The sequence below is a fragment of the Desmodus rotundus genome, chromosome 2, assembly GCF_022682495.2.
Source record: "Desmodus rotundus isolate HL8 chromosome 2, HLdesRot8A.1, whole genome shotgun sequence".
Lineage (NCBI taxonomy): Eukaryota > Metazoa > Chordata > Mammalia > Chiroptera > Phyllostomidae > Desmodus > Desmodus rotundus.
In genome coordinates, this window is record NC_071388.1 from 86575331 (window position 1) to 86850990 (window position 275660).

The 275660-nt window shown below is 39.8% G+C and overlaps 2 protein-coding genes, 1 long non-coding RNA gene and 1 other non-coding gene across 5 annotated transcripts; 3 read left to right on the forward strand and 1 right to left on the reverse strand.

The window, feature by feature from the left end:
• Positions 1–79079: 79079 nt before the first annotated feature.
• LOC139440692 (uncharacterized) lies at positions 79080–120470 on the forward strand. Of its 2 annotated transcripts, none has more exons than XR_011650871.1 (4): positions 79080–79400; positions 82968–83060; positions 93433–93489; positions 119989–120470. It is a non-coding gene; the product is annotated as an uncharacterized lncRNA (long non-coding RNA). The 2 variants fall into 2 exon arrangements; XR_011650870.1 differs by lacking the exon at positions 119989–120470 and adding an exon at positions 98546–99436 and having other exon boundaries at positions 79081–79400.
• On the forward strand, positions 84663–89143 carry HHLA2 (HHLA2 member of B7 family). Its single transcript, XM_024577901.2, is given in 6 exon segments — positions 84663–84750; positions 84753–84830; positions 84833–84933; positions 86154–86484; positions 88725–88986; positions 89080–89143. Coding segments are annotated over 6 exon segments (924 nt in total).
• On the reverse strand, positions 96705–235871 carry MYH15 (myosin heavy chain 15). The gene is given in 44 exon segments (XM_071220618.1): positions 96705–96974; positions 99326–99460; positions 100389–100484; positions 111434–111538; positions 114279–114449; positions 116513–116638; positions 120469–120672; positions 120906–121098; positions 125818–125933; positions 129546–129670; positions 132067–132416; positions 135512–135708; positions 140841–140959; positions 145870–145996; positions 153479–153868; positions 155899–155989; positions 158856–159001; positions 161006–161182; positions 162194–162436; positions 165474–165729; positions 177100–177236; positions 179560–179576; positions 179579–179682; positions 180580–180697; positions 183415–183502; positions 184270–184337; positions 186947–187079; positions 188134–188313; positions 196099–196269; positions 196871–197020; positions 202367–202487; positions 208423–208559; positions 209968–210071; positions 220906–221001; positions 221092–221155; positions 223326–223418; positions 223622–223651; positions 225463–225541; positions 226864–226891; positions 227536–227590; positions 227592–227693; positions 229076–229219; positions 231796–231902; positions 235784–235871. Coding segments are annotated over 44 exon segments (5796 nt in total). The 3' UTR covers positions 96705–96959.
• On the forward strand, positions 106449–106552 carry LOC112320717 (U6 spliceosomal RNA). Its single transcript, XR_002976434.2, has one exon. It is a non-coding gene; the product is annotated as a U6 spliceosomal RNA (small nuclear RNA).
• Positions 235872–275660: the final 39789 nt, after the last annotated feature.

Genomic DNA, 275660 nt, shown 5'->3' on the forward strand with positions numbered 1-275660 from the left:
TTTCATGTTCATAGTTTTAAATGTCTTTTTCTTAAATAAGTCCTTTTAATGTTTCATATAATAATGATTTGGTGATGATGAACTCCTTTCTTTCTTGTCTGAGAAGCTCTTTATCTGCCTTTCAATTCAAAATGATAGCTTTGCTGGGTAGAGCAATCTTGGCAGTAGGTCCCTGCTTCTCATGATTTTAAATATTCCTTGCCAAACCCTTCTAGCCTGCAAAATTTCTTTTGAGAAATCTGCTGACATTCTTATGGGAACTCCCCTGCATGTAACTAACAGTTTTTCTCTTGCTTCTTTTAAGGTTCCCTCTTTATCTTTAACCTTTGGCTTATAATTATGATATGTTTTGGAGTGGACCTCTGCATCCATCTTATTTGGGACTCTCTGTGCTTCTTGGACTTGCATGTCTATTCCTTCACCAAATTAGGGAAGTTTTCTTTCATTATTTTTTCAAACAGATTTCCAATTTCTTGCTCTTTCTCTTCTCCTTCTGGCACCCCTATGGTGCGAACTTTGGAATTCTTCAAGTGGTCCCAGGGGCTAATTACACTATCCTCATTTTTTTGGATTCTTTTTGCTTCTTGTGATTTTGATTAGTTTTTTTCTTCCTTATGTTCCAAATCATTCATTTGATTCTTAGCTTCATCCACTCTACTGTTGTTTACCTGTAAGTCATTCTTTATTTCAGTTAGTGTATCCTTCATTTCTGGCTGGATCTTTTTTATGCTGCTGAGGTCCTCACTAAGTTCCTTGAGCATCCTTATAACCAGTGTTTTGAACTCTGCTTCTGATAGATTGCTTTTCTCCATTTTGTCTTTTTCTAGAGTTTTGATTTGATCTTTTATTTGGCTAATGTTTCTTTGTCTCTTCATTTTGGCAGCCTCCCTGTGTTTGTTTCTATGTATTAGTTAGAGCTGCTATGACTCTCTATCTTGGTGTCATGACCTAATGTAGTAGGTGTCCTGTAGGGTCTAGTGGCACAGCCTCCCCTCTCACCCGAGCTGAATACTCAAGGTGTGCCCTTCATGTGGGCTGAGTACACCCTCCTCTTGTAGTTGAGCCTTGGTTGCTGTTGTCAGGTCAATGGGAGGGATCGGGCTTGTCAGCTGCAAGGACTGGCTGTGACCACTGACCACCAACCTCTGCCCTCCATGGGGGATAAGCTGTGAAAGGACAGGGTGGTGGTGCTCTGATGTGGCCTGTAGCTGTCCACTGGGTGTACAGGCCAAGGTCAGCCCTCACTTGTGTTCTACCTGGGGCCACCTTGCATGAGCTATAAAGCAATCTTAGATGGTTGCTACTTTTGCTGGGGTTGGAGGTTCCCAGAGAAAGCCAGGCTGTGAACCTAGGCTGGCTACTGCTAGTGCCTGGCCTGGAGCCACTTAGCAAGAGGTATGGGGCCTGGGGGCTCACTGAGGTTGGCTTTTGCTTGTTTGAGAGGATGTAGGAAGTTTTGAAGCATGAGCCAAGATCAACCGTTCATATGGAAGAGTCACTCTTAACAACTTGTGTGGGCCCATAAGTTGGGAGGGACAGAGTCTCAGGATCTCCAGGGCAGGGCAAACAGTGTTAGCGAGGTTGGTGAAGTCTCGGATATGTCACCCACCTGCTGGTTGTGTGGCTCTGTGTGGGAGAGTTCAGAAAAGGGACAGTGGCCTCTGCCTGCATTTCTGTCAGGGTGAAAGCTGTCCCCCAGTTCTTGCCTTGATTTCAGACACCTCAGTTCCTCCCTGTATGCCACTGGTGCCTGGAGCTTACAGGGAGTGAGTCTAAGTAAGTCCATGTATGGTTTCTTTAAGAGGAACTGCTTGGGACTTTAGAATTTTCTTCCACTGACTCGATCCTCGCTGGTTTTTGCAATCAGAAGTTATGGGGACTTATCTTCCTGGTACTTGAATTCTGGTATGGGGGTCCTGGTGTGGGGCTGAGACTCCTCGTTCCCAAGATACCCCTCCTGAATTTTGATCCACCACGTGTAGATGTGGGACCAGCCCATTTTGTGGGTGCGCCCCTCCTACCAGTCTGGATGGATGCAGTTCCTTTAATTCCGTAGTTCAGACTTCCAGTCAACTCAATTTCTGACAGTTATGAGTGATAGTTGTTCTATAATTTAGTTGTAATTTTGATTTGGTTGTGAGAGGATGCGAGCCATGTTTACCTATGTTACCATTTTGAGTGGAAGTCTCAGCCAGTCTCTCCCTCCCTCTCTTTCTGAAAGAGAGAAAGAGAGAGAGTGCACTTTCATATGTGATGAGAGGGAACAACCCCATTTGAAGAAAGGATAACATGCCAAAATAAATGACAGATTACTGAAGTGAAAACAATGGGGGATATGTGATTCTTGCACAGGAGCTCAACATTAAAAGTATGGTGTTAAATTTTCCTGTATTATGACATAGGATATGAGAACGACAAAATGTCAATCTCCTTTTATTTTGAAATTCCGTTACATGTCGGAGGGTATGTTCAGTCTCAGCTAAAAAGCCCTGGGAGGCTATGTTCTTCAACAAACAATAGGGACTATAGGAAGGATTGGAAAAGGAACTATAAAACAAGAGGCTGTAGAGAAACTGTGACGAACCATGAGGGACAATATTGTGGTAAGAGCTGAGCACAGGCAACCCCCAAATAATTACAATGCTATTTTCACAATGTAAGTTTTTAGGTTTCTATTCTACTATAAAAATAATGTAAGGGGGTAGGAATGTGAAATATAAAATACATTTTTTATAATGAAATGTAGTGAGGTCCCCATATGTTCTGCTAGTTTAGTAATATTTGACATCAAGTATCTCAAGGAGTCGCAAAGCTATTTCATAGCTGCAGCCTGCCTTGTCATTTTTGCAGCATGTAATTGCACCTCTGCGCTGACACCCTTTTGACTAATACGCACTTGAAAACGCTATACAGCACTGAGTGGATGGGAAGTCAAGAAAAGTCAATTATTCACTAGTTTTTAAATAGTCTCTATCCCATTAAAGCTTTTCCCTCTTAAATTATGTTGACTTTTTGTATAAACATATGTAAAATCTTTTCAGTATCTCATCGACTAAAGTATTATTAATTTATACTTGTAGTGAGTCTGGCACCCTACAAGTGGATGTTAAAAGGTTGTTCAGGAAGCTACTTCCCTTGTGAGATTGGCCTGTGTGTTTGAGAATATTTAACATCTCTTGGGCCCTAACCACCAGATGCCTGAGATTCCATGTCTCTGTCCCCAGTCATCAGACAAGCAAAAATGTTCCTATGTTTCCAAATGTACCCTGCCTGCCTTGCTGAGAACCTTAACAAAATATATGGTTTGGGCTCTTTTATGAACAGTATTGTACATTTCAGCTATTTGAATCTATAGAGTGAAGTCTGAACAAATAGTTTCTGTAACGATTTCCTGGTGACTGGAGAGGCCATCGTGTGTTTCATGAAATGGGAGTTTTCAAGATGAGTTGAAATGATAAATGTCAGATTTTGCAAAGGTGGGTGCAAAAATGCCCTTCAGGACTAGACTGACTGTAAGCAAAGAAGAAAGCTTGGTCAGAAACTAATTTTGCTCCTGGTTTGTTGTTGGTTATTAGTCCACAGAATGGGGTTAGGACACAGGAACCAAGAAGAAAAGGCAACTAATATGCAAGCACGTATCTTGTGCCAAGAGCACTATGGATACTTCCAAGTCTAATCTTTATAAAAAGTCAGAGGAGGTTGCATTCTTCTATTTAGTGCTCAGATAGTAGGGGAAACAGGGATCCTGAGAAATTATGTGATTTTTCCTACCTCTGTTGAAAAATAGTATCTGCTGAAAAGAGGAACAAGGAGAAAATTGGATGTTGGAAATAGAAAAGATTGGTTTTCTCGTGTTGTTGAATAGTTGAGCAGGTTCATTAGGTTTCAATGTTTGGGGAGAAATAGAAAGCCTTTGTGAAATGGTAGGTCCAGGAACTCTGTGTCTCCCAACCTGATCTAAGGTCTTTTGTCTGAATGGGAACAATAACCCCTAAGTAGGAACAGAATATACCACCAAAAGTTTAGCTTTTTGATTCAGGTCTAGCTGTAGCTAGAACCCCATTAATTAACTGAGTACTTTTTTGTGTAATAATTAAAGATTTCAAATTGAAAGATTGTACAAATTCCTCTTCGCTAGCTCAGACTAAAGATTCAGTAAAATGGGTTACTTTTTAAGAGACTGTGGACAGAAAACCTTCAGTGTTTATGCACCACGCCTGGCAAGATCTATGTTTAAATCAGTGGGTCTTGTGCTGTAATTCTGGAGTCTCAAAGGCAGTGTACCAGCTCATTAGGGCCAATTGTTAAATTTACAGGAGTTTTGCCATCTGTTTGTTAAATGGTTGATAGTTTGAAATCAGCTGTGATGGGAACATTTACATCACAGAACTCAGCAAACCCTGCAAGATGAGCCCCTACTCCCCCATCCTAGAACCAACTTGTAAACATTTATTAGCATACAGCTGTTTAAAGGTTATTAAATGGCTCCATTATGGTCATCGACAATTATTGGTGCTCAAAGGATCATGAATGTCTCAGGGAGTCTTCCTAAGGCTTAAAATCATTGGCCACTTGCCAATTACTGAAAAAATTATTTGATCCTTTGTCATAACCCGCTTTCAGTTGGGATGAGGAAAGTAACAAAGTTACTTATTTGGGGAAAGATTTCTAGTGCAGATGGTGATGTAAATCAGCTTGCGGATCATTACCATTAAGGCTTTTACTATTTCCATTTATTCTGATTCTTTACTCCCATTGCCCTCTGCTGACATTGACAAACATTCTAATTGAGAAAATGTTTATACTTATGTCTATCTTCTTCTAAAATGCGTACTGTTCTGCATACACATGTTAACTTACAGAGATGGTTTGTCTCACTCTGGGTATTTTATTCTACAGGGTCTGGCAGAAGTAAGTCCTGCTTGAGTGTGGTTGGTAAGTAATAATGTGGGTGTAATAATTTATAGTTTTAATTTGAACATTTCACCTAAAGTTTATATGGTGTGCTTGAGTGTGATATGGTTATGTTACAGAATTACATGCTTATGATTTTGTAATAAAAGACTTTATAATAAGATGGGGGTGCTATTTGTGCCGGATCCTGTGTTTTATATTTTTTACACTGAGAACTAGTTTTGTGGATTTTTAATTTGACTGTGTTATAACCAATTATCATTTAGAAAGACTTCACTAGTCACTTTCCCATTAACAATTCTTAAGGATTCCCATATTTACACATTCTTGCCAATACTTGAAAATTATCTAGCTTTCTCCTTCAGGCTAATAGGTATAAAGTCTTATCTTTTCTTAATTTACGTTTCTTTGATTACTAATGGGTTGGAGCATTTTGTTATATACTGGCTAGCCTGTGTTTTTCTTTTCCATAAATACTGTGTGTGTATGTTGGGAACTGCCCTGCCTGGTTTCAGAAGCTGTAACCCCCCATGGTTAAGGCTGAGTAAAGAGACCTTGGGACCATAAGCCACTAAGGAGACAAAGCTTATCTCCCTGGCAGAGGTGCCACGTCTGCCCCCTTTACTTCACCCTGCTTGGCCCCTGGCTGATGACTGGTTAGGCAATGACGGGTAAGATTCCTCAAGGGAGGGACGACCTAAGACAGGCATGGTTGTGACAGGGCCATAAGGGGAGGACTTGGGGGGGCTATAGAAAAAGGGGTTGGTGGACCCTCGCCCCTGAGCTTTGACAGAGCCTGAGTCCTCATTCTGTCTGCAAGAAGTCTCCTAATCTCTTGCCTGCCTTACTTCCCTTGCCTGATTTAAGCCTGAAACAATGCCAGAGGTGGGTGTAGCCCTGTGCTGGAAAGGACTGGTTCCCTGGGGCAATCAGGCCTGAGAAAGAATGCATAAAATCCTGTGAAACCTGCTTTGCTAATACCCTCAATTTAAATGATAAGAGTCTAAGCATGAAATGAGTTTGTTTCCCCGAAGTGTTATGGCCCTTTATTCTCTGACCCTGACTCAGAATAAGCCCTCAGAGTTCTTTGAATGTTATCTATTGTTTGATCATTTCTGCCTGACAATGATTGATGAGCTTTACCTGGATTCCTGTGCAAAATGAACCCAATAAAAGCCCATTGAGGAACAGGCTCCTGGCCCTTCTCCTTTAAGAGATTGGCTACCTTTCTTCCCCAAGTAGATCATTTCTTGGTAGACTTACTCTCATCAGTGGCAGATGGGGGGGCAGTATATATATATACTTTGCACAGATTTCCCCCCCATGTAGTTCCTATCTCCATATTGTACACTCTAGATATGTATTTTTACTCAATTTCATGTCCTGAAAACTTCTTTGGAGGAACATATTTAAGTACCTTTAATATCCAGGCCTTAAAATTAGAAGCGCATAATTTAATATCTTTTGGTGATATTGAATAGTATGCCAAGAAGAAAACTGTGACCATTACCTAGCCCTCCACCCACCCCTACTGGTTCTTTTATCAGTCAAGATAGATTAGATTATGTTGCAATGCTAAACATCCCCCATACCTTTGAAGCTTAAAAACAGGCAACATGCCTGAGTGAGAAATGAACATGTCAACTGTGGATCAGTGGAGCAGTTCTGCTTGTCACAGTCGCTCAGGGACCAATGGATCAGCCACATTGAGTGTTGCTGGTTGCTAAGACAAAAGGAAAGGGAGAATTCTGGAGGGTCTAGCATTATCAAATGCTTGGCTTGGGAGTGACCCCTGTTGTCCACAACTCATTGGTTAGGAGCAGTTGCCAGGTCTTACCCATTTCCAAGGAGGCCAGGAAGCACAAGCCTCATTGCACAAGAAAGAGAGATGCAAATAGTCAGAAAAAATCACTAATATCTGCCTTTCTGGCCACCAAATACGCAGGTTATTACTTTTTTCTTTTCCTATAGCTCAAACACTTTGACCTTCCTTTGTAGATACAACCCACAAGTCACTTCCAGGTGATAGGGGACTTAAGAGCTGGAAAATTTTAATTTAATTAATAGCTAATAAGTTTAGTAATCAATGCATGTAAACGCTTTTGTTCCAGGAACTGAAGGTATGACCCACCCTGACTCCAGGAGACGGTAAGCAGTTCCACCTTTGTGCCTCAGGAGTACTACAAGCAATTCAAGATGATATCTGAGCCATTGTGCTCCAGGGTGAGATGACCACTGCCCAGGACACAGCTAAAGACCACCACCTGGAGCACAGCTTAAGACCCCTGCCCAAGACAAGAATGCTGAAGTTGTTTTTTTAAATCCAATTAACTTTTCCCTGAATTTCAAAACCCCCTCACCACACCTTGTTTATTCCCTGCTATAAAAACCTTGGACTGGAAAGAAAAGACAAGATGGTCTGTTAGGGTGTGAACCCGCCCTGTTCTCAGATTGCCAGCCATCTGAATAAAGCGCCCATAAGGATTCAATCCCTGTTTCTGCTTATTGGGCTTGGTAGTGACAGGCAGCCCGAACACCGGTGTCTTTTCCAGTTTCACAAGGAGTGCAACAAACTCAAACTCCAGCATCCCTGAGTGGTTAATAGAATTCTTTTATATCAGGTCCAGGTGTGATTCTTCATTACCTGAAACCTATGAATTAAGATGACAAGTTGTTAGTTTCTCATGCACCCAGTATACTTTGGTGGAATAAGGAAAGGATAACTGAGATAAACAATGTTCTGATTGGGAAAGAGTGAGACACTTGGAGTCAACAGCAATTTTAAAAACACCCTGGGAATGTGTGGTGAGGGTCCTTTACTTTGTGGGTAGAGGATATTCCTAACTCAGTCTCAATTCTACTTCTTGGGAAGGACTTGGACTTCCAAGTCTATCACTTTCCAAGGTCCTTCACATCAGCCTTGGGGTGATTTTTCTTTCTCCCTTATCTTCCCAAATGGGGAGAGTTTTGGAGAATACATCCTCCTCAGGGCTGGAGAACATTTCTCAGCTTGTTCTTAAGGGCCCACAGATCATTTTCAGTTTCAAAAATGTTACCACATTTTAGCCTAGTCTTGTGGTTCTTTGGACTACACCTGCACATTGGGTTCTCATCTGTTTGGTAAAACTTAGCTGGGCGAAGGTTATTTAAGTGCCCAGCTTGAACCTACAAGGATTTGGTGGGAGAATCATAGCCTTTATCTCTTTTTACCGAGCCTTTCTTTTTCCTCTTAAAATGATGTAGTAGGGGTGTCCAACCTTTTGGAGTCTCTGAGTCACACTGGAAGAAGAGTTATCTTGGCCACACATTGAATACATTGCAAAATGTAATTAAAGAAAAATATCACGATTATTTAATATGATTTTGTGTTGGGCTGCATTCAGAGTCATCCTGGGCTGCATGTGGCCCACGGGCCACGGGTTGGACACCCCTGATTGGTGGGTACTGTAACCTTAACTACAATAGATCTGTGCTGTGAGATAAGTAAAACTATTCAGAATTTTTAAGTTACAGCCATGCCTTTGATTTGGTTCTTGCTGTAAGGCTGAATTCTAATATACCTTTTTTTTTTTTTTTTTTTTTGCTAAAAAGTCTATCCATTTTTATCTTTTACCAATTGGGGGTAGAAGCAGTGTCTCTCTCAACCTTGCAAGTCTTAGACTTTCTGAATTTTTTCTGTTCCCTTTTCATTCTAGCTTGCACACCATCTAGCTCTTTGTTGACTTGATCTATTTCTTTTTGTTGACAAATATAGCCAGTGGTAATTGAAATTCTCTTTTCAACCTCTTCCCTCAGAAATGCAAGTGTATAAGCATACACATTTTATACCTTCCAAAGTGTCACAGGTTACAATTTTACCAAATCTTTCACCACTGTTTAACATGCATTGTTATTCTTCCAGCCTGCAAAATTTATTTTCTTGCTACCTAACCCCTAAACCAAATAACCTGAGAATTTTGTTACGGTGACACCTCCTTTTCTAAGCACTTATATGTGTAATGATCCAGGTGTTCTTCTCTCTAAGATGAGTAATTAATGTAACAGGTAACTGAGCTCCTGCTGCTTACTGGACTATATTCCCCTGTGTTACTCAGAAGGAGAAGACAATTAATTGGTTCATTTTCTCTTGAGGTCTAGTATTTCTAAGTCAGTTACCAAATATAGCATGTTAAAGTACCATTAAATGAATACACAAAATTAAAACAGCATCTAAAACTAATATATTGAATATCTCTCTTCCCCTTTGCTATAACTGTAGCCATCCTGAGGACGTACTTCATATGGTTTGTCTTCTTTCCTGCCCCTTTCACATTGGTATAAAGAATAAGTTGGTAATACCCTGTCTTTGATCAACATATGCTTGCAAGATCAGAAATTTTGAAGGAATTGGGAAGGGCTTGGACTTCCAGTCAGCAGCTTTGGGGGTTTGTCCTTTCAAGTGATCCTTGAGTAATTCTAGACATTAATGTATTGGAGTACATATTTCCAGGAAATAGAGAAATGAACAATGCTCCTGTCCCCTGGGGGTTGGGATAGGCAGCAGACTCTTCATAAAGTTTGAGGGAGCTGATGTCAGTTTCATATTTAGAGTTTGTTAAACAATAGGATTCAGAACCACCCAGCATTGCCAGGCATAACAGGTGGATGAAGATAGTAAAGACATCTGGATAGGTTAGGGAGGGTGAAGATGACCCCAAATTAACTACACCACTGATTTGGCATCAAGAAGACTCAAGCTCCTCATAAACCCACTTGACCATTGGGTACCAGAGAACAAACTTTATAGGATTGGCAGATGGAGGGAGGTGACAGCATCAGAGAAATGTAGGCCAACATATGAGATCTGTATGTAGAGCAAGGTTGACAGGCTTTTCCTTTACAGGCCGAGATAGTAAATATTTCGGCTTTGCAGTCCATATGTGATTTCTATCATATGTTTTTTAAAATATCTTTTTCCTCCTACACATCCTTCTCTTCTTTCCCCATGTCCTCCTCCTCCTACTTTTTTTTCTACTTCTCCTCTCCCCCCACTTTCTTTTACAACCCTTTAAACATGTAAAAACCATTCTTAGTTCCTGGATCATATAAAACCAGGCTATAGACTACACAGGGTAAGGAAAAAGTAGGTTTACAGTTGTTTGTACATAAAACAATACAATAATAAATAATAAACTGTTTTGTGTACTCACAACTGTAAACCTACATTTGGCCCACCCCATATTCACCTATGAGGCAGCATTTGGAGATGCTTAACCAATTCTGTCATTCATGGGTTTGGTCTGTATCACCTTTACAGTATTTTCAGCAGTATGTTAATTATAAATGAGGCACGAACTGGGCATATCTTCTCTTATTCTAGAAAGTTTTCCCATTAATATTTAATATCGAGGCAATTTGTTCCAACTGTGATAAGTCATATCATGAAGTAGTTAGGTGAGGTCCATTTGAAGATGTCTGATGACACCAGGCATCCCTCCTGGGTTTGACAGATCTTCATGAATTTTAGAACTTGGTGATTTCCATTTTGCCTAGAATTTGGGGGCAAATTTTGTGCTTCTATTATGGACTCCTACAACTTCTCTATGGATTTTTCCTCTCTGTTACATAAGAAGGTATTTATATTTTAATTTCAGTCAAAGAATCCATTTAGTGTGGTAATCTACTATTGCTACCTCTTTTATTATATGTAGACCTCTATCTTGATGACAACAACTTTTTTGGTATAAAATCTTTGTGTTTCTATAACATTTTGAAGTCACAAACTACTGAGCTATTAATGAGCTCCAAAAACATCAGTGATCAGGGTGTGTGTGTGTGTGTGTGTGTGTGTGTGTGTGTGTGATTATGTTTATTGGCTAGTTAGCATGCTCTTTGTGGGACCAAAAGTTCAAACACTGAAGCTGGTTTGGCTTTTGGTAAGAGAATGGATTCTATTAGAGAATCTAGAGTAATTATTGCATGTCCATTTTGGTATTATTTTCACTTTTAAAATAAACCCCACTAATAACAAAAAAGTCAAGATATGGTATGGACATGTGTAAAATATCTGTTCTTGTATGGACACTTCTGAAAGTATAGAAATATAGAAAAAGACTGATGACATTTTCTTTCATTAGGTAAGGGCAATCATAAGTTGCTTGTGTAAGAATGTTAAATCAATAGGTATGGATATTAAGAGGAGAAAATGACAATATTTCATAATTAGTTCAGCTTCAACAGAAAATAGCTAAATATCTTTACTTAGCAATAGAAACTGTACTGCATGTGGTACCATCAGATATAATGATGACTGCATTGCACGATGGTAGCATAGGTAAATACAGCTTGCCTCCTCACACAATCATATCAAAATTGCAACTAAATTATAGAACAACCATCACTCAGAACCAGCAGAAATCGAGTTGAATGGAAATCTGACAACTATGAAATTAAAAAAAAACACATCTATCCACACTGGTAGGAGGGGCAGAGACACAGAACAGGCTGGTCCCACATCCATATATGGGGGATAAAAATTCAAGAAGGATATCTCAGGAATGAGGAGTCCTGCCCCATACCAGGCACCCTTGGCCCAGGGTTCCAGTGCCAAGAAGATAAGTCCCCACATCTTCTGGCTATAAAAACCAGCAAGGATTGAGTTGGAGGAAGAAAGTCCTGGAGTCCCACGCAGTTCCTCTTAAAGAACCCACACACGAACTTACTCAGACTCACTCCCTTTGAGCTCCAGCACTGGGCTAGCAGCTTGAAAGGCACCAGTGGCATACAGGGAGCAACTGAAGTGTCTGGCATCAATATGAGAGCTGGGGGACAGCTTTCTCCCAGACAGAAAGGTGGGCAGAACTACAGAGCTGGCAGGCTGGTGCCATATCTCATATTCCATCAACATGGCTAATACTTGCTGCCCTGCCCTGTAGATGCCCTGAGGCTCCATCCCACCCAACTTACAGTTGTTAACAGTAGCTTTTTGATATGAATGGCTGGTCTTGGCTCATGATTCACGACTTTCTAAATCCTTTCAAACAAGCAACAGTGGACCTCAGTGAGTCCCCAGCCATACCTCTTGCTAAGTGGCCCCAGGTGCAGCACTAGCAGCAGCCAGCCTAGATTCACAGATTGGCATGGCCTGGGAATCTCCAAGCGTAGCTCAAGTAGCAGCCATCTCAGATTGCTTTCTAGCTCAGTCAGGGTGGCCTCTGGCAAAACACAGATGGGCGTTGACCTTTACCTGTACCTGCCAGGAAACCCTAGGAACTGTGCACCCAGTGGACAGCTACAGACCCTGTCAGAGCACCACCACCCTGCCCTTCCACAGCTGATCCTCCATGGAGGGTAGAGGTTGGTGGTAAGTGGTCACAGCAAATCCTTGCAACTAACTGGCCTGGATAAATCCCTCCCTTTGACCTGACAGCAGCAACCAAGGCTCAACTACAAGAGGAGGGTGTACTCAGCCCACATGAAGGGCACACCTTGAGTATCCAGCTTGGGTGAGAGGGGAGGCTGTGCCACTGGACCCTACAGGACACCTACTATATTAGGCCATGACACCGAGATAGACAGTCATAGCAGCTCCACCTAATACATAGAAACAAACACAGGGAGGCTGCCAAAATGAGGAGACAAAGAAACATTGGCCAAAAAAAGAACAGATCAAAATGCCAGAAAAATAACTAAACAAAACGGAGATAAGCAATCCATCAGATGAAGAATTCAAAACACTGGTTATAAGGATGCTCAAAGAACTTAGTGAGGACCTCAACAGCATAAAGATCTAGTTAGAAATGAAGGATACACTAATGGAAATAGAGAACAATTTACAGGAAACAACAGTAAAGTGGATGAAGCCAAGAGTCAAGTCAATGATTTGGAACATAAAGAAACAAAAAACAACCAATCAGAACAACAAGACTCTGGCTAGTATGGTTCAGTGGATTGAGCACCAGATTGCAAATCAAAGGGGTGCCAGTTCAATTCCCAGTCAAGGCACATCCCTGGGTTGTGGGCCAGGTCGCCAGCAGGGGGTGTTTGAGAGGCAACCGCACATTGATGTTTCTCTGCCTCTCTTTCTCCCTCCCTTCCTCTCTCTAAATATAAATAAATAAAATCTTAAAAAAAAAAAAAAACAAGACGTAAAAAGAATACACCCCCCATAAAAAATGAGGATATTGTAAGCAGCCTCAGGGATAACTGCAAGCATTCCTTGCACCATAGGGGTGCCAGAAGGAAAAGAGAAAGAACAAGAAATTGGAAATTTATTTGAAAAAATAATGAAAGAAAACTTCCCTAATTTGGTGAAGGAAATAGACATGCAAGTCTAAGAAGCACAGAGAGTCCCAAATAAGATGGATGCAGAGGTCCACTCCAAAACACATCATAATTAAAATGACAAAAGTTAAAGATAAAGAGATCATCTTAAAAGCAGCCAGAGAAAAGCTGTTAGTTACATGCAGGGGAGTTCCCATAAGAATGTCAGCAGATTTCTCAAAAGAAATTGCAGGCTAGAAGGGATTGGCAAGAAATATTTAAAATCATGAGAAGCAGGGACCTACTGCCCAAGATTGCTCTACCCAGCAAAGCTATCATTTAGAATTGAAGGGCAGTTGAAGAGCTTCCCAGACAAGATAAAACTAAAGGAGTTCATCATCACCAAACCATTTTTGTATGAAATGTTAAAGGGACTTATTTAAGAAAAGGAAGCTTAAAACTATGAACAGTAAAATGGCAATAAATACATACCTATCGACACTTGAACCTAAAAAATAAATTCAACATACAAGAAGTACAGAGACAGAACCATGGATACATAGTGTTTTGATGGCTGCCATATTGGAGGAATGTGTAGGGGAATGGGTAATGAGGTGAGGGGATTAACAATATGAATAAAGTGTACAGAATGGGCATGGAGATGTAAATACAGTATAGGAAATGGAGTAGCCAAAGAACTTATACACATGACCCATGTTCATGAACAATGGTATGGGGATTGCCTGAGGGAATAGGGGATATTGAGTGGAGCGGGGCAAAGGGGGAAAAATTGGGACAACTATTAGCATAATCAATAACATACAATTAAAAAATAAAATAAAGATAATTGTATTACTTTGGGATATCTGGAAAAACAGATGTCAAGAAGTTAGATTGCAAGAGCTTTATTGTAAGCAATAAGCCTGTGAAATATAAAAGTAAGAGGGAGAGAGAGGAGTGGTCAGGTTGTTAGACCGCTATGCAGGTCTGCTACTGGCAAAAGAAGAGAAAGAAGGAGAATTGAGAAAGAAGCACCTCAAACTGAGGTAAATCTCAGAGAAAGTCGTTTGGTCAACCCATTAGGGAGCTCCACAGCAAAGATCATCTTTAAGGAAGTCCCATGTTGGGACAAATGGCCAAAACCTTATACCAGAGTGACTGGGCAGTCTGCCTGAGAGATTGTGTTCTTGCACACTTGCACAACTCAAAAGCACAAGTCTTTGGAAGTTGTCTGCTAACTACATTCCTTGTGGCAGGCTTTCTTCGTACAGGAGGTCTTAATGGAACATTTCATTGCTGTCCCAGCCACACTTGCACTGTTCATTCATTCTCACAAGTTCAGCAAGCCACTCCTTCAGGGTTCCCATGGACCTCTCTTTCTGAGTGGGGACTTAGAGGAGGATGTTGGTGGGAATAACCTTAGCTTTGTCACTGCAGTTGGTCCTAGGGTTGTAACTGATATGACTACTCTCTGACAGTCCATGTTTCTTTGGACTGTATTATGACAGAGGGCTAGAGAATTAATTGTCCTCAAGGCATGATTGTAAAGGATTTTTGTCTGTTCCATGTGCATGCAGGTTTCCTGATTCTCATTCCTGACTGGGACAGGAAACATTAGTTAAATCCATGGTTGCATACCATGTATTGAGGCCTTATTCATCTGCTCTAGCAATGCTGCCACATTCAGTACAATGGCTGTGACAGAGGCCACTATTTGGTTGAGCTTGCAGTGGTCTGCATTCATTCTCCAGGATCCAGTCAGATTCCCTAGGACCTGAGTGGCAAAGTAAATGGAGATGTGATAGGGACCACCATCCTTGTATCTTATTTGGAATGTGATATTGTTTTATATATACTATCATATCTGGAGTGAGGATATTTCAGAAACTCCCACTTGGTCTTCCCCACTGTGATAGCCCCTAGTAATAGGAGAAGGACCCAATGTGAGGGTTGTGCTAACTGGCAAGTATGTCAGTCCTAATTAAATATTTGAGGACTAGGAAAGTGTTGACTGTGTCATTCAGTAGACCAAATAGATGGGCTATAAACCGATGGAATCCATTCATTACCTGGTCTTTGCATGTTCAACTCTAACAGTGGAGCCTTGATTCTATTCTGTGGTGTCCATGTCAATAAAGAACCTATGTGCAGAAGTTCTAGTAAATGGGCATCAGTCTTGTCGGGAAAGGACTAGTGGAATCGTGACGGTAGATACCTGCCATGGCTTTGTAAAGTTCTTCCTCTGAGGGCCCAGCCTCTTTAGTCAATGAATTTCAGATCTTAAAACTGTTCAAGTGCAAGAACTAAGTAAAATATGTAAGTTTTAAATGCGATAACCACCTTCACCCTCCTGCTCTTCCATTCTTGCTTTCTGTTTGTATGTATGAAGCAGTGCTCTCACAAACTGATGGTCTATTTTGTTTCTCGATAGGCTGCAGCTCCCTGAAGGCTAAGCCTGGCTGCTCCTCCAAGCTTTCTGGTTGTTAAGGTTATTTTAACCCTCTGGTTTATGGCATTTAAACATGACAACCTGTCCTTTGTTGTCCCTCATTAATCCCACTGCTGTTAGGAGACCAAGAGTATATGGAGACACAGCCTTTTGCAGTCTTACTAGACCTGGCCTGATGAGGAGAGCAACCCTGAACTCCTGAGAGATTCTGGACCCCCTCTCTGCAGTGTGTTCCTAATGACTCTGGTGAATGCAGTATTTTCTGGGCCCTCCTGTGGAACATGATGCTGTGGCGGCTATTCTGGCCTCCTATAATATATCCATTCCAGCAAGCCCACATCTCTGTTCATCTCCTTTTCTCTTTTAATCCCTTTATCCAGTGTCTCTGCAGCTCAGGACTTTACTTTTATTTTGCTAAGTGTGGATCAGCACTCCCCTAGGTTTCTAAGAACCATCCTAGCACTGTGTTTACTCCAATCCTGGGGTCCTTGCCATAACCCATTAAGTGATCCAAGTCAATAAACCTTTATTTGTCCAGTCTGGCACTCTTGCTTAAACATCCTCACAATCCATTATGACGTATACTCCCCTTGTTCCTGCCAGTGTAAGGTAGCTAATTCTGTAGCTCCTTTGGGACCTAAACTCTATCCTCTCTTAACAAGCCTGGCATAACCCCAGCTGGCTTACACTGGGAATTAACTCTATTAATCAGTCTGAAAACCAGGAGACAAAAAGGGGGCATTTCTTGATGTGGTCACCTGATATCCTGTGAGGAAAAGCTCTTCAAAGTGTCTTCCTGTATAAGGTCACTGTTCCCCTTAATAAGGAGGCTGCCACCTTTCTGGGCTCTGGCTCAGGGTGTCCACAGAGCCACAGTCCTCAGGAACAAGCATCCAGACATACTTCTGCCATGTTTTCCCAAACACAGCCGTGTCCTCAGCATAGCAGACCCTGCCATCGATGAGCTTTCAATAGTCTTTGAAACTTTCAAATCATAGCTATCGGGTCTGCAGTTTTTCCTCATTTGTATTTGCTCTCCATCTGAAGAACATAAGGTACTCTTTGTAAGCTACTAGATGGGCCCTCCTGTTCTCACACTCGGTTTGGAACTTTCTAACTAACCTACAGTGCCTCATTTCCCCTATATAGTTCCTAATAAAACTTAGCAATACCCAGTCAAATCTGTTTTTCTTTTATATGTTCTTACCATTATCTTTTAAGTGCCTGAATTATTCCAGTGGTAAGAGTATCCCTCCACTGGAAAGTTTTTCTTGTCCTAACGAGTGAAAGTTTTAGCATTTGGGCCTCCACCTTGTGCCAGGGGGGAGCTTTGCCTGGTATACCAGTTATGCTGGAGTCCTCCTTCCCACCCATCTGGTGCCTGATCCAGTCTCCAAACCTCATTTCACAGCCTGCTTTCTTGGACCACTGAAACTATCAATTGTGCTAAGTGTGTCTTCCAGAAAGCAGTCGCCAAGATATGAGTTTTATTGCTGGTCATGCCTGTGAAACATAAAGTGGAAAGTAAGCAAAAATAATGAAAGCCTTTTGGAATATGATGCAGATCTGATATTTATGAAATAAGGCAGGTAAGGAAGGGGAATTGGATAGGAAGAGCATGAGACTGAGGCACAGCTTTGAGACACGAGGTGAGCCCGACAGAGCTCCAGAGCAAAGATTGCCTGTCACAGGAGGCTTACATTGGCCAGAAATAACCATACTCTGGGCTCCCTAGTTTTCTACTCATTGGCTGGGAGCTATGTGCAGAGGGTTGTCTTCGGCTCAAACACAGTGACATCCTGAAGATGCTACAGCTAGACCCTGTCAGTAGCCTACACTCTTCATCACAGGTTCTCCCTTGGAAGGAGATCTGAGCACTGTACTCTTGTGCTATTACGCTGCCAAGTTAGGTATGGGCTAGAGGTCAGGCATTACTTTTCACTTTTCAGACCCTTTATTTACCTGCAAGGGTCGGTTTGAATAACATTCATTAGAATTTGCCGAAAACGTAATGCCCCTTTTCTTGAGAATGCCTATAGGTATAGAATATCTATACTTTCTCTCGAACTTTAAATATATCATGTCACTGTCTTCTACCTTATGTAATACTTTTAAGAGTTCAACTTTCATTCTAATTGCCACTATTTGTAGATTGCTCTTCATTTCTCTCTGATTACTTTTACAATCTGTCTTCATCATTTATGATATGTCATGTGGTTTTATTTTTACTTTTATTGCTTTGGACTTCTTGAGACTCTTGGCATTTTAATAATTATAAAAAATTATCAGCCATTATCTATCTGTTCCTTAGGTTCTCAAATCTTTCTGGAACTCCAATTAAGCATATGTTAGATTTTTCATTCTACTCTTCTCATCTCTTGATTTATTTTTTTATATTTATATATCATTCTAGGATGCATTTTTGAACATTTTCTTCAAATTACACTTCCAGTGTAGATAAAACAAAATAAAATTAATCAGCTTTTAAATTCATACTATAAATTTTACATTTTATGTACTGTATTCTTCTTCCCACATATTCTATTTTTAAATCTGTTGGTTATGTTTTAAATCTGTTGATTCTTGTTGTAAAAATCTCTTGTTCCCAGGTCATTCTCAAGGATTTCATTCCTTTTACATATTTTTTTTATTCTGATTGGTAATTTGAGACTGGAAATGTTTGTAGGTCTTATTGTATCATGTTTTCATTATTAGTTTGTGACTTGTATTTTGTTATACATATGTATGGGGTTACTCAATTTCCTTGGAGTTTTATCTGTGGGAATTCTTAGAGTTCTGAGTTGTTAAGTTTCTTAGACAGGATTAGTATTTTCTTTCCTATGTATCTTGGAGGTATGTCTAATCCAGGACAACTGCAAATTAAATTTTGTGTTTGGGGTTTCTTTGGGCCACATAGGTAATTTGAGTGTAAACAGTAAAACTTGAAGACTAATTTATGTTAATGTTTTTAGGGAAGAATTTGTTTTCTTTTCCCTTCACTAAGAATCCTTGCTACCATCTTTTTTGGCAATGTTCTTTCCTTCCCTTTTTTTTTATATTTGTATTCTGAAGGAGTCAAAATATTATGTAGGGGTATCCTAATGGGCCATAAGATTTAGTTCTTTTTCTCACATTAGCTCACAAAGAAGAAGCTCAAGAGTCTCCACGGTTCAGTAGAATTTCCAGGGCAAGAGAATGATTTGGAACCTGCCTTACCCATTCCTGGCTTTAAATAATTTGGGGAATCTTTCATATTTCTTAATTTTGTACTAGCCTATTGACACTTTATAAAAGATGTTTTTATATTTCTATGTTCCCTAAGATTCAGTTGGGAGGCATTGTTTTGTATATTTAATCTACCATACTTCTAAACATATAAATACTCATAGCTCTTTATCTGTTATGTTTTTCATGGAATCTGCAATTTTTTTCCTGGAAAAATAAAATTGCATATTTTGGTAACTGGATACTTTAAATAAAACCAATTCTCAATAAAAAATCTAACCTACCCAAAAATACTCCTGTGAGAAAAGCTCCCTATGGAGGGAAGGAAAAGTTAACATAGTCCAAGAAGAAGAATCTGTTTGTCACTGAAGGATTTTTGTTTTTTGAAGTTTACTTGTTGCTTGCCTTTGTTTTCTAATACAATCTTGATGTTACCAAAATCTTTACCCCTTTCTGATTTACTCATACTTTGTTCTACTTTTAGAGTGTCCCATCCATCTTCTCCCATCTGCTGCTTTCTCTTCCCCCATAGTCAAAATTCCATGTCATTTTTAATGCTGTTGTGTCTGGGCAGCATTCAGTCTCTTGGGAAGTGAAAACATGCATTTCTAAGGATCTCATTTACATTATTCCTGTGAAAGCTGCTGAAGAACTAAAAATTTTCTACCAACCCCCTGCAAGACCTTAGCCCCAAATGTTCACCCCTCTCACTAAGCCCAATGATCCCATCAATGGCTGCTAAACTATGGCCCTAATCATGTCCCTGCATCTTGTCCTGTGCTTAACCTCATTTTCCCCATACCATTCAAGAATTTGGACAATGAAATTTGATCTTCCTTAATATAGCCTATAAATTCTTTGAGTGTCTTGTTCACCCTAGAACATTCAACTTGATCACTCATTATCACTCATTATTGCATCCTTTTCCATAAGTGCTTGAGCTACCTCCTTTAGTTTGTTTTTCAGTTTATCATACACTTTTCACTCAATAACTGCTTATTAGTTACCAGCCAATGAGTAGCCTGGGTGCCAGGGTGACAAAATTGAATAAATCTGACCCCTGTTTTCCAAGAGGCCTTTAGAGAAGTATATGGTTCTCCTGTCATTTGAGACATTCTTCACATCCCTTGGTAACTGAAGAAATATAATCTAAGTTTGGGTGAACTTGGCCTGTACAGATGAATAAGAGGGAAGAATACAAGGGTACATCTGACTCATGTAGAGATGTAAAGCATATGTTTCTGGGTATGGGAGTTCCTTCTACAATAAGCAGAGACAAAATACATTCCCACAGAGGAAGACATCTGTTCTTCACATAACATAGACTGTTCTTAAGGAATCTTATCCTTTGACTCCCTTCCAAAGTAAAGAAGGGGATTCTGACAAATTTACAGTTACAAAAAGTAAAGAAAAATGGGTATGTTAAAGTTAGGTGGAATTATTTACTGTGTTTAAGGAAATCTAAATATTTTAAACAGACCACTGGAATGGAAACCAAATCACCATATCAGAGGGTCCCCCAAATGCATAAAAGTATCTTTTTCTTCAGGTTTCTTTGACTTGTTAGTATATAGAAGCAGAACCAACTTCAGGGTTGTGATCGTAAACCTTACATTTGCCTCCAGCTCTAAAACTTTGACTACTTAATAATTCAAAGAATCTATCATTATGTACTCCATTGTTATAGAGGTCTAAAATTAATTAAAATTAGTGTTATTGACCCAATAGGTTACATGGCATTGGAATGTTATAACTTAGATTTGCTTATGCATGACGCTCATCTGAGAATTCAATGTAAGACTCTATATCTGTATATCTCACTAACTAGGTACCCATATTACTGTTTTACAGCAAAGGAAAGCCAGCTTTGTGACTTCTAGAATGGAGTCCCAAGTTCCCCCTTAAGGTGGCTGTAATTCCATTACACCAGTGATTAGAGATTTTCAAACATTTTCATCTCATGGCACACATAAACTAATTACTAAAATTCTGCAGCACACCAAAAATATGTATTTCTTGCCAATCTGACAAAAAATTAGTATCATTTTCATTCATTTATACTGATGGCTATCATGTTGTCTGTTTTCAATTTTAAAAATTTATTTAACAATCTAAGGAAAAAGAAGTCAGGGCCTCTGATTATTAATTAATTAATTACTATTGTCAGGTGTAGCATGTTTCGAAAATTCTTGCGGCACCAGTGTGCAATGGCGCAGTGGCTGATAATCTCTGCCTTACTCAATAGTCACTGATTCTGTCGGCAACTGTCTCAATGTTTATTCTGCTGCCTTCACTATAATTCTCCTTCACCCTGCTATAAAACGATGGGGACCTGGGAAAAAAGACAGAGCAAGACTGGTGATAGTGGGGGAATGTTATTGCATTATTGCAGTAGTATGCCCCCCCTTTTTTTGGTTAAAGGTGAGGGTATATTCAGAAGGAAGAATTTGCACATGTAAACCACTTTGTTCCTATGAAAACGATGTCAAGTGTCATCCCCATTCTGTTGCTGAGAAAATGGTCATGTTGCTGAGGATCGGCTCAAAGACACACTGTAAAATCACAGTAGCTTAGGAGGGACGTGCATTGGAGTAGCCATTTAAGTGTCTACTATGTACTAAGGGCCTTGCTAAGGAAATCACTGTACAGAGCAATATCGCCAGCCTCAAAGGGAAAGTCAGGAATAGCCCTAACAGTATTGAGAGGGTCTGAGAGTCTGGCAGATATCTAGTTGCATTAGGTGTGTTAGAGGAAGTCTTGAAATACACACATGAAAGATCAGGTGATTGACTGATTGTTTTATTGCAAACAGGGGCAATCCAATATTTCAGTATCTACAATGAGTCAAATACTTTACATATGTTCTTGTTAAATCTTCTGCACAACCCTCTGGGGTAAATGTTTTCCATACTTCACAGATGAGGAAACTGCAGTGTAAAGATCAAATAGCTGAAGCGTCCATTTCTTTCAGAAATATCACATCAGAATTCTTGTCTCTTTTTGTCCCAGTAAGTACTATGAAAAACCTGGACATCACATGTGAGAGAAAGATAAGGGTCTGAATGGTAGAGAGAAGAAAGCCAAACCCCAGGTCATGAGGAGAACACAGAAGCATTCCCTGGGCTTTCTTTTAGCCTCATACACCTGAAGGAGCTAAAGGGGCTGGTAACCCAGAAATTCCAGCAGGCATAGACCAAAAAAGCCCAAAGAAAAGTTTTTCTCTCTATTAGAAAGACCAGGAAAGGGAAAACTTAGCAAGACAGAAAATTTTTAGACAATAACCACTCTATTCATGACAAACACCTCAGAAAAGCTAACACGGTGAACTTAGACTTCAGTCTTCTGGAGACTGTAAGGAAGTGCCACACCCTCCCTCTGGGATGGCCTCAGAGAAGGCTATGTAGCAAACTGGGACTTCCATCTCTCCTAGGCAGTAAGAAGAAACTTGCTTCCCCAGGGTGTCAGCAGGGGCTATCTGGGGAGCCTGGCCTTCCACCCCCAGTGGAATGGCATTTCTGCCTCCTCTGCTGGAGCTCTGTCAGAAAAAGCCAACTAAAGTACAGTATAGAAATAAGATCCAGAGTCTCACAAATGAAAAACTTTTGCTCTGCAAAAGTCTCTGTTAAGAGGATAAAAAAACAAGCCACAGTCTGAGAGAAAAAACCTGCAAACCAGAGATCTGACAAAGGCCTAGTATCTAGACTATATAAAATACTCTCAAAACTCAACAGTAAAAAGGCAATCCAATTAGAAAATGAGCAAAAATGTGAACAGATATTTTCACCCAAGTATATACAGATGGTAAATAAGCACAAGAAAAGATGTTCAATATTGTTAGACATGAGGGAAACGCACAACTATACATGTATCAGAAAGGCTAAATAGTGACAGCAGCAAATGCTGGTGAGGATTTAGAAAAACTGGATCACCCATATTGCGAGTGAATCACTTGTGTTGCTGTAGGGAATATAAACGGTATAACCATTCTGGGAAACAGTAAGGTGGTATCTTTAAAAACTAAATATCCCAGCAATTATAATTCCTGGGTATGTATCCCAGAGAAGTGAACACCTATGCTCACTCAGAGACCTGTACGTGCATATTTATAGCAGCTCTATCCATAACAGCCAAAACTGAAGAGGGCCACGATATCCTTCAACTTCTAAATGTTAAACAAATTGTAGTACACCAATACCATGGAATACTACCCAGGGACAAAAAGAAAAGAACTATTGATTCATGCAACAACCTGAATGAACTCCAGAGAATTATGCTGAGTGAAAAAAACGTAAATACCAAAAGTTTACACACTGTCTGATACCATTTATAAGGCGTACTAGAAATGATGAAATTATAGAAATGGAAGAAAGACTAGTGAAAGCCAGGGGTCAAGAGGGGTGAGAAGAGGGCTATAAGAGGTCACTATGAGGGACCCTTGTGGATGGAAATTCCCTGTATTTTGACTGAATAAACACCAATATCTGCTTGTTATGGGCTGAATTATACCCACCCATGCCCATTCATATATTGAAGTCCTAACCTTCAAAGCCTCAGAATGTGACTCTATGTGGAGATAGGGCCTTTCTTTCTTTTCTTAAATTTTATGAGAGAGACAAAGAGAGATATCAATCTGTTGTTCCACTCATTCATGCATTCATTGGTTCATTCTTGTATGTGCCCTGATGGGGGATCAAACTTGTAACCCTGGTATATTAGTACAATTCTCTAATCAGCTGAGCTACCTGGCAAGGGCTTGAGATAGGGTCTTTAAAGAGGTAAGTTAAAATAAGGTCACTAGGGTGTCCCCTAACCCAATATGACTGGTTTCCCTATAAGAAGAGAAAATTTGGGCACAGACACCTGCAGAAGGAAGATGCTGCAAAGACACAGAGGTAAGACACCCATCTATACATTTCAAGAGAAACGAACTCTGCCAACACCTTGAGGTGTTCAGCTCCTCTGAACTTCAGCTTCTGAGGCCAAGAGGCCTCAGAGAAACTAACTCTGATGACTCTTTGATATCAGACTTTCAGCCTCCAGAATTATGAGGAAATAAATTTCCATTGTTCAAGCCACCCAGCCTATAGTGTGGTCTTGGCAGCCCTAGCAAATTAATACGCTAGTTATAGTATCGTACTGCAGTTTGGCAAGATGTTACCTTTCAGGGAAACTGGGTAAAGGGTACATGGATTTCCTTGTATTATTCCTTACAACTGCATGGGAATCTGTAATTACCTCAAAGTAAAAAGTTTTTTAAAAAAGTGATTCTGAGGTTCAAATGAAGGTCTCTCTGTTGCAAAAGCTTGTAATCAAAACTGACCTAAACTATTGGCCCAGCCCCCTGTCAGAGGACATTTCAGATCTGAGGTTGAGTTGAAAAAGTCCAAATTTTGAATTCAGACTTAGGTGATTGCTGTGAGTACTGACCTTGCGTCTTAATAGTGATAGGTCAAAATGTAGCATTTTGGCATAGGGTTTCTGATTTCCTTTATTGTGGATCAGTACTTCCTGACTGCTTTCTTCCACATAGAAGTGACCCTATCTCACAGACCCAGAACCTGGAGTAGGGAGTGACCTCAGGTGCTGTTGCAATCTTACAGGTAATTGAAAGCACACATTGTTCTGTGACTTTTCAAAAGTCATACTGCATAATTTTGAGTGCAACGATTTCATGGTGATTAGGAATGTATTGCTTTGAAATAGATTTTTTGGTGCCATACATCTCCTAATGCAAGCCAACTATGTTGAGCCCTCAATTGAAAAATAGTAATCTGAACTAAAGAAATAGAAATCTGTTTCCATGCTTAAAACAAAAATCCAAAAGACAAAAAACTCTGATGAACTGAGGCTGCTTTTGTCTATTTCTTCTGTAGTAAGAGATTTTCATGAGGGATTTTCAGAGGTAATTTTGACTTTGTGAGTATTTTGCTTTATATGCTGACTTTAGAAATTAACCTCCTCATAAAATCCTATCCCACTTTGCTATCTTGACATTTTTTTTTGTCGGAAAGTATTCATTAACATTTTGCATAATTGTCCCGTTTCCAGAGCAAGTATATAATTTCCTACAGAGTGAAGGCTTCGTAATGCATATCCAATAAAGTCCACCCTGTCTGCCAGCGGTTGGTGCCCAAGTCTTACCAAAGCCTTAAGAGGGATTTTTCTGCCGTTAGTCCTGTTCAATCTTATTGGCCGTCTGTGTCATTAAAATGTGACTGACCACCCATCCTGGCCATTTCTGATGTCGACTTCAGTCACTGTTGTTCTTTTAATGAATTCCTGCTCTTTTCTGAATATGTAGTGCCAGCATTTATAGCTATGTCAACATATAGGATTTTATTAATTAACTAGAATACTTTTATAACTTTTTTTTACCAAGATAGTCATGTAAAAATGAATCTAATTTTAATGATAACATTGAGGAATAAGGAAAGCCATAATAATATAGCCATGAGAACTTACATTCTAGTGAAATATGAAGTCAAAGAATAGGCTTATCGGGACAAAGGTGTTTTACTTTCTGACTAAAGAGTAAATTGCACAGAACTTCAAGAAGAATTTTTAAAAGTCAAGTATATGTATTTTTTTTTCCTGAGGAATTAAGAGCAATTATGGAAGTAGATTTTACTCTATTATTTTTTCAACTAAAATGACCTACTATTATTTTTTATACTCAAATAAACTACAATTTAAATGTTCTTTAATAATTTTATTAAGCTATTAATCATATGGATTCTGGTGTTCACCCCACAAAATAGTAACTGATAACTTTTGATAGGTATCTCTATTTTATGTTTTGAGAGAAATTGGTTCCTTGGCCACTCTATATAGGCTGTATAGATGTTCTTTAGAAAAGGCAAGGAAAAAATTCAATCAGTGGTGCCACAGTGATGGATGTTTCAAGCAATATACCTAAGATCCAGAAGCAGGGTCTAGTTTCTTTTCTTCATTTTTATAACAACACACTGCATCTCAGTCTTTAGCGACCAGAAATCACAGCAATGTTTATATTCAGACGGCTTGGTTTCTGGTATCTGTCAAATATTATAAAATGATCTTTGTTGGCCCTTAAATCAGAAGCGCTGTGGTCAAATGATCTGAAAATCTGCACAAGCTGAGTAAAATTTTTCCTTTTTCCTTTTATTTATACTTAGATTTGCCCTTTCCAGGTCAAGAAGAGTTAGCCATTCAGAAGTTGGTTTTCTTAATTCTGTGCTGGGATGCGATGATAATAGCAATATGGTACTTCATTCAAGAGATTTCATTTATTTTTTGTACCAGAAACAAAGAAATATGAAACCATGTTCCATCTTTATAAAATTTGTGAAAGGCAAACCCCCATTAATATATATATGTTTGTGTCATTATCACTGGTAAATATTGATATTATTGCTATTAAAAACCTCAAAGTTAACAGGCTCATAGACCAATGGAACAGAATAGAGAGCCCAGAAATAAACTCAAATCTATACAATCAATTAATATTTGACAAAGGAGGCAGGAGCATAAAATGGAGCAAAAACAGTCTCTTCAACAGATGGTGTTGGGAGATCTGGACAGCTACGTGCAAAAAAATGAAACTCGATCACCAACTTACGCCATACACGAAAATAAACTCAAGATGGATAAAAGACTTAAATATAAGCCGTAACACCATAAAAGTCCTTGAGGAAAACATTGGCAGGAAAATCTCAGACATTCCACGCAGCAACATCCTCACAGACACATCCCCTAAAGCAAGGGACATAAAGGAAAGAATAAACAAATGGGACCTCATCAAAATAAAAAGCTTCTGCATGGCTAAAGAAAATAGCACCAAATTACAAAGAGAACCAACAATATGGGAAAGCATATTTGCCAATGATACCTCAGACAAGGGCCTGATCTCCAAAATATATAAAGAACTCACACGACTCCACTCCAGGAAGACAAACAACCCAATTAAAAAATGGGCAAAGGACTTGAACAGACACTTCTCCAAGGAAGACATACAGAAGGCCCAGAGACATATGAAAAGATGCTCAGCATCACTAGCCATCAGAGAGATGCAAATTAAAACCACAATGAGGTATCATCTCACACCAGTCAGAATGGCCAACATAAACAAATCCACAAACAAATGTTGGAGAGGATGCGGAGAAAAGGGAACCCTAGTGCACTGTTGGTGGGAATGCAGACTGGTGAGGCCACTGTGGAAAACAATATGGAATTTCCTCAGAAAACTAAAAATGGAACTGCCCTTTGACCCAGTAATTCCGCTGCTGGGATTATACCCTAAGAACACTGAAACACCAATCCAAAAGAATCTGTGCACCCCAATGTTCATAGCAGCACAATTTACAATAGCCAAATACTGGAAGCAACCGAAGTGCCCATCAGCAAACGAGTGGATCCAAAAACTATGGTATATTTACACAATGGAATTCTACGCAGCAGAGAGAAAGAAGGAGCTTATACCCTTTGCAACAGCATGGATGAAACTGGAGAGCATTATGCTAAGTGAAATAAGCCAGGAAGTGAGGGACAAATACCATATGATCTCACCTTTAACTGGAACATAAGCAATAGAAGGAAAAAGCAAACAAAATATAACCAGAGACATTGAAGTTAAGAACAATGTAACAATAGCAAGGGCGGGGGTGGGGGGTGGGGGCGGGGACAGTGGGTAGAGGGGATTACAGGAACTACTATAAAGGACACATGAACAAATCCAAGGGGGAGGGTGGAGAGGGGGGAGGGAAGTGGGTTCACCTGGGGTGGGGTGAAGGGATGGGGGAAAAGGCATACAACTGTAATTAAATAACAATAAATAAATTTTAAAAAAAAAAAAAACCTCAAAGTTATAAAGATATTCTGTTTTCTTCATTCAGTGAGACTGTTTAAAGTAGCCATCAATATCTAAAATAAGAAGGCATAAAAATAGAAATTGTATTTTTATTGGAAAACATAGGATCACAAGAAGCCAACCAGAAAGTTTTATAGACATGGAGCTTTTATAGACGGACCCTAGAAATGCCATTGGGTAAAGACAGCTCTTCCAGCTCTCTAATGTCATCTATAGAAGGGCAACTCATGTGTTTGTCTTTGTATTTACATAGGCATCATTCTCCTTAAATAGTCTCAACCTTAAAGGTAACCAAAATTTGCCATATTAAGCACCTAATGTGCGCAAGCTCTACAGAGCTTAAAGAGGTTATATTTGGTGTCAAACAGTAATTCATATAGCTGTTGTTTGCCTGTGATTGTAAATGGGAAAAAAAGGTGAATATTGAATTTTAGGCCTAGTGATTAATAGGGTAATAAGAAGAATAAACCAGAAATTTGAAAGAATATATTGGTAGTCTGTTGTAATTTAATTTACTCCAAGAAGCAGAGCCTGAAATAAATCTTTCATGCTAGTGAGTGATTTGGGGACGTAAACCCAGGGAATAGGGGAGGGGCCCCTAAGAAGGGTAAAATGGGGAAGGAGGGAGAGCTAATGCAAAAGTGCGTTGTTGAGTCAGCTATCCCTGTGGGCAACTGGGGCTTAGCTTAGTCCTGGTGGGGATGCTTTAAGAAGGAACCATGTAAGAAGATCCCTCAGAACTGTTGACTGGAGACACAAAAGAGAGAAGCAACATGACCCCTACAGGCTAAAGTTATGCTGGAGGGTATTAGTTTTCTCTCCTTTAGGATTCTTCTAGAAAGCAGAGAATCCAAACAAAGCATACTCACAACAAAGCTGAGATGAGGTGCCCTCAAGAATACCTGTGCACAGCTTACAGTTGGCTCAGCAATGGCCAGAGCTGAAATGTGGGCTGAAGGGGTAGGAGAGGGGAATGGCAGATGTCTAATGTGATGCCTGTCTTTGTTACTTATTCCTTAAATATTCATTGTTCACTTTTGGCACCTGTTTCCTCATCTTAAAAGAGGCAGGGGTAACCTATCTTGCCTGTTTCCTAGAGTGATCATCAAGGATTTATAAAAGAACTTGGAAGTAATTTAAAGTATAGCTCACTACAAAACTGAAAATAGCTGAAAATGTTCTAGAGCTGAGACGTGTAGAAATAATAGGGAAAACAAAGAACCATGAGGTCACAGAAAAAATCTAGAATGCCGTGAAAAGTCCCTGCGTATTATGTAACAGGTTTGTAGCAACCAGAGAGGAAGACAAGCACAAATGAAGACAAATAACGTATTTAGCATCTTGGAAAATGAGTGAATTTAATAGACCAAATTACCTGTTAGCTCGGATATTAGGAGATTGTTTCCTGTTGGATATAAACATGGATTCAACTGATTTAGAAATGCCGATTATATGAAGACTATCTTGCCCTCTCTGCCTCAGACCAATTTAAGATCTACATTTTAGTCTTGTCTGTCTATGCTTCAGCTTTAGAGCTCAAATTCACTTTCTTCTTCAGTGTTTTGGCAATTGAAAGACTCCAGCTGGATTCTTAATTTCAGCCCTATTTGATCTCTGAGGATTCAGCCAGTAGCTACTCTCCCAACCTCAAGTTCTATGAGTGATACTTTTATTTCTTTAGAACTTTTGCAAATTTAGTAAGTGTTCAGTGCCCATGTTAAATGCATCTTCTTCTTTGAGGGTTTGAATGGATCTCTGTAACTGGCTCCCAACTCTAGACATGAAAACACTTCCCTTCTACCTGCTGGGAATAAGCACCTCTTCTCTGAGGGGCTCCTCAGTAGTTGCACAGGGGCTACCAAAGAGCCTTGATTTATTTTAATATAGCACAAATGAAGACAAAATTGGGAAGACTAAATTGCATAGTCAGGAAAAAATTCCAGACTTTTTCAACAGGTGACACTGGCCCTTGGGTACACTTTCTAGGTCTCTGACCTGGTTTCCAGAGAAAACTAAAGTCCAAGTTTATTCCACTTATTGGAGCTAAAAATATATGTCATTCTAAAAATCTTGCTATTCTTTTTTTTTTTTTAAACTTTGGGTTCTCCATTCCAACACAATACTATCTTTCTGATATAGGCACACCTTTCATTCATATTTCGTTGTGGTATTTATGCATTAAAAATCCCTCTAATGTAGTCCAAATTAAAGTCCCCAATACATATTTTAGGTCCTCATTGACTCCATGCTCTTTAAAAACATGGGTATTTCTTTCTTTTGAGATAGACCTTACCCTTGAAGGCTTTCTTCACTCTGGACGTTCACTTCCAGAAGGCCTCTGATAACTCACTTGACTGCACTCCTCTTTGTTGAAGAATGAAATGAGGCCAGCAGGTATAGCTTCTTATCATATCTTCAGTTTCAGGATTTTTCTCTGTTAAAACTGTTAAATGTCTCTTCAGAGGCTTACTCTTACATTCTGGGTAGTGAGGTTTGCTCTTCCTTTGCTCTTGACCTCAGAATCTTGTAGTTTTTAATTGTACATCACTCCTTATCAGCCATTTAAACTACTAATCCCCAACCAACATGATATGAAGATACAAACTGGAGACGTGCAAATGTATGCTTACAGCTTTAGTACTTTAATCCTCTCTGTGTCCTGCGGGATGTCTTCATGACCACACAGGTTCTGTCCTGTGTGCCATCTTTCACAAATGATGTTCTTTGTATCTAATTTAACCTAAATCGGAGGCGTTGCAGAGAACACCTTCTGAAGAGTAAAACCTTCTTGCTTTCTCTTTCTGTTCTGTCTTCCATCTCCCTTAGCTGTAATCACTAAAATGCCCTGTCAGTTATACAAAGTCAGTGTTACTAAAACTGACGCTGGTAATATTTCTATCTATAGGATGACAAGGTTTAACATCATTTCAGATTAGGAAAGTACTTCTTTACTTGGAAAATATCACAATCTTATACCAAACCCAGTGCTTTATTGAACATCCTGTGCCCGGTTATATATTTAAAATTTACTTATTGTTTTGGGACTAACTTAGCCATATTTTTTTGAAACTTATTACGGTTAAACTGGGCCTTTCCCTCCATGCTGCCCCCGACCACCCAATCCCTACCTCGGTCTGCATTTAAAGTATTAAAAAATATATGAAGTATTCCTATATTTTAATAGACTTTCTTAATTTATGTAATTTTTGAAACATTTTATTTAACCATCTGATCTCCAAAGAATTTTGTACCTTTTAATAGCTGTGCTATATTTTTAAAAAACCTAAAACACTTATTGATCATGTTACCTATAATTATGTAATCCATTTTTATCAAAACTTTCGATATAATTGCAAAAAATCCTCAAGCTATGTTTCTAAGTAACATAGGCAACAAGCTAAAGTGTTTAGTAAATGTCTCATTTGCTTAAAAAATTATAAATGCAAATTAATTCAAGACAAAGATGTCCCTTTTTATCTGCAAAATATTTGAAGTATCTAACGCTGGTGATCTTGAGGGATGACAAGCATTTCCAAACATGGCTAGCAGCAGCGTACATTACACAATTGTTTCTGAAAGCAATAGCTCAGTAAATGTAAAGCATGTAGAATTCTAGAGTCAGTTTCAAATTCAGATAGAGTATATGAAGTACCCTATTTTCAGACTTAGTAGATTACTAGAAAGACCATCTCCTCATGGGTACAATGGAACAAAGTTCTAAGAGGTCAGATGTTATTGGTTATTAACTTTTTTCTCCTGAGATGCATTATTTGCCTGTGAGACCTGTAGATAAAAATATGAATGTTTTTTATCCCGCAGACTTTTATCCCTTTTGATTATAAAGCAAAAAGCTTTTGGCAATTTATAAAACTCCATCAGGTAATTACTGGTAAGGGGGACTCATTCCCGAATCCCAAGGCTTTTATTATCATTAAAATTTATTGTATAGGTACTATATGTCAGATAATGTTCTAAGCACCTTTTTAAATCCTCATGAGAGGGTATGTTTTTACTGAGTTTTAGAGAAAGAGGAAGGGAGAGAGAAATATTGATCAGTGGCCTTGCTAATGCAACCCGACAGGGGATCAAACCAATAACCCAGGTATGTGCACTGACTGGGAATCAAACCCACAACCTTTTGGTATATGAGATGACGCTCCAGCTGAGCCACCCAGCCAGGGCTCTAAGCACTTTTATACAAATAATTTGTTTAATCCTCCAACCCCCACCAAGAGTTTTTATTCCCATTTCTGTCCAGTACCGTACACCTAACAACCAGGATCTGTATCCCAACAGTCTTATTCATTGTTGGTCTTTCTCAACAAGACCATTTATGGCATCTTTATATTCCTTCTGCCTGGACATTCTCAGATAACTGTGGACATTATCAGATAACTGTCCTCTCTTGGTCGCCATAATTACTTCTGGAAAGTTAAATGCTAGAATTAGCTTTTTGTCTACATAGTTATGGGCTTAGTATTTGTCCATGAGTGAAGGTATATTTAAAATATTTAAAAACCCTTAAGGCTGGGGCACTAGCCATGTTACACATGTGACAAAGAGCAGAGCCCGTCCTTCTTCCAGCACAAGCTCCAAATGTGGCTTTGCAAAGCCTCTCTCACGCTGAACTCCACTCCTAGCCTCACTTCAAACTGGAATTTGTCTTTGCCGATATTTTATTTAAAGCCTGTGATAGCCTTATTTGGAATTCATTCTTGATGATACCTTTCAACTTCGGTTATTCTCTTTTCAAAATCTTAGAGAAATTTTTGTCATGAAGGTTTTTTTTGGCTTTTTCTCTCCTTTGTGGGTTAGACAGAATTATTTGTGATATTATTATTTGTATTGAATTTGAGAGATTCAATTATTTATGTCATTTTTTATTTTAGGGAGTTTCATCATGAGATCATAGCTTAATCCTTGGGAGTGTTTAGAAGTTCATTTTTTCTAACGCCTATATTAATATCTTTGTGCTCAATGGGTTGTTTTGCAAATGATACATCTTTTCATAAGTCTCTCCAGAAAACTCCCCATTTTGCTCTTCCTCTCTTTAGCAGAGAGGCATTGTACTGTGCTTAAGTTAAAGACAGGTGGCATGCGTACTGTGTGAGGCAGTACTTTGAACATTAGTCTTTTACCTTATCAAGCAAGAATTCTAATATCTGAATTTATAGAGCTTTTGTAGAGTAAGGCTTTTACTGTTTGTATCCACATCCTCTACATCATTTGTCATGACTAGTGTTACGTTCCTAGAATGGATAGCACCCTTTTGATAGTGAACATTCAGAAATGAGTTTTTTCTAGAACTCCCTCTGGTTATAAATTCCTGGCACAATGACAGCTCAACTCTTTTGAATTATAAACCAAAGTGTTCATGGCTTTTTCTTTATAGCTTTGACACAGGTAAAGATATAGATATCCTTTTCATTGCAAATATATATCCTAAAATATAATTCACACATTGCCCCCTTACCGTATTGGTTATCTGTTGTGTACCAAATCAACCCACAATGCGGTGCCTTAAAACAACAAACCTTAGTTAGCGCCTGGTTTCTGTAGGTCAGGAATGTGTAGGTAACATGGCTGAGTGCACCTGGCTCAAGGCCTCTCAAGAGGTTGCAGTCAGTGTGTCAGGAAGGGCTGCAATCTCATCTGAACGCTTGATAGAACCAGAGTTTACTTCAAGTTCACACAATCGTTTTTTAAAAGGATTAAGTCCCTTGTGGGCTTTTGGTCTTGAGAGCTTAAGTTCATTGCTGGTTATGGGCAAGACGCCTCCCTGCGTTCTGTGCCATGTGGACGTCTGCACAGGGCAGCTCACAGTGGGCAGCTGGCTCCCTCAGAACAAGAGAGCAAGTGAGCCTCCATTCTAAATGAGAGCTTTGCTGGGTAGAGTCATCTTCGATGTAGGTGCTTGCCTTTCATGACTTTGAATACTTCTTTCCAGTCCCTTCCTGCCTATAAGGTTTCTTTTGAGAAATCAGGTAATAGTCTAATGGGAAGTCCTTGGTAGGTAACTGTCTCCTTTTCTCTTGCTGTTTTTAAGATTCTCTCCTTATCTTTAATCTTGGGTAATGTAATTATGATGTGCCTTGGTGGGTTTCTCCTTAGGTCCAACTTCTTTGGGACTCTGAGTTTCCTGGACTTCCTTGAAGTTTATTTCCTTAGCTAGTTCTCCTAGCTAAGGAAGTTCTCCTTCATTATTTTTTTCAAATAAGTTTTCAATTTCTTGCTCTTCCTCTTCTCCTTCTGGCACCCTTATGATTCTAATGTTGGAACATTTAAAGTTGTCCTGGAGGTTCCTAAGCCTTTCCTCACTTTTTGAATTCTTGTTTCCTCAATCTGTTCTGGTTGAATTTTTATTTCTTCCTTCTGCTCCAAATTGTTGATTTGAGTCCTGGTTTCCTTCCCCTCACTGTTGGTTCCCTGTATATTTTTCTTTATTTCACTTTGCATAGCCTTCACTTCTTCCTCTATTTTGCGACCATACTCAACCATTTCTGTGAGCATCCTGATTACCAGTGTTTTGAACTCTGCATCTGATAGGTTAGCTATCTCTTCATCACTCATTGTATTTTTTCTGGAGCTTTGATTTGTTCTTTCTTTGGGCCATATTTTTTTTTTGTCTCCATGTACCTGTTACATTGTAAGGGGTGGAGCCTTGGGTATTTGCCAGGGAGGTGCAACCCACATGGCTGTATGGTGGCACTCTATGTGGGAGAGGGGTCCAAGAGGGAACAATGTCACCCGCTTTGCTGTCAGCCGACTTTCAGTCACTTCCTCCACTATCCACAAACAAATTGGGCCCTTTTGGTGCTGATTCGTGGGTGGGTTGTTTTGTGTACCTTCTAGACCCCTGTGGGTCTCTCCAATGAACTCTCCTGTGAGGCTGGGAGTTTCTCCTGCCACCACAGTTCCTACAGATTTTTATAGCCAGAGGTTTTGAGGGTTTAATTCCCTGCACTGGAACCCTGGGTTGCATCATCTGTCTTGCTCCCCAGGTGTTCCTCCCAGTTTACCTGCATGCAAATGTGGGACCACCTGGTCCACCAACCACTGTCTCATGTTCCCGGTCCTCCAACTGCTGCCTTGCCATACATCCTCTCCACCCTGGCTTTCTATCTCTGCCCCTCCTACCAGTCTGAATGAATGTTTCTTCTTTAACTCTTGGTTGTCAGACTTACATATAGTTCGATTTTCTGGCAGTTTTGTTTGTTTGTTTGTTAGTTTTAATTTGTTGTTGTCTCTTTGGTTGTGCAAGGAGGCAAAATGTATCTACCTATGCCTTCATTTTGGTCAGAGTTGGCAATATTTTTTTAAATCCCAAACTGCATGTTCCTCTGTACTTGTTCTTATGTAACTTTTTATACCAAACCTGTTCTGGTAAGAAGGATCACTATTAGAAACATATGTTCACTCCCTCACCAATTTAAAATCAGTGTCTGTGGAGGACAGCTGTGACCTGGCATATGGTATAAGCAGAGCATGTAAAATATTACATATTTTACACTAGAATAGGAACCTGGTGGAAAAAATATGAAAGTTTGGCTGGAGTAATGGATAAAAATAAACCTCTGAAATCTGCGCCTCTGAAGATGCATGTGAACAGACTATACAGTGTGCCAGGGAATGATTTCTTCCCCTCGTATTTTGACTAGAGCTTGTGGTACAGTAGAAGGAAGGGCATAGATCGATGCCTTCTACAGAACCACTCCAAGGAGTTATTGAGCGCTTCTTGTTCTTCCCAGGTCGTTCTCAGAATTCTTGTTTCTTTCTTTTTAAACACAGGATGTTTTCCTGGGGATTGATCCAAGATTAACCTGAAGGAACCCCTGCTTCACTCAATACTTCCCTCTAGCCTTCCTTCATTTCTCTAGGAACAGTGGGTCCACCCTCGGTATGAAAATCTTTGGGGCCCTGGAAAGTCATTGTGAACTTTGACTAGTTTTCCAGGCTCAGAAAGGGTGCTCTCACCTTATAAATAACAAGATTGTTGCTTCTGGAATCAGTTTTAAGCCATGGGCACATTGTGTGGTTGAGAATGCTGATTATGGAAATGAGACAAGTGTCCTCTCTTTGACTTCAGCATTGTGTAGCCCATTAAAAGAATAATCCTAGCATCTCTGGAGAAGGAACTGTCGGATGATATCAACAGGAACCTACTTGCTTCAGTGGTTCAGTTTGTGTGAGTGCCAGTGACAACTGGGTTGATCTCCGATTGCACATGCCCATGGCGGAGAATCAGTGGGGTCAGGAGGGGTGTGGGAAGCTTTTCTTCTTCCAGTCTTTTTCAGAGGACATGCACTTAATGTTCTCAACTGAAAGGAATTCTTTTTCATTTCCTCATAGAATTTTAAATAATAAATACTAATGTTAATTTTAGGCTAAATTCTTTAGGGATGTTGGCTGACCATTCACTTTATATTTGGTTGTATTAAGTGCTAATTGGGAATAGTAAGCCTTTCTACCACAGTTTTATCTTTTTGGGAAAGAGAAAACCCAAAACCTTATTGAAATCTTAGAGTGCTGTACCTAGTGTTCTTTCCTGTCCTCATGACGAGCCTCACTGTGAAAATATTAACGTCTTCTAATGTAACCACATAGATTGCTAAACATTGTTATTAGACATTTACGAACTGACAGATTATATTACCAATTTAATTACATGTAAGCTAAGCTAGCCCATGTGTGGTTATCAGGATCAACTTGGCAACAAGGAAAAGAAACCTGTTGTTTTAGTCTTTTTTAAAAATAAGCTCAAAATGTTAAATAGTTTTTGTTAAAAGGCCCAGGAAGCATATAATAGCTTAAGTGAAAATGGGGGCAACTGATGGAGTCAGGGCTTAGAAATCGTAAGATTGTTAGTTTGGTGGGAGGGGAAATGGATGTGAGCATTAGAATGATACTTGTGTCAAGGTAGGATACTCTTGTTTTAATGATATGACCTTGTTTTTATAATTGAAAAAGGTTCATTGAAGTGTAAATTGACATACAACAACATGTTAGTTTCAGGTGTACAATATACTGACTTGAAATTTGCATATATTGCAAAATGATTGTCACAATAAGTCTAGTTAACATTTGTCACTATACATAGTTACAGCTTTCACTTTTTACAACCTTACAACTTTTAAGGGGTAAAATATTCTGAATTTGAGATTTCAGGGGTGGAAGAGTTCTGGGTGATAAGAGCCGGAATTCATTGATCAAAGTGATAGGCTGAGTGAAGAAGTGATTAGTTTTGTAGTTCTTGATTTTGTTTTCCTCAAGAGTTTGGGTTTGTCATCACATGGGAATCAGAATCACCCAGAATATCGTTCACATTGGGAATGGAGTGGTAGACTAAGTTTTTGGTGCTACTTTTCAACTATGGGATATGGTTAGGATTTGGTGGATAACAAATGAGTGAGGGACATAGGAAAACCAAGACAGATAATCCAAGCCACAAAGCACTCATTAATGATGAATAGATATAAGGGAGTCCTACATCCCAGCCATATATGCCCCATTCAGCTTAAATACTGTTGGCATTCCCATGGTTCCCTCCTGTGTAGAGATAAGATACTTCAGAAGAAATTCAGATTCTTACAGTGAGATCTAGAAGACACAGAAGTGATTAAAAGGAGATTGCCAGCTTTATTTCCAGATTCCAATGTGAGAGAAGACAGAAAAATGAGTTATCCTCTCCTAAGAAAAGGGGGAAGGGAAAATGGTGCTTGGGATATTACACTTCAAATGAGGCTGCCCCGTGGCAGGAATCTAAGCAGGTTATGGGTGAAGAGTAGTTTATCATTGAGTGATGTTTTCAGAGGGAACATGGAAGAGATTTGAGAGTTCCTGGAGAACTAGGAGGCTTGGAGGGAAAAGAAGCAGCACAGACCTGAGAAAGGGGGTAATGAAAGGAAGAGTGTTTTAGTTACCACACGAAATGCCAACCTTTGTAGAGATGTGAGAGTGGGAAGGAACAGCTCAGGGCTTTCAAGGATCAACTGCCACGAGGTTTGATTGCATTTGTGTCTTAGGGAAGAGTCTACTACAAGCAGCTGCTTAGTCAAAGGTTTAGGTGCAAATGATTTATTAAGATAGTGATCCTGGGAGAAACCAGTTAGGGAGTGGGGGAAGCCAGCATGATGAATGGGATGAGAACATAGCCCAGCAGAGCCAATAACCTGCAGAAAGTTGCTTGCTCGGGCTTCTGGGAAGAACAAGCTTCTCATCAAAATGTGCTGGCTAGAAGTTCTATTCTTTTTATCCAGAGTTTGGTGGTGTACCGATGTCAGGCCTGAAACTTCTGCAGCCACTTTTATTACCAACAGTGTGAAGCAAGATTGTATGTCCAGTAAACCCAGGGAGGCCAAGCTGAGACATGGGACTGGTGAGATGAGCCTTGAGTCATTAGAAAACTTCCTTTGCTGTCTAAGCCAGTTTGTTCCAAGATTTTGTTGTTGCTTGCAACAGAGTTATAAATTCTCAAATACTTTAAGAATCCTATTCTGTTTATCCAAGTGTGTTTTAATCTTGAGTTTGAGAGTAATCAAGAGTTGGAAAAGTGAGTAATGACATCAAATATTTAGGTTTAGCTTGTAACACATTTGAAATCTTTTAGTGTTACAGTTAAATAAAAGCAGATGTCCTTTCCCATTGGAAAGGAAAGGGAAGATTATGCATTTATAAATATCTTTTCTAATTTATGTCTTCTGGTCTTTAATATTTGAAAGTGAAGAGGCCAAACCTATTTTCTTTATTGAATTTAGCTTTTTATTTTATATGCGAAACAGGTTTATATCCTAAGTGTGCTTCATAGGTTACATTTCCAATTCTTGGACATTCCTGTGCTTTCAGTGTTGCATGCTCTGTATAGTTCTGCAAGTTGTCTGAAGGGCTGTTTCCCATCCTTTTGTCTTGCCTGTGAATTCCAGAGACAAGACAGCAGGAATAGAGTGAATTCCAAGTCTATTGTTGCTCTATTTTCTCACTTTTATTCATTTCTTTTTCTGAAGTTTCCAAACACATCTGTTGTTTTCTGAGGCATTTGCTTTCTTCTACAGTATTCTTCTTGCAGTCTTTTTTTTCTTAAGGTACTTCCTATTCAACTCAAATTCTTTCTTCATGGTTTTCTCCCATTACAACCTGAAGTCAGCTCTGTTTCCCAACCCTGCTCCCAATTATTTCAAGTGCACACACCCTTGGCAACTTGAGTGTCAGGAGTGAGGTATCCTGTGTTAGCAGTAAAGGAAACAAAGAGAAGAATGAGAAGCGTAGGTTTTTAAAAATATATATATGGTAATTGGCTTTCAGTAGTATCTCTTCCATACTTAGCTAGCTCTATATTGTTGCTAGTTCTCTTTAGAAATCTTAATGCCTGTTTTATTTCCTTAGATCTGCAAACCCATTTTCATCTCATTCTTTTATTTATTTTGTTTTTGTTTGCATATGTTGTGTTTTTCATTTGGTTGTAATTAAATTTTTTTTATCTTGGACTAATTTTTGTTAAGAAAAATTGCAAGAACATAATAGAATTGCTGTTTACTTTTACCCAGCTTACCTTATATTAACAATGTCTTACATAACTGTGGTTCATTTGTCAAAACTGAGAAGTCCGTCTTGGTAAATACTATTAACTAAACTACAGATTTTATTAGAATTTCACCAGTTTTTCAACTAATTTCTATTTTCTATTTCACCCAACCCAGAACACCACACATTGCAGTTAGTACTCCTCTCTCTAGTCTTCACTAATCTGCAACAATTTCTTGTCTTTCCTTAGTTTTGGTGATCTTGACAGTTGAGGTGTAACGGTCAGATGTTTTGTAGACCGTCTCTCAAGTTGGCTTAGTGTGGTGTTTGTCTCCTGATTAGACTGGGGTGCTGGGGTTTGTGGAAGAATACTACACAAGGAAGGTGACCGTCTCATCATACTGGGGTATGTGACAGCAACAGACTTATCACGAGTGTTGTTAAACCTTGATCACTTGGTTAAAGTGATATTGCCTGGCTTTTCCACTCTGAAGTTACCATTTCCTCCTTTTCATACTCTTTTTTAAATCTCATTTTTTTCCTTTTTACTGCATTTGTTGGGGTGATGATGGGGGAACTCAAGAGGTGGAAAATTTTAGCTTTAAGTAATAGTTAATAAGCTTAGACGTTAATGTATGTAAAAAGCTGTTGTTTTGGGAACTGAAGGTATGATCCACTCTGACTCCAGGAAGCATAAGCAGTTCCACTTTTGTGCCCCAGGAGGCCTGCAAGCAATGGAGATGGTACCTGAGCCACTGTGCTCCAGGGTGAGACTTGCTGTCATGCAGGACACAGGTAAAGAATCCCCTAGGACACAGGACACAAATAAAGAATATCACCCAGGACACAGATTTAAAAAAAAAAATGCTAGGAAAATTGCCTGACTGAACCCCTTATCTACACCTTGTTTTTCCCTCTGAATTCCAAACCCCTTACCTACACACATTTTCCCTCCTTATAAAAAAGAATGGCTTAAAAGGAAATATAAAACAGTCTTCTAGGGTACATAGTCTGCCGTCTTCTCAGATCACTGGCCATCTGAAAAACCACCCCTAAAGATTCAATCCCTGTCTCTGCTCACTGGTTCTGGGTGTGACAGGCAGCACAGACACTTACTTTTCCGATTTCAGTGATACTGGCTAACAAAATTATACAAGTTTCAGGTGTACAGTTCTACAACACATCATTTGTCCACTGTGTTGTGTGTTCACCACCCCAAGACAAGTCTCCTTCTACCACCATTTATTCCCCCCTTACCCTCCTCCACCTCCTCTCACCCCTGCTACCCGCTCCCTCAGCCATCACCACACTGTTGTCCATGTCCATGAGATTTTTTTCTCTTTTTTTCTTTTTTGCTCCATCCCTCCACTCCACCCACCCAGGCCCCCAACTCCCTCTCTTTTTCATGCTCTATCTGTTGCAAGTGAGTGACTAAGTCCGGCTTACACTCAGGGGAAGAGGAATTAAGCTCCATCTCCTAGAGTGCGGTGGTAGAGAAGATTATATGTACACATATTCTTTGGTAAGAAAAAATATGCAACCATTTATATTGCTATGGACTCATGGGGTTTTAAGAATCTTTTGGGTTATAAACTAATACTTTATTAATTTTGCTGCTTAAAGTTTTCAGTGTTGGCCATTAGAGGCCCTTTACATCGATGTCTGTGTCCTGTTGAAGTCCTCCCACCTTTTTCTTTTAATTATCACTTTCTTCCCCTTCCTGATCACCCCCCAAATTTGTACTCCTAGACTGCTCATATTTACCTAGACTAGCAAATATATTTTTCTAGAGAGAAATTCTAGGCTAAAATAATTTTTAAAATATTTATCTGCCATTTTTATATTTGTAAGAAACATAAGTCTTACAGAGATGTAGAGCAGTTACATATTTCATAAATTGCTTTCAGGAGAAAATATCTGAAAAATGCAAAATTTCTCAGAAGTCAGTTAGTACACTTGTATTATTTTCATCAACCCTATTCTGTTGGAATCAATGGCATATTGTTTTCTTCTTAATTGTTGGGAAAAATCAGCTGTCTTATTTTTTTTTTTTAATTTCCTGGCAAGTCAGAGCAATTCATTTGGATTATCAAGACAAATTTTGTAGTATAATGGTCTGAATCCTGATTCTCCAAAGTCACTAATCAGTGAAAATTAACTGCATCCACATCCATGTTGGCAGTGAGGATAATTTGCTATATGTTGTGATTATGAATTTGATTTCTCATCTCAGCAGACACAGGACTGGATGCCCTTCTGGTTTATCTCAAGACTGATTTGAAAGCTTGAGAGACCATTAAAAATGTGGATTTGGGGAAGATATGAATACTTAGTATATTATAGATATTTGAGTCTACATCATTTGCCCCAGTATATAATTCCTTGAAGACAGTGACTTCTTTAAATTTCAACATTTAACATGCATACTCAGTCATAATATTTTTAACAAATTAAGTTTCAGCAACTGTGTGCTAATATGCCTCCATATAAATAATATTTCTTGCATTACATTGTACCATTCACCAAAATCCACTATGGATTTGGTAGAAGGTTATAGCTTACAAAGATTCTAATTTATTTAAAGAAATATGGAGTTGAGAACACTTACAGGATTCTATTATTTATTTTTCTCTGTTTACTAAATGGGACCAGTATGAGTGTCTGCGTGTAGTATATACTCACATATACTTGAAAAATCTTTCCACTCATAGCAAACCGTATGGGGTTTTTTTTTTAGCTATTTGATTTGCAAGTGGTAGAGAACAACACAGGGAGGCTTCTCCCTCTGTTTTCTAATAAGCCTATAATCACTCGTTAAGTCCCTTGGGGCAGCTGTCTCTTGAGTAGCACCAAGTACTGACACAAATCAACAAATAATTAAAGACACATGTAAATGCAGCCACCAAATTTGGATGTGTGGTTAATATTTAATTGTTATTTAGTGAGTGGTAAAACATTTCAGGTAACGACTAGCATTCTGAAAATATAAAATAACATCAAATATTAAGTAGTATTTACCCAGACATCTGAAGGAGAAAATGGAAATTCAAGCCAAGGAGTGGTCCTGCCAAGCCAACCTGTACCAAAATTATTAATAGGATGAAACTCAGTTCTTAATGTTACCTGAAAGAGCCTTCACCTTTTCCTTGTCTCTTTGCCTGGATTTAACTTGGGCAAGGGAATGGGCACCAGTGGGCACCAGGGGGAGTTTAGCTTTTACCATTGGTCTCTTTCACAGTTTGAGAACTAAGGGCTGAGTAGAAAAACAACACATGGTATGCATTTGAAAGAGTTAACTAAGACCTGGCATCAATTTGATACCTTCTGTTTTAATCTGCCTATGTCCCCAAACAAGCTCATTCTATATAATGGAGAAAGTGATGACGCACCACTGTTCTGGTAAGTGTGTATCTCACTTGTTGTGGACAGAAGGGTACACATGTGCTATAGCACCTGCCAGTCACCTGCCTATTGACTTTTGTTCTCATTACACCTTTTCCCTACTCTGCTGCTGTGCTCACAGAAAGCTACATCTTCCTGGCCCCCATCTCTCTGCCTTCTATGTAGGTTTAGCCAGTAGGAGGCACAGGCAGAAAACTGGAAGGCGGGAGGAGAGAAACCAGGTTATTTTCCCCTCCTTACTTCCTGAGGTGTCCCATCCACATCCCCCCAGGGGTTATAGCTCCTCCCATACAGCCCAAACTGAGAACAGCACCTTCTTCCCTGCCTTTTAGCCCTAAGGGTTGTAGCAGCTTCTAGTTACTGCTAATCACTGGATTGCCTCATCTACCCCTGTTGCTTCCTATAACTCATGTGGCCAATTTCTTGTAATTAATTTCTTCTTTTATTGAAAACCTATGGTTGTTGCTGTTTTCTGGATGGATCATATAGACTACTATCTATGTCAACAGACAGATGCCAGGAAGAACAGTAGCCCCTAGTAATGTTTAGCCTGGATCCTGTTTGCTGCGCAGGTGCACCCAACTTCCAGCAGCTACGTCTGCTGGTTGACAATGGCTCACAGATTCACTCTTCCCAGAGAACTGCCCTTGCCTGGAGATGCCTGGGATGTTGTCTGTCCCATCTGGACCGGCTCATGCCTAAGGACTGACTGACTTGAGGATGGAAAACTTACCCCCTCCTCAAGGACAAATGAGTGTGTAGCTCCATTTGTGCTCCCATGCTCCCTGTGCCATTGATAAGACACCAGATTCCAATCATGCTCATCTTTGCTGGGCTCCTTTCCCTTCTCTGCCCTACTTCCCTCACTTCCTTATGGCTCTCTCTTGAGAGTATACCCTCAGAAAATCAGCTGCAGGAGCATCCCCATCCCTGGCTCTGCTTCTAGGGAACCTGACCCCCCTATCCTCCCTGACCCAATCCTGTTCTTTCCCCAGGCTAGACCAACAAGGTTTTCCTTGCACAGCACCTCCCCATTCTGCCACATACCAGAAGGGAGTGGGAGGGCTTATCACTAGCGTCATGCATGTTCCATGCAAGGCCTCCTTCTGCCCTCTCTGCCATCTCAGGGCGTCAGAGAATCTGTTGTCACGTGCTGTTCTAGCTTGTTTATCCTTGGACCGCAGCCCCTCTTGTGCTGCTTCAGGGCCCATCCCTCCACTCCCAGCACCATGTGGGTATCAGTAAAAATGAAAAAAAGAAGTAATAGTTGAACATCTTTGAAGAATCTACAGTTATTGAGGAACTCATCATTTCAATTCTAGAAGAATAGCATCTTATAATATTAAGAAGCTTCAGAAAAGCTAGATGTCATAAGCAAAAAGATGATATTATGCTTTTTACTAGTTGAGTGTGAAGCCCCAAAAGTTTTCAAGAGTAAAAATACCTGAGAGTGATTAGAAATGCAAGTGTGACCTAAGACTAGAATTATAAACTCTGTTAGATATTCTATGAAGGTGGTTTTTCTCAGACTTAAGTGATACACAATTATTTTTAGAAAAAACCCTTGTGTCCCCAGTAATGATGTAAATAATTTTTAGTACAATATTAAGTGGGGTTTTTTTAGCCACTGGTGTTACCTTCCATGTGCTATGTTATTTGGCCTTCATTTGATAAAAACATGTCGCTGACAAAAGTCTGCTCTGCCCCGCCCTTATGTTAATGTTAAGAACAAAATTGTGCGACTTGATGAAAACACAAGCAGCACTGACACTGAAATTGTGTAGCAGCTCTTTAAAGTGGCCAGCCAGGAGATCCAGAACATGGGTCATTTGTTACAGAAATGAAAAAAAAGTGCCTAATTGACTTTTAGATCATGAAGAATGCATCCTTGTACCAGGTGAGGATGGGGGCATGACACTGGCCAAAGAAGGTGCAGGGATGAAACTCTGAGTGCTATCTCAGGTTCTGCTTTCAGGGGAAAAATGGCTGGGGCAGGGAGCAGGACTGGGGTTCAGGAGGAATAAAATCAGGAACAAAAGTTTAACCCAGAGGTGCATTATTGATTAGGGGACCGCCTTCAATGACCATGTTCAATCTTTTGGGACCTTCTAAAGAACATTAGGAAACATTTTCAGAGGTGTTAGCATTTATTCATCCTCTCCAGACCTGCCATGGACATTACCTCCCTTATATTTCTGGATTGAGTGTGTGTGCAGATGTGCAGAAATACAGTGAGAGAAGTCCTGTGGCTCTTTCACTTCCACTTCAGAGCCTCTAGGCAATCACAGAGGCTCAAGGCAAGTTGCCCCAGGCTACACCTGCAGTTGGCTGGCTGAAGCCTATGCAGAGCTGGTTGCTGTATAGGTTGCTGTATCACAGCCAGAAAAAGAGGCACAGGAAGTAGATTCAACTCGTGCTCCATGGGCATCCATAGGCTACTACATGTAGGGTTAGGGATAGCCACAGTGTAGTGAAAAAACTTGATCTGTAGGAAGGTCTGGCTCTTTGCCATATTGAAACTAATCTCTGACCTTAGGATGGTTAGTTCTAATTTACTAGTGTGGAAATTGAAGCTGACGGTGTTTAGGAACTGAACTCCCAACACACCTCTTTACATGGTTAACTTCATGAGATTCCCTTTTCTTCCCAGCCCCCAACTAAACCCTCCTTAATTTGCAAGGTACAACTCAAATAGTATCTTTGAAGGACCGTGATGGCTTCACACAGGAGGTATCACTTTCTCTTCTGAGTGTCCACTCTTCCTAGCAGAAGTCGCATGTTCCATGTTTAGTGTAATGATGGTATATCCTTTTGTTTATGCTGGATAGGAATGTGTGGGACACATTGATTTTTTTGTCTTTGTGCCCCAAACACTATCGAGTTGACAATCCAATTATTGAACTAACAAGTACCAATGAAGATACATGCTACGGAAAAAGATTAAGGGAGGAGAAGGCGTTGGGATAGACAGCTGGAAAGGCACTTTCCATATTCTTGTGAGCACCTGCTCTTTGTTTCCATAAGCAAAGCCAATCCATGGGCCTATACTGCCTCTTTGGGGGAAAAAAGTTTTCTCTACTACCATATCCTTTGGCTTGCCTTTTGCCATTTTGTGGATTCTTTCCCCCTTTGAATCTGTTATTGAAATTCATTGCTTCTCAATTTTTAAATAGGAAAAGAATATTGTTAGGGGTGAGGGAGGTTGCCAGAAGAGGAGCTTGCCTCAGCCCCAGATGCCTTAGGGACGGGCACGGCTACTTGCACAGCTCCTTTCTCCATGCCTCCTGTCAGAAGAAAAGCTGGGAAGACAATAGAAAATGAGGAGGTTGACAGAATGTGAAAAAATATACAGGGTCTGGCACAATTAGTGTCCCTTTTTTCATTACAAAATCATAAGCGTGTAATTCTGTAATATCACACTCAAGCACACCATATGACATTTTTAGGTGAAATGTTCAAATTAAAACTATAAATTATTACATCCATATTATCACCCTACCAACCACACTCAAGCAAGTGTTACTTCTGCTGGATCCTGTGTATGTATGCACCTACTATAGAGTGGGGCATTTTACTCCATCAAGTTGTTAGGAGCATTAAAGAAACTATTTGTATCCACTGCCACTCCCAATCTCCATTTTACCAGCACAGACACGGCTTACAGATTACTATATTATCAAAGTCATATAACTAGTAAATTTTGGAGTTGGAAGTGAAAAGCCCACCTGACTCCAGAGCTTGGGCTCTCGCCGACCTGCTGCTGAATCACCTAACAACAGTACTGGTAACCAGACTCAGGTGTCCCCCCTGTGAAAGCAGCCTGCCACTCCAGGTGGGACTTTCCCCCGCCCCTACTCATCTGAATACAAAGGTTGCTATGCCTACCAAGAAGGATGCCAGGCTTGGCGCCAAAAACTTTTTTCCAGCTCTTCAGAAGAACAAATGCCCTTATTTTCCCAGATGGCTTGAAAATGGCGCTTTTGTACTTGCATTAAGTCTTTCATCAGAGGCTCTCGCCCTGTGAAATGAGATTAAGTTCAAGGTGGCTCATCAAGTGTGTGCCAGGAGTGCATTCTCTTGCCTCTCTGCCCTCGGAAGAGCTGTGAGTTCAGAACTGAGTGCTCCGTGTTCTATACAAGTTCTGTGCACACAGATTGAGTGTATTCTGTCACTCTGGAGTAAAGAATGTTAGCAACTGGAGAATCCTCAGATATGAGAGCAAGTACATGGCCTCCTATTATATTGAATGGAGGGTTATAGTCTCCTGGAGATTAAGCACGTGCCCAGGGTCCATGCCATTGTGCTTCCTTAGAGCTGTTAACCTCTCTTTTGCCACTTGACTCCAGTTGATCTTCCCAGCTAGACAGTATTCCCTGCAGAGGCTGCAGGTGCACTTAGTCCTAACTGCTGCTCACTGTGTGGTCTTAGGCAAGTCTTAACCTCTGCTTCACTCTGTTTATCTGTCACATGAGAAGATGAGGCTGGCTAGCATTCATTCCAACAAGCTTTCTACGTCCAGATTTCCAATCTGTTTGGATAGGTGAACTATGAGATAAACTAAGATGATTTGCTGATGACAGAAACTTTCCTGAAAATGCAGGGAGCTTTCCTCTGAGATAATAAAATTCTGCTAGGGAATATGGAAGATATATAACCTAGGGAAATAATTAAGCCAATTAGGGATTATTAGCCTATGTGTATTTTGTATTACATCCTTTTTATTAGAGAATAATACAGAATGAGAGGTTTAATTCCTATTTGACCTCATTTTAAGTACTATTTACCAAACAAGATAGCTAGTCTAATCATTTTGAATGTTAAAAGCAGACCTACAATAAGCTTGTTTTCATGGGAGGAAAAAAATTTGATGCTTTTACAAAATCTTTGGAAAACACATCACCTGGCTCCTGGCTTTTCTTGATATTTTAAGAGGGCATATAATAAGCTTAAGTGTGGAAGTTTTCCTGAAATTTGTTGTTTGTTTTTAAACTAGAATGCTATACCTTGCATTTTCTTTTCTCTTGATCTTTAAATACCTATCTGCCCCTTAAAACTATCTCCATTCAAAAACCTAATCTGCTTGTGTGGTTTGCATGTGGTTGATGTTTATTTGGATAAGCTGAGGTAGCAGAAGAGGAATATATTTATACATCTAACCTTTACAATAAGGAACATTTGAAATGTCAGCATTTTATTTCAGGAACAGGTGAGCAATTGCACTGTAAGGCTTTTATTTATTTATTTATACCCTGCATCTTTCTGAAGAGGAATTTGAAACAGCTTAGAACAGCTTATAATAGAGTAAAATAATAAGAAAGGGGAAACAGAGTCAGTATTCCAACCAGAAAAGTCAACATTATTGCTATGATAGAATATAAACCTGTGTCTAAGATTCTTGGAAATGTGGTAAGGCAAGAAACAAATGATATAAACTTTTTTAATACATAAATATTTATTTATTTTTAGAGGGAGAGGAAGGGAGGGAGAAATAGAGGGACAGAAACATTGATATGAGAGAAAAACATCCATCAGTTGCCTGACACATGTATCCCGACTGGGGACCAAACCCACAATCCAGGCATGTGCCCTGACCTGGAACTGAACTGATGATTTTTTCTTTGTGGGGTGATGTCCAACCAACTGAGCCACACCAGTAAGGGCCAAATGATATAGTCTTTCACATTCTAAGAAGGAATCAAGTTCTGGCTCAAAACCCAGATCTCTAATAAAGCACATCATCTAAGGATGTTGGTTTAACCCATTTAACAAAAATTCAAGCACCTATTATGTAGCCAGATCTGTGTCAGGTGCTAGAGACAAAACTGTAGGTATGAGTGTTCTTCTTATGAAGCTCACAGTCTATAGGAATGATAACTATTAAATCTATTGATATATAACCTAGTATACTTTTCTTTTGATCACTAATTGAAAGTTACAACTCCTAAATTCCCTCAAAGGTCTCTGCCTTAGAATCTGTCCCTGACTCCCTAGTCTGAGACCTGAAGGATGCGTAGGCATAAATCAGATTAAGACAGCAGAGGAGAATTGACGCATTGGGTTGGAGCACCTTAGGAGAACCAGTGTGCCTGGGGGAGAGCAGTGCAGAGAAGACAAGGAAGGCAGGTGATGACCACAGCTGCAGTTCCTCAGTGCACTGGTCAAGCTTCCTTTTATTAAAGTAAAATGTGGGTCTAAGTAGATAGCTTTTATTTCTTGAGAAATATTGGCCTTCGATTTTAAAATCATTGTGCTCAGTAAATTACATACTTTAAGTCATCTTATTTTTTAAAATAAAACTTGGCAACCCTATATCAGCTCCAAAAAAACACATTTGTGTGTTTTTGTTTGTTTTTGGAATTCAGTTGGCCCGTGTAATTGAAAAAGCTGGGAAACTTTGGTTTACATAGGACCCTCAACAAATGTGGCTGGAGACACATGGGAATAATAAAGGTCTAGATACGAAGCATGATCTGGTGACAGGATTTCCTCATGGGAGTGAGGTGATGTCCTCTAAGCACAGAAGCAGGCCTGTCCTGGACGATTACTCATACTGAACAGCGTTCTAGGGCACAGGGTTATGGGGTGAGTGGAACTTGGTATCCAGTCCTTGTTACTCTCATCAAATCATGTACCCCGGTATAGAGCCGGGTCTGCCTGGAGGGAAGGGAGCCTTTTTTTTTTTTTTTTTTTAACAGGAAGACACTGGTCAGTGGCCACACATGTCATCTTCCAGTGATATAGCTTGATCCATGGATAGAACTTAATAAGCCGTATATGGCATACAGTTAGAATCTCTGTGGCATTCCTTCAGGCAGGTATATTTTTTAATGGATACAAGTGTTCTTGTGTTCTTAATACCCTCTAGGAGAGGTCTAAAGTGCTGGCCACTGCCAGTTAATGATAGATCTATATGTTTTAGAAATTAAGCTGGAAAGTGGAAATGTGAGTAGTCGTAGCAAAGAAGGAAATAACTTCATGTTTTATTATTATTTTATGTAATAATTTATCAATGGAATCCTGATTAAGTCATGTTCTTGAGAGGGTAAGGTAGCCTGTAATCCAAAGAGATTGCTTCTTGAGAAAGTATAGCTATAACTTTTGAATTAGTCATTATTGGAGCAATATTTTTCTTAAGACCTTATTATGAAGCAAAGTAGACATGTGTCTGATCAAAGGATTTTCAAAGAGCTAGTTATCAACAGCCATGAGGAGGGGAAAAAAACTAAAAGGTCTACTTTGCCTAACATTGTCTACTGAATATGCCACCCAGGACGAATTAGCTGCAAAATGTGTGCATGTGTTATAGGGTAAATTGACCTGTTCTATGGAATTCTTTTATAATGACCAATTATGTTGGAGACTGTTCAGAAAACAATGACTTTACTTAGCTAATGTTTAGCCTAATTTCTGGAAATAAGCAATTACCCAAATTACTTCCTTTTTCTCAGCATCTTTTTCTTTATATTATACTAGTTTATGTTCATTGTTTAAAAATAAGACAATAGAGACAAGAAAAATCATTTGGGCCCAATTCTTTTTTTTTCTTGTTATTCAATTACAGTTGTCTGCATTTTCTTCCCATCCCTCCACACCCCAGCTGAACCCACTTCCCTCCCCCCCCAACCCCACCCCCAACCTTGATTTTGTCCATGTGTCCTTTATAGTAGTTCCTGTAAAGCCTTCTCCCCACTGTCCCCTCCCCACTCCCCACTGGCTATTGTTAGATTGTTCTTAACTTCAATGTCTCTAGTTATATTTTGTTTGCTTCTTTCTTTTGTTGATTAGGTTCCAGTTAAAGGTGAGATCATATGGTATTTGTCCCTCACTGTCTGGCTTATTTCACTTAGCATAATGCTCTCTAGTTCCATCCATGCTGTCGCAAAGGGTGTAAGCTCCTTCTTTCTCTCTGCTGTGTAGAATTCCATTGTGTAAATGTACCATAGTTTTTTGATTCACTCATTTGCTGATGGGCACTTAGGTTGCTTCCAGTACTTGGCTATTGTAAATTGTGCTGCTATGAACATTGGGATGCACAGGTTCTTAGGGCCCAATTCTTTAAAGACAATACTAACATTTTATTTGTGCTATCAAATAATTTCTACTCACATGTAGTTTGTGCCTGTGTACATTTCAAACTAAACTGTCAGTTGTGGTGACCCTGCCTGTTATTTACCACAGATCAACCTGTGCCTCCCAACCCCCACCTCCCACTGCTCCCAGGCCCAAGTCACTTGGAAAATTTAGTGTATGCCCTCAGATTTCCACAATTGATGCAGATTGTGGCCTGCAGTGTCCACGGCGTTGTGGATGAGATGAGACAAATTCACATGGACTACTGAGTCCTATGGAGACAAAGGGATGGCACAACCACTCTCTCAAGAGGAGAGTGCCTGACCCTTGCCTTAACAGACTTTTATTGGCTTTCTAATAGTGTATATCAAAGAAGGTTCTCATTCATTATGCTCAGGTTTGCTTTAGGTAATTACTTTTTACCTAAGATAGCAAAGGAAAGGATGTTACTGATTGTTTCTTACAGATTAACAAGGAAAAAATGTTGCAAATGCAAGGGAGAGATAAGAGTAATTGGTCTGATTACACTTCAGTCCTTGGGAGAAATAGCACAGACTTCAGGAAGTTACTTTAAAGATATGCAGTAAGCATTTGCTGCCTCAATTCAGGGTGAGGGAGTTTTAGCAAGAGCAAGTTACAAAGCAGCCTAGGTATAATTCAGGCCTGATTTCCCATTGGAGAACTGATCTGTGGGTTTGGCATCCTGCGTGCCACCACACACCTATGGGCTTTCCCATAGGACTGAGCTACATTTGCCATTCCACATGAATAGGTTCCCTATATACAATTGCTCAGGGACTGTGTCAACCTTGGTTATCATTTCTTAATTCATTGTGTGGAGGTTTCCTTATCACTTGGCATAAAGCTCTTTTTCCTTATCCTCCCCAAAACATATAATGTCACTTGTAAGGCAGCATGAAGTCCTTCGGCCTCTAAACACCTTTTGCTTTGCTCTTTCTCTTGTTCCTTTGCTCCTTTCTTCATGTCTTCCTGCATCCCAAACTTCAGGTTATTTCTTACTCACAGTGTTTTAGGAAAAGACCTTGATAAAATGGTTGCATGGGGGGATTCAGGACCCAAGGGCCTGGCTGAGAAGGAGGCAAAGTCCCTGAAGAAATTCTACTGGTAGCTAGCAAAATACTTAAAAAAAAAATTCCACGCACTTTATTTAATAAAAATAATTTACTTATTAAAAATTAAATATAATGTAATTGACTTTAAAACAAAAAAAAGTGGGACCATTCTTTATTCACATCGAAACCCACATACACACAACTATATTGGTGAGAATAGTTTACAACTAATTTGGCTTTTGGACAACCATCAGTTTCTTATTTCCCAAAGGTTACAGTATTGATGAGGGCACTCACAGTCCCTCTACTAGGTGATTTGTCTCAGTCTAAACTAAAATAGTCTTCTACCATGCATGCTATGGCAGCCATGAGAATACTCAGGTCTCCTGCTGTGGGGAGCATAATTGCCTGGCGGTGCCAGCTGTTGCTCATCCGGACTTGCCAACTCATTCCCATGGCTGGGCACAGTTGGGACCTATTCACACAGGACCTTTGCTGCAACCTGAGTGATGGGTGACTTTGGCATAAGGACTTGCCATCAGACTGGCTTCAATTTTCTTGGAACCTCACTGTAATCTGACATTCTTCCCACCCCATCTTCCTTCCTCCCCCGTCACTTTCACATATCAGACCTACATCAAAGGCGGAGGGTCCTCTTTGCCTTCTCCAGCTTTCTCCTCTTTCCCTTCATGGGTATGTTCCCCAATAATTCTGCAATAATCCTGTCTTGGCACGTGCTTCTCAGAAGTACCCACAACAATACTCACACACATTTAGCAAGTGACCATAAAGAGTCATAAAACCTGTTTGTGCAAGCTTGGTAAGCTCCTGACCCTTAAGTACTTAAAATTCCTTCCATGACAGATTTACTAGATAGAGGCAGACACTGAAATATTCTAGTGCTAACCACTCTTATGGGTATAGGCTTCTATTATACTCCTGTTCCTACAAGAGCAAATGTGCTTGTGTTTTTCACCAATGAGTAAATATTTTGAGCATCTCTTATGCTAGTAAGAGCATCCTCCAATGCTGACAGGGTCAGTTATTGTTGAAGCACTCACAGTAGCTGCTTCTATAGCACAGACACCTGGAGAGCATGCACTGAATAGGGTGCTTCAATTATTAACTAACCTCCCCAGGGGGATTAAATTAACACCAGTGCAAACACAGATCATATGGTCTATGCTGAAGTATTTTAAAGTAAATTGCAGTGTGATGTGAACTTCATCCATGTACATAAATGTATCATATTTAATGATTGCACAATGGTCAATTGCATGAATATCTCACTTATTTTAATCAATTCAGCAAGAGTAAGTGTTTTGGGTTCCTAATTTTTAACTGTTACTTTCAGATTTAGCGAAGTCTTTCTGTATACTTTGGGCATTGTCCAACTTTTCATAGAATATTTTTTAGAAGTAGAATTATTGGGTCAAAATACATGCCCAATTTTAAAGTTTATTATATTCATTGTCAAAAAGTCATTTAGGAAGTTTGTTCCAATTTATAGTCCAACGATTATTGTATGAGTAGGCTTATTTCTTTTTTTTCTGTATGTGAAATTATGTGTAAAATATAAATGTTTAATCCAAAAAACAATTTTAAAAAACCCTTTGGGTCCTTCACCTAGGTTATGAAATAGAACTTAAAATCTTTCTGTGTTGCTGCTTCTCAACATTCCTCTCCATGTCTCCCTCCCCTCCCACAAAGTGGCAAATACAAAGATAGCTGTGTGAAGGTTCCAGAAAAAAAATAAACTCAGTATTGTCTCTAGGTCATCTTAAGCTTCTGCTTCGTGGGAATTTTCAAGAGGACTTTCTGGGGTATTCAGTGGGAGAGGTCATGCCTGAGTTCTAGGAACCCTGGGGGTCACCACAGTATGTGAATTTGGAAGAGTTTTAATGTAAAAACAGGTACTAAACATGTGAACAGCGGGAACTGCCCTTTGTTTCTTGCTTCTAAGCTCACTATGGCTTTATTCCAGCTCGCAGAAATAAATCAAAAAACAAAAAACTTTGGTGGGATGAAATAATGTCCACAACCAATTTAGGCAGAAAGACCTGGAGGAAATTTATCAGCAAGTTGTCAAGATCACCACATTTCCATCTGGGAAGGGCTCCCCAGAACATTCATTCAGGAGTTAGGGGAAAAAAAACTACACCAGTCATATGTCCTGCAGCAAAACCATCCAGACGCACACTGCTCCAGTGCGGTCTGGTTTCTAACTGGCAGCGAACGTCTCGTGATGTCTGTGCACTGTCCTCCTAGGACTCCCTTCACCCCTCTCCCATCTGGAACTCATGTTCCTGTACCATGTCTTTTAAAAAATTAATTAATTTATTTTAATATTATAGTTGACATAAAGTATTATATTAGCTTCAGGCATATAAGAGTGATTTAACATTTATATACCTTAGGAAGTGATCACCATAATAAGTCTAGGAATCATCTGTCACCTTACAAACTAATTATGATATTATTGACTCTATTCTCTATGCTGTACATTATATACCTGTGATTTATTTTACAACTGGAAGTTTTTGCCTTTTAATTCTCTTCACCCTTTTGGCCCATCTTCCCATTCTCTGCCCTCTGGCAACCATCAGTTTGTTCTATGTATGTAAGTCTCTTTTTGATTTGTTTTTCTTGTTCATTTGTTTTGTTTTTTACATTCAACATAGAAGTGAAATCATGTGGTATTAGTCTTTCTCTGTCTAACTTATTTCGCTTAGCATAATACTCTCTAGGTCCATCCGCGCTGTCACAGATGGCAAAATTTCATTCTTTTTTATGGCTGAATAATATTTCATTGGCTACTTTATCCATTTATCTACCTATGGACACCTAACTTACTTCCATATTTTGGCAAATGTAAAAAATGCTGCAAGAAATATAGGTGTGCATATATCTTTTTCAAATTAGCGTTTTTGTTTTCTTTGAATAAATACTCAGGAGTGGAATTGCTGGGTTGTGTGGTAGTTCTATTTTTATTTTCTGAGGAATCTCCAAACTGTTTTCCATAATGGCTGCACCAATTCACAATTGCACCAAGAGTACACGAAGTTTCTCTTTTTTCCACATCTTCTCTAACACTTATTTGTTATCTTTTTGATAACCCATTTTGACAGGTATGAGGTGTTTCACTGTGGTTTTGATTTGCATGTCTTCGATGATTAGTGATGTTGAACATCTTTTCGTATGTCTTTTGGCCATCTGTATGTCTTCTTTAGAGAAATGTCTATTCAGGTCCTCTGCCCATTTTTTAATTGGATTGTTTGCTTTGATATTGAGTTGCATGAGTTCTTTATATATTTTGCATATTAACCTCTTACTGGATATATCATTTGCAAGTAAATTCTCCCACTCAGTAGGTTGCCATTCAGGGGTGTCCATCCTTTTGGCATCTCTATGCCACACTGCAAGAGGAGTTGTTTTGGGCCACATATTAAATACATTGCGACATGTAATCCCCAAAATCTCATAATGTTTTAAGTAAATTTACAATTTTGTGTTGGGCCGCATTCACAGCTATCCTGGGCTGCATGCAGCCCGCAGGCTGCAGGTTGGACATTGCTGCCTTTTGATGGTTTCCTATGCTGTGCAAAATCTTTTTAGTTTGATGTATTTCTCTTGGTTTATGCTTTTATTTTGGTGGAGCACATTTCAAGTAGCTCCTTGAGAAAGAGAAGATGAATAGTAAATTTATTTTTTGAAACGATGAATGTCTGAAAATGTCATTCTACCCTCACAAAGTTTGAGAAATTGACTATAATTTTAGGTTACAAGTCATTTTTCTTCAGAATTCTGGGCATTACTTCATTTTCTTCTTGCTTACAGTGATGCTCTTGCTTAGTCTAAAGCCATTATGATTCCTGATTCATTCTGATCTGCTTTTTCTTTTTGGAAGTTGGTACAACCTTTCTTACCCACGGTGTTCTCAAAGTGTAAATGTCTTTGTGTAGGTATTTTTATCTGCTTCCTTCTATTCAGTAAGCTTCCCCCCCGCCCCCACCATCCCCCAGTAATATAGCAGTTCATCTCCTATTGTTCTGGGAAATATTTTTGAATAATTTTGTTTTGTTTTCTGTTTCTTCTTCCCCCCCCGCCCCTGCCCCCGCCCCTGCTAGATTTTCTGGAGTTGTTATCCAGTTTTCTTATATCTTTTTCTGTTATTTTCTGCCTCTTTGTCTATATGCTCTACTTTCTAGAAGATGTCCTCTACTTCATTTTCTAACCCTCCAATGACTTCACTTCTATCATTATGTACTCAATTCTGATATCTCTTCTCTCTTTCAATTTTTTATAGCACCCTGTTCTTCTTTCATGGATGCAGAATTTTCTTATTTCCTTGAGTTTCATTAATTCTTGTCATCCCCCACCTCCCAGGAACCTGCATTATTTACTCCAAGATGCTTTTTGTGTGTGAGGGAGATCAGTTTTATTTTAATTTCTAATGTTCATGAGAATAGCTTTCCTCAGATAGTTGGTAATCCCTGAATATCTATTTAATATTAAGAATGAGGGTAGGAACCTTCAAAGCTCATCAGGGGCTCTTCTCAGAGCTTGAACTGCTAGTCATGTCTATCAACTGAGTTCACATCACAGTAGGGTGATGTAGAGTGGGGGTAGGGAAGGATACCTGTGTTCAGCATTAGATATGCATTTGATCACTTAATTCTAATATGTACTTCAGCTCTAATCTGTGTTAGGATCTTCAGTTCAAATACCCTGCTTTTAGTTTCTTCAAAGAACAAGCTTCCAGGTTTCTCTCAGAGTTGGAAGGGTGAATTGCTCCATAGAATATAGGAGGGAATCTGGAAGGTTTAACTTTTTAAATAGTAGAGTCCAGTCTGACTGTATTTGTTCAAGTCTTTGACTGTTTAGAGCTTCCAAAACCCAGTTTATACCTTCCCTTTCTGCCACTTATTTAGGCAAGTAGATAAGAAAGCCAGTGTGCTCCTTCCCATGGGGTCAGAGGGCAGTTCTAACTATTCCAGGAGTGAATTCTCCTGTAGTCCTGTCCCCCAATTATGATAAAACCCATAGCCACGTACTCACACTCTCTCCTAAGACACTCAAGCCAATTCCAAACCAGCAAGCTGTCCTGCTCTGCCCAGATAGTTTCATGATGTGACAGAATTTTTTTCTTACCTGTCAATGTGTGCCTGGTGTCATCAGTGTAGACATCCAACCTGTTCATTGAGTGGGAAGGAGGTCTTAAGTCTACTTGGACTGCTATAGAAAATTACCTTTGACTAGGTGGTTTAAATAGCAAATATTTATTTCTTGTAGTCCTGGAGTTTGGGGAGTCCAAGATGAAGGTGCTAGCAAATCCAGTGTTCACTGGTGAGGGCACTCTTGCTTCCTGGTTTGCAGATGGCCATTTTCTCACTGTATCCTCACATGACAGAGAAGCCTGCTCTCTTCTTATCTAATCTAAGGGCACTAATCTTTTTTTATCTAAGGGCGCTAATCTCATCATGAGGACACCATCTCCCAATACCATCACACTGGGTACTAGGGTTTCAGCATATGCATTGGGGGCGGGCACATTTAGTCTACAGCAGGGCGGGTCCTACCATCTGCACTGGATGACTGTAAGAAATAGTTTTCACAGAACATGTTTTTTTATCTTAGTCTTCCTTTCACCACCTGTTTCAAAGGCAGTTTCTTTGTCTTTTGAATACCGTGGCATAAATTGGTTGGGTCTCACATTTTCCCAGTACTAGATAGAGAGTAGTTTTATTGGGTGTACTAAGTCACTTCGTACTTACCTGTCTTTCTCTAGTTCCCATGATTTTGCTGATTTTTTCTTTTCATATTTTTCTGATTTGTAGTTTTCTCTTTTTAAAAAATCCCTTCCTTAAATTTTTATTGACTTGAGGTAAGACAAAATTAGAAGCATGCCTTCAAGCTGCTTTCTTAATCCAGAAGTCCCGGGTGGCTCATTTCTTCACACCTTGTCAATAGTGGGTGTTACTTTTTATTTATTTCTGAATTTCTGAAATACATACTGAATTTAGTTCTAATTGCTCTGACAACTCAGATTATCCATTTTATTAGGTTCTGAACTGGTCCACTATATGTACGACTAAAAAGCTAAAGTACAATTTCATGATTTATGGCAGATTCTTAAATTTAGCCATTCAGTTTATGCTAAAATTGCTTCCTATATTTGTAACATTCCATTGTAATGCAGATGGGAAGGCTTGTACCAATATTCCAGAAGCAAGTTGAAATGAAAATAAATTATCAATACCTATCTCTACTCCATTTTTAATGGAAAGACATTCGATTCATGAGTATCTATTAAAAATAAAAGTCACTTCTCTTTTTGGTTATGAAAACTTGGCCTATCTTTTGAACAAATTTAGCAATGAATTAAAATTATTGATTATTACTGCCAGATTTAAATTAAGATTTTAAAATGCAGTTGTTAATTTGAAAATAATGATTTCATCAAATGGTAACCCTATTTATTCCCCAAGTTGATCTATAGGTTAGTGAAGTTTCTTTTTTATTACTAAAAATATAATTCAAAGTTATTTTCATAGTGAAAGCATATAGGTGAAAATTAGCCCCTCCTTTCCATAAATACCAGAGTCCTCATCTCCCCTCTCAGAGGCATGGGACCAAATTATATTTTTGATGTATGTATTGAAAAATGACCTGTGTGAATACAAGCAGATATATACGTGTGAACTTTTAGTACTAACAAGAGCATACTATCTCTGCTGTACTGTACCTTGTTTTTTTAACTATATATTTCTGAAGATTTCTCACAGCAGCACAGTTAGATCTCCATCATATTTTTATTTTTTGTTAAAATGGAATAAATACAAGAAAGTGAACACACACCCAAGAAAACTATATTTAAGTGAACCAACACAAAAGCCCATCAGGTAACCTGGTTAGCCAAGCAGTAGAACATTCTTAACCCTTCACGTCCAAATTACTACTCCAAATTACTACTGTCTCTCTCCCTCCAAGGAAACCTTTTCTGAACTTTTTTTTTTATAATTATCATTTTACTGCTTTTCTTTAGTTTTACTACCAAAGTATGCATCCTTAAACCTTATAGTTTAGTTCTGCCTGTTTAGAATTTCTGGCAACTGGAATCATGTAGTATAAATTGTTTCACATCTGGCTTACTCAATATTTTCTATTTGTCCCACCTATTTTGTGTTTTTTTTTTTTCTTCTAAATTTTTTTTCTTTCTGGACTTTACTGAAAATCATTATTCTATTTTTTCTCCTACTAACTTGAAATTTTGCACTGTTTTGCAGTTCTTGTACAGATTAATCACAAGATTATAGTATACATTTTTGGTTCCTAAAATCCTTTATTAATTAATATTTTACTCTTTTCATAGGCAAGACATGGGCCCTAGACTCTTTTGCATAATGCATTTCTTTTTAGTCCCCTCTAAACTTTTAAGTCATTATTGTATGTCCTTTAATCCTGCTTGTACTTTAAACATTATCATCCTAATTATCATCATCATCATTAGTCTATCATTTAAATTTTCTCCATATTCGCATTTTTATTACTCTTTGTTTCTTCCTGAATCTGAGCTTCCACCTGGTATAATTTCCCTTCTGCCTGCAAAACATGCCTTTAATATTTCTTTAGTGCTTATCTACTGAATGCAAATTCTGATTTGAGTGACTTAAAATTGTTTATTTCACTTTATTCTTCAAATATCTTTTTGCTAGACTTATAATTTTAGGTTGAGTGCTATTTTCTTTTAGCACTTTGAAGATATTTTTTCTTGTCTTCTGGCTTCTGTTAACTGCTGAAAAAGTTAGCTATCGGCCTAACTGTTGCTTTTTTGAAGGCAATCTGCCTTTTATGTTACTTCCAACTCCTTTAAGATTCTTTCTCTCTCTTTTTCTTTTTATCATTTTAGCATAAGGTACTTGGCTGTTTTCTCTTTATTCTATTTAGAGTTTTTGGTTTCTTATATCTGTAAGCTTATGTTTTTCATTTTTGGAAAAGTCTCATTGATTATTTTTTCAAATAATCCTTCTTACCCATTCTCTATTTTCCACCCATTTTCTACTTACACTGTACCTTCTCAATGTATCTTCTGCTTCTCACCTTCCTTTCTAATGTTTCCTTTTGTTTGTTTGTTTGTTTGTTTCTCTTTGCTTCATTCTGGATAGTTCTTTCTGACCAATCAATATTCCAGGCTACTAATTGTTTAACTATCTACACAGCTGTTAAATCAATCTAATAAATTGTTGCTTATTTCAGTTACTTCCCAGTTCTCATAGTTTCTATTTGGTACTTTATTATGGCTTTTCAATTTTCCACCAGAATTCTCTATCTTATCTTGGCGCCTTGAACAAAAAAAGTATGGCTTTTAAAGTCTATGACTAAAACATCCAGCATCTGAATTGCTTGTGAATTTTACTTTCAGTTATTTCTGCTTGTTCATTTGTTACCTTTCTCTGAGTTCCTGGTTATTTTTTATTGTGTGCCAGACATTGTATTTGCAAAGATGTTGCAGAAATAATTTTTAGCTTGGGATGAAATTGTCTCACAAAGATTTGTGTCTCTTGGGGTGGGGTGGGAGTTGCATATGAGGTACTAATATTCTAGGATCACCTTAATCTAATTTCTTCCACAGCATGTAGGAGAGGGCTAACGCTACTCAAGATACAATGGCGATGCCTCTTTTGCGTGATGTTAAAGTACATCCTAGGGTACGTAGAGAGATCTACAATCCAATTTCAATATGATCTGTGCTTGATATTTAACACTTATTCTGTACCAGGTAGTATTTTAAGTGCTTTCCAAATATCATTGAGGTAATTTTTATTACAATGATTCTGAAATGGGTGTTACTATTGCCCCTGTGTTACAGATGTGAAATTGAGGCAGAGAAGAAGAGCCGGCTATGTGGCTTTAAGTGGAAAAGCTGTGCTTTGAATCCAAGTGATCTGGTTCCAGAGTCTCCGATCCTGATTTTTGTGGTAGAGTGGGAACGTTTTTTAGGGGGAAAAATGCTGGTTATTGTTTATGCCAATTCCTCTGAGCTCCCTTAGCTCAGTTTCTGGCTGCCGAATGAAATGAACCAAAGGGCAAACACCATTAATATGATTATTTAAATTAAGTTTTTTTCCAGAGGCAAGTTTTATGAGCGGTTACCAGGATGACTTAATAAAATTGATTTGGTAGGAGATAAGGCTGTTGAGGCAAATTTAGACTTTGAGGTACTATATTATTCTGAGAGATGTAAATTTTGGAATTATGTGGGGAAGGGCAGTTAGGAGTACCACATTCAATTTTATCTAATAACTGTAAATTTAAAAATGTATTATATATGTCATTTTGGCAGTGGTGCTGGGTGTTTACGGAAAATCACAATAGGAATATTATATGAAGGAAGAGACTGGCTGAGAGAGATCCCAATTTTGCAAATTTGCTGCTGCAGTTCAGAATTAGGAGGAAGCCAGATTGACAGGTGAGTGTATGGTGTCTGCCGACTACTCAGTCCTGAGAGCAAGTATGGAGAAACTGCATCTTAGAATCTTTGCTTGATTCATAGGTGAGATTTGTTTCTTGTGTTTCCATTCACAATGCCTGCTCAGGCTGCTTCAGCAGGAACAGTTGGCTCGGTACCTACAGAGTGTTTGATTAGCTAAGTTGGGAAGCAAAATACCATATACTACAGTGGAAATTTACCCTGGATAAATGTAGATCATTTAGCCAAATTGCTATATTTTCAGCATGTTAGGGCTTCACTGGGAGAAAATGCCTTAAGAACTTTCTTAGAAATATAAGTAAACAGAATTTATTTTCCAGGGAACCTGTAAAGCATGGCCTAACCTATGATTCAGGACCAGCCAACACGACCTTGGAGGGAAAAATATAATTTAAAAAATGACCAGAGTAAGGCATGAAACTGATGGTGTAGAGGGCTTTTATGAGTCAGAACTCCTGGTTGCAAGTGACAGAAACCAAATTCAAATCAGCCTCATCACAGCCAACAAGAGAGGGGAAGAGGAACCAATGACTGTCTTGGCTGACTACATTGTACATCAGTATCAATTTACGTTTCTTGGCTGGAGAGAATTCCAAAATATTTTCAGCAGGCCTAATGTACTTTGGAAGGCTTTGCATTTAAAGGGGGCGGTGGGAGGAATGTGTCGGCTCATGACAGTGGGGATAATAGGCATGGCACCAAGTCACACTTGACTGGATCCAAAGGCTAAAAAAATACCACTTCTGCCCTTGCACCGTCCAACCTGCCCTTGCTCTCCACCCTCTCTTTGTGGGCTTACTACCTCCGGCTGCATATGTCCGACTGTGTTATCAGGACACAGGCATCTTCCACTCTTGCTTGTTAGTCAGGTCTGGGATAGTTATTGTAATAGTCATCCACTGCTGCTTGGCGAATCCTTCCAAAACGCAGCAGATTCAAAAACAAGCATCATCCAGTCTCCGAGGGTTAGGAATATGGAAGCAGTTTAGCTGAATGGTTATGGCTCAGCATCTCTCGTGAGGCGGCAGCTAAGGTATTGGCCGGAGCTATAATCATCTAAAGGGGCCGAAGAAACTAATTCATGCGCGTGTTGGTTGGAAGGCTTCAGTTCCTGGCCATGTGGATCTCGCCACAATGCTGCTCTCACAGGGAAGCAGCTGGCTCCCTCCGAGAGTGAGTGATCAGAGAGCAAGAGAAACCGAAATAGAAGCATAGTACCTTGTATAACCTAACCTTGGAAGTATTGTTTCTTCTCGGCTTGGTGGGTTACAGACTGACCCTGCTCTAGTGTGGGGGAGGACTCTACAAGGGTCTGAATGCCAGGCAGTGGAGCGGTCACTGAGGGCGGTCTCAGAGTCTGGCTCCTGCAAAACCGTAAGATGCCCCAGACTCTTGCTTCCTGGGGCGCACACTTGGCAAAATTCCCACCCCTTGAGTGTGGACTGGGCCTGTGAATGTGATTGAGTAGTCACAGCCTTAATGAGATGACACAGTGTGACAAAGGTGAAGAAACTTTGCAGATGTCATTAAGGTCCTCTATCAATTGACTTTTAGGTCATCAAAAGGGAGATTCTTTTGGCTGGGCCCAACCTAAGCAGTGAGTGCTTTAACAGAGGTCCAGAGACTTGAAGTAGTGGTGACATGTCTTGTTAGCCTAAAGAAGCTAACTGCCACATTGTGGAGAGGGCCTTGAACCAGGGATGTGGATAACCTCTAGCTGCTGAGGGCCTTACCTGCAAGAAACCAGATTCTGCCACCAGTCAGTGAGCTCAGAAAGGGACTCCATCCAGGCCTCAGATGAGATGGCAGCCCTGGCTAACACTTCGATTGCAGCCTGAACACAAGATGCAATTAGGCCATGTCTGGACACCTGACTGACAGATTGTATAAAATAATAGTGTGTTACTTTCACCTATTAAATTGGTGATAATTTGCTGTGCAGCATAGCAAACTAATACAGGTGCCCACCTGTGAAAAGTAAAGGACAGGTGGCTGTCCTCTCTGTCAATATCTCCTCACACTGTGATTTGGGATGGAGATCCCCAAGGACAGGAAGACGCTGTTGGAGAACCAAGGGATGGCACGAGCTGCCGGGCACACCAAACTTAGCTCTCAGAGTTTATTATAAAATTTCAAACCTGGGCACCTTAGCCATTTCAAAGATTTGAATCATTAAGCAAACAATATTTAAAATGTTCTCAAAAAGTAGTCTGTGTGTGACCTATAGCAGAACTCTCTGGAGTGTTAGTTGAAATATAGGCTCCTAGGCTTTGTTCCTGACATATTGACTCATCTCTGGCATATTATTGAGTTATTTTTTTATTTATGATTTCATAGAGTTTCAAAATCAGAAAAAGCTGAATAGCTTTTGGGTTTGAATCCCTTTCAGAAAGAGGTGAAAGAGATTAAGAACAAAACTCATAGACACAAGCAATAGTATGGTGATTACCAGAAGCAAAGGAGGTTGGGGGCAGGTAGAAGAGGGGAAAGGGGAGATAAATGGTGATCGGAGGAGACTGGACTTGGGGTGGTGAACACACAGTACAATACACAGATGATGCATTATAGAATCGTACACCTGAAACCTATATAATCTTATTAACCAATGTAACCCCAATAAATACAATAAAAAATATTTTTTTTAAAGTAAAAAAGCTGAAGTGAACACAGGCCTTTCACCAAGATTCATCAATTGTTAATATTTTACTCAATATTTTTATTTCTCATATACATATTTATGTACATGATTTTATTCCCAAACATTTGAAAGTAAGTTACAGAGATCACGACACTTTCCCCTGAAAAACGTTCATACGTATCTCCTACAAGTGAAATTATCTGTTGTGATAACATACCCTATCACACTGAAGAAGCAAAACACTGATGTTATTATCTAATACACAGTCATTTTTTTCTAGTAGACCTGAAAATGCCCTGTGGATTATTGCTTCTTAAAGTTTGATCCATAAACCAGCAGCTTAGACATCACTGTATTTTGGCAAGAATCCAGTGATTCAGATATGCATGTGTTTGAGAAGCCTGTAGCAGTTTTTTGATTAAAGACATAATCAAGGATCACATTGCGTTTTGGTTATCAATGTGCTATTTACTCTCTAGCATCTTTAAACTAAAATAGTCTATTTTGCCATCCTGCTCTGCATCTACGAGCAGGATGACAGCCAAGAGTGGGGGGGGCAGCGTTTGGGGGGTGGAAGGATTGAGCAAAGCGGAGAAAGGACTCACAGACATGGACAGCAGTGTGGTGATTGCTGGGGAAGGAGGTATAAGGGGACTAGATGACAATGGAAAAAGTACAATAGTGGTCAAATTAAAAGAAGAAAAAATAAAAATTAAAACAAAAAAAGAAATAATAAATAGCTTCTGCTTCATTATATTATGATCGCTGGAGTATAAATAGTACCAATAACAAACAATCCCATGTAATATCAGTCAAATTATGTTGTAATAAATGTTATTTTATTGAATGTAAAATAAAATAAAATCATCTACTTTTTTTCTATTCTCTTCTTCTGTTCCCCTCCCTTTTGCCTCTCTTCCCTCCATCTACCCTTGCAAAAACAATGTTAAATTTTAAAACTCTTCTATGTTTTAAAAACTAACCACAAAAAAACTTGTAAGTTTTCTTGCATTAATGATACAAGCAAAATGTAGAGGAGGGTGGTGGCAAGTGGCATCGCTAGGAGTTGTCTGAGGTTTCATGGAACACATGGCCTTCTGTTGACCCTGAACTCACAGATGCTGACTAAAAGGAAACCAACTTGTGGGGATAAGGATGAGGCATTTGGGAAACCAAGTGAGTTGGTCTCTCTTGAATGGCTAGTTCAAGAAACAGAAAATACACTTTGAAAGGCACGTTGCAGCTGGATTCATAAGCAATCAGAGATCTTAATAAAAAAAATAGTAATTTCCAGACTCATTAGAAAAATGGAGGCAATCTGTGAACAGCAAAATTAAGTCTGGGTGGTGATACCAGTAAGTTTCAATTTTTCTTATATTTCCTGCCAGTCTTTCACAAAAAAGGAATCATTATAAAATCCTGACATGCATTATAAATTTCATATGAGAACTTCCCATTACATTGAATACCAATCCAGCACTCACTTCATAAATAATTACAATTATGTACCATATTTGATTTCTTTGTGTTGTTATTTTAACCTTCACCCTATTATTGGACATTTGAGATGCTTTCACTTCTTCACTGTAACAAAGTGCTTTGTTCACACATCCATTACGTCTCTGATTATTTTTTTAATAATAGGGTCCTGACAGGGTTGCTGAGGCAAAGTTTAAAATGGATGCCATCTGGGGAGGGTGTCCAGCTTGCGTCGTTTCCCTCAGAGGCTCTGGCTGTGCCACCAATTTCAGTCCTTGTCCCCAGCCATTCTGATCCAGGAAAAGAGTGCCTGGATTCAAGCTGAAAGTCCAAAAAAGATTTGGAAACCTGGCACACACAGGTGGAAAACATGGAGTCATCTCATGTGGGCACTGGTGCACTGACCTTGGGCTTCTGCAGCTGGGTTCTGACATCGCACAGCTTCCCGTCCTGTCCTTCCTGAAGCTGGTCGGTGCAGCCTTGCTTGAGTCATGTGAACAACCCTAGATGCCTTCCTTCAAATCCATGTTTTGCTTGTTGGTCTGGCTTCCTTTCTGTTGCTACCAAAAAAGAAACCCCTAACTGACACTGATGGTTGTTACATACAGTAGACACCTAGGGGAAGGTGGTATTAGGAATGAGCCATTGGACTGTACAGGGGTAAAAGGCAGTGAGGCTCCCCACTGTGTTCGGGACAGACATGTGAAAGCTCGTGGCAAGTGGCGGCCAGACACCTCATCCACTTCTCACTCTTCAGCAACGGGACATCTCCTCGGGGTGAAACTCTCGGTGTTCCAGTAGCCGTAGCCAAAGGAAGAGAATGGAGGCTGATGAGGCACCCTGGCTCCACAAATTATGGAGCTGGTCCTGTTCTGAGGTCACAGTCATTAAATGGAGGGGATATGATTCAAACCTAGGCAACCTCACTTCACAGCCTTAGTTCTTAATCACTCCTTTGTACTCCCTTACCAAATGTGGCTGGGTCTTTTTCATATGCAGAAGAGCTAATGCCAACTGCCCCCACCTATAGAGTTGCCAGAGATTGCAAATAAAAACACAAGACTCCCAGTTAAATTTAAATTCCAGATAACCAATGAAGGATTTGTTTTAGTATAAGTATGTCCTAAATATTGTCTAGGATATAATTATACTAAAACATTATCATCTGAATTCAAATTTAACTTGATGTCCTATTTTTTGTCTGGCAACCATACATGGCCTGATCTCACATCTCTCTTTTTCATTATTGCTCTCTCAGTGACAAAAATTAATTAAAACTTAGCACATACATGCCTTGGAGGGTACAGTGAAGAAAACATTTTCAAAGGAAATTTTAGAAATTCAAATCTGCTGAAATTGTTGCTATAGCACTCACCTATATTCAATGAGCGAGCCTAAGCAACCAGCTTTAATTAAATGTTTGATGGCCTGCTGAATGCAGACCTTTGCTGAATGCTGTTTTATGCTAGGTGACATTGAATTCCTTCCCTTCTAGCACTCTGGGGTTTTTCTTGCTCTCAAAGTCTACCACAACTAACCACATTAGTTTGGATATATGAGCATGCGTATGGCATACCTCCTCCTCATTCTGTTCCCCTGTGGCTCAGAAGACTCCTTTCCCACAAGAAACAGACTGCTGAGCCAGGCTGCAGAATCCTTTCAAAACATACATTGCTATAGGGTTTTGTGGGCCAGAGCTGCAGAGAGGAGAGAGGCAATGAAAACGGGATCCTTAAACTCAGCGGCGTTGGGAATCATGCTGAAGGCCAGTGAAGGCACAGTGAAAACTGTGAGGGGGTGTGGTCAGAGACCCAAAGGCAGTGCAGTAGTCAGGGCTCAGGAAATAGACAAGCAGAAATCTCTGGCTCAAATTAAGCAAGGAATCTTCAGAAATTATGTTGATGAACCAACCTTTCAAGTCTATTTTTTGTTCATTTGTTGTTGTTGTTGTTTTTACTTTTTTGATATAAAAAAACTGCTTTTCAATTGTCACCAATGTTTGAAATGGCTGAACCAAGTGGCTAGGAATCAGATACGCATAGGCACATGCACATATTTTAAGCCTTTGGATATATGCTAGGTTGTGGTATTGCTTTTGGTCAATTGCTGTGAAGGTATGGCATAGCAAAGAGCTGTCACTTGGCTCTCCTGCCCTAAAGAGCCTTTACAAAAGAGATGAAGGAGCTAGTGTGGGGATTCTGAAAGTTGCCAAGGATAAACATATCTATTATATGCTCAGGAAAAGTTATAATTATAGTCCCACAGGGACTAGTGTGAGTAAACTTACTATATTTTGCTGTGTATGATGCACACTTCTGTGCCCAAATTTCTGAGGGAAAAATAAGGTGCACGTTATACATGGGTAGTACTAATTGCATATCTATACACATGTTTTTAATTCTTTTACTTATGCATTAAAAGTGTAACTCTAGAAAGCAATTAACTTTGACAGTGATGAAGAATTCTTGGCCTTCTATGATGTGTAAATATCACAAATTTGTTACTGGTACATAAAATTTCTTGTGCCTTTTATCTGTTCTTGTGTTTTGTAATTATGTTACATAAAATTTCTTGTACCATATTATGTTCAAAAATAAATGCTAAAATACCTTTATAACCCAAAAGGTATCTAAATATGAGTAAATGAAAATTGAATTAGAAAATTAAAACAAAAGACTTTTTTTCCCTGAAAGTTGGGCCAAAAGCGTGGGTGCACATTATACATGGCAAAATACGGTAGTTGACACGCAGGTAGTCTTTCTGGGAAAATAGAACCCACTTGAAGTATTTCCAACATAGAGAAAGAATTTAATGCAGAAAAACAGGTGATCAAGAAGTTGGAAAATCAAATAGTGAGGAACTTGGGAAACAGTAGAAAGTCACTTCCACAGTGGAAGGAATTGGTGCTATGGGACCCCAGGGATGAGGTCACCTCCTGGAAGCTGGAACCCTGGCAGCTTGAGCCATGGAAAAAAGATGCAGCTGGTGCCAGAACAGCTGCCCAACATATTATTCTTTAATCAGGTGGTGATTCTCATCGCAACTGCTGTACATATGTTGTCTCCTCACTGGAGCAAATTAATGCAGTGTCCGAGGAGGAACTGGATACTGAATGATGCCTGTGTCTGTTCCTAACAGGAGAAATACACTGAAAGCTCCTAGATTTTAAAGAACGGCTTTTCAGACTTTGAGAGCAGAAAGGAAGAAAGCCTGTTTCCTTGCTTGCTGTGAGAGGACTTGGAACAAAATATCTTTTTTTCTACCCATATTGTATGTAGAACATGTTGTTGGTAGTAAAGTATTCCTCTTGGACCACAGATTGAAGTAGAATATGAGGGAAATAGACATCATCTAAAGCAGAGCTATGCAAAGTCAGGCATCTGTAGGCTGGTGCAGGTCTATATGGTGGATATTACCAGTTCATGACGCAAGAAGTACAGGAATAGAGAGTAAGTATTTAAAACTACTCTGTCAAATTGATATCAAAATCTCTCTGCCTACTGCATGTAATAATAAAAAGTCAAGGCTTGCAATTTTATGTTCTTTTTAATTTCATTTTTCTAGCAATTCATTTTTATTGCATTTTCCCAACGATTTTGTATCATGACAGATTAGAAACAAAAATTTACTGTTCATTTACTATGGATAGCTGAGAAGCACTGGTCTTGATGAGTTAAGGCTTTGTGAAATCTATTCTTGCTCTTGGATACAGCAGCTGTGTATAACTCCAGACCACTTCCCATTGTGAAGGAGGTCAGTAAGCTTGCCATTGTTCATAGAGTATTTGGGTGGTGGTAGCAGCTTTGGCTAAACAGGAACGTGTGTGTTGGGCAGCCAAAGGCGCATGTATAGAAACATACAAATGAGCTGGCCATGTAGCTTATATCCTTTGCCGTCTCTTCTTTCCCTGCCATAGCTGACTTAGCCAAGGATAGAAGTAGGTAATCAACGTTTGTTCTTTCCCATTTGGACAGCAGAGCAGTGACCTACTCAGGTGGCAGTTGAGTGGAACTGAGTCACTGTAAAGCAGAACCCAAGAAGCCTCCAGGGTTTCTGCCATTGACTTCCCTGGAATTGTGTGGGCCTCTGCTCTTTTTTCCAGCTTGGTTGTTCTTCCTTCAGTTCTGGGCCTCGCCAATGTCCTTTACATTTTTTTTCTTCTTGCTTAAGTTTTAAACCTGTTGCTTGTCGCTAAACTCACCTTAAATGGTACAAAAGATCTTGCAGTTTTAAATGCATTTTGGTAAATATTGCCAAATTGCTTTCCAGAAAGTTGTATGTCAGTGTATACCATCACCAATGACACAAGCAACTGTCTCTGAGTATCTTTCTCTTTGTCATTCTGCTAGTTTGGAAATGGGGCCTTATTTAGATTTTTTTTTCACATCTTTAATTGTTATTGAAGGTGAAGTTGGAGGGGGAGATTAGGTGTCAGGACACATTTATATGCAAATTATAGTGCCCAGATTCAAAGTACCTCTAGCAGAAAAAGAGATTTTGTTGGCACTCATAAAATAGAAAGACACGGGAGTGGTTTGTAGAATTAAGAAGTATGGGAACCAAAGATCTGAGGACATGCTTATTGGGGGGCACTTAGTCTGCTCTGGCGTGCTCACCTGCTTGCCATCACTCTCCACCCGCAGCCTCTCTGTGTATTCCTTACCATTAATTGGTTTCTGCCCAACAGTTCTCTCATGTGGTGGGAACTACTGCTGCCAGCAGTTCCATATGCATTCTCCTAGCCTACAAGTCTAGCGGAAAAAGATCTTCTCATTTCATGTCCAGCAATACTTTGGCATTTCTTGGATCACTTGCCCACTCTTGGAATGGGTTGCCAGGATTCACCATGCCTGGATCATTAGCCTATCCTTGTTTGGGGTGTTAGGGCAGGATGTTGAGACCAACAGTGATTAACAGTCCCCACAGAATGAAATGAAATGAGGAAGAAAGTTTCCCCTGGAGGCAAGGTTGCCAGGCAGGCAGAAATGTCCCCTTCACATCTAGCAAGACTCGATTGCTTAACAGACTGATTACATGTTGAAATTGATTTTTCAAGAAAACAAAGATGGCAATAATACATAGGTAGGGTGACCATATAATTTAACATCCAAACTGGGACACTCTGGAAAGTGAAAGAAGCTAGTGCTGAATGCATGCTTACCCTATTTGGTGAGCTAAGTGGAGGCAGAGATTACTTGGGAATTATCACACTAACCTCTTATCTGATATGATAAAGGTCCAACAGTGGTATAATGGTTTTAAAACCATCATCAGCCATTGCTGAGAGAAAATAGCTTCTTGGAATCAAGGTCAAAATTCAGGAAAAGGTCAAGATTCACAAAAAGTCTAAATCTACCCTGGAAGGAACCATTTACTTCTTGATAGTTGGTTCTCAGGAGAATAACCCCGGGGTGGTGAATCAGTAATATCACTTGTGAGGTTTCCTAGTGGAGTGGTTAAAAGAAGGCCTCAAAATCATGAGCCTGATGTAGTTTCAAGTCTTTGCTTTGTCATTTGCCAACTGTGACCCTGGGCATGTTACTTAACCTCTCTAAATCTCCATGTCTTAGTCTCTAAAATGGAAATTATAATATTTCACATAAAATATTTGCAGTGGCTGTAACACTATTATATGATTAGTAGCACCAAAATGTTATCTGTCAATACTGCCAAAAGGGATAATAAAATGCAGGAGAAAAAAACTATAGTGTTTTGTTTTGTTTTGTTTTTTTTAGCAGACGGGACCTCCTATAAGCATTGTCTGTAGCAGTACTTTCATCCATCTTTGTTTACTCACCTAATATGCTCTTCTGATCTGCCACTCCTCTCCCCCCACATTCCCCACAAATACAGAAAATGCCCTATGTTTGTGGCAAGGATGGAGTCACTGAGTGTCTTTCATGGTTTAAGAATATCTTTGGGACGTAACAGGTGCGCCAAGACAAAAAAAAATGGCCCAAATGAAAGAATAGATCAAAGCCCCAGAAATAATTCAACTAAGCAGCAAGCACATAGCCAACTATCAGATGCACAGTTCAAAACACTGGTAATCAGGAAGCTCACAGAATTGGTTGAATTTGGTCAAAAATTAGATGAAAAAATGAAGGCTATGCTAAGAGAAACAAAGGAAAATGTACAGGGAACCAATAGTGATGCGAAGGAAACTGGGACTCAAATCAACGGTGTGGACCAGAAGGAAGAAAGAAACAACCAACCAGAAAAGAATGAAGCAACAGGAATTAAGAAAAATGAGGAGAGGCTCAGGAACCTCCAGGACATCTTGAAACATTCCAACATCCAAATTATAGGGGTGCCAGAAGGAGAAGAGGAAGAACAAAAAATTGAAAACTTATTTAAACAAATAATGAAGGAGAAGTTCCCTAATCTGGAAAAGGAAATAGACTTCCAGGAAGTCCAGGAAGCTCAGAGAGTCCCAAAGAAGCTGGACCCAAGGAGGAACACACCAAGGCACATCATAATTATATTAGCCAAGATGAAACAGAAGGAGAGAATCTTAGAAGCAGCAAGAGAAAAGGACACAGTTACCTACAAAGGAGTTCCCATAAGACTGACAGCTGATTTCTCAAAAGAGACCTTACAGGCAAGAAGGGGCTGGAAAGAAGTATTCCAAGTCATGAAAGGCAAGGACGTACATTCAAGATTGCTCTATCCAGCAAAGGTATCATTTAGAATGGAAGGGCAGATAAAGTGCTTCCCAGATAAGGTCAAGTTCAAGGAGTTTATCATCACCAAGCCCTTATTATATGAAATGTTAAAGGGATTTATCTAAGAAAAAGAAGATAAAACATATGAACAGTAAAAATGACAGCAAACTCACAGTTATGAACAACCACACCCAAAACAAAAACAAAAGCAAACTAAGCAAACAACTAGAAGAGGAACAGAATCACAGAAATGGAGATCACATGGAGGGTTATCAATAGGGGAGTGGGAGGGGGAGAGAGTGGGGAAAGGTACAGAGAATAAGTAGCATAAATGATAGGTGGAAAATAGACAAGGGGAGGGAAAGAATAGTATAGGAAATGTAGAAGCCAAAGAACTTATAAGTATGACCCATGGACATGAACTATAGGGGGGGAATGTGGGAGGGAGGGGGTGGGCAGGATGGAGTGGAGTGAAGGGGGGGAAATGGGACAACTGTAATAGCATAATCAATAAATATATTTTTTTAAAAAAGAATATCTTTGGGTTTGTCACTTGTGTCTTAGAGCCTTCAAGAATGATTTCAGGATTGGTAGGGAAAAGAGCAGTGCACAGGACTTGAGCTGTTGTGTAACGAGAGGGAGTGGCAATAGTTACGGTCCCAGACACAATTCAGAAGGTAATGGTAGTTGGGAATTAGGGTCGTAACTAGAGGGAACAACGAGGTCAGGGAATGTTATTCAATGTGTTCAAGGCATGGGAAGAGGGAGATGGGGAGTCAGGGTGGGAGGGTCGGAGAAGGAGTAGGGTCTAGGGAAAAATTAGAGGGGAAGGAATTGAGGCAGAGAGAAATTGCCAGAAGATGGGTTTGGTAGAGTGGAGAGCATGTGAGATATTTCCTATTTCTCAAATAAGGTGGTAGCTAATCTTTGGAGAGTAAGAACTGGAAGCCAATGCAAGGAGAAGCAGAATCAGCATTTTATCGTGAATCATGCTGGGCCTGGATCTCACTGCCTAAATAGATAGGGACATTGGCAAAGATGCTGCACTTTAAAAAATCCTCCTATCAGCATTGGCTGGTGTCTCTCTCCGTCTGCCTGTTTGCCAGTGTCTTACTGAACCCAGAAACCCCGCTAGGAGAATTTCTAGCTATAGAAACAAATAGAGCTGAGCAGAGGCTGACCTACCAGGTGCTCCCGGGCAGCTTGTTCTATGATTGGATCTGTATACTCACGTGTCTGAATGAGACTCATGTACTCTGCATTTGAACAGTCTACAGACCAACTTCAGGCTTTTCTATTGTCCCGTCTTTAGTCTTGACTTTATAGATTCAACACTAAACTTACAAAATTGAAGACCACATAATTGTTTGTGACATATTAAATTTATTCTTTGTACAAATATTCAAGTCCTAGTTGTATACTATAAAGTTACTTCACTACTTTATAGACTTATTTTTAAAGGCTCCTTAAAAACAAGTATTTATTCTTTTTTCTTTGAAAGAAATAAGGAAGAACAAGAGCTCCAGAGAGTAAAACAGCTAGCCAAGCTCTTTTCTAGTTGTATAAGAAAATTTCCATATTTGCAAGATAATGTTTCAGCTGAGAATCAGTATTTTCCTTTTAACGTTGACATTAAAAAGAAGTAGAACATTTAAGGTTAATTTGGTTCTGCTGTTAGAAAGCTCTTTCTATAAAGAGCATAAGTCACATTAAACTTACTGCAAACTTCCAATGGCTCATAACTAATGTTTGTTTTAGCTTCCAGATTACAAGTGGTTTTGCTACCATTAGCAAGCAAATAAATGTCTCTAACTTTACTCTGTTAAGAGATGACATGATGTCTTTCAATATATTTTTATAGCAGGAGGAAAGATTGCATTTTTATCGATTTATTTATGTAGGCAAAAAGAGATCCTACTTCCTGTGTCAGTTTCTCTTCATCAGGTAAAAGTTATTTTTATTTTGTGTGACTTTGAAACATTTAGAGACACTTAAAGGCCCAGCTCACAGCAGTTTAATTTAATAGGAAGTCTAAAGGTAGAGGATCCAGAACACGCAGGTATAGGGACTCAAAAATCTCATTACAAACCCACTTTCTGCACTGTCATCCTTGGTGTGTGGACTTTTTAATCCTCATGCTTGTTTCCTTACAGGATGGCTGCTGCAGCTCCAGCCATCAAATCAATGCTTAAAAAGGAGAGGAAAGGAGTTTGCCCTCAAGTTCTGCTCTGGCATCTATCCCTGTACGACACACAAGTTTCCATAGAAATGCTCCCAACAGACCACTATTTATGACCCATTGTCCAAAAGTCTCAAAATGTTTTGGGGTTTTTTTTTAGTTTGATTTTAGTACAGGCATACCTCATAGGTATTGTGTATTCAGTTCCAAACCACTACAATACAGCGAGAATCACAGTAAAGTGAATCTTCATTTTTTTTGCTAGTGGAGGATTTTGCCTTCAATTTGTAAAAAGTGCAACATCTGTGAAGTGCAGTAAAGTGAAATGCAATAAAATGAGGTGTGTCTGTAATTTATTTTGGATACAAAACAATGCAAGACGTTGGCCACACTTTCCTACTTCCATTGGGTGCAGAGTTAGGAAGGAGGAAAAAGCAAGCATATAGACATTGTAATTAGAGCTCCATACACAAGTAAACATGGTTAGTACACATGGCATGTAAACATGGTTAGTTGCTGGACTCAGTTTCCAAGAAAGTTGGGAAGTTCTGAATGGCTTGCACCCCTCCCCAAGCCCAGCTCTTCCCAATGGTCACCACTCAGCCCTGTCTTTCCCAAACACAGTTGACTCCGACTCCCACTCTGAGAGCCACTGTGATCATCTCATTTTCCCTCTCCCGGAGCCTTTCTCAGTTCTCCTTGGGGCAAGAGGTGGCCATGTCCTGCACAGGACTGGGCAGAGGAGGAACTCTGTTAGTAAGGAAGGAGAAGAATGGAACCGGTGTCTGTCACAGTGTCCCTTCATGTTTTATCTATTTCACACTATAAAAAGTTTGCTTTTAAATGGCTTCCTGTCACATTCACTTAATCGATGCTTACAGTCTGGCTCCTCTTACTTGGCTCCTTTTACTCATCTGCTGTAATCCCGCTGGTGTGATCTTTCTAACATACAAATTTGACTTCATCTTTAGCTTTCTATTTTCTTAGCCTAACTTACAAGAAAGGTCATGACCCAGCCTTTACTCACCTTCCAGCATATTCTCTTTCACATGGCTTGCTTGGTATTTATTTTCTCTCTTGCAGCTGTGTAATTTTGTCCTATTGTCTGTGTAGAATATCTTCCCTCCCCCCACTTCCCTCTACTCTTCCTTACAGGCCAGTTTCTCTTGGTCTTTCAAAAGTGATGCTTCAGGAAGCTTCCCTTCCCCCTCTCCCCTCACTAAGCTCAAGTATTCTTCCTTTGGGAGCCCCTGGTGGGAGTCCTTATTGCTGCCTGTGTCTCTGTATTATAGCTTATTTGTTTAAACAACCCATCTGTCTTTTGGTACCAGACTGAGATTTTTGAGATTAGGGACTTTCTGACTCATCCCTGTATAGTTTGTGACCCACAGGAGATATGCAAATTATATATTTTTAATGGCAGAAAAGATGGCAAGCTTGCTGGATGAGAATGGATTCCATACAAAGAAAAGTCAGGTCCTGTTTCCAAGGAGGTCAGGATAAAGTTGAGGTATTTCATTTTCTCTTGTTTCTTAGAACTTGACCATTTTCTGACTCTAATTTAGGAATGGATTGAGAGTGGGAGACAGAGGTGAAGCAAACGGTGCCTCACAAACAAAAGTTATTTTCTGTGCAGTCGAGTTTGCACAGAAAACTCACTGGTACAAAGCCAACCTGATAACTACTCTACTTTGAAATGACCCACTGAGCTGTGTACATAGAACTAGGCCAGCAGTCTTTTTTCTTGTGCACCTGCTAGTTGGGTTAGCTACAGCTTTAAATTCTAAGGACTGAAAGCCATTAACTCAGGTGTACATAGGCACAGCACATGCCAGAAAGCAGTCCTTTAGAAAGCATCACTTAATAAAAGCTCTAAGCAGCGTGCTGCTTGTTGAAGTTGGGTTTTCTTCACACAAATCCTTGATTCTTATAATCCTTTACAGGTCACTCAACCCCAATCCCTTGCTATGTAGATACATGCAGTAGTTCTTTATTTCTGGATCAGAAAGGAAGATCTAGAGATTGAGTCAGGATGGTTAATCTCATAAGGGGGAGTGAGGAGTACTGGATGTATCACCTACCATGCGAGGGTCTTTAAGTGTAACAACTGCGACCATCATAGCCTGGGATTCTGGTATCAGAATTAAGTAAATCTGACCCGACACAAGGAAGCCTTCCACTCCTCATTGTAGCAGAGCCCAGATTCTTTGACCTCCATGTCCTGCTGCTCCTCGTCTGTGTTCAACTTTTCTCCCATTATCTGTGGTGAAAATTCATCATATTTCAGAGCTTTATTACTTTAGTCAAAATCCTTACATCCGACAAAATTAAGCCAGTAGTTGGTATGGTTTTTTTTAAAAACACGGTATCTAAATTATATATTTTGAATGTTTTTAAAATTGAAATATGCAAATGTCCCTCTATTTTCTAATTTTTTGAGTGGAGAGCATCAGGCCTTTGTCCTGAGTGTGAAGCCTGCTGTTTGACTTTCTGAGCTATCTTTCTTGTGCAGACTAAATCAATAATGCACCATCCAGTATTTCCAGCTTTTGTTTCGTGAAAGCACCCAGAGAACTTTGCATTCGAATTGTTACAAAAGAGCCCAACTCCTTCTAGACCTTTGCAATTTGCTTTCAGTCTTTTACTATTGTCTTGCCCATACCTAATCCAATACCAGAATTTTCTTCCCTCCTTCTTTGTGCCTTGCTTTTATTTCCAAAGCATTCATCTTATTCAACTTGATTGTTGGAGAAACACCAAGTTTGGTTCTCCAATTTAATCAATTACCATAACATTTAGTTAAAATTACTTCTTATGATCACACGCTGAATGGATGAAAGTAGAAGTATATGGCCACAGCCAACTAGCTTCCCAGAGGCATCTGTCCTGCCCTGGGCCCCTATCGCTGCCTTGTAGAGGGAGAGGCCACTGTTTCAGAAGGCCTTGGCCTTACATCTGCATGTGTGCAAAACTCACTTCACTTAATAGAATCTTGTTCAACTGCTCCCTGACTTTATGTGCTCGAATTGCCTGCCACCTGCCCTGTTAGCCCTGGCATTTTCCCTTGTCCGTTGTCTTGGCTTTGCCAGTTTGGCTTGCTAAAACAAGACAAACAAAAACTTCCTGTTCAGCTATATTCTCTCTTGTATAGAGCATTATTGAGGAGGATTACATAATCTGTCCTTTTGGCAAGAAGATACATTTCGTGATAGGAGCCTGAACTGGAAAATGGTCCATGAAGGCACAGTAGAGCCCTGGTCCCTGGTATATAATGCGGTTTCCTATATACACACTTTTTCTCAGGCTCTGCTTCTAAGGAAAGCCCACCAGAGATGGGGATTTGTGGACAAGTAACGAGAGGGATGTTTTTAGGAGAAACCTATAAGGAAGTGTGGGAAGCAGGTTGGGACAGAGGTCGGAGCTAAGTGAGGATGTGGCTCTGGGTGAAGTCTCAGCCTTATTCCCAGGGGGGTTCTGGACCACGGACTGTCTCTTGCCTTGAAGCCACCACTGGGGCAGGCAGTGGGGAAGGACTGGAACTTCCAGAACCACAGCTTCCATCACCTAAGGGCAATCTTCTGAAGAAGGCTGCAGTCATAGGAGCAGTTAGCGGTGGCTGAGCAATGCACACATGAAAACTAAACTGATAAAAGTGATCACAGGGGATCTGAAAAGGTGTTTAATTGTCACTAATATATAACATATCAGATATAAAATGTGTGGCATTTTTAAAATGGCTACTTTTATTGGACCCAACTTATGAGCCTCCCTAGATTTTTTGGGCCTCACCTGTTTCCTGGTCCCCCAACTGACTGGACAAAGAGAGCCCCTGCCTCATTTCCAGATCTGAGCGGCTGGCTCTGCCTTTCCTGGGGAGGCTGACTTCAGCATGTCTTCTGCTGCACCCACCACAGGGGAGGTGCAACAGCTGCAGAGTCCTGATGTGGCCCAAGGACACTCACAGAGGCTGTGGTTTCTCCTGCCCTGCATTTCCAGACCCTCGAGGCGTGACATATGGCTTTCTCAGTGGCTGTCCTGAGGGGCCAGGTGTACAACCAGGAAGGACATGGGAATTAAAGCCCCGTGGGGAAGACTTTGACCAATGGAGAAAACCTACGGGTAAATCTCTTTTGCTCTATTCCTCTGACAGTGGTTCTGTGGTGCTGTGGTTCTATAGGGGACGCCTGGAGATTGTCCCTTGTGACCAGGCAAGTGGCTCTGCTTCCTATTCTAAAATGTCAGCCAGCAAGGCGACAACCAGCTAACATCTGCTTCCTTTTCTTCCTTGTTTCACTTCTCCTTTTCCTTCACTCCTGCTGCCCCACTACTCTGCCTCTATATCCCCTCCAAAATGTAGTAGCACAGTCTTTTAACCTGGTTCCAAACAAAGAAAGAAAACTATCCTCCACCCCCCAAAGAATCCAGCCTGAAGCAACATAGTACCCCTAGAATTCAAAGTTTCAACCCCATATATAAATTCTTAAGTGGCAGATTTTCACTGTAAAACATCAGGGGAGATTTTTTTTGAGTAAAGCAAAAATGATCTTCAAATTGTTCTCTTGTTCTTTTTCTGTCTAAACAAAGTCAATTCTATTAAAACCTAAGTGGATGCCAAGGAGAAACCCCCAGGATGCTACACAGAGTTTTTCTTTTGTTATAATCAAAAATGGGCTCGGTGCCACGGACACTGAGGAGAGGCAGTGAATTTAAACATGATGCAGAGAACATAGTAGCCTGAAAGATGCTTTCCCTGAAGTAATTCATCACTGAACCGGCATGATGCAAGCAATGTGAAAGTTGTTTTGCAAAAATTGAATTGACTTGCAGTGTGGCACTCGTCACCTCTAGGCCAGCAGTGATAAGACCAGAACCAGTTCTGAGTGCTACTGATACGCAGGCTGGAGAGTCTGACCTGAACACGAGGGACGTTGTCCTCATTGCCACAACGGCACTCATGGCTGCAGTCAGCTTGCTCTGTGGCTATTAAGATGGGTGCAGGGTAGCCGTTCTGTCCTCTTTGTTATATGTAGAATGACCTCAGTTTTCTTTTCTGTCTGATTGGTCTTAGCCTCTGGATTTGCTTTTGCTGTGTTCTGTTACAAAGGCCGCCTCTCTTTGCCTCCCTCCTCCACAACTGGAATCCAGCCAAAATGTACCAGAACAAGATGCTCCTAATATTTGAACCTTTTGTAAGGGTGCTGATTGCAACTTGGGTAAGTTCAGTTTAATCCAAGGTAGAAGCTTTCTGCTGCTTTTGGGGAAGAAAATCAATGTCTAAAAATAAAACTTAGGCATAAAAATAGGGCCAAATACTCATTAACTGCCTCACTTAGCTGAATACTGAAATGATTTCAACAGTGCTAAATCAAGAATTTGTGTAGAAGAGGTTGAGTATGGGTTTTTTTTTATTCATAGTACTTTATCTTTGATAAATGGGTTACTGTAATTTGTCATTTTATTCAAAAGATGTGAATTATATAGTTCTCAAGGGCCTCATTTTTGGCTTATATTCATTCTGACCCTTGAATTGTGTTCACCAGGCTTTTAGAAGGTATGTGGTGGGCTGTTACAGGAGAAGCTGGAGAGGCAGGCAGGGCCAGGAACCAGAGCCCGCACGGTTTGGTAGGCTAGGGTTAAGAATGTGGATCTGAGTGTGGCGGAAAGCCACTGGAGGGATTTAATTACGAAGATGTCAGAGAATGATTTATAGTTTAAAAATATGACTCTTGGCTGCTGTGTTGACAGTGGATCATAAGGGGGCAAAAGTAGAAAAGGGTAACCAGCCAGATATCTATTTCAGATATTAAAGTAAGAGCTGATAGTGACTTTGGAGTATGATGGTAATGGTTGACTTGTAGTTTTATTTAATCCATTAGCAAAAAAGGACTGAGTAGTGAATTAGATATGGGACATGAGGGAAAGGATGAGTCAAGGTTGATTTCTAAGTTTCTGGCCTAAACAACTGGGACGGCTTGGTATCAATTGTTGAGATGAAGACGGAAGAAGGAGCAGGATAATTTTCATTGTCATGTTTGGGGTGGGGCAGGGAGCTGTAGGAAAGGGAATGAGGTGGAAACAAGGGCTCATGTAATTCTATGATGCCTATAAGGCATCTGAACAAACAGGCCAAATGGGTTGTTGAATATATGACTTGACTCAGTAGACAACTTGGAGAATCCTTGGCATACAGATGGCATTCTGAATCATGGAAGAAGGGACCTCACCTGGGGAGAGAGTACAGAGAAAATATGAAGCCTGAGAACATCCATATTTCCACATAAATAGGGCAAGCCTGGGAGGAGGCCCAGGGAAGGACTGAGGAGGAGCAGCAGCAAGGAAGGAAAAACTAGAAGAATGCAGTGGTCTAGTGATGAAGAGAAGGATCTTCCAGAGGAAGGGAACAGCTGGTTATGTTGAAGCTGCTGTAAGCCGGACAGGATAAGAACAAATTGTATCCACTGTTTTGAGCAATATGGAAGTTCTCAGTCACACTGACAAGGGAAGTTTATGACATGTCATGCAGACAGGGGCCTAGAGTGGGCTGAGGGGAGATGGTAAAGGGGAGCTGGGGATGGCTATTTAAGCAATTATTTTAAGAAGTTAATAGAGCTGAGAAATAGATGGGTAGCTAATCAAGAGCCAGAGGGAAATATTGTTTTTTTTTCTCACATTCTTAAGAGGGGGCGTGTTGGAGAGTTTATGCTCATGGGACAGATCTGGCAGAGAGAGGGAACCTATGCTACAGTAGAGAGGGGGTGTGACTGCAGCGGCAAATTGCAGGGTGCAAAAAACATGTGAGATGCAGAACACAAGTGAAGCATTTGGCTTGGAGAAGAGGAGGCAGAGAGATTTGACATAGCTATTAAAGAGGTGGTTGAATTGGCAGTAGGGGGATGAGGGAGTGTCCATTATTAATTGTAACTAATTAGTGAAGCAAGAGCGTCAGCTAAAAGGGAGATGGGAAAATGGGATGCTGTAAGTCTCAAGAAAAAGTAGCAAATATTGGAGTCACTGTGGAGAATGGGAAGGTGAACCTATAATAATGAACATGAAATCCCCTAAACTTATAGTAAACAAGGTGGATTTGAATGCTGTTTTGCTTGGAAAGAGAGAGATTAAAACTTGTTTTTTCTTAATAGCCTATAAAGGTAAAAAAATATTATATATTAACACATGTTCACAGTAGGAAATTAGTTTAATGATTACTTATAATCTTGCTATTCAGAGATAATCATTGTAATATATCTTTTCATTTGTTATGCATGCAAATACACCTATAGGAGGAAATATTAAAGTCTTATTTTTATAACTGATGCTATTTTACAAGATTTTACTTTGCCAAGCATTTTAGCTATTGCTCTGAGAAAGATGAAAGCTATTGGAGTGATAACTTTCTCATATTGCAAATGTTTTCTATAATCATATTTTAATGTTTGTGTTGCTTTTCCTATTTTCACATAGATATACCTATAACAGAAAATTTACAGCCATGTTAAAAAGGAGCTCTTCCAGGGATGTATACCAATTATTTTTTCTACTATTTAAAATGAAAGTATAAATTATTAACCTACCAGATTTTAATTTGATTAAATGTGATGAAAGGAATCTAATTTTATTTTTAGAATAGTTTTAATCATTCTTAAATTCCATATCCTATAATACAACCTTGTAATGGTAGCACTCCCAAATGATTTCCTTAAAATTTTCTTTCAGAAGTATTTAAAACTATGTTATCCTTTCAAGATGTTTTTTAAAGAGTAAAAATTATCATAACATCACTAGAGAAAATAAGTTGTACTTTACTTACTTGAAATTATATTGTATGTATAAATATTTTTCCATCCGTATCTTCTTACTTTAAAATTTTTTAAAAAATATTTACACTTTGGAATTTTTAAAAAATTCTCATCCAAGGATATTTTATTATTGATTTTCAAGAGAGAGAGAGAGAGACAGAAAGAGAGAGAGATACAAAGACATCAGTCAGTTGCCTCCTGTACACACCCCAACCAGAATGGAACCTGCCACTGGGTATGTGCCCTGACTGGGAATCGAACCCACAGCCTGTAGGTGTACAGGACAATGCTTTAACCAACTGAGCAACCTGGCCAGGGCCACTTTTTAAAGTTTTTGAAACAGTCTCTGTAAACATGACTTTAATGGCTGCCTTATGATTTGCACTATTATTGGACATTTCAGAATGTTTCTAGGTTTTGTTTTAATTGCCTTTTTATATGTGTGATTATAAATAGCACTATAGCTAACATTATTGGCACTTAATATTTAATTGAATTTCGTTTTAGTATATTTATTATAAAAGTACTACATATCTATTATAGGAAGTCTTAAAAATAACAGACAAAAAGTATTACCCAGAGAACCACTATTGGACGTATACTAAATCTCCATTCATTCAGCTGCTGTTTTTCAGTACCTGCCATATAGCAGGCACTGCTTCGGAGGCGGAACCTGCTCCTCAGAGCTAACATGCTAGTGTGCACTGGGTGATATGTCACTTCAGTCTCCTACGTGCAGAAATGTGTGTGTTTTAAAAGAGGACTGTGCTGCTTAAAAGTTGCATTGTAACCTAATTTTTTCCTATAACATTAAGAACTTACTTCCATGCTACTGAACTTCTACAATATCATCTTTAATGGCTGTAGGAGAATTACTTTTGTGGATATACCATATTTTATTCATCTACTATAGTCAGACATTTTCTTTTTCCATTCCTGTTTGCTCTTAACATCCATAAAATGCATTTTGCTTCTTTTTGATAGGATAACTGACATGACCTCCACAAGACATGAAGGCACAGGCAGAGTGTGCTGTCTGTCCTCCTCAGTCTTGTAACATCTCTGAGCGGATCGGGGGTAAGTGCCTTTATAACACACCCGAGCGTAGCTGTTTGTAACATTAGAATGGAGTGCAAGCACACAGTGCCAGGGGGCTGTTGCCTCTGAAGCCATAACACTGTGAACTTTTCTGAAAGATCAGTTAATGAGAAATAAGGAACAGACTGGAAGTTTGCATGAAGATTAAAAACCATATTTTCTCCTGTCTTTTCTGATTAAGACTCCTTCTGTTATCTGCTACCAGATAGAAAATCACTAGAAGGGCAAGTTTGATTGATTGGTTGATTGATTTTTTTTTTTTTTAAGTGTAAGCTTAGTACTTATTCAACACTTGACAGAAGGCATTATCAGGTTTGCTAGGTCCTGTGACAGGAATTTTTAATTAACTGATAAAATATTAGAGGTCTGTCATAGAACAGTTAGGAAAGTTAACAAAACCACTGCTTTTCTATCCCATCTTTCCATGTCTTTCTCTCCACACAAGACCACATCCCTCCAGCACTTTGTACAGAAATAAACGAAATCTCTCTGAGGAAGACAGGTAGGACATGGCCGAGTGGAAACGGCCCCAGGGGAGGAGGCAGAGGAAAAGACCTTGTGACAGGGCCACACAAGCACCCAACTTCCCCGCGTGGGTGGCCTTGGCTGGGGTGCAAAGGCACTTACTACACCGCCCATGAGAAAAGCTCCTTTTCAGTCTTCCTGCCACAGAATTCACACAGAGGGCACGCAGTCTACTTAAACTGTGTTGTGAAATGTTCAAAGAACCTGGATGCCGCCTTCAACAATTATGAAATGGCTAAGTATACTTTCTTTGCAAAACCCTTGCTTTTGATAAATCCATTTTGGTTTTTAAAATCAGCTTCTGGAGTGGAGGATTAAACTTCCACATTTATATTCAGAACAATATTTGTTAACTAGTTCTGGTTAACTCATGGGATACCCTGAGAGTGGTCCTAAAGCTGAAAGAAGTGAGTCACTTCATTCCTCCTGTTGGGCTCCTCCTGCCCACGTGTTCCCTCACTTGAAACTAATGTCTGCGTATTCCTAACCGATTTCTGCACAGACTGTCTTCTATAGGCTCAAATATTACCTAGCCCGACCAACGTAAGTGTGCTGTAATCTTTTAGGGCCTGCTGGCTCTAGCTAGCTGGATAAACTAATTTGTTATTTTATAGTAGGTGTTAAAAGTGAGTGTTCTCAGGGAATAAAAATCAACAGGAGTCTTTTATTACATAATATACATAATTTCCAATAACTATAGCCGGCCAGGATCAGAGGAGAAATGAGATTATTGATCCAACTAGTGTTTCTGTGCTTTAGGCTGTTGCCAATTCTCATAACTACAATGAATCAAACAGATATTCAATTAAAATAGCAGTAACTCAAACATGGGTTGAGTTACTTCATGGGTTGTTTTTAGTAATTAGACTAGCAAAGGTTCTTGATGATATGTATAGGCTGCTGACCTAAGATAGTACTTAGGCCTGAGACCTAAGTACTGACCTAAGATAGTACTTCTACATAGTCCCAATATAATCCTTGATAACCATCATCACTAGTTCTCTTTATAACTGCTCTTGATTTTATATACAGTCTTTCGAGCTTTCTTCAATCACAATGAGTGAGCAAACAGTCACTGGAAGACCTGATGAAGATATAATTCTCCCTTGCTCATTTGAGAGTGGGCCCAAAGTCATAATTCACTGGAGGAATCCATATATGTTTACACATACTACAAAGACAGTGACCATTTGTAAAAGCAAGATCCCAGATACACAAACAGTACACGCTCTTCGACAGTGGAATTCATGGTGGGCATGCCTCCCTATCGTTCAGAAGATTAAGCCTTCTGGATGAAGGAACTTACATGTGCTGTGTGGGAACAACAGCTAGAAACAGCCCAGAATGCTACTAAAGGTGGGAGGGACATGCATGTAAGGTTGATAAAACATAACAATGATATCATTCCATGTTTTTCTGAAGTGTCTTGTTCTTAATTTGACAGGCTCTGGGCTTTCTTCTATGTCCAAACATATAGATATACATCATTTTTAATGAATAGTATCTTATAGCACAGACATGCTATCATTGATACACCCATTCCCCCACTGGTAGGTATGCAAGCATTTCCAGTGTTTTACATTACAAAAAAAATGTTGTGATGAATATTCTTATGCTTAATACAGGAAAATGATTTGAAAAAGAGTATCAGACATAAGATTTTAACACGTTACTTCCACCAGCAGTATAAGAGCATCCATTTTTCCCTTACTCTTATCAGCACTTAGTATCATCAATTGAAAAAATTTATGCCAATATGATAGCTTAAAATTGTTGAATTATTGAGTTAAATTACATTTTTCTATTTTCTTAATGGAGCTAATTTTAACATTACATACAATTGACCCTTGGAGAACACAGGGATTAGAGTGCTGACCACTCACACAGTTGAAAATCTGCCTAAAACTTAAGTCAGCCCTTCCCACACGTGGATTCCCAATGGCCACGTGACCCTTGAATCATGTGGGTTTGGATCACGCAGGGCAATTGAAAAATACCCTCATGTAAGGGGACCAACGCAGTTTACAAGTACGTTGTTTAAGAGTCAACTGTGTCTCTTGTCCATATTGATTGTACTTATCTATTCATTTATTTATTGGGGGAAGGGGCATTTTCTAATGGCTGTTTTATCCCGCAATGTTCCTTCTCCCTCTGTCCTATATAGCTGCTTCAGACCTGGACTCAGAAATCTAAGAATTATATGTAAACAGCGTCAAAAAGGCTGAGTCAGCACCTGAAGAGCATGGAATGTTGTGTGAGCTCTAGTTTATAGACCCAACACCAACACTTTGGTTGCTCAGTGAGGCCATTTGACTTCTTTCTAATATTCTTCCTGGAGAATCAAGATGGCTAATTGCTCTGTATCCACAAATCCCCTTTTTTCACTTGTAGATAACCACACACTATCTTAAGGTTCTATAGTTTCTGTGTTGCTTTTGCTTTCAGTAACTGCCAAATTTTTCCCATAAAGCTTAGCTTTTCCTTTCATGGGTATTGAAATAACAAATGCTGTGCACAGATGACCTAAAAAGAAGCTGATGAGGACAGTTCCTTATGTGCCCTTCTTTCTCCCCCATCGCTTTCATCACACTTGTGGGGAAGTAGGAAGAGAGGAACACAAATAGCTCCTTCATATGTGGCACGTTAAGTGTTCATCCTCGTCCAGTTATCACACAGAATGTGGACAATACACCTATCTCTGCAGGCACTCTGGAAGAAATTGAATCTTTTGATCCTTTTTATAATGGTAGAGTAAATATCACAGGATCCAATTTATCTTATGAATGTGCCGTTGAAAACTCGGTGCTGAAGCAAACATGGACAGGGAGATGGACAATGAAAGATAGGTTTCCTGGGGCTGTCTGTGTGTATGTGCTGGGTCAGAGGCGGGGAGGGAACGGGCTGATTTACAGGGAAAGAAGGGGAGAGAAAAGACAGAAAATGCATCCATGGCTGTTAGAAAGCCGGGACTGGAGTCCCAGGCATAATATTTACTGGCTGTATTACCTTAAGCCATCATTTTTACTTCTGACCATTAGATCCTCCTTAATGAAACGGAAGTAATTCTTACCTTCCTATGTGTTTATGAGTTGAAGGAAAACATGTAAAGGGGACGGTAGCAAATCTATTCATAAGTACTCCTGTATTTCTCTAGAGTTCATCCTCTACAGAGGATTTCCCACTAGCATTGGACTTTAAAAGATCAGAGGAGAAGGAAAAAATGCTTATGTATTATCAGGTCACAACCTCTGATTCTTGCCAATCTTTCAACTAAACAAAAATTAACTGATTAGTATTATTGCTTCCCTTTAGTCTCTTCACATAGTCCCGGCCCAGCCATCTTTATCAACGCCGCTGTCATCGCCTGGGTGTTTTCACACACCCTCCTCTCGTTCCTTTGAACAAATCCCAACTCTGACCGATCTCTGTGTCTATAATAAAGTGTTTCAGAAAAATTAAGGAGAAGAAAAGTATACTTGACACTGTTTACCCAATTCCAAGGAAAAATGTTGTTTTCATTAGAAGCAAAGCAAGATTTTTCTGTAAATACCCATTGCATAAGGAAAGCAGAGATTAGCTTCCCATTTTGGCCTTCTCCTGAGTTTTGTATTCTCAAAATGCCCACCGAGGAGACTAAGGTTAGGAGTGGTTCACACTTGTACATGATTTGAGTGCTAAAGGTATGGTCACCCAATGTCCACTTTTCATCAGCCAGGCGGTGGTGGGAACATGGGAAACAATGACAATGTTAATATTAACATTGTAAATATTGTCTATGGTAAATTGTATCTCCTCATGTTTATTTAGAACTGAGTGTCCTGAGGCACCAACAGGTCCTTGGGCTCCATGCTACTTATCTTGCTGAGGATCTGTAATGTGCTAACTAAGGGTTGTTGCTCTCTGTGAGCTTAAGAACGTGGATTCTTATTTTCCGGATCTACAACATCCAGTATAAACATAGAAAACAAAAACTCAACCAGGAAGGGTATGTAAAAAGAGAGCAATTAATTCTGTTCACTGTGGCTGGGTATGAATGGAGTTAAGAATACATGCTTAAGAAAGTTGCCTGAGAGCAGAATTTTAAAAGAGTTGTAGGAAATTCCAGGAAACATAGGCATTCCAGGTTTAAAAAAATGCATTATGTGCAAAAGCACAGAGGAGTAAATATCGCTGGGTTTTTGAACGTTTAAGCTGTTGACTGTCAGGCTAAATCATCCAGAGAGAAGCCTGGAGAGGAGGCCAAAAACCAGATGAGAGGCCCACTGCACCTTGCAAAGGAGCTTAAATGGGGTCCTGGAAGTAGTGCGGAGCCAAAGAAGGATGAGAAGCATCAGAAACATCCCGGACTTGAAGTTTAGATGGTTTTCTTTGGCATATTCTCTTCCAGGTGGACTAAATAGTAGGTGAGTCTAAGACCAGAAAGAACAATCTAGGGCAGTCCCTAGAAGTCAGCCTGCAGAGCTATAGAACAGGAAGGACAAGATGGAGCTGATTGGGGACAAGCTGAGAATACCCAGCACTGTCCCTGATCCAAAAGAGCCCAGTCCACTGGCTTGTTTACAAACACTTGGAAATGTACTTCTTATTTGTAAGACATGACATTTTGTCTAGAAAGAGATTAAGAAACGATTGAGGCCAAAAGTAACAGACACCTAGGGAGTAGATAGAGGGACCAGAGGGGAGTCCTAGGGAAGACCAGCACTGCTAGGTCCACAGAAGCAGAACAATGAGTTGACAGGTTAGTAACTGGTAGCAATGTTAACACCCGGTGCCCATGCTTGGGTGCTCACTGTCAGACTGTAGGAGTTAAAACCCAAGGGGTGTCATCTCCCTTATCGGCCCAAGCTTAGGCTACCTTGAATGCCTAAACTTAACCTTTGTGGGGGCCTTGGAAATAGTGGTAGTAAACGTTTTCTTTAAAGAAACTCCACAAGAAGGTATTTTCAATGATATTTCTAAATACATTTCTGAGTGTGCCTTTAAAAATTCATTTGAAAATTTTATACTCATTGATGTTTCCTTTTCTGTCCTGTTGTTAGATGGCCTTTGTAAAAAGCAAAGAGAAAGCATTTTACTCTCATATGATGTTGCAAACTATATTTTCCTACTGAATGATAGGAAAATATCATTCCTACTATGAAGATATCATAGTCACTTGGTCCAGAGTGGAAAGTGGTATATCCACCATCCTGGCTTACTTTCTGAGCTCCCCACAAAATACAATTATCAATGAACCCTGACTTTCATGGGATGAAGAGCTAATAAATGAGAGTGACTTATTTTCTTTGAGGGATCTTAGTCTCTCAGACAATGAGGAATATTTATGCAATATTTCTTCAAGCAAATATGCTTGTGCTCATGCTCCAAACACGGCATGTAGGTAAGTTATCAATACAAGTAGGGCTGGGTAATGGGTTTAGGCTATAGCAGCAGAAATTGTGAGTTGCAGTATTTCTGAAAATGTTTTCTACAGGGATACTTCTGGTCAAGACGGCAAACAACATCCTTACTTCAGCCACACAAAAGTCCTGCACTGAAAATAAAATCTCTCATAAGATTTCCTTTTTAGGGTTTCAGGGCTTCAGAAATTAAGAGGGAACATACATATTTTGTGACTCTGTGAGCTGAGCATCTTGAATTCCTGTTTACCACTGTCTCTACTATGTGCCTCAGGGTCCAGGATTTGGGGAGCTGAGGCTGTAGGCACAGTGGGAAGTTGGAACTGGGGCCCTGCTGGATGCTGGCCAAGCAGAGTCCGTGAACCTGGTGCGAAGAGTCACCAAAGGACATTTGACATACTAAGTGTGACTCAGCTAATTTTTACCTCTATTGATAGCTAAATGCCAAAACTAATAATTTAAAATATTTCTAGTCCACTATTCATAGGGGAGTGTGTACCTATGAAATTGACTTTCTAGGTGGGTTGGCTAGGCCCTTACCCATGAACTATTAACTTGACATCATGGAAGATCATGTCATGTCTCTTTTTATTCTTTATTAAAGCTATTTGCATCAGTGAATATGGCTTAGAAATATTTCTATCATATCACCCTAGCTGTGAAAATTAGTAGGAACAACATATTTGGAGGTTTGGTGCTTCTATGTAGTGAGATTAAGGAGATAAGAAGAGAGCATTGTCCTTAGGTTACGTGGTCTTCAAACACAGAACCCTCTAGGCACTAAGTGATGACTCCTCCTTTGAGAGTACTGGAGACTGAAATGTATTTGAAGCTCCTACTTTTCTCCCAAATAGGAGTGTTTGTTTTATGTAAAACACAGTTAAGCTTGCATCCTTTTTTCTTTTTTTTTTTTTTTACTGTTGCTTCATGTTGGATTCATTTCAAAGTATATCAAAATAATCAGGAAGAAATGGTCTGCAGACCACATTTGGCCCATCTTTCTAACCAGAGATCTAACTTTCAGTTTACACAACGGGAAGTCTCAGGACCAATCCGTCTCTGATAATATAGAAAACAAGCTTTCTGGAACCTCTCATTCCCAAGCAAACCCTGGCCCATTGAGACTGGAGGAGGGTCAGCTTTTACCCCCCAGGAAGAAATCTGCAGCGCGAGCTACCCCAGGAGGGAAGAGAACAGGGCAAATAGTCCTGGCCCCTTACACAACACTCTTTCAAGGAAACTTGGTTTTCTATTCTGAATTGCAATTTTCCACTTGCTGCCTGGTTCAGAACATGTTGCAACGTTTGAAAAGGAGGCCTAGATACGGGTGCTTATTATTCCTAGAGTCTAGATCTACTGGATAATGGTTGCAGTGAATTGAAGAGAATTAAATAACTCTTACTAAATTCTGCTGCTGAATCAATATGTGACCTTGGGCAAATCTCTTTACAGATGGGGGAACTCAAGGTCACAGTTAAGTAAGAAGAAGCAATACCTGGCAGGATTTTTGCCAGGAGGCAAAATATGCATATGAAAACAATTTGGAAAGTCAACTTAACATTTCTACTTAATTGCTCCTTCTTTACATGGGTATAGAATTTCAGAATGACACAAATATGTAGAGAGATTAATGTTTTTTATTGTAAAACATTAAGAGTATGTTCATAAAATTGACATCTATTATATAGAGCTGTTCATTTTAAAAAATAGCCATAACCTTTTCCTCCCCCTGAATTGGGCTTTGTGCTCTAATGCTTGCTGAGCTCACAAGATTAGCAGGTTCTGACTTTGGTGACACTAGGTGTCTAAGTTTCTGCCTTCTGGGGTCCCCACTTCCTTTAATACCAATTACACTTCTAGCACCAACAAAGATGCTGGGAAAAGTTCAGGCTTCTCCAGTTGCTCCTGAGGAGCTTCAAGCATTGTCATCCCTGTGGTCACCTGTCACCTCTTACTCAAGACCATGGCTCCTTCTTAGGTCTTCTCATCACCTCTGCATTCCTTGTCACTGTTTCTCTAGGAAGCTGTCTTCTCCAAGTCAAGGGTGAATCGCACCCTCCCTTTATCCCCCAAGGAGAACCCTGGACTGAGGCTATTTGCAGTCATGATTATTCCTTTGTAAAAAGGGTGCTAATTCTCTTACCACAATATAAAACAATAGAAACTTAAATGCATAATAGACTCATGGCCTCTTAGGTTTTCTCTCCTGACTCTCACCCTCACTAAACCTCAAATTATTAAAGTTACAGCTTTTACAGGTTTCCCACAAAAGAGACAAGGAGACTGGGAGGTATTATTTATGCTCATAAAAACCCTCTGGTCCAGACAGGCTTGTCTTTTCCCTGTGAAAAGTGTTTTCACTAATATGAAATTTGTCTGCTACCCACAAGGCAGAAATAACTTGTTTTAAAAATAGTATGCATGTTCTACCCATCCACCCACATATTTTCTTTTAATTTTTGGTAATTTTTCTTCTGGTTTATAGACTTTGTTTGTTTTATTTAGAACGGAGTCAAAGAATGGTCCTCTGCATAATCATTCTGCCCTCAGTGATTTGGGTGCTTGCAGTGCTTCTGGCGGCACTTAGAGTCCTGAGGTCAAGAAGATACATCCATTTTGTCAAAGATAATATCCCATGGAGGGTTTGGTTCTGTCCCTGGGGGTTCAAGTTGAGGTGAGACATACAGCTGCATACCTACACTGCTTCTGGGCATGTAAACATCTGAATTTTCCAGAAAGTCACCTGTAAAATTTATCAGAAATCTTTTTAAATGCTTTATGCTTCCACCACCTAACTATTCTAATTCTAGGAATTTATTCTGAGTTTAATCATCTGAGACACACCAAACTATATATAATCACGTTCACTGCAGCACACTGCCACTAATTCCAGTGTTTCTACTATTTCAATATATAATGGAGGACTGAGTAAATTAACTTGGCATCACATGTTAGTTAAGTTTTTGCTTTTACTAAAAAAAGATTTAAAAATTAAATCTGGCAGTAAAATAATGTCCAGAATGATTCCAATGATCTGGCATTGAAAAATGGCTGCCAAGAAATAATCTAAAGCTTTACAAGTGGTTGCTTTTGGAGAGAGGTTGCTTCTCTCCCCTACTCACCTGCCCAGGTACTTTATGGACTTCCTTAAATCCCCGGCTCTGTTTTCTCTTTCTTTGAGCTTTATGTACAGTGGCCACTGCCCAAAATAGTATTTTCCTTTATGTGTCCTTTTATTTTAATCCTTTTAAAATGTTTAAAACCTTTTTCTAAATTTTCTGCAATAAACTAGTGTTATTCAGGGCAATTTAAATGATATATTAAGATGCCACGGTCATAGGACTTCTTAGGAGACTTCACTTTTATCATCAGAATTAGATCTAGAAAAACCTTATTTCTATATTTTGCAGATTAGGAAACTGGAATGCAAGATATTAGCATAAATGCTAACTATGTATGTGAAACAGACTTAAGCCCACCTAAGATGACTCAGCTAACTAGTGGCAAAGGTAGATCTAGGCCCCAAGAAGCTCCCCTTATGCCATAATTCCCTCGAGAAGGCTCTGAGTGTCATGGGAGGTTGAAAGCAATCCCACATCTCTTCGTCTGGTTGCTTTCTGCCTATCACTGCTGTGCAAGTTAGAGAATCTGATCATAGCAGAAGCCATTATTGAAGGTAAGATATTAAGAGTGACCATGAGCAAGAGTTTCAACAATTTTAGCCCTGCGATTGTACTAATAGGTAGACTAGTCCCCTCACTTGTTACTCCTATCTCTTAGGTGGCCAGAAGTAGAAAAGGTAGGTTACAGGCAAACAGTTCATCCCACAAATGTAACCCTTGACCTAATATAATGATACTTGTGATTGGATTAGGTTCAAATTCTAGGAGAGATTTTTTTTTTTTTTTTTTTTTTTGCAAATTCAGGGTTTGTGGCAACCCCGTGTCAAGCAAGTCTATTGGTACCATTTTTTTCCAACAGCATTTGCTCACTCATACCTGTGTTACATTTTGGTAATTCTTCCACTATTTCACAATTTTTCATTATTATCACATTTGTTATGGTGGTCTGTGATCTTTGATGTTACTAGGGCAAGACATAAAGATTTGTTACTATGGCATAAAGATTGTAACTTGCTAAAACACTTATGATGGTTACCATTTTTTAGCAATAAAGTGTTTTTAAATTAAGGCATGTACTTTATTTGTTAGACACACTGCCATTGCACACTAATCAACTATAGAATGGTGTAAGAATAACTTTTGTATGCCCAAGGAAACCCAGAAATTCATGTGACTCACTGTGTTGTGACCTTTGCTCTTCTTGGTGGTTGGGGACAGAGCCTGTGCTGTCTCTGAGGTGGGAATAAAGGGGAATGAGTGTTTGCAAAGGTATTTTGTTCAATTTTGTCCTCTTTTTTCCTACAGAACAAAGTTCTGTCTCCATCGATAAGAGAGCTAGCAATGACGATCATGAAGAAAATGGTAAGACATTTCCTTTATCAAAACATTTATAGTATAAAAATACTACTGTAAAAAGTAATTGAAATATTTTTAAATTGTTGTTCAATTACAGTTGTCTGCATTTTCTCCCCACCCCTCCACCCCACCCCAGCCAAACCCATCTCCCCCTCCCCCTTGGTTTTGTCCATATGTCCTTTATAGTAGTTCCTGAAAAGCCCTCTCCCCACTATGCCCTCCCCACTCCCCTCTGGCTATTGTTAGATTGCTCTTAACTTCAATGTCTCTGGTTATATTTTGTTTGCTTTTTTCTTTTGAAGTTTTAACTGATTCACATATTGTCATTCAAGACTTTTGTAGAGGAAAATAAGGTGGGAGGGACTGTAGGATAATATAACAGGAAAAATACAATCAGGCTTTTCCCAATGCCTGTGATTAAACAGGCTCTACCCGCTTAAATAAGTGGTTGCTCTTCTCATCTCCCATTGTTATTTGTGGAGAATGGTACTATGTAGATGAGGGCGCACCCAAGTATTTACCCTCCTGAAGGAAACATGGGACTGTATCTACTGTACAGAAAGTTAAAGTGAAGGAAAACATACCCAGTTCCTTCCCAGACTCAGATTGCTGACCTTTTATAGTTTTTCAGCCACTTGTAGGTTCATTGGGGACTGAGAATTCACTTACAAATTGCAGCTTGATTGTATATTTTCTTTTTGTTACATGCCTTTTATTGAGTTCTGTTAATCAGAATACAAATAAGGGCTAAGAGTGGCCTAAACTTGTTAAAAACTCAGGAACATCTTGCAGGGAAATTAAAGTTGACTGAGGAGACCCCGACTTCATGACTACTTAATTTAGAACTGTGTCATGGGTCTCTGACTAGAGATGCAAACAATAGCTTAAAGTCCCACCTCCCCTAAAACAACACAAAACTCCACCATCATTCAATACTTAAGATGAAAATGGTTATTCTGACATGAAAACACCCATTTAGAGTCCATTTATCTTGGCCGTCAGCTCTTTCAGAAGAGCAAGGCAGCCCAGGAAATGAAAACCTGACTGTGACAACACTTCACGGGGTCCTTAATACCCAGGGACTCCCTCTCCCCTTTCCTCACCGGGATTTGGCGATGGCTTGCCACGACCAGACAGTTCTACCATTGCAGAGACTTTCAAGCTTTCTCTTTTCCAGTATTACGTTCACTCTCCAAGACCTAAGTGTCATTCACTGACCACCTAATGGCATCAAGGTTATAAATGTCTGGGTGCCAATTCAACATGGAAAACAATTGTCTCATTCATTTACTTCCTTGCTGCAGTCAGCCCAGGAGGCTGTGATGAAGTTTCCACCAAGAATTTGGAAGAAATGTATCACTTAGAATTGATTCAAAAATGTGATGAACTAATGATGGGTGAGAGCTCGGGTAGGAGCAGAAATCACCTTAAGTGAAAAGGTGAAATACCAGAGCCTGCAAACCCAGGCAATTTGCTAAGGTTTTATACTCTAGTTTTATATGAATAACCATCTAGATTTAGTATGCTGAGTCTTAGCATCCCGAAGAGTAAGTATCTCAGTATCTCTAAGACTGCCTGCAGCAAAGGGCCCTGTCAACACAAGAACTGACATTTCTGGAGATGGGTTATAGCTCCCAACACCAGGTTTGCATAGCTGAGTGACCCCAGCTCTGAAGATAATTTGATTCACTCTTCTGGCTCAGTATCATATTATTCATCAGTTTTCTAATAAATTTTGATTTCCATATAAATTTTTATGCAAGGAGAAAATGGATAGCCCAGCTGACTTTATGATCTATTTCCCTTAATTTTAATCATCAATTTATAAGAAAGAAAAACATAACCAGGATTTTTGTGACTTAATCAAATTTTAATCCTATAATTTACAGAAGAAAATCAACTCTCAATTATGTGTGAATGCTACAGGGTCCAATTTTCTCTATCAGCTGGCGTTAACTTTACAATCTCATACCTTGGGCACAGTTTTGTTTAATCTTATTTGCTACAATGTTGTGACAGGTGTTTATAACTGTGAAGTAGAAAGGATGCCATTGTAAAGAAAACCTTTAAAAAGAAATAGGACACTCTGTGAGTAGGAAATCCTCAGAACTGCTGTGGTCCTCCGATAGTGATGATGAGGACAAATTTAAAGACCAAAGCCAACACATTGAGAATGGCAGACAAGAAAGAACTTGAGTCCTTCAACACTGTTGAGCCCCTGAATTAATCTTAGAGCCACCTGTAGAAGTAGGTGTTAGACCAGAGAGGCAAACCGATGAGAATGAGAGAAAATAAGGATTTATTATAGGGATTCAGCCTTACATAACCGGGACCCAGCTGAGGAAGTCTATGTCAGGCTGTCCCCTCTGCATCTGGTGCTGAGCCTGAGGTCATTCTAGGTCAGCTGTGCCAGTGGTCAGGAGGGAGCATTGGAGGTGGAGTGAGGAGAGTGATGATCAGCTGGAATCCATGTCTGTCTGAGGGCCTCCACAAGTCCCTGCTGTGGGTGACCTACAAGAGAAGCTGGTGCCCGTTGCCATGGAGTCCCACACACGCCTGGCCAAGACTGGGGCTGAAGAGGGAGGCTGACAGGCACTGGGAGAGCTGTGGGTCCCGGGAGCTGCTGCCGATCTCCAGCAGCTCACTGCTTCTGGCCTGGGCTAATTGCCAGCTCTCACAGTGCCTGGGGCCGTATACTGACCTTATGAGCATAAAATAAACAGCTGCTCCTTCACTTCTGCTTCTCAAATCTGGTAAAAGTTCTCCACACCCAACTCCAAACCAGAAGCACACAGAGAAAGGAATTCTGGAAATGCACCTCCAACTTAGTGAACCTGGCACCACACAAAGCCCCCGTGCCACCTATCACTGCCTGGACGTCTTGTGTAGGAGCTGTTCCAGTGAGTAAAGTCTGTCCCAGCATGTGGCCCACAGGCGTGTCAGTTAGGAAGGGTTCCCAAAGGAGCTCAAAGTGCCCACCTGTGACTACCTGTAAATCACAGTGCTAGTGAGAGGTTTATCAACTCCCACCGTTAATGGCTAAAATTGTCAACTGATGGATTAGGGATGAGTCAAGCAGAGTTCACTAACTTCAGTAATAACAGTTTACTAACATGCTCTAGTGATCATGGACTATAACTGTCTAAGGGTTTATCCAGTGAACATTACTATTTAAGAGGCAATATGAACAAAGAACAAGTATCAGTACATTTGTTAACTTCAGAATTGAAAAGAACATTACATCTATTCAACCTTTCATGTGAAATGTTTCCTTGTATTTGAGGATCAAAAGATCCCCATTAACCTTGGAAGCAAGGACACTCCCTTTAATTATTGCATTTTTCTAATCACTTCTTTTAAACTGCTTTTTTAAAACATGTTTTTTAAAATGTTTGTTTCAAATGCAACTTAACTTGTTGGCCATCAAATGGGAATGTGCACCTCTCCAGCCACTGTCTTTCATAAGCAAGGACCGCTTATTCTTCACGAACCTGAAAAACAGTATCAGTGTGTTCTATGAGATTCCTGTGATTTCCCTCAGTGGAACATAGGCCCAGAACCAAGCCCAGTCCTTTCCAGAGGTGAGCAGGCCTCAGCCAACTCTTCATTAGCCTCAAAGGGAGCCAGGGAACTGGGGCAATTATCTGCATTAGAGAAAGCAGACACCCACCAGTAACTCACCCAAAGGGCAGGCTCGGTCACTTGATTTTCCACCCGCCTTGCCTCGCCAGTGAAGGCAAAGCCCTCTACAGAAGACCCCACGAGGGAACGTCTCTACAGCCACATCACCAATTTGCCCCACAGCCCCGACACACAATTCTATCAGAAAACCTTTTCCCCTGCTTTATGATAGTTGGGAGATTTCCAGGCTTTCCTTCTGTGAATGGGAAACAATTAGTCATTGCACTGCCAAGAACACTTTTCCTATTCATCTTTGGCCTCTCAGAAGAAGCAATTTCTGCTTTGCTCATTTTATTCTTTGTTGAGAATAACTGTGACAAAGTCTAATACTTTACATCTGTTTTGGAGGCCCTTCAACCTCCTGCAGCTGAGTGCAATTGCAGCACATTGAGGCATTTCCCTAAACAATTCATGATATGGGGTTTCTGGGCAGGCTCTGCACAGAAGACTTCAAATCCAATGCCATAACCTTCTCGAATTGAGGCCAGAGTTCACATCACTTAACTGGACCACCTAGGACTTATCCCTGAGACATCTATGCAAGCACCAGTAAGAGATCGCTGGCCCTGGCCAGTGTGGCTGAGTTGACTGGAGTGTCCTCCCATATACCTAAAGGCCATGGATTTGATTTCCAGTCAGGACACCTATGAGAAGGCAGCCAATTGATGTTTCTCTCTCACATCAATGTTTCTCTCTTTCTCTCCCTCTCTAAAAACAATGAAAGAATGTCCTCAGGTGAGGACAAAAGAAAAAAAGAAATCTCTGTAGTTTGCCAATGACTCATACTTCTCAGATTTAGATCCAAATATAGTCACCATACCAACTTTTAGTCCCTCCTTCCAAAGAGGTTCTTTTGACCTCCCTTAAGGTTGTATTTACTACTGGCAACCATATATACTTATTTTTGTGGTGTTATGAGTAATTCATCTATAATAAATAAGAAAGACAACCAGGCATATGCCAAATTTTAAAAAAATGAAATGATGGTGCCTGTCTGTGCTAGGCGTTGTGCCAAGAGCTTTACAGGCATGCTATCAAGGATAGTCAGTATCTTTTAATCAGCTTCTCCTAGAGCCAGATCTCATTTTAAAAATTATTTGTTCTTGGGAAAGTTCATAAGGATGCTGAGACTACCCTGTCTGCTATAGTCTGAATGTTTGTGCCCCCCACAAATTCATCTGTGAAATCCTAACACCCACGGTGGTGGTATTAGCTGGGGCTTTGGGGAAGTGATTAGGTCATGAGGTTGGCATCCTTGTAAATGGTATTAGTAGATGGAGCTAGGATGGGTGGGATGGGGGAGAGCAATGGGAGAAAATTGGGACAACTGTAATTGAACAACAATAAAAATAAAAATAAAAATATTTTTTCTAAAAAAAAGGCCCCAGAGAGCTTCTTCCCCATTTTCTACCACATGAGGGTTCCAGTGAGAAGAGCACCACCTAAGAAGTGGCCCCACCAGATGCTGAACCTGCCAGTGCCTGGTCCTGGACTCTCTAGACTGCAGACTATGAGAACTATGAGAAGCCCAGTCTCTGGTGTTCTGCTAGAGCAACCCTAAAGGACCACAACGTTGACCCCACCAAGCCTACTGTTCGATGTTCTTTGTCATTCTACTACTTTGCCAGGAAAATTAGGGCAGTTTAATGGATCACAGAGATGTAGAAAGTTTCTTTCTCTGTGATTTAGAGCAGGAGGCTAGAAAGCAGAACTCTTGCATTTGTTCTCTACTGCCTCAGTTTTAAGCCTGAGCCTCCAGGTCTCCCAGGGCACAAAGTCATGCACTTATCTACCAAAGACACAGTCCACTTGGAACTTCAAGCAGACCCATCTGTGCTTTCTAAACCATCTTTGCTCCTTGGTCTCCTGACTATTCTATACAAATGAATTTGGGCTCTGGCTCTAGAGCCTGCAAGTTAACTTAGAATGAAGCATTTGAAAATATAAATACAGTGTGCATCCCACTCAAATGCTTACCATTTCCTACTACCTGGACAAGTAGAATTTAATAAATATGGAAGGTTTTATTAGATTTTGTTTTTGATGTTACTGTTTTTTAAAAGGATTTAAAGAGAAAATCAAGAAATGTCTTATAATACTAGTCCATGCAATGCTGTGAGCCCTAAATATGCATGCTTTAAGAGTTGAACATCTGACGTACCTTTTTTCCAAACTCTTTTGCTTTAATCTTGAGTTTATTGACTTGCGATTCTGCTATCTCTGCCCTTTCCTTAGCTTCGTTCAACTCACGTTGCTGCTTCTTGTACTTGGAAAGATATTGATTGGCTTGTGTTTCCTATAAAAATAAAAAATGAAAAAAAAAAAGAAATCCCTGTGCCTACATAGTCATATTTTTTCTGCTCTGACATAAGAAAGTTGAAAATATGTGAAAGGAATCTAAACTTCTGCATATTAAATGGAATAGCATATTTTGGTATGACATATAGGGATTCAGACTTTCCAGCAGGCACAAGATCTATTTTTATAACTGTTTTTCCCTGTAAGTGTAGAACACGGTCGGCACTTTCCACATACTGGGTGTAGAACAGCTCACTCAGATTTCGTATGTGCTAGAATAATCATGGTTGTTTGTTTTGTCATTAGTCCAACACTTTATTCTACACTGGGCAGAGGGGGCTGGCCTTACAGTTACACAGGTCAATGGGTAATAGATATAACAGTGTTTTAGCCCAAATCATTTAAATAACCAATTTGAAACCCCTAAAGAGATATTATTAGGTATAAGCCAATTTATACGGCACTTATCAATTACATTCCATGTAGCTATGGATAATAACCCAACATTGGCAGATACATATCAAGTATCTTTTTGTGCACAGTCACGTCCAGGTTCATCAGAAAAGGACTGTGAGATGCATTTGTGCTCACTCAAGGTTTTAGGGTGAGGAAGGCTCCAGGGTGATTACCTAACCAAAAAATGTGTCATCCCTGCTTGATGCCATGCTCTTACTTGGCTCATTTCTTGCAATGCACATGTTTAGGTATAATCACGATGTCGAGGGAGAGAGCTCTGGTTTCCCAGAGGGAAAAGTAGCACAAAACTTTACCATGGGTGATGACTCTAGCTTGCAAAAAAAGAACAGACTTTAAGCTGAGCTGCTTCTCTCTGACAAGCTGCATACCTAGCTCAGGGCCACACGTCTCCATTAATCAAAAGCAACGGCTGGGAAATCCATGAGGCTGCAACTGCCTCAGGCACTTACCGCTGCCTCAATTTGCTGCTTGTAACTTTGCACTTTTAGCTGAAGATCATCCATCAGAGACTGCATCCTGCTCAGATTTTTCTTGTCTTCCTCTGCCTGAAATGCATAGGTATGTATGTGAAGGTGATTTGAAGAATCTGAAGTCTGCCTTGGGAGTAGCCTCAAATGAGGAAATAAAGCGTAAGGAAACTTTGTTAAAATACAGTATTAGAATTATGACTTGAATATGAGTTTAACTCTACTTGTCCCAAGTTCTGAGAAATGAGTAAATACAGCTCTGAGGAATAACAGTCATTTCTCCTGATCCACAACAGAAGTTCCAGCCATTGCTAAAATGGAAGTTAAAGTCACCGGTTTCAATTTGATCACCAGTCCTCCTATCCCACTAAGCTACATCTGCCTGTGGTCTCTCAGCCACCTCTCACTCACCAATCAAACCAAATCTTCCTTTGAACTTTCTAATTGGCCCTTGACTTTTGCGAATGGAATAGGAAAGGTGGTTTTCTGGAGTTCTGGTGTGGACATCAGCAGACACAGTGAGGAAAATTCCATAAGCTACAGGGATGTCATTGTCCATTGTCATTGCTACCATGCAATTCAAACTTGAGCTGGAGAAAGGAAATCTAGTGAGACAGTGTTTCTGAGCTGTGTTCCATGGAGCCTTTGGGTATTTGGAGGAGAAAGGAGGGGACAGACAAGCAGGTAGATAAGGATCTACCTGCCCCCTCTTTCCCACAACCTTTAAACTAGAGTACCTCCACATTGGGGCTGTTGAACTTCCCAAAAGAAGAAAGTATCTCAACCTGCTAGTGATTCTGATGCTGACTTAATCAAGACCTACCCCTGTTATTCAATTTTCTTTTTCCTGGCTCTACCTTACCTATTTCATCAACATCAATTTCTTCAATGGCTTTCATTATCTCTGCATGTACCCTCCACTGCCCTCCAAAACTCCTACCACACCAACCAGATTCATCACCTATTTCCCCACACCTCCCTTCCTTATTTCCTCCTTGGTAAGTTTAGCCAATATCCCCCCACAACACAACACCAAGGCAGCAGACAGAAACACCCAGTCTTGCATTAAAAGAGGAATATTTGCAGAAGGAACAGAAAATTATAAGGCAGAGTATCAAGAGAAAATAGATTGCATTCTGTGACTTGTTAGAAACTCAGTATGTTAGAGCATAGGCTTAAACAGAAGGAAATATATGGAGACAAATATGTAGATTATTGGTTGCCTAGGAACAGGAGGAGGATGAGGATTTGGGGTGATGGCTAAAGAGTGTGTGGGGGGTTTCTTTTAGGGGTAAGGAAATGTTCTAAAATTGAATGTGGTAACCTATCCATACATCTGTGGATATAATAAAAGCCACTGAATTATATACTTTTTAAAAAAAGAGGGCTATTTGCTTATCTTAGTAGCTATAGCCTGAGGGGCAGTCTTCCAATTTAACAAACATCAAGGGGCCTGCTTCAGTCCTCTCCAAAGATGAGGAGGCTGCCTGCTGGGTGCTATCTTCAAGATCTCTAACTGCCTTGCCTCAGGCTGGTGGTATCTCTGAGAAAGAAGTATGTGTGCATGTCTGGTGCCCTGGCATCTATGGCTGCTATGCAGAGGACATATCCCTTGATAGCCTAGCTCTGGTGGCCACAAGGTTTGTGTTCATGGGTTCAATGGGATGGTATCAAACAAAAGAAACAGTATGCAACTGGCTACCACCCCAAGCCTCAATCAGAGGAAACAGACAGAAATGCCCATCTCCCATTTTTACTCTTAAAGAGGTATATTGGCATCTTTTAAAATCTCCTTCCTGAGGTTCTAGCTTCTAAACAGCCTGCATCTAGGCACTGACTGAGATCCTCCCCTTTGGGATACTGACAGGTTGTGGACACCCTCAACTATGGGGAATCATGAAGAACAATGACTACTGCTCAGACAATCACCAAGTGTGTGGAGACAATCAAGGACTAGGGCAAGGTTGAATGAGAAGAATCATCTCCTACATGATACTACTTATTCAAGACTACGAGAGGTAGCTGCTTTATTTAATGCATAGAAACCAACCCAAAGAGTCAAGGAAAATGAAATGACAAAGGAGCATGTTCCACATGAAGAACAAAATAAACTTTATTTAAAAAATGAACGTTAATCATTTATCTGATAAAGGATTTAAAATAACAATCATAAAGCTGCTCGTCAATTTCAGGAGAACATGCATGGAAAAAGTAAAAATTCCAACAAAGAGGAAATATAATAAAGTACTAAACAGAAAATACAGAGATGAATAATATAATAACTGACCTGAAAAATACAATAGAGGAACTGAAAAACAGACTAGGCAAAGCAGAAGAAAGGGTCCATTTACTCAAAGACAGGGCAATGGAATTCATCCCATCAGAGCAGCAAAAGGAATAAGAAAGAGCAAAGATAGCTTAAGGGACTTATAAGACAACATCAAGCAGACCAACATTTTCATTTACAGATGTCCTAGAAGGGGAAGAGAAAGAGAAAAGGGGCAGAAAACTTTCTGAAGAAATAACAGCTGAAAAGTTCCCTAACCTGGGGAAGGAAATAAACATCCAGATCCAAGAAGCCCAAAGAATTCAAAAGAAGATAAACCTAAGACACATTATAGTTAAATTGTAAAAAGTTAAAGACAAGAAGAGAATCTTAAAAGCAGCAAGAGAAAAACAACTCTTTGCACATAAGGAACACTCCCCCCCCCCCCCCCCCCCCCGCCCCGCCGCCTTAAGATTATCAACAGACTTTTCAGCAGCAACTTTCCAGGCCAGAAAGGAATGGCACAATATACTCAAAGTGCTAAAAGAAAAAAAAAAACCAAAAAATAAAAAAACCCTGCCAACAAAGAATACTCTGCCTGGAAAGTTATCCTTCAGAATTGAAGGAGAGAGAAACAGTTTTCCAGACAAGCAAAAGCTGATAAAATTCAACACCACTAGACCAGCCTTACAAGAAACATTAACAAGATTTCTTTAAGATGAAATGAAAGGGCACTAGTTACTAACAAGAAAACATGAAAATATAGCTTTGGTAAAGATAAATAGTTAAGTTCGGAATAACCTAATGTAATGGTGGTGAGTAAATCATTTATAAAAGCTAAAAAACAAAAATAGTAAAAATATGACTACAAAATTTGTTATTAAATGGACAAGATAATAAAAATGTAAATTGTGATATCAAAAACAAAATGCCAGTGAGAAGAGTAAAATTGTAGAGCTTAAGAATGAATTAAAACAAGTTTTTATCAACTTAAAATAGACTATTATAAATACAGGTTGTTTATGCAAGTCTTATGGTAACGAACAAAGCAAAAAACTACAGTAGATACACAAAAGACAAAAAGAATCTAAGTAAACCACCACAGAAAATAATCAAATTACAAACAGAGAAAGCAAGAGAAAAAAAAGAGGAACAAAGGAATTGCAAAACAGCCAGAAAACAATTAATAAAGTGACAATAAGTACATACCTATGAATAATTACTTTTAATGTAAATTGACTAAGTTATCAAATCAAAAGACATAGAGTGGCTGAATGGATAAGATACAAAACCCTTCTATCTGCTGTTTACAAGAGACTCACTTCAGATATAAAGACACAGAGAGACTAAAATTGAAGGGATAGAAAAATATATTCTATGCAAATGGAAACCAAAAATGGTGGGGTAGCTACACTTATATCAGACAAAATAGTCTTTAGGGTAGACTGTAATAAGTGACAAAAAAGGTCATCATATACTGATAAAGATGTCAATTCCAGAAGAGGAGATAACATTTGTAAATATTTATGCAAATGGGAGCATCTAAATATATAAAGCATATATTAACAGAAATAAAGGTAAAAATAAACAGCAATAAATAATAGCAGGGGACTTTTTAATAGAGTCTATTTATTTATTTTTTGAGAGGGGGGAAGGGAAAGAGAAAGAGAGGGAGAGAAGCACTGATTGGTTCCCTCTTGCATGCCTCTAACCAGGGACCTGGCACACAACCCAGGCATGTGCCCTGACCAGGAATCAAACTGGGGACCTTTCAATTTGTGGGATGATATCCAATCCAATGAGCCACACCAGTCAGGGCATAGTATAGGGGACTTTAAAACCCCCTTTCATCAATGGATAAATCATACAGTCAGAAAATCATTAAGGAAACAAAGTCCTTAAAGGATACATAAAACCATTAAACGAAATGGACTTAGTATACATATCCAGAACATTGCGTTAAAAGCAACAGAATACACATTCTTCTCTAGCACACATGAAATATTCTATAGGACAGGTCATATGTTGGGCTATAAAATGAGTCTTAATAAATTTGAGAGGATTAAAATCAAGTATCTTTTCCAACCACAGTGATACCAATTACAGAAAAACACAGGAAAATTCACAAATATATGATTAAACATCATGGTTCTGAATAACTAATGGGTCAAAGAAGAAATCAAAAGGGAAATTAAAAAATGCTTTGCAAAAAATGGAAATGGAAATACAACACACCAAAACTTAGAGGATACAGCATAAGCAGTTCTAAGAGGGAAGCGCATAGTTATAAATGCCCATATTAAGAAAAAAGAAATATCTCCAATAAATAACCTAATTTAAACCTCAAGAAACTATAAAAAGAACAAATGAAGCCCGAAGTTAGTAGAAGGAAGGAAATAAAGATCGGAGTGGAAACAAATGAAATAGAAACTAAGAGGATAACAGAAAAGCTCAATAATACTAAGCGCTTATTTTTAAAAGGATAAACAAAAATTGATAAACCTTTAGCTAGACTCACCAAGAAAAAAAGGAAAAAGGACTTAAATAAATGAAATCAAACATGAAAGAGGAGACATTACAACTAATACCACAAAAATACAAAAGGTCATAAGAAACTACTGTGAAAAATCAGAGCCAATAAACTGGAGAACCTAGAAGAAAATTATAAATTCCTAGAACATAAAGAACATACAACCTACCAAGACTAAATCATGAAGAAATAGAAAATCTGAACAGACCTATTACAAGTAAGGAGATTGAATCAGTAACCAAAAACCTCCCAACAAACAAAAGTCTGTACTAGATAGCTTTACTGGTGAATTCTACCAAACATTTAAAGAAGAATTAATACCAGTCCTTCCCAAACTCTTCCAAAAAAATAGAAGAAAAGGGAATACTTCCAAACTCTTTTGATGAGGTCAGCATTTACCCTGATACCAAAACCAGACAAGGACACCACACACACATACACACACACACAAAATTAAAAGTCAACATCCCTAATGAACAAGGATGCAAAAATCCTCAACAAAATACTAGCAAATCAAATTCAAAAGTACATTAAAAGGATTATATACTGTGGTCAAATAAGATTTATTCCAGGAATACAAGTATGGTTTATCAATCAATGTGATATGCCAACATTAACAAAATGAATGATAAAAATCATGATCATCTAAAAAGATGCACACACGCAAAAAAGGACCTGACAGAATTTAATATCCATCCATGACAAAAACCTCCCAGCAAAATAGCTGTAGAGGGAAAGTACCTCAATACAATAAAGTCCATATATGACAAGCCTAAAGTTAGCATCATACTCAATGGAAAAACACAGAAGGTTTTTCCTCTAAAATTGGGAACAAGACAAAGATGCCCACTCTCACCACTTTTATTCAGCACAGTACTGGAAGTCCCAGCCAGAGTAACAAGGCAAGAAAAAGTAAAGGCATCCAGAACAAAGTAAGAAGTAAAACTGTTTTTATTTTCAGATGACATGATATCACATAGAGGCAATCCTAAAGATTTCTCCGAAACCTGTTAGAACTAATAAACAGATTCAGTAAATTTACAGAATACAAAATAATAAACAAAGTAGTTGTTTCTGTACACTAATAACAAACTATAGGAAAGAGAAACTGAGAAAATAATTCTATTTACACTTGCATCAAAAAGAATAAAATACTAGGATTAAATTTAACCAAAAGGGTGAAAAATATATATGCTGCAAACTATAAGACATTGGTGAAGGGAATTGACACAAAACAGTGAAAAAAGTGCTCCCTCTGGCAGCACATATACTAAAATTGGAACAATACAGAGATTAGCATGGCCCCTGTGCAAGGATGACCCGCAAATTTGTGAAGCGTTCCATATAAAAATAAAATAAAATAAAATAACAATGAAAAAGTATTCTATTCTCATGGATTAAAAGAATTAATATTGTTAAAATGTCCATACTACCCAAACTAATCTTCAGACTCAATATAATTTCTAATATAATTCCAAAGGTGCAGAAATAGAACAAATAATTCTAAAACCTGTATGAAACCACAAAAGATCCTGAATAGCCAAAGCAATCTTGAAAAAGTTGAAGGTACTATGCTTCCTGGTTTCAAATGATATTACAAAGCTATAGTAATCAAAACAGTACGTACTGGCATAAAAACATACACATAGATCAATGAAAGAGAATAGAGAGTGCAGGAAAACCCCCCACACATGTGGGGTCAATTAATTTATGACAAAGGAGCCAAGAATATACAAAAGAAAACGGACAATCTCTGCAATAAATGGTGTTGGGAAAACTGGACAGGCATATGCAAAAGAAAACTAAACCACTATTTTACAACATACACAAAAATGAACTCAGAATGGATTAAAGACTTGAATGTAAGACCTGAAACCATAAAACTCCAGGAAGAAAACATAGGGAGTAAGCTCCTTGACATTGGTCTTGGCAATAATTTTTTTGGATTTGACACCAAAAACAAAAGCAGAAGCAAAAATAAATAACTAGGACTATATCAACCTAAAAAACTTTTGCACAGCAAAAGAAACCATCAACAAAATGAAAAAGCAACCTATAGAACAGGAAAAAATAATTGCAAATCATATCTGATAAAGGGTTAATATCTAAAATAGATAAAGAACCATACAACTAAAGCAAAAAAAAAATCTGATTAAAAATGGGCAGAAGATCTGAGGAGATATTTTTCCAAAGAACACAGACAAATGGCCAACAGGTACATGAATAGATGTTCAACATCACAAATCATTGGGGACATGCAAATCAAAACCACAATGAGAAATCACCTCCCACCTGTGAGAATGGCATTACTGGAAAGAAAAGAAGTGTTGGTGAAATAAGAATGTGGAGAAAAGAGAATCTCTGTGCACTCTTGGTGGGAATGCAAATTGGCATAACCACTGTGAAAAATAGTGTGGAGCTTCCTCAAAAAATTAAAAATAGAACTACTATATATACAGAAATTCACTTCTCAGTATTTATTTGAAGGAAACAGAATAACTAACTCTAAAAAGTATCCGCACCCTCATGTTCATGGCAGTGTTATTTACAATAGCCAAGACATGGGAACAACTAAGTGTCCACTGATGGGTGAATAGATAAAGAAAATGTGGTGCGTATTTACAATGGAATACTATTCAGCCATACAAAAGAAGAAAAGTCTGACATTTGCAACAACATGGATGGCCCTGGAAAGCATTATGTTAGGTGAAATAAGTCAGAGAAAGACAAATAATATGCGATCTCACCTATATGTAAAATCTAAAAAACTGAACTTAGGGTATGAGAACAGATTGGTGGTTGCCAGAGGCAATGGGGGTGGAGAAATGGCTTGAGGTTGGAAAAATAGGTGAAGGTGGTCAAAAGGTACTAACTTCTGGTTATAAAATGAGTAAGTCCTGGAAATGTAACATACAGCCTGGTGACTATAGTTGATAATACTTCATTGTACATTTGAAAGTTGCTAAGAGTATAAATCTTGAGTTTTCATCACAAGAAAAAAATTTGTAACTATGCATTGTGATGACTATTAACTAAACATGTTGTGATAATCATTTCATAATGTAAACGTCTATCAAATCATTATGTTGTACATTCAAAACTAATACCATAAGTCAGTTAATCTGTAAACAAATATTGATAAATAAATATATGTTCAATCAAGTTGTTTCTATTGTCTAGAATGCTCCCTCCTACCCCCACCTTAAAGTAAGTCTGACCACAGGTAATTAATAACTCATTTTGAGCCTAACTAAGGCAGGGACCAATATACAAGAAATAGTCTGGTTAGGAAAATGAGACAAGTCAATTTTTCAAATAAAATCTCTTTTCCGTTTACATCTGCCTATACCTCTATCTCTCAGGTTTAAGAAATTTGAAGATTCACAGAATTCTGTGTGTATCGAAAGTTCTAAAACCAATGGAAGTTGAATTGCTTAATACCAATTTACTGAAGCCAGTAAATGTACTGTGTGGTGAAGGAAGCCACACAGACGAAAATTGAAAATGGCTAGAAGTGGTTGACTATGTTAATGTTCCTCCCATTTCGGAAGGCAAGCCCTGGGTTCACATCTCAGCTCTGAGGCATAGAGTAAGTAACTGTGGTAACTATGGTTATGCACGGCTCAAATTTCCCTTCAAGACACTCTGCTGTGAGGAGTAGCGTCCTGAAAACCTCCAACTGCAATGCCTTTGGGACCTGCCATAGCCTTTACACTGAGGTCACAAACTCCCCAGCAGCCCCTACCAACAACTAGGCACAGTGGAGTTACCAGGGTATGGCCACTTCTGCGTGACATGAGACTCCTACATGCACAATTTTTGTGCTGGAGACTTGCTGGGAGCAGCATTGCACTGGGGGACTCCTTCTATGCAATCCTCCTTCCTTCATCCTTTCCTTCCAAGGTGTCAGATGCATACTGCAGTCTGAAGGCTGTCTCTGCCTGATCCTGCTTGCTCTTCTCTTCTCCTTCTTACCCAGATGTTACCTGCAAAAAATCGCTTGTGCTTCTAATTGCATTCTGGCATCGGGTTCCTGGAGGACCCACCCAAGACCAAACTTTGTTTCCTTATTCCTCCAAAAATTAAGATACCATCTCTGTATTTAGATCTGTAAGGATTAAATGATGTCTACACACAGATCTCTGAATGTAGGAAGCAGTCCGAGGTGAAATGGAGCAGGTAGATGAAGAGTAGGGGCAGGAAAACTGTCTTTACCTTTTTAACAATTGTAAGTTTCTAATCTTATGCCTTGCTTTTTAGCCCATTTTTCAAGGCAGTGGAGAGAGAAAGGACATGTGAGGGGAGATAAACACTCAGTGGGGACTGGCCACAGAACTATTGTGGACGGGGTCACCTTAGATTCCCTTTCCAATGTAGTAGGATCTTCCCAGAGGAATTTTTTCTAAGAAAGAAAAACCATATTTACGTCCCTTTCAAAATGACATTTTCAATTGGTACCTATGAAGTACTATTAGAAAACACCCTGCCTCCTAGTCCTGACAGTTATTTTGTTGCTAAAGGAGAGCAGACTCAATTGACTCAGCATCCACCTTGAATGTTTCAAAACCTGGTGTAGATATTAAGAAATGTAGAGGGCTCTCAAATGTCTCTTTAAGCTCACAGAATCTAGAGTAATATTTGCATAACATAGGTATTCAATAGGTGTTATCTGATTTGATGGCAGAAAATCATTGCATAATTGAATAGATACACTCTAAGCATTGTGCAGACAGTCGGGAGAAATTAAGAAATACACCTCCATACCAGCACCTGGGGAATACTAAGATCATTGCTATGAAGAAACAAAGATCTAACACAATCAAACACGAATGCAGTCCTTGGACAAAAAAAAATCCCCCCCCCAAATATAGCTTTTGTGTTTATTTCTATAATGAAGTTGTTTCCAGAAGGAAACAGTAAAAAATAATCCATTGGAAAACAAAGAGAAGAGAAATCCAGACATTATTAACAAAGAGCATTTCATTCCCTCAACATAGGTGGCTCCCCAGCCCCCCTTAAAAGGAGATTAGAGCAGCACATCCTTCATAGTCCCCAGGTGTGTACTTCCTGAGCCGCGCCCACCATGGGCTCACTCCTCAGTGGCTTTGATACACCTGCATGGTCTAAAGAAGTGTCAGACTAGCTCATCTTTGAAAAGAACCTCTTAGTCAGTAAAGAAGAGCTGTGCAAGTGGCTTATTTCATCTTAATTAGCCCAAGATGATGCTTCTGAAGTGCTCTGCTTTCTTATCAACATTATCCTTCCTGCTGCAAGGGAGGCAGACTTTGATGTCTCTCACATCAACGACTAGCCTCAGGAGCGGGAAGCGGGACAGGCTGACGTTGCCTTAGTACTGACGAAGTTGCTGTAAATGCAGGAGCCTAGAATGAGTTTGCCTTTTCACTGAAATAAGCTGCACTGTGCAGCAGAAAGGGCTAGAAAGAGACCTTTGGCACCTGTTGTTCAGCCATTGAAATATGCTCATGTGCTCTGAGCCAGGAAGGTGCTAGGCCCCACAGCGGCAAAAAAACTGCCTATGCTATCTGGTTTACTACATTTGAAGTAAAAGGAAAAAAGGTTAGAAAGTAAAAATAAGAAATAAAGATTACATTGTTACTTTAGAAATGTATTAACTACTGGTCGAAAGTCTGCCCACTTCTTTTCAATTAGTTGCTTGAGACCCATGTTAGTCAACAGGAAAATACTCAGAAAGCTTCGGAGGCCTCTTGCTAGCCATTTGCTTTTTTCACCTGGCACTGGCACCAAGTAGAGTCCTCAGTGGCCTGGAATGTTTGTGCAACCAGATAATTGGAGTGCACGTGTCCCCAGCTCCAGTTTAGTCAGCGTCCCATGTAACCTTCTGGCTGAGGAGCTGCCAGTGTCTGCCAGTCACTTCATTTACACATTGTTCTCACTCAGGCTCTCATAGGAAGGAGTGTTTCTGAAAGTGCTGCAGGCATTATGTGTGAAAAAATAGGACTAGTATAAATAGCTTTTTATTTCTAATTGCAAATTGCTGCTCAACATTTGGCTTCCTGAGAGCTCTGAAAAGGGACCGACCCAAACCACTAATAGCACAGGGGCCCTGGAAGGGTGAGTCAGTGTCTACCGCTGAGTGAGAGTAAAGATGCAGGAAGAAACGCAGGAGACCTAGATGGCCATTACTGGCTTGACGGAGCCCATTTTTCCAGGATGGAGCCCAGCCAGACAGGGGGTGCTTTCCTGGAGTACCTGGTAGGTCAACTCTCTGACGCGTCGCTCCAGCTGGCGGGCTCCCCTCTGTGCCTCTGCATTGCGCCGGATTTCACCCTCCAGTTCACCTTCCAGTTCAGAAACCTGCAAACAACCATGATCTCAGACCACAGGCTGGCAGGAAGCAAGCCGGGCTGGCCTTGTACTTGCCAACTGGCATGGTCACTTGAAAGAGAGCAAAATCATGAAGGGAAGAGACGTCCCTTGCCAACAGGGCAACCTCTCTGGGAAAACTTCTTGCCAAAAGTGAGTTGGGGGAACTATGTGGGTTCACATAAGGACTGTTTAGGCTCTGAAGGATGCAAAAGGCTAATCCACGCAGGTGACATGCTTCCCCTCTTAGATGACAAAATCACACACACCCACTCATGAATGTACACCAGCACATGGAGAGAATAAACTATACTTAGAGGATTCAGCCAATATACTACTTAAGTTTACACTGCTTTTTCCATATTCAGCTGATTCTCTAACAATCAAACGCTGCGGCTATGTCACACATACGTCACGTGGCCTCATGGCCCTGCTTTGTGGGAGAGCTGCAGTACAGACCACCTGTCTGCTCGGAGCCTTCCAGAGCCGTACGAACAAGGTTAACATAACATCCAGTCCACAGGACTCGACACCTGCTACACACCAGACCCAGGGCTAGGGATGCAGCAGTGAACAAAAGAAAAATCTCTTCCCCCTATAAGCCTGTATTCTAACAGGGAGAACACAAACAAAACAAAGTAAATGTAGACTATGTTTAGTGGTAATAAGTGATTTGGAGTAAAATAAACAAGGAAAGGGGTAGGGAACTGGTGGAGAAGGCTGTTGCTCGATCCTTCTCTTCTTCCAAGTGTCCAGGGCTCCCTCCCTGCCTTCTTTGTGAAGCAAATGCCACCTTCTCACAGAGCCTTCCTGACCTCCTTTCCCAGTGCAGAGCCTGATGCCCTGAATGTGCTGGCCTGCCTGACCTCATCTCTAGTCCTCTCCACTCCTCCCTCCCCTTTGGCCATACTGTCCTTGTTCTTCAGCAGAGAGGTATGACGGGGTGGGGGAGTTGGCAGGTGTGCATGTTCCTTGCGAATGAAGCCTATTTAAAAAAAACTTTCTGGACCCCTGTCATATAGGAATATAACACGTCGTTCTATCGGTGGGAACAGGAGACTAATACAGCCCACCCTTTACTTTGTTTTTGCTGTGTTTCTTACATAATTAAAACACCCAAAGGGAAAACCACTTTATTATAGCAAATCCTAGACATCATATATATATATAGTTTCACCTATAAATGCTTATGTAATTCTAATACATAATGGTATTGTGATTATATTTGTAAGAAAATTAACGTCATTCTTTAGTATCACCTGATATTTAGGAGCTCACTGCTACTGAGTTATATTGGTTCTAGGCCTTAAGAGTAAACAAACAGGAATTGGAAATAAAATAAAATCTTGTAATCTATCATTTATGTATTTTTAGGGGAAAAAAAGGCCTGTTATAAGTTCTTTGATTTTATGCCTATATGCTTTTTGTTTATCCTAAAAATCTTGGCTCTTATATATGCTGTTGGATAAATAATTATATTAGTGTTATTGCTAGTAGCAATAAGGTACTGTTATTTTGAAACTACAAAAGCTGTTTGCTTTATTTGCTATTTTGTTTTGTTTTGTCCTTAGGTATATTTCATGAGAGATGCACAAACAAAACACTATGTTTAAAAGTCAGTGGGAACAATTGTTCTCTGTGTGTTTATGCCCCCAACTTGATACAGCTGGCTTCGTTTGCCTCCATTTGTGTTAAATTTTTAGGGATCACTTTGTTTTCCTCTTTGATGTCAACTTTTTTAAATTATGAAGCATGGAATGTTTTATATGATTTTGCAATCAAAACAAGGTGCATTCAGAAGGTCTCGAACTCTCATCTCTGTATTCCCCTCCTATGAGTAGCTATTTTTATTACTCTTTGTTTCATCCTTTGTCACCACTTCTTTTTTAAAATATAAGCAAATGTGTACCTATCTTCATATTCCCTCCCTTTCTTGCACAAAAGAGCATATATGCTCCACGTTGTCTGTGCCTTTTATCATTATACAGGTAGCCAAGGTGTTATAGAACTTTTCCTCATTCCTTTTTAAACAGCATGACAACATGGATGTGGTACCGTAAATGCACAAAGGTATTCCACTGTATGCATATACCATAAATGAGCACAGGCAATATTTCACTTTTCAGAGGCCCTTCTGAGTCATCAAATCCCAGTTAAATATTCTTTCCATCTGTAGCATCTGTCATATGGCCTGTACATAGTCACTGAAATTGATTCAATAATTTTAAAAATCCTATTTTCAAGATAGGTCTTTCTATTTGTTTTTAAGCTCCCCGACGGCAGGCACTACATCATTTCTGTCAGCCCTTACTAAATCTTTACTAAGTCTTTGTTGATACTTGATTTAGTTGTTTCCATTCCCCTTTTTCTGGCTGTTGGGAAATGGGCAGAGGAAGTAACAGGAGCAAAGGCACAGAATCAAGACTGCGAGGGGGGATGTGGGCCAGGATGCCACCTGGCTGTGGAGAGCCCAGAGCTGGTGTGGGTGAGTGGGAGGAGACATGTTTCATGTAGCCAGAAGGGGGAAGGCAGATTTAATACAGTCCAAGAGAAGTGGCCGAAAGTCAAAACAAAAATGAATGAACACATTGAGATCTCACCCCATTAAAGATCTGAAAACACTACAAGCAAAAGTGGGGAAGGAGGCAGGGAATATATCTGCTGTGATTTCTAGAATAAGGCCTCTACTGGGAGTTGTCAAGACCCCATGATTACCCAAGCCGACTCCTACCCTGGATTCTAGTTTCCAGATTTGCTTTCTACTCCCCATCAGGGTCATCTGTTCAGCTTCACTGAGCTTTTTCTGTAAGTCTTTCATTGTCTGCTCCATATTCCTTCTCATCTTCTCCAAGCGGCCATTGGTGTCTTGTTCCTTCTTCAGTTCTTCTGACACATTTGCCACCTAGAAAAGGAGAGACTGAGATCATCCAGCAGCTGATTGTCCTTAATATTTCAACCCACAATCTTCAGTTCTTCGTCTAACTAGATGTCATTCCTTGCCTCTGTGTATGTCCTCTCTTCCCACCAGGCTCTCCCTGAGCTCTGTGGCCCTCAGGTGTGTGAAGAAATCAAGACAGCAGCTACTAAAGAGATTAGGGTGGGGGTAAGGGAAACAGACCAGAGATGAAGTACTAAACGAACATGATGGCACAACACCTGTACTGAAATAAGATGACCCACTGAGGCAATGACTGAGAACCGAACAAAGCCCCAGGACGTGTACTGAACATCGCGCACCAGGACAAGTGTGGAGGAGTGCCTATCAGAATCTTTTTCACATGTCACTTCTGTGACTCTGTGATTCACAACTGCAAACAAGTTTAGGCTCCAGAAGTTTGGCAGCAACAGATGTTCTGAGTGCCAATAGTCTGGCACATGGTAGGTTAATGCTTGCTTGTGAAGAACCATTCTTGGCTTTGGCCATGTATACAAGGGCTTAGTGTTTTGATGCAATTATTAAGAACTGTTTCCTGAATCTCTCAGTGCATTTAATGTAAGAACACTGCCCTCCCAATCAAAGCTTCTCTGTCTATCAGGTTACCAACCATCTGTATAATTTAAGTGTGAGACGTGTGTGCAGATGGTGAGGGTGAGGAATAAATTACGGAGGCAACTCTGGGCTCTGCTATGTGAGGTTGGGACTCAGAGCTGAACTACTGAAGAATTCAAAGGGGGAAGGAGAAGTAGTGAATTCATTTGTCAACTTAGTGAAGAAAATCTTTAAAAAGCAAGGTTAATCAGATAGAGTCTTCATAATGTATGACTACATAAATTTACCAAGCAGACTCAGAAGCTCTTTTTATTTCTTTCTATTTATGTGGATTTACATAAATGTTCAGCACATTATTCTTCCCTTGGCCAAACATTTTCAAGCATTTGTACACCTCTTTTCCATCAGAGAGCAGAAGTACCTGCCTCGATACAAAACGGCTGAGTGACAGGCATGCTGCTCGATTCTTCTGGATCCTACAGTGAGCTGGTAGCTTGGACTTGGTGCAAGGTTTTGTTTAGCTCCCCAAGTGCTACATAACTCAGGCAAATACAGACACAAGCTCTTCCCCTCATCTGAATTCCAAAATGACAAATGTAAAATCAAATCGGACATCTTGTCTCCCCAATTCCCATACCCCTTTCAGCAAGAGGATGAGCTTCCATTCACGTGGAAAGGCTAAGGCTGCTGCATATGGTCGTTTGTTTGGATTACATGAAATCACTTGATGGGGGTGGGTGAGTGGAGGCTAAAATCAAGCTGAAGCCCGCTCAGCAAGTGCTGAGACCTGCAAGGCTGGGTCCTCCAGAGTTACTTCTCCCTGCACCTCCATGAATTGTTTTGGTATTTTCTTCTGCTTGCCTTATCCTTTGAGAGAAGTGCTGCATCTGCCCACAGGGTCGCCATTCTCCACTTCCCACCAAGGCACAGTCACAGCTGGCAGCCAACCCTGAAGTTAGTGTCATTTGGGAAAAGCACTGCCCTCTACTTGAAAATAAAGAAGGTACACACCAACCCAGAAGCCCTTCTTTATCAACCTATTCTGCTACTCAAGCAGTAGTATGGCTTATAAAAAATAAATGAAATAAGCATTCTTCCTAGATCATTGTCATAAAACCATTACATACTCCAGGAACATAGCTGTTTGTAAGTAAGCACAGGAAGCATTGTTTCTAGACACTAGATATATTGATTCACAAGTAGAAAGTGGCTTAAGTTAAAAAAAATCTCTTGCTCTCACAAGGTATTGCTTATAGAAATTCAACTGCTCCTTTTCATTGCCTTGGGAGGTTGCAGGGGAGGAGTTAATTGGTGTAATTTTTCAAAATAGGAACAGAGAGCAGAGGGCTGAGCTAACCCCCTCCAGGCTGTGTGGGGAATCAATGGAATCCTTTTGGGCTGCAGAATGGCCTCCGCCCCTTGGCTACTGCTCCAACTTCGGAAGGCAGGAGTGAGGAGGCAGTCAATGTACCCACCTCAGTGGCTGCCTTCTTGGCCTTCTCTTCTGCATTTTGACACCCCTGCACTGCCTCTTCGACTTCCTTCTGCATCCTGGCAAGATCATCCTCCAGTTTCTTCTTCTGGCCAAGGAGACTTGCATTCTAAGGAAAAGCAGCTGTCTTGTTAGGCAAAGTTGAGACCAGCAGATGCAAACACAAGCTAGTCTGTTTGGGACAGGCAATGGGAGAAGGATTGGGCCTGGACTGTTTTATTCCAGCCAGCCACACTCACTTAAGCAATATTTCCAACCCCAGAAGGCCACCATAGAGAAGCCCCTTGCCATCAAAGGCATACTTCAATGGAAGAGACTTCAACCACTCAGTATCATACAGATGGCAGCCTGAATCAGAAAGGAGAAATGGATCCAGAGAACCTACAAGTCCCAAACGTGTACTTGGTTTTCAACTTGCTGAACAAGGTTTTTCTGCCTTTCGTTCTTTGATAGGATAGAACAAATGTCCCAGAGAGAAGTCAGGGTTAACAGCAGACCTTTGGGGAGCAGGGGGCTGGGGGAATCGAAATCAGTTTCCAGCATCATGCTCCAGAAGAAAACAACCTTCCTCTTTATCTACATCCCTTTCCTATCAGACTTAGGTAAGGAGGTGGGAAGAGTAGTTCAGATGTGCTACATCCCCCACTCCACCACGCTCCAGGGCTCTTTGTTCTGTGGCTGGTGCTGTCCTGATTTTTCCCTTCCTGGGGTGTGACAAGAGGCTGGAACTCCTTCTGCTGCTCTTTGGTCCACGTTTGAAGCACAGATTTTCTGAGGATGTGAACTCTTGGCAGACAGAGTGTGTATAAAGGCATGAGCTTTCTATTTTTTATTTCTCCTCATTGTCCTTTCAACTTCCTCTGACCCACATCTCTCAGTGGCAGGACCGAGCCTTAGAAACAGAAAGATGTTCCTGCCGCACAGGTTCTCCCCCGTTTCCTTGATGGCAGAAGTGTCTTCACCAAGGCTGCCATCCCCTGCCCTTAATAGACAGCCAGGCTTGGGCTCGGGTGCTGCCAGGCTTCTCTCTGCCAAGGGTGTGGCCTAGGGAGTTAAGTGTATTTTTCTGGAGTAGATTCTGGATGCTCAATGCACTTAACTCCATAGAAACTACTTCTTTGTAAAGGTAGATTCAGCCATAAATGATTTGTTTGTACACAGAATCAGTCAAATCTGCTAGGGAGATAATGGTTATACCCTTTTCAAGCTGAATGACTCTAATTGGTTCTTTTGGGGGGGAAAATGGGGTTGAGGGTATTTTTATGTAAAGGTAATCTAGAATGTCACAGCTCAGGTTTGAAAAAGGACACATGTAATTAGCCAAGGATAAGTTTGGCTTCACATGTTTGTTCTAGGCTAGAGGTCTGAGAATTCAGAAGGGCCAAAGAAGGTTCCACAAAGTTTCATTATTTACTAAAAGACTGATAGTGTTCTAGTAATTGCAAGGTGTCCCCACAGGGTTGAGGTAGGAGAGATGTCCTTATGAGTGACAGGGTACCACCTAGACACCCTGGGCGAAAGGTCATCCCTGGACCAGCAGCACCACCTGAGAAGTCACTTGAGTCCATGGCACCCCTGCAGGGATTCTGACTCAGTAGGGCAGGTGGGCACCTGGGAATTTGCATTTTTGTGTTAGTTTCTCTAACAGACCTATAGTTTCAGAAACTCTGCCATAGAGACCAGGTCTCTACACTGAATATTTCCCCCCAGTCCATCCCCTCCTCTCTATGTCTGGTTGATGGCCTCATGCCTCCCTAGGCTAGTGGTTTTTCATCCAGCGGAGACCCACTGCTGCATTACCAGTCATAACAGGCATGGCAAAGGATTGGTTCCCAACAGCTATTAAATACAGATAGCGAATGATTTGCTTTTAAAAAATTTGATATTCAACTATGTAAGAATCCTGCTCATTGTATTTAGATCAGCTTTTTTGAGAGAAAAAAGAACATGGTGTGAGTGAGCCTTCTGGGAATCGCACATAACCTCCAACCTATTTGTTCTACACCGCATGGTTTCCAAATAGGACTGCGTCCTGCATGTGACACGGAAGTCAGACTGCAGGCACAAACTCATTGTGATGCCTTCCAGCTGGCACGTCTCCGGTTTCTACTTCTTTTCTCAGTGGGAACACATTGGCATTCTGGGAAGGGCAATCCTTCGTGATACAGGATTATCCCTGCACCTCCCAGGAGTATTAGCATCTCTGGACCTTTCCCACTAAATGTCAGTGGCACGTCCCAGTCACTGTGGCAACCAAAATGACTCCACAGACATTTCTAAACGCCCCAGGGCATGGTGGTTCTGCCCCTAGTCGTTTTAATTCATCCCTCATAACAATCATGACAGTAAACTTCCTAAAATAAAGAGCTAATAACTTCATGTTCAGCTACTTAAAATTCTTCAGCAGACCCCCGCTAGCTACAAGACAATTCACAATCCATCAGTCTCACATTCAAGGTCCCTGGTGTCCTGGCTCTTGCTTAGCCTCGTTGCTGCTGATCTGTCCTGCCCTGACCCCATGCTCTAGTGAGGAGATAGATTTGAGAGAGAAAAAATTAGGCAGTAGAGACTTGGTCTCTATGGCAGTTTCTGAAACTTTAGGTATGTAAGAGAAACTAACAGCAAAGTGCAAATTCTCAGGTCTCACCCAGACCTACTGCACCAGGCCTCTCCCCAGACTCCTGCCCTTGACTCCTCTCTGCCTGGGCGACTACTTACATGTCCTTCACGACTCCGATTCAGTGTGTCCTTCATCTGTCTAAGTCTAGGATGGTCAGAGGAGGCTTTCTGCAGGGGTATGCTTGCTCTGTCATGAACCCGCAGCGGTGCCCTACAGTTTGTTTGCTTAGGGTCTTCACACTTTTAGGAAATAGAGACATTTTGTGTCTATACCATGCGTGCCTGTCCAAGTTGTGGTGGGTGCCATAAAAATGTGTGAATGACCCATTTACTATACACATTTGTCCTAGCCACTACGAATTTTCCTGATTCTATGAGAATGGCAAAGATTCTACAGATTCTTGCTTGGGATCACTTACGTAACCTTTCAGCAGCAGCCAGAGTCCCAACAGCACATCGGCAGCAGCTCAGAATTGTTCAATATCTTCTGGCTCTAAAGCAGGAGGATTTTTTTAAATCCTAAAATGCTGGGGGAACATGTGCCTTAGAGGGAACAGGAGAAGCCAGCAAGTGGTTCTGGAACATTAGGAAATGTTTCGGTCTCTCTCCTTAGCATCCTGGCTTAAGCACCCTGACAGTCCATTCTTCTGGAAGAAGACTCAGTGTTATGGGTCAAATTGTGAACCTAGTCAAACAAAATATGTTGAAGTCCTAGCCCCCAAAACTTCAGAATGTTTCCTTATTTAAAAATAGGACCTTTATGATGTAATCAAGTTGAAATAAAGTCGTTAGGGTGGGCACTAATCCAAAATGACTGATGTCCTTTTTTTTTTTTTTAAGGAGAAAATTTGGACAGAGACAGATGCTCACAGAGGAAAGATGGCATTAAGACATTCAGGGAGAATGTCACGTGAAGGCGGAGGGTTGGAGTGATGCATCTATAAGTTAAGGAACACCAAAGATTGCCGAAAAATGACCAGCATCTAGGAAAAGACAAGAAAGGAGGCACCTAGGAGATTCAGAGGGTGTGTGGCCCTGCCAACACCTTGATTTCAGTCTTCTAGCCCACAGAGAATAAAGTTCTGTTATTTTAAGCCACCCAGTTTGGGGTACTCTGTTACAGCAGCCCTGGGAAACCAATGCACTCGGGAACAAATGAGCGTGACCACCACTCTGAAGCCAAAGGCTCTCCCTGTGCCTCACATACATACACCCAAGGCCAAACATGGCAACTCTGTGCAGTTCCAGGCTGACCCATGCGGGGAAACCACTGCCTTCAACCAGCTGATGCAGGCAATGGGGAGAGTTTATGGGCCCCACCTGGGTATGGAAAAGATTGATTCTTTCTGTGACCTCCAGGAGCTCTTCCTCTGCCAGCCTGCGCCCACGTTCTGTCTGCTCTTGCAAGGACCTCAGTTCCTCCAGTTCAGACTGGAGAAGAACGTTGCGTCGCTCAGCCAAAGCCACCTGCTCCTTCAGCTCACTGTTCAGGTGTGTGCTGTCATCCAGCTGCACCCGAAGGTCCTGTGAGAGAAAACACGGGCTGGGGGGGCACAGATATCTCTGACATCAATGGGATAGGTGTCTGTGCACGCATGTTCTGAACAAAGCTCCACCAATTTCAATGTAAGCATGTTCCTGCTCTGTTGAAGGATTTGATTCATTGTCCCCTCTTTTATTGCTCAATATAATCTGTTGCTTGGTTTGCCTCCACAAGCAGAAGCATTCCTCACACCTATACTGCTGTTTGAAAATACCTTGATTTGAACCTGAAGCTGGCCCAGGGACTTGGTTGCCTCTGACACCCGCCGGTTGGCATGGCTAAGCTGGAGTTCCATCTCATTGAGGTCCCCTTCCATGTTCTTCCTCAGCTGGGTGGCCTCCACTCTGCTCCTGGTCTCCGAATCCAGGCTAGACTGCAGGGAGTCAATAGCACACTGCTGGCTCCTCCTAATTTTAGAATAACATTCGGGGGGGAAATCACGCACCCAAATTAAGAAGGTTACCTGCTGTGTACATAACAGTTTAGGAAACAGAAAAGCATTAAAATTCAATAAAAAGTCTGGGTAATTAACAAAATGAGTCTAAAGGGTTTTCATTTTTAAAACACAGAGGTTGAAGGATTAGGTTAGTGAGCATATTTCCATCATAACAAACTAAGATTCCCAGGTCAACCTCCAGGAAGAATCAAGGAAAGCACCAGAATCTTCCTGAGGCTCCTGTGGAGCCGACTTAACCTCATCTCGGACCCCCTAAAGGACAAGTGTAGGACAAATATCTGTATTTTCTAGAGTGGCTAAGGGTGAAGGAAAGGATGTTCTTTCAGAGAGCCATAATATTTATTTATTTTAATTAGATTTTATTGTTTATGCTATTACAGTCGCCCTAATTTCCTCCTTTTGCTCCCCTCTACCCAGCCCCACCCTCTGTCCCTCAGGCAATCCCCTCTCCATTGCCCATGTCCATGGGTCATGCATACATGTTTTTTGGCTGCTCTATTCTCTATGCTGTACTTTATATCCCCGTGACTGTTCTGTAATTATCAATTTGTACTTCTTTAATCCCTCCACCTTCTTCACTCACAGCTAGCACCTCTTCTCTGCCAAACCCATGTCCCTGGTTGCCACACGGTGAGGTCAGCCTTTCATGCCTATCTTGAGGTCCTGGTCCTTTGTTCAGTTCCAAGATCAGAATCCTATAGGTACGCCAGTATATAAAGTTAATAGAGACCGTTATGGGCCAAATGTGTCCACCCCGCTCTCTACACCCAAATTCTTATGTTGAAACCCTAACCTCCAATACCTCACAATGAGACTGTATTTGGAAATAGGACCTTTAGAAGAGGTGGTTATGGTAAAATGAGGCCATGAGGGTGGACCCTAACCCAATCTGACTGTGTCCTTATAAAAAGAGGACATTTGGACACACAGACACCAGGGATGCACACACACAGAAAGGACCCTTTGAGGACACAACAAGAGAGTGGCCTTCTGCAAGCCAAGGAAAGAGGCTTCAGGACAAACCAATTTTGCTTACACTTCGACCTTGGACTTCCAACTTTCAGGACTATGAGAAAACAAATTTCTGTTGTTTAAGCCACCCAGGCTACACATTTTGTTACAGCAGCTCTAGCCCAATGCTCCTACAAGGATGTGCACACTCAACATCACTGAAAGCGTCTCTCTGTCTCACGCTGAGGAAACTCGTCTTTGCCTCTGCTGACTCTCCTTACACTAAAGCATCCCTAGTCTGGTGTCAAAATCCTCTATCCGGAGATACATTCTACTTAAGCAGACAAACTGAATGTTTCAAACTGTCCTTTTCCCACAGTTGTTTATGAAACTTCATGAGTGCCTCTAGACACGTAAAAAGTGCTGTGTTTTAAAAGGCGTGGATGTGATACAGACCTAGAGAATGGTTGCTAGACAATCAACACAATTCATGCAGGAGTCAAGGTATCTTTAAAATGAAAACTCCCCCAAGCACATTTTTAAAGAAAAATGAAGCTCTCAGGGCCAGGGCAATATGGTAAGAAATTCCCTTTTTTCCTCTTAAAATATAAAATACAATTTGAGAAAAGAAGCCCAATGTGAAAAATAATAATGAAAACTTAAAACTTGAAAAAACTATAGAGAGTCAATTCAATAGGCCCTTTCCCCCCTCTTTCAATACTGCTCATCTATGTCAGAGAAATATTAAGATGATCCTTAATTCCAATACATGTGATTCAGTTCTAAAATGATTAAGAAGGTATTTTGCTAACTAAATGCCATGTCTGAGTTTTTGAAGACATGCTAAAATACTTTAGTTAGAAATGAGAAGAGATTTAAACATTCTTCCAGCAGACACTCGAACAAGAAAAGAAATTAAGTCAGGTGGTGCATCCAACTTAAGACCATGTGGCAGAATTTGATGTTTTTGAGTTCAGAGGAGTGGCCCATATGGAAGGAAAAGATGACGGAACATTAATTACTACATACCTGAGGCTCCAGGGCAGGGGCACACTATGGGTTCTGGGCCAGATCTGGCCATGCCTATTTGATTTCCAATGTCTATGGCTGCTTTCAAGCTACAGCTGCAGAGCTGAGCGGTTGTGACAGAGCCTCTACGGCCTGAACAACCAAAAATATTTAGTATCTGACCTTAGACAGAAAAAGTTGGCCCAACCCTTCTACAGGTGGTCAAACCAAAGCAAACGAATGCACTCTGATGGAATTTCAGTGCCTCATTCCCAAAAGCTCCTTCCACGGCACCTTTCTAGGTATGTCTAGGAGCACAGAATGTAGGCCAGTGGGAAGACCCTCCAGTGTTTCAGCATGTCTTTGAATATCCTGGGGTGGGGGGAATAGAGTTGATAATCCCTGAGGTTTCAGGAGGTACCTGACCAACTTGATTTAACCCAGTCTGGGCCCCTGTGGCAAGGCGGGACTGCCATGGCAGCGAGGGCCACCAGTTGGCCTTTAAGCTGGCCACTGACAGCAGTCCTCCTTTCCTGTGTCTGGGATGGGAAGGATCAAAGCCAGTCACCAAAGTTCCTCCCTTCTATCAATGACTACACTGTCATCTCCTTACCTGTAGCTATGCTAATTATAACATTTGTAGATATTTTTTTATAAAATGGCCCTACATGCATATCCAGCTGCTCACTCTTTTCACCACCAACAGGCCCCCAGGCCCAGCTCACTCAGGATCAGTCCTCATGGAATGAATGGACGAGCAAGCTCAGCAGCAGAGAATGCGCTGAATGAGTTACCAAGTTTGGAACACTGTCAAGGTTTTGTCTTTGCCTCTGAGTCTCTCTCCTGATTTTATGGTCCCTTCAGCTTCCTGGGTCCTGTCTCACAGGCCTCCTTCAGTTCCTGTGGAGTTGCCTAAGCTTCATGGGAACAAAGGACCTTGAACCTTATCTTGCCCTTAGGCAATATTTCCCTTGAGTTCTATAATTTACCTGGCTTATCCTTGATTGCTTGAGAAATCCTATGCTTTACTCAAATTTTCCCAACATTCTACTCAGTTTCCTTAATATCCCTTCCTCTCCTAGCCCTGAAGTCAGAATAAACCAAAGCACAGTGATACAACCTGTACTCACAAACAGCACTCCACACAAAAAGAGCCTGGGATGTTATTTGTGATATATTTGTAAGATATGCTCATCTTTTCTTTCTGGATGAACCTATTATGTGATTATGAACCAGTAGCTATTTAAAACTCATGAATAGCTCACCCCTCCCTCCAGCCCACCTATTCCTTTTTCAGCCCCTTCACAGCTCCTGCCTAGTCTTCTGTTCTTTCTTCTCCAGCCCTAGCTGTTTGGTTCTCCAGCTTCTTTTCCACTAAGATTATTATCATTGGTGAATGGCTCCACGACATTCAGATGTACCTGATGAGATGCAGACTCTCTGAGGATTCATTTTTCCTTTAGCTAGGTTTATTAATAGGCACAGGTTTGACATTACCTGAAATGAGTTTTTTTTTTTAAACTGCATGCACAAGAAGACATTCATTTTTGTTCCTCATGGAAGAAAGTAGGGCAAATATTAAGGCCCCACGTTTTTGCCCTTCATCAAAAAATTCTTTGAGACACTGACTCGGCGGAGCCTCTTTATTACACCAGAAGCCATCTCCACAGTCGGTCCTAGAGCAGGGAGTGCCGATGAGGGGGCACAAAGACAACTCAAAGTGCACAGAGGGCCAAATCTGGCTGGACATCCTCATTAAAAACATGGCCTCCCCTGGGAGTTTTGTCTGAAAGTGGGCTATGGGAAAGGGGTCAATTCAATTGCATGTTAGCAGATTAAAAAAAAAAGTGTTTAATAAATGCACTGGAGCAAGTTACCAGTTGAACCTTAGATTCAAAAGATTTTCCTTGCTGACAGAAGACATCGACTTAAGGGAGCAGATCAGATAGATAATATAATCATAGTTAATTCCATGTGTTTTTAATTGTGCCTGTGATCTATAGAGTGTGAAGTGCTTTGCCAACATCAGCTTCCTTACCACCTTCTGTGGCATGTCTGGGGCTGCTTTTATCCCCTCATTCCACTGAGAAGCTAAGAAGTGAAATGTCTAAAGTCATCAGCTTGGAATGATGAAGTGAAGAAAAGATCCCGCCACCCACGAATCCTGTCTATTCCGTTTCCTGACTGTGAGGTCTCAGCTGCTTCAATGGGGCCTCAATAAGCAGCTTAGCTCCTGGCTTGCTCCTCTCCACACAAACGGCTACAGGGACAGGCAGGGGGTATGTGAAAGTTTCGCTCTGATCTGACATTCATTTTAATGTACACCATCAAATTTTTAGTTCTTCTTCTCCACTGTTTAGCATTTTTAGTTTCTTCAATATGCAGGAAAGAGACCTTTTGTATGAAGACCTAGAGAGTATATGCAGTAATTGTATATAATTAAGCTTTTTTGTGTGTGTGAGGGTTTTTTTTTTTTTGAGTTTTGTATGGGAATAGAAGCTACTGAAATGTAAACAAAATTATAAAAACTGGCAATAATTGTGTAGAGATATTTCTTGATAGTAATAGTGGTAAGCCTTCTAGAAATATTCTAGCGTAGGGTTAGACTAGCTAAGTGTCTTTGAGAATGTTCCAACAAAGGTCTTAAAGTAGCCAAATGCAGCAAGTGCTGAAATATGCAACTGTTGCGTGTCAAAATAATCTTAAATACCTAAATTTTTCTATTTCTTCATCTTTCTCTGAAAGCTTTCTTTGAAGTTCCTCTTTGGTTTCCAAGAGTTCAAGCTGGAAATAAAGAACCTTGCTTTCATTATATTCCAGAGCTCCCTGAAATATACAAATAAAAAGCACTAAATTAAGTCTTTGAGACAATATTTTTTCCCTTCTCAAAACATATGTCATTAGTTCAAATCAGGTCCCTGAAGTTTGGAACAGGATGAAACAGGATGCTTTTGTTTGTTATGTTGTGGTAGATAGTAAGACAGACATGAGCAGAGGAAGGAGGACGGGCCAGGTACGGAAGGTCAGCAGGGCCAAAAGCCCCAGGTGCCTAGCGACAGGAAAACTGGGAAAACAAGGGCCTTGCCCCCAGGGTCACCTTTCCTCCTCTAGCGAATCGCTGGTTATGGAGTTTGAACCCCCTTGCTTTTCACATCACTGGTCATGCAGTTCAGACTCTCCCCTGTCACGTTGCTAGTCGTGTGGGCTGGACTCCCTGAGAGGGGAGGTGAACAAGGGGACCAGAGAACAGCCCTTCAACATTAAGCCTCCTCGATGATGAGGTTCTGACTCACATCAGTACATCCAGGCCTGAGCTCCAGGCTCAGAAAAGCAGCAAACCAGACAAGGTACTCGACACTGACATCAGGACCAGCAGCGCTGACTAATGACTCCCGCCCTGGCACCAACCAGTCAGTGATGACCACAACCCTGGACACAGCTGGAAAGCTGATGAATATTCTATTGGGATCCTTCCCTGAGATGTCTGGATAAATACCCTTGAGAGGAGGACCCAGTGGGGCTCTCTCCGTGGAGCACGCCTGTGCCTTTCCCCACTCCTTTCCCCAGGTGGGTTTTCCTTCCCTCTCTCTTTCTCCTAAGCTCCCAGGGCCCTTCTTTTTCTACTGTAACTCGTTTCCTGAAGCCCATTTCTTCTACGGCTCACTGCTTCTACCTCTGTGACTCCCTAAACTTTCTCTTATCGTTTGTCTTGACTCTGAATTCTTTCTTAGCCAGAATTCAAGTACCGAGGTTGTTGACCTGAGGTCTGGTATCACCCCACCGGTCTAAGAACTGGTGTCACTTCACCTCCAAATGTCACTTAATAGCTTTGATATTCTTAGGGTTTTTAGCTGTAGTTCAAGAACTAGAGTTCTAAAGCATTTTTAAATTAGAAAATTTCAATCTTGCCTGTGACTACTTAAACTTTTAAAATTATTATGCTTGACTTTTTGCGATGTATTCCTTCTTTGGGATAAATCAGTAAATGTATCAAAGCTAGAACGAAGATTCTACCTGGAATCTTCTTTAATCCTGGATATCACAGAGGGATATAGAAAAAGTTGAAAGCGTTCAGAGAGCAAGAAATAGAATAGTGCGAACAGAATAGTGCCCAAAAACTGTCATATGAAGCGCAGTGAAGGAATTTAGGGTGCATTTGACACATAACATTCCGTGTAGGCCATTATCACCGTAATTATTACTACAGCTTCAAATGGATTCCTTTGACAGGCAGGGAGATCTCCTGCCCCTTTGAATATTTAAAGATAAACAAGACAATTACCACCAGGGTTATTCTAGAGGTGACTCAAGTTTAAAAATGTAGGTTTAATTAAATTTTTAAAGCCTGTTCTAAAAATAAAATGTATCCAGAAGAAGAAACAAACACTTGGAGGATGCTGAGGAGGACGTTTATAGAGAGAATGGGGGCGACGACAGCCTCTCAGTCAGTTAACGGTTGGCAGACAGTCCTGAGGGCAGGGGTGATTTTTAGAGTGGCCTCTTCTGAGGAGTGGTTAGCACATACCACCAAAAGTAAAGCTGAGTAGCAATTTCAGAGCAAAAGTAAGAAAGGTGTTGGAGATTTTAATATAGCTGAAGGTCTCGATGCTGTTCCCTGAACACTACTTTCAATATAAAAGAAAATAAATCAAAAACAAATGCCTGGATAGCAATTTCCTCCTGGGGAATACTGCCCTTCTTTGGGGGAAACTGTCACCTCTCACCCCCCAGACCACACTGAGAGAGTGAATCTTTGGAGAAGGTGACCTGGGATAATTTGAGTTTTGTGACTTCAAAAATAATCTGATAAGGTTTCTCATAAAGGCTCACCCAGGAAAATAACCCAATTTTATAAATACATGTCCAAGTTGATGAAGTATTTATGGATGTGGCTGAAGACAAAGTTTGAGAAAATGCGAATAGAAGAGAATGCCATCTAGTGGTATAAGATGGTATGAGTGCTATGGCCTTACCAGCCTCACCTTTGATGTTAGTGCTGCTGGTCGATTTAATATATACAAAGATGTCTACATGTCATACAGGGCAAAAATTAACCCTGACTAATCCTACCTCTCATTGGATTGTCACCGTGCTTGAAATTTCTACCACAGAAGTTACTTCTTTGGCTTAAGGTAGTAGCTTTAGAAAGTCCCTAGCTTAGATGCCAGGAGAACCAACCAAAGGGAACGAGTAAATGCAGCAAGGTTTTCCAAGTTTACAAGGGCCAGCCTTTCTAGGGAACTCCACGCTGCGAATTGCTGGGATTCTGTACATAGCGTAGATGACTTTGGAAAACAATTATGCGTGAAAAGGCAAGAGAAGAGCTGGGTCAAGAGCTGTCCACTTGACCCCTCTATAAGCAGAGGCGACAGTAGCACGCTTCTGTCTGTCGGGCAGACCTCTCACAGAAACGTAGCCGTGAGGCAAATTTAACAGACACCGTCCGGCACAAAGCAATCCTCTGAGGTCTAATGTTTCGTTATCACACTTCCAAACGGCCTCTGCCTAAAACTGATTGCCTTGTCTTCTAAAACTCATTTTCTCTGTCGGAGGCTGAGTGGGTGGGTGAGGCTGCATGTTAACGTGACCGGGTGCCCATCCAAAGGGTGGGTGGAGAAAACGAAACTCAGCTGTGAGAAAAGAGGCTTTGAGGGGCTTATTAACTATTTAATGCCTGTGACGGGATGACTTCCTTTTTAGTTCACCCTCTTTGACAGAAGATCACCTCAGCCCTCAGCAGTCCTTTCCTATCACACCCAGGGGTAAAATCAGGGAGTTGTCCCGGACTTTTAATCCATACCTCTGAAAACATGCCTATCAAGCAACATGCATACAGTGAGCTTTCAGAAACAAATTATCTAATGTTTTTTTGGGGGGAAAAAGTGTTCTGACTGATTCTGTTTAGAGAAGAGGAAGTATGAGGACATTTTCAACATGCAACAAACGTTCATGGGACCTCCACTACACATGGGGCAGTGTTGTAGGCCAGTGCTTCTCAAACGTTCGTGTGAACATGCACCACCAAGGGACCTGGTTCAAATGCAGATTCTGATTCAACGGAGCCAGGGGAAGGCCTGGAGGTCTAGATTTCCAAAAAACTCCCTGGTGATGCCCATTTTGAGTAATGAGGGTTGAGGCTCTGAGAATAAATTGGTGAACAACATAGACACGGTTTCTCGGTTTCTGTTTTCATTACAACCAGGAGGTCTGAACCACTGTGGCTGAACGTGCTCTCTGAGTCTCAACTTCCTCATTTGAAAAATGAGACAATAGTTTGCTAGGGTAAAAACACGAAACAATGCCCATGGAGCCCTTGGTCCAGTGCCTAGCATGCAGTCAGCACATGAGTAAGTGACCTGTGTTACTGTCGTTGCTACCAGAATGCAGACCTGCTTCATCACAATGATAAAAACCTTCTTTGCCCCCTGAAGGTAATACCTCTGCTTCTTCCAGTGCCACCTGGACTTCAGCCTTCTCTTGTTCCACCTGTTTGTTGACCTTTTCCGTTTCACTTAACTTCTTATCTCCTTCTCTCAGCTGATTTATCAGATTAGAAATCTCTTCTGAAAGGGGGAGAAAAGCAAAGTTAGTGAGAGGACCCAGTCTCAGACCCATGACACCAGACAGCACAGACTGCTCCCAGAGGCCCCGTGGGACCATGGCAGGCCGTCCTTGGGAACTTGATGGCAAGGCCGCCCCTGGCACATAAGGGATGTTTGTTTGAATTAGAAAAAGGCATCCCTTCAATAAATTCTTTTGTCATCTGCCAGAAAGTTGCCTACGGCAACTGGTGAGCATAGTGCTTCTTGGAGTATTGTGTGTTGAACACCCATATAGCTTCACAGGGTACTCCTGCGTGCTGGAACCATGCCAGACTCCACCTGGCCAGGGTCTGAAATGCAGACCTGGAATCCTTATGTTTCCAAGGTAAGTGTTTTGCTATCAGCACCAGTGGCTGCTGTTTTGTAAGCTGCTGCTCAATACCAAGACTGGTTTCTAAAGCAAAAGCCGGCTCATCGTCTGTCTGAAGCCAATGCAATGAGCCCAGTTAGACCAAAGAATCTGAAGGAGCTCAAGCACTTGAGGGTCTGTGGCTAGCCTCTCATGAAGACAAGCCTTTGACAGAGTAAGGCGTCCAAACGCCCACCACCTGATGTTGTTATTGTCAGTTCTGCCTCTTTGTGAAGGATTTCTCCACTACCTAAGACACGGGTGTCACTCATTTTCACCAGGGGCCACATCAGCCTCATGCTTGCCTTCAAAGGGCCAAATGTAACTTTAGGACTGTTTTTATGCAACTACTCCTTCACAGTTAAGTGTAAGCTCGGTGCTGCCACCAGGTAGAATCAAGGTGCCTGCCGGATAAAACAAGGTGGAGGGCTGGATTCAGCACGCAGGCCTTGTGTTTGCCACCTGTGACCTAAGAGGTGTGAAGTAGGGCCAAATTGCTCTGGGCATCACCCACAGTCCAGCATCAGCAGGAGGAGACAGCTTGCTTCTCCCCTGGTTCTGAGATCCCAGGCTGCAGTGTGATGTGACAAGAATTTAGAAAGTTACAAACACAGACCCATTAGATAGCATTTCTCATGTGAATAATAAATCCTTCTCTAATAAGCTCTCTCCAGAAGAAATATTCCCAAGAGAAAGCCCAGGGTAATGGTTCTCTCCTGACCATACCTTAGAATCACTTGCAGATCTTTTGAAACAGGTTTCTGACCAAGCTTTTGCCTCAGCTGCACGCAGACCAAGTATGGTCCCCAGAGGAGCAGCACTGGCCTCACCCTGGAACTTGCTAGCAATGCAAATTCTCAGACCCCTCCTAGACCTAATGAATCAAAAACTCTCTGCATGGGGTCAACCAACTGTTTGAGCAAGTCCTCCAGGTGACTCAGATAAGCTAAAGTTTTCCCACCACTGTTCCTACACCTCTCATATGCCCAGTCAGTGGCTGGATCGTGGATATAGGTCAACGTAGAGAGCAAGTTTTATTTATGCCTCCACAGTAATGAACTTGCTCCCAGGGCACCTCAGGTTTTGATGCACGTCACTGCTGGTGCTGGTGTAAGCTGGCAGCCTCTTTCAAGGGCTGTTTGGCATATCTCAAAATTTAAAAATTCATTCCTTTAACCCAGCAATTTCATTTCCAGGACTCTATCCTACTGAAATATTTTTTACATGTCCACAAATATATGTACAGGGATGTATACTGTAGAATTATTTATAATTGTGAAAAATTACATCTAAAATGAATAAAACCTACTTAAATAAGTGTTAGCCATCCTTATAGAACACTGTGTATCTGCTGACAGTCACGTGGTAGGTCTCCATGCACATGGGAAGGTGATGTAGGCCAGGACTGGTGTGACATGCCAGAGTCAAGCGGCTGAGCTCGAGTCTCCGATCCGCTACGTATCGACTGCGAATCTGGACAAGTTCTTAGCCTTCTGTGACTCCATATAATCTGCATTTTACAGATAAAAAAAATGGACACATAAGACTGTGCAGAGCATTAAACAATAAATAATTGTATATGAAACAGTGTCTGGCATGTACTATGGGCTATAGAGTTATAGGTACTATGGGTTAATTGTGAAATTAGAAAGTATATGGATAAACAAAAAAAATAAAAGGTGTAGAATAATGTGTAATTTGAGTAAAAAACACATGCACGGATATACATACAGAAAATCTTGGTAAGGCTATGGATATAAAGAAATTCTTGTAGCCTCCTTTACAGATTAGAATTGGGATTAAAGATAGAAAAGTAGTCTAATTTTTAGAATAAGAATAATATCTGTAGTAAAAAAAATGTTAAGTATGAAAAAATGGAAGAGTTAAAACCTGAGTGAGACTGCACCAATGCTGAAGCGTGTGCCCTGGAGGACAGTCGTGCCCTCGAGGCCAGGGCTCTGCCAGAGCACCTTGCTCCCACTCTGGCTCCAAGCCCTGCTCAGAGTACCTTGGAGATTGCTGTTCTCTCTCTGGAGGCTCTCCTGGCTCATGGTGCTCTCCTCGTAGGCGTGCCTGAGCTTGAGGAGTTCAGCGCTGAGGGCCCGGGCCTCCTTCTGAGAGGCATCCAGCATCGCCTGAGACTCCATATGCCTCTGCCTCCAGTCTTCCAGGCACTTGTCAAAGTGTCGCTGCTTCTGGTCCAACGCAGCTGCCGCAGAACGGGCCTTGCCAAGGTCTGACAGGGCGTCCCCCAGCTCCAGCTGCAGTCGGTGCCTGGCCCTCTTCAGGGAGGCATTTCTGGTATTGGCCACACCCATGGCCTCAGCAGCTTCCTGCAACCTAATTGCCAGCTTCTTCCTGAGAAAGAGGGACCCAAAAGGCCAAGTGAAGACACAATTCTACAGAGCTCATCCAGTTTGTACTTGATTAAAGACAATGCTTGGGGACAGGATAGCATGGCCCCCGAGGTTGGCTTAATAGTGTGAAGCAAACGCAGCTTGTGTCTGAAAATGACCTCCTTGTACTCATAGAACCCAAATGTCTACTGACCACCATCCTGTGGCTCCTGTGACCTTATGCCCTTTATTTTCCTCTACCCCTTCCCAACCTGAACTTGGAAGTGAGGATCTCCGAATCCCTGTATTTGCTCACCTTAAACCTGAAGTAAGCAATGAAGCATACATACTTTATTGATGGAAGAAATGGGAGAAAGAGAAAGATTGTACTGAATACCCCACCAACAGCAAGCAGCTATTAAAAATCCTTTAGCAATCTTTAGTTGCTAAAGAGTTCCTTGGCTACGCTGCTTTCAAAGAACATTCATTGGCTCTTTCCTACCTAAATCATCTCTTTTCTCTGAATGTCTTTTCCATCTCAGCTCCTCTGCCCAAATTTGTTCACCCATATCCATCCCATCGCTAAGCTTGTTTAACAGGTGCCACTGCTCTCAGGAGGTACCTTAGCCCCTGTTTGCATCTCTTGGGGTAGAGTGGTTCATTAAGGTGCCTCTTCCACTCCCCCACAATACAGAGCTTTAGGGCTTCCTAATGGATGAAACATGTTCCCTTGCTCACACCTCCTGCCAGGACACTGGCAGTCCCATTCTTATACTTCTTAGGTGAAAGATACTGTAAGTGCCAAAGCTTTTTCTCATCTACTGTTATTAAACAGAAAAAGGTCCTCAGGATTTCACAGGGGCCACACAACTGGCCCAAGAGAGCAATGTGGTCACAAAGCCCCTTTCTGTGGGACTCCTGTAAAAACCAGTCTGTGCTCAACATCCAGGAAGGAGCTGGGCTCTACCAACTTTTCTTTGCTTACTGGCTTTCTAAACTTGGTCACTTCATGTCTTCGCTGCACTGTCCTTAACTGGTAAGAGGAGATTCTGATGTACTGCCTAGTGACCATAGTTAACAACACTGTGTTGTATGATGGAAAGTTGCTTTGAGAGTAGAACTTTAATGTTCTCACCATAACAGCAACAATAATAACAAGTGGTGATTAGTGGGGTAAAGGATGTGTTAACTAACATTACTGTGGCCAAGATTTTGCAATATGTACACGTAACTTTGTGTATCAAACTTACATGTGCTAGATGTCAACTGTATCTCAATAAAGCTGAAAAAAGAGTATGTTTTACCCCACTTAAGACAGAAATCAAATAAAATAATTACATGCATTTTACGTACTTTACCAATGCTCAACTGGTACTAGAAAATAGGAATTTTACTAGTTGGGCGACCAACTCTGCTAGTGTCCAGAACTGAGGGGTTTCAGCAGAACACAGCACAGTCAAAGCCAAAATCAGGCTTGTCCAGGACAAACTTGACAAGGTGGTCACCCTTGTTTCACTGAAAATGTTCTGCATTTAACACGGACTACCATTTTGCTCCTCAGCTTGCCAACCGTAAGTGCCTTCTTAGTTGTCTAGAATATGCACGGGGAGGTGGGAGATTAGGAGGCCTAATCCCTATTCTTGCGGGACTTAGAACTCAGAAGAAGTAAACGGGGTCTCAGGTGAGCTAGATTCTGCGAAACTAATTCATCATGTGAACCCAAGCCTGGAAATCAAGAGAGAAATCCTCAACTTTCCAATTAAAAAAACATGGAATCCTAGATTTGTGTATGTGTTTGACTCTACCTCCCTGAGGTGAAAGCACACTATAGACAATGCTATGTTGAATCAAAATTCAACTAAGTTTAAAGCAAAAATAGTTTTCAGGTATTACCATATTACAATATTTTTCTTCAGCTGTCATGTGCGACAGAACAACTTGTTAGTTCCAACAAATCCATGAGGTCATAAAGCAGTCTATATACTTGCCCTCTTTCCTACTCCCCCCCAAAGCCCCTACAAAACAGAATGATTGGTAGGCACTTTCACCCAAATTCTTTATATTAGAAGAAAAATCTTTCTTTAGAAGCAAATGCCGTATTTTGGACATGAAGAGCCATTTTAGTTGAAAGCCCCACTTTGCTGTGGTCCAGAGTTTGTAAAACACCTACAGCAGGTATTTTTAGTCTCTGCCATCCCAAAGTCCTGTTTCAGTTATTGTGGCTACAGAGGTGGGTCACTCGGTACTCGTTCTGGGACAGAACCCAGCAGCCGTTCAACACCTGCACAGTGATGGATCTCAAAGATTTAGCTGAAGAACTGAAAAATGATATTTTTGGCTGAAGCTAAAAAGAAATGTATCAATCTGCCCTGGATTTTTGCCAAGCTACCAAGCCAGAGACACATTGTTCTGAGTAAAACTTTAATGCTTATAAGCTGGGGTTGTTTGACATTTTCTCTAAAAGATACACAGTCTTTTGATCTTTGAGGAAAATGCTTCAGTACTGTACCCTGGTACCAAGTCTTGATTCATTTGGGCCCCAAACTTCTATAGTTCCTGAGAAGAACTTCTAAAGCCTTTATGTAGCGTTGGCTATAAAATTGATATTCTAACCCTAGAGGTAGCCTGAGGGTGACTTGTTTTCAAAGAAACCTTTATCCCATAGGCATGATGACAGATCCTAACTTGTTTCCAACTTATCCCTATCATCTCCACAGACCAGTTCATAGTCTACAGGTGGTAAACCAGAGACACAGTGGCTTTAATATATGGAGACCTGTACAGATATGAACTCAATTACCTTGGTAAATGAAATACAGAATTTTAAGTGCTAGCCTATTTTCAAACCATAATTCAAAGTCACATCTTCTATTAAGACTTCCCTTGTGGCCTAGGAAGAGCGTCCTTACTCCCTCCAGGACCTCTCTACAGTCTTTATTATTTGGTATTTATAGTTTTTACTTTTTGGCTCCTCTAAAGCATGTACTTCTTGCCAGTGGTGGCTTTTTCAGCTTTGGTCTTTGGCTTGTTCATGCACTTGGCCTTAAGGACAGAGATCCTATTCTCCTGCTCCTCTTTGTAACTAACTCCAAGTTAGGGTCACCTTGCTCTACTCACTTGGCATCCTCCAAGTCTTCAGTTCTCTGGATGGCATCATCTTCATACTTCATTCTCCACCGCACCACTTCAGTACTGCCTTTGGAAGCAGCCCGGAGCAGCTTAGCCTTGGCCTCCTGCTCTTCTTCATATTGCTCTCATAGAAGGTCACAGTCACGCTTGGCTGACTGCAAGGACTGGGCTAAGGCACTCTGTGACTATACAGGACACAATACATATTGGAAAAAGACACCACCATAATTAAAAACCAAAGGATTGGAGGTGACATTTTTTTTTTTAGATAAGGTTAATAACATCCTGCCACAGGTTGAAGCTAAACCTGAACCTAGTAAGATAATACCAGGAAGGGACTTTGGGACAATAAGAAAAAGACTAGAGTGTCTAATTGCTGCTGTTAAAACAGGAAAGAGAGTTCTATTTGGGGAAATGCCAGCCTGACTTCAACAACAGACAAGACCTGGAATTCTGGAAAAATTGTAGAAGGCAGAGGTAGCTAGGAGAACATTATCATCTAGGCAATAAGATTTATATTTAGTAACATATGAGATTCAGATCGTGTTTGGACAAGAAAGGATCACTGATATTTAGTCTAGCCTTTTCATTCCATTGATGAGGAAAACAAAATCTTTTATTTCACAACTGACAACATACCTCATCATGTTAAAACTGTACTATCCAATAGAACTTTCTATACTGAGGAAAATATTCTATATGTATGCTGTCCAATGTGGTAACCACTAGCCACATGTAGCTGTGGAACACTCAAAATGTCCCAAGTACAATGTATGGCCAAAACTGAATTTTATTAATATTCATTTTTAATATTAAATTTTAATCAATATCACTTTAAATTTAGAGAACAACTATCATTCAAACCACCTGAAATCTCCTGAATGGAAGCCCTACAACTAGGGATCTAGAGAAGAAGCCACATCAAGACTGGTCAGAGGGGCGGAGATGAGGAACAGGCTGGTCCCATACCCACACACTGCGAATAAAAATCGGAGCTAAAGAAGTCCCCCTGAGGGGCAAGGGGTCCCAGCCCCACACCAGGCCCTCCATCCCAGGGTTCCAGTGCCAGGAAGAGAAGTCCCCATAACTGCAGGCTTTGAAAACCAGCAGGGATTGTGGTTGAGTGAACCTGAGGGCTTCTGGAGTTCCAGGCAGTTCCTCTAAAAGAGCCCACACACAGGCTTACCCTGATTCAGTCACTCTGAGCTCCAGCACTGGGACAGCAGCTCAAAAGGCACCAGGGACATACAGAAAGGAACAGAATTGTCTGGCACCAGGACAAGAGCTGGAGGTGCAGATTTCTGCCAGACAAAAGTGTTGACAGAGGCCATTATTCTTTTTCTGAGCTCAACCCCAACAAAGTCAGCAGGTAGCCAATCTATCTGATTTTCCATCAACCTGGCTATCACTGTTCACCTCACCCTATTGATTCTCTGACACCCTGCATCACCCAACTTGTGGGACCTCCTAACTTGTGGGACCACCCAAACTATCTCCAGTGGCTTTACTATATGAATGGCCTGTCTTGACTCATACTTCAGACATTCCTAAAATCTCTCAAACAAGCAGAAACTGGCCTCAGCATGCCCTGAACCTCTCGCTAAGTGGACCCAGGCCCAACACTATCAGCAGCTAGTCTTGGGTCACACCTTGGCCTCCCCTGGGCACCTCCAAGCCCAGAACAAGGAGTAGCCACCCGAAGATTGATTTTTAGGTTATTCCAGGTGGCCCCAGGAAGAACATAGTACCATCCAACCACCTCCACAAGCAACACACTCAGGGGACAAACTCAGCAGTCATCAGAGCCCTCCTGAAGTAAGTCCTGCTCTGTGGGGTGGGCCCCTGCACAGCTGATCCTCCAAAATGGTTTGTGGTTGCAGTTAGTCTTTGCAGCTGATCAACCTGGGAGTAAATCCCTCCCATTGAGGTGCCAACAGCAATCAAGGCAAACTATGACAGGAGGGTGTACACAGCCCACATGGCAGGTAAGGTGGAGAGCGTACCTGGAATGCCCAGCTCAGGTGATCATGGAGGCTGTGCCACTTGACCCTTCAGAACACCTACTATATGAGGCCACTCTACCAAGCCTGGGAGACATAGCAGCTCTACTTAATACATAGAAACAAGCACAGACAGGCTGCTAAAATGAGGAAATAAGGAAACATGAGCCAAATGAAAGATCAGCACAAAACTGCAGAAAAAGAACAAAATGGATACAAGCAATCTATCAGCTACAGAATTCAAAACACTGCTTATAGGGATGCTCAATGAACTCAGTGAGAACCTCAACAGCATAAAAAAGATTCAGTCAGATTTGAAGGATTCACTAACTTAAATGAAGAATAATTTACAGGGAATCAATAGTAGAGTAGATGAAGCCAAGAATCAAATCAGCAATTTGGAATATAAGCAAGCAAAAAACACCCAATCAGAACAGCAAAAAGAAAAAAGAATCACAAAAAAAGAAGACAATCTAAGGAGCCTCTGGGACAACTTCGAGGATACCAACGTTCATATCATGGGGGTGCAGGGAGATGAGATAGAGCAAGAAATTGAAAACCTATTGGAAAAAATAATGACAGAAAATTTCCCTAACCTGGTGAAAGAAATGGATATACAAGTCCAGAAAGCACAGAGAGTCCCAAACAAGATGAATCCAAAGAGGACCACACCAAGATACATGATAATTAAAATGCCAAAGAATAAAGACAAAGAGAATTTTAAAAGCAGCAAGCAAAAATCAGTTAGTTACTTATGAGGGAGCTCCCGTAATACTGTCAGCTGATTTCTCAACAGAAACTTTGCAGACCAGAAGGGATTGGCAAGAAATATTCAAAGTGATAAAAAACCAAGAACTTACAACCAAGATTACCCAGAAAAGCTATCATTTTGAATCCAAAGACATATCCGAGCTTCCCAGGCAAGAAAAAGCTAAAGGAGTTCATCACCACCAAACTAGTATTACATGAAATATTAAGAGGTCTTCTTTAAGAAGAAGAAGAAAAGATAAAAAAGTATGAACAATAGCCCTAACCAGTGTGGTTCAGTTGCTTGGGCATTGACCTGCAAAATGAAAGGTTGCCAGTTTGATTCCCATTCAGGGCATGTGCCTGGTTGCAGATTTGACCCCATTTGAGGTTTGTGCAAGAGGTAACAGATCGATGTTTCTCTCCCTCTCTTTCTCCCTCCTTTCCCCTCTCTCTAAAAATAAATAAAATCTTTTAAAAATATGAACAGTAAAATGGCAATAGGTACACATCTATCAATAACTGAATCTAAAAAACAAAATAAATGAACAAGAACAGAAGCAGAGTCATAGATACAGAGAACATTTTGATGGTTGCCAGATGGGAGTGGATTGGGGGGTGAACAAGGTGAAGGGATTAAGAAGTACAAATTGGTTGTTTCATAATAGTCACGGGGATGTGAAGTGCAGCATAGGGAATATAGTTACTAATACTCCAATAACTATGTATGGTGTCAGGTGAGTACAAGATTCTTCAGAATGATCACTTAATAAGTTATATAATGTCTATTATTGAGGTATGCACCTGAAACTAATATATATTGTATGCCAACTGTAATTAAAAAATAAAAAATGATTAACAAAATTCAAATTTAGATAGCCACCTATAATGTGGTAGTAGCTACTGTATTTACTGGACAGCAGAGCTAAGTTTAATGAACATTTCACCCCTTATGTTGTGGTCTGGTGAACCTAGCAGCATAGTTCCTAGGTGATAACCTAGTCTAGTGAGAAGAACAAGGGATCTCTACCAGCCTTCATGTGTCCTTTATACAAATCAGGAAAATGCATTGTTAGGCAGATGCAGCTGAGAGCACAGGGCTTAGTTAATGGCAGCCTCCACCAGACAGCCATGGATGGTGAATGAGGAGCCATATATGCAATGACCCTGCGAAAGGTACATGCTTTGCAACCTGATAAACTTGGCTGCAAATTGGGACACTTCCTCTTATTTAATATATATTTATTGAGCACCTGTTCCAGACATTAGTGTTTCAGAAGTTTCACACAGGCAAAGTCTTTGCCCTAAGAAGCCAAAAAGGAGTGAGAGGATACACAAATCAAGCATGTAAACAAATCAATAATAATTTTGCTAACAGCAGTAAGACAATAAAACAGACTAATGTGATCTAGAAGAGTTAGCTCCTTCTCATCATTCCCAAAGACCTTGGAGAAGGGCCTCCAAGCAATGGAAATGGCAGCTACAAAAGGCCTAGGGCAGGAATGATGGCAGCTGTTTAAGAGGCAGAGAGGAGCCAGGGTGACCACAGGGGAGTAAATGAGGAAAGCAGATGTATGAGGTGAGATCACGGAAGGAGGCTGGAGCTGGAGCAAAGGGGCCTTGTAGGCCAATTGGAAGGTACCGGGAAGGCAGCCAGAATGATATTCTAATATATAAATCAAGTCATTTCACCACTTGAGTAAATTCCTCCACAGTCAACTACTAGCTGTATGACCTTAGACAAGTTATTTGTCACCTGAGTTTGATTTCTTCATGTATAAAGATATAATTCTACCTGCTTTATGTGACACATGAAGACTGAGGTAATATGAGAGAAGCATAATGTCTGATGTACAAACCATGGGAGTAATTTAACAACTTATATTAATATAGGAAATAAGGAGAGTGAAGGAAATAAAATATTTAAAGACAGAAGTCTCAAAATTCAATGACATTTACCCGAGAGTCAATGTCTTCACAGTGAGATTATGTACAAGTGAGGTAATTTGGGGTCTTAGTATCAAGATGACTTGACTATCACCTAAGAATTAGCTTGAAATGCCAGAACTCAAAGAACTCATCTCTCACATTAGTCACTATGCTTTCACCTTAGAGAATTGCTTTCACTGGGGTCACCTACTAGCAACATTATATATTCTCTTCGGAAGAAATTACTAATATCTATAATTTACTGACAACTTCAAAGTAATATTGAGCTAAGTTAGCTCCATTTATTTTATTCTGGTCTTTTATTAAATTCCATTTCTTAGTGCAATTCAAAATCAAAGATCCATAAAGAACCTTGCTGACTTTCTGTGCAAGAAATAATGCAAAATGGAAACACATACTTTGCTTGCTCTAAATCTGACAAATCAGAGATGCAGTTTGAATCCCTGAGGAAACTTCTTCAGTGATCAGGGTCCTTCCCAGCACATACAAGGTCCAACATGTTTTCTCCCCAAACCTCTAGGACACTTTCCCCTTTTCTTTAATATGAGAAGATATGCAGGCTGACACACCAAAGAAAAACGTATGGTCAAGCCACCGGTGAGAAATAATAGATGCATTACTTTGGTCTCCTCTTTCAGTTGCCCTTTCAGTCCTTCCATTTGCTGAATGAAGGTGCTCTTCTCCTTGGAAAGTTGGTTTATCAGGGCCTCCTTTTCTTCCAGCCTCCTCAGGAACTCATCTACACAAAGATTTCACAAGTAAGTTAACCATGGTCTTCCTCATATACTGCCTCCCCCACTTGTTGAATTTAAGTGCCACCAGAATGACTCCTATCACATATAACTCATATTTAGAAAGGGTTTGAGTCTAGTTATTAGCAAAACCATGGCAATAATTCTTTCCAGGACTCACAAGAGAACCCTAATTTTTTAATAACTATTTTTAGTAGTAAGTATGAGTCAATAACAGATACTAGCTACCACTTATTGAGAATTTTTTATTCTATAGGCACTTTCTGTATATTATCTAGTTTGACTCTTAAAACTCATGGATGACATAGATATTATTATGCATTTTTCAAGGGGAGAAAGAGGGCAGCTTACTTAAACGTGGTTGAGACACATGCATAGACAATAATTGGTGGAGGTACATTCAAATTGAGTTTTTAACCCTGCAGAACATTCTTTCTTCTATGCCATGCCCCTTGTTTATTATGTGTGGCTCTACCGATTTGTGGCTACATAATTTTTTAGATAATTACACTTGTTTGCATCATTTGTAAAATGAGGATAACAATAAAAGATTGCTAATGAAAATTAAATGAGTGTGAATGTATTTTACAGACTAACCACTAAATAAATATTAGAGGCAGTCATTAAACAGTAGAGAATGTGACCATAAGAGGGGAAATTCTATTACACTCTAGTCTACACCTCCTGGTTAGCTTATTTTATCAATAATAGGAATATTTATCAATATTAGAAGTGGTACTAGAAGCTGAGCCAATCCTGGGCAAAGGCAGTTGCTTCTATAGTGCAATCAGTGCAACAATAAAGTTCCAGATATCTACGGCCCTTCTTACTACAAATAAATTATAAAACTCTTAACATTGGAAGGAAGCACCTTTGTAAGTTAAAGTAGCAACTCTGAAACCTTTTGGTCTCAGGGACACTTTACATGGTTAAAAACTATTGAGGGCCCCAAAGAGATTTTATTTATGTGAGTTTTATATCAATAGATAGTGTATCAGAATTTAAAATAGTATTAGTTGATTTTGAAATAATAATAAATATCTTAATGCTGTGTTAACATGTTAACAGAACAACATTTTTAGAAGAAAATCTATTCTCCAAAACCAAAAAAAAGAAAGAAAAGAAAAAATGACATTATTTTACATTTTTTAAAAAATCTGACTTAATAAAAGACAGCTGCAATCTCATATCCACTTCTGAATTCAATCTATTGCAATATACTGTTTTTGTTGCAGTATATGAAAAAAATTCAGCCTGTCACAGATATGTAATTGGAAAAGAGGGATGTACATCCATAGTCCTTTCAGATAATTGTGACCATTATTTGTTATTATATCAAAACCCAACAAACAGAAATTTCTTAAGGGTTAGTTGCAGTATGAAATAAACCAAATCAATCTTTTTTTTACTGTTATACTAAATTCATTGGTCCATGTTAAATGTTCAGCTGATCTTTTGCCCACACATTATTCTGTAACATCATGCGGTGGTGATTTGAAAAAATCTGTGTTCACTGAATTATGCAGACATTCCAGTTTGGCCTATTTCATTACATAATATAAAAAAATCATTTTCCAGTGTCACCGCTGGTATCATCAGAAAAGTCTTTAAGACTTGAAAGCCATCAAGCCCATGATGACACATATGTTTCCCCAAACCTAATTTTTGCCTAAAAGCTCCAATTTTATTGCAAGAAATATTGTCAGTTATTTCCTTGACGTGACAGGCTCACTTTATTTTTGAGAAGTGTCTGCTAAATATCTAAGTCTGAATTAGCCCGGTATGTTTGTCAATCATTCTTTCAAGGAAATGTGATGCTCCCTGAGAAAACTGCTAGTTCAACTCAGAACTTAATCACATGCCGCCCTTCCATAGGAAACAGGAATGCTTTATGCATACTTCTGGTCGTAGCACAGAGAACACTATGGAGGTGTATACTTAGGGCCAAAATGTAAGAAAATCATCAACCTCAAAGCCCCCTGAGAGGGCTTTGACAATCACTGGGACTCTGTAAACCAAACTTGGGGAATCTCTGGGTGAAAACATTATACTTAAAAGGATTCTGAAGAAATGCCAGTCCATGAGGGGGTTGAGACTAATATATCACATATATTGCAGACCCAGAACTCATTAACATGACTTAATTGATCACATTTACTACTGGTCTCCTGCCGGCATGAGAAAAATACTCTGATGGTAGTAGCAAAGATGCACCCCAAAAAATCTGGAACAAAGACCCTGTGAGGAGAGAGGGGTTTGTATAGGCATATATAGTACTTCCAATTTAGTTCGCACAAAAGCCAAAGGTAAAGATAAGTATGAAAGGAAGAAAAAGGTTCTACATCCTAAGCAGAATGAGCATCTCAGACCCACATTCATTTCACTTACCTGTCAATTTTCTTGTCAAAAAAGTGAGTAGAAAATTAATGGCAATAATTAGGGGGAAGTAGGCAATACCTATCAAAACAAATTTTATACAACATTTCCTTTGGAGCCAGGTACACAGGGATTCTCCAGCCTTGTCTCTGGACTGTGGAGTCCACACCCAGACTACATTCTAAACGGCACAGAAGATCAAGTTCAGAGTTTTGTAGCAGGGCTGTGCGCCATACACTCTGTTGCCAGCATAGAAAGAATCCTATTCAGTGTCCCTGCTAGAACCAAAAACATTTTTTTCTTTTAGATTTCCAGGTGTGTAGTTTTGACTCTAGATTTAGCATCTAGAATCAGAGGTGTCTGCTGGCAAAGGATGTTACACAGTCTAAATGGTCTCCATTCTCTTTCTAAAGTGAGTGCCTCTGGGCATCAGGAACATATTGTTTATTTTCATTAACCTAGAAATTCTATCTCTGGAAATATATTACTGAAATAATTATAGTTACAGACAAACATCTAGTCACATGCTGTTCAGAGCAGAGAAACAAGTTATAGGGAAAGGTTAAGTAAACTACAGTCCCTCTAGTTGATGGATTAAAAGAAACCATAATAGTTCTGGCCGGGTAGCTGTGTTGCTTAGAATGTCATCCCAGTATGCCAAGGTTTCAAGTTCATAGGTCAGGGCACACACAAGAGTCGACAAATGACTGCATAAATAAGCAAAACAAAAAAATCAATATCTCTCACTCTCTTTCTCACAAATCAATAAATATTAATTTCTCCCTTTAAAAATATTTAAAAAATAAAAGCCATTATAAATAGCTAAGATGCAAAAAAAAAAAAAAGCTTATGACAAATTGAAAAAGAAAAATCCCTATTAGATCGAGTGACCAAAAAAGGGGCCACACACCAAACCAGACAAGCTCAGGGGAGGCTTGCATGGTGGGTCCTACAAATTCAGGGACTGAAAGTAACCACATAGCATGGTCTGAACATAAAAATTTCTAATTAAAAGTGAGTCTGGCTGGTAGCTGAGTCCTAGGTCTGTAACCTCCTTGACAAAGGGCACTATTTACCTTAAGTGAGCCTGCGCATTGCCTTTTCGCATCTAAGATAACATACCTTTGAAATGTCAGAGTAATCTCCTTTCCCTGACCCTTCAAGGCACAACCACTAAAGCACCAGAACACAGAACTCCTCATTGCTATTTGGTTGCCCGCATGCCATCTCTGCCTGCTGTAAATGTTAATTATCGTACCCATCAATGTAAAAGAAGTATGTGTCTATTATGCTTTTTATCCAACCCTCACCTTGCTTTCTCCTCCCCTCTTAATCTATCACCAATGGATCCCATATAACCTCCTCACTTCTCCTCCCTTTATTCTAATGTATAAAATGAGCTGTAAAACTGCCATTCTCTGGAGCATTTTCTCAATCTGTTGAGATGTTGCTTCCCAGGAGTTGTGGGCATTTTGGTCATATAAACTCATAAAATTCTCTATAGGTTTGGACATTTCTTACACCAACAATTGACACAATGTAAAAGACTGGAAAAAATACAAAAACATACACATACAACTCTCAATAGTGGTTGATAGTAAACCGTGGGACATTTTTCTATTTTTATTTTACCAAATGTTTGTGGAGCAGAAACAAGGAGCCGGCATTGCTCTAGATGATTGACACATATCAGTGAACAAAACGGACATCCCCCTTCCTTCACAAAGCTCACAGTGTGGCAGATGGAGGCAGACAAATAATCATATTTATCATGTCAAGTATGTAGTTTGTTTTAAGGTATGAAATACCATGAAAAAGAAGCATATGGAGAAAGCAGGTTGAGTGTGCTCAAATGTCACCTTCCCAATAAGGCATATTCTAACTTCCCCCAGGTACTGACTAACTCTCATCTTCAAGCCTCACAGAAGGAATAGGGGATTCCAGACAGAAGGAATAGCTAGGGAAAGCCTCTGGGTGGGAATGTGCTTGGTGTGTTCAAAGCAACAGCAAAGAGGTCAAGGTGGTCAAGGTCAAATGAGAGAAGGAAAAGTAGCAGCAGAGGTCAGAGAAATAATCAGGGGCCCAATTATGGCCCTCATAGCCCATTGTACAGACTATGGCTTTTACTGAGTTTAAAAAAAAAAAGGTGTGGGTTCATTATTGAAAATGAGAAAAAAAAGGACTATTTTAATGAGGTAGACCTTACAAAACATGTCTTGAAGGTGGACAGCCCCCACCATCTTTTGAACTTAAGTGCTTCAGCCAACTGCTTATTGCTTTTCCCTCCCATGGAAGACAGCTAGGCAGGGCCTCCCAAAGTGGCTCAGAGGTATCCCTTCCCAGACGAGACCATGTCTGTAGACAAGGCTGTATCCGAGGCCTCATTCTTCCCCTAGAATCTTCAAATGCCCACTCAGGCTCAGTAGTTGATTCATCATCTCAACTGTCTCCACCACCCCACCCCCCACCCCAGTCTGCTGTGATTGAGGTCCAGTCACAATGAAGCAGGATGTTTACTTACTGTTCTCACTTTGTAGCTTTGTCCTCTGTACTGTCAGGGCATTTGCCAATTGAGTCACTTCGTCTAGTTTTACATTTGCTTCATTCAAGCGCTCTTTATACAGACTACAGAGCTTCTCAGCATTAGCCTACAAGATGAGAAAGAAGGGTTGGACATGGCTCATGGAATCCCATACAGACCCTGGCCAAGTGGCTCAGTTGGAACATCATCCTATACACCAAAATGTTGAGAACTCAATCCCCTGTCAGGGCATATACCTAAGTTCTGTGTTTGATCCTCTATCAGGGTACATAAGGGAGGCAACAGATCAATGTTTCTCTCTCACATTGATGTTTCTCTTTTTCTCTCTCCCTTCTTCTCACTCTAAAATTAATAAACATACCCTTGGGTGAGGATTAAAAACAAAATGAATCCATGCTGAATTAGCTGCATTGGAAGTGGGGAGAGAGAAGGAGGGGAGAGAAGGAGGGAAGAGAAGGAGAGGGAAGAGGAGGAGAGGGAAGAGGAGGAGAGGAGAGGGGAGGGGAGGGGAGGGAAGGGGAGGGGAGGTTCCTGGGACCCTTGTGCTCTCTTCTGCCCTGAAGACCACAACCAGCATTGAGAAGTCATATCTTCTAATTTAAGCAAGCACAATAAACTCAGGGTCTGGGCTTCTAAGAGGCCCAAACTTCTCAGACTATAGGTCTCAATAGATAAACCCACCTCTCTGAGTATTGGACCCTCTCCAGAGTTCTTTGTTCTTCTGGAAGGGAATATATCAAATACTAATGAAGTACAGAATCATTTCTCAAAATTATATTATTGGGTTGGCCAAAAGTCTGTTACATTTTTTTCATAAAATAAGACATTTTTTTCATTTCCACCAATAACTCTATTGACTTGGATATTTTGAGTATGTTGGCTATCTTTTGCTATTGGTTCCTAGTGGGTAAAGGCCAGGGGTGCTGCTAAATATCTTCCAATGCATAAGACAGCCTACAGCAAAGAATTATGTGGTCAAAATGTCAATAGTACCAAGAAACTTTGCAAATCACTTCTGACATGTTCAATCAGTCAACACCTTCTCCATACACTGCACAAATCTTTTTTTGCATTTCAGTTGCATTTTCACCTTTCTTGAAATAATAAAGCATAAATATGCCAAAAAATAACATATTTTCTTCCATCTTCAATACTAAAATGGCCACACAAAAATTCACCAATTTTGATGTTTTTTAAATGCATGCTGATATGACAACTGTTACAATACAATCTAACCAAATTTTTTCAAATGAAGTTAAAGAAAACTACTGTATTTTGCCATGTGTAATGTGTACATTTTTGCCCAAATTTTTTGAGGGAAAAATACGGATGTGCATTGTACATGGTAGTACTAATTCCATATCTATATAAATGTTTTTTTAATTCTTTTATTTATGCTTATACATTAAAAGTGTAACTCTCGAAAGTAATAATGATATTTGTATGCAGAATACAATAATACAAAAAACAAGCATTGGAGTATAAATTAAAAATTGAATTAAAAAAATTTTTAAAAGATTCCTGAAGGTTTGGGCCAAAAACATGGGTGTGAATTATACATGGCAAAATATGATAAGTGCTACTAGTGCCATCATACAGAAAAAAAAATGGACTTTTTGGCCAACCCAAAATATATTTAACAATCTTTCTCTCCCACTAGAATTTAAGTGCCATCAAAAGGTTCTATTTGATCACAGATATACCTCCAGTACCTAGAATAGTTCCAAGCACATACTGGAAGCTCAAAAAACAAGGGGGTAGATGTAGAAGGAGGGGGGCAGAGGGGAGAGGGAATGGAGGAAAAAGGAAGGACAGCCAAAGGGCTGAGCAAGCAGGATGGGAGCAAACAGATAAATGGAAGCAGCAATTTCTTAATAACGGAAATTTGAGCAGTCAGAGCACCTGCACCCTCCTGATCACGAAGGCTGCAGGCACAGGATAATTCTATTGGGTTAATACTTCAACCCCAAACTGCAACTTCTCAGAGTTGGACTTTCATACTTGGAAAAAGGGATATGTCCTTCTGCCTTTGCACTTCTACCTGGTTTTGGTAACCAATCTAACACTGGATTCTTGCTATACTCTGGAAAGAAACACTAGTGACTTTGAAACCCAATATTCTTAGGACCAAGAGCTGCCAAATGTAAGATAGCGTTATGCTCTTTACCTAGCTTTAATTTGTATTCTTATCATTCTTATGGTCAAACGTGGTAAAATGATGTTGACGGTCCTACAGATCCATAGTTCGGTCAATTTTACGTAGCTGTTTCTGTGTTTTGCTCTTTATATGTATTAAATACCAATCCATACAACCACCCCATGGGACTTATGTCCCTACAAAGAAAGAGTGCTATGGACATGGCAGAATAAGAAGACAAAGAAGGCATCACACCAAAGGCATTTGAGAAAATGGTGAATCTGGCAGTAGATCTAATAGTCTCAATGTTAACCTAATTTTTATGACATAGCAATGGCCAAGGGCCAGGAACACTTAAAAGATGATACCAGGTTTGGTCCTCTGGGAAACTCTGAATTGGTAAATGTCCTGGAGCTCTCCAGCTGGAGTCTACACTGCGTTGAATGCTGTTCTGTTTGAGCTCATACTCCTGACTATTCTAAGCTTCCTCTGAAAGACTACTAGATTATACCTCCTCATATCCCCAAGGCCAGATGTACTGCTTGACACAAACTAGGCACTTCATAAATGTCTGAGACACTCAAATTATTGCAGACTTCAGCAAGAGTTTGGCCAGTACCCACTAGAGTTTACTTAGAGGTCGTAGTCAAGCTCTCCTTATAAACCCTAACCCCCAATTTATTTTTTAACTTGGTCAGGATATTATCCACAGATTAGCTAACAAGTGAAGAGCCAACTCAGGTGTACGCCTGTTTGGAAGCTAAGGAGGAAAGTCGTATAGTTCTAGTTCACAATGTCCCATAGCACACCCAGGCTTGGTGGTGGTTGTGAAACCACACCTGGCAGCTATTCCATGACATCAGCATCATATCATATGATGCATCAGCATCATATCAGTGACAGCACTGATGTTAAAGGCCGGCACTCCCAACTACCCAGACCCTCCAATGCTATTAGACGAAAACTATACTAGTGATAAATGTAACAGCATGTAGATGGTCTGAAATTTGTAACTATATTTGGCATGTCAAATATGTTTCTTCTCATTTATAAAAATTGGCACACTCATTGTTTTTTTCCTCACGATATCTCTCAAGAGTTCAGGTTGACTCAGTTTTATAAATGAGAAAAAGAGTTAGAGAGGCTAAACACCTTGCCCAAATTCACACAGCTAGCGAAAGTTAGAATTAGGGTTTGAACTGATAACTGCCTGTGCAGGTAACACTAGATTCCATTTGGCATATTAGTTAGTAAAAACAAAGGACCTCGATGTCCTATTTGGCTCAAATTGTCATGAATCCCAAGTCCCAGAGGAAACTAGATAAAAATATGATGACTGTTAATCATTTTTGGGTTTTGCTGTCTCCAGTAATAAATGATCCATTAACTGGGCCAGGAGGGACACATCCATGTGTGAGACATGGCACTTCTGTTTATGGCCCGAAATATGCTATGCCCGGCAGCTGTTTGCTGGGGGTGAAAGATCAGAGATCGGTATAAGATGACTTAGTCAATGAAGTGTGGAAATGGCAAGCAGAGGAGCCAGAGTATCCCCAGTTTTCAAGAGACCCCTGTATGGTAGAGCCCAGCTGGGCTGTGCATGTCTGCAGAAAAGGCAGCCGCCACCTGGGCAGACAGAAAAGGCACTGGCCTTAGGCATAGCTTCAATGGCAGGCATCCATGGACCCTGCTAACCATTATTACAGAATTTTTAATTTACAATCTTAATATACAGGATCTTCAAAGGTACTGAGACCGGTGGTGTACCTCAAAGTAACTTCACATTTAAGCAAAAGGACAGGCACTTGATTTTGACAAGGAGAGAAGAGGTTAATGGAAAAATGTGCATTCATCTTATATCTGGTTCTTAAAATGATGCATACAAATGCTGCCTCCCAGAAATGCAGGAACCAATAGGAATTCAAAATAATCAAAGTAATTGTGAGATTGCCTGTAACTTCTAAATTTCCCTGGGCCTCTCTGTGAGCATAATATGCTTTTGAAAATGCTTCCATTTCCAATGTACCATTGAGTATTGGCATTTCTGGCATTATAATTCAGGAAAGATGAAGTAAATAATTCAAGAAAAAGCTCAGCATAATGTATAGGCCTATGAAAGTGAGTAGAACGAATTTATCCAACCAACAAACATTTAAGGCAGTAGTAGCATGTAGTGACCCGCAGATACACACGGGGTTCAGAGTTGAGGCCCATGTACATCATGTAATTGTGTGACCTTGGAGAAATTACTGGCCCTATGAGTCAAAGAATTCCCAAAATTCTGTGCCATTTTCACATGTGTAAAAGTCAATGCTGGTAATTGAGTGCACAGATTATGCAAAGCATACAGTAAACACAAGTAAAACAAGACCTGCCTTCTATCCTAGATATGCTTTCTATTTAAGCAAAGTTAAAAGGCTATAAAGCAACAGTACAAGAGGGGCCCTAAAAGTGCTACGAGAATTCAGAAACAGTTAACTTTTAATGTGGGAAGTTGAAATTGATTGTTCCAGGGAGAAGGTTAATTTGGAAAAGGCAAAAGTTCTCAGAGTTCTCCACTTTTAAGTAGAGACATGATTCAGTAGAGCTAAATCTAGACATATTAATGTGCATACTTTAAGCAAAAAATACAATTTAGGAAACCACCGCAATAGTCCAGTTAAAAGGTAATGAAAGTGCTGCATGTTCGTGGGAGTGGGCTGGAAAGCTATAAACCTGTGCAGAATCGACCTGCTGCAAGAATTGACTGGAAAGCAAAGAAAAGGAGAGCAAACAAGTAATCAAGCACAGGCTTAGAGCCTGGGTGATGGGCAGAAATGTCCAGAGGAAACACCAGCTGCAGGAGAAGGTAAGTTTGGTTTTAGAAATGCTGGTATGAGAAAAAGAAATCACTACTCATCTTTGAAAGAACAATTTAAGAGAATGCTTTTAAGAAAAGTGGAGTCCTGGCTGGTGTAGCTCACTTGGTTGGAGTGTTGTCCTGTAAACCGAAAGTTTGTGGGTTTGATTTCCAGTCAGGATATATGCTTAGGTTGTGGGTTTGGTCCCAGGTTGGGGCACATACAAGAGGGAACAGATTAATGTTCCTGTCTCACACTGATGCTTCTCTCTCTTTCCTTCCCTTCCCCTATCTCAAAAAGGAAGACGAAGAAAAATTGAAGAAATAAAAGACATCACCGGTATTAAAGGAGTGAGGAGGTAGGGAGGTATATTCCTACCTGAGGAAGCTAGTCTCCAAAGTGGGCCCCCAATGAACCATCCCTCTGGTATTCATACCCTTGTGTAGACCCCTGGCCCTGTGATGTGTAACTAATGGGAGTCACAAAGAGTCACTGCACTGTAAATGTACCTTAGAAGAATCTTTGTAGCTTTTGCCCTGGTCTCTTGGAATCTTAGTGCCTTGAATTGCCATGTAAGAAGTCCATGTCCCCTGGTGGCTGCTACGCTGTGAGGAAGCCCAAGCTAGCCCCGTGGAGAGGGCACATGGAAAGAGAGATGTCCAACCCACCCCCAGCTGTTCTAACTATCCCAGCCCAGGAGCCATATGTCTGAGTGAACAAAAATTCAGATAACTCTAGTCTCAACCCCCATCTAAGCTAAGCCTATCAATCACCAGAACCAGGAAAGGTGATAATAAATTGTTGTTTTAAGCTACAAGGTTCAGGAGTGATTTGTTATACAGCAATAGGTAAACAGAATACTATTCTTCGGTCAAGGAGAGAGATTAAAGCAGATATAGACAGCCTTTGCTTTCTTCTCAAAATCTAATCATTAGTACCTAAAGAAAAGTCTTTTAGTTTTTAAAGAATGGGTGAATAATAATTATGTCAAAGAACATTTTATTCTTTGGGACAAGAAGGAAAGAAATGGATGAGTGAAAAGAAAAATATAACATAAGGGGAAGAGAGAAGTTTTACTAAATAGTCTTCATGTTAGCAGTTAGGGTCTTATTTATTGAAAAAAGATTAAAAAAGGCAGGATTAGAATCTGAAGAAGGATTTTGTTTGTTTTAAAAATAAAACAAAGTTTAAGAATAAAGAACTGAGAAGCAATAAGATTCTAGAGGAAGTTGGAAAGTATATAATTCATGCCTAATTCATATGGATTCGTGGTGAACCTGAGAACAGTTTCATGACTGCGTGACTTCCTACGGAACTGTGTAGAAGAAGAAGCGTTCCTGAGGACGAACAAGAGGCATAGGAGAGTACAGACAGAGTAAGGTCTTCTAGGACCTCCTTGATCTGGGGAAGGCAAATGAAGCCTACACAGCATGGACAGAGAATGTTTCCACTGCTGAGGGAAAGACAGCATAAAATACAGAACACACAAGAGAGAGGGAAAGAGAGGACCTGTCCCCACTAGATTTACATTGTAAGGTAATTGGGGGTGGGGTGGCAGGAGCAATAAAGAGCAAGAGCAAAGGTGGGCAGTGGGTATCAGGGTGACTGTGCTTCTTTTTACTCAATGTGGTCTTTAAAGGGACTTAATGCTAAACATTTGAGGAGCCACTCGATATCTCTAAAGAAATTCTATTGTACATTTTTCTGACTATGGTCCATGAAGATCAAGCTGTACTGTTGCCTTGTCTCTTTCCCAGTGGCTTTATAAATTTTTCTCACAAGGAAAATTTCCTCTGTTTGGCTTAAAACAAGCCTCCTCTCAACTGCCAGAAGGTAGGGTGGTTGTTACCTGTGATCTGATGCTAGTCATTTGAGGCATTTGAGGTGAGAGCTTTCAATATATACATTAGCAGGCTCATTGAAGAAAAAAGAAGTCATAAAACTTTCTTTTAGTGCTAACTGGTTAAAGAGATGCCAGAGGACATGAGAGAGAGAAAGTCCTCTTCTCTCAGGAAAGCTGTTTGTGTCCACATTCATTCAGACAGAATCAAGAAGTATCTGGGTCACCCTTAAAGGGTTCTCCAAACACAAAGCCATTCATCAAGAGGGTCACACTCCTGCCCTGGGCCAGTGGCTCAGTTGGTTGGAGCATCATCCTGTGCACCAAAGCATTGTGGGTTTGATTCCTTGTCAGGGCATATACTAGGGTGTGGGTTCAATATTCAGTCAGGGTACGTACAGGAGGCAAATGATTGTTTCTCTCTCACATCAGTGTCTGTCTCTCCCTCTCTCCAACCCCTCTAACACACTGTCCAAATAGTTAGTGGCTTCACTTTTCCAGCCTACTAATTTATGACATCATCACAAGAAAGAGCCACAAGGAACATGGATTGAATTCCAATAAAAGTAGAAGTCACTGTGAGGCTACATTCAGGTGATGGCCCTGTGAGCCTTAATTGAGAATGACTGCTGAGGTTAGATCTCATCTAGTCAATCTGAAGAACTATAGCTTCCATTAGCAAATACCTCAAGTCACCAAGCTGGTTAATTTTTATTTTTTAGCTAATTCTATGTTCTAATTCCCTAAGGAGGGCTTGGGAATATTTATTACCTTAGCTCGGGTCATCTGCTCAACATGAATCAGATGGTCATCCACTTGAAGCTGCAAGTCACTGTTGTCTTTTTCCAATTTCTGTTTGACCTGTTGTAGATTTTCTACCTGGCCCTCAAGTTCGGCCAGGCTGTATGCATGTCTCTTCTTCAAAGAGGCAGACGTTGCCTCAAAGTGCAGCGTGGCCTCTTCCAGGTCTCGGTGAAGCTTCTGTACTTTTGCTTCTTGTTTCTTAGTTTTCTCCATCTGAGCCAAACTGGCCCCTCCTGCCTCCCCCAGCCTCTCATTCAAGTCTTCCAGTTCTTGGGTGAGATCAGCTCTCTCCCTCTCCACCTTGGCTCCAGTGGTCCTTTCAGCTTCCAGTTCCTCTTTCAAATGCTGTATTTGAGGCTGTAGCAATAAATAATTTTGACTTTAACTAAGACCTTGTGGCATAGTTTATATTTAAGAGCTTTATTGGTGTGTGTGTGTATATACACACATTTTCTTGAATTTCTTTATATATATTTTAACTTCTCACAGCTAAGAAAAGTGACATAACACTTTTGGTCCCCATTTAATAGTTAGAGAAGATGGAATACCAAGAAACTAACTAACTTGCTCCAAATCAGTAGCAAGACCAGAATATAAGTTTGCTTTTCCTCCATATCTCCCAGCCCTTGGTGATGAGCAATTCTGTTAAGAGAGATACACAAAGAGGAAATCTTAGTAAAGAGCACTTTCCAAAGGAATAAAGAACACCTTCACATAATAATAAAAATAATTTTAAAGGTGGCTTACAAAAAATTAACATAAATTTTATATGTAATACCTCACTCATCTGGAATTCATTTACCTGACAATCTCAAACATTGGAAACTCAGGCAAAACTCTGATCAACATAATGAACATCTCTGAGTTTAAGCAACTTACTCATAAACAATAGCAATTTAATTTCATGCACAATTTTGGCAAACTTGGTTATTTGGTTTCTTAATCTGCAGGCAATTTCAAGTAGCAGGAGATTTGAAGTAACAAAGTGGAATTGATGGGGGAGGGGGAACTACTGAAGAGTAATAATTTAACACCATTAGAGGCAGAATTATTAGACAAAGCAAAGTGCAGTAAGAATGCTGAGAGTCCCGAATTCTTTCAGTGTAGGGGCAAATAGCTCTACATATCTTGAAGACATCATTGTATCACAGTACACTGAAGCCACTGAGGTTCATTAACATCACCTTAAATAATTAGGCATAGGTGAGGGTAGAGTGAAAAACAATCTATTTTAGAATGTTTTCCTTTCCATTAAATAAGAGTACCATAGCTTAAAGAAAGCCAATTTCTAGAAAACAAATACATGGGCTATCAGATCTGTGGGAAGTCATGACAGCGTAGATGTAAAAAAAATTATCATTTCACATCCAAATAAACATGATCTCCTTCCAACTAGTCATGTTGGGATCCAACACCTTTACCACAAACGATGCTGTCATTGCACCAAACATTTCCAAAATATTTCTTCAGAAATAATCTTTAGAGCATTTTTTAAAAATCATAAAGGTAAGAAAATTTGTCTTCTGGATAAATGTAAATTTGGGGGTTTTTTATTTTGGATAAAGTTAAGTATCGTTTGAAGACAAGCATGGTGAAAATGACAGATAATTACTTGGAGATTAATATTGTGTCTGAAAGCATGTCCATGTAGCAGTGAGACTTTTTTTAAAAATTGGCTCAAAATATCTCAGAAGAAATTATCAGAAAGGGGTTCTAAAATTATTTTGAGTAATGGTTAATTACTGACATAAATATTTAGTTCCAAAGGAAAAACATCCATCTGTATGCATAAGTGAGGATTTATAAGTGTAAATATAGAGTATTTATATTATTGTACAACATGGTATAAAACAATCACATGGTCTAAACCTTATAAATAGCTGCCCATCATCAAATGTTTTGAGGCTACATATAGCTACAAAACACATGTGCAGCATAATTGACTTCTAATCACAAGGACTAAGCATCATAAACATTAAATTGCTGACATTGAATGCGTACTGTGGGTCAGACACAGTGCTTACCACTTACTGGTATATGTACTTTTGCATTAATAATATTAGCTAAAAGGTTGTCAGGAGGGTTAACAAGTAAAAAAAAATACATCCAGAGTTTTAGCACAATGCCTGGTTCATGTCAAGCATTTAACAAATTAGCTATTTGTTTTTATTATCCTCATAAGAAAATTTAAGCTTAAAAAAGTAATTTTGCCTGGATTCACATATCTGTGGAATGCCATCATTTACTTTTTAACTACTGCTCTTTCCTGCCTCTGTCTGCAGCTGGCTACAGGTGTGGCCACCTTGGCAGAGCACTTGTGACTGAAGCAGCAGTCATCACCCATTCATCTAAATACAGGTCCTCACAGGTGTTCGGTAAGAGATTACCTGAAGCTCCATAACCGCCTTCTGCAGCTGAGCCACCAGGCCTTTCTCATTCTCCACTTTGCAACTCATCTGACTCATTTCTAATTCTTTCCTGCTTGGAAAAAGGTACCAAATGAAATTGTTCGGCATAATTACATTTTGTTTAAATATTTTTAGAATTATAACAACACATCAATTCATCCTCATTGTAAAAATTCAACTATTACATCTACATCTGAAGTGTTTTTGGCTATTACACATCCAATCTCTGTTCCCTCCCTAGAAGCAAACACCATTTTCAGTTTGGTGCGAATCCACCCAAACATTTTTTTAAGTATTAACATACGTTTGTGTTTCAGTAGAAATCGTTTTTCTTTTTCTTTTTTTCTGAGATAGGTTTAATATTGTATACATTTGATTTATAGTTCTATAACCTATTTTTAACCCAATAATCCTTTGGAGGTCTTTCCATGTTGGCTCACATATAGATAGCTTCATTTAAAAATTAACTGTGATATACTAGCATGATACTAAATCACGGACTACCATGATTTAGACATCCGGTGGTTTTACTCACCCATCTCCCTATTAATAAGCACTTAGGTTTTCCTAATACATATTTTGCTTTTACAAGTAACACTTCATGCCCATGCCTGTCGTGTATGACCGAGTGTTTCTATAGAGTGCACACTGAGCAGAGAAGTGCCAGGTCACACACAGCCCTGCCCTCGGACCTCCACCAGCAGTGTGAGATTATCATTTCTCTACATTCATGCTTCTAATCTGAGGGACTAGATTACCATGCCATTGTTTTATTTTAAATGTCCTTGTTCATTAGTGATCACAGCATTTGTCAACTACAAGGACTGAAAAATGGGCAATAAACCAAGTGAACTGCTTACTGTATCCTTTACCCATTTTTCTGTTAGGTTGTTCGTGTAATCATTAAATTATAGACTTCTTTTAATATTCTCAATGTTTATTTTTGATATCTGTTGCAAATAGTTCTCCCACTCATAATTTGTCACAACTTTATTTTTGTTGGCTTTTGCCACATAAGTGTTTAGAAATTTGATGTAGTGCAATATATCTAGATAATCCTCATTATGTCCTTCTGTGACTCAGTCAAGATTTGTGCTGCCAATTTCCTAAGGCTTATCACCTATATATTGCCTTTCAATGGTTTTTGTTGTCTTTATTTAACATGAGATTGACCCTCTTAACAAATACTCAAGTGCACAACATTGCTAACTGTAGGCACAATGCCAGATGGCAGACCTCCAGACCCGAGTCATCTTGCATAACCAAAACTTTACACCCACTGCTGAACAGTAGCTTCACTTTCCCCTCTCCTGCCCCTGGCAACCGCCATCCTACTCCCTGTGTCAATGAGTTTGACTGTTTTAGATGCCTCATGTAAGTGGAATCACGTGGCATTTGTCCTTCTGTGACTGGCTTGCTTCACTTAGCATAATATCCTTCAGGTTTGTCCATGTTGTAGGCTATGGGAAGATTTCCTTCTTTTTAAAGGCTGAGCAATATTTCATCATATGTATACACAACATTTTCTTCATGCATCCACCCGTCAATGGGCATTTAGGTTGTTTCCATATCTTGGCTCATGTGAATAATGCTACATTTTCTAATGGTTTTATAGCTTTATTTTTACATTTAATTCTTAAATGCAACTGGATTTTGTATGTGTGAATAATGTGAGGCAAGAAATTAACTTTTACCTCAGAAAATGAATGGCTAATAATCTCAGCACCATTTATTAAGTCACCATTTATTAAGTCATCATTAAGACATTTATTAATCTTGTCATCAATATTTTGAAATGCCATCTTTATCATGTACTAAACTTCCACATATAGTTTCTTTTATAGAAAAGGTTTTACCATGAAGTTATAACTTCCTACAAATGTGGGTTTCTAAAATGCCAGAGCTCTTTGACCTATAAGGACATGGAGTATCATTTTCACTCTGCTGAGCTTAAACACAATCTTCAAAATTAAAGGCTAAGAAAACTCCATCATCATTTTGCCTTTCACTGTCCCGTTACATTCATAAGGTTATTCATTTCATCTTTTCCAAACACTTATCAAGTTTAGTAACTTAGTAGAATATTAATCACACCTGAACACAAGCTTGTATAATGGAAACATGTCCACAAACAGGAAAACCAGAAGCTCACAGCTGCCCTGCCGACTCTCTTTAACTGGGACCAACATGCTCCCAGCTTTAACTCGGTCTTACCTTATGCTTGGACCTCACTGTTTCCCCTCTCATTTGACATGTTCCAAATTAACTTGAAGATCCCTAATGGTTAGTAGAAAGTCTTGCTAAACAGAGGAAGACGAAAGGGAAAATGTGAGAGAATCCATTTCACTGAGTTGGGAAACTAAACCAGGGCCTCTCTCTAGCCCTGAGTCGCCTGGGACGTCCACGTGAACTGAGGTTCCACTAGTTTGGACTGTGTTATGTTTCTGTTTTAGATTTTAAGATTTAATGTTAACATGGCAAAGAATAGCTATATGAATAATAGAGTATATCTTGCAAACAAGTAATTTTTTTAAGTAATCAGAGAATATATAGGACTTCACATTAGGGTCAATTGTTTATTTTGACTTATTTTTACTTTTGTGCCATTGGTCTCATCGTAAGTAAAAGAAGTGAGCCATTTTTATTTTTTAATTTGTAGCCTCAAATTCTAATAATTCATATCTCACATACTTCAGACCTTTCATTCACATCTGCTTGTCAGATGCTGTTTCAGTTATATTCTTCTAGCTTATACATGCACTCTTCTTTTATAATAAAGTATAGCAAAAAAAAAAATCCATTTCCTAGGCTTGTTATCATCCCCTTCAGGTTTTGAGAGATCCGGCTCAGGAGTCGTGAGGATAAATGATATGAGAAAGCTGTTCCTTCCACCCTAAGGTCTCCCAGAATCTTGTGTGGGCACAAAGGTGGCTTACTTCCTCAGCTTTTCGGCAAGCTGCAGCTGGCTGCTCTCCAGGTGTGCCGCTCTCTCCTGGTTCAGCTTTAAATCGCTCTCCAGTTTGCGCTTTTCCCTTTCACAGTTCATCCTTGCTTTTCTCTCCTGCTCAAAGGCACCCTCAAGCTGACAAAAGGAGATAATTATTTAGCTAAACAAATTGGTAAAATTTATACTTCACTAGATGTGTTCATTAATTACTTACCTTCTGGAAAAATAAAAAAAATAGAAGCACAGATTCTGTAAATGATGCCCAGCTATGTAGATATATTAGATAAGTATTGCATCCATGAATAGGGTAACTAAAAAATCTAGCAATCACAGTGATGGAAGAAAACTTTGGAGATTAAGGAATACACCTTCTATCCTAAGAAAGGAACCGATGATAAATGGCTAGTGAGGCCTTGTTTGGTCACTGTCCAGCGATGGGAAGCTCACTTCTTCATATGGCAGCTCATTTCATGGGTGGGTAAGTCCATTTATTCAGAGTGCTTCTTCATGAAAAGCAAAGACATTCTCTGTAAATTCTTCCCACAAGTCTAAGCTCTGATCCCTGGAGCAATACCAATCAAACCTGTCTCCACAGCTGTCCTAAGTCTCCCAACTTGGTACTGACCCTTTCCAACACGTCTCACACGGCACGATTTGCGTACCTCCTTCACCCCCTGGGTACCCTCTTCTCATCGGTAACATTATGCCATAGTCTGGGACCACACCAAAGTGCTCCGAACATTCTAGTTTTGTCTGAATTACAGTTGCCAACAATGATATTGAGGTTAGTTTAACAGGATAGATAACAGTTACAATATAACTATTTTTTCATTGGTATGTTTATTTATTAGTAGTTGAAGTTATTTCCTGTAAGGAGAACACATATAAAACTTAAATGGGTGGAGGAGAGAGAATTCCTAGAAGTTTTATGTACCAAACTGAAAGTAGATAAACTCCAGCAGAGAACAAGTACGTGACGCCAATCAATCCTCACATAGAGGCTTTGCGCGATGCACCATCAGTGGAAAAGGAAGAGAAGTGAGACAACTAGTAGGTAATAGAGGAAACTAATAGAGAGGCTGGAGGAAAAACCAGATAATAATAATAATAATAATAATAATAATAATAATAATAATAATAATAATAAACCCATCCACCCTTACCAGCAGTTTTATAAAGGCTAAGCTGTGGGGACTAGTAAGAGAATGAACGCATATATACTATGTCAGCTGTGGGGGGAAAGGAAGCTATCCATTGAGGCTGGCCTGAAATACAGTAACTTTAGATCCCAGGGTGTTTAGAGGCAGAACACAGTACCATCTTTAGAATATTACAAGTACTTTCCAGTATGTATGTAGAACACAGCTTGTGAGTTACATCTCTTTCAGCTAGAAATGAGCCTAAGGTCACACTGGAGACATAACAGGGCCTTCAAATCAATCCTTCAACACTAGTGTCAAATAGAGTACCCACATATCTGTGGGGCAAAATACCAGGTTCTGTGGGGGAAAGTCAGCCACCTGCAGTGATAACACCTTATGATTCATCCCAATGTCCTTCCCAGACTGCCCAGGGTGGTATGAAATGTGCACCCCAAACCTGACAGATTACAGGTCTTTTACCTCCTTGGTTAGATTTATTCCTAGGTACTTTATTTTTCTTGTTGCTGTACAAAAGAAAAAAGCAAACAAAATATAACCAGAGTTATTGAAGTTAAGAACAATCTAACAATAGCCAGAGGGGGTGGGGGAGGGGACATTGGGGAGAAGGGTTTTCAGGAACTACTATAAAGGACACATGGACAAAACTAATGGGGAGGGTGGGAGCAAGGGAGGGAGGCGGGTTTGGATGGGGTGGGGGACGGAGGTGGGGAGAAAATGCAGACAACTATAATTGAACAACAATAAAAAATTTTAAAAAAATTTTTTTAAAAACCTGACAGATTACATGCTGGGGCCTCTCTATACTTTAATGGTTCAATGTACAGTAAGAAAAATAAAACACTATTTCTAATAAGGAGGGAAACAAATCATGTTACTAAATTTTCCTGAAACTTTCAAGATAAATTAACTAAATAAAAATTGTAGATTTGTACATATGTAGACAGACTGCTAACCAGCTAGACATAGCACTTCTTACCTCATCTACTTGCTGTTCCAATTTCAGGTTGGCTTTGCTTAGGTTGCCCAGTTTCTCCTCCTCAGCATGCAGGTCATCCAGGGTCTGCTGATGGGCCTCCTGTACAACCTTCACTTCCCTGTTAAGTTTGCTGATATCTTCACTTAGAGACTCCACTTCCTCAGTCAAGTTCTTGACCTGTGGGAAGGAGAAAGAAACAGCTTCCTTAGAGCTACCACTGGAAGGCTGTGCATAACACACTAAGCCGTGGTCATAAAGAACCAAATCTAGCCCAATTCCTGATATACCTTTAAAAACTGTGAATTCACTTTTTCTTCCACACACACAAAATGATGTTACCTGTCATGGTCTGGGTATTCTGGTCAATCAAATATTATCAATATAGCTCACAGGATGGCCAGGTTTTAGTGTCACATTGTTGTATAATTAGAACACCAGTTGTGGCAGACCCTTCTTTTGACTATTCAGGGGGCACATGTTCATTTGTTGTGCCTCAATATCACCAAAAAAGTGGAAGTTAAAAAAGAGGTTGAGCTGATAAGAAATGAAAAAATGAAAGTCGGCAGCCTCAAGCCCATGTGCTTTTGTGAAAGTGAACCAATGGCACAGACTTGCTATTTAATCATCTGCCAAAATTACGGACTCATTCTGGAGATTGGTTATTTTTTAGAATCTGATACAGACTCTCCAGGTAACTTCAATCCATACACAGAGGTGCAAATTAAAACCTTCAACTGAAAGGGACAAAACAGCCAAGCCCATAACTGGAATTCAGGGCATTCCAAGGTCAAAGTACAACTCAATGACAGAGCTGGATGTCCAGACACATTCCAAATTACCTTCCAGGAAACCGCACCATGCTCACTCTCCTTCCAGAAAAAGGACACTTAGTGGCCCCATGAAACCATTCCACTCTTTCTATTAGACTTCAGATATAATAAAATTAGAACAGATGAAGACGTTTCATTCCAGAGATTTATTGGGATTGCATAAATCAAGTTGGAAATTTGAATTGGGACAGTACAGTTCACCATTATGCCTTCATTTTATGCCATTTCTGACTCCCAGTGCTTCTCAAGTCTGCAGACCTCTGTGTTAGTTAATTTAAACAGAGCCAGTCTGCTAGGAAAGCCTGGTTGGGAGCGGCATTCAGGCATCTAGGCCTTCCTAACATTGTAGAATAAGTACCTTGTGCTCTGTAGCACGCTTCTCCTTCTCTGACTTCGCCAACATTGTTTCCAGGTCATCGATTTCTTTCTTCAACTCAGAACATTCATCTTCAAGTTTCCGCCCCCTGGCAGTCAGCTCAGAATTTATCTCCTCTTCTTCCTCCACCCGTGCAGACAGCGCCTTGACTCTGGCCTCCAGCTGGATCTTGGATTTAATCAGCGACTCACACTGCTCTTCAGCATTTGCCAGGGTCTCTTGCTCCTGCCATGATGAGGAGAAAATTGTTGCCAACAGCTGGAAGTAATTTATCAGCTAGGCGAAAATGCTGCTTAACACTAGCAAAGAGATAATTGCCTGCCCTCTGTCCAGCACTTTCACCTACCTTCTTTCCTAAGCAGCTGAAATAATATCCCCAGTTTCCCTGATTCTATTGTTGAGAAGTGGAAGAGTTGCTTGTGTTTGGAGGTGCTTTCGATCTTTCAAGCCATTCAGTAGATTAGATTACCTCTTTCAAAGCACTTAATAGAATTCTGGTGGCCTGGAGGAGTGAACATGCCTCCAGAAACCAGCGGAGTGCTGCTTAAATCACAGCTTCTGGAAGCATCCACTGGGCACAGGCTTTGAGGTTGATACCTGCTCAGAATATGATCTTTTAAGAAGTGATCCTCAGAAACAGAATATTTATAATAGTTATAAGAGCGCTGATGTACTTGTTTAATATATAGGTATCTTCTGATAAAAAAAAGCTGAGCTATAGATTTATTCATGGGCTGAATTCAGAATTCATAAGATTACTTGCAAGTCACTGACTAAATTTCACTATTTTCATCTAAAATCTCTTCCGCAGTGATTTTGCCAGCAGTAAATTCTGAAAGCTATTCACATACAGCATAAAATACTCTTTCCTTTTATCCTTTCAAATGTACTCTCTGACTCTCACTATGGGTCAAGTAAAAATGAAGGAGCTGATTGGTTTTTGCTACAAAATCACCTTTTATAACTTTGAACCCCTCTAATTTATCTCTATTAGAGGCTAAGTAAAACCTCCCCTTTGTGAGCAAGTTCTTAATTACTATAGAGCTCGTGGCAAAATAACTTCACACACATTTCCATCTTCCATGTCTAGACCTTATTCATTCTCTGCAATATGCTAGTTAGGGGCAATTTATTAACCATGTTATCTGTTTGTCTGGCTTAGGTATATTTTCAGCCACTAAATCAAGAGCAGAAAAAGGCAAAAATCCAGGCTATTGGTTTCTGCCTAATTCCTGAAAAGAATGGCCCAAAAAATGGGGCTCAAAGAAACACAGCTGGGGGATGTCGAGTAGCAAATCCCCAACATCACTGGGGCCCAAAGAGAAGGGCTAAATTAAAAGCAAACAATAATGTCAAAGCAGGAAGGGTCCATGCATATCAGAGAATCTTCCGATGTTTGAGAAGGGGGACAAGGGATCTTCATCCACCCCAGGGTAACAAGCATTCACTCTGTCCCATTCAGCATGTGTAAAGGACCTGACTCCATCACTGAATGACGAGAAGAGTCCCATTTCCCATCATCAACCCCTGTATTAAACATGACGACAGGACCTGGGGCCCAGCTGAGCAATGGTGTAGCAATTGAGCAGTAGAAATGTCCTGTCCCCAGTGGCAATTCTTTTCTCACGTACTCACAGAGTTAATTGGAATGGGTTCTGAGTTCTGCTGGTATTCAGAGTAAGTGAGTGATGTTAAAAGATTCCTCATTTCCTTTATCCCTACTGTGTTGTATCCCTTGAAAATAAATGATGATAAAACATTTCATAGCTCTGTCAATGTTTTTAATCACAGTTCCAGTGTGAACTCATCTCACACTTTCTGGGTTTGCTCTGGAATTGGCTTCTGCGTGTTTCCCATGCTCACCCCGCTGATCTTTTATCATGTTTCCTAGGCTTTGAAACACCACCCCCTACACAAGTTGGGTCCATTTTTATTTCCCGTGTCAGCCTACGTAGCACTGGCCACCCTCTAGATCAGTAGGAAGAGTCATGAAAACTGCGAGGCTAGGTCTTGGCCAACGCTGCCTCTCCCTGAAGCCAGACAACATAAGACATTAACAATTGTGATTCTCACTGTATGGATCTTAAAGTAGGTTTCAAGGAGGGTGGGCAGGAATTTGTATTTCTGACAAGTCTCCTAGGCTGATATATTCTAAATATTCTACATATTCTAAATTCTAGAATCACTGTTATTTAAATATGTATGAGAAATGTAGTGAGTGTAAATTATTATGTAAAATGTGGCCTACTGAAACACTGATGGATAGCACAGCTCTAAAATAAAAGAATAACTTGGGTTAGTCTAAAATTACTAAATTTCCTGTTTTCAGTACATTCAGAAATCAGGAAAAACTTTTATTTATATAATTATATTTGAGCTCAGTATCTTTTAACCTAGCACTGTTCTAAGTGAGGTGAAGAATATAATGAAGGTGGGTGCAATCCTAGCACTCCTTGTGGGGTGTTTGGGGATAACAGTAGTCACAGTGGCTAGAGAGGAGGAATACGGAAGGAAGTGAGTGATGGCACATTGGCAGCTGATTGGACAGGGAGGCTCGAATGCCAGGGCAAGGATTTGGAGCCTACCATGCACATGTTGCAGAAATCAAAGCTTGTTCATCAGAGAAGCAACATCCTGTTTGTTTAAGACAATGGTTCTCAATTTTGACTGGATATCAGAATAACTAATACAGATTATTTAGACCCACACAGGGTCTGCTTAATCAAAATATCTGAGAGTGGGGTCTAGGCATCTTTCTTTTTTATTTTAATGCTTCACAAATGATTGTGATGCAAATCCAAAGTTGAAAACTGCTATATTTAAGAACAGAACTGATTAATAATGTTGATTTGGACTAGGGAAAGGAGAAGTGGGGACAAATATCAGGAAAACCAAGTAGGTGCATACTACAATAATTCTGAAGATCTACTAAAATCCTGTGTTTGATTTGTTAATTGGTCGTGAGCTATATACAGAATTTAAACTAAAACCCAGAGCTTCTGGGCTGGCTCCCATGATAGATGGTGCTTTTATGTAATTAAAACCCATCTAATAGTTTGTCTCTTTTTCAAAGACATCCTGCCAATAAAATCACTTCTCTATTGAAACAGGGTGTCTCTTTACATGTTTCCATTGTCTGTGTTTGATGAAATTCTATAATATTGGAAAAGCACATGCCTCCATTCTTTTCAAGTCAACACTATGTGCAAAACAGGGACTCTAATTAAAACTTGATTTGAAGAACGAATGGTGGGCCACTCACAGCCCGCAGCTGAAGAACCAGGTCATTCTTCTCCCGGATGAGGGAGACTTGCTTTGCTTTCAGTTCCTCCCTCTGAGATTCTGATTTCTCCAAGGCTCTTTGCAGTTGCATGCACTCTTCCTTTAGTCTAGCTACCTCCTTTCCCGTCCCAGCAGATTTAACAAGAGGCTTGATCTTGAAGAAGAGCCTCATCCAGGGCCAGTTCTTCACAGTCATAAAAACTCTTACGTTCCACTGGATCAAAAGAAGTGCATCCCTAAGTCAAGGAGAAAAAAAGAAAAACAAATTAACCCAGACTATGACAGAGTTATTTTCCAAATTAAAATTCTTAATAAGCACATCTTTTTTAGGAGTCATTATAAATTCTCATTCATCTTTGAAGCACTTCTACATCTGGGCTCTCATTTGATTCTGGCAAAGCCCTTTGTGGGACTTCTGGGGCCAGTGATATTGTGAGCTAGGTATCCTAAAAATGCTCCCATCACAAATAGCCTTTAAATGAGAGCAGAACCTGAAAAGTGTGAGAAATAAAGAAGGAGCTCAACACTTAAGCAATAAGTAAATGCATGTGTAGCTTGGCCATCTTTGTGGAAGAAGGGAGCCAGTCTTAGTATTTTAGGGGTTTGTAGTTTTATATCCACATGGATAAAAAGACAGGCTGAGACCTTCAAAGGATATCACCCTTAATGAAGAGAAAGGCTAAAAAATTCACTACCGGCACAGAGAAATGTCAAAGAGAAGTACATCTGATTTGGTCTGAGCTCAGAGTGAAGAAAAAAAATCCTACTCTAAGATTTTCTTTTTTTTAATCATAGGCCACCACTCTGAAATGTCTGAGGCTTAAATTACACTATCTGATTGGTGTAGAAATATGCAAGAAATTAGCATGATCATTTTTTACACTGGTAATAAATACCCTTTGGGCCCTTGGGGGAAGAAAACACAAAATTTTACTGAAGAAAACACCCTAATATCAAGCATCAGAGATTCTCTCAGCCCCAACCCCTGAAGATGAACTTACAATTCAAAGTTACAAAACACATATTTTTAAAACCTCAACCATCAGTGAGGGTGAGCACCAACATTAAAAAGTTTGATTAAACCCCCAAGAATTTATATAGTTGAACAACCTTTTGAATACCATAAAATAATTATAAAAATTATTAAAGGCATAAAGAAAAGGATTAAAAAAACAAGAAAGAAATGAGCCACTATAATAAAAGGGCAGACAGATTGGAAAGGGGAACAAATGAAATGTCTAAAACTGGAAAGTATAGTCATTGAAATCAAACACTCAATGGAACAATTAAGCAGCTGTATACACCACTGGAAAAAATGTGAATTAAGAAACGAATAAATGCAAAGAAAGTGGAAGGAAAGAATAAAGATGAGATCAGAAATTAATGAACTAAAAAAAATGAAGAAAAATTTAAAAGATGGTTTATTAAATAGGCTAAATAAACATCTGACATGAAAAATCAAGAAAAAGAAGACACAAATAAATAATACTAGGAATGGTGATATTCTAGAAATATAATAATCTAGGAATGTGCTCTAAAAATCATACATATAGTAGAGAATTAAAAATAAATCTAGCGAATTGTAAAATTTAAAAGAAACATGTAATTTAAAAAAACTGATTCATGAAGAAAGAAACCTCAATAGGCCTGTAACTATTAAATAAATTGAATCAAAATTATAAAATATATCACAAAAGAAATACCAGATCTCGATAGTTTTATAGATAAATGTCACCAAATGTTCAAGGAATAAATAAGCACAATAAATTGTTCAGGTTTTGAAAAGATGAAACATTCCTCAACTCTTTTATTAGGTCAAGGTGACCTTGATCTAAAGTCAGGTAACCCAGCAGGAGAAAAGATAATATTAGGAGAAACTTATTCATGAACATTGATGCAAAAATCCTCATGATAATACTATTAGTGTTATGAAAAAGAATTATTTCATAAACAAAATAGGTTTAGCATTTGAAAAATCTATTAATATAATTCAATACATTTATAGGTAAATGGGAAAAAAAACATGTGATTATTTCAATAGATGCAAAAAAAGGATTTAACTATTTTCCTAGTAAAAATGCTTCACAAAATAAGATGAAAGAAATGTCCTCTACAAAATGTTATATCTACAAAAAAAAAAAAAACACACCAAAAAAAAATTAAAAACCCTACAGAAAACATCATCTTAGGGAAATAATTGCTTCCCCCAAAGTCAGAAATATGATAGTTTGGCAAAAGCGTTTGAAGTCTGAAAGACCACAAATTGATGAATACATAGAGCAATAGGACTTCCATACATTTCTCTTTTAAAAAAGATTTTATTTACTAATTGAGAGAGGGAAAGGGAGGGAGAATTAAGAGAAACATGGATGTAAGAGAAACATGGATGTGAGAGAAAAACTGCCTCTTTTATGCCCCCCAACCGAAGACCGAGCACACACCCCAGGAATGTGTCCTGACTGGGAATTGAACTGGCGACCCTCTGCTTTGTGGGATGATACCCGACCAACCGATCCATACTGGTCAGGGCAACTTGCACACACTTCTGATGAACAGTAAGTTAGAAAGCATGTTGGCAATATCTTATGAAGTTGAATTGTATATAGCTTAAAACCTAATAATTCATGCCATGGAGAAATGCCACTCAAAGTGTGGGCCTCAGCCAGCTGCTGGCCACAGACTGTTAGCAAGGACCAGCATTTTGAATTACAACATCCTCAGAAAACTACTGCATATGTTTAAGGGGGGACATTTACAAAAATATCACTGCAGAACTGTTAGTAGCAGCAAAAAATCATAGATGACTTGAATTTACTTAAACTGGAAAATGGATAAATTGTGGTATATTTGGGTAATAAAATACAATATGGTAGTTAAAATCAATAATCTAGCACTACTTTTATCAATATTAATAAAATTCAAAACTAGTACTGAATATAAAGAACACATTTTAGGATAATCATACAGAATATTATTTATGTGAAAACTAAAAACATAAAAATCATGTCATCTTTTAAAGATATCTATATATCTCCATGTCTTCAAATCTTTGCAAAACTTGAATCAAGAGAGAAATATGAAAGGGGCTTTCCTTTGTTAATTATTTTTTAAAGTTGTGAGCAATTATAGGAAAAAATGTTAACAATTGATATACTTTGGTAATAGATCCATGAGTGCATATTCAATATTTTCAGTGTATTTGAAATATTTCACAATAGTTTTTAAAAAGTCATCCTATGATTTAGAAAGAATGGATAGTAAAGACTTTATTGTAGAGACAAAGAAAGTGACCTATGGAGAAATTAAGAGTCTTACTCAATCTCATGTAACTGATCCCAGAAGCCATGTCCCCTGATCCCACGTTCCCATAAACTTCATACCACACTGAGACTACACAAGGGTCAGAGAAGACTCTTAGGAGATGTAGCTCTAATACCTCTGACCTCACCATGTAATATTTGGGTTAACAGAAGGTATTAACAGGTTGTTAATTAAGTAAGTTATACCAAGACCATAGTTTACATGTCTCCAGAATGTATACTATGCTACAGAAAAAGCAAATACAACTGCAGAATCCCTTGCTCACAATTCTACTCTTTGGAGATTTTTCTAAATTGATTTCCATGAGTCCATTAAAGAATAGACAAAACCTACACCTAAGTGTCCAAATGTGGTGATAAATTGTCCCTAGTGAACCTGCCTGAAATGAATTAAGAGAGTTATGGTTACATGTCACCAAGAGGTGCACAGTTTCTGACCCAGGGGAGGTTGCAAAGTGGACAGAAAACTTCTCCACAGAGATGGCTGTGGGGTGCATATGAACCTTTCTAGGTCTGCTGCTGTTACAGATTGTGAATCACGCCATCCTCAGAGATCCAGGCTTCTCTGACTATAAGGAATCCCTCCAAAGGGAAGGCTACAAGCAATGCAAGAAATATCTGAATTATGTTTATACTTGATTGGATAAGGCAATACAAGCCCTCTGTGCTGTATTTGGTGTTCCATGATTGAAAAACTTTAAAGTTCACAGAGCTAAGATAGGTGGGAGTGGATTCCACTTCCCCCTGCACATGGGTGAAATACCTAGCCAATCTCCTGAGGAACAGAGGGAACAGTCAACAGTACCCCAGCATATAGGAAGATAGGAGACCAAAAATCACAGAGGACACTGAAAAATCAGATGGTAAGGAGAGTGCTTCAGGACAATAAGGTCCCTGGGACCAGCGCAGGGACCAGGGAGGCTGCAGCCCCAGGCCCTGCGCCCACTGGGTCTGCTGCAGGACTCTTGGAAGAGAGCCAGGTCAACAGCTCACTCCCCTGCCAAACAAGGTTTGAGCAGCTCTGAGAGAGACCTGGTTGCTTGAAGTCTCGGTGAGGGGAATAAGGATGAAGTAGCAAACACACAGGGGCGGTGAGCTCCCACGGAGACTGTGCACACCGGCTGTGATGGACCCTTACCCGGATAGTCCCCAGTCTAGCTGGAGAGGTAGGCAGTATGAAAGGACAGGCCCTTCCTTGTATGGAGTGGCAGACTTGAGCAGGAGGAATTTCCCAAAAAGAAAAAGTGAAAAAAGAGACACTCGGGGGCTGTTTGGGGAAGTCCCCTGCAGCAGCCACTCAGGCCTCTTCCCCAACCAGCCACTCAGCGCTCCCATGGTGACAGGGAAGTCCCCAAGCTTACAACCCAGGCCCAGGGGAGAGTGTGCACCATAGAGGGCCTGGAGTCCACACTGAAGCACCAGAGAGAGTGGGTGCCCTAACCTGTGGGACTGGAGGCTGCTGGGGAACTGGGCTGGAGGCTGGCCAAGTGCCAATCAGGAAGGGAGAAGAGTGAAGCCAATCCCCACTCAGTCTGCTGTAGTCAGGAAGACCAGAAAAACTGACTTGGCTAGTTTGAAGCCAGCAAGAGGCTTTTATTTTTTTTTAAGTAATAATACAATTAAAAAACAAAGTATTTTTTTCTTTTAACTCCTTCTTCCTCTCTTTCTTTCTTTCTTGTTTTATTCCTTCTTCCTTTCTTTCCATTTTTATCTCTTCTTCCTTCCTTCTTTTTTTTCTTCTTTTCTTTTAATTCCCACAAGTGAGACAAAATCTGGAACTGTGAAAAGACCAGAGTTGGACCCAAATAGGGAGCATCCCAACAGCTGAGAAAGTGAGACAAATTTTGCTTTGCTACTCCAGAGAACTTGCAAGTTATTGTATATTTGTATTATTATTATTTTTTCATTATTCTTACACTTTCCATTTTATTTGTATTTTTGTATTTCTCTTCTTTCTGTTTAGTCTTCTTCTCTTGGCTGTTTAAATTGCATTGTTTGACTAGTTTCCCTTATTCTCTCTTGCGTTGCATATTGTTAATTTACTGTCTTTCACTTCACTTGTGTTCCATTAGCACACTACTCTAGGTCCTATACTTCCTATTCTTGTTATACAGATCACATAGATTCTGTCATAGGAAGGTTGCTCCATTATTATTGTAAATAATAGCTGTTCTGTACATTTGGAAATACTACACAGCACCCCTCCCAGATCTTAGCCCACTTCACTGTTTCCTGAATTTTATTAGTGTTGTGGTTAATTCTATTCTCTCACACACTACACGTATTTTCTACCCTTTACTCTCACTTTACCTCATAATCTGACCTCCCATGAGCTCACTGCTTTCTAGATCCAACTCACAATCCTTCCCCTCCCAACAAGAGTCTTATCTTCTTTCCACCCCTTCTAAAAAGTGGGTAGTTGGGTGAAATATCATGGTTAACACTGTACATATCCAAAGGATCTCCTATCTCTTCTCTACAGTACTTTAAATATCATAGAATACACTCCTGCTGTCTTAAACCATTTTTCCTTCCCCCTCCAACTGATCACAAAAAAGAGTAGGTAGAAGCTGTGAACACCAGGATACCTGCTGGAAGAGGAAATCCACCAACAAAGGAACCACCAACAGATAACAACAGAAGAAGGTGAAGGAGGGAGTGGAAACCACACTAACTCAATACAGGACCTATCTGGAAATATAACTGAACAGTGGAGAAATAACTCAGAACAAACAACTGAGCAAGAGCAAATCCTCAAAACCTTGTACACATGGAAGACTCAGCTCCAACACAACCTGCCCATACCTGCACAACAGAACACAAGAGGTGGTGGACAGACTGTGACCCCCCAGTTAACCAGCTGGTGGGAAGGACCCACCAAAGAAAGCCCAGCAACAATCAAAACCCAAAGACATACACAGAGCCAACATAAGTGACAGCCCAAGATCGGTGAGCTTGGGAGACTGAGGAGACTACACCACTGAATCTCACAGGTATTCTACCACAGAATTTTATACCATAAACCCAGGGGGTCAGAACAGAGCAACTTAAGAAGCAGAGGCTAATAGGAAGAGTCTCACAAACAATGGGAAGACAAAGAAACAATCCCCAAATGAAAGGAAAGGAGGAAGCCTCAGAAAGAATGCTAAATGAAATTGAGGCAATTCAACTATCACATATTGAGTTCAAAGCAATGGTTATAAGGAAGCTCAATGAGCTCAAAGAGAACTACCAGAAACTACAGGGAAACTACAATGAACTCACTCCAAACTATATCAACGTGAAAAAGGAAATAGAAACTATCAACAAGGGGAAATGAAGAATACAATTGCTGAACCGAAGAACACAGCAGAAGGAATCAAAAGCAGGCTCGATGAAGCAGAGGATCAGATCAGTGAGCTGGAGGACAAGGTAGAAAACAACAACCAGAAAGAGCAAGAAAAGGAAAAGAGGCTCAAAAAGAATGAAGAGGGGTTAAGGGAAATGCAGGACAACATGAAACGTAATAATATCTGTATAATAGGGATACCAGAAGGAGGAGAAGAAGAGCAAGGGATAGAAAACCTGTTTGAAAAAGTAATGATGGAAAGCTTCCCTAATCTGATGAGAGAAAAAGTCATGCAAATCCAGGAAACACAGAGAGTCCCAATCAAGAGGAATCCAAAGAGGCCCTCTGAAAGACACATCATAATTAAAATGGCAAAATTCCAAGATAAAGAGAGGATCTTAAAGGCAGCAAGGGAAAAACAGGAAGTAACATATGAGGGAGCCCCGATAAGGTTAGCAGCTGACTTCTCAATAGAAATGCTCCAAGCCAGAAGGGAATGGCAAGAAATATTTCAACTAATGAAAACCAGAGGACTGCAACCAAGACTACTCTACCCATCAAGGCTCTCAATTAAAATGGAAAGCCAAATAAGGAGCTTCCAAGAAAAAAGAAGCCTCAAAGAATATACCTCCTCCAAACCAGCTCTGCAAGAGATGCTAAAGGGTTTGCTTTAAGAACAGGAAGAAAAACAATGAAAGAGAGAGGACCACAGGTACAAAAAAATGGCAATGAATAAGTATCTATCAATAATAACCTTAAACATAAATGAATTAAATGCCCCAATAGAAAGACACAGAATAGCGGAATGGATAAGAAAACATGACCCATACATATGCTGCCTACAAGAGACCCACCTCAGAACAAAAGACCTACACAGACTGAAAGTGAAGGACTGGAATCAAATATTCCAAGCAAATGGACAGGAAAAAAAAGCTGGGGTAGCAATACTTATATCAAACAAGATAGACTTCAAAAGAAGAGTCATAAAAAGAGACCCAGAAGGTCACTTCATAATACTCAAGGGAAGAATCCATCAAGAAGACATAAACATTGTAAATATAAATGCACCCAACATGGAAGCACCCAAATATATAAAGAAAATCTTGGAGGACTTCAAGAAAGATATTGACAGCAACACAATCATAGTAGGAGATTTTAACACCCCACTGTCAAAAATGGATAGATCTTCCAAACAAAATGTCAACAAACATATTGTGGCATTGAACAATGCTGTAGATGAAATGGGCTTAACTGATATATATAGAGAGAGCCCTTCATCCCAAAGACGCAAAATATACATTCTTTTCAAATGTACATAGAACATTTTCAAAGATAGACCACGTGATAGGACACAAAACAAGCCTCAACAAATTCAAGAAAATTGAAATCATATCAAACATTCTCTGACCACAGGGGACTGAAACTAAAAACCAATCTCAAGGAAAAAAACCCCAAACACTCAAAATCATGGAGATTGAATAGCATGCTATTAAACAATGAATGGGTGAAGAATGAGTTTAGGGAAGAAATCAAAAAGTTTCTGGAAACAAATGAAAATGAACTCACAACAATCCAAAACTTATGGGACACAGCAAAGGCAGTCCTGAGAGGGAAGTTCACAGCAATACAGGCCTACTTTAAAAAAAAAATAGAAATATTTCAAATAAACAACCTAACCCTATGCCTACAAGAACTCGAGGAACAACAACAAAGATGACCCAGATCAAGTAGAAAGAAGGAAATACCCAAGATCAGAGCAGAGTTAAATGAAATAGAGACTAAAAGCATAATTCTAAGGATCAATGAATCCAGGAGCTGGTTCTTTGAAAAGATAAACAAAATCAACAAGCCTTTAAGCAGGCTCATCAAGAAAAAAAAGAGAGAAGACCCAAATAAACACAACCAGAAATGAAAGGGGAGAGATTACAACTGATACCACAGAAATACAAAGGATTGTAAGAAACTACTATGAAGAACTGTATGCCAAGAAATTTGAAAACCTAGGTGAAATGGACAAATTTCTAGAAAAATATAACCTTCCAAAACTGAATGAAGAAGAAGCAGAAAACCTGAACAGACCAATAACACCTGATGACATTGAAATAGTAATCAAAATGCTTCAGACACACAAAAGCCCTGGACCAGATAGTTTCACAGGAGAATTCTATAAAGAGTTAAGGGAGAGCTAACCCCCATCCTCCACAGATTATTTCAAAAAATCCAAGAAGATGGAAGACTCCCAAACTCTTTTTATGAAGCCAGCATCATCCTAATCCCCAAACCAGATAAAGACACACACAAAAAAGAAGACTTCAGGCCAATATCACTGATGAACATAGATGCTAAAATCCCCAACAAAATATTGGCAAACAGCATCCAATAATATGTTAAAAAGATCATACACCATGATCAAGTGGGATTCATCCCAGGGATGCAAGGATGGTACAATATTCACAAATCAATAAACATAATACACCACATAAACAAAACAAAAGACAAAAATCACATGATCATATCAATAGATGCAGAAAAAGCATTTGATAAGGTACAGCACCCATTTATGATAAAAAATACCTAGCAAAGTGGGAATAGAGGGAGCATTCCTCAATATAATAAAGGCCATATACAAGAGACCTACAGCCAACATCATACTCAATGGACAAAAAATTAAGAGCTTTGCCACTAAGATCAGGAAGAAGACAAGGATGCCCGCACTCACCACTTCTCTTCAACATAGTATTGGAAGTCCTAGCCACAGCAATCAGACAAGAAAAAGCAATAAAAGGCATCCAAATTGGAAAGGAGGAAACAAAACTGTCATTGTTTGCAGATGACATGATAGTGTACATAGAAAATCCTATATACTTCACCAAAAACTACTCAACCTAATAAATGAATTTGGCAAAATAGCCAGATACAAAGTCAATACTCAGAAATCAAAGGCATTCTTGTACACCACCAACAAAACATCAGAAACAGAAATCAGGAAAAAGCCCCATTTGATATAGCAACAAGAAAAATAAAGTACCTAGGAATAAACCTAACCATGGAGGTAAAAGACCTGTACTCAGAAAACTACACAACACTAAAGAAAGAAGAAATTAAGGAAGACACTAACAAATGGAAGCATGTACCATGCTCATGGATTGGAAGAATTAACATCATCAAAATGGCCATACTACACAAAGCAATTTATAGATTCAATGCAATCCCTATTAAAGTATCCATGACATATTTCACAGACATAGAACAAACATTTCAGACATTTATATGGAACCATAAATGATCCTGAATAGCTGCAGCAATTTTGAGAAAGAAAAACAAAGCAGGAGGGATCGCAATACCTCATATCAAACTGTATTACAAGGCCACTATAATCAAAATAGCCTGGTACTGGCATAAAAACAGGCACGTAGACCAATGGAACAGAACAGAGAGCCCAGAAATAAACCCAAGTCTCTATGGTCAATTAATATTTGACAATGGGGAAAGCAGCATAAATTGGAGTAAAAATATCCTCTTCAACAAATGGTGTTGGGAGATCTGGACAGCTTATGCAAAAAAATGGAAACTCGATCACCAATTTACACCATACACAAAAATAAATTCAAAGTGGGTAAAAGACTTAAATATAAGTCATAACACCATAAAAGTCCTACAGGAAAACATTGGCAGGAAAATCTCAGACATTCCACGCAGCAACATCCTCACAGACATGTCCCCTAAAGCAAGGGACATAAAGGAAAGAATAAACAAATGGGACCTCATCAAAATAAAAAGCTTCTGCATGGCTAAAGAAAACAGCACCAAATTACAAAGAGAACCAACAGTATGGGAAAACATATTTGCCAATGACACCTCAGAAAAGGGTTTGATTTGCAAAATATATAAAGAATTCACACGACTCCAGTCCAGGAAGACAAACAACCCAATTACAAAATGGGCAAAGGACTTGAACAGACACTTCTCCAAGGAAGACATACAGAGGGCCCAGAGACACATGAAAAGATGCTCAGCATCACTAGCAATGAGAGAGATGCAAATTAAAACCACAATGAGATACCACTTCACACCGGTCAGAATGGCCAACATAAACAAATCCACAAACAAATGTTGGAGAGGATGCGGAGAAAAGGGAACCCTAGTGCACTGTTGGTGGGAATGCAGACTGGTGAGGCCACTGTGGAAAACAGTATGGAATTTCCTCAGAAAACTAAAAATGGAACTGCCCTTTGACCCAGGAATTCCTGTGCTGGGATTATACCCTAAGAGCCCCGAAACACCAATTCAAAAGAATCTATGCACCCCAATGTTCATAGCAGCACAATTTACAATGGCCAAATACTGGAAGCAACCTAAGTGCCCATCAGCAAACGAGTGGATCCAAAAACTATGGTACATTTACACAATGGAATTCTACACAGCAGAGAGAAAGAAGGAGCTTATACCCTCTGTGACAGCATGGATAGAACTGGAGAACATTATGCTAAGTGAAATAAGCCAGACGGTGAGGGACAAATACCATATGATCTCACCTTTAACTGGAACATAATCAACATAAGAAAAAAGCAAACAAAATATAACCAGAGTCATTGAAGTTAAGAACAATCTAACAATAGCCAGAGGGGAGTGGGGAGGGTATAGTGGGGAGAGGGGTTTTCAGGAACTACTATAAAAGACACATGGACAAAACCAAGGGGGAGGGTGGAAGTAAGGGAGTGAGGTGGAATTGGCTGGGGTAGGGTAGAGGGGTGGGGAGAAAATGCAGACAACTGTAATTGAACAACAATAAAATAAGTTAAAAAAGAAAAAGAAAAAAAAAACTTTAAAGTTCAGTCTGAGCCTACGCAGGGGAGGCAGCTCTTTCCTGGACCTCGTAAAAGGCAATGAGTTAAGATTCCACTGACTGAGGCCCACTGTCACCCTAGCAGTGCAGATGCAGGGGAGGGGTGGCATACTTCTCTTCCAGAAGCTGCTGGAATTTGATTCTCATCGGTGTGCCCCGCATTCTGGCTTGGAACAATGTAAAGACTTTAGATAGCCTTTCATTCTTCATTGCTTCCAGCTGGCCTAAAAAGCCAGCTGTTAAAAACACCTAAAAGAAATAAATCAGATGTTAGTTCCACTTATAACATGTATTCAGTAAATGTCTGTTGAATTACCTTAACAGCGATTGATGTATTCATTTTTTTCAGTTCTATTTTTGAGTTTTATTTAATGTCTAAAATGCATGTTTTTAGAAAGACTGGTTTTTATAAACACTAAGTTTACAAAAAATTTTTTAATCTAATCCTGTGTTTATATTGGTTCCTTAAGAACTTACACTATCCTCCCCCTCATCTATTAATAGTGGCTAGGTTACCCAGGGAACTTTAAGTTTTAAGATAGGCCCAGGCAGGCCATTCTCTAAAGTGCCAGGCAAGGTTCTACAAATTTTTCTGTAAATGGCAAGACTATAAATACTTTTAGGCTTCGTGGTTCACACAGATTCTCTATAGAATATTCTTCTTCTTTTTTAAAATCACCCCTTAAAAATTTAAGACCTTTTTAAGTAATTGGGCCATATTAAAAAAATAGGCCATAGAAATGGCCCTTAGTCCATAGTTTGTTGACCCCTGCCCTAGGGAAAGGCACTTTTGTCCTAGGTATTAAAGAGTTCACATAAAAATTTTGTGGCAAATCATTAGTAATGGACAAGATGAGGTGAATGAAGTACCTAAAGCACAAATATTAAGGAGGCTGTCACTTTCACAGTTGTACATGGCAGCACTTGCATAACCCTAACAGTGAGCTCCAATGTTGGGGACTGCCCTGCCTGGTTTCAGAAGCTGAAACCCCCCATGGCTAAGGCTGAGTCAGAGTTGGGACCATAAGCCACTAAAGAGACAAAGCTTATCTCCCTGGCAGGTGTGCCATCTCTGCCCACTTCACCCTGCTTGGCCCTGAGCTTGACCAGTTAGCCAATGACGGGTAAGATTCTTCAAGGGAGGAACAACCTAAGACAGGTCACCAGGAATAAGCCCACAGGAAAGGACTCGGGGGGCTATAGAAAAAGGGGGTGATGGACCCTCGCCCCTTGGCTTTGAAATAGCCTGAGTCCTCATTCTGTCTGCAAGAAGTCTCCTAATCTCTTGGCTGCCTTACTTCCCTTTCCTGACTTAAGCCTGAAGCAATAACAGAGGGCAGTGCAGTCCTGTGCTGGGAGAGGCAGATTCCTTGGGGAATCAGGCCTAAGAAAACATATATTCGATCCTGTGAAACCTACTTAATTTATACCCTCAGCTTAAAAGATAAGGGTCCAGACCTGAGATGAGTCTGGCGCCCAAAGTTTTATAGCCCTTTAACTAATTGACTGTAACTCAGAATAAGCCCTCAAGTTCTCTGTAAGTTATGTATTGTTTAATCCTTACTGCCTGACAATGATTAATGAGCTTTATCTGTATTCCTGTGCGAATGAACCTAATAAAAGCCCATGGAGGAAAAGGCTCTGGGCCCTTCTCCTTTGAGAGATCGGCCACCGTTCCTCCCCAAGCAGATCATGTCTTGGTAGACTTATTCTTCATCCATGGCAGATGTGGGGCTCAGACATAAAGCTCCGTGACACTCCTCCTTAAATTTTGTGACTTAGGAGCCTCACTTACCTCATGTAGATGAGTAGTATACAGCCAAAAATAACTAAACACACAAGGAAGCAAAGCATAAGTAGGGAAAATCAAGCAGATACAATGAACAGCAGAACCAGACTCTCAGATACTCAAAATATGGGAATCATATAACATTTTACAATTATATCCTACAGAGTTATTTTCCTATGAGCTCTTCAACCGAAGCCCTGCAATTGTCCTTCAAATAGCATGATACTGATATGGGTATCACTAGGAACAGCATGATGTTGACCGTCAGATAAAAATCAAATCTCTTAGAAGTTTCCCGAAATATGTGCATCATCTAAGATAAAGAAGAATTTAGTGAATCACATTTAATGAAGTTCACTTTGTATTAATTTTTTGGATAATGGGTTTGACCTTAAAGTTTTTAATTTTTCAGATAGTCTTCTAGAATTAATTCCCTAAAATAGTACTTATGGATTCATCAATTTACACACAAACAAACAGTTATCCACACTATTGATTCATTCACCTTTTTCTAGCTCTGATATGTGTACACAGTTGATTCAGTATATCTTGGCACAAACTTGCTTAGATTAATAATTCTAAAAAATGTGAATGTAGTCAAGACTGAGATTTAAGAAGCACAGAATTTTCTCCCAAATAGCATGGAAATTTCCTCTTTTACCTGCTGTCTGTTTGTATTTGTGGTCACAAGAGCTACAGAATGCCTTATAGTTGAACTTGTATGGGTACTCCCGCTCTCCTTCCACTCTTCTCTAAATGCACTCTTGGTAGTGTTCTGGTTACCTTGGTCATTCCCAAGTGTACTGAGTATGGTCTATCTCCAAGGAACCAAGTAATGGTTCAGCTGCTTTTCTGCTGCTCATAAACTTGCTCTTTGGAAAGGCCTTTGGGTTCAGAATGCAGTATCTAATTTAAAAATAAGTAGAGAATAAATTCTGGGATCAGGAGGACATATGATTCAAATAAAGAATAATCTGAACAAGTAAGCTGGAAAGAAGGACAGACTTCTATCTCCTACCAATATGCTCAGTTTTCATGAAACTCCTGGCAATAGTAATGAGGGTACAAGCAATAATCCCTTACTTTGGTATAACAGTTAGTACTTCCTATCACACTTTACAGACAACCTCATTTGACTCTCTGCTCAGTTAGGGAGGGAAGGAGAGATTGGGAAGGGAAAAAGAGAGAGGGGCAGGTTTACATGACTCTACTATACAGATAAGAAAAATGAAAAGCAGAGACAAATTCCAAGAAACCTTCACCCTAATGGTAAGTTGGTAGAGAACCAGAAATATGCCTTTTAGTTCTGAGAAAGGTACTCTGTCTACACTACCATACTTTGCTTAAATTTGCTTGATGACCTATAATTTACACTTTTAGAATTTGGGAAACAGACAGCAAAGATGCTTCTCCTGCTTCCTGCTACACACCCTGCCGGCTTCCTTCCTTTCACACGTTTACTGGTGAAGAAACAGCCTGCTTGGATGGCAGCTACGATTAAGTACACACAACATTTCAGAGATTCAATTCAGTCTCCATATCTTTCTGCTGTATATATTTCTTCTATATGTGGGACTATTATCCGTTAATAGAGATATAAGGATATTACAGCTACGTGGATGTGGGATTTAAGGGGAAACAATAATGAAACCTTGTCATCATATATCTCACCACCACCAAAACACAGTGATCTTTAGTTTGGAGGACATCAACGGAGCAAACGACACATGGCTGAGCTCTCGGAATGAGAGGTAAACAGAATAGACTGCCTCAGGCTTTTTGGATCCTGGGGTGTACGTTTACCTTTGTTTAAAGTCAGCACACTGCAGTCGGTTTGGAAAACCTTCGCGGCATATCCTAGCCCCTTTCAAGACACCATTACAGCGCAGCTGCTGTAGAACTAAGTAAGGGTCCGTTACACCTGCAGAAAAAGCAACCAAGTTGAGTCTATGTCTAAAAAATTATACCCTAGATTTTGTCCTAATTGCTTCATCTTAGGTTCAAAGAGTTTGAGTTTTGTGTTCTCTGTATGATAGGTAATGAATAGCTCACCTGCTCCCAGCCTGATGGTACTTACAGTACCATCCTGTTCTGTGGGAGTCTCCAAATAGGCTTTACCTAAAATTCCTTTAACATGAATGAGCCCTTTAGCTTGCAGTTAGTCAAGATTTTATAAGCGAATACTCCTGGAAGGTGAAAAAGAATACATTTTTTGCTAGAATGTAAATGGCTGTTACCACATCTATTCACCAGCCAAAAAACAGCTAGAGAGAGAAATAAGAATTCAAAAGGAAACTGATCTTGCCAAGTAGGACAAAGGGATTACAAGAAAGGAGAATAAGAAAGAGGAAAATGGCACAACAAAATTCCATTTACCGTTTTGACTTAGAAAGAACTTGGCTACATTCCAGCCTACATTCAGCATCTGAGTTTTATTCTATAGAATAAGCATTCTCCTATCACCTTCTCTTTCATCAAAAGAAGCACCTCTAGAGCTGTAGTCTCAGGCAGAAACTTTTGAAAAACCACTGAAGGAGCCAATGTATCTGGCTCTCAGCAAGTCCTCTGGAAGAAGCCAAGCAGCCCACCTCCGAACACGAAGCCCTCCCATAGCGTTATAAGAAAAATAGAGATGTCTGTCTATGTGCCAGGTCACAGTAAACAAACAAAAGCCATGTACCAATACTCCTGTCCTCCCGTCCAGTTCATAGACAGAAACAGATGATCTGTGTGTGAGAAGTGGCAAAAGTGGGGTCCTATGACACCTTCAAGTCAAGCACGCTCACTTCCTTTCAGTACATACGAAGACCTGTTTTGAGTAGATTATGAAGCTTTTCTTATAACTTTGTCTTATGACTTGAAAAAAAAAAAGCCCTGCTGAAATTAGAGCTGACTCAATGGGAAGCAACTCTAATAGGTAACAGAATGACTCCAAAATAGAGGCAGCTAATTAGATTCCTTGCTAGATGGAAGCAATGTCCCCAGATGCATTCAGGAACCCAGGCGAGAGGAAACAATGAGGCAAAAACAGACAGAGTGAATGAACATGAAGCATTCTCATTGCAAAAACTCAAACTGCAGCATCATTGTTTAGTATCACACTCTCCAAAAATAGGTCACAGACCGTCAAGATTGGAGTCTTAATTACAGAAGGTTAATAAAAATGCAAAATACTACAGAACCTTAGAAATCAGAATGAGCAACATCTGCCTGCATATTCCAAGGGTGATTAGTGCTCTGAAGACATAAGTGTTTGTCACATACACAACTTTGAGACTGACAGCCTCTGGCCAAACACTACAGAAGCCTGTAATTCTAAAGAGAATGTTGGGGGTATCCAACCCCATGGTTTAAGAAAGGTAATCTATGTAGTAATAACTGTAAAAACTTTGTTTTGGCAATTAAAAACATTTAAAAAAATAATTCATCACCACCCATCTTACTCCATCATCCTCCCACCACCATCTACTAATCAAAAAGTGTCCACTATGATAAGCCAAGCCATTTAAACAATCCAAGTATCCATCTACAAATGAATGGATTAAAAAGTTGTAGTATATATATTCAGTGGAATATTATTTAGCCATAAAAAGGAGGAAATCCTGTCATATGTGACAACATGCATGAAACTTGAAGGCACTATGTTAAGTGAAATAAGCCAGACAGAGAAAGACACATACCATATGATCTCACTTATGTGTGGAATCTTAAAAAAAGAAGAAGAAAAATCCCAACCTCTTAGAAAAAGAGAGATCAGGTTTGTAGTTACTAGAGTGGGAGATGGGGAGATGAAAACTTGGATGAAGGTGGTTAAAAGGTACAAACTTCCAGCTACAAGATAAGTAACACTAGGGATGCACATACAACATGATGACAACAGTACACACTGCTTTTGGAGGGCGTGTGTGTGTGTGTGAGAGAGAGAGAGAGCAAGTCCTAAGAGTTCTCATCACAAAGAAAATTTTTTTCTTTTTTTATATCTATATGAGATGATGGATATTAACTAAGCTTGTGGTAATCATTTCACATATAGATAAGTCAAATCATTATGCTGTACCCCTTAAGCTGTGTAAGTACTGTATGTCAGTAATACCTCAATAAAAAGTAGAAAAAGTTTAGAAAGGTACCCACTGCCCAAAAGTACATAACTGAAGACATAGATACTATTAGGGAGAAAGACTAGAGGGAGTTCTTAATAATTAGAAATGAATTTAGGAACTGTCTTTATGGCCAATTTAGATAACTCAGACCAAATAATGTCCTTTATGCTTATATATCTATCTTAATCGCCAAATGATCATTCAATCCCTTTTTATTATACTTTGCTCTTGCAGACAATGACATAGAATCACATCCACATGTTACCATGAAATTCAAGAAGGACTTTAAATGGTGACATCAAGCATTCTAATGTTACCCAGTTGAGCCTGCTTTGTGCAATCCTTCTGTATGTCCACTTGACTCTGAATTCAAAGGCAACCTTGGGAAGTTCTAAAGATCTCACTTTTAACTTACTTTCATTTTTGTATCTGAAAATCTACTCTTATGTAAAGGGGACCGGTAAATGTCTCCTAAAGAGACACTCAATATGGCTTGAATCAATTGTATGCCCTAGTGTGGAAGACGTCCAGTTCTTACCTGGCATTTTGTTTACATTGGGATTTATGCATCTCACAAAATGGGGTGCTGTTGATTTCAGATTAATCATCAATTTATTTAGGTTTTCCTAAAACAGAGACCATAACAAACATAATGTCACTTTGCAAACCACTAAAAACATTCATCCCCTTATAAGGGTCTCCCAGTCTATCAACTTCGTCTTAAAGCCAACACGCACACCAACAATAACTGAATGATTTCAAGATTCTTTTCTGCTTACCAAACATACATGATTTCTTTCCTATACCAAGTAGTTCTTTATCTGACATAGTTCTATTATGAATCACATCTACCTCTTTTGAATTTGATAGCAATAATTTATGGCTGGGCAATAAATGGCTTGAAGAAATAAACTGTTTCTCAAGTTTTCTGACTGGAAAATATTTATCTTTGGTCAGATTCTCTAGAAGCAGAATCTGAGATAAAGAGTGAGGGAAGCAGGGTAGGGCTGGGGGTGGGGTAGCAGGGCGAGGAAAGCAATGGTATAGATTCTGCTTGGTCTGATCCCTGCAGGAGCTCTGAGCACAAATGCACCCGGCTGCATCACAGTTAGTCCCACCTTCAGGCAAGGGAGGGGCCACAGTCTGGAGCTGAGGGTGGGGAGGCAGCTTAGCTTCCCCATTTGGCCAAGGGCAATTCTGGCAACTATGTTATGAGCCAATATTTTCATTAAAACCAGCAGTGTCAAGTAAAGCCCCGTAATACCAAGCTAAACTTCAACTATTACAATTTCAGATACTTTATTCTCATTTGAAGATGTAAAATTTTAAATAAATAATAACCTATGCATGTTGTGAAGCAGTTAATATACAACTAGATGCAATTAAAAATTACTTTATACAGAGATGCAACCGTTCGGAATGAAGATCCCTTCTTGGGTTCACTCTCCCCAAACTGTAGAGCTAAAAAAAGAAAAAAAATTTAAAAAGCTCTTTTTTGTCACATTACAAACCCTGCTGATGAAAGCACATATTCATCAAAGTTCTAGAAACAATATGGCAATATCTACAAAAGCTTTAAAAATACTTATGTCTCAACACAAAAATGTCCATTTCTAGTGCTTTTCCTTAAGGAAATAATCAAGCAACTGTGTAAAGACACTCATTGCAACATTATTTAGTCATTATAAAAAAATAAGCAAAAAAAAATTATCAATAAATGTCCACCAATAGGAAGTCGGTTAGTTAAACTATGAAAGAATAGTCATACAATGAAATGCTTTGACTTTTTAAAATGATGGTGTGAATTCATATAACTGACATGGAAAGATTTGTAGGGTTTATTTTAAGAGAAAAAGTTGGTTACAAAACAGTTTGTATATTATGATCCTGAGTGTATATACATGTTTGTAATTGCATTTATGGGTGACGACATATATAAAAAATGTTAGGAGGTGTATACACCCAGTGTTAGGAGTTGTTAGCTCCTTATGTAAGATTATAGGTAATTTTTATGTTCCTCCTTTTAGTTTCTCTATACTGTCTATGTTTTTGGCAACACTCATACATTACTTTTATAATTTGTAAAAAAGAATCTATTTCCATTTTCTTGAAGCAAAAGAATTTATGCTAAGCCAATTGTTTTACAAACATCTGTGTAGAGCTAACTCACAAATATATACAACAAAATCCCCAGGCAATCTGGAAAAAACGGGCTAGATATCAGTACAGAAAACTAATAAAATATCCTTTCTGCCTGAGTAGCGCTGTGTGAGACAGATGTCATAAAGTTTAATCAGGAATGTCCTACTGCCATGACCCAGGCCCTCGACAGGAATCACTGGACTTATTTGTACTTTGGTTTCTCCACACATGAAAAGGAAATACACTGCCTTCCATTATTTTTTTAATTGTAACTGACTTAAAATACTTGGATACCCCAGAAGAAAGTGTGGTTAATACAGGTAACTTGAGTTTGGGTGAAGCAGAAACTTGGAGGTAAGTATTTTCAGGGGTTGTTTAAAAAATTATGAAAAAGGACTTTCTGGACAATTCTCTCTCATTTCCAAAGAACACAGACCACACCCTGAAGAGTTAGAAGATGATTTCCTCTCTAATTCTCTGCCCAAACCACTTTCTGATTTCTTATGATCAGAAAATTACTCATCTGGGAGCCATGACCACTATCTAAGAGACTCCTCAGAGCCACTTGAGAAGCTATTAGAATCAGGCAAATGCACTGCCAGCAGATGATCGGGGTCCAAACACAATAGCTTCCATTTCTGAACTCCTCTTGAGAGCGGCCAACAGGATTTCAGGCATGTCCCTGAATTACGTCCTCACGTGCTGATACAGCCAGGAAGAGCTAAGTACTCTCTCCCTTCCCTGACCATGTTTATCCGGAGTCCCAAGTCATTCCACAGGAGCCAGGAGTTAACCTGAAGTTGGGTGTAAGGTAATAGAAGGATGAGAATGTTGGAAGGCTGAGTACACACCCCACTTACAGAACAGCTAGTATTCTGTCCCAGTGTGTGAACATATCTGACCCAGGCTGACCAGATTTTCCCATAATTCCAATTTTTTTAAAGAAAAAGGGAAACCAAATGTATATGTGAAATCTTCTGATTACCTTGTAATCACAACCATGTTTGAAGACCAGGTTCTTCTCAGGGCCTGTCAATCCTTGACTTTTGCTGTGAATCATGAGAGCTTCCCTCTGTAGCGAGCCAAGCATTAGTTTGATTGTGAGGCTGACGTTAGCAACTTAGACTCAGTATTTTCAAATCCTTTGTATCCTGGTGCAGAAGTCTGAACTGCATCCTAAACACACGTAGACTGTCCATCTCTCTGTTTTGTTTGTTTCTGGGAGAGAGTGAGAGTGGAAGAGGCACCAGACTAGGAAGCAAAAGTCCTGCTTCCCACATTGGCTTTGCCATTTAGTAGATTTCTTAAACTAGGGGTGCTATTTAACTCTTCTATACTTGTTCTTGTAAGACAGGGAGAGATTTCCTCTACATGTATCTGAAAGGGTCATGGCAAGGATTGAGTAAGATAATATATCTGAAAGTACTTTGTAAATCACAAATTACTAAACACAATCAGTTATTAGTTGATCGATAAATATTTACAGAGTACCTGCTAAACAGGCACTTGCTACATGCTTGAGGCTACAAATGAAAAAGTCAGACATAATCCTTGTCATCATGAAGCTTCGAACAACCCCGAGTTATTATAAAATCACTGTGAAGAATTCCAAGATATTTCTGGAATATCTATGAAAGGGACTTGCTATTTCCCCCAAATCATTTATCAAAACATGGTTTGCTGCTCTCTTTGCAGCTGGCTCCAGCGGGGGGGGGGGGGGGGGAGCAGGCCAGATATATCTGGCTTTGAGCACCATTTCCTTGAAGAACCATCAGCCTGAGGACAGAAAGGTCAATATGAGGGGACAACCCAGACCACAGGGACCAGACACAGATATCCCCGGAAAGAAGCAAAGATTGTTTTACATACTGAAGCAGCCATGGATTCCATTCTGAGGCTGAAAAATGAGGGAAGATTGTTTGACTCACCACAGTCGGTATTGATGTAATTTTCAAAAAGGTTTGCCAAGAGTCTGTTAGATGACTTCCGAAATGTAGCCACCACTGTTTCATTAAGAAGGTCTTTGTTTTTTTCAAGCCAGCCACTGATGTTATACGGCATCTTTGGAAAGACATGAAGTTCAAGGAACATAAGAGGAGAATATGTAAATTAACATAGCAAGTTTTCATTCTTTTAAAAAATATCATAAATTGTATGGATCCTTTAACTTTAAATTAGTTTGATGTAACTGCACTGAATAATACTCCTGGAAATCCAGTGTACTACCCAAAGAAATTCTCAGGCTTTACCACTTGCATTGCAGAAGAAAGGAAGAGAAAGGGAGGAGAGGAAGGGGAGGAGAGTAGGAGGAAGGCAGAGGGAGGGGAAAATAGGTGGTATTTCCAGTAGAAACAATTCACATCAGCACTCTTTCATAGGCAAGAATAGATGAAATAATCCAAGTGTCTCTGACACACAGTGAGCATTCAAAGAAACATTGGCAATTATAATGGTAGTTTGCTGTAAATATTATTATAATTAATGTTCAAAGATATTAAAGAGAATTACAAGCATATCTCTACAGTTGACTGGTTGTTTTTAGATTGAAGTATTATTTTAGCCTTTATCAGTTCTTTTTCTGTTCCATCCAGAATTACTGACCAGAAATATAAAAGCAGAAAAAAAGGGGCACATACACACACACACACACACCCCCAGTGGGGAAATGAGAAGAGGCAGTGAGGGTCATTAGAAACCTTTGTTGGCCATAGGCTGAAGACCATTACTTCATAGTGACTATTTCTTTATGAGAGAGTAAAAAAACTTCAATAAAAAGATCAATTGAAATCACTCACTCATACAATGTTAAATTGAAAGGAAGGAAAAATAAGAAAAAAACCCATTACTTTGATAGTCTCCATGACTCTGAAGCTGTCTTACTTTGAGTTGGGGCAACAGTCTATTTTGAGATTTTTGACCTCTGTGCACATGGAATGCTATTATAGTTTAGGTATTTCATTTCCTAAGTGCTAAAAGGCTGAACCAACATTTTTATGAAACTGAGGTTTATTTTGTTCATCTCTTCATTTAATCTAAACTTTTCTTATATATTACCTAAGGACTTTGGCTGAGTGCATTTGGAACAGTCAGGGCTGAAGGTCTAGACGTAGCTTACCACTCCTGCGTAATGGACGAGTTCAAAGTGAGCTTCATATTTCTTCTTCTTATCAGGCCTGGGCCTCTGAAAATGAACTGACTTCCCAAAATGGTTGTCAAAAAGTTTGGTCTTGAAGGTCACATCTGTAGCCTGAGGAAACGTACATTCCTCTTCAAGGATAAAAAAGATGCCCATTGGCTGTTGGAGATACATAGAAATAGCAGATGAAAAAACACCAGGAAATAATACTTGCTGTAGGAGGTTCATGTAAATTCTTTCCCAGGAATGTAAATAGTTGACAAGGGGAAGGAGTATTCACTACATACAACTAGCCAATCATCCATTCAACCAATAGTTATTAAATACCTACCAGGGGCCAGGCACCAGTAGGAGCTGGCCATGAGCCACATAGACAGTGTCTTTCCCCATGGTGCTCCATTCTAGTGCAGCAAACAGACAAGTAAACAAAAAAATAAGTGACTTAATTTCACATAAGTGCTCTGAAGATATGCAAAGTAAAGAGGTAGAGAACAACTGGGGGACTGAGTGGGAGCGATTTTAGTAGAATGGAATAGTGGGGTAAAACCCTCTGCCCTGAATGAGAAGTGCAGTCCTGAGATGATCTGTACGCAGCGTTCTGGGCAGAGAAGCAGAGCGCACAGAGCTCTCACATGGCACACGTGGCAGGTTTGCCGTCCTGCCAGAGTCCAGTGTGGACAGAGCACAGCCCGTCAGATGGAGTATGTGGTTACAAGATAAAGTCAGAGAGGTAAGAAGCTTTGGATCCCAAAGGTCTTACGGACCATGGTATGACATTTGGGTTTTATTTGAAGTGTAATAGGAGGTGTTTGGTGATTTTTAATGTGGAGTGATGTGACTTGATTTACGCTGGAAAAGGATCACGTGTTTAAGGGGCTCGGTGGAGCGCAGCCTATGGGCCAAATCTTGGGTGTGGCCTGTATTGTAAAGCCAGGGAGCTAATAATGGTTTTTACATTTTAATTTTTAAAATTTTTATTGGATTTTACATTTTTAAAGGGTTATAAAAACAAAAACAGGATATATGATAGAAAACCTGATGGTCCCATTCAGAAGAATTTCTCTCAAAAGGGCTGTATGTTGAGGTAAATGTTTTACACTTTGTGAGCCATACAGTCTTCATTGCACCTCTGCCAGCAACTCAGCCCTTTCAGCCCTGGAGGAGCAATTGACAGTATGTAAATAAAGTGAGTGTGGCAATGTTCCATTAAAAGCATTTTACAAAAACAGGATTCAGCCTGGAATTGGCCCACAGGGCTGTAGTTTATTGACCACTGGTCTAGACTAGTGATAGTGTTGGAGGCTGTGAAAAGTCATTGAAAATGTGATATAGATTGAAATTAGCGCTGGGTTGCAGATTACAGGTGGATAGAACGGTGGGATTTAATAGAAAGAAGGATGATCAGGTTTTTGGTTTGAGCAAATGGGTATTGGATGCCACCATTAAACAAGATGGGGTACATACAGAGAGAGAAAACCAGGTTCAGTGAGGGATCAAGGACTCTGATATTTACATATGATTTTGTATATTTGTATACTCATTTATCTAGTTCATGAATATTTTTGAAGGGCCTTCATGAACAAATTACTGTACCAGGCACTTCACGTTTAAAAGAAGGGATCGGACAGGGTTGTGGCTGAAGAGCATTTAGCGGAGGAGGCAGTCCATATACATCATATAGCACGAAGTCATCAAAACAAAAGTACAGGTAAAACGTCATGAGAATTCTAAGGTACAACATGACTCCTTGGCCCAACAACACAAATTTCATAATTCTCTACCAACCCTTTGCACCTAAGAACCATAGGATCTCAGGTTTGAGAAAGACATTAGAGGTCTAGTCCAACCCACCTAATAGCTCCTTGAATCCCTTTCACAATTTTCCCCTGAAAAGCACATAAACTTCTGCTTGAATATTTCCATAGAAACAAAACACACCAAGTTTGAGTCAATGCTCCGGATGGGTGACATATTAAAAGAAAATTTATTTGTAGTTCAGAATTCTTTGTTTTAAATCATTCCACTGGAGCCAATATAAATCAGTCTAATTTTTCTTTTCAATGGTGGATCATTAGATATTTGAAGATTGTGTTTTGATACATCTGAGTCTATCATTTTTATATGTGGACTATGGTTTTCTACTTCTTTATTTTCAGAAACTTAGAACCTGCATTTAACAGAAAATGTATTGGACAACATTCAACCAATAACTCTTGAACTGAGTAGTCCTGGGACATCTTCCTTCATCTCGAGCACCTAGGTGGGGAATGATGCAAAGGGAAAATATGTGAAGTGTTCTAAGTGAGGACAAAATAGTCTTAAGTGAAACCGACACCTGTGTTGCTCTGGGCAGCACTGACCTTGGGGGTTCTTGGGAGTTAGAAATGAGAAAGATGATGAGGAGGACAAGGAAGAATCTGATAAATTAAAGTGGATTTGCTGGTACAAACTTGTGGAGGTATGGACTCCATCTTGTACTATGCATTTTCTCATCATGTCTATAGTCAACCCTCAATAAAAACTGGAATTAGTCATTAAAAAATGTAAACATCTCCTGGGATGGTGTCTGTCCACTAGAGGGTTTTGGCAAACTACCAGGAGTGGTACCTCATTTCAGGCCGAGCCGCCTTCCATGCATGAGGACCACCATTTCCCTGGGACTTCAACGATGCCAGTTTGGTGGTGAATAGAAGTTATACATAAGACAAGTAGATGTCACAGCTCTTAATGCAACACCTAAATCACTGAGGAGGGAAAAACACTCTTTCTATAGAGTATTCTCCATTTCTCCAGTGCTTGGAAGGTGTAAAGCTTCTAATAAATATGAGGCCCTTCAGCCCTGACTGGTGTGGCTCAGTGGGTTGGGCATCTTCCCACAAACTGATAGGTTGCTGGTTGGATTCCAGGTCAGGGCACATGCCTGGGTTGCAGGCCAGGTCCCTGGCTGGGGGCATGAGAGAGGCAACTGATCAATGTTTCTTTATCACATTGAGGTTTCTCTGCCTTTTTCCCTCCCTTCCCTTCTCTCTTAAATAAATAAATAAATAAATAAATAAATAAATAAATAATAAAATCTTAAAAAATGTATGAGGCCTTTCAGAAAATTAATTTCCAAATGCTGCCCCATAGCATGAATTGTTTTGTATTGCACAGTAAATGGTCTGAGCCAGTTGCCCTGACTCAGAACACTGGTGCTCTAACCTCATCCTCTTCAAATATGACCAATTCTGCCTTCCTCTCGTTTACATCTGTCACTTTCTTACTATTTCCACTCTGCTGTCCTGACCCAGGGCCTGTCTATTACTCACCTTCCTAAATGCCTTAATGTTAGCCTTTCCTTCCAGTGCAACCACCGTACACAAATCTACGGGATTAAACACAAGCAACTCTGACTATTCTATTGCCCAGCACAGAACCCTCTTTGGCTTCCCATTGCCTACAAATAAGGTAGAAGTTCATTACAACCCCTTCACAAGCTGATCCTCCTTATTTTTTATTTTTATTTTTTTTCTTACTTCCAGCTACTTCTACCTATCTGTTCTAAGTTCTAACTAGACTACCTAACATTTTGGAATGTATCCTTTGCTTTCCCTGTCTCTATGCCTTTGCCAGTCTCCTCACTTACTGACGTCCTCTCTTCACCTGCTGAAATCATACCCATTTATTAAGTCTAGACAAAACTTTACACTCTTTCCCACCAGACCTTTCTAGATACCTGCAAGTAGAGGTGACCTCTGCTCCTCTGAGCTCTGTGGGTCTTTGTCGGGGCCTTACTATATTTATACTGACACATTATTTTTACATTTATTAGACTTACAAATTTCCTACTTGACTGCATACTTCCTAAGGGCAAGTGCTATTTATAACAAATGCTTAACTTTTCTACAGAATTTAATTCAAAGACTTCTGCACAGTAGTGTGGTGTTTGGCCTAAAATTAAGGCCGACACTGTGTGTGCTTTGACATTAGGGAAATCCAAGGGACTTCAAGTGACCTAATCACAAGTTCCCCTTCCCGATGTGCTTCCATGGGTGAGGTCCCCTAGCTAACAACACTCCTGACCATGGGACCTGTCAAAGTGCCTGTTTATCCTGAGTAATGGGCTTCAGTTCTCTGCCGGCCCATGGAATTATTCAAATAAGTCAATCTCATCCTCCAGTGGCAACCAAGGGTTACCTCCCCTGATTATTACTTCAAAGCCTGCCTCCCACAGACCCTGCTCATTCGTTCTCTTCTCAAGTGCAAACACCATGTGGCTCTGCATGGTGCACAATGTTCTCCTCCTCCAGGCTGTGAATAAGCTGCTGTCAATCTCATCGGTCCAGGGTAGGGTGTCCTATGTTTGGCCATCCTCATAACTCTAGGACAGGAACCTCCCCTCACCAGTGGGGTGACAAGGAAGTGATCGAAAACAAGTTGTTACTGAATCAGTTTACTTGTTTCTTTAATTAAAAAAACCAAACAGTAATAGTTTTGGTCCTAAGACATCTTTCCAATTATACTCTAAGTTCCTTGAACGCTAGGATGATGCCTCTGGTTTACATTTCTCGCAACTCTTAGCATAGTGAGTTCCAAGGTGAATAAAATGTAAGTTCTCGGCAAATTTTAAAATAATTATTTGACAAGTGAACACTCTGACATCCAATCCAGGTTTGAGCTTTGGGGCCTGGGTTGCTTTGCTGTGGGCAACAGGCAGAAAGTAAGAGGTGCAAAGAAAAAAGCACAAAGTATTTATATGCATATAAAAGGTAACTAAATATTAATGTAATTCATTTTATAATAAAAGCATCAAAAGCAGTACATCCAAAGAACCCCACTTGGGAGGCAACAACACTTACTATCAAGGTGCCGCCAGGATTTAAAATATTTCAGAAAATTCTTTAGGATACCTGACACCATTGCCTAGTGGTACTTGGAAATTTCCTGCTGTGTGATGATGTATCATTTTGTAGAAATAATCAAAAGATGTTGAGGCCAAGTCAGGCAAATAAGGCGAACAAGGTGATCAAGCTAGGTCACACACTTTGGACGCGGAAACAGGTGAGATGATTAGTATTAAAACTAATTTCCTCCCAAAGTGGGTAAAGTTCTAAAATGTTATCCTAATCTCCATCCCATGAGAGACTTTTCCAAAAGGGCCAAATTATTGGAAGGTGGATGTCACCTCTCAGAGAGACCACAATGAAGGGGCAACAAATTTTGAAATGTATAATTTTGATTTGTTTGCTTAAAAATATTAGAATTAATCACTTTACCAATTCCTAGGTAAAACCACAAATATGTAATCACATGTAAATACTTTAATATACAAATGACTATATATAAATATATAGATGCTCACGTTCTAAACAAACTAGAACATTCCAAGTAATGAATGAGTGCGAGCTAACCCTATAATAGATTTGCCTACTGCATATACGTGCAAGGAGGTTACTGTATGCTTGAAGACCCAGTTAACGATTAACGCTGGGGTTAAAGCACAGTTACGTTGCTTCCTCAGTATTTAACCGAAAGAACTGAAAACTTAAGTTACGCTAAAAACCTGCAAGTGGATATTTACAGCAGCTTGGATATTTATAGCAGCTTTGGTTGCCAAAGCTTGGAAGCAACCAAGATTTCCTTCAGCAGGCAAATGGATAAATAAACTGTGGTATAGCCAGACAATGGAATATTATTCAGCGCTAAAAATAAATGAGCTACCAAGCCATGAAAAGACATAGAGGAACCTTAAATACATTATGAGTAAGTGAAAGAAGCCGATTTAAAAGGGCTGCATACTGAATGAATCCCAACTATATAACATTCTGGAAAAGACAAAACTATGATGATAATAAAAAGATCAGTGATCTGCAGAGGTTTTGGGGGGCAATGAAAATACTATGTCTGATACCATAATGATGGATACATGTCATCATACATATGTCCAAACCACAGAATATACAACACCAAGAGTGAACTCTAAGGTAAATTATGGACTCTGAGTGATACTGACATGTCTGTCAATGTAGGTTCATCAACTGTATCAAATGTGCAACCCTGGTGGGGGACGTTGATGACCAGGAGGCTATGCACATATGGGGGACCGGGCATATCTCTGTACTTTGTCCTCCATTTTTCTGTGAACCTAAAACTACTCTAAAAATAAAATCTTAATTAAAAAATACATTTGCATTAGTTTGACACAAGCTTTTTTATAAACAAACATTTAAAACTTTTATGTATGAACATCTCCTTTTTTTATATATACACATAGATGCGTGCTCTAAGACACTTTGTACCTACTGATGTATTTTAGTTCCTTTAAATTTTGAAAACTTCCTATGATTTATTCTATTTGAAGGAGTAAGTTTGATCATTAATATTTACTACAAATTTTCTTCACATAGTGTGAGTCAACAAAATGAATCTTTTCAAAATATAAAATAATTTTAAGGTTTTGGTATTCCTCATTTGCCTGACATGAATACCTTTGAAATCACTCATAGAAATCTGAAGAGTTATCTTTTCCTTCTATCATCTGGTCAGTTTTTGTTTTCTCATGTTATCATATTAGTAGAAAATTACATCCATGTGGCTAGTGTGTTATTTAGAAAACTGATATGGACAGGCATGATACAATAGGCTTCAGATCAACTAAAAATCAGTAACATTCACAGGCATACTACCACCAGAATCAGGTCTATGTCCCATCTTCCTGCCTGAAAACAGTATTTTGCCATAATCACAGTAAGTTACTGTTACAGAACAAGCGCCAGAAGCTAAATCTGCCCCTCTGAGAAGCTCCAGTTCTTTTCTTTCATTTCTAATCAGAAAACTACAGCTTGAGTAATGCCAGCAAACATCAGCCAGATCATGGTTGGGTTATTATTATTATTATTATTTTTAATCAACTCATGAGTTGGTCATTATCATTATTTTCTAATTAGCCTGTTCTCCCCCAAGGAAGTGCACTGGTTATAAAAGAAATAAAATCAATGCGATGTCCACTCCTGTTGGAAATAATGGTTATTTTCAAAGAAGATTTAGTTTAATATAAAGCCTAATAAATAAAATTGATGGGACACTGATTGATAAAAACTGAGGCCCATAAAAAGTGTCACCTTAGCCCTCACCTAACAGGGTTGTTGAGAATCAAATGTGACAGCACAGCTCAAGAAAACATTCAGCAAGTTAAAAGCACGAGGCCTTGACCTGCTCAGCCCTGTCTTCGGGCTTTACAACAATCCACAGCTACAGCCAGACACAAGGGGCAGGTGGCTATAAACACATCGCCACACTGGCTCCCATGGACAAAGCCACAGAAAAGAGCCATCGTGACTTCCTTCCGCAAACCCGGTTAATCTTTCCCAGAGCACGTGGAAATATTTCAGAGTCCCGAAACACCACTGGATTCAGAAACCGTACACTGTGGATAATTTACTAATAAGCCATGAAGTATTGTCATAAATTACTTAAACTGATACTTGTCCAATTACATGAACAAACTACATCCTGCAAGGTAGTGGCCTTGAGGATTTATGGCAGTTGTTTGTTTGCATGCTAATTTGCCAAATTTCATTAAGCTGCTCTGGGTCTACTCCTTCACCTTATGCTAATCAGCCAGGCCCGACAGTGCTTATATTTTCAGCTCTGTTTTTCCACTCAAGAGCATGACCATTTTTAATCTCGACAAGTTTCCTCACGCATTAAGAACGGAGACCATGAGTAAGCAGCAAATGTGTAGCAACAGTCTGTATTAGAGATGATGGAGTGGAGTAAGTGACATGAGCATTTACTTAAGATGTCACAAGTGCTGCACACAAAGGCCATTAAGAGAAAAAGTGCAGAGCTCTCCTGCCCCAGCTCCCATCCCTGGCCAGGGCCCAAGTCCTGACGTGGATCAACATGGCAAGCAGGGACAACGCTCCTTAAATGAGAATGGGCAAGGAGAAAAACATGCATCACCTTCTCAACGAGATCTATGCAGGCTTGCAAATCCAGACCAAAGTCGATGGGCATCCAGTCAATGCCTTCTTTCCTATATTCCTCTTGTTCAAGAACAAACATGTGCTGATTGAAGAACTGTTGTAATTTTTCATTGGTAAAATTAATGCAAAGTTGCTCAAGGCTGTTATACTTCAAAGATGTAATTTGGTAGGAAGAAAAGATAAAAATAAAATTGAGAAAAGGGCCACTACCTGAGGTAATAGATATGTTAATTAACTTGACTATGGTGATTATTTCACAATGTATATGTGTACCAAATTGTCAAATTATACACCTTGAATAGACACATTTTTAATTATAGAATATAACTCAAAGAAAAAATAAAATTCAGGTCCACTTGGAAAAAATTGAAGAAAAAACCATTAGTACTATCACATAATGGCAAATAAACCCAGTAAGTAACAAATGTTCAATTAAATTTTTACTTCCTTCAGATATACTCACGAACTAAAGATTGTGACAATAAAGTAACACAATGATATTAAAATTCAAAGTCACAAAATATTCCTTTATCTCTATGTACCTTTATTTAAAGCTTAATTAATTTCTTAATCCTATCCATTATGATTATTTATTAATATTAATAATGGCTATTTTCCAAACACAGTAGCTCTTAAGGTTTGCAAAGAACAAATTGCATCAAGTTTCGATGCCATTTCCTGACGTTCAGTTCACATTTTCTAATCTCCTTGTAAATATGCATTGACTTCATCTTATCAAATATACTTACCTCAAGGATTTCAAAGCCAGTGATGTCAAGAATGCCAATGAAGAACCGCCTTAGTAGCCGGGCATCCAGGGCCCTGTTGATACGTGCCACCAGCCACTTAAACATCCTTTCATATATTGACTTGGCCAGGGCTCCAACAGCGTAGGTCACCTAGGAATCACATTGAAACACCCTTTCATCTGACAGCAGTGCTAGGATTTTAATCCTAGCATTCTCTATCTGTAACTGCCTTCTAGTAAACCCAGATATATTTATTGACTTTCCGTAGTTCTAGCCTACTGCTGAGATGGTACATGAGAGGAAATACAATACAATGAGAAAAAAGGAAAAAAGAAACAAGGAAGGGAGGAAAGGGAAAGGGAATAGGGAAAGGAGAAGGGAAGAAAGAGAGGTGAAAGGAAGTAGGTAACCCTGATGCTTCTCCTTTACCCAACACGTGTGTGAGAGAAATCAGGTTCCCATTACCAAAAGACCAAATATCCTGGGGTGAGGTGGCAATGTGTTCAGAAGCCTTGCTATTCAAAGTGTGACCCTGCGACCTGCAGCATCAGCACTATCTTGGAGCTTGTTAAAGATGTCGATTCCAGTTCCAGACCTATGAATCCGAATATTCACTCCAACACAATCCCCTGCTGATTCCCATGTACCATAAGGTTTGAAAAGTACTGGTAGAGTAACTGAGGACTCTGGAGTCCCTAGCCCTATCCTACTGCTGTTGTCGCAGCTGCTAATGAATTGTGTCACCTTTGGCAAGTGACCTAACCTCTCTTGGGCTGCATGCAGTATCTTTATCTGAATAATGCTCTTGAAGGTTCTTTCTAACCTCAGCTTCCCACAGCTGCTCTCAAGTCCCTGCAGGGAAAATGGCAATTTAGCGCATCATTCTGACTCAGATTCTCCTACTGTAAAACTCAGGCTGCGTTCCCCTCCCTGGAGGTGTGTGGCAAAGGCTCTCACATAACCTACTGGGGAGAGCTCCAGCCTCTGTGTCTGGGTGAGGCTGTGCAAAGGCAGATCCTACTTCCAATGCAAAGGCGCTGATGTAGTAGCAGGTTTCTGACAGACTCCAAGTAGGAGTGAATTTCAGCTGGGCATACTCCAAGCCTGGAAGCAGAATGTGCTGCAACCACTTAACATTTAAAATAGGCCTATCACATCCATCCTTCAGCTGCCCAGGAGAGAGCACACAGTGGGAGCCAGTTGGTGTCTGGTGGTGATTTAGTTCTGAGTCATCCACTCTCTGATCAGTTATATCTTGAGTCATTCTCACAGTTATCCATAGTCGGGATGGCATCACTGTTTTTTATTATTGGCGTCAAGAGCACACCCGAACAAATAAAGCACCAAGAATGATTTTTATCCTCTGGAGCACCAAGGACATCACTCTCTGTCTACAGCAGATATTTTGGAACTTTAAAAAGAACATGACTAACTTGTTCACCTCCTTTTAATTCCCTAAATACTTGAGAAGCATGGGTGGGAGAAAAACTTGCCTCAGGGGATGGTGAAGAATTACTGGAAGAAAGCCTGAAGATGTACACAGAGGAAGCAATAGAAGGTATGGTGTCTTCTGAATGAGTTAATGAAAACAATAAACCAATACATAGCATACTAATTAACCATTTTCTGTCCAATGACTTGAATTAGGCAGCTAAACCTACACTTCTGCTTTTCAGGAACTAAACAGACTCATTTCTTAGCTCTTTTTAAAATAACCTCACAGAAGACTTTGATTACTGGGGGACAATAACGCATGATAGCTGAGACGAAAACAACAACAAAAATCAGGGAGTCAGCCATATTTCTAACCGCTTTGATCCTTACCTTTCTCACCTGTAAGATAACAACATTGTAATACGCATGTCATAGGGTTGTTGGAAAGATGCAATATGACAGGCAATGCAAATATATGTAACACGACATGTGGCACTTATTGGATACTGTTAGTTCCCCCTTTCCACCTTTATTACTTCCTCATCCACCCTCCATTGCTTCCCAGCTGGGTTTCTAAGGTTCACTGTCTTTAAGTATAAAATGGAGGTATAGACAGTATCAACCGCACAGTCCTGCTGTTCAATTGAATGACATACCCACACTTAGCATAGCACCCTTGTTAGTTACTCAGAGGATACTGATTTTTATTATTGTTTTATCATTATTAATCTTTTAAATTAAAAGAACTGCCCTGGCTGGTGTGGCACAGTGAATTGAGTGCTGGCCTGTGAAGGAAAGTGTCACTGGTTCGATTCCCAGTCAGGGCACATGCCTGGGTTGCAGGCTAGGTTCCTAGTAGGGGGTGAGTGAGAGGCAACCACACATTGATGTTTCTCTCCCTCTCTTTCTCCCTTCCTACCTCCCTCTAAAAATAAATAAAATCTTAAAAAAAAAGAATAAATTAAAATAACATTTCTAATAGGCACAGTTGGAATTCTCATTAGATCATAAAACACTAGGCCAAAGAGCCCTAGGTTTTTTTTAATTAAATTTATTGGGATGACATTGGCTAATAAGATTATATAGGTTTCAAGTGTACATTTCTATGATACAGGATATGGCTATTACACTGTGTGCCCCCCATTCAAAGTCAAATCATCTTATGTCACCATATATTCGACCTCCTTTACCCTTTACTATCCCCCCAACCTCCTTCCCTCTGTACTGTTGTCTGCGTCTATTAGTTTTTGTTTGTTTGTTTTTCTTGCTTGTTCATTTGTTGCTTTCAGTTTCATATCCCACAAAGGAGTGAAATCATATGGTTCTTGACTTGTTCTGTCTAACTTATTTTGCTTAGCATGGTATTCTCAAGGTCCATACATGTTGTCACAAATGGCAATACTTCGTCTTTTCTTAGGGCTAAGTACATTCCACTGTATATAGGCACATAATCATGTGTAGTGGCTCTCAACTCAGGATGGCACCTTCCTCTAGAGAAGAATGACTTAGGAAACACAGAGGGCATTTGCTGAAATGTCACAATGACTGAGTTTGCTACTGGTATCCCACACCTGTGAGCAGGAATGGAAAGCCTCCTACAATATGCAAGACACTCTCGTACATGAAGAACTGCCCCTTTAGATGCCAATCACTCCTCTACTGAAACACACAGAGGAATTCAATCTCTTCACTGGGGTGCTGAAAATATTTAACCAAGGTCCCAGAGTGAATTAGCATTAGAGCTAGAACTTAATGTTTTTACAGTGTTAACACTGCAAGAATTTTTGCCATCTTTTGCAATTGCCATCAACAGAGCATATACATACATCTCTATTCTTAGCAGTGGCAATTGTCTCTATAAAGTCAGTAAAATTCCTAAGAAAAGAAAAGCCTTACAGTGTGCTTTCTTACTCTGTCTCCAGGAGAGGGAGGAAGTCAGAGGGGGAGGGGGAAGGGGAGGAGGAGAGGAGGGAGGGACGAGGGTAAGGATTTTCTTTTCATTTAATGTTGAATAATAATATAGAAGCTTGCTTCACTGGTTCTATTATAATAAAGCCTGGTGTGGTAACTCAGTCCCTGAGAACACAATATTAAAGAGGCGAAGGTTTGATTCCAGTCCTTCCATGGGCTTATTAGTTTTTTACAGAGCACATTCTTGTTCTATAATCATAGCATGTCATGCAGGCCTGTTGTGGTGAATGTCTTACAAAGCAAGAAACTGCCAAATGCCTCTAAGCTCACTACCAAGAAATAGTTTCAGCTACTTGTCCTGCTAATCGTGGTTTATGTTTAGCTCCGTATTTAGTTTATTTTAACACTTGTGGCACCTACTGCTTGCAGGGCACTGTGCTGACTACCGAGGGTGTCAAGATGAATTACACATACTCCGTGGCCCCAAGAAACCCAGGCTACCAGGGAGGACAAAAACATAGGCAAATTGTTTCAGTATAGTTAGTATTGTGGTAGAGGTAGAATTATTGATTCATAGAGTAAGCCAAACTAGGAAACTGGTTTTCATTAGTTGGTGAAATGTTTTAAGTAAAACAGTCACACCAGATGCCTTAATACACCAAATGAAATAGTTTATTGCAGTCAAAATAACTGTCTTCTATCACAGATTTGTACACATCTCTCTCATTTTTGGATTTTAGGTGTAGAAAATCTACGTGTCACCTGAATACTAGCTGTGTGTCCTTAGGGTTAGTTTCCCTAACCCTAAGTTTCCTCAAGTGGAAAAATGAAATTACTCCTGCCCTCCCTACTTATCTCTGAGTATTGTAAGAATGGAAGGAGATAATACCTCTGAATGTTTAATATATATGTGTGATCATACCATTTTCTCTTACCAGAAAGACCATATTTCTCAGATCCCTGTAACTAAAGGGATAATTTGACTAATTCTTACCAATAAAATACCAGTGAGAGTGATATCACATCTAGCCCCAAGTAATTCGGGGGGGGGGCACGTGGTCCACAAATCATCTGTGCCCTTGTGCAGCAACTTGGAGGCCATGTGTTGCAGATGGCCTCACTACAAAGAGAAAGAAGGCTGTCCGATGTGTACTGGTTTTGGTGGGAGAAAGAAGTAAACGTTTATTTTATTGTCACTGAGATTTTAGCATGTGTGTGTTACTGAAGCATGTGTATTTCATACTGACTAACACACAGTTCAGATGTAAGTTATCATTTTGAAATGCACTGGCATGCTCAGATGGTTTCACTACCCAGCAGCTCTGGGCATTATCTACTGTATTCTGGCAAAGCCTCCCAGCTCTTATTAATTCTATCATTAAAACTTTCTCCTCGATGCTGAACAAAACCTACACGACCTCCCATCTTTCATTTCTGTTCTTAATCCCCTCCCCTCAAATACTAACTTCAAAATATATTCTGAAATCTTTCCCTGACTATGTCACCATGTGCCTGTTACTCTCAAAAGTCAATATTCCTAATAGATGAGGGATGCCAATTTATTAAATATACTCATGTCAGAGACCAATAGCTTTGAAACTTCTTAGCTGGACAACAAAGATTTGATCACAACATGTAAAGGGCTTGCCTGCCTCTGCAGAGAAATTCGTTGCTCGAGGGAAAACTGCCAAAACGGTATATTTCAGGCTACAAAGACTCTTAACACAAGAGCAGTTACTCTGATGTGCATCACAACTGCAGCCACTGGGAATGTTCATCACAGCTGCTCTTTCTTGTTTTACAGAAGCTTTTGTTGCAGACATCATCAGAAATTGAAAAATACACAAGTACGATATTTATACACTTATGACAAGATCATAGAATCACAATGCTCCTAAAGAATCACCTCACCTGCCCTGGCTGGGTGCTCAGGTGGTTGGAGCATCGTCCCGTGCACCAAAAGGTTGCGGGTTTGACTCCCAGTCAGGGCATGTACCTAGTTTGTGGGTTCAGCCCCCACTCAGGGTATGCATGAGAGGCAAACAATCAACGTTTCTCACATAGAAATTCTCTGTCTCTTTCCCTCTCCATTCCTCTCTCTAAAATCAATAAAAGTATCCTCAGGTAAGGATTTCTTAAAAACCATCTTACCTGTTCTACATTTTGACCTCTAGTAACATATTCATTACCAACTTTGATTCTAGGATGGATCAAGCTCTTCACCATCTCAGAGGAGTTAATGCCCATGAGAAAAGCAGCTTTGTCAGCACTTGTCAGAAGAAAGGAAGGAAAAGAAGGAGGAAAGGAGGGAAGGAGGAGAGAGGAAGAGGGGAAGGAAAAATACTGTTTAAATTTATTCTATTATAGTTAAATACTATCCAGAGGATGAAAAGATAGTATGTTGAAACTGATGTAGCAAGTTAGATTACATTTTTCAAATAATTAGCTGAGCCCTAAATAGTTAAGACTCTATTTCTTGGAAGTGCAAATCAAAACTACATGAAATGTCACTTCACAGCCACTAGAATGGCTATAAACAAACAAACAAACAAACAAAACAGAATAATAAGTATTGGTGAAGATGTGGAGAAATTGGAACCCTCATACACTGCTGGTTAGAGTGTAACACAGTACAGTTACTGTGGAAAGTAGTTTAGCAACTACTTAAAAGTTAAACAGAATATATAAAGAACTTACAGAACTCCACTCCAGGAAGACAAACAACCCAATTAAAAAATGAGCAAAAGACTTGAACGGACACTTCTCCGAGGAGGACATACAGAGGGCCCAGAGACATATGAAAAGATGCTCAGCATCATTAGCCATCAGAGAGATGCAAATTAAAACCACAATGAGATACCACTTCACACCAGTCAGAATGGCCATCATAAACAAATCAACAAACAAGTGTTGGGGAGGATGTGGAGAAAAGGGAACCCTAGTGCACTGTTGGTGGGAATGCACACTGGTGCAGCCACTATGGAAAAGATCATGGAATTTCCTCAAAGAACTAAAAATGGAACTGCCTTTTGACCCAGCAATTCCACTGCTGGGATTATATCCGAAGAACCCTGAAACACCAGTCCAAAAGAACCTATGCACCCCAATGTTCATAGCAGCACAATTTACAATAGCCAAGTGCTAGAGGCAACCTAAGTGCCCATCAGTAAATGAATGGATAAAAAAACTATGGTACATTTACGCAATGGAATTCTACTCAGCAGAGAGAAAGGAGTTCCTACCCCTTGCGACAGCATGAATGTAACTGGAGAGCATTATGCTAAGTGAAATAAGCCAGGCAGTGAAAGACAAATACCATATGATCTCACCTATAAGTGGAACCTAATCAATAAAACAAATGAGCAAGCAAAATATAACCACAGACATTGAAATAAGAACAAACTGACAGTTACCAGAGGGGAGTTGGGAAGGGATAATGGGGCAAGAGGGGGGAAGGGTTTTCAGAAACAACTATAAAGGACACATGGACAAAAACAAGGGGTGGTGGGATCAGAGGAGGGAGGTGGGATGCCTGTGGTGGGGGGCATTAGTGGGGGGACAATGGAGACAACTGTACTTGGACAATAATTTTTAAAAAATAGCTCAAAAAAAAAAGTTTAACAGAGTTACTCTAGACCCAGAAATCACACATCTAGGTTACATAGCCAATAGAAATGAAAACACATATTCACACACACATACAAAAAGTATGTGCAAATGTTGCTAGCAGCATTATGCATAATAGTCAAAGAAGTGGAAAAGCACAAATGTTCATCAATTGATGAATGGATAAACAAAATGCTGTATATAAATACAATGAAATATTTTTCAGCCATAAAAAGAAATGAAGTATTGATGATGCTACAACACGGATGAAACTTGAAAATATTATGCTACGTGAAAGAAGACAAACACAGAAACTCACATATTATATGATTCCATTTTCATGACCTGCCCAGAAAGGCCAATCCATATAGACAGAAGGGAGATTGGTTGTTGTCAGAGGCTAGGGAGAGAATGGGGTGGGGAGTGACTACTCTATGGTACAGCATTTCTTTTTGGAGTGATGAAGTGTTCTGGAATTAGATGATAGCGATGGTTACACAACCTATGTATACATTAAATCTCACTAAACTTTATATTTAAAAAGGGGGAATTTTGTTGTGTGTAAATTATAGCTTAATTTTAAAAAAAATCTCTTTCTAAAAAGACATGTTTATCTGAAGGACATGGAATATTTCATCTTTATTACCTGCCTATTTTTCCCTCTTATGTATATACTTGTAGATTCTTTGAATGAAACAGGGACTTGTAATTTGATCATTCAAGACAACCACTAATCAACAAAAGCCAGGACAATTGCCCAGTACTGTATTAAAAACCATTTCTTTTCCTGCGGAGTCTCTATTTGTGCCATAGTGCCCTCTGCTGCCCAACAAGAATACCTGCAACCCACACAATTGCACTTTTAGAAACCAGTTTCTATTTTCTGAGGACAGAAGCAGGGAAGAGTGTTATCAGAAGGAAAAGTAAATAGGCATGTATCACATCAGGTGTTTAAAAAAACCCTTAAAACAAAAATGCCACAGGCAAAACGTTATAAGCACATTTCAAATTGTATATTTCTTCAGTTATCATACAAAAGGAATATTTTATTCATCTGAAATCTCTATGCTACGTCTTCCATTTTAAATGAATTCTGACATATACTAGTATATCCGATGTAGTCAGCCTATAAAATAATATTTTATGATAGAAAAAATGCAGTCTTTCCTTACTTTACTAAGAAGTACGAAATTTCCTGAGCGATAACCACAAACGGGGCAAGTAAAACACGTGCGCACACACACTTAGAGAGTGTGAGCCATCATTGATGATATCCATTTCCTTTCTGTGGGGCTTTAAAATTTTCACAAAGGCTTGAAAAGCTTGAAATGTTTGATTTGCTTGTTAACTAAAATCAATACATATTATACATACATTTCTGCAAGCTACACACCCACTCTGTGTCAGTGATAATGGTCTAGGTACTCAGTTGCTATGAAACCTTTCAAAACGCAAAGCCTGTTTGGGGAAATAAATGGAAAAATCAAAACTCGAGCAGACGTGCCCACCGATGCGGAGATATTCCTGCTAAAAGCGCCATGCTTGCAGAGAGAGAAAGGACTGATTGCTTCAAGTGGAGAATCCAGTGTGTCAGAGCCATAGAGTTTTTAAACTGGAAGACACCATCTACCCCTACATGAAAATATTTTAAAAGAAAGGAAGAAATGCAAAGTGCCTGATGAATCTGAGTGGAGATGAATAGTAACCAACAATGTGAAAAATGAACAATTCCACAATATCTGTCCAGGAAAAAGAAAAAAGACAGGAGTCTGGTTTTCTAAGGTTTGGAAGCATTCAGGTGGACATTAGAGGTAATAACGGTCTCAAATTTATACACCATTTTTCTAGTGTTAAGAACAGTCCTTTGAGTATATTTCTATCCATTAACAAAAACACCCCCAATTTTTCTGTATAGTATCCCACTGTAAGCTCTAACAGAAATAGCATCCACCACTACAGAAGTATTTCTCAGCCACTGCAGAAGCAGTCGAGTGTCCCCAGAGGGCCAGCATGTCCTGCACCTATCCCCCACGTTACGTTACACATCACACATGTTCTCCATCTTTTATTTTTTGACAGAAAACAACAGTGGTCATCATGTTCTAAAAAATAAATTACTTCACTTGCACTAAAGATTTATAGTTTTACAACCCAAATAAAAATAGGTTAAATTTGTGAATAAAATTCTATCTGATGTTCAAAAGATGCTTTTGCAAACATAGCAATCAATGTATGCAAACACATTTCCATCATGTGACCTGCTGTGGTCCTGAAAGATGCTTTCTGAAATCTCCATCAATAATCACCATTCCTTCAGGATGCTGTGAACACACCCACGGGTTTTACTTAGGCAGTATGATCTGAACTGGGGGTGGGGGGTAACATGCAGGCAGAGCAGGGGTCCTCTTACATGAGTGGGGATCACAACAGCCTGAAGAGCTAATGCAGAACCAAAAGACTAGCTCCCTGAAGGAGGTCAGGGTCTAGGCTTATTTTTATCATGTTCTCCAAGTGATTCTGATACACATAAACATGGGAGAACAGAGTCCTTACTGCAATGGTCCTCAACCTTCACTCAACACAGGGGTTACCTGGGGAGTTGTGAAGACAAACACCGCTGCCTACACCCAGCCCTAGATCCGCTTTCTTTGGTCTGGGTGAGGCCTGAGCTTCAGTTTAAAAACTCCCCAGGTGATTCCAATACAAAGCCAACTTCGACAAGTATTCTCTAGAATTTTGGGATTTGTAAGTACATTTTGAAGTCAAGAAGATGGAGAGAACAAAGTCTGACTTAACCTGAAAACAGGTAAGGAGGCTGAAAAAAGCAAAAGACACTTGTTTCCACCATCACAATTTTCTCCCAGTTCAGTCTCATCTGTGAACAACCAGATACACAGAAAGAAAAAAAAAACAAACCAGTTTTGGCAGTCCACACCTGATTGAAAGAGGGGTTATGATAATAACATTCAATAGTTTTTTTTATGAAGGGTTAATATATGGTTTCTGAGTTCACATTTCATTAATTTTTTTAAAGATTTTATTTACTTATGTTTAGAGAGAGAGGAAGGGAGGGAGAAAGAAAGGGAAAGAAATCTCAATGTGTGGTTGACTCTCACACACCCCCTTTATGGGGGACCTGGCCCACAACCCAGGCATGTGCCCCGACTGAGAATCAAACTGGAGACCCTTTGCTTCACAGTCTGGTGCTTAATCCACTGAGCCACACCAGCCACGGCACATTTCATTAATTTATTGAGCAAAGTTTACTAAGCACTTGCTATGTGCAAGGCCTGGTGCTGGATGCAATAGTAAGAAGAGAGCTAAACAAGAAAAAATCCTTGGCATCGAGGAATTTATAATCCATGAGAATAAATAACACACAAGCAAAAAATATCAAGTCGGTGAAAGAACTGAAGAAGAGATCAAGAAATCAAGCATGATGTGAGCTGGAACTAGGAACGGATCCCTTCTCAGTCGTGAAAAGTGGGAGTGACTGAAGCGCCTATCATTGGATGACTAGACAAGCAAAACGTGGCATGCACATAGAATAGAATATTACTCACACCTCAAAAGGAATGAAATCCTGACACATACAACATGGACGAATCTTAAAGACATTATGCTAAGGGAAATAAGCCAGAGCAAAAAAAAAAAAAAAAAAACCCACAAATATCGTATGATTCCACCTACAGTATTTAGAGTAGTGAAATTCACAGAGACAGAAAGCAGAATAATGGTTGCCAGGGGCTGGAGGAGGGGAAATGGGGAGTCATCGTTAAACAGAGCAGTTGCGTTTGGGGTGGTGCACACTTTCCGGGGCGGACAGTGGTGATGGCTGCACAGTGTGAAGATGCTTAATGCCGATAATCTGTAGAATGGCACTAAACTTAGAAACAGTTAAAATAGCTAATTTTATGTTACATGTATTTCACCACAATTATAAATACAAACTTTATTAAAAATTATTTGTTGAAGGATTTGAGTTTCTTTCTTTGTTTCAGTTGCCAGGAATTTTAATATTAAGTGAAATAATTATAACAACTATGCTTCCTTCTCTTGATAACTGTGATTTTCTACTTGAATGATTATTCTGAACAGGTCATTCATTGAAAAATGCCTCAAATCTTTTTGATAAGCAGTCAAGACTATAGATTTTTAAAATATGAATAAAAAACAAAGAGAAATGAAGCCATTGTAGTCTCTGTCCGGTGAAAACTCTGCCTTTGAAATTCTAAAAATCTTTGCTCACACTCCCATTACATCACTTACTACATTTATGGTAATTTGTCTGTTCCTTCCCTTCTCTGTTTTTCTCAATAGTCTGTGTGCTGAAGGCAGGCAATGGCCCAGTCAACCCTGTGTTACCCAAATTTAGCAAGTTTACTGGCATCCTCAATAATTAATTAAGAAATGCTATTTATTCTGAGATACAAGGATTCTACATCAGTGTGGTGGCTAGGAGAATAATTTTGAGGAATAGCAACTGAGGGAGAGTGTTGATTAATTTCAACATTTTTCAAAAACCAACTGTAAGGAAAGGGGCGTAGGCCTGGGGTCAAGGATCTAAAGTGTATGTCATGACTTCAAAGTAATTCTTACTTTCTGTGCCATCTGCTTCCACTTGCTCTTCTCTGGGTTTCTGTTTAAATTTCATGTTTCCTAAGTGCATGATGGCTCCAGTGAGTTTACAGGATCCATACTTCTCTTCAGGAAGAAAGCCCAAGATGTCCATGGCTTGCTGTTCAGAGGGAAACAGATGGCCGTGTCTTCCTTTGCCAAATGGCTGTGGTAGTACCTCACTCCCGCCACCCCATGTGTCACAGTCCCCTGCACTCCATGGGCTGTGGGCTCCAGAAGGGAATGAGACAGATCGCCATAGCCCCGCAGCATAACAGCCCCCTGAGAAGCAATGCACATCGGCCCTGTTGGCACTTGGTCACCCACGTCTACTGATCCCTTTAAAAAAGAATCAGGAAGACACCAGACTTGGCCTATTTAATTTCTGGTAGTTTTAGAAATTTTCTTGATATCCTGTGTCCCTCCTCTCCCTTCCGGAAATCAGAATCATTAACTGTCTATATAGGTAAGTTATTTTCTTTTTCATGGTTATGGCAAAAAATAGCTCCATATCTGATAGGTTGCTTATTTCTGGGATTCCATATGTTCTCCCAACTTTATTCCAGAGCTGATACATTTCAGAGGCTGGTGAAAAGAAGTGTTAAAGAAGAAAAAAAAAAAAAACTACCCATTTCATCAAACTGTATCCTAAGAAGCCACTGCACATGGTAAGATGTGTACCAATTTCCACCTTCCCAGAGCGGAAGATGGAAATTGGTACAATCTCTCCAGTGGTGAATTTAAAATATACATAAACAGACTATAAAAAACACAGTCCAGATTTTACATTCTATTATAATCCTTACCTAGTAATTTCACTTTTAGGAATCTAGCATAAGGTGAATCTGATATACAGAAAAAGCATGTACCTACAAAGATATTCACCACAGCACAAAAGCAAAACAAACAAATGAAAAGCCTTGTGTCTAATAATAGGAGAATGGCTTAAAAACTATAGGACAAATGCCTCAAAAAATATTAAGTATCCACATAAATGGTCATGAAGAGTTTATAATAACACTGAAAACATATATTATAACATTAACTGAAAAAGGAAACTCTATATACCAAATATACACATAGTATGATTATGATCTTCTATTTAAAAATAAAAGATAGCAACCCCAGATAGGGAAAAAAAGAATAAAGACTGTAAAGTCATTTATGTGTGTGTGCACGTGTGTGTATATATAAAACAGAAAAAAACAGCATATTTTATATATATATTTATATATATATATATATATATATATAAAACAGAAAAAAACAGCAGTTGCCATTTAGTCAAAACATCTTCCTACTTTTCTACTTGTCCCAAAATTACTACAATATATAAACAATGTGCATTTTTATAAGAAATAAGTAAACTTTGGACAGAAGCAGCCCTGGAGGGCCTCCTTCTACTCTCCATCTCCAGGAAAAGAAAGGTCGCTTCCCCAGGACCCTTCAGAAGAGTGGAGATATAAGATGCTTTCTTTTATTTCTCATTGGTGTTGCCAGACTTTGCTTTGATAACGAACAAGCCTCACATCTGTGGCCAGCAATTGTTCAGCATCATCTGAGCTCTCCACAGCAACTACTCCATGACAGCAAATGTGAAAGTCAGAAGGATTTTCAGACACCAGGAGCATATTTGCAGTGGGAAAACCACCAGTTAAACAGTTTAAAGAAACCCATGGAGCTATAGAAAATAATTGACCAATATTCACAGTTTATTCTTAGAGCTTATAATAACTTATAATCAAGCCAAAATAAACCCATATTCAATACCCAAAGCTCTGCAATCAATTTTTGCCCTCTGCTAACTTGTCAGTCATGTGGTAACGCCTCCCAAGATCAGGCAGGCCAAATCTGAAAGCAGATTCAATGGCAGCAGCTTGAATTGGTGTGAAAGAAAACAGATAATGTGTTGGCAAAACTTTGAAAACAGGAATTTGGCTTAGACGCATGGTTGAGAGCTGAAGAACAAAAAATGCTTTATAAAATTACAAGTATAATGGGCCTGAGCTTCAAAGGCTAGGAAGCAGCAGACCCTGGGGTCAGCACTCCAGGAACATTAGCAGTGTAATCCTGTCACAGCACGTCCTCCCTATTAGGAGGCTGAGTCTGTCTTTCAAGAAACCTGTATATCAGCTACTGTGTTCAGTGCTGCCCCTCTCATGTGTCTAAGACTCCTGACACGATTCACTTAGTCAGGAAACACGATGCGGGTCAAAGTCAAGGCAGGCTGTCAGGAGCACGTCAGCAACTGACTTGGCCAAATCACATAACTCTTAGCGCCACACTCGTGCTCTCAAGGAATTTTCTTTGAGCTGATCTGATTTTTCTATTTATCACTCAGTGAAGTGAAGCTCTGTTATCTTGAACCCCAAATCTCAGAAAGAAAAAATTGGGCTGCTATGCAAGTGTTCCTAGCAGCTCTCTTTGGAAACAACCCAAATGCCTGTCAACAGTTAAATTGTTGCATATGGACTATTACTCAAAATAATTATGCAGAGTGACATAAGCCAGACATGAAGAGTATAAACCATCTTGTAAAATTCTAGGGAAAATTTTCTATTAAATTACTTTATTTTTGTGAAAGCTAAAAGGAAAGTTACTCACTGAAATCTCAGAGGATCTTGGGCACGCTCATCAACCTTGTCAGAGATTCTTCTGCGTGTCTCTTTGTCCCACATGAATTTCCCCGATCATTTAAAACCCGCCATTTTACTGTATACACAACCTAAACCATAGCAATCTATGGTTATGGCATTTTACACTCTGCAAAAGTCTCAAAAAAAAATAGTGGTACAATAGCACAAAAAAAGCCAGTAACGAGTAAATTCCGTCATAAAACATTCATATAAATTGGTCCTTGTCTAAACCAAGTGGAGATATAAGAGAGTCTGTGAGCTCCAATTCTAGACTCCTGGAGAGAAGTCTGGACCCATGGTCAAACTTTGGAAATCAACAGATAGAAATGATCTTTAAAGTCTTGATGATCTATCACCACAAGATAGATCCAAGCACTGAGCCCCAGGACACTCACGGGGTAATGAAAGAGAGGACGCCATCCATAAAGAAATGCCCAAGATCTAGGAAGGAGGCAAGTGAGGGAGGTATACTGGAAGCCAAGGAGAGAGATTTGCAAGGCGGGGAGACTAACCAACCGTGTCAAATACTGTCACACTCTAAAAGTCAAGAATATTCCTATATACTCTACTGCAAGGTTCATTCATGGCTTTCCTGATGACTCTCAAATCTATGTATTCTTCTGAGCGCCAGATCTAGATCTCCAACTTCCCATTAGACATTTCAATGCAGGGAGCCTGAAGTATCTCCAGTGGCTCCCTATGTCAGTGAGTGTCACACCCTGTCCAGGCCAGACACCCGGGCGTCATGACATCCCGCCCCTTCACCTCCTTCACAGCTCAAATGCAGACATCATTTCCATGTCTTTCAAATCAAAGCATTTATTTAAGCTTTTTCCTCTATCATAGGCAGAGAAAAATGCTCTGGAAGGAGATAAAGATACAAAAATAAAATAGTCTTTTTCCTCAAATATGCTGAAGAATTATACAACTAAAAGTGCAAGACACACTGCTTTGTTTTTAGGGTGAAAGCATCTTACAGTTGGCTGGCTTATTTTTAAAAATATCTATTTTTCCAAGATTATTTTGTCAAGAATTACCTTATAGGTCATTCTAAATTGTGACCTTTTTATAGTTTTCATTTTAGTCTCATATTTACGTCATTTTTGACAATTTTCCTCCCAATCATAAGGATCGAAGGTGCTGTGTTTGGCATTGCTTTCTCTATGTTAAATATAGGAAAATAGTCTAGAAAGGCTTCCATACTTGCTCACAATCAGTTAATGATAAATTGAATTTAGAACATAGTCTCCAGTATTTCAGTTAGACTATGCCTCTTACCTACTCAAACCTATGTCTATAACTATTATGGGATTCCATTTCCTCCTTTGTCATAGACAGAAGGAGGGTCTTGTTCTGTCCAAGCAGGCTCATTTGGATAAGCGCTGAAGGAGAAGGCAGGGAGGATGGGGGCAGGGCACCACGTGGGTGAGAACTACAGGGCCAGGAGGAGGAAGGAGTTACAGTTCAGGAGAGGGCTGGTAGTATTACTGAGCAAGGGCTTGCAGTCCCAACACACACAGAAAAGCCAAGACTATAGCACTGGCTTTAGAGCAGAGAAAGGAGCATTAGCACGGAGGGGAGGCAAGGGGGAGGGGGGAGGTAGAAGAGGGTATAAAGGTGATAAATGGTAAGGGAAAAAATACAATAGGAAAAAACTATTAAAAAGTCACATAATATAAAGGCTAGGAAAAAAATGGTACTAAGGCTTCCAAAATATTCCACGAAAAGGACAATAAAAAATATCAAGTAAAACCAAAAAAGAAGCACTATTTGCATGTCAACTGGCAAGAACACAGGAGGCAAAGTGCAAACTTGTCTTACTGATCCAGGGTTTGGGGTGGGCTTTTAAGGGGTAGTAGCAGCTTAAAAGCTCACAGGTGTTATCCGTGAGTGGTGTAAACTTCCGTTCCAGGTCTCATTAAACAGAATAGGACCAGTCTGAGCTGTCTACAATTACCAATCCCCCATTTTTGTTGTTTATTCCTCAATCTTGGGGAATGGGGGACAACCACTCTAGTTACTGCCTACCGATAAGGGGACAAAGTAAGTCAGGAAAAATGCAAGACAGAATAAGGAAGTGGAATACTAGAACTATACAAGCAAATATCACACCCCAAACAGTAGCAATTCATAAGAATTTAGGTTTATACAGCCCTGGTCTAGACTCTTGAGCGGAAGCAGTCTGCCTTCAAGATGACCTTCTCTTCCTTGCCAGGTGACATCTCAGCTGCTCTGCTTCCTCTGAAAAGTAATTTAAGAGTAATCAAGGCTTCACAAATATAATTAGCGGCTGACAGTCAATATTGGGTTTCCAGGCCTATTTGGTGTTAGGACTGTCGGGTTCTCCTCCTCCTTCCTATCTACTTGGGAATTGTAAAGAGGATGAGGGGGTTCAGGCTAGAGATGGGTAACAGAAGGACTTCATAGGGTCCATTTAATTTAGCTTGCCAAGTCTTGAGAAGTACCAAATCTCCTGGGCTTACAAAAGGGGAACATCTGTAGGAGACATTAATAGGCATATTCATGTATGCAGATAAAGTAGTGCCTAGAGACTGAATACATTTTATGCTATCTAATTCTTTTGCAATATGATCATTTTCAAGATTGCAGTAATAGTCTTAAGAAAGGGTCTCCCATATCTTGAGATTTCAGAGAGGCTCAATTGGAGCTTGTTTCTAAGGGGCTACTCTTACCCTAAGCCAGGCAACTGAGAAGACCCTGTACAATGTAGACAGCTGTAGTTTGCTTCCTTTGTACCACACGGTCCACACCTTGGCAAGGCCAGTTTCTGCCTGGAGCCCTCTGGGGAACTATCTGAGGTTCTTCTTTCATCTTCGAATCACCCTTCATTTCTTTCCTCCGGAAATACTTTTCTTCTTTTACACATTTCATTATTTCCTCCTCTTTTCTGTTCTGACCAACACACACCTCCTGTTTTATTGCCACATTATTTTTCTTCTCTTCCCTCACCTTCACTTTCTCTTCCTTTACCTCTGATTCATCCACCTTCTCTTCTTTTATCACCATACTACTATCCATTTCCTGCTTCACCTCCAATGCATCGGCTTTCTCCTCCTTCACCTCAGGCCCATCCTCTACCTCCTGCTGTTGCCCACTGACCACCCAGCATACCTTCTTCCATTGCCCACCAGTCCATAACTTCTTGCTTCACAACCATAAGATCCACTCACATTTCCTCTGTCCTTTGTCCACCTCCTTCTACTCTGTTCCCTATCTTCTCCATTCCTGTCAGTCCATTCTCTGCCTCTCCACTCTGAGCCTCCTCCCCACTGCTATGCCCCTGATTCCCTCCCTACCTGTCCAGAGACTTAGCCATGCCCCCTCAGCTCCATTCTAGAGACTACCTCCCAATGTCCCTTCGTTTTTAGCACCAAAATCTATCAGCTTACAACCCTTGGCCACTAATTTGTGGAAAGTTCCTTCCCCCATCTTTGTGGGAAATTCCTTCCCCCATCTTTGGAGGGGATCTGGACATGCTCCCCTCCAATGACCCTCCTGTTTACAATATGCACATTGGGTGGGGGGAGGGGTCTTACCCATGTTGGCTGTTTCCTTCCAGTAAGCACCCTACTGGGTCTTAACTGATCGTGGTTAAGCGCTGGGGGAGGTGCAGCTTGTGTTCTCATGACAGGCTGTAAGCCTCAAACACCCTCTCAAAGAAGGTGGATCGGTTCTTCTTGGGGCCTTGTTTGCGACCCCTTTATGAAGTCCTGTTATCTGGAGCAAGCCTTGTGCTTCTGCAGGGAGCAGGCTGGGGGTCTCAGGCAGATCCCGATGGCTGCTGAAGGCTCTCACATGGAGTTCGGGCGTTGCTGCAGCTTGGGCTCAGCCCCAGGCTAGCCTTGGAGACACTAAGCTGTGCAGGAGTCCGGGACAGGGGCTGAGGCAGGGGGTCCTGGCACTGGTGCGGTCGGAGCTGGACTCTGCCTGCTGTGTCTCTACCTCACAGGCTTTCCGCAGCCTCCTCCTCCAGTCCTGGCTTCGGTATTCGCAGCAGCTGCGGAATAAACTACTGCATCTGGAACAAAGCTCTACCATGAGGTTCTAAAGAGACTAATACCCAGCTCCTCCTCGTGGACGCTTCCAAAATGCACAGAGGAAGAGATTCATCTTTTCAGGATCATCTCAGTAGGATGGAGTGTACGTGTACAAATCCCCTAGGTTGACCTCGGTCATCCAGACTGCAGGAACTCGTCTCAAAGGATATTGCCCTGCTGAAGGCAATGTATCCCCTGGGCCAAATTAAATACCCTGGGGAGACCAGACTCTTCCTTTCTGACTAACAGGGCAAGAAATGGTACAAGGCTGGTCCTACGGCTCTAGGATTTTTGGTGGAAACCTCAGCATTACTTGCAGGAAGTCAGACTTCATGCTGAGGAGGAATCTTGGGAGGAGCCAGATGTAGAAAATTGAGATCATCATTTGGCTCTAACTCAGGCAAGACAGGTTTATTTTTGCTGTCCCCTCTACCTCAGGGTCTTCCTTCTAAACCTCAAAAATTGTTTCAAACCCATTTGTGAGCCATTTCTCACCTGACTCTGCTAATGGGGCCAAGCAGTGTTATAATATGAAAGAAAAGTATTTTTCTAAATATTGACCAATTTTGATGAATACATCCCAAAGGACTGCAGCCAGATGTAACATTCCCCACAATTTCAGTTTTAAATCTGATTTTAATTCATTGACAAAGAAATTTGCCTTTTCCAGTAACACCTATTATGACAATATTTAACATTTTAAGATAACAACTAGAATTATTTATTTATTTGACAAAACTTCCCATGTAATTTTAATATCCTAATTAGTTTAAAATTTCTCTTTTATAAGGAGAGAACAAATCGCAGGTATTCCAAGGGCTCACTGGAATAACCTAAAGCCATTTCCAAACTAAGAAAAGTTACCTTTTAAAATTTGAACCCTGAGAATTTTATCAAACGTACTTGACCAAAAAGATACACCACTGTGGTTCCTTTCCCCAAAGTGACAATAAAGGATAGGTCACCCCTTCCTAACAAAAGTTTAGTTCTGAGGCTAAGGCAGCCAGGTTAATGACTTTACACCTTGAAGGCAGTTAATGTGGGGCTCCAGTACCATTCTTCAGTCTATAACGGAGACACACAAAACAAGGCCGACACACACAACACAGTAGATTAAATGCTCTTCCAAAGAAATCCAAGACCCTGGGACTCGAACAGACCTTTGAGGACCTCAGCGGTTGTAAACTTTCTTCCAATTGTCTCCCTAGGGGTGGGACTGGAACCCACAATCCTCAAGAGATTTTCAGATAATTTAAGCACAAGTGCATTTTAATGAGGTCATTCACCTGAAAGTAACCTTATCTAGGAGCTGTTTCTTTTCTCAGAAATAGCAGGAAGGAGCCCGGAGTGCTTTGCGGAATTGGGGAGTGTTGGTGGTATGGTGCAGAAAGCCAGCAGTAAAAAGCCTCTACACAAACTGGTTTGGATGGCCACAGAGTCACGCAAGGGCCCATACTCCACGGCGGGGAGAGGGGGAGCTAGTAGGCTGGGGGGCTTCAGTGCCTCCGGCAGGCAGTCACAAGAACCAAATCCCTGGTGGTTACTAAAATTGTTACCAAGCATGAGCTTGCTGCCTCACCTACATAGAAGCCAAAAATATGGCACCAGCTTTTGAGAAATGAAAGGAGCTTTATTTGCAAATTGACTAGTAAGGAGACAGGAGGGAAGGTTCAAGTTTTGATATCCAGGGTTTGGGGCAGGATTTTAGGGGGTGGAAGTTTAAGGGTTCACAAGTGTTACTCATGAGCGGTATAAAGTTTGGTTCCAGGTCTCTTAAATAGGAGAGGGCCAGTTTGAGCTGGTCTACAGTTACGGTAGCAAGGTGAAATGGTGGGCCCAAGCACAATATATGCGCTTCTCCCTCAGCATCTCCCTGCCTCCAGATGCATTCTTTCTAGAAGGCATTAAGCACAGCTAATGGAGTTTTCTTCTATTTCCTTACAACCAGAAGTATGGCTGCTGGCATTGGCCTGACCACTCGCTGGGACAGCTGCACTCAGTGTGAAGTGGAGGCTCCAAAGAATGTGCAGACTGAACTCATGAGTGTTCGAGAAACTCCGAAAAGCCTTTAGCTTAAAGCACTGTCTTCACTGGGCCTTACACAACTTTATTTTCAAGGGCAATGAATTTTAATTGGCTTGAGGATTGAGGTTATCTCAAATGAGTGTCATGTAAACAGGGATTCTTCTATTTAATTAATTTCATTTCTACCAAGAGAAATGGCCCTGGGAGAACGAAAAACAAAAAAAAGTCAAAGTACTTTTGTGAGACACTGTTAGGACTGCAGAGACTGTCCAGCCAATAAGGACCCACACAGGAGGTTGCTGACTAGACCACGAGCACATGAAGGATGGGGAGCTTGTCAGGAGGGGTGGGAAATGAGTATTTTATCATTTGAGACTTTGTTTTACAGGTCACCCTGACATTGAATTTTACTTTCTGCATGGCTGAATGTTCTCCAAGATTCACCTGTGTTCACTATGAAAAGGAGCAAAGCGGACATTGGGCTAAAAAAAGTTTAGATCGCAAATAAAGTTCTATAGCTATCGCTCTCTGCCGTAGCACCCATCATTACCTGTTCCTTAGATGCACAGATACAGCTAAAGAGAGTAGGCACGGCCCAGCTCCTGAGAGAGTCATTCCCATAGTCTGTAGTGGGAGGAGCATTCTCTGGAGTGCACAGGGCAGTGTACACAACCAACACATCTTGTGCCCCACGAATGACCAGTGGGGAGAAAGGGAGTAAAGATAGACTAGTTCAAGAGACGCCTGGTGGGTAAAGGGGTGCAACTGAACATGCTCCAGAATAGGAGGTCCAGATGCTGACAATTTCATCCCCCGGAGGCATTCAGGCCGCCAGTAGACGGGATCAGGTGCACCTCATGACAGGTTGCCAACAGTGCAGAACACTAGGCAAAGTGTCAAGGATCCCAAGAGGCAAGGACATGCTACCTGAGCTCTCCTCCTAAAGTTTGCACACCAGGGGAATAGCAAAAATGGATATTATAGATATATAGAAAATGGAGTCAAAGAAAAGAAGAGAAAAAGGAGGATATATGCAGGACCAAGCTATATAGATGGCATTAAGAAATAAAGGATTTCAAGGAGCCATATCTGAGGCGACTGAGGAAGTGGATTTAGCCATGCCTGGACCAGAGGCCAGCCTTAACTGAATGGAAAGGAGAGAAGGGATGTTCCAAGCCATGTGGAGACTAGGAGGGGGCTGGCTCTGGGGCACCTCATGACCCCATTTCTTTGGCTTCTTCAGTGGGTGGCCAGCCTCTCTGCTGTGATTTTTCTGTACTTGAGTCTTTTGTACTACACAAAAGCTCCTATTTTGGGAACTTTGGACATAATCTTCACATTGCTAAGATGTGCCCTCTTATATCAATCCTCAGGACACTCTGAAGCTTTTCTTTGGCAAACATGAATAGAAAGAATTCCAAATTCTTAAATGTCCCAAAGGACAATTCGTGTCGAAACAGGTGAACTAACAATCCTTAACTTGAACCAGCAGATGTCAGGCTTTGTGCAGCAATCATTTCAGCAGCCCCCAAAGACTCAAAATAAGTGAGTCCAGGGCAACTATAACCACCGCACACCCTGCCCCGCCCCCTCGCCCATTTCTCTGTGTGTTTTTTGTAGCGGGACTTGCCCCCAAGGGCCACCACACCCTGAGCCTGGCTGGTCTGAAGCCATCCCTGTTAATTCCTTGAGTATAAAGATGATGCACTTCAAAAAATAACCAGTTTTCCACAGCAGCCCAGTCCTCAGACTGTTCTATTAGTAAACAGATATACTCCAAAAAAAAAATCTTGCAGTCACTCCTGGTACCCACGCCGGACCCTATGTGTCAGATGCCCTGCACTGCAGAGAAATCTACGTCAAGATGATTAGATTTGCAGCTGCTGATCAAAGGAAGACCTAAAACATCTGTCCCAGGTCTAGGTGGTAGGAAGGTAGGAAGGAGAACAGCTGCTACTTTTGCATCACTAATCACATCCATGGCAAAAACAGTTGTTGAGTTTGCAGAGCTTTCCACTCCTGGTGAGGGCACTTGGGAGTTGAAGACCACGAAGTCAAGACACTGCCAGAGGTATGCCGTACGTCATCTAAGCGTGACGGGCTGGGGCGTTGTTCCCCCTCAATTTGCTCGCTTGGACCTCCCATCTCATCCCACATCCACTCCTGTGGGACCATTGTTGTCCTCAATAGCTCACATCATATGCAATACCTTTGAAATCCAATCAGCCTGTCATTCTCCTCTTCCAATGACTCCCCACAGCCCTTAACATAAAATGTAAACTCTCTGCCCTAGCCTGCAAGGGACTGTGTGGTCTGGCCCCCGCCTATCTCACACTACACTACCCTCTCCTCTCCCCAATCCACAACGGTCATTTTCCTATTCTGAGAATAAACCAAATGCATTCTGCCTCGGGGCCTTTGGACTCATTGTTCCCTCACCCTGGAACTTTATTACTGAAAATCTCTGTTTACTTGCTCCCTCCCTCATTCAAGTACCTGGAAAAATATTGCCTTCTCAGAGAGACTGTGCCTGACCATCCTATCTAAAATATAACCACCCACTATCTACCAAATCCCAGTTTACTCTACCCTCTCACCCTCCTTTATTTTTCTTTGTAGACTTGCATTCTCCGAAATTATACATGGATTTGTTTGTTACCTGTCTTGTATACTGGAATGCTCATGAGGGCAGGAACCCATCTTTCTCATTTACTTCTCTGTCTTCCGTGCTTAAAAAGTCATGCCTGATGCACCCACATCAGTCTCGCAATCAATATTTGTTGAAGGAATACATGAAATTCATTCTTTTATCCCACGAGTTGCTCTTCTCCTCCTGTTCATGGCACTACCTTTATCCTAGTCACATCACAGAACTTGGGAATATTTTTGACTCATCACTATCTCTCATTCTTACACTCAGTCATTGCCGAGACCTTTCTGGTCTTTCATGATCTACCCCTTTCCCCACCCATCCCATTCCCACAGGTACAACCTTTGGCAACGGTCTTGTCATCTCATACTGAGACTACTACAGTTACTCTCTCCTAGTATTTCTACCTCCTGCCTGTCATACCAGCTTAATTGTCATTGCTTTCAAAAATGATGACCTCTCATCACCCCGTCCCACCTCAACCACACACACACACCCTCCCAACAATCTGAGTTCAGAAACCATCAGAGTGAAATCTCTACTATTCCCCTAAGCAAATCCCTTCTGTAGTTACTCCTTGTCTTTGTTCCTTGATTTTGCCTTGACTTATCCCTGACATTGTGTACACTGTTCCTCCAGAAATACACTTCTCTCATTACTCTGATTAAATCTCCTCCCTATTCTTCATATCCCAACCCAAATTTTCTTTTCTTTATAAAACTCCCTTTGACCACTACACAACATGGTGATGTCTCCTACCTCTTGCCTTTTGTCTATAAATCCCATGTGGTTCTAATTATTTAAGGCCTTAAATTATCTAATGCTTTTTGTAGACACACATTCATTTAACTTTGCTGGGCATCCTACCTACCTCCAAACATTACAAAATTGAAAAAATGTTACTATTTACTCTCTACCTATATAAAGTTATAAAACATAGATTCTATAATTGGTTCAACTCCCTAAGTTTCTGGATGAATAAATTCAGTTGCAAAGAGGTGAAGAGACTTGTTAAATAGCACTTTGCCAGTTCCAATAATCTGACTTCCATCTCTGGTTTAGAATGACCCTCACTCAGCTCCATAATAATGCATTTACCACGAAGTTCTTTCTTTCCAGACAGAATCTGATAGAATATGTGGTAGTTCCTCTCTCCGGGCTGCTGAAAAATCACCCGGGACTTTTCAAGCAAATCTGCATGATGAGAAATGGAAAAAGACACATATTTAGGTGTTCTTGCAACACTTAGAAGAAAAGTGATCAGACAGTGTGACGGCCACTTACAGATGTCGATGTCGGCAGATGACAGCTTGCCTCTGGCACAAAAGTGCATCCTGATGAATTTGCCCTGGGTGAACACAGAACACAGTGTCCTATTGAAACTAGCCTAACGGTTGCATTGGTTTCATTATACACATTACTCACACAGTAACTAGTTCCATGAAAGTGTTTTTAAAAAGTGACACAGTTCTGAGCTAACACGAGTCAATGTCGGGACGCAGCCAGGACAAACATCAGGACCAGCAGTGGTCTTGGACCCTAGGCTCAGGTCTACTGCGTGTTCTTGTGTATATTACTGAATCTTTTCAGGCCCCAGTGTTCTTATCTTAAAAATGAGGAAAATTATATCTGCTTAGCATATTCTTTTATTTATTCAACAAACATCCATTGAGCATCAGTGTGATCCAGGAAACCTGCTAGGCACTGGCGATACCATATTAGAAAAATAGATGTGGTCCCAATACTTCTAGATACTAGGTGTAAGCAGCGAGTACCAGGGCTCTAATGTAGAAATGTTTGGTGTGTTTTGAAATCCAAAGAAAAGCCAGTTGTGCTGGAGTTTATTGAAAAAGAGAAAAGGAGGGAGGCAATAAAATAGAGTCTGAGAGGTAGACGGGCACTGGGAACCATATCATGGGAACCCTGTGGGCTCAGGAAGGAGTAGGGTTCTAGTATATGTGTGCTTAGAAGACGTGGGAGGTTTTAAGTAGAGAAGGGATGTGATCTATGTTTCAAAATACCACTTTGGGAAAAATAATAGGTGGGGCTCACTTGCTTCTCAGTGAAAAGCTACAATAGGATGTAGTGGATCAGAAAGGCTGCCCAGGGGTGACAGAGCCTGTGTCCGAATGCCAGATGCAGCCAAGGAGGCAGGCCAGTGGCAGCCAGAGTCTGCGGGGTGGGATGCTGGTGCTGGGCAGAGGCAGGAGGTCTGCCTGTGCAAGGAAGGAGTCAGGGCAAGACTGTGCCTGGGAAGGGAAGGAGAGTGGCTGCACCGAGGGGGATTGAGGCAGTAAGTGAACAAATGTAGGATAATGGGAGCCGAACATATGTATATAAATGCACATATATGTATGTGTACATTTATATGCATGTATGCACATGCATATATAATATTAATTGAAAATACTTCACCTGTATTTTTTAATTTTAAACTCCTTTTTCTCTCTTCTCTTCTCCCTTTTTTCCCCTTCCTTGCATTAATCTATTTTTGTTTATTTTTCTTCTTTACTTCTTTCTAGCCTTCTAAACTTTTTCTTGTTATTTTTCATTGCTTTCTTTCCCTCTTATTTATTTTTCTTTCCACTTGATAGTCTTTTCTTTTTTTCCTTTTCTTACTGTCTTTTCTCTTACTCATCCTTTTTTACCTTTCTTTTTTCCCCTCCCTCTCTTCCCTTTCCCTCTTGTTTTTTCCCCCCATCTTTTTTTCTTTCAGATTTCAGCAGAAAATCCCTTCACATTGTAACAAATCCCAAATCTAGCAATTGTTTTATGGACCAGTATTAGCACCTGCTATGCAGCCACACATTGCAAGTAAACCTAAGGCCTTGGGTGGAAACTAGCTAAATTAGCAGGAGGCTGTTAGTTAATTATGCCCAGAGACTCAAACAGGAAGCCTTCTGCAAATTTCCTCATAAATTACATAGTTGCTCCCTGTATTCAGGCATAAAAGGGATTTGTGAAGTTAGTGTTGGAAATCCAAATCCTCCCTCTATTATGAGACTGCTGTAGTCATCAAAAGCTACTGAAAAATATTTCCCCCAATAAACAAATATACAGGGGTCGAGGTGGCCATAGTCAGGAATAAAAATAATAATTGTAGTAAGCGAGTTAGAAAATGCTTATTAAATTGATTTGTTATAAAAAGTATAGGAAACTGTGAAGAAGAAAGTACTTTCAAATTTGTAAAATATGATAAAATATAAAACGTATTAGAATTTGCTAGGTAAGCTTCCCTACTACTGGTAATGGAAAGAAGTTTGAAACTATTAAAATAAATATTTTCTTCCTGAAATTGACAAAATAGTAGAAGCTTCTCAGATACAAACTTATATGTAGTCTTAATTGTTTTAATGATAATACTGGTTAAATTTCTTGAGGGGTATAATATTATAAACTTCAATCAAAGTTCTTCTTTGATGGGCTAGAAATTTTCTCCATATTTATGTGCTCAGATATGAATCTTACCATTTGCTTAAAAATTAAAGACTCATATACTGCTCAGTTGTGTTACTTACGAAACGAGAGGAGTTGTCGTTTCTCAGGGTTTTGGCACTTCCAAATGCTTCTAAGATAGGATTCACTTGTTTGATTTGATCTTCTAAAGTCCCCTGGGATACAGATAAGAGAAATTCAACTGATAAGGTTTTTAGTAGAACTCTGTACTGTAGCAAGCCCTCAATCCCCAGGTCAAACCCCATTCTTGATCTGATAACCAGTAGTCAAAGCTTCTTCCAGCCCTGACCAGTGTGACTTGATTGGTTGACCTTGTCCCGTGAACCGAAGGATCACGAGTTCGATTCCCAGTCAGGGCACATGCCTGGGTCACAGGTTCAGTCCCTGGCTGGAGTGCAAATGAAAGGCAACCAATGGGAGTTTCTCTCTCACATTGATGTTTCTCTCCCTCTCTTTCTCCCTCCCTTCTTCTCTCTTTAAAATCAGTGAGCCACAAATGTGGGTGAGGATTAAAGAAAAGTAAGCTGCTGCCAAATTTGGTGATGAAATGTTGCTTTGGAAAGGGAACTCATAAAAATAAATGAGTGAGAGACTGACAATATAAAATGCCCCTATGAATATATGTGGGAGCTCATTTATTTGAAATACTTCTCTTTTGGTTGGTATTGGCCTGAGTAGGAAAAGAAAATGGATATTTTACAGAATAAACTACAAATACCATTGCCTACTTTTAAACTTCATTCCATGTATTTCCCCCATTGTTAATCTCACTCTCTTCCCATCTATCCTCACACCTGAAATTTTATTCTAAAGTAATACAGCACACTCTTGGCATTATTAAATTATATTTTTCTTTACTACCATTCCTAAGTAATCTAGAAGTCCATGTCAAGCAAAGACTTGAGATGGTATTGATCTTGAATTTCAATGTGTGCTCAGGCCGATGGGCCACAGCTGGTCATCTACACACAGCAAGTCTCAAGTCTCAATGACCACTCAGCACCCAAACTGAAAGGGCTTTTGTCTTTCACTCAGCCTCAAAGACCTATTTTATGGGGGGAATTACATAGTATATGTTACTCAAGAATGTATAGGTTTACAAATACTATGTCCCTTGTAAAGTGCCACGGGTATACTGTTCTTTAAATAAGCAAAAGGGCTATATGAGCAAAGATTTTTATAGAAGTGTTATGTGCTATGTATTGTGTTTTGTATTGTCACAAGGATCAGTGGCTAGACCGAACAGACAGATGCACACCAAACAACCTAAAACGCATGCGAAAATGAAGTCAAAGCTAATAGAATTCAATGATACTTAAAGAAGTGAATCAAAGTCACGGATTTGGTAATTGGAAAAGAAACTTTTCATGGTTTGAAAATTGGGCTAGATCACTATTTTGATATACTTCTTGCTTTGCGAAAACAGCAGAAAACAACCAGGACTGAATTTTAAAAACAAAATAACAATGTCAGACATAGGACGTTGTGAAGCTCTAACAGCTCAATAACTCATTTGTGCTGAGTTCCACTTGGCATTATCTAATCTGGTTGGCATACCATCTCTCATGGTCTAGTTATCCTCAAATTATTATGAAGTCCATCAGCCTGTTAATGAAGCTATACAAAGTAAGCAAACTTAAAAAATCATCAAGGGTACAGATAATTGACTGGAGATGGTTAAGTTTTCAGAACCTGGAAAGTGATTAGATGGAGGTTATATCCATCAAGTATTTGAGATGTGATCCAGATGTTAGTGGTAAAGGAAGCAGACTTCCACTGGGCGCATATTACCAGCTCACCCTAGCTAAAGGCATTCGGAAATATCAAAAGTGGCCTTTCAAGGCACTGATGACCCTAGCCTTTAAGAAAGGTGGTTTGGATCTTAAGTGCCCAGTTTTCAGAGGGTCCAATGAACAAAGAGCTAGCCAGTAAATACCCTTTGAAGCAGATCTGAAACAAATTATATAATTTCATGTTTGGGGGATAACCCAATAATGGTTTGGAGCCAATGATGACTCTCTCAAGAGGTGAAGAAAAAACAGACAAAAAAGACTTTTCTATAATTTTCCAATTGTTCTGTGGTTCTTTCCCCCTCATTTTTCCCTATCAGTGGTCAGGGCACAGCCTCCATGATCAGTGAGTAGGGCCACCTCACCTTTTTTGCCAAGGTATGTGAACACTTACTGGCCTTTTCCTTGCTTGTCCCTTGGTCGCGATGGTGGCGAAATACTGGGTAACATGCTTGGTGTTCACAGTCTTTCCTGCACCAGATTCTCCTCTACAATTGGAAATTCAATGGCACAGTTAACTGGCTCTGATTATAAATGCAATGAAAGTTAAATAATTTCAACCAGATAGTCTAAGGCAAGAAGGGAAAATTTTATGGTAAAGTGGAACTTATGAGGGAATTTGTAGGAGATGCAGACATTTCACTGTTTGGGAGAAGGGAGAGGACAGCTCAGGCTATAAAAACAGCATTAACAAAAATCTGGAAATATCAAAGACATTTATAAAAACAAGAAGCCTATGCCTTGTGGTCCTGTTAACAAAAAGCTAAAGAGTACCTCTGCTAATTAGAGATAGGTCTCCTCATTACCAGCTGTTCAACATTTTCATATATTATGGCCACCTCATGGCCAGGTCCAACCACCTCCCTCAGAAGAGGGCCTACCACTCTCTCTGTTCACCAGGCAGCTGGGCTTCAGACGTCCCTTCTACTTTTGGGAACCAGCTAACTTTGTAATGCGGGGAGAGCACAACAGTAAACTTACAGCCTCATCACCCAAAGTGTCGAAGGATCAAGGCCTGCCTTTCCCCATATGGAATTCCAGAAAGTAGCCTACCTTCTCTGCAAAGGGCTGAACTCTAACTGCCCTTTCGGCTCTGAGATTCTGAGATGCTGTTTTATTATTATTATTATTATTATTATTATTATTATTATTATTAGCATGGCTGAAGCGAGTGGAAAGCTTAATATACATGGTGCATCATCACTGCATAGGAAGAGCAGGGACTTGAGCATTTCATTCATAGCTGCTTGAGTCTCAGCCTATCCCCTCAGCCACTACGCTAACAGTTCAGCAGATTTTCTTCCCAACGAAACTAATGTACATATTGTATCTTTGCATGCTTTCCTTCCTTCCTGCTCACCCCTCTTTCTTGTCCACCCAAGCCCCACCATCTTTTAGTTCCTACTACTTAATGTACCTTGGCCTGCCCCAATCTGGCTGCTAAGATAACATATCATCTGTTCCATGGTAATCCCCACTGGATTTTCAGTCTCTCTGCCTAATTAGCCAGTCCAGAGACCTTTGAAAATTATTTGGGCAGGGAAGTTTTCTGTATCAAGAAGATGATTAAAACCAGCTTGTGCACTGTGGTTTCTAAAAGATCTCCTGAAATGATGGAGGCAGCCTGGCTGGCACCATATCTGGAGCAATTTCCTGAGTACCTTACTCTTTCCCAGAACATAGTCTGTATTTAAAGAGCAAACAATTCATAGACAGCAAATTTGTGTTTTATTCCTAGTGAAATGTAGGTGTCTGTTTCCATTGAAACTCTCACTGCTGGCCAAGGAGAAAAAGCAAGGCAAACACTTACGTGAAAACTACAGACTGATTCTCTTGATCTACAAAAGAGAAGAAAATGTCAGAACATCCTTCTGCCAGAGCTTTTATGTACTGGTGTAAACTTATTCAAAATTTCCTTGGTTGCAATTTGAAGTCAGATAATAAGGAAAGGGATTTGCTCTGTATACAGTTAGAAAAAAAATAATTAAATTGTACAGAGTAAAATAGATTTTTTTTTCCTGCCTTGTCTATGCCAGTCATAAGAACGTATGAATTCTAGGCCTATTTTCTTGTTCCACATACAAATAGCAACTGACTAAATGGTTGACATTTTTGCCATTTTAAGCCTTTTAAGAAGCATGGTGTAATAATAGCTACAGAAGAACTTCTTTATGCCAGAAACTCTAGCAGGCATTTTGTATAATCAAAGAGGCCATCTACAGGGGGTTTACTCGGGGCCTGCCACTGGGCCAACCATTTCAATGCATTATCTCACTTAATTTGATGTGTGAGCTAATCGTCCTCATAACCCTAGGAGGTAGGCCCTATTTTGCCCACGTTTTATCCAGAAGGAAAAAGAGGCTTCAAGTGATTAGGTAACTGTAAAGGCCATGCTCTGCTTACACTGCCTACGTGCCTCTAAGTGACACAGAAAAAGTAGATCAGATATTTTTATCTTTCATTTTGTAGGGCAGTCACTTACTGTGAAGCATATCCTGAAAGGCGTTACTGGCCACACCAAAGATGTGCGGGGGGGCCCTCTGATCGCCTCCTCCCTCTGTAGGCGGCCACCACTTCTTTCTGATACACTGGAAGGCACTTATAAGGGTTTATGCTCACACACAAGAGGCCCGAATACGTCTGAGGGAAGTTCAGAAAAGATTTCAGAAAACAGGTTAGAAATACTCCCAGGATTATCTGCCCTTTCACTGTCAGGTAACATTTGCTCAAATATTTATTTATAAAAGAACTGGAAGGGGAGAGCTTTTGGATTTTTGCAGGGAAGGGAGTTCTAATAGGAAGAGACAGAACCAGGTTAGAGTAACCAGGGGACCTGGGATTACCTCTTCCCCTGGGAGAATCTAACGGACTCCCAAGTCTGACACAAACACCTTTCAGACTGAGAAGATGCGAACTAATAGCAGGCCTGCGGATTCTGCAGGCATTTGAGGCCAGAAGGGAATCCTCAGCAAGATTAGGAACCTGATATTAGGCCCTGAGGGGGAACAGATCTTGAGAGTCACTCAGTCACTGTAATGTATTGTGGCCACAAAAGATAGGTCAGTGTCTTAATCCCCAGAACCTGTGAATATGACCTTATTTGGAAAAAGGATCTTAGCAGATGTAATTAAATTAAGGATCTCAAGATGGTATCTGGGTGCCCTTAAATCCAAGCGAAACACACACAGGAGAAGGTGATGTGAAGGTGGAGGCAGAGATTGGAGTGATCCAGCCACAAGAAATGCCAATAGCCACCAGAAACTGAAGGAAGCAAGGAATGATTCCCTGCCAGAGGCTCCACGGGGGTGTAACTCTGCTGATTTGATTTTGGACTCTGGCCCCTAGAACTGTGATAGAATAAATTTCTGTTGTGTTAAGCCTCCCAGTTTGTGGTAATTTTGTTACAGCATCCCAGGGACACATACAGTCACACAGTAAATCAGAGAGCCAAGGAGCAAGCTGGCTGGCTGCGTGTCAAGGCTTCCACAGTAATGGGTCCCAAATGCCATCATCTCAGCCTAATCTTCTCAGTGCTGCTTCTGCTGAATAGGTTCTGAGTAAATAAAAATCTCAGCAACCGACCATCTCCAATTTAAAGATGATTGAAAAAATTCCATTTTGGGGGGCACAAACAAGGTAGTAGGCACTGAACTACTGGCTTTACCTATATTCTTTTACTAAATTCTCCAAGCAGAGAGACAGGTATTATCCCACTCTACCGTAAAAGTGACTTCAGGAAGATAAGAAACCTAACACCTGGTAAGTGACTGAGCTGGCATTGGGACACTTGTCTATCAGGTTCCAATACCCATGCCTTTATTTTAGCAGGACAACTTCCGGGGAAAGATACTAATACTGACAAAATATAACTGGGAAATGCTAAGACAAGGATCCTTCCTGTGGGCATTCCTCAAAGGTTATCTCCATGTAACTAGGCTTAAATTTGATGGCGTGTTTCTCACCGGCAAGAAGGCTGGGACATTGCCGATACAGAGTTTCAGCAAGAAAGCCTATACACGAACATAGATCATCCAACGGTCGTAGCGCCTCCTCAGGGCGTGCAGCACGGAGGCTTCGCTGAGGTGAGTCAGCGCTGCCATGTCCTCAGTCATGTCAAACTGTGGAGGATTCATCTGCTGAACTTCCTCCTCCTCGACACTCAGACTCTACAGAGAGAAAAATTTAAGATTTACTTCCCTATATTATCTATGCTTATTTATTTTGCCATGTATCACAAAGAATATTCAGAATCAAAAGGATGCTTCATCAGAGGATGGGGCCAGGAGAGATTATAACAACCTTAATGCAAGAAATGGAAGAGCTGCTCCTCTTGCCCATGTGTCTTCCTTGCCCAAAGATGAAGTTTAAAAAAGCATTTTTGTTCAATCAAAATTTCCTAAATTGAAGTGCCCTAATCCCATAGCTCCTCACTGGCTCAGACCACCTCTGAGAGTGCCCACATTATAGTAAGTATGATTTGGTCCCTCAAGATACCTCGACATATCCAAGAGGTTTAGAAGAAGGAACCAAGGAGGCAAACTCATCCTTTCAGACTTAGCTCAAGACGTATTCTCATCCTCAAACCTTCCCCAACTCCCTCAGTTTGTTTTTGTAAAGTCTTTTACCATGTACACAACCTGTACTATCTTGATATTATGAACTCACCTATCTATCTATTATCTATCTATCTATCGATCTATCTATTATCTATCTATCTATCATCTATCTAACTTTTGTTAGTATTTATTTTAGGCTGGATTTACTCCTGGGCCATAATTTTTGTTTCTTCAGTTTTTTCTGGGGTATCTTTTTCTTCTGTGCAGCCTCCTCTTCCTGTTTAGGAACAACCTGCTCTTTTTCAGTAGGGCCCTCTCAGTGCGGCAGGGAGAGCTCGTGTGGGCGTACATCTGCCCACGAGTTCGGTAGGTTCTGTGCTGCATCCTGGGAGCTTTGTTCACCTGGATGTGCTCAATGATCAGAGAATCCACATCTAAACCCTTAAGTTCAGCATTATTCTCTAATTTTTAAGTTTGTCCAGCAAAAATTCAGCACTATTTTTGGGACCACTGACCTTGAGTCCAGCCCCACCATTTGGCCTGGGCACATCTACTAACCCTACCATTATAATGAGAAAATGGCACACATGGCTTCCGTGAAGTGACACCCTTCAGGGACTTGGTGGCTTTTTGAATATGCATATTCTTGGTGGCCTGGGCAATTTCACAAGCACCCTTAAATACAAAGATTTGAACCTCTTGATTTGCATGGTTTTGTGGGGTTTTCTGGGTCAAGTTAATAGCCAGTTATTTTCATAGATCACCTCTGGCTGCTTTCAGGAAGAGTTAACTTGTATATATTTTAATAATTGACTATGTTAGATTATTTCCCAGATAGTTTACAAGCACCTTAAGAAGACACTTTAATGTCTTCTTCTATAGTTGTTAAAGGACATATCACGATGCTAGGGACACGGTAGGTATTAAATAAATATTGATCACTGCATTAGCATGGGTATATTGCCACTATTTTTGCATAGTTGCTCTCAGAAGTTTCCTAACACCATTTCCTATAGCCCTTTTCCTTGATTAATAAATGTTGGCATCAGCTGATTTCAAGTTGGTAATAATTTCTTATTCAAATGTTCTCAAACTCTCTGTATTCTTAATCCAGTTTCCACCCACAGTCTTCTTTGACATTGTTCCAACAGTAATCCCCCTTTTATTTAGTCTCTTCAATCTTTGTATTATCAGGACTCCTTCTCTTCTGTAGAATACAACCAGTGTTCTTCCGTAAGTATTACTCTATACCCACTGGCTTTGTTGCCTCTGTTAATGTTACAAAGACCAGTAGTGATTGGAAGTAGAGTCACTTCTAACAGCAGGAAGAGGAAGCCTGGAGCCAGAGATATGCAGAGTGGGGCTTTGGGAATGGAACCTCCAATTTATGGTGGAAAAACAGGACAAAACAAACCATCTTTAAACTCCTCTTTCTATGTCACTAACATATTGCTTTCATGCTCTTAGTCCTAGGATTTCTTTTGAAAATCATAGTTATAAATAAACCACATTATATTTATAAATCACCTTAAATACTGTTGACAAGACAGTAGTTTCAGAGACTGTGCTCAGAAGAGGCAAGCCTCTCGCCTGGGTGCCTAATGTAGTTGAGTTGAGAGGGTTGGGACTGTTACAGCCTTACTACATATTCCCTCTATGACCCCATACAGTCTAGCTTGTGCCCCAACACTTGCCCTAACCTTCTTTATCAGAGGGCATAAGTGACCTCCTAATTCTGAAATGCAAGGCTTTCTCCAAGCCCTTAATCTCTTTCCCTCAAATTTGACATTTCTAGGCTTCTCTGGCACTGCTACTCTTATTCAAATCATGCTTCTCTTTCTTGATCCTATAAACACAATTTGCTTAATCGTTCCTTAGGTCACTATTCACTCCAGGGGCACCTTAAAAAACAAACAAACTTGAAACACTGATGACAGAAGTGAAAAAAATTGTGAGTTCCAGAGTCAATGATCTTTATCAATCAGTTTACTCTCATTTACTCAGTGTTAGTCATTAAATCTTTGATAGTAAGTGGAGAAGCTCTTGAAAGATGAACGAGGTTTCCCAAGGTTCTTAGTGGCATCTCCTTACCACAGGTTCTTAATTAAACTTTTAGAGAAAGTATTAATTATTTGGTTAAATCAAGAACCTAGTCATTCCTGAGATTTAAAAAATGATTCCTTTACCTTGCCATCCGTTGTTTCAACAATTACTTTGCCATCATCTCCCCTCCCTTTAACCTCGGCCTCAACATAAGCGCGCTTGCTGTCATGAATCCAGCATGTCTTCTTTTCTGTAGAGAAAAAACAATGGGTTATGTACAATATATGTCAGACACTTTCATACTGATAGGTATGACCTTGTTTTTTTTAATTCTGCTTGTTGACTTGAAATTGCCAATCTAGGTCATTGCAAAATTCAATAAAATCATGAAAGATCATCCTGAATACACCCACAGAATGACACTGTAGGAATAAGAAACATTTTGGCAAGCAGAGGCTGGAACATCACACACCATTTTGCTACCGGAAGGTTGCCTGACCAAATCTCACCCAGTCCTCCCGACCCCAGCACTTACCTCCTACTCACAACCCCAGATCCTGGGTGGTTGTCCTCATGCTCTGACCCTTCCCAGCTCCCCTCCAAAGAACCTTGCTTAGATCTGGTTACAATTTAGTAAAAATGTAGGTTAGTGGACGTGTCTGTCCTTCAGGATTTCTTGAGACCTTAGTTTTAATTTTGGAATGAAAGCCTTCCAACAGAATTACATGACAAAATTAGAGGGAGAAGTTTGAGGAGAGGAAATATGGGTTCCTTTGGCATGCAGCATAGCTGGTTCACGTCACTTTTCCAGGTACATTATTTTTCTCTCTTCAGGCCATGACCCACCCCTAAGCAAAGCAGCCCTCCACAAAGTGATTAACCAATAAGAGGTTTCTGGTAAAATGAGCCAGAACTCTTATAGATACCTGAGCCATCTTCTCAGGTTCTTTCCCACCTTAAGTAGATAGCCAGGGAAGATGAATAAGAAACAGACTTTTAAAGCAAAGTGAGTTTTAGCAGAAGCTCACAGAAGTCCCCTGTTACAGCTTCTTGAGTAGATAGGGGTAAGGGGAGAGGAGAACTTTTGGCTAGAAGAGGGAAACTTTGAACCCATGGCACAGGTGAAACCCTGCTGCAGCCAACTTTGTCACCACCACCACCCCTGGTTCACCACATGAACCACCAAAGCAAGGGAGGCCTCAGGCTGCAGGACAAGGCTCTCATCAGGGACAAACCTGGGGACAGAATGTGTAAGAAGCAGGTGAAACTGGGCAGCATTCACCCCCTTCTTCCACCATGCTTGTCCTGCAAAGAATTTTTTGCTCACTACTTTCTTGCCATCACCATCTACAACACTGTACTCCCTCCCCACCCCCGTTTCCCTGATTGCAACCAATTCACCACTAAAACTGCTGGGCCAGAGGATTTTTATATTGCCATTTGACTGATTTTGTGCTTGCTTCTACTTGTCATTTGCATTGTAAATACTGGGTTTGCATTGTATTTATTCTCTTGGTCTCTTTTTTTGCAAAAATGGATTTTGCTTTATGTTATTTCTATGAAAATGGCTTGTTTATGAAAAGCACCCATTTTGCATACCTTTTGTGTGTTTAAGGTAAGTACACTGTATTTTAAACCAAATGTTATCACTTGAAATAAACATGAATATCACCTGGCAGAGATTCCCTCCTTCCTTTTTTCTTTTCAGGAAAAGAACCAAAGAAAAGAGATTAAGAGAATTGTCCGAAGTTACATAGCTAATTAGTGGCAGTCATTAGAATACTGACTCTAGAAATTAGACCACCTCCCCCCTAAGTTAGAGCTCTTGCATTATCAGAGCATCCTTCCTCTATCTCATGTGCTTAGCTTTGTTCCCTCCATTGCTTCTCTCAAATATTGGGCTAATCACTTGTCTCTTAATTAGCAATGTTTTTATCACCTTTGGAAACAGTGGGAGAGAAAAATTTTCAGACAGCCTTACTTATCTGAGGCCCGGTCTCTGATAAGGATATTTTTGAAGATGAAATAAATGAACTCAGTCAACTTATAATACTTTGCATTCATAAAAAATTGCAGAGAAGGCAATGGAGACAGCAATGGATTTGAGTCAGGACACCTGGACTTTAGCTCTGGTTTTCCTAGTAACAAGATATAAAGAACAGTCTCATTTCTATGGGCTCTAGTTTTCTCATCTGTAAACTCAGGAGGTTTGACTACATGATTTTGTATTTTTAGATGATTAAATGTCTTTCCCAATATAATGGCAGCATGTGTTACTGGAGAAAACTTGAAAGTAGAGAAATGTATGAAGAAATTTTTTTAAAAATCACCCATGATGTACAGTAACTCAAAAGCCCCACTATTATCTATGTGAAGCATTTCTTTCAAGTCTTTTTTCTAGGATATGGATCAAAATTGGAGTAATACTATACTCAGTTTCATGGTTATTTTAAGTAGATTATTTACCTGTCCGTATATAAAAATCATTTACATTTTGCTTTGAGATGGTGTTTTGTCTTTATCTCCAAAGGCATGCTTCCTCCCTGACAGCCAGCAATTCTACTTTTCTTTCCTGGGTGTCTCCCTATTGCATAGTGTTTGTTTTTCCCATGTGTTGTCTCAGTTGGTCCTCATGGAGAAAGGTAGGCAGAGTAAGTATTATACAGCTTGACAGATGAGAAAACCCAGGCTCAGTAAGAAGTGATTTGCTCTACTTACACAGCTCGAGGACATCAAGGACAGGGAATTTGAACCCAAGACTACTTGCCTAATACTCTCATCACATAGATTTCACATGGCTTGAGTTCAAAAAAGCCTCCTAAATTATCTGCTAGCCCAGTGGGATGAAAAGCTTTTGCTGACACTTGTCTTTTTGCTGTTAGTACATTTCTATGAGAAAGAATAATTTGGCCAAAAAATTAATTAAAAATTATGTGCTTGTTATATGTTAAGTAATTATTTAGAGTGCCGACTGAGTCTACTAAATGTATCATTCAATTATCTCTAGTGCTTTGGCTCGATTATGATTTTCTCCCTGACATCACGACGGTCTTCTCCTTTGTTATCTAACTACCTGAGATAAGCTTCTGCATGACCAGTTCTGACCTCAGGGATAGTTCTGTTATTATATTTGATTTGATGGATTATAATTAGCTACTTTAAAATGCAATCACAGTAATGAAATTCAATGACTGGAAACTGGGAACTGATCCAGAGTTGGTCTGTGATGGAAATATAATGTTCTACATAACTGACTTGAATTCTAATTGGTCATATTAGAGCCTAATGTTGACTAAATAGGAGTACTAGAGCAACTCAGTCGGTATTTATGTTGCGCTACTGAATAATTTCGGAATTAAGATATGTAGGTGGCTTGATACTAGATTACACTATAAAACTGACTCCAGATCCCCAATTAGCTGAAATTCAGAAGATGGCCATGCAGCCCACAGATGGAAAGGGAGAGGGGAAAATATTTATTTAGAGATTTTCATGTAGCACTTAGCCTTTATCTTGAAGCTCAATCCTCATTAACCTTTGTTTTTGCCTGTAACTACCAAGAAATCATTAATCAGGGTAAGTTAGTCTCCCAATTATCTTTTGTTTAGTGTTTGGCTGAGTGACCCTACTGACCTAGAAAACATCCAGAGGCCAAAGTTCCAACATTAGTAAATTCAGAAGATAGCCAGAGACAGCCTCTATTTTTCCTGCCTCCGCAGAGTCTTTTCCTTTCTTCTTCACAGTAAACAAGCCCAATCTACAGTCTAAGTGTCAGTCCGGTCACTCTGCTCTGGCATTCACTGACAACTAAGAGATTTCTGAGAATGGCTTTATCTGGGGGTCCCTCCTGCAGATATCAGCATTGTAATTGTGCTCCCTGGAAGATAAAGCATGTTGTAGGGCCTGCACCTGGGCCACCTCCCAGCACTCCTCTTTTCTGCAAACCTCCATCCGTTCCCTGGATGCTCTGAGCTCCTCAGTTGCTCAGTCAGAGGTTCATAGATGTGGGTTACACCTCAAGCAGGTAAGTTAGGCTCTAGAACTGATGCGTCCTCTCAACAAATCAACTATCTCAATTGCCACCTGGAAGCAGTAAAATAAAGTGAAGCTAGCAGCCACCATGAATCTTACCATCAAAACCCTTGGCCTGTAGCAGAAGCAGCTCCACCTCACTCATTCTGAGGAAGGTCGCAGCCTCTCCAAGCTCTGACAAGTCCATCCTTCTTAAAGTGATTCACCACAATGCTAGGCCTAGAGGAAGCTGAAAGTGTTCCCTCTGCAGAAGATAGGTATTGGGAGAAAAAGGGGAAATGAGGCAGCAGGCACTAAAAAGTGGAACCATTCACTATAGATAGACCATAAGGGTTAAGCCTTCTTTTTAACTACCTCGATTCCTCCTCTCTGTGTCATGTCTCAAGTTTATGACAAAAACTGGACTTAAGAACAGCTGACCTAGCAGGGCCACTTTATCCACTAGGCATAGTGCCTGTGGCCCATTATACCTTTAGGGACTCAAAAAAGTATTTTAATTTCTTTTAAAATCAGAAAATATAAATATTTTATATGTATATGTATATGTGTGTGTGTGTGTGTGTGTATATATATGTATATATATATATATATATAAAATAATGAATCTAGCCTAGGTTATATTAGTTAGTCTTCATCACCAACTCAGCTGTAAATCCAATTTTTAGTGTGTTTTTTTGTGAAAGAAAATGTTCACAAAGATAAAAGTGCCTAGACTCCATGAGAATCATAATGCAACCCTGAACTGCAGACTTCTGACCTTAGCAGGTGAGAGACTGGGCCAGATGGAGAAACATCAAATTGAGGCCCTAGGTCCCCTGCTAGGAGTGGAGGAAAGGCTCGCAGGTGTCTAGATGCATCAGGGTAGATGGAGCATTGTAGCCAGATGGTGGTGACAGAGGGGAGAAGTTATTTTGAGAGCTGTTCAGCACTAGAGAGCAAAGGAATGAAAAGGTATCTCAGCAGAGATGAGTGTCTGGGAGCAGACGGAATATAAAACCCCTGGCAGACAGACATTCAGGAAGCAGGCCTCGGGCGCCGGGGAGGCACGTGCTGGAGGTGGGGAGCAGGTTGTGTGGTGAAAAAACTGAGCGGGTGTGAGTAGAGGAGTTCCTGAGCTCAAACATTTCCAGTTTTGGGGGGACTGGGCTGCTGGGCAAATCACCAGGGCTTAAGTAATTAATTGTTCGTTAACTATAGCAAACGCTTTACTTATTTTATAATTAATCTTCACACTGTCCATTTGGTAACATGGAGAAGCAGTGGTGTCTGGGCCACCATGCTTCAAAATGAGAGGTTATTCTTTCTAACTGACAAAAAAACAAAAGTCTTAGGCTTTGCCCTCTCTGCTCCAGCTTGCACAGCAAATATTATTAGCCCCACTTTACAGAAGGAAAGGTAGAGAAGGACTTGCCAAATTTGCTTAGCTCCAGCGCCCCACTCAAGGATTCATTAGTGCCATGGCCTGCCCCTCCAAAGTGGACTATAATCACTTTCCATCTCACACATGGGGGATAATTAACACCCCTAATAGTGTAATGCATTTCACTACACTTAATCTACTCTTTTCTTGTGGTGATGTGGGTGTATCCAGTGACACCATTTTCTGGGATCTAAGAAGTATGGTTTAAAGCAAAGACTAGTGGTCCAGGCTAAGAGTTATTTTTATCTCTGCCAGGAAATAGGCATGTGGCTTGTAGCAAATGACTTGTCCCCTTGAGGTTCAATTCCCTCACCTACACAATGCGAGAACTAGTCATAATCTATGGGGGCATTTCCCAAGGCAGACAGGCGAGAAGTTATTCAAGAGAAGCACACGCACAAATGCCCAGATGTGGCCCAGAGAGTAGCAATTCCCAGGGGAAGATAAAATTGATCTTTCTGCAGGCGAGCATTCAGAATAATAATGAGGAACACTTGAATAGATTGACTGGAGCAAGATGAAAACTCTCTGAAAGTTAGGCGGAGAAGTGTAGAAACAGACTGCAGGAAACATTGCAGACTGTGGGCAGGGACCCGAGGATAGCAGTATTTTAGGAAAATGGCTCTGGAAGCATATTCGTGGTGGATTGAAATAGGGAGAAGCTGTAGTCAGGGAGACATGTCGTGAGTCCATATTTGTGAGAGAACTGAGCTGTATCCTCCTCCTCTCACTCTGTGCAGCTTCCTGGTGGCCCGCACTCAGTAGACAGAAGGGCTCAGGAAACAGACTTTGGATATAGAAGATACTCATAAATGTGTGGGTATGTGTACAAATTTCCTGGACGAATACATGAATACCTAAGACATGGGTATCTAGGAAGTAGGAACAGGATACGGGTGGGACAAGGGGGCAGTTACCTCTCACTTTATACCATTCCGATCTGTTTCAATGTATGGGCATGTGTATGTACTTCCACAGATTTTTAAAAGTAGTTCTTAATATAACTTTCAAGGAAAAAACAATCACATCAAAGTACAGTGCACACAGCTGTGTGAATCCCTTTGCTAGTCTGGACCACTTAGCATACTTAAGGGATACAGGAAGCAGTATGTGTAGAAAGCAGCACTAGATAGGAGGACACTGCATGTGCCGGGAGCACAGAGGACCTGCCAACTGGTCGGAGGGAGGTAACTGGAGCCAATAAAATGACCCATCTGGGCAAACAAAGGATCAGAATCCTCCTTCCTACTCGGCCTCCTCCTGCATCCATTACCCAATGCCCCTACCATCCTCTGGGTCCCTTTAGTTTCAAGTTGTACATATGGCTTTGGAATTTTATAGAATAACACATTTGTCACAGCACAGTCATATCAACACCTTAAAATAGAAAATGAAAGAGGCCAAACTCCCAAAGAAGTATACAAAATTAACTTTGTCAGCAAAATAAACAAGAGGTATATTTTAATCATGATAGAGAAATATAGATGAATACTGAATTAAAGGTAGTTCTTTTGGTTTAGGGTTAGAGTTAATCTATATATTGAGAGGAAATTAAATTTGAGATTGGTACTTTGGCATCTTTGTCAAGAGATTCTGAGACCGATTGTAAACTTTTATCTGCTAGCAAATATATATATTGAAGAGGCAGAAGAGAGAAGGGAGCAGGCCTGGAAAGCTAGCAGAGGAGAGGAGGGGGTGAGGCACAGGGATGTCTGCACGTTGCTGTCACTTCCTCACATCTGGGCCCAGTGGTCCCTTTGAACATCCAGGAGCTTCGTTTGGTACTTTGTACAGGGATGACTAGGATCTGAGAGTCAGATAGCTATGCTCGTAAGTGTGGTGATCGGATTATTTACTACCCAAACCTGGACATATCTTTTCATACAGGAACACTTTTGAGAGTGAAACAGGGTGCTATTCAGAACCAAACCCAGACGACAGACATAATCTGATACCACCCAAGCACATAGAGAATGTGGACACTTCAGGCGTGAAGGAATTGATGACTTGAAATGACAATTTATAAATCAGCAATAAAGGTACACCTTTTGGGTGACAGCAAAGTTCAGATTACTTGTCTCCATCACTCACAGGGTACTTAGGCAACATTACTATCAGAAAGCTGAACTCAGAGAGAGGTTTAGATACTGATGGGCATTGTCGTTCTGTTCATAGCACAGCCAGATGGCTCCTCCTGCTCCATTCTAGCATTCACTTTTTCCGACTGAGTTCTGTATAAACTACCACTCTCCCATTTGCACTGACATGATGCAATTTCCAGGATTAAATATATCTTAGTTACCTAGATAGCAAGGTAAAGATGAGGAGTGGGAAGGCCTTATGTGGAAGGGACAGTTGAGATGTGAGCTTTTCACCTTGACCTGGAAAGGATCATGTTGGTCCAAATCTAGCTGCCCTTGATAAAAAATAAATTAACACCTGCCATTTAAGAGGTGACATCAGCCTAGGTGACCGACCCTCCTGGTAGCTGGGGTCTGAATCATTTGCCAGGACTTGGGACTTCCAATGCTCAAACCAGGTAAGTCCCAGGCAAGCTGGGACAAGTTGGTTATCTTACTTTTAAGTCTAAAGCATTGAGTTATTTTAAGAATAAAATCTCTAATTTAAAAGTTAGCTATTTTTATGCTGATTGTATTTTTGTTCTTCTCCCTCCCTCCTGGTATTTTGCAAAAAGCTTTTTGAAAATGCCCATCTATTCTCCCATTAAATATATGTTTATTGCCCAACAGTAATTGACCACATGGGCTGGAGGGGGTGTACAAAGGTGGGCATTATAACACACTCTTTACCCTCTTAGATTGATAGGTTGTGACTAGGTTTGGTATGTGGGGGAGGGAGTTCTTTGTATCTTAAAATATGGATACACATAAGCAAATTTGTAGAGAAAAATCTTCCCATTCTGGGGAGGGTCAGTGGTGGTCATGAGGCAGAGGTCAGAATAAGGGAGCCCAGGGAGAAGTGCAGAAGCCAGCAGAAGAGGTGAGTTTGTGCAGCTATGACTCCAGCTCACCACTCAGCTAAAACCTTAGTTTAGACTTTGTTATATTTTTCATGACACGAGAGGCCTTTTCGTCACATTTTTCTTTCACAGGCTCCTTCACTCCGTCATCTCTCCTGCTTGCCATTTCATCGGAAGGGTTCCTTTTTGACCCTCTTCCTCCCCCAGCATAAAACCCTGAGAGTCATCTCCCATTTCTCCTTCCCTCTCACACCCACATTCAACTGATCACCAAGTTCTGTCGATTCTGTAATTATCAGATTCTTATCCACTTCTAGCAGACACGGTTTAGAGTGCCTGCTGAGCCCACACGCTTCTCTGAGCACTGCCTGCCATCCACCTGCATGAATCACAAGCTGTCATGTCTCTAAGGTGACACTGGTGGCCTGGCCCTGCTGATTACAGCAGGTGTGGGTACCTGATCCAATCAGGGACAATCAGGCTGTGTTTCCATGGCATACAGATTTGGGACTTAGGGCACCTCAGTCCGGGATTTTTGCTTGAATGAAGTGATGCACACCTGGGGGTTGAGGCTGGCATTGTCCCAGGGTGCCACAGCCCGGTAATCAGTAGACGCATCAGTAGAGGGGGGAGAAGAGGCCATGTGGGAGAGAGAGATTGCTTGCTTATGTTCCCAAAAGCTTTTTTGGTTATAGTACCTCTTGACACTTAGATTCAACTCCTGCCTTTGGTTTCCATAATATATTTCAATAATCTTCCAATAATTCTCATTTCCGCCTCAACTTTAAATTATCTTGAGTGAGTTTCTGCTTTTGCCTACACAATATCGTTAACGAAGACATTATGTCTCAGTCTTTGTCCTAATATAGGTTCTTGATTTCTCTCCCAGGATGATGTGAAGACTGTATGTAAATAAAAGTCAGCATAGTGTCTGGTGCATAATAAAATTTCAATCAATGTTAACTAGTTTATTGCTATTCACCAAGCATTTGTTTAGTCTTTGAACACTGTGCTAAATATGCAGGATAGTTGCTTTGCTTTCTAAATTGCTAAGTGACTGAACTGTACAAAACCACGATAGAGGACACTACCTTTGGGAAGAAGGGAGGGAAATTTGCAAAGTGAAAGCTGTAGTTGGGTAGATGGAAGTGAGACAACAGTGCCATCTACTTAGGCAGTGTCTCTATCCTGGGAGGTCACGCTGACTCGAGTCCTGTCGCTGCTGGCCACAGTGAATCCGTCTTCAGGAAATCTTATCTCTTTCAATCAGGGCCACGCAATACATTTCTGGGGGGAGGGGACACAGAGACTGCCTTCTCTGAAATCTATATTGCCATGGCATTTTAGTGCCTTGACTGTAAGCAGAAACCAAATCGAGGCCTATTAAGTAAATTGTTAAAAGAGTTCAATTATTTTCACGTTAGCAACCCCAACAAGTTTTTGAGATGGTGGCATCATAATTGATTACATTCACTTGAATTCTTCATCAGGTTGGGTTATTATGTGTGTTTACTTTCAAAGTCTACCACTGCTGGGAAACCATGATGCGAGTATCAAGAGCAAATATGAATATTCCTCCGAGTAAACAAATATTAAGAATCTCTTGACAAAGCCTCTTCCATTATTAAAATTGGAGACAAAGTGTCTGAAAATGAGAATGGATTTGTCCAGATGTCAACAGAGGGAGAGAATTATCAAGCATGTAAGTGATTCCCAACATACTGAAACATGTGTCTCAAGGCAGTGAAATACATCCAGTTACAAGGCCCAGTGAACAGCGCGGATCTGGGGAAATGCCACAAGATGCTCTTAATTACAGGCACTGCTGGGTAGACAAATGAGAACGAATTCTCCTAATATTCATGCTGCCGGGATAATGTCACATGCCTCACCTCGGCAAGGTTTACTCAGTACAAAATTGCTAACAGCTTAGTCTTTGTGCATAAATCTAACACCCCTTAATTGGCTACAAATCTGCATTTTATTTACTTATATGTACTTTATCTTACCATAAAAGCAGGGACTTTAAGCAGGTTTACCTTCTTAAAGAGAAACGTTAAAATGTTGAATTTAGTTGAATTGCCAAAGTGTTACGCAAATGATTATTGAAGCGCTCACTCCAAGGGGGATTACAATGATGACTAGAGGTCTAGAGGCAATCCAGGCCACACACCTGGATCCTGCCCCCAGCTCCTCTTCGGCTCCCTCCTTCCTCTGGTTCCCCTCTCCCAGTTTCCCACGGCTCTTCTATCCTGCCCAGGACTAGGTATCCTATTCCTTCCTATCTCCCAGTCTCTGATCAAAATTCCAGTTCTCTCAGCTGTTTGCAAATTAGCCAGAAAAGAACTTCTGAATCAATTCTGTCATGTGTTCACTTTAGTATGTCCTCATAGGCTCTGTGGGTGCAAAGAGCAAGAAGACCTCATGAAGTTCCCAATCCAGATGGGCTGGGCTACAGAGATGTGTATCAGCTGTTACAACTGATAATGGGAAAGGCTGGGATAGAGCTGTGTACAGGATGGATGATGACGCGGGTCATGGAGGCGTGACCCACTCAACTGTAATTGTATTTTTAAAATAACAGTCTGCAACTCAAAGGATGGAAGCCCCAAAATCCCTGAAATGATAACTGTATAGTCAGCACCAACACTATTTTATAAGAGCAAAGAAGAGTTGTCATTTCTAAGGCCTTATTGTACACCAGTGCTTTACATATAATAACTTTTTTAACCTCACAGCAGCTCTATGAGGACATATATAATGACCCACATTATACAAAGACACTGAGACTTGGAGAGGCAGGAAGTGGTGCCTCTGGTTTGGATTCCAAATATAAGTTATCTTGATTCCTATTTCTCCCTTCACCTTCGTGTAACCAGTTATGTGCCAAGCTCTGCTGACTCTTTCTCCAGATATTGCTCAGAACCATCCACATCTTTGCAATCCCTTGCCAGCACCCTGATCAAGGTCATCACCATTTTGCTCCTGACTTATTGCTTTACTCTCTCAATTAGTCTCTTGACAACAGACAATCCAAAGTCAGGCACAACATACAGGAACAATCATATTACTATTTTGTTTAAAAGGCTTTGCACATTTTACTTAAGACAAAGTCCAACATGTTAACAGGGCCTACAGAACCCTTGACTCTCTGACCTGCCTGATATCCCCACTCCACCTCCTTTACTCTCTCACCTCCAGGCATGACCTGGGTGGAGCACGGGTCTGCACCAAGAACATTCTCTGTCCTCTGGGTGTCCACACATAACGTGACCTCCACTGGGAAAATTCAGCCTTGTCGCTCAGCCCTGGCCGATTCCTAATCATGCTTTGGGTCTGCATCGAACAACATTTCTATCAAAGGTGATCTCCAGGTCGTGTCTCTCTTAGACGCATTCTTAGATTCCTTTTGTAGTCGTATCATGGTAATATTCATTCTGTATCATTATTATTTGTTTAATTGTCTATCTTTCTACTAAGCATAAGCAATTTTAGGGCAGGGACTAGGTCTGCTACATTCAAAGCAAACTCCAATCCTTTGCACAGAGTAGGGATGAACCAACAAATGAGGCTCATCAATGTGCCTCCTGAGTTCATGCTCCCAAGCATTGATGCTGTACTGCCTCCTGGCTGAGCTCCAGTGTAGGAGAGATCATGTTGTTGGTCAGGAAAGGTTCTGAACAAGATGCAACATGTCCTTAAAAATAATATGTCCTTAGCTAAGAAAGCATCACCACCTCATTCTCTCAGTTGGATGAGAAATGACAATCTAGGTGTATGGTTCAAAAGGAGTATGATGAGGAAAAAAATCAACAGGTTGATTATATTAAGAAAACTGAGCTTTCAGGGAAAAATTTAAATAAGTAGATTATTTCCTAATAAAAGTATTTGTTCAGAAATTTAAATTGTATTTTCCCATGATTTTTGAATCCGAGGAATTTAAGAACTAAAAGCTCTTTAATATCAGCGATCTCAGTGCTCCATAATTTGTAGGTGAGTTTCAAAAGGAACAGCAAAATAAGTGGATGGCCAGAGTTCACCAGCCAATGACAGTGGAGCCAGGGTGAAAGTATGGACACTTATGAGCAGACTATAGGAAAAAACACTCGTGACAGATCTATGAAGAGGAACTGAAGAAAACTAAGATCAGCAGCTGTATCTCTGGGCTTCAGAGTTGAAGCAAATACACTGTCACATAAAATACAAGTGAACATCATAGTCAGAGAGTAAATATTAGGTGCAATGGAACACCGTCATGGTCTAGTAAAATAATGTGCCTTAGGTTGAGCGACCCATGGTCTGCAGAATGGCTTAAGACCTAGTTTGGAATTGCTGGTGCTAATATTCAGCACAAATGATTTGTATTAAATATATCTAGTGATTCTAAAAGGTGATGTATAATATAAAGCCCAGGTGTTATTTGTATTAGTCTCATTGTTTTTGCATTTTTCTGATTGATATGACCTTAACCCAGGAAAATTGTATGAATTTTAACTATGTACAATTATAATCATGATAGATATTCAAAGATATGCCTATCTAAAATAAAACTGGAGTATTATGTATTCTTGTTGAATTAATTTCACCAAATACGTTTTGAACAATAAGTGCCAAGAATTGGCAAATACTTGGGATATCAGAATAATTAACACATGACTTCTACTCTCAAGATCAGAGTCTAGTAGGAAACAAGACTTGTCAACAAATCATTTTCAGTTAAGTGCAATAATGGACATATATTCTCCAAGAAATTATAAAATAAAATTGTTAAAATTCTTACCTCAGACCAATTCCATTCTATAAATACACGGGGTTTTTTTTGTTGTTGTTGTTAAAATATTTCATTTCATAAAATGGATAACCCCCAAGGGAAAAAAATTAGTAAAAACAGCGAATTATCTTTCATACCTGTCATTCAACATATTGGTGGAAAAGGGAGAGAAAAAACCTACCTTGGTAAGAGCAAAAGAAATGAGCAGATCAGTGCTGAATCAAGACTTTATATGCTTTTCTCAAGGTCAATGGTGGTAACCTCAGTCCATTTTGCCATTGTTTCTAAATTTGTCTACTGGTTTTTGAGAAACTGAACCCATGGATCTGGGATTGGCACCCAAAATGTCTCTGAGGTGAGGGTGTGAGATGCCAGAAAATGACTCCATTTCTATAACCCAAATCCACAGACTAATTTAACTCATTCTCTAAATGCTTGCTGCATAATAAAATTAGATGATATTAATAAAAGAAGCAGTAATGCCCGTCTGGTGGCATTATTTTTGGAGTCTTGGGCTCTAATGCTATCTCTTTCAGTGATTTTGAACAATTAAGCTAATGGTCTCAACATTTTCCACATAGCCAAGAAAATAGATAATATTAATTGCCTACTATTTATTTAGGCCATTCTTGGAATACTAAAAGACAACCATATAATGGGTCTTGTGTTCCAAGCACTGTTCTAAGCATTTTGCATATTTAAATTTATTTGAGCCTCATAAGAACCCTATAAGAAAGGACCTTTACTATTCCATTTTACAAGTGAGGAAACAGGCAGTGATGATAAGCTAGAAATTTTTGGAGACAAGATTTGAGCCTAGACTGTTGGGTCTGAAAATCTATTCTTATAACTATTATGATATACAATTATTAGCTCATAATTCTGATAATAGTCTTTAATTTCTTCCCCCCCAAATGTGTCCTTTTTATCCAAGGAAATGTATTGCAATTTGCTTCTTCTAACAGCCAGGAAATTTTCTTTTGCTGCAGACCAGGTGAAGCAAACAGCTAACCAAATACTGTAAAAGGGGGAACATCCAGTCAGAGCCTTTAGCTTTGAATCATTTTTCCAGGACTTGAAAGCTTTTGCAAAACCTGAAAATGTCTTTCTGGAGCAAAGGACTCTCTAAACTATGTTTAAAGTAACTTGGGAAATGATATTAGGAAAGTGGAACTCGTTTGGGTTGTAGAAAACAGCACAAGCAGTTTTCAGTACTGATGGGCCACTTCTGCATAAGTCTTCTCTCAATTAATTCACCATTCCCCATGGAGGGAAAAAGAGAAGAGAGAGCCACCTATACTGAGGCCTATTACAGCAGTCCTGTGGGCAGAAATGGGCTAGTAATGAATGCTGAAGCAAGTACTGCATAATTATAGCTAATCAGTTATGCTAAAATGAGCCAATATGGCAGCCTAATTGAGATGATGATCCTTGTTTCTTCTTACAGGAATGCAGTTTAATTAGAATGGGTAAACTGACAGTCAGCAGTAACCTCACAGAATCCCAGGCAATATGAAATGAAGCAAGAGAAATATCACCCTGGCTGGCTTTCAGTTCATAGGAAATGGACATTAAAATTGCCCATTTGGCCTTTGGGAAACTGGAGGCCATTTTTCATGCATGCTTAGGGCTTGAGCAAAAGACTGTGTTGCTATATTTGAACTTTTAAAAAAGGATCAATCCAGATAAAGCAGACAAAACTGTTTAATTTGCATTTCAAGGATCTCTGAGGATTCAAAATGTCCAAATGCAGAGAAAACTAACCAGAATTGGTTTTCAGAGGGGTCTAATTTGAAATAAATAAGAGACAGCTGTTAAAAGTAATAAACCTCTTTCCATTTTGGATGGTCAGGAGGAGAGGCATGTGCCAGCAAACTCTGGGAGCAGGTGGTGGAGAGAAAGAGAAGGTGTATGTGGTGGAGAGGGGTATGTGTTGTGGCTCCACTAAAAAAATTCCCAAGAAAGAGCAGGATCAGAGAGTTGCTAGTGTGGCTTAGTTGACAAATCTACAAGGCGGATAGACATGGCAGCCATGGAGATTCAAATTTGGTTTATGAGATCTTATTATAAACCCAGTACAGTGAGTCCTTACTTAAGATCATCGATAGATTCTGCGACTTTTTAACAAAACCAATTTTACCATAGACTAATTGATACAAACAAGAGTTAAGTTCCCATGGCATCTCATCAACATCACAACAAAATGACAAGCAAAAGGACATGATTTGAGGACTTGCTGTAGTTGATCCAAAAGTCACTTCTCAGCTCTTACAGTAATAATTGCTACAGATGGAATGTTTTGCAGCATAGACTACACAGTCCTTAATAAGCCATTTGAGAGCCACAGAATTCACATGGTGTTGTGTTCAAACACAATTTATAACAAGTTATTCTTTTCTGTTCCAACCTGGATAGAAGAATCACTGTCATAAAATATGTTAGGATATGTTAGAGGATGGAGGGAGAGACAGAGAGGGTCCTTCATACAAGCTTGCTACAGATTTACAAACAGGAAAGTGCCCAAATTCACTTCCAGGGTGCTCATTTTCTTCCTCCCCCAATTCTAACCGTGTAAACTGAGGATGAGCCCATTTGTGAAAGGACTTGATGTATGGATATAAAGTGATGGTTTTATGTTTGTTAGAAAATAAGATCATAAACTTATGAGAAAGAATTATTAAAAATTTATTACAGTATTTAAATGAGAATGAATTGTAAAACAGTGTATTTAAAAATATATGCAGTTAAAAATAGTCCCAAAGTGGTTGTCTCTGGGTGAGGGGATAATGGGTTCTTTAAAAATTATTTTACAAGATGCCCAGTATTTCTGGGTATAAATTAGGATCAAAATTGGGTATGTGAAATATATATGTAGATGTACATATATATCACACACATATATACATATGTATATATAATTAAACATACAAATAAGTCAAACTTGTCCTTTTGTGTAACCCGTATCAGATCTTGCATCTCCTTATCCTCCCACTCACATCACCCCTCTTGCTTTCACCTTTGATGCTCATATTTTCACCATGCCTATATGCTCATGTAGACATGCAAGCACATCACACATTGCTATTGGTTGTTAATAGGATCAATATACATAGGTCTCCATGTCTTGCCTTTCTCACTCAATTGAATACCTGCCAAACCAACTGCTAGAAGTCTAATTTATTATTGCAAAATTTGTATGATATTCCACGGTGTAGATATGCCATAATTTATTCATCCATTCCCCTGTGGAAGTTTCTAGATTTTTTACCACTATGAAAAATGTAACTGGCATCTTTAAACATGTATTATTACTCATAGTTTTATATCTATGGGAAAGTGTCCCAGGAGGGGAATGTCAGAGAAAATGTATTTAAAACTTTAATAGAAATTGCCAGATTACTTTCCAAAAAGGCAGTAACACTTAACGATTTCACCAGCCTTGTATAAAAGTATTCTTTTTCCCACATTACTGAAACCAATTGGCATTCTCATTCTTTTTAATTTTTGACAGTCTGATAAGTATAAAGTAATATCTCATTGTAACTTTGATTTCCCTGACTATTAAAAAATTTGAGCATCTTTTCAAATGCTTATCATTTGAATTGATTTTTGTCTGAGTTATTTATTCTGCCTGTTTATTTTGCCTATCTTTATGAGGTACTTGTTTTTTCCTTGAAGTTTGCAATTTGGATTTTTTAAAGCTGGCATGAGGAACTTATTTTTAGAAAAGTGACATCCAGAGAATGCCACAGTCAGCCCTCGAGTGTCTGATGTACTATATATAAAAAGAGTAATTGCTCATAATGACATTGAAACACTGAATGATACCAAGCTACATTCTGAATCTAAAAAGTCATAGTATGCCCGATATAATTTTAATGTTCTTATATATCAAAGTTCTAATATGTTGACATTCACTAAACCAGATAACCAGATACTCAATCATGTAACCTATGCTGATAGCATGACTTGGCAATATCGAAGTCTTGTGGCAACACGTGAACTTCCTCATACTCACCTGGTAGAGCTCCACACAAACATTTTAAAATGCCAGTTTCTTGGTCAAGTGGTATATTGCTTAAACTCATTAAATATATTTAGACTTCTCTATTATACGATCTAAGTTAAATGTCCAACGGAATTAGTAGAGACAATTTGGATTAGGATGTAACCTCATCCTATGTGTCATCTGTATTATTAACTTAACTTTTCCATATCAACTTTTCCCTAAATTTGTTTATAGTAACGTTTGTCTTATATTTTGGTATAGCTAAATATATCTATCTTTTCTTTTTATAACTACTAATTTTTATCTAGCTTTGGAGGATTATAAATGGTTATATTTAGTCAGTATTTTTTGGTAGTCCCAGTACTGGTTGCCAAGGGGAACAATTACAAAACTGCCCTTTGCAAACGAACCAGTTGGGAACAGAAAACTACAAAATAATAATGACAGATAAGATGGACGTTTATTTCTGTCTTGAAGTCTAGAAGAAGTTAATCCAGGGCTTGTCTGTGTACCCCAGTGCAGGGGGTCAGGTTTCTTCTTCCCTGATGATCTGTGCAGGGCCTCCCTTCCCCAGGCCAACTCACAACTGAAAATTCCACCAGAGATCCAGCCATTTTGTCCATTTCCAGCTGAGAAGAAATAGGAAGGGGGGGAAGGCGCCATTCCCTCTGAATATTTTTCCCAGAAGTTGTCCAGTTTCCATTTATATCACATTCAGATGATATTAACAAGAACTTAATTACATTTAGTTGCAAAAGATGCTTATATTTCCCTGGCGACTAGTAAAGAGAGACCATAAAGCAGTCTTGATTTCAGTCTTGACCTTGTGCTCAGCTGAAAATTGGGGGTTTCGATACCCTGGAAGATGGGTAAAAGCTTGCCAAAAGAGTTTCAAAACAGGAATTAGGTGCATACTTTCAGACTAATGATTTGGGAAAAAAATATATACCTCTTAGGAACTTTATATCACTCTAAGTAAATAGATATACACGCAAATGAGGAATGAATAAATGAATTAATGAGCTCACTTCCAATATTGTTTTTAGAACTCATTTACTATCCCTAACCTCGATGTTCTAAGACAGCCACTTCCTGATCATCATTTTCTTCTCTAGCCAGGTGGGCACAGATGTTATAGCGGATGATGCCTACTTATTTGGAAAATTGCTATTGACCAGAAGTGACCCAGAACCACTGCATAAAGAGACTATTTTTCCTATCCATTGCTCAGTTCATCAATTGCTCATCCTATATGCATGGTGCTCTCAACAATTTTGAAACTTCCTTTGTAAGCCTGGTAAAAGAGTAAAAAAAGAATCTACTAGAGGGAAAAAATTTTTTTCAGCTACAGGGTTAATGCTGCTGGGTGTTTTTTAATGATTCAAAGGGGTGACTTCTGTTTAGATGCTTTCATGTCTAGGCCATTTTTAATAACACTGCACATTGCAAAAGAATGTAAAAAAATTATCTTTAAGAAGCAGAGATAGACGAAAAGCAGATGCTATGGTTTTTAATGTGGGTTTGTTATCCTGGCTGCCTTTTGAACCTAAAAGATGAATTTTAAAACACATTTTGCCAATGCTTATTGTACATTAAGATTGCAAACTTTCTGAGCAAATCGGGTTGCCAATTTTAAAATAAAATATCTGTATTATTAAAATGGTCAGAAATTAGAATTAGGGACACATGATAGGCAGACATGTGTCTTTTAATTTTATTTTTTGATCGGGTCTAACAGTAATAAAAAGGAGAAGGAGGAGAGGAAGAAGCAGGAAATATCTGGTGCTGAGCGGCTCAGTTACCATCCACTATTTCTGAAAACGCCTGGGTCTGTCACTCAGCAGGACGACTTCTTCCCTCATGACTGACACTGAACTCAAATGCAAGACGTGGGCCAATAAAGCTACACTCTTACACAGTGATGCTTTAATAAAGAATTTCTCCATGCTTCACTTTATTAATCAATTCATGACACCACCAAGTATATTAAAGTTATAAATCATGCAAATCAGAGCTACCTGATTTTGCAGCTGTGAGACATGGACTTCTACGTCGAACTTCGATTAGTCCTCACTAAGCTGAAGATGGTAAAACTGTCAAGTCTGAAATCTGTTTTCCCTGTTCTGCTTCCTTTTTCTATCTCTGTTCTCTAATTGTGAGGTTAATGCCCTCTGACCTTCTTACTCATTTCCGGTCAGTTCAGCTCTTGATCGGCTTATTGGGCAGCAGGGCACTGGGCTCTGTGCCAGACACGGGGCGAAAGCGGGTGCATCAGGCAGGTCCCTACCCTCCAGGAGCTCACATTTCTAGAGCAGAACTGTGCAGCCCTGTGTTGAGACCCATTATCAATTATTTGAAACAGAACAACAATAACTGCGATGCTTGTGTTTCCCAGTGATTTTTATTTAAGACTCTCTTTTCTCCCTCCATCCTCTAACACATTCTGACATCTATTTAAAATTAGAACAGATTTTTAAATATCCATACATTAACACATTATTTGCACTCACATATGTTTCTCCAGTAAAAGGGCCTAGCTGCCACCTGGTTATAAACCGCAGCCCATCTGGTTCATGCCACAGGCCCTGAACCTTGATTTTAGGAATATTCATCATGTGCGTGGCTAAGGACAGAGGGGAGGACTGGATTTATCTGGTGCACTTATTTCATTAAAAAGAATTTGAATACAGATCAAATACAGTGGGCCAAAACTCATCTACATTTATCTGTAACTAATTCATTTCAAAGAGCTCTTAACTATATTCTTACATTCTAATACTTTTATTTCTAACTGTGGAATTTAAAGTGTCCTGCTAGCAGTGGTTCTTAAAAGTTGGTGTCTAATGCAGATTGCTGTGTGCCACCCGGAGTTTCTCATTCAACAGGTCTGAATGGGGCCTGAGAACCTGCATTTCTAGCCAGCTCCCACTTGATATTGAAGCTGCTTATCTGGGGACCTCACTTTGAGAACTATTATTCTAGACCAGCAATTTTCAACATTTTTTTATCTGAAGGCACACAAACTAATTACTAAAATTCTGTGGCATACCAAAAAATATATTTTTTGCCTATCTGACAAAAACACAGTTATAATTTTGATTCATTCACACCAGACAGCTATTGCTGTGTTGGCTGTTGTTGTGTCATTCTTTTATGTGATGATCTGAGGGAAAAGAGGCCAGTGTCTCTGACTAAGTAGTGAGGTGTTACATGTTTAAAAATTCTTGCATGTGTCCTTTATAGTAGTTCCTGTAATCCCCTCTACCCACTGTCCCTGCCCCCACCCCCCACCCCCGCCCTGGCTATTGTTAGATTGTTCTTAACTTCAGTGTCTCTGGTTATATTTTGTTTGCTTTTTCCTTCTATTGCTTATGTTCCAGTTAAAGGTGAGATCATATGGTATGTGTCCCTCACTTCCTGGCTTATTTCACTTAGCATAATGCTCTCCAGTTTCATCCATGCTGTTGCAAAGGGTATAAGCTCCTTCTTTCTCTCTGCTGCGTAGAATTCCATTGTGTAAATATACCATAGTTTTTGGATCCACTCGTTTGCTGATGGGCACTTCGGTTGCTTCCAGTACTTGGCTATTGTAAATTGTGGAGGGATGGGGAGAAAAGGCATACAAATGTAATTGAATAACAATAAAAATAAATAAATAAATAAATAAATAAATAAATAAATTCTTGCAGCACACTGGTTGAAAATTGCTGTGCTAGACTAAAGGACTTCCATATAATAATAAGCAAGTGGGGAGATTCTGTTACGCCACTAGGGGCTGGGCAGCCCCTGAGACCTGCCTATCCATGCAGCCCCCAAAACAAGCCTCAACTACCCTTCCTCTAGTTTCTTGGCACGAGCACACACAAGTACTCTCCCATATTCCAAGGGAGGCAAAGCTTCCTCTCCAAGTGCACCTACCCCCGCAAAGGTCGACCTGGGCATGTCCTTCACCACCTCTCACTACAGAAGACTCTTGGCTGCAGAGTGTATGTTTTATGAGATGATTTTTGTTATTGTAGATAGCTTTTCAGTGTTATTTTTAAAATCATCACCCATTGCACTCTCAAATAATATCTGAAATTCATTTCCGTGACTCCTGTTTTGTGTTGACCATGTCTCAGAACGTCTCAATATCTACACTGCAGGCCTATTTGGAGTCAGACACATAAGCCACCAAGACAAAACCTTATCCTGGCTTATCAGAAGAGCACAGAAATTAGGTGGTGGGCTCTGAAGTCTGCCTGAGTGTGAATTCCCACTCCGTTCTTACCCAGCCAGGGGACACTGAGGAAGTTCTTCCTTCTTTATGTGCCTTAGTTTTCTCGTGCACACTATGCCTACATCATCAGGTATTCATTTTAAATAACATAATGTCTCTATGTATCTGGAAAAGAGAAGATATTCAATAAATGACAACACTTACTGTTATTATAAAATAACTATAATTATATTGGGGCACATATGAATAGAATTTATTTTATTTCTCATTAAGAATAGCTATATTCTGGCAAGACTAATAGGCAAGCATAAAGTATAATAAACTTGTTTGGATCTTAAACTTCTTGCAATAGTCTTCTTGGTGAAACAGACTGAATTCACAGATAAATGGGAATCGAGGTTAATGGCCATGTCCTTGGGCACTCAGCCACTGCGGGGGCTTTCAAACATTAGAGCATGGAATTATGTTCTTAAGGCACAATGACCCAACTGAGGAGTATAAGATGTATCTTATATCTCAGTTCAATTAAAAAGTGTTAAACTCCGACCGAATGTGGTAAGAAGATCTAAGTTTCTACAAAACTCACGGTGCTGGGCACAGTTAGTGTCTCCTATTTATAGGTGAGGAATTGAGGCTCAGGGGGAGAGATGCCTGCACAAGGTCACAGCAGCACCAGCACTCAAAATCAGGCAGTCCGACACCAGAGGCCATGCTCTTAGCCATTCTGGCTCTTGCCTCTGGATCGGTCCCATAGACAACTACTCAGTAAATAATTAGGATTTACAGAGGTTCGATGTCATTAAAAATAGAGAAGGTGACGTGGCAGATCATGCCCCACCAGGTACAAAGAAATAATCTGGTATACTGGCAAATGTTAGCACCGTGACCCCTGGTGTCCGAGAAAAAGGGAGTGAGAGGTTGGTGGTGTTGGATTGGGTACAGAGCACACAGAATAAATCACACGGAATGTTTTACCATCTGTCTAGATTTTTAAAAAGTAGGCTGACTCCATTTATAAAGTCATATCATGATTACTCAGAAATTACATCATAGCCTATTTTTATTCTGTCATATAGTAATTTGCGTACTGCTGATGAAGACTAGCAAGAATAAAACTCTAGGCTCCCACTGTCAGGGCGTTCAGCATTCCACCAGGCAAATTATAGACACACATTGAGTGCCCACTCACTGCCCAGTCTTTGTGCTAAGCTTTTGGGAAAACTATAAAAATATCAGACATGGTTACCGTCCTAAGAGAACATATGATCTTTTTGGTAAGATGAGATAAACACAATTAAAATGATTATAGAAAGTCAGAATGATCAAAATAGAGGATCAGATAGAAGGGCAGTAGCCAGGAAGATGATGTTATGTTGACAACATGGGAAACCTATAAATCACAGGTGGCAAACACAAAGCCCATGGGCCGAATCCGGCCCTCCACCTTGTTTTATCCTGCCCGGCACCTTGTTTCTACCTGGCAGCGGTAGCACTGAGCTCTTTGCCCCTAGTTAAGGAGTAGTTACATTTATGCAGTCCTAAAATTACATTCTGCCCTTTGAAGGCAACCACGAGGCTGATGTGGCCCCCGGTGGAAATGAGTTTGACACCCCTGCTCTGAATGAAGAGATAGAAGCATGCAAACTGGCCTGAGCCATTCTGTCTGCAACAGGGCAATACACTTAAAATTTAGGTCGAGAGAAGATTGTGGATGGATGGCCATTCCAAAACGAAGCTCCAAATTACCTATAGGAATACATGTACGTCCAGCACCAGCCAAGCTAGAGTTCACAATGGCTGGCATCCAATTAAAACTCAGCAAGCATTCAAAGAGAAAAAATATATAGCTTAAGATGAGAAGAAAAATCCATCAATCAAAACTGACTTAGAAATGGCATGGAAGATAGAATTATTATAACAGTATGTTGAAGAAACCAGAAAAAAAAAAGATTGAACATAATAAGGAGAGCATAGAATAGCTGCTCTGATTCAAGGAATATTAACCTGAACACGAGCAAAATCATGTGGTTCAGTGAAGCAGTGAGAATTCTCACTCTAGGCTATTGGAGTGATACTACTCAATGGCTTCTATCAGAGCCATTGAAGACTTTTCAGCAAAATTTGACAGAAATAGTGGCATTTTAGGAAGACTGAGCAGTAGAGGGATTCAGGATGAATTGATGAGAAGACCAAGAGGAAAATTTCAGGCGGGAGGTAACTGTAATAATACCACAGGAAAATGAGATTTTGGCCCAAAGAATGGCAGTAGAGAAAGAAGAAACTTTTTTCTTTTAAATTTACATTTTGTTACTAGGAACATCTACTGTTGTATTCTTAGTAATAAAACATAAATTATAAAGAAAAAATAAACTCATAGCTAAACGGGGTGTCTTAGAACAATGTATGAGAAGGCATTACCTTTGATATTTCGTGGATAGTGGGGCTTTTTGTTTTAGCAATAAGAAACAAAATAATTCATATTTTGTATGAAAGTATCAAAATGGTGCTTGGTTTTAAGTGTTGACTATAAGTTGATTAATTGAGTGGGGTCAAACTTTGTGACGAGCCAAGTTATGAAGAAAGAGACTTGGGTTTAAGTAGAAGAAATTATGTGAGCAAAGACACCAAGAAGGGAAGAACCAGCTTAGAAATGGAGCATGAGGAGTCAATGCCTAAAAGCAGTGTTGGCCGAGAGAAAGGGAACGCAAGCCACTGTGTAATTTTAAAGTTTCTGGCAGCCATATGAAAAAAGGTAAAGAAAAGCAAGTAAAATTAATTTTGCTAATTAGATACACAGATAATATACTTTATTTAAACCAAAATATCTGAAATATATAATCTAAAATTATTGAGAAATTTTATATAATTTTCATATAAAGACACACACATTAATCTGGTATGTATTTTACCCTTAAAACACATCTGAATTTGAATCACATTTCAAGTGCTCAGTAGCCACACATGGCTAGTAGCTGTTGTATTCGACAATGGAGCCAATGAACATCGGGTGGCCAGCACTGCTTCCTTCTCCAATTTTTTCCCCCACCTCTAACCCTTTTGACCATCTATTAAGCGCAAGATACTTTCCCTACCCAAAGCACCATGCACAGTTAGACACATTAAACAGAATAGAGACCCATAACAAGTTTTGTTTTTGGTTTTTTGGTTTTTTTGGAAGTGGTCTCTAGCTATTACTTGTAAAAAATAAAGGAGGAAATGGGTGGAACAAAGCTACAGGTGATTGTAATCCAGAGTCAAGGTAATAACAAATGTGTATAGTGGAAAGAGTGAGGATAAGAATATGCAATTTGGTTCCAGTTTCTACTCTAATTTTGCAGCCATGCGATCATTACTTAAGTTCTCTAAGTACTGAATTTCTAAGTTTAAGATAGCATGCAAAACATACTTGGAATATGTAAGACGTTGTAAAATCAAAGTAATAATATTAGTACTTTCACTTGTAGGGCATTTTATTTACCAAGTTAAGTAAGAGTCACTTGGAGACAATGTTAGGGAAGTAATTATCACCATTTTAATCAACATAAGAAAAAAGCAAACAAAATATAACCAGAGACATTGAAATTAAGAACATTGTAACAATAGCCAGAGGGGAGTGGGGAGGGGATAGTGGGGAGAGGGGTCCATAGGAGCTACTATAAAGGACACAAGGACAAAATCAAGGGGGAGGGTAGAGGTGGGGAAGGGAGGTGGGACTGGCTGGGGTGGAGTGGAGGGATGGGGAGAAAATGCAGACAATTGTAACTGAATAAAAATAAATTAATTAATTTAAAAAAAGAAAGAAAGAAAAGCAGGTGTGATGTTGGGACATGTCCCAGGGCTTGGTTGGCTTCTGAGTAATAGGCCAGTCAGCTCCCCAGATGTCAGCACCCTTGGCAGAAGAGTTCAGTAATTTACTTAAAATAACATGCTGGTGCCCGGATTTGTACCTAGATGCTCTGTTTCCCTGTCCCCAGCCCCTTCTTTCCACTCTCCCACACTCCTTCCCCAAGGACGTGAACTTGAGATATGGCCAAGGAAACAAAAGAGACCTCATCCCAGAGAAGGAATTCAGGATGCCATAGAGGAAAAGAGGGGAAAATTGAAAGATAACTGAGATTTGAGAGGAGAGTTCCCCCCTCACCTTAGAGTAAACAACTTCAGGGAGCAGTCAAAAAGAAGGGAAACATTTATGAGATAAATTTATATTTTGGGTGAATTCTTCTTTTTAGTCTCAAATTATATCTTTTGTGACTATACTTTAATTCAATTCAGATATAGTGAAACAGTAAAATATTTTAAAGGGCTTCCCCCCCCTTCTCATAAGTTCTGAGTAGGAGGATGGGCAAAATGGGTAAGACCAAGTTTGACCTGGAGAGCAGACTGCCCTAGAGAAGGTCCCAGCAGCAAGCAGGAAAAAGATCAGGCGGATGCATGTGCTAGAATTCCAGTGAAGTTGGGCACATAGGGAGAGGTAAGAAAAACAACACCGATTTATGTTCAGAGGACCTGGTCTCACATCACTGTTGATTATTTGCTAACCTCTTCAGATATGCTCACCTGACCATATCTGATGATCAAAAAGAAAATGTGTAAAAAGAGGGTGGTTTGTCAAAGCTCAAGTCCTGCACAGATAGTGGTGGTGATGATGACCCCGGGGGGCAGGTGCAGAGGCGTCCGCACAGCTCAGGGCAGGCAGGCAGACTGTGGGAGGGTCAGGTTGTAGTGCTCCAAGACCTGGAAACTAGACAAGATGGTAATCATGGAGGAATTGGGGCTCTGTAGAGAAAACCAGGACACATATGGCAGGTCAAGAATCTACTTATTAGGACTTGGTTGTAAGTTAGGGTTTAATTAAAAGGCAAAAGCCTAGGTCGTGGAATTTGGACATCCAATTAGAGCTGGATCATCAGCAAGTTTGACAAGTAAAACCACTCCCCTGCCTCCCCCGCAGGGCTTTTATTTTTTATTTTTGTAAACCCTCACCAGAGGATATGTTTTTTTTTTTTTAATTGCTTTTAGAGAGAGAGAGAGAGAGAGAGAAACATTGATTGGTTGCCTCTCATAAGTGCCCCAACCAGGGATCAAGCCCACAACCTAGGATGTGCCCTGACCTGGAATCAAACCTGCAGCCTTTTGGTGTATGGGATGACACTCCGACCGACTGAGCCACATGGCCAGGGTCCTGCAGGGATTTTCAGATGATGCTGATCAAAGGTAGGACTGACCAAGTTGGTTGGGTGGGGACGAATGTACAGATAGAGGCCATGCATTCCTGGATTGGGTGGTAAACAGAGGTACTGGGGGGAGAGGCAAGCAGATTTTTACTATAGGCATTAAAAAATAAAAAAACTTACTCTGAAAAAAATAAGCTTGCACATTGGAAGAGCTTCTTGAAAGATTCCTGCTTTCCATTCGTGGGTCACTACCAGAGCATTTCTTGTCATTGATCCAAGGAGTCCCATGAAATAGACGATCCTTCTCCAGCTGCTGCACGAATGATCACACTGCTCAGTAACAGAATACCAATGAGATGCCTGGGTTCTTTAAGAAAGCTGAAGGATAGTGATCATCAAAAGCACATCAGAGGATCCAATTGCATATGATAAAACATGTCAACCATATTAATTCATTTAACTTGCAAAGAGGAGATTAGGCCCTTTCATTTGATAATACATTATCTTCCAATTGGTTTATCCTTCGAAGGATGCCTGATAGAAGCTCTATCAAACCAATGATATCTAAAACTAAAATCATTCAATGTCCCATAAATTGAGAAAAAGTGAGGGGTTTTATTATTAAACTGGAAACTGGTTTAATTTCCTCTCTTAATTTTTATCAAAAATCATGTGGTAAGAAATATTGATTATGAATTGTCCTCTTTACAAATTGTTTCTAAAGTTTAAAGAGATTGATACAAGAAATCATTAACCAAGGTAAGAGGAAAACTTCACTATGTTCTTTTTGAGAGGCAACTTTTGATAATGCGCTTCTGGAATCTGAGGCCCTTAGGCATTCCTACATTATGAAAATTTGACATAATATGGCTCCTCACAACATCCTATAGCAACTGGGTTCTATTTCCTCAAAATAGGTGTGTTAGAAGACAACACAGCATTGGTATTGTAAAAACAGCACATTTCAAAGCGTGGTGCCCAGGTGAGTGCTATTAGCATCCCCTGGGAACATGTTACAAATGTGAATCAGACCCATTCCAGACCTGCTGAATCAGAAACTGAGGATAGGCCCCAAAGTGGGTATTTTCACAGGTCTTCCAGGTGAGTTTGGATGTACACTCAAATTTGAGAACCACTCTCTAAGGTACTAACAATGTGAGAGCCTAGTAGAAAGGTGCTGATATGTTTTGTAACGAAGGCAAGCATATTGTGAAAAAAATATTAATGACTCAGACTTGTTATTACAGTCTTATAATTAATAAGACAGGTAGGCAGAAAGCCTCCAAATCCGATGTAAGTATCCACTAGCCAAAATCTTCCCCTTCTCGATTCAAAATAGTTGGCAAGGTTTTTTTATTTTATTTTATTTTATTTTATTTGGGTTGTCTCTGTTGTCTTTGTTGCCTCAATCAAGAGCATTGGAAGGCGCTTGGGTAAGACAGGAAGGAGGGAAAGGGCTGGTGACACCTGTGTCCATCTCCTTTTATTATAAAAACAGAAGCTTTTCAAGAGAAAACACTCGCTTGGCATATCTCTAAGGTTCCCTGGTCAGAACCATGGCTTAGGACAGCCCCTTGCATCAAGGGAAGCACATATAGAATTTTTTAAAAATTTTTTATTGTTATTCAATTACAGTTGTGTGCCTTTTCTCCCCATCCCTCCACCCCACCCCAGCCAAACCCCCCTCCCTCCCCCACCTCCACCCTCCCCCTTGATTTTGTCCATGTGTCCTTTATAGTAGTTCCTGTAATCCCCTGTTCTCACTGTCCCCTCCCCACTCCCCCCTGCCCATTGTTAGATTGTTCTTAACTTCAATGTCTCTGGTTATATTTTGTTTCCTTTCTTTTTATTTTTTTTCTATTTATTATGTTCCAGTTAAAGGTGAGATCATATGGTATTTGTCCCTCACCGTCTGGCTTGTTTCACTTAACATAATGCTGTCCAGTTCCATCCATGCTGTTGCAAAGGGTATAAGCTCCTTCTTTCTCTCTGCTGCGTAGAATTCCATTGTGTAAATATACCATAGTTTTTGGATCCACTCATTTGCTGATGGGCACTTCGGTTGCTTCCAGTACTTGGCTATTGGAAATTGTGCTGCTATGAACATTGGGGTGCACAGGTTCTTTTGGATTGGTGTTTCAGGGTCCTTAGGGTATAATCCCAGCAGTGGAATTGCTGGGTCAAAGGGCAGTTCCATTTTTAGTTTTGTGAGGAATTACTGTTTTCCACAGTGGCCTCACCAGTCTGCATTCCCACCAACAGTGCACTAGGGTTCCCTTTTCTCCACATCCTCTCCAACATTTGTTTGTTCATTTGTTTATGTTGGCCACTCTGACTGGTGTGAGATGGTACCTCATTGTGGTTTTAATTTGCATCTCTCTGATGGCTAGTGATGCTGAGCATCTTTTCATATGTCTGTGGGCCCTCTATATGTCTTCCTTGGAGAAGTGTCTGTTCAAGTCCTTTGCCCATTTTTTAATTGGGTTGTTTGTCTTCCTGGAGTGGAGTGCACATATAGAATTTTGTTTCCCCACACCGTGGAGTTTGAGAGAGAACTCACGCAGGCAAGGGGGGTTGACACGGGTGATGGGCCAGGCAGTCTATAGGACTGTAAATAGGAGAGGTCAGGTAAGGTGGCCACTGCTAATGTATTTACAAGAAGGATCTTTCAGCTGCAGTGACGAAAGGGCAAGTGAAGTGTGTCAAGGTGAGATCCCAAGTCCCATGTCCCCAAGTTTCCAATGAGGGCTCTTCCCTTACACCCAAAGAAGGAACCTTCTGAGAATGTACCCTTGCGGTACCTCAGCATCACCTTTACCCCTCCTGGGAAGAGCGACTAATCTGCCTGGTGAAACTTGGAGAGCCTGACACCCGTGGCTACATCACTCTGGAGGCAGGTCAGTTTGGAAACACACAGTGCAGGTCTGTCTCCTTCCCTTGGACCTGTCTGTTCTCATGTGAAGCATATTCTCCTGTTGCTTCTCTCGTGCACAACAGTGGACAGCCCGCCTCAGAATGAGGACTGACTCTTTTCTCCCTGATGACTAATTGGGAAAATTTTAAATGGAATAAGAGGAAGGCTGGCTTCTCAATTCCTAAAATTGAGCTTTTCCATTATTAAGCTAAATCTGTATTTTCACTCTGGCTTGGTGTTCTTGTTTGTTTTTAATAACCCAGAGAAAAGAGAGGGTGTACGGCAACTCCTCCTAACTTCTAACAAAGAGTAAAATCACAGGGATAACTTTGTCTGCAACCTACAATCTATGAGGAATAAATTAACAATATTCAATAAAATAAAAATGCTAGAGATCAGAAATAATTTCTGGAGGTAGAAAGGTATATGACTGGAATAGTCAGGATTCCACAAGAGAGCAGAACCTCCAGTATCACGGAATAAAGGATTTATTGTAGGAATAAGTAAAACAATTGTGAAAGATGGTTCTCGTCAAAGGGGAAGCTGGAGCCTCAGAGACAAGCTGCCAGCCAATCTGCTGAAGCACTGAGGCAAGCTGGAAGCTTGAAGGAGAAGATGGGTGGCTGCTAGAAGGAGACTGGGTAGGAAGGCTGGTGATTCAGTGGAAAGCACTGCTCCAGGGGAGCCTGGGGTGCTGCAGGTCTGCAGGACTGGCGAGTGGGAAGAAGAGCTGCACCCAGAGCAGGAGGGAGTGAAGAGAACCTGGAGTCCCCTGGTCTCTCTGCGTCTTTCTGTCACTACCCCTGACCATTAAAACCTTCAGAAAGCAAGGACAGCTGCTTTTCCTCTGCCTTCCCAACCTCAGGCAGTTTCTCTTTTGACTAACTTGAACCCTAAACCTTAAAGAGGGGTCTTAGGGAATACAATGTCAGCCATACTCAACTTCCAAAGACAAGGACAAAACCATGTTTCCACTTAAAATGATTCATCTCTACTTGTACAACTAAAACATCCTCACCCTCTTCCAGAGGATGCACGGTTCCCTATGTCACCTCAGTCACAGGTGACGTCCTTCCCTCTTTGGGCTGAAGCACACTACACCTTTGATATTCTGTAACCTCAATATTAGGCAATAAGGTTAACCACTATTAACACATCTTAGATAACAAAGGGATGGAAGATGAAAGGAAAACAAAGAAAAAGAACTGAAATTGAATGGCTACACAGATTCATTTCAAATTTGAGATGAAATACTCATTACTACTGCAGTTTCTGCTTTTATAACGTATAGGTGGTCATTGCTGGTATTTCTAACTTCCTTCTAGTGCTCTCTATGCCATATACCTTTGCCCTTAGGAGACACTTCAGCTGGTCAGTTTCTTGCCTGCTGGGGTGATACAAACCGTCTTTCCTCAAAGGTCTGGGTTAATTTAGTTCAATGCAGTTTTCCATTAACCATCACAGGTGTAGAAGTACTAAGTTGCCCCTGAGGCTCTCTGCTAATCTAGACCTTCTCCTGCCCCCTCCACTGTATATCGTGCAGGATCACTCATCTCAGTCAGTCCAGCAACACCTCTTCCCCTGATGGTTCACTAGCATTTGAAGCTCAAAGTAGCCAGGTGCCAGCCTCAATTTCCAGTTACTAGAATATTAGTCGTACCCCTTGTGGAGAGAATTTTACATTGGGAACCAGAAACTCAAATCCTGTAGTGCCCAAGTTTGCAGGAACAGGAAGCTCAAATTCCGTGGGATCAGTGGGACTAGAGGAGCCCAAGCTACTTATACCCCTTGCAGAGAAAACATTTAATAAATTATTTAAATTCTTTTAAACTAAAAATAGAAACTTATATAATCTCATAAATCATTTTAAAAAATATACCCTACATCATTCATACTTAATGGTGAAACGCTAATATCATAAGATTGGGGAGGAAACAAAAATGTACATTCAATGCAACGTTTTATTGGAGGTCTTAAAAATAAAGACACAGTACAATAAAGTGGTAAATGAATGATAAGTATAAGAACTGGAGAGAAAGAAAACTATCTTTTTTGTGTGAATAATGATATATGTATATAAATTCATAAGAGATGAATAAATTATGAGTTTAGCAAGTTGGCTGGATCCAAGATTAATATACAAAAATCAACAGCTTATTAATAGGTACAAGTTCAGAAAATAACATAATCTCATTATGTAGAGTGAAAGAAGAAGATACAAATGAATATATACTTGGTGACTTTAAAGTTTAAAACCAGGTAAAAGTAAACAGTAGTTGTTAGCACTACAGTACTTACCTTTGATAAAGAGAGAAGGATAGGAGTTATGAGAAGTGGCATGAGGTGAACTTTCAACTTGGCTATGGGTTCACTAGTGTTTTGCTTGGTTCTATATATCATGGAATAACATTACTTTGTGCACTTTTCTACATATGCATGTTCTTCACAATTAAATAATTTAAAAATAAACTGAGAAATTATATAGTAACAAATAGGAAAATAATAAACAAACATATCCAAGAGGTGATTCTCTGAAATACATTAAAAGATAAACTTCTAGCTGATGTAAAACATAAGAAAAAGTAAAAAGATCAACTACATAAAACCAGAAAAGATAATTATGGATGTAGAGAAAATTAAAAGCATACCAGGGCATTTCTTTGTTCACATTTAAGCAAAATAATTTAAGACCTGGGATTAAAACAAATGTTACTATTATTTTTTAAGATTTTATTTATTTACTTTTTGAGAGAGGGGAAGACAAGGAGACAGAGAGGGAGAGAAACATCCTTGTGTGAGAGAGGAAGAGTTGCCTCTCACATGCTCTCACCCGGGGACCTGGCCCACAACCCAGGCATGTGCCCTGACTGGGAAATGAACCTTTTGGTTCACAGGCCAGCACTCAATCCACTGAACCACAGCAGCCAGGGCCAATTGTTATTTTTAAGAACAATATAAATTATTTTAAAAATCTCAAATAGAGAGAAAAAAATCTGAACAAATTAACATGGAAATAATACAGAAAGCCATCATGGCACAAACCCCTTCCTCTCCAAAAAAGCACACCACACCTAGGTGGTCAATTCTATTAACCTTTGAGAAACACAAAACTCCCATTCTTTAAAAATAATATACAAGCATGAAAAAGTAAAACATTCTTAATTCCTTCATTAAGCTTGAATGACACTAAACCCTGACAAAGAATGCACATATGAACACACACACAAACTAAAACCTCTCACTTATTACTGTTATTGCAAAAATTCCAAATAAAATGTTACTAGGAAGAATCTATTAACATATTTAAATTTTCTATGACTAAGTTCTATTTATTTGAGAAACTTAAGGATCATTAAAATTAAGGAATATATTAATATATTTTATCATACATTGACCAAATTTTTTAGCTGTTTTCCAGGGTCTGTGGTAGGATTTCTCTTTCCTCTCATCTCACAGTTCCATGTGGCCATGCAATTCACTTTGGTCATTAAAGTGAGAGCCAAAGAGATGTGTCACTCCTGGGGAGAAGGTTTAGAAGTCAGTAGCTGATTTGTCGGGCTCCGTTTGCCTCTAAATGCTCCTGAGTCAGGGAGTAAGAAGACATGTGCCTCTATGACATGCAGCCTGAGCAAGAAATAAACCATGTTGTTTTAAGTGACAGTTTGAGGTTATTGACTACTGTAGCATAAGCTACCATATGCTGACTAATATATGAAGGAGGACCCCCGAAAAACTGGAATTATCTTCTGGAGGGTGGGCCTCTTATAGTATAGAATTTCACCCACCAGGTAAGTTCTAGGAGCCCATCTGTATCAGTGTTCCAGCTGGTGATGTGAGAGGCTGCGTTTGGCTTCAGTGAATTCTTTTTGAGGACTCTTTCAACACCTATGCCCATTTCATGATGGGTGATTTACGGGCTTACCTGCCCAACCACTGTGAGTGGTCAGCAGTTTTTGACCAAAAATGGCATGACCCCTGTGGCCCATCCTTTCTATTCACCCAATCTCACCCCAAGTGGCTTTTTTTGTTTGTTTGTTTGTTTCCCTGGATGAAAAACATCCTCAAAGGGAAACGTTTTGTTGATGTGAAAGAGGTGAAACAAAAAAGAGCAGCACTAAACGGCGTCAAAATTGACGAGTTCAAACTGTTCTGAGCAGTGGAAAAAAATGTCTCGATACGTGTATTGCATCAAATGGAGAGTACTTTGAAGGTGACTGATGTTTAAACCTGTAAGAATACATTTTTTAATAAATAAATTTTGTTTTGGGTGTTCCTGTGTGTATACTAATAAATAAAAAATCATGTTATCTTTCATAGATAACAAAAAAGATAAACATTTATATACATTTTGGTACGATTAGTCCATTTCCAGTCTTGATAAAAATTTTTAATAGAAATGTTTAACATATTGAAACATATATCTCTTAACTCAAAAGTTAGCATAAGAATTAGAAGTATTTCCATTAGAGCCAGGAATTAATAAGCAAGTCCTTTATTAATGTACTTTTTAAAAATTGACCTGAATCAGAGAAATATATGGTTTAAAACTTGGAAATGAAGATGTAAAATTTGTCTTGCTTATAGATGATATAAATGGTTATTAATTATTATAGTAGTTTTTAGGTGGTTCTCTTGGATTCTTTCAGGTAAATTCAGTAATGCTTTGGGTACAAAATATAAAACAGTTTACAGAAATCAACAGCTTCCATTTAATCAGAAAATATAATAAATAGACAAAAAAAGTTAAAATTTAACAATATACAAAAACTATATACAAATATTATCAAAGGTTATAAAAGACTTGAACCCATGGAAAGGAACATCATGTTTTAGAAAAGATGATTTAAACCCTGGCTGGTGTGGCCCAGTGGACTGAGCACCAGACTGTGAACTGAGAGGTCACCGGTTCGATTCCCAGTCAGGGCACATGCCTGGGTTACAGGCCAGGTCCCCAGTTACAGACCTGTGAAAGGCAACCACACGTAGATATTTTTCACTCTCTCTTTCTCTCTCCCTTTCCCTCCCTCTAAAAATAAATAAATAAAATCTTTTTAAAAAAGAAAAGATGATTTAACATTATAGAGATGTCAATTGTCTCTAAAGTAATCTATAAATCTAATATACAAGCAAAAGTGTCAACCATTTTTTAAAAACTAGACAAGATGATTCTAAAATACTATGAAAAAAATAAAGAAACAAGTATAAATTGGAGACAACTGTACTTGAACAAAAAATAAATAAAATGACAAAAAAAGAACAATTTTTAAAAAGAGGAAAGATAGGTACTATAAAATATTAAAACATCAAGCTACAATAAAGTTACAAAAAATAAATGTAAAACAAAAAATTACACATAAAAATACACCATAAACAAAGTCAAAAGTCAGTCAATTAAGTGGGAAAAATATTTGCAACTTTTATCATAGGTCATTGAAATATTTCTTACTAAAGACTGCCTGCAATCCAATAACATGGACTACCCAAGAGAAAAATTGGAAAGAAATTAAACAGTTCACAGAAAAGGAAACAGAAATATGTAATTTCTACACATATGACAGCCATGAAAATGTTTAACACCATCATGGTTAAGTTTGAATACAATACAATGATGAGGATGTGGGCAAACATTGCTGGGGGAATATTTTTAAATGTAATTTGGACCAACCAATTCTACTTCAAATGGCCTCTGTATAAAGACAATAACTGCAGTCTATATTATAGCAGAAGATGAAAAAATGTGTTCATTAATGAGTGGAATAAACGATGGTGTATCTATTAGTGAAATATGGAATTGTCAAAAGTGATCAAGGAGCTGTGTGTACTATTTATTACATTGGAACATTTTCCTAGGCATTGTCTGGTGGGAAGGGAAAGGCAGAGAATATGTATAGAATGCTTTTGTACAACCCACCAAGAACATGTACATGCACATACATCTTTGTGTGGAACGCACATCTCTTTATGGCTACACAAACTACATGGTAACAAGTCAATGATTCAGTGGAGGGAAACCAGATGGCTAAGAGAGAGGGAGAAAAGGAAATAATTATCACCATGTAGTTTTTTCTTTTCTGCACTTAAAAATAACAGACAGCTTTGAACTACGTAGGTTTAGAGAATAAGCAGATAGAGTTCCATATACACATCCTACCCCTGGCACCTCTTTCATTTACACCTTGCATTTACCTGGTATATTTATTACAATTAAGTACTAATATTGATATACTAACCAGAAGCCACAATTTACATTAAGATTCATTCTTTGAGTTCCATGGATTTTGACAAATGAATGTTATATACCCACCATTACAGTATCACACAAAATAGTTTCACTGCCCTAAAAATCTCCTAGGCTCTACCCATTTATCTGTCCTCCTTGTTATCCCCTCCCCACCATCCATCAAACAGTTTTTACTCGTGATACAGTTTTCTTTTCAAGAATGTCATATAAATGGAGACATAGAGCATGTAAGCTTTACAGATTGGCTTCTTTCAGCTAGCAATATGCATGTAAGTGTCCTCCATTTCTTTTCATGGCTTGATAGCTCATTTCTTTTATTGCCAAATAATATCCTATTGTATGGATTAAGTTTACTACATCACACTTGGTTGTGATTTATAATTTTTATACATTGTTGGATTCAATTTGCTAATTTTTGTTGAAGACTTTTGTAGCTAGGTTCATGAGATAATGGTCTCCAGAGAGTTTTTTCCTGTATTTTGGGAGAATGTCTTCGGCTTATTTCAAAAGGCCAAACGTGAGGGGAGCTTTTTCTGATCTTCACCATGAGAACCTGATGGGGGTCCCAGAAGTACAACTCAGGGAAGTGTGTAAGTACGAGGGCTCCCAGCAGTTTATAAATCCCCAACTAATTCACACAGTAAAACAACCTCTGGCAATTTATCAAAGTTACCATGTAAGTGTTCCTACCCTCCCCGTACTTTAGGTACGTCAGTCTATATTCTCTATATTTATCTGCTTTTACAGTTTTCGAAGTGGTGGTTAATCCTGTAACTTCGATTCTCTGAGGGAGCTAAGAAGTCATTGTTCTTTCAGTTTGTTCAGCTTTTTTCCTGTTGTGAGGGTGGGAGAGACAACTCCAAGCTTTTTACAGGTTGGAGAGGAAAGTCCACACTTTCCTTAAATTTCAAATTTTGCACCATGAGCTTATGTAATCTATTCCTTACCCCCGGCCCTTCCCCAAAGAAAGAATCTCACTCATAGTTGTTAAAATTAAGATAGTATTATTGTCCACAGAATGGGACAGATTCAAAAGAGACATAAATACATTTGATTAACATGTAATCATCAATGAACTAACCTTGCAAATAAACACATCCCCTAGAAATATTAGCAGAATGACCAGAAGTTGAATTCCCACCCAAGAACCATCATAAATGAAGTATTTTACATCAATCCACAACATCAATTCTTGAGTCTCTTGTTCAGAGTAGTAGCTCAAACATAGCAATTTGAGTCATGGTTTCAATTAGTCTAATCTCAAAGGTATTTGCATGAAATGTCACTCAGTGGTGCAGGGTGACCTTGCTTATTCTCTTACAAAGCTAGGCCCAAACATCTGTCACCATGTTATCTGCCCTCTTGATTCTATGCATATTTCCAATATTGTAACCCTTCCTTGACATTACAACTAATGGCTTATATTTTCATTATCTCTGTAAAGACAATGCATACATTTTTTACTGTAAAATACATGGCCCTAAACATTTTTGGACATTTTAAAAAGAGGCGAATAGAAAAAAGACATTTCTAAATAGAAATATTAACACAGAATAGAAAAACTCTAACTTTATATATAAAGTGAAAAATCAGTTAGGCTATTACAAATATGTGGCTTAAGTAGCCAAGTGTTTTCTAAAGCTCATTTATTGTTAGTGCCCATCTATCTATTAAAAGAGCTGGAATATAACAGGATCCAAGTTTAGACATTTGTTTGGTTATTAAAATTTAGCAAAGTTTTCTCAATGATGTCTTTTCCTCATAATCTCTTCCAGGAAATTGAAGAAATAGCATTGTACAACTTCGTAACGAATTTTGTAGACATACTCATCAGTTAGAAAAGGCTACGGCATCCAAGAGAAGCCTGATTTAAAACATGTAAAATACTTCTTTGAAAGCAAAAAATGTTGTTAACACTGCTTAGAACAGCTACTTAACAGAAAAAAATTAAGTAGAACAACAACCTAGACTAGCTTCAGTCAATAAAACTGTTACCCTACATGTAGATCAGAACACTTTGAAGATCTGAATTGAAGATTTATCTCCTAGTACTGATTTCATCACCTTACACTACTCTTGAAAATACAGAATCTTTACTGTTAATTTTACTTTCTACAACTGTCCATAGGTTTGTTAAGAAATAAGAAACCAAGGACAAAGGAATTAAGATTTCTATCCCATTTCCCTTTCAAAAGAGAAAGTTACTGAGAAATTACTAAAAGCCAAGAGCTTTATTTGTATTTTTTAAAAATATAATACTCTGAAGTATGCATTATCTTCATTTTGTAGATAATTGAAGTAGAGCCAGAAATTAAAGTTAGATGTGGTTATAAAACTTATGTTTTAAAATGCTAAAGTAACATTTATTTTAAAAATTTAGAATGCAAATAAACAACAAAATCAAACATAATTTCATTGCTCAGGGATTCAACAGAAAGTAACCTCACAGGATGATCTAATCAGAAATTCCTTATGTGGTAGGTAGTCACGCCCTAGGCATGTAACTTCAGCAAAAGGCTTCTCCTTGCCTTAAGCAAGCCCTGTCTATTGTTATTGTGCTTGTAGGTGGACAGTTTTGGAATGCCTTTTTCAGATGCCTCAGAAGTGTAGCCTGCTCTGGAGAGCACATAATCTCAACTATCCTGTAAGTCAAATCCCTGCCTTGCTTTCTCCCACCTTCATTTAATATTCCTTATACTTCCTCCTTAATTTCAAATGCATGAAACTGCAAAACTGCCATTCTCCAGGGCATTTGAGACCTAGCTTCCCAGCAATTCAGTTTGGCTCAAATACATTCATATAAAAATTCTCTGCAAGTTGGGATGTTTCTTAGGTCAACACACTATTTACTGTTAATTTCTTAAAATTTTCTACTTGCTTATATGTGGTTGTATTTTATATACTAACCATTTTATTCCCTCTCCTTCCCATTGCTATTTTTTTAATTGTATTTTTCCATTACCATTTAACTCCCTTATACCCACCCCTGCAATCACTACACTGCTGTCCATGTCCACGGGACCCTTTTCCTTTTTGCTCCATTCCCACCACTTCCCCACCCTGCTCTGCTTCACCCCCCATAGCTGTCATCCTGCTCTCTATGAGTCTGTATTTTCCTTGTTATCAGTTTGTTCATTAGATTCCACATATAAGTGAATCCTATGTTGTCCGTCTTTCTCTGACTGGCTTATTTCACTTAGCATGTTCTCCCGGTCCACCCATGCTGTCGCATATAAATGTCCCACAGTTGTTATTTTTGGGGTACATATGTATTTATATATATACCTATATATCTTTAAAACATGCAGATACATGAATCACTGTTTACAAATAGTTTGGTTTCCTGCTTTTTTTCACTTAACACACCAGGAATCTTTCCATGTACTTACATATTTCGGTATCTTTTCAAAAAGGCTGCATGTTATTCTATTAAATGACTATTCTATTAAATTAACCAATCTCCTCTTACTGTATATACGAATTGTTTCTAATTTTGTTCCACAATAGTGTTAATAATGAGTAATGCTGTACTTATGTCTTAGTATACACACACATTCCCTTTAGATGAATTCTTACAAGAAAAAATTGCCTATAATCCACGTTTATTTTTTAAATCACATACCAGTCTGAGTTCGAATCATAGGGCCTCTTTTCTAAAAATTCGATATAAAGTTCAGGTATCTTTTTTGAAATATAAGGAGCCCCAGTCACTTCTCCTTGAAGATCCTTTCAGATTTAAGATGCTCTAATTAACTGTATTTTATACAAATTAGTTGGTAGTAGTCAACACTAGTCTTTGTGGGTAAATGAAAACCCTGCCTGACTGAACATAACAGTGTTGTCTTTTCCTAGGGCTAATCATAGGCCTTTTTATTTGAAGTTTAAGAAAAAAACGAGGCTACTCTAATACATATTGTATGTTTTGGCTCTTTGAGATAAGTGAGATAAAACATAACACCTGGAATAACAGTGTAGATAATGTAGTGGAGACAGAATCATGTTCACTAGTAAATCCCTGCCAAAGGCCCAGCGACTTAGTGGAAAATTAGTTTTTAATAACGTAATGAAACTGTAACCCAACCTACTCTCTATTGACTGAAAATATCACTCTCTGACGCAGCACTGGTTGGACTCTATATAAAAACCCCTTTGCTATGAATTTGGGGATTATCTTTTTTTTTTTCTTTTGGAGATACCAAGAGCAGATAAACACTGGATCCTTATGGAATTAGATTTTAAAAAGTACATTTTGTTGGGAGGGAAGATACTTCTGACATTTAATAACCTTTATGAAGGACTATATTGTAGCTCAATGTGCAAAAAACTGGGTTCTGAGAATTATGACACCTGATTTATGGTAGTAAAATTAAGTTTTCTCTAGGGTATTTCTGAAATGTTTAGATGACACAAGCATAAACAAAATAGGCCTTACAATCTGAGTAACAGGGAAAAAGCTACAAAATGCTGAACAAAGTAAGACTGCTTAAGATTTCAAGGTGATCTGCAGATTCAAAAGAACCTATGACTTTAAAAAAATTACACAGCCATACAATTTCAAATACTCATCACACTCAATACCCACATTATGAAAATTAAATAAGTCATCTACCTTTCAAAGGTATATACTTTTTCATTTTGTTTAAAAAAATATTGTGAATGTAAGCTCAATGAATGCTGAAAATATACAATTAGTTTCTTAATTCAAATGACTTATCATTATTGGTAATAGGCATTTAATATTTATTGGTGATCATTGAGAGAACCAAGGCAAGTGACCGAAACAAATAGAACTTACAGTCTAACTGAAAAATTCTCAAATTAGGGGGTTTGGATAGGAAAATAATATCCAAAGGGCCCAGTGGCCTGAAAAAAAATTCAAAATGCTTAACATACCTATTACTTATTTCCTTAAACTACAGAAAGCAAATCTCAAGTTCTTGGCTTATGAAAATACAAAATCTGTCCATAAAGTATCCAGCCACATAATAAGACATTTATTGAAGATACAAGAAACACAAAACACCGTACATAGGACAATGATGCTTGAGTCCCCTTTGAAGTAGGCACCTTGGGACCTCATGCAGTTCTCTCAATTGCCATCAACTGCCCCATATCAATACTCTGAAATCTCTTCCCTTTAAAGGTGACTTTAGTTTTGGGAAAAGACAGAAGTTGCAGGGCATCAAACCTGGGCTACAGGGGAACTGAGTCACCTGAGTGATCTGATGTTCCACCCAAAAACTGTACCACATGTGATGCATGAATGGGCACATTGTTGTGATAAAGCTGCCAGTGACTGGTTGCCTATACCTGCAGACTTCTGAATCATCTGAATAGTTTCTGTGAAGCTTAATGTGAAATTTGATGCAGATTCATTGCTGGACTCAGTTATTTTGAATGCAACAGGCACAGTACGCATGCTCACTCAATGGCATCTGCCGCCCCCATGACTAGTATAGTGAAGTCATCATTGTTCACTCATGTGCTTTCTGGCCCACTCTCCTTGGCTGCCGCGTTATATTGATGTTGCACAAACCATTCTCATTATATTAGCGATGGCTGGACTTCTTCCAGACAGAACTCATATAACACTAAGTATTTATTTTAATTTTGTCAATGATGTCATTGACAAAATTAATGACAATGTCATTAATAAATGATGCAATTTAGATTGCTATTCACAGTAAAATGTTGTTTTCTCCCATAAAAGTAAAAAAAATAAATAAATAAACATTTGGCAACTATCAGAGTAATAGCTGATTCAAGCAAGAATTATCAATGGATGCTAAAACTAGTGGGTGAAAGCTGAAAGAAAGAAGTTACTTGCAATGTCTCCCCACAAGTTACTTATTTCCAAAGGGAAAAATAGTAATGTTATACTGAAGATACTACTTTTGTATTTATTATTGCATGCAAGTAGATAACTACATTATGATGTTGCAAACAAAGGCATTTCCATACACTTGTTTAAATAAAAAGTTATAACATTGTTTTGGGGGTTAGTAATGTATATAGTTTATGTGTCATTATAGATTAAAGAATAAAGAGAGGATAAAAGGATAAAGAGAGGATAATTACAAGGTTTCTACATTTTATATTAAATAGTACAATATTAACTCCAAGTGGACTGTGAAAGTTAAGGACTTATTTGTCGAAATAAATTAAAAAATGCAAGACCCAAGTATTTGTTGTCTCCAAGTTCATGAAATTTATATATGACACAGGTTAAAAGTAAATTGACAGAAAAAGATATACCAGGCCAACAGAAAACCTTAAAAAGGCTAGAGTGGCTACATTAATATAAAATTGAACTCAAGACAAAGATAAAAAAATAAGGAAACACATTTCTTAATGATAAAAGAGTCAATCAGTAAGAAATAATATCCAAAAGCAAAGCTCCAATTGTTTTTGTAAATAGCTTTTTGGAAGGCTAGGGTGCTAGACAGCCACGCCCAGTTGTGCAGGTAACGTCTAGGACCACTTTCATGCTACGATGGCAGTGCTGAGTAGCTGCGTGGGGGAGACTGTATGTCTCACAAAACCTAGAAAAGCTACTACCTGGCCCTTCAGAGAAAATGCTTACAACTCCCCAAAAGAAATTAAGTTATAACAGGACACGTGTTTGGTCCAACAATTGGTAAGTCAAAAGCAAAGTTGTAAATACAATGCATATCTATTTAAAAAGAAAAAGAATCAATATCAGGTTATGAGTTTTAGGGAAAATACCTTGATTAGAAGTGCAGTACCTATAACATATGCAAATGAGCCTCAGGTAAAAGTTGAAATTCAAACATATTTTCATTTAACTAACAGTCCTAACTAAAAACAGAATCTTGTTATATCCCAAACATGAATAACTAGTTTTTATAACACAGAAGTAAAACTAAAAGTGCACTAATCTGACAACTTTCCCCCAAAACACAGCATTAAGTTTTAATGATTTCTTTTTACCCGGACATTAAGTGGACAGTTTAGTATAAACTCCAATCAGTCAAATTTTAAGATAGGTCTATATTTTATATTTAAGTGGCAAATGTAAGTAGTAAAAGGAACTGTGTTAATGTACACTTGAGTACAAATTCTTCAGAGCAAAATTTTAGAGATTTAAAAAATTCTAATGTAATGATGCATACCTACACAGACAGATTTAATTTTTAAACTCAGTGATGGTGGCTCAGACTTGCTCAAGTTTTTTTTAAAGAAAAAATACATACACACTTTGGGAGTTTTTGTTTTGTTTTCAAATCTGAGACATGCAGGAGACATACAGAACCAAAAAGCAAAAAAAGGCAAAGAAAAAAAAAAAGACCTTCCAGAAACCAAACCCCAAGTACCCAACATACTTAGGTTAAGAAAAATAATAGGAAGAATATAGAAGATGATACTAAAGGCAGAAAGACCAGGAAATACAGGAATAGTGAAGAAGGATGATGATAGGTACTCACCTTTAAAACTGAGGCACACTTTTCCTTTTCAGACAGAAAAGATTAGGAATAACAGGTTAAACTTGTATTAACAAAAGGCTTCTAAAAATATATGGAGCCTCTGTCTATATGAGTCTTGAAGAATAGGCCAATTGAATGGTTTAAATAAATGCATACTTGCAAGAATGGACTAGTTCTGCACTGTCTAGTAGGATGGCAATTAAAATTAAAATTACATCACATCTGTCAGAATGGCTATCATTAATAAATCAACAAACAAGTGCTGGCAAGGTTGAAGAGAAAAAGGAACCCTAGTGCACTGCTGGTAGGAATGCAGACTGGTGCAGCTACTGTGGAAAACAGTATGGAATTTCCTCAAAAAAATAAAGATGGAACTGCCCTTTGATCTAGCAATTCCACTGCTGGAATTATACCCTAAGAACCCTGAAACACCCATTCAAAAGAACTTATGCACCCGTATGTTCATAGCAGCCTTACTTACAATAGCCAAGTGTTGGAAACAGCCCAAGTGTCCATCAGTAGATGAATGGATTAAAAAACTGTGGTACATTTACACAATGGGATAATACACAGCAGAAAGAACGAAGCCCTACCTTTTGTGACAGCAGGAATGGAACTGGAGACTATTATGTTAAGTGAAATAAGCCAGTCGGCAAAATACAAATACCATATAACCTCACATAACTGGAATCTAATTAACAAAATAAACTAATGAGAAAAATAGACCCTGAGACATGGAAATATGGAGTAGATTCCCAGCTGTAGGAGGGCAGAAGGGAGGGGAAAATAGTGGAAGGAAGGGG